This window comes from Anolis carolinensis, chromosome 2 (assembly GCF_035594765.1).
Source record: "Anolis carolinensis isolate JA03-04 chromosome 2, rAnoCar3.1.pri, whole genome shotgun sequence".
NCBI classification, from domain to species: domain Eukaryota; kingdom Metazoa; phylum Chordata; class Lepidosauria; order Squamata; family Dactyloidae; genus Anolis; species Anolis carolinensis.
Window position 1 is genome coordinate 167,389,926 of NC_085842.1, and position 230,072 is coordinate 167,619,997.

The 230,072-nt window shown below is 40.9% G+C and overlaps 3 protein-coding genes and 2 long non-coding RNA genes across 10 annotated transcripts; 2 read left to right on the forward strand and 3 right to left on the reverse strand.

Annotated features, from left to right (window-relative positions):
• Positions 1-7,851: 7,851 nt before the first annotated feature.
• Positions 7,852-47,008, reverse strand: slc27a1 (solute carrier family 27 member 1). Its single transcript, XM_003223204.4, has 13 exons — positions 46,852-47,008; positions 35,324-35,491; positions 30,420-30,814; positions 28,427-28,588; positions 27,201-27,270; positions 25,191-25,282; positions 24,954-25,063; positions 22,242-22,451; positions 20,823-20,949; positions 18,738-18,875; positions 16,919-17,083; positions 13,503-13,649; positions 7,852-9,729 (listed from the first exon to the last, which is right to left on the reverse strand). Exons 2-13 carry the CDS (start codon positions 35,488-35,490, stop codon positions 9,572-9,574), a joined length of 1,941 nt encoding a protein of 646 aa, XP_003223252.1. The 5' UTR covers position 35,491; positions 46,852-47,008; the 3' UTR covers positions 7,852-9,571.
• Positions 47,009-59,146: 12,138 nt separating this feature from the next.
• Positions 59,147-64,971, forward strand: nxnl1 (nucleoredoxin like 1). 2 transcript variants are annotated; one of them, XM_008114432.3, is made up of 3 exons: positions 59,147-59,356; positions 60,337-60,697; positions 64,418-64,971. In XM_008114432.3, exons 2-3 carry the CDS (start codon positions 60,372-60,374, stop codon positions 64,725-64,727), a joined length of 636 nt encoding a protein of 211 aa, XP_008112639.1. In that variant the 5' UTR covers positions 59,147-59,356; positions 60,337-60,371; the 3' UTR covers positions 64,728-64,971. The 2 variants fall into 2 exon arrangements, with proteins under 2 accessions (XP_008112639.1, XP_003223253.1); XM_003223205.4 differs by having other exon boundaries at positions 59,149-59,356; positions 60,310-60,697.
• Positions 64,972-68,315: 3,344 nt separating this feature from the next.
• Positions 68,316-176,896, forward strand: gmip (GEM interacting protein). Of its 5 annotated transcripts, none has more exons than XM_062971035.1 (22): positions 68,316-69,471; positions 77,695-77,835; positions 114,475-114,568; positions 115,279-115,354; positions 118,191-118,251; positions 124,450-124,575; positions 125,326-125,390; positions 127,800-127,910; positions 128,208-128,288; positions 131,214-131,390; positions 133,702-133,839; positions 135,824-136,014; positions 145,800-145,924; positions 154,071-154,157; positions 155,096-155,188; positions 157,742-157,899; positions 161,024-161,212; positions 162,706-162,843; positions 165,960-166,156; positions 167,713-168,001; positions 169,757-169,876; positions 172,154-172,289. In XM_062971035.1, exons 1-22 carry the CDS (start codon positions 69,222-69,224, stop codon positions 172,157-172,159), a joined length of 2,913 nt encoding a protein of 970 aa, XP_062827105.1. In that variant the 5' UTR covers positions 68,316-69,221; the 3' UTR covers positions 172,160-172,289. The 5 variants fall into 5 exon arrangements, with proteins under 5 accessions (XP_062827105.1, XP_062827104.1, XP_016850479.1 ...); XM_016994990.2 differs by having other exon boundaries at positions 68,318-69,471; positions 169,757-169,880; positions 172,154-176,896; XM_062971034.1 differs by lacking the exon at positions 155,096-155,188 and having other exon boundaries at positions 68,317-69,471; positions 169,757-169,880; positions 172,154-176,896.
• Positions 77,057-79,781, reverse strand: LOC134296342 (uncharacterized). Its single transcript, XR_010003055.1, has 2 exons — positions 79,579-79,781; positions 77,057-77,975 (listed from the first exon to the last, which is right to left on the reverse strand). It is a non-coding gene; the product is annotated as an uncharacterized LOC134296342 (long non-coding RNA).
• On the reverse strand, positions 90,420-157,909 carry LOC134296343 (uncharacterized). Its single transcript, XR_010003056.1, has 3 exons — positions 157,822-157,909; positions 153,870-154,900; positions 90,420-90,822 (listed from the first exon to the last, which is right to left on the reverse strand). It is a non-coding gene; the product is annotated as an uncharacterized LOC134296343 (long non-coding RNA).
• Positions 176,897-230,072: the final 53,176 nt, after the last annotated feature.

Consider the following 230,072-nt stretch of genomic DNA (forward strand, 5'->3'; position numbering starts at 1 on the left):
TGAGATGTCCAAGAGAACCAACAGGGTCACACTCCCCCCGTCCAGCTCTCTACGGAGGTCATCCACCAAGGCGACCAAGGCTGTCTCGGTGCCGTGACCAGCCCTGAAACCAGACTGTGACTGATCTAGGTAGTTGATGTCATCTAGAAAGCCCTGGAGCTGGGAGGCAACCACCCGCTCCAGCACCTTACCCAAGAAAGGGAGGTTGGAGATTGCTCTGAAATTGTTCAGCACCGTGGAGTCAAGGGAAACCTTTTTAAGGAGTGGACGAACCACAGCTTGTTTCAGGTAAGATGGAAAAAACCCCTGCTCCAACGATGCATTAATGATCAACACAAACCAATCAACCAGCCCCTCCCTGGCCGATTTAATTAGCCAAGACGGGCAAGGGTCCAGAACCGAAGTGGTTGCCCTCACAGCCCCAAGGACCTCCACCACGGTCTCAGGAAGAGCAAGCCTAAAAGAATCCCACAAAATCAGACAAGCAGATGCCTCAATCACCTCCCCTGGCACTGTGGTGAAATTGGAGTCGAGCTCAAGGCGTATCTGAGCGACTTTGTCTGCAAAATGGTGTGCGAAATCGCGACACCGAGTTGCTGTGTCATCAAAAGTCTCCTCCACCACAGGTGGCTGAAGGAGTTCCCCAACGACCCGAAACAACTCCGATGATCTATTTGCTGCAGACGCTATACGGGTAGTCATATAGGATTCCTTGGCTGCCCGTATAGCCACGGTATACGCCCTAAGAAAGGCTGTAGCCCGTGCTCGGTCGGACACGTCCCGAGAACTCCTCCAAGTACGCTCTAGCCCCCTCCTCGTATGCTTCAGCACAGCCAGCTCCCCGGAGAACCAGGGAGATGGCTTGTCATGACGCAACGTGATGGGGTGTTCGGGAGCGATCGTATCTATCGCCCTGGTCACTTCCCTGTTATAGAGATCGACCAGGACGTCGACAGGATCGCCAGGCTCCATGGCAGGAAGGACCCCAAGATTCCTCAGGAATCCCTCCGGATCCATCAGTCTCCTGGGGCGGACGATCTTAATTTGTCCTTCACCCCTGCGGAGGTTTAGGGTCGCCAAAAGTCTAAAACTGACCAGATAATGATCAGACCATGACACAGGAAGGGTGTTTTGTTCTTCCACTCTGATCATTCCACTGCCCGCCACAAAAACTAGGTCGAGTGTGTGTCCAGCCTGATGGGTAGGACCAGCTATAATTTGTGATAGCCCCATGGTCGTCATGGCGGCCATGAAATCCTGAGCTGCACCAGTCAAGGGGGTCTCATGACCTCCTGGTCAGAATGATTCATTGCAGCTGGTTACAGCTGGCTTGCTCTCCAGCCTGCGCCACAGCCCAAGCCCGAGACATGAGAGAAGCCTCCCACAAGGATGGTAAAACATCAAAACATCCGGGCGTCCCCTGGGCAACGTCCTTGCAGACGGCCAATTCTCTCACTCCAGAAGCAACTCCGGTTGCTCCTGACACGTTAAAAAAAAAAAGTAAGGCATCTGCATGGAAGTAGCCTAGTTCTTGTTCCCATGGAATTGTTTACTGCCTTTGAATTCTCTGGGCGATGCTCACTTTGGATGTTGTTCACTGGACCTTGATTGCTTAAGCAATTAAGAGTCAGTGAACACCACCCAGACAAACAATTCAAAGCAAACAATTCAAAGGACGCAAAGGCCAGGCTACTTTCATGCAGATGCAGGCAAAACATCAGGAGAAAATGATGCTAGAATACAGTCATACAGCCCGGGAACCACATAACATCCTATGTGAGCAGTATCCCCCCCCCCCCCCCCCCCCCCGGTATGTGAGTGAAGGAAGGCATGGCCATGTTACACTGTTACTGTTACTGTATAGCATGGTGCCTGAGCAGCTACAGATTTTGGTATCCAGAGGGGATTCTGAAACAAAACCACAACAGATACCAAGGGTCCACTGTATTCAAATGTGGGAATCCTATTTTGAAAGGGGTGTGAGAGGCAAAATCCTGGAAAAATTGGTCCACACATTCATTTTCACCAACTTACAAACCAGTCATAGTTGACAATGGGGGTGAGACAACAGGAAGTGAGAAAAATCTACTCCTCAGAAGGGAAATTCACTCCTAAAGAGGGGAAAGGTGTCGCCACTGAAGCTTTATCACCAATCTTTGTTTCCACAACAAGCCATTTAAAAAAAAAAAAAAATCAATGATCACAGGTACAAAGTGTGAGGGGAAATCTTCTGAACAGGCACAGACAGCAAAACAAACATTACAGGGGTGTTAACTTTTCCCTATGCTATAGCTATGCAATGCATAACATGGCTGGAGTGACATGTAAAATAATTACCTCTTCTAATTTGCACAGAAATTCAAGTTCAGAACAAACTTGCAGAACCTATCTTGTTCATAATTTGAGGCATTCCTCAAATTATGAACAAAATAGTGTCCACTCAAATGAATTTCAGTATATGGGTTTACAGTACCATATAATGCAGTGCAAGTGAGGCCTAAAACCACATGAACCTATTTTCATGAGATAAATGGATCTTCTCTCTGGTGCATGGAGTACACTGAGAGTCCTTTGTGAATCTCTTTATAAAAACTCCAAATGAGAACTTCATTAAGGAACAGTAAAGTAAAGGTAAAGGTTTTCCCCTGACATTAAGTCCAGTCATGTCTGACTCTTGGGGTTGGTGCTCATCTCTGTTTCTAAGCCGAAGAGCCGGCGTTGTCCGTAGACACCTCCAAGGTCATGTGGCTGGCATGAATGCATGGAGCGCCGTTACCTTCCCGCCGGAGTGGTACCTATTGATCTACTCACATTTGCATGTTTTTGAACTGCTAGGTTGGCAGAAGCTGGGGCTAACAGCGGGCGCTCATTCCGCTCCCGGGATTTGAACCTGGGACCTTTTGGTCCACAAGTTCAGCAGCTCAGTGCTTTAACACACTGTGCAGTAGATATAGATATCTATATATATAAAAGGGTAATGAAATTTCGGCCTAGGACAAAACAACAAAACTATACATCCCAGAAACACTAAACTTGGTAACACAACCCCTCATCCATGCCTCTACGTTCATACAACAAAAAGAAAAGAAAAATAAAGTCCTAATTAGAGGGAGAGGAATAATTGTATTTATCCAATTGCTGCCAGTTAAAAGGCTAAGCTCCGCCCACTTGGTCTCCTAGGAACCCACGCAGCCCAGGGAACAGGCAGAGTTAGGCCTCACTTAGGCCTCTTCCCCACTGCCTATAAAATACAGATTATCTGATTTGAACTGGATTATATGGCAGTGTAGACTCAAGGCCCTTCCACACAGCTATATAACCCATTTATAATCTTACTAGCTGTGCCCGGCCATGCGTTGCTGTGGCGAAGTATGGTGGTATGGGAAATAAAATATTGAGGTATTGGTGGTAATTAAGGTAAAGGATTAAGGTTTTCCCCTGACGGAGCTTAGCCTTCTAACTGGCAGCAATTGGATAAAAACAATTATTCCTCTCCCTCTAATTAGGACTTTATTTTTCTTTTCTTTTTGTTATATGAACGTAGAGGCATGGATGAGGAGTTGTGCTGCCAAGTTTAGTGTTTCTGGGATGTGTAGTTTTGTTGTAGGCCGAACTTTCATTACCCTTTTATATAAATAGATATTATCTGCTTTGAACTGGATTATCTTGACTCCACACTGCCATATAATCCACTTCAGTGTGCAGTTGGACACAACTGGACTTAATGTCAGGAGAAAACCTTTACCCTTTACCTTAACTACCACAATTCCTCAATACTTTATTTCCCATACCACCATACTTCGCCACAGCAACGCGTGGCCGGGCACAGCTAGTAGATATATAATATATATAATAAAGGTAACATATAATGGAAGTTCAATATACATACACACACACACACACTAGCATATATACCTGGTGATGCCTGGGTTAGGTATTACAAAGATTCAATCCTAGCCTTTTGATTTTGTGAATGGTCACATTAGAAAATGCATACCTGTATAATGGGATCTTTTCTCAAACAGTACTGCTAATGTTTATACATATACTAACTTGGGGACCCAGCAATGCCCGGGTTATTAGAAGAAGACATTGTTTGTTTTGGGATGTTAGATAATATCACTGAAGTTTGGTCCAGATTTGTCATCGGCTGGGTTTAGTGCTGCCAGGATAAGGGTGAACTACAACTTCTAGATTCCCAGAGTAAGCATCCCCAAACCCTGCCAGTATTTGCCGTCGGTTATGTTGGGTCTGTGTGCCAAGTTTGGTTCAAATCTAACATCAGCTGGGTTCAGTGTTTTCTGGATGCAGATGAACGATAACTCCCAAAATCAAGATCCACTCCCACTAACTACTGCAGTATGTTCAGTTGGCCATAGGGCTTCTCTGCGCCAAGTTTGGTCCCAATCCATTGTTGGTGGGGGTTATAGTATCAGTGAAGATACTACAAATCCCATTATCCATGCCAAGTTTGGTCCAGATCCATTGCTGGTTGGGTTAACAGTGCTCTCTGGATGTAGGTCAAGTACAACTTTTGTAAAACATGGTGAATTGTTCCCAAAGCTCTTGTTCAGTTACTGATCAATTCCTCTGTTAACTGTGTGCTATAGGAAAGGGTAAGAAAGGTAGAGTTGAAAATATAAAGAGTTGTCTGTACTCTATAGAGATAGAAGATAAGTCAAAGTATGTCTGTCTGCCTCTGTCCATCCGCATCACAAAGGCTGCTGCTAAGTGACAATCCAGTAGCCCTTTGTGATATCAGTGGAATGGCAGCTGCTAGATGACGTGGCTCTCTATTATGTCACTGGGAAAGAAAGGTGCTGTGTCTATGAAAGGGGGAGGGAGGGATTGATTGCCTTCCTTAATTGGTGAAGAAGTCCCAGCCATGGCTTTTTGAGCTCTCTTTTTTTGCCCCCTCGGACTTATGGCCAAACCACCTAAAAGGAAACAAGTTTAGCCTCTTTTTTGGAAGCTAAGCAGTGACTCTTGGCTTTAGAGCAAGGGGCATGCACGTAAGGACACCCCTTTTAAAGTATCAATCTTCATTACGTAAATTACTTTATTTGGGCTTGCTGTCTCTTCTGTGGCCTTTGGAGCCAAGCAGCGTCAACCTGATTTGAGACTTCAGTGGAAGGCCAGTAGGGTTTTTTTTCCGTGTCAGGAGTGACTGCAGGTGGTTTCTTGTGTGAGAGAATTGGCCATCTACAAGGATGTTGCCCAGGGGATGCCTGGATGTTTGATGTTTTTACCATCCTTCTGGGAGGTGTCTCTCATGTCTCCACATGAGGAGCTGGAGCTGACAGAGGGAGCTTATCTGTGCTCTCCCCGGGTTGGATTTCTGCTACCTTGGTAGCCACCTCTCCACAAAAGTCAACATTGACACTGAAATACAACACTGCCTGAGCTCTGTGAGTGCAGCATTTTTCCGAATGAAGCAGAGAGTGTTTGAGGATCGGGACATCCGTAAAGATACCAAGGTGCTCATTTATAAAGCCATTGTCCTCCCAACCCTGCTCTATGCCTGTGAAATGTGGACGGTCTACAGATGTCACACTCAACTCCTGGAGCGTTTCCATCAGCGTTACCTCTGAAAAATCCTGCAAATCTCTTGGGAAGACAGGCAGACAAATGCCAGCGTGCTGGAAGAAGCAAAGACCACCAGCAGTGAAGCGATGCTCTGATGCCATCAACTCCTCAGGACTGGCCACATTGTTTGAATGCCTGATCACTGTCTCCCAAAACAGTTACTGTACTCCCAACTCAAGAATGGAAAGTTGGTGGACAGGAAAAGAGATTTAAAGATGGGCTTAAAGCCAACCTTAAAAACTGTGGCATAGACACTGAGAACTGGGAAGCCCTGGCCCTTGAGCGCACCAACTGGAGGTCAGCTGTGACCAGCAGTGCTGCAGAGTTCGAAGAGGCAGGAATGGAGGGCTTAAGGGAGAGATGTGCCAAGAGGAAGGTGTGTCAAGCCAACCTTGACCGGGACTGTCTTCCACCTGGGAATCGATGTCCTCACTGCAGGAGAACATGTGGATCAAGAATAGGTCTCTTCAGCCACCTAAGGACACAACACCCCCAAGACACCAGAATGGAAGGACCATCATCTTCAGCCTACCAGGGATCGCTTAAGTAAGTCCTGCTGGCACAAGGGTTTAACGCACTACATCACTGGGGCAAGTAGGTAATCCTTTTGTATCTATATACTGCCTTCTAACGGCCCTTTCTACTGTAGGCCTTCTGAGAAGGCCTGTCATAGAATGTATCCATGGCAATACTCTACTGGCATCTTGTGTTTGGTTCTGGGCACTGCAATGTGAGCCTCATTGGCCAGATGCCCTCTTGTGGTTGCATCTGAGCACTACATGTATTTTTTTTAAGTTCTGGGAGCCCTAGCGCCTAAATGTTTTTTTTTTAAAGTTCCACCAGTATTTTAAGTTGGCTCATGAAAGGTATATGTACTAAGTTTGACCTTGATCCATCAATCATGTAGGATGTTTTGCAAAACAAACATATTTTTTCACTTTTTTCATGTCAGGAGCAACTTGAGAAACTGCAAGTCGCTTCTGGTGTGAGAGAATTGGCCAACTGCAAGGACATTGCCCAGGGGAATGTATGGATGTTTTTTTGATGTTTTTACCATCCTTGTAGGAGGCTTCTCTCATGTCTCCGCAAGGAATTGGAGCTGATAAAGGGAGCTCATCTGCACTCTTCCCCTGGTTGGATTCGAACTGGCAATCTTCAGGTCAGCAACCCAACCTTCCAAGTCATGAGTCCTGCCAGCACAAGGGTTTAATCTATTGCGCCACTGGGGGCTCCTCAGTTATATATAAAGATATGCTATAATCTCCGATTAAGAGAGAGAAATATTATTCCTCCATGTAGTGTTGTATTTACCATATAATGTTGTTTGTGTCATGTAATGTGTAATAGAGATTACAGTTAAGAAATCAGAAGTCTTGAGAAGGGCAGCTATGAAAGAATGAGACAAGATCCTGAAGTGCACACTCAACACTGAAGTTAGGATCGTCCATGACATTAAGATCTCCCTGTGATGGTTACTGGTGTCAGTAACCAGTGTTGGCTGCGTAAGGAAATGCTGGCGTTTCCCTCTCTCTGCAGAATGACGCTCAACTTAGCCATTCCATCATATCAAAATCCAGTACCTTCCTTTGATTTATACGTGAGGCATATATGATAAACTTCATAGGGAAATAATGGGAAAAGCATCTGGGAATCTCAGCTACAAACTCATGGAGGCACACATCAAGCTTCCCTTAAAAACAATAAGAACAGAACAGAAGTGAGCTTACCCTAGACAGCTTGTTTTTCATCTTAGCACTTATATATAAATTTGCAGTTGAAAATATAAAGAGGTGTCTGTACTCAGTTTCCATACTTAAAATGAAAACTGTCCAAGCTGCATAACTGTTTTGGATAGAAAGTCTCCCATCGTTGTCTTGGGAAGATAACTCTTTGTGGCATCCTTGCAAATACTCATAGAGTACATACTTATATTCTCATGCCCAAGATCCGTTTTGCACACTCTGTCCCTTCTTCAGCCAGCACAAAACAACTAGCATATATGCACTCTAGACTTTCGAACAGATAACCTTATGGTCTATGTGGCTTACCCAGGGTGAACAGACACAATAGGGGATTCCACATTGAGTTGTGACCTTTCTGCTTAGTTAGTTCCATCCATTGTTTTAAAAAGCATTTGACAGAACAGAAGTAAGGTTGACTAAGATGGAAGATTGACCTCAACACTTAAAAGACATTGCAGCCGAATACACTGAAGATTCCATGTGGACATGAGAGAGAAAATATACATACGCAGAAAATATAAGATGTGCTTTCAAAGTGAATTTATTCTTTTAACAGTTCTCCAAAACAAAGTTATATTTTGACCATAGTGACCGCATCTGAAAATGTAACTTTGCTTCAAATAACTGAGTTAGTCAGTGCATGATTTCATTCAAATCAGGAATGAATTACATTTAAAAAATACTATAACCCTTTTTCTCCAAACAATGGGGCTCAGCTAGGTACAGGTGCCTCTGTTTTAACCAACGGTTAATGATACTAAGTTTATTACAAATATTATAATCTTTTGTTTAATTCTGATGAGAAGTTATAAAAGGCACATTCTGGGTCTAATAAAAAACAGGGTCAGACACCCCAGTGGTTTCTCAACTGTTACTTAGCAATGGCTTTTCTAGCACAGTGTCCATCCAGTAATACAACATAGCATTGTTCTGCAGAGATGTTTGTAAAATGTCTTTATGCAAAGTTCTATTCCTGCCCCAAACGAGAAAAAGTCCATTAGTCACAACTACAGTGGTTCAGAGCACAGAAAGATATGAACTAGAACATTTTAACAACGTTAAACAATGAAATCAGTAAATCTTCCTAGGATATCCTAGGAATATCTGCATCGGCAGTGATATAGTTCTGTGCTCAGTGGTACGGACATCAACATGATCACAAGGATTACAGCATCTTTGAACATATGGCCACACAGACAACTCAACGCTCCCTTTTATCTTCCTCTTGTCAAAAATTGATAGTTGCAATAACAGAAATTAGAAATACCCACAATCTTGTCCTAACAGGAGGTAAATAATTTGAATGGTACGAGGCACACTGTCTGGTCAGTTGACATGCCTCCTACACAGATCAAATGAGAACGCCTAGACATGGTTCATGGGGTTACCGAACCTCTTCCCAAGATTTTCAATAAGCTGCAAACATTTCTTTTATTATTTGAAATAATAAAATAAATGGCTCAAGAATGGTCTTCAACCAATGTGCGTAGGCAGAGAAATTACACACAAAAACGACTTCCTTCCTGTTTAGAAAATATATAGAGCTGATGTTCTGCTGACGTTCACACTCCTTCGGCAATACCAAGGACATCTGTTATGTTTTTATCCACAAATTCATTTCTGCTTTAACATCCATAAAAACACCCACATTGTTATTTCATTAATATTAGTGTGTTGTTGATGTTTTTTAAAGAGACCAAAGACTGCAGATGGAAGATGCTGTATCGTAAAAAGTCAGTCAGTCCATTAAAATCCCATATAAACCTATGGCAGATCTCACGGTTGGGACGACCAAAGGACTATATGTGTAAATTAAGAATCTGGAAATCCTAAAATAATTAGGCTGCTGCCTCAAAACACTGAAATTCAAGTCAACAGACACAGCAGTTTGCTGCCTGAATAGTGCATTTGGAGGCTCAGCCACACTCATCATACTGAGTTTTAAGAGATAATAAACCCTTCCTGTTTCATACAGAGTCCCACAATGTAATGGTTATGAAGATGAAAAACACCGTTCTAAAGACTGAAAAATAGAAAAGGAACCTTTGCTCAGGAAATAGCTAAGGTATCTTTTTATAAACGGGGAGTGGAGCGAGGACCATTTCCACACCAATGGAGGTTTTGCCTCAGTTGTGGAGGTTGCACATAAAAACCTTGCTTCACTTATTAAGACAAGTCTGCTTGCCTACGCAAGCAAGGCCCTCTGGCATCAAATTCCTCTCCAGTAGCCTTTGATGATGAACTCACAGAGACACCTTCCCGGCTTGTATCCTTTCAAACAAACACTCGTCCACTGGCAAGTACTTGCCAAGCTTGACATCCAAGAAATATAACCTATCCGATGTCTGATGTGGATTGTAGCTTTCTCTTTGCAAACGGGTCTTCTGAATTTTGAAAGTGCCTGTTAAAAAAAACAAATAAAAAAGGTCTATTAGAAGAAGAAAAAAGGTGGAGAAAACATTTTAAACATATTTCTAATGTGTTGTTGAAGGCTTCATGGCCAGAATCACTGGGCTACTGTGAGTTTTCTGGGCTGTATGGCCATGTTCCAGAAGCATTCCCTCCTGATGTTTTGCCCACATCTATGGCAGGCATTCTCAGAGGTTCTGAGATCCTCACAACCTCTGAGGATGCTTGCCATAGATGTGGGTGAAACTTCAGAAGATAATGCTTCTGGAACATGGCCATACAGCCCAGAAAACTCACAACAACCCAAATATTTACAGTAGACTCTCGCTTGACCAACGTTCTGGATTATCCAATGCAGTTTGCCTCCCACCCTGATCCACAGCTGTTTCTCTAGGCAGCAAGTATTGAACTTTTTATTGATTTAATTTCCAACAGTGTTGCTACTGTAAGTTCATTTTATGCAATTCTATCTTTATTTGTAGTCAATTTGTTAGTAGCCAATTTTTTTAGTCAATGTTTTCAATATATTGCGGTGTTTTGGTCCTAAATTCATAAATACAGTAATTACTACATAACGTTACCGTGTTTTGAACTGCTTTTTCTGTTGATTTGTTGTAAAACATGATGTTTTTGGTGCTTAATTTGTAAAATCATAACATAATTTGACATTTAATAGGCTTTTCCTTAATCCCTCCTTATTATCCAACATTTTCGCATATCCAACATTCTACCGGCCTGTTCATGTTGGATAAGTGAGACTCTACTGTATAATGTTAAAACTGTGGAAGGGGAATTGGAGGTGAGCAGATGCTCCCAGAGGAGAAGCAATTCTTCCTGTTTACCAGTAAAACCACAAACACAGGCCTGGAAGTCTGATGTAATCCAAGTACTACATTTTGCCCATTTCTGTTACAATGCAGATTTGAACATTAGTATGTTTCAGAATGTTTTCATTGTTATCCTATTTTAAAAAGTAAACAGTCTTGAGTTCGAATCCCTTAATGAATCTATCAGAAGAGTAGGCATTCAAAATGCACCCAAAGGTAACTCAGAAATAGGCAATTCTGAGAAATAGGCAATTGACTGTCAAAAAATGTAGTGTTTGAAAGCCCTTAAATAAGTTGAGTCTTAATTCCCACTATTAATTCTGCCTCTTCTTTCCAAGTTAGAAGTTGTGTGCATATCCAATGCTTCATTCAAATTAACCAAAATCACCCCCTTATGGTTTTGGTAAGGAGCACAATCTATTGTCTTCTGACTACTGCCAGGATGGTGAGACAAAGTTAGTGGGGCAAGCGAAAGCAATTCACTGCCCAACCAAATTTTTTTTCTTGGTGTCTTGTTTTTTAGGCCTCTTCCTGGGGTTATTCAGAAAATCACATTGGATATTCTGCATTAACTCTAGTATCTTAGATATGGTTATGATTTTCCATGGGCAAGCAGATGGCAACTAGTAGATAGCATATGTTCGGTATTTCAAAAACTATTGCTGTTGGGGGGAAACTGATGCCATTTTTGGAATTGTCACGTCAAATATAGCCAGAAACAGCTGCAATGTTTGAAACACCAAAATGTGTGTTGGCCACTCATGTATATATAAAGACTAGTGCCTATTAATTTGAGTTAATTAGATCTATATTCAAGATTTCAATCAAAAAGATGCAGCTCTGGAACAGCTGGGTTCTTTTACAGCATAAATCAACCATGTGTCCCCAGCTAATACTTACAACTTTACGGGAAAAGATCAAGCGGCTCCTCTTTCATTTGGTTTAATTAAAGGTACTGATTGATATATTGAATATTCTGACATGCAATCTGCATCACAGACTGATTTGATCAGGCCATTTTTAGCTTTTAGATCTGGCTGAAACTCACTTTGCTTTAGGAGTTTCTCACTTTCCAAAGCAAAAGCAGGAGATTTTCAAGCCTAAGCCAATCATGGATAAGCTCTTAATTCCAAAATGAGCGGGTATAAACAAGAATGTCAGCATGCTGAAGCAAACAGGCAGTTTCTTTGTGGGCATAAACAATGGGTTCTTTAACAACAAACTTGACCAACAGCCTACTTGAAAATCAGTTTAAAAAACCCCAGAAGAGATCTTGTTTTCCTCCGGCAAGATTTTAAAAAGCAAAGAATTTAGTAATTTAGTTCAACGGCTTTACAAAAAGCAAGTCTAAATGCCGAGTGGAAAAATGCAAGAGTACTATCCATGCACTTGGAACTATTTCTATTCATTAATGAATATTTCCAGTCTATACAGTTACCCTTCTTGATGGCTGGCCACTAAATGCCGCAAGAATCGCCACCGAAGAAACAAAACAAAGCCACCCATTTCATGGTTGGACAGAGAGTTGGCAAATGCCCAGAGTCAATTCATAAGTATCAGAGTCTCACTTATTGTTTGTCAGTGGAAGGGGAAAAATTCAGTTCCTTTTTAGTACAGGGAATGAAACAAAACAAAAATGTACTGATGCGTCCACATCCCATGCTAATATTTGGAATGGCATTTTATCTTAATCCCTCATTAGATACAATAAAGCCCCCAGTGTTGCAATGGGTTAAACCCTTGTGATGGCAGGACTGCTGACCTAAAGGTCAGCAGTTCCAATCTGGGGAGCGGGGTGAGCTCCCGTCTGTCAGCTCCAGCTTCCCATGCGGAGAAGCCTCCCACAGGATGCTGTACCCTGGGCAACATCCTTGCAGATGACCAATTCTTTCACACCACAAGCGACTTGCAGTTTTTCAAGTTGCTCCTGACACACACACACAAAATAGATATGTTTTGATATGGGAAAGGCTTTTGTTTGTAACTCTTTTTGGGTAGATAGCACTTCCTCATTGTGTATGACATTCTAAAAAATATTTAAGATAAATATATATTAAGCAACAGGGTGTTTAATCTGCTTTCATAACCACCCAAAGCTAGATAATATCAAAGCCACTGGATATTACCATATAATCATCCTGGAGGATCTAAAAAATTACTACAGAGGTATTTTTTCTAGGAATTTGCTACTTCTTCCAGTGGAAGAATACCACAGAATTGCCTGGAGAACCTAGAAAATTCAGAGAGGAGAAACAGATTTGCTTGACTAGAATGCTCACCTTTTTTTTGGCTAAATTACCTCACCAAAATTAGAGTGTGCATTAGATTTGTGTAATACGGTAATCTTAGTGCTGAGCCCAAGCAAAAGAGGAGGCCACTTCAGGAGCTCCTATTTTAGGGATGTCACGTCTAACTTAATGGCCATGGCTCAATGCTATGCAATCCTGGGATTTGCAGTTTGGTGACCCACCAAAATTTTTGGACAGAGAAAGCTCAAGACCATGTAAAACTATATGATTCCATAACACTGAGTCAGGGCAGTTCAAGTGGATTCGTTCTACAGCACAGATGCACCCCAAGTTTTTTTCTTCATTAATGGATGTTTTGGTGTTTTTAAAAGAAGGAATACTAAGCAGGTAGCATTGTAATGCACACCTTTTTTGGCCATATTACAAAGAATGCACTTTTTGCTGCTACGCATTACATTCAGCAGCAACTACTTTTTTTGGTTTCAGGGTTTTGAAAATTGAGGTGTACATTAGATTTGATGGTGCATTCGACTCAAGTAAATACAGGTATTGTATTGGATATAAATAAATGAAACTGTTGGTACCGTTGCAACTGGTATCAGGTTCATACTGCTTAATGTATTAAATTGGCAGCCACTGGTGACTTTAATCCTCTCCTAAGGTATGTGAAGCTGCTGATGTGCCATTACCTGTGGTATCGACCTGTGGCAAGAGTCGGAGGAAGATGGGCCGTGCATAAGGAGGGAGCACTTTCTGCATTTCCAAGTATAGTACATTAGGATTTAGCTTTGCTTCTGGATCAGCAATGGCTGCCATTCCAGCCTTGCCTTCAACTCCTGAAATGTAAAAAGAAAGCATCAGAAGCAAGGAAGGGAGCAGCTGATTTTTGCTAACCCAAAATGGCAAGAGGTTCTGAACTTGTTAATACCCACAGCTGGAAATCAATTAAGTAGTAGCCTTTTCTCTCAGCATCCATACCACAGCAAAGGAGTAAAGATAGCTTGGCTTCAGCCACCAGCAAGGGACCCTGTCCGTCTTCATTAGAAAGGAGACCTCTCAGCTATCAGTTGTCCTGTAACTTCAGAGGTTATCCTAACCTCTGTCTGAAGCCAGAGACCTGCTTGGTCATTGTAATCCACCCTCCCAGCAAACACAGAAGCCAAGGAACACTTGCCCAGCTCCAAATTGATGTGGCTGCTCTATACAACGTGCTCTTTTGTCAAACTGATCTTCCCTCTCTGCCTTTCTTTCCACTTTTTCCCTCATGTTTCTCTCAGTTTTTTTAGTTTGGAAAGGCAGGGTGTGTGTCTTATTTTCATTTATACAGAGTCCCCACTTCCCGAGCAGCCTTGTACACTGAATATTAATTGCTGCAACCTCATTTTGGAAACTTTCTCACTGCAAAGTGGGATAAATATATTTTTAGAATAAAGCCTAGAGGATCAAGCTGCAGCTGATGAGCAGCCAATGGAATATTTTCTCAAGTCAAAAGATACCAATGCCTTGTGGCTTGGTTTAACTCTGCTTTGAGCCTTTCATTTAGGTCAGCAACGAACCTTTGGTGACTCAGCAGAAAGTAGGATTGTGTTCTGTTCTAACACTTCATGCCAGGAATCCCAATGGTGCTACTGAGAGCAAACAAGAGAAGTCTTTTGGCAGAAGGAAAGAAAGGCACCCACCCTGTTCTGTGGCACTGCTGCCTAAATACAAAATTTTGACATTCTAGCTTCAGGATCCAGTGTCCTGAAAATCTTAAATTTGCATTTCAATATTAACACAAAGTCTTTAGGCTCGATGAAAATGCTAGAATACCTCTTTGGCAACATAAAGCATGGATGTTTTTGTTGCCTACACATCATCTACTTCTCTCTTCACAGCCCTTACTTTCAATCCTACACTTTCCCCATCTTCCTATTCTCCAGCTCTTGAGAACAGCTAGATGTAGAACAAACTGCATAAAACAGCTAGAAATTTATTCAAGACCCAAAAACAAAATCTGGTGTACAATTGCCACAGACCCATCTGTGCATCTACTCTTCCCACCCTCAAAGAAAACATTGGGAATCTATCTAGATATCTCTTCGACTTAAATATGATTACTTTTGAATTGGAGAAATCTACCGGTGTGCACAAAGCAGAGCTGCAACAATAGATCAAGAGTGTCTGAGGACTTTATTCATTGTTCAGCATTACTTTTCTGCTTTATTTGAAATCTGTTTTCGATATCTATTTTCTATTAACCATAGAATCGTAGAGTTGGAGGAGACCGCATGGGCCATCTAGTCCAACCCCCTGCTATGCAGGAAAAGCACAAGCAAAGTACCCCTGACAGATGGCCATCCAGCCTGTTTAAAAAGCTTCCAAAGAAGGAGCCTCCAACACACTCTGAGGCAGTGTGTTCCACCTCTGAACAGCTCTTTCAGCCAGGAAGTCCTTCCTAATGTTCAGGTGGACTCTCCTTTACTGTAATTTGAACCCACTGCTCTGAGTCCTAGTTTCCAGGGGAGCAGAAAACATGCATCCTTCCTCTTCTTTATGATAGCCTTTCAAATATTTAAACATGGCTATCATCACTCCTCTCAAACTTGTCTTCTGCAGGCTGAACATACCCAGGTCTTTAAGACACTTCTCATAGAAATTAATGGTCTCCAGACCTTTGATTATTTTAATTCTTTAGCCCTTCTACATTCCACAGGATTCCAAAGAAGTCCACATTTGTCATTCTTACATATAAGAAAAAAATGCCCACAGAATATGTATTCTGGTCACTAGAATCCGCAACTCTTACATTAGGCATCAATGGCATGAATTTACATTTTAGTATATACAGAGCTGTAAGACGTGTAATCCAAGTAGAGGGTTTCAACAGATATTTTCAGAAATAGAAATACATTTTCAAGGGTAGTTTTCAAGTGTAAATTCAAGACAGGACAACTGGTCTGGTAGCAAAATGGAGCAATAGAATATCTTTCCTTTAAGAAGAAAAAAAAAGGTTCCCCATCTTATTTTGTTATTGTATATTTAGTATGCTGTTCCTTTCTGCCTATTTTACCTGTGACAAATATTTCAGACCCCAGTTAAAGAACTTGTCTAGGCCAAGGAGATGTATCAATTAACAAAAATAACAAAAAAGAAGAAAATAATGAGAAATCCCTAAACCCTTCAGAATATATTCTGAAGGATATCAAAATAGAAATATTTTTCTGTTTATGAGACAAATGTTTTACTGAGCAAAATGCAGCCCACAGGCTGTTCCCAATACTATTTTTGAGGTTTCAAGCCCTCCCCATTCTAAAAATATTCTTGCTAAAAAGATACTCTGTTAACATGAGCATAAAAGCAAAAGACCATTTAACCAGGAAATAAACCTGGAAGCAATTTTGGGTTTCCCTCCTGATTAATTTAAGACTGAGACTTAAATAGTCCATGGAGGCTTAGAAACAGCAAAAAACTCCCCTCACCAACAGCTCTGCAGGGCATTTTGATAAATAGATTAGTAGTTTAAAATATAAAAAATATGATGTGGGCACATGGACACTGAAGACTTTTGTGATCCTGAAGGACGTTGCTTCCTGGCAATTAGTTTGTGGTTTTGCTGGATTCAACATGAATGGAGTAATGCCCTCTAAAACTTTTATCAAGCCTAACATAGCACCTCATTACTTCACAATTTCTAAAGCAAAAGGCAAGAAAAGATGAAGAACTTACCATCCTTAATGTGTAATCTACTTATTCCACCCTTGGGTGGAGAAAAGGATAAAGAGGTGTTGAAGATGAGACCAGAATTCATGAGACCATGAGTGCCAAAACCTACCATCAGATAACATTTTTAATTTACTCATTATCTTCTAGTGTGGATAGAATGTTCACTGTCCTTTACCCATAATGATATATGAATAGACACTGATAATAATGATAAAGACATACAGTTTTGTCATGTCATTTGTGCTTATGTTCTACGCCTGACATGGCATGTTTCTGTGGAGTACATTCTTCCTTCTTGTAAGCCTGTTTGCAGAAGCAACAACTAGTTTTGAAACCAGGTATTCCTACTAAGAGCCACCCCTGCTTATTTCTAAACCCTAAAACCAAGGGTTCAGATTACCTGGCACCTCCACCCCATACACTGCCACATCTGTCTTGCTGAGAATGTGGCTCAGGATCCCCTCAATCTCAGTGGTGGAGACGTTCTCCCCTCGCCAACGGAAGGTGTCTCCACTCCGGTCTTTGAAGTACATGTAACCAAGCTCATCCATCACAAGTACATCTCCTGCAAGGAAACAAGTGAGCCTCGGTATTCAGTGAATTCACAGGACCATGTGCCTTTCTTTATCAGAATTATGGGGGTTTGTCAACTGGGGACCAAGGTAAAATAATAATATTGCTCTGTGCTTACTAATACTGAGAAGGCCAAAATGCAGCCCTCCATATAGTGTTAGACTACAACTTCCAGCATTTCATATCATTAGCTATGCTGGCTAGGGCTTATGTGAGCCACAGACTGAAAATAACTAAAAGATTGCACATCTTCCACCCATGCATTTAACAGGATGGTTCAGGAATAAACAGGAATCAGAAGACAGGACAGAAGAACATCCATTCTTATGGCCCATCTACAGAAGATGGGCCACTGAAGAAAGATAATGGGTCACATTAGTCCCTCCAGGAGATTTTGGAGAGATGCATACACTCCTGCTAAAAAAAAAGCCAACAACTTTTTTGTCTCCAATTGCCTTCTAGGGGATAAGGGTGCATTATTAGTATGTTTTTTTTCCTGCTTGGACCATTTTAAGCCCAGGAGAGACCCTTTTTATTAACAGGATTGATCAGAAGTAATTTCTTGTTCACATATGTTTTTAAAAACGACTAACTTGGGCTTAAAGTATGGTGAAAATGTCCCCCTTCCTAAAAGGTAATTAGGAACAATTTATTTTATTTTGGTTTATTTTTGGCAAATATTGGGTTGAATTTTGGTTTGACTCCTTGGGGGTTTAGAGGATTGGCAATACAATGGAAATGTTCTCTCAAAAAATATTTTGTTTGAAAAAAAATGATTCTACGAGAATTTGGCGGCCACAAAAAATGGCCCTGGCATGCTGCGCAGAATCTATAGGCTACATCTTGCCAGTCTCTGATCAAGTTTGAAATTGTAGCTACACATAAAATAATTTTATTCCGCTTTCTCTCCTATTTAAGTATTATCAAAACATCTTCTATATTATTAAAGACCCTGTCGATTCTGGATTGAACGGGTTTTGGGCAAATTAAGTCAACAAATAACAATGGCCAACACACATTTTGGTGTCTCAAATGTTTAATCTGCTGATTCCAAAAATTGCACCAGCTTTCCTCTCTCAGCTCTAGCTGAGATAAAGAACACATACCACTCTTCATCTGCTTGTCCATAGAAAACCATGAAAACCCTATCTAAGAAACTAGAGCTGATGCGGTCTATCCAAGGAGATTTTCAGAATCAGCACACAAAATAACCCTAGAAATAGGTCTAAAAACCAAGACACCAAGGAAGAATTGTGTAATTTGTTTAGCACATATATTTACAGAAAGCCACATCAAAGAGCTAAGTTGCATAAGGCTAGTGAGACACGTTTCAACCTTCATATTAAATGAAACGTTACTTGAAAATAGCATTTTAACAACTCTCCTCCTGCTCAAGGACAAATATTAGCAATTGGGAGATTTTGGGTCTTTGTCTACTTAGTCTGAAAAAGATGTATTTTGTAGACTACTAGTTCTCAATCTTTTGTTCATCTCCCAGAAGGCCAAGCCAACTTAGCCAACTATCAGGAATTCTTGCAGCCAAAGTCCAAAACACCTGGAGGATCACAGAATGGGAACAACATTTTTGGACCATTACTTGCAATGTCTTTATCCACCAAGAAACAAGTTAACTGTTTGGAGAATACCTGAAAGGTAAGCCTGGTCTCCTTTCTTGAAGACATTGTAGGCTATTTTCTTGTTAGTTGCATTCTCATTAACATAGCCATCAAAACGACGCAAGGGGTCCTTCTGGTTAATTCGTCCCACAAGCAGGCCTGGCTCTCCTGAAAGAGACAGAACAAGAATTCCAGAAAGAATGATCGATCATTAGTATAATCACAGCTTTAGGTACCTTCGTGGCTAGCTGGATGGTTTTATTTATATCTCGGCAACTCATTGTCTCTACCACAGTGTTTTAACTGAATAGTTGGAGAAATGGGTATTGTCATTTGCAGCTGTGTTCAGGCCCTGGATTCTTGTCACACTTTCATTTCGATTCAACTTTGTCCATCACTAACCTTTGGACAGTTCCCTAAAAGATATGGCTCCCTTCTCCTTCCTCCCCAGATGGTTATGAATTCAACTATATCCTGAATGTGAACGTAGGTGAATACAAATATTTTTGATGCAGTATACTGATTGGGGAGTTGGCGAAACAAAGTGTAATGCATTTCATTCAAGAAATCCCAGATAAAACAGTAGAAACTACAAAGCAGCCTATTTGGATTAGTGGTCTGATTTTGTAAAAAAACATCTTTTTCCATTCCCATAACTGCTGGGTAAAGTTAGATTAAGTCAGAAAGATGGGTACACATGAAATGATGCTAGTTCACCACTGAGTTAAGATAATAGAATAAGAATAGTGTAAGGAGAAAGGGAAAAAAAATCTGGTGTGTCTTTTTGCGCATATTTGTGCTCGTGGCACAACAATTGCCACAGACCCATCTGTGCATCTACTCTTCCCACCCTAGAATCATAGAATCATAGAATAGTAGAGTTGGAAGAGACCTCATGGGCCATCCAGTCCAACCCCCTGCCAAGAAGCAGGAAATCACATTCAAAGCACCCCCGACAGATGGCCATCCAGCCTCTGCTTAAAAGCCTCCAAGGAAGGAGCCTCCACCACAGCCCAGGGGAGAGAGTTCCACTGTCGAACAGCCCTCACAGTGAGGAAGTTCTTCCTGATGTTCAGGTGGAGGCTGAGGGGTAGAGAGGATTTATCTGCCTCTTTAATGACACCAATATACTTGTAACAAAATGCAAATTTGTGCACACGAAAACTACACAGCAAAACACAAAATGGCGTCAAGGAATTCAGAACCATCTCCCTACACCATTTCTGCATCTAATCACATGGTCCCAAATCCTATAAAAAGTGACATGCATATTTACAGCCATTCTTATTACCTTCAAAGAGAGAATGCCTTCACTTTCCCACCATGTAATTTCTCTTTATTAAATACCAGTTGTCATACAAGTTTAAAAAACCTACAAAAGCAATCCATCCACAGAAATACATCCTCTTAAATCCATTATTACATGCTTTTTAGACACACCAACAAGAAACACTTCCTGATTCTGTAGGATAAACACACTCAATCCTCAGTTGCAAAAAGAAGACCGGAAAAGGCATATATTCTGATTTTTTACCCTTCATTTGAATAATCCCAAGAATTCTTCATTTGTATAACCCCAAGATTTTCTTTAAGGGTTTTAGGAAAATGGGAGACAACTCAATGTCCATCAGATTACATATATCAAAACAGCTGCATTTCATGGTTTGGGTAAAGATGTAGCTCCCTTGTTCAAGCCATGCTTACTCATAACTAAATGTGGATAATGAGAATTCCAGGCCCTTGTGGGCAGTTCCCTCACTACTTCTTTATATCTAGGTTTCTTCTGGTCAGTGCTTTCACTGTGAAAGCTTTTTGCTTCAGGACACTGGTGAGAATCTTCAGGCCACCACTCTCCTGCCCAGAGGTCAGCCCAGTAAAGATGGCTTCTGTAAGTAGATCTTCTAACCTAAAAGAAAGCAACAGATCCCCTTGCCTTAAATCAGGATGTCTATTCAGGTATTGGCCACCTTGGTAACAATTCTGGGCAAACAGCAACCACAGATAATCAGCAAAGATTTAGATATTCAGTAATAGCATTTTATATTCTGCTGGGATTTTTAATCTCCCCTAATTACATGCAATAGATGAAGTACGTGGCACTCACTGTGTATTTACCTGGACGACAGGAGATACAGAGTCCATTTGAACTCCGTATCAGTTCCATGGTATCTTCATTTACTTTCACCAGTCGGATGGGATACACATTTGGCAAAATCCGGCTGTTGAACCCACAGGCACCAACCTGCCAATGAAAGAGCAAAGTTTATTTATTATTTTTTTAAAAAACTAAGTTGTTTGTTATGATGGCAAGTAAATAACTGTGTGCATATTTATTATGTACCAGGATAAGGGCCTGTGAGTGCTCAAAACATACAGAGTGTTGAAGAGTTGAGTGAATAAGAACAAAAGGGAAACTACAAAGCACACAAAAGAGGGAGCTGTCATGCTCAAGCAAGATGGTAGTTTATAGCAAATATTATGAAGTGGGCTAGTAGAATAATTACAGAGAGAGTATGTTCCATGCATATGGAGGGGGGGGGGGAGAATATGTGCTGTGAGTTCATTAGTTTTTAATTTTCTGCATTTTCTTAGCAATACATAATTTCTTTTTGCTACACTATGTGAGCCTCCCCCCGCCATTTGTATATAGAAACAGAATGTTTGGGGTCAGGCCAGGAAAGGCCCTGAAAAGATAGGTGGGAAAAGAGCATTATTTTGCCATTCCTGAAACTCCCTATTCTTCCTGAACAATGCTACGAAATTCTTACCCCAAACCAGAAGAAGCCCTGAATCAGTGCATTCCTCTCCGGGGATGGGAATATACTGCAACATTTTGTTGACAGCTTCTCTTGAAGAAATCTATGAAATAAGACTAATAACTAATAAAGCCTACACCTATCAGGATTCTGAGGACTGAAACTCTGTTCTGACCTGGTGGCAAGCAGAGCATATAGAAGTGATACTTTCCAAGATCAGCCTCCTAACTGCCGTCACACCTCATAGTGACCTATTCTGTGGAGGGATTTGCCCACTAATCCAATCACTTCTTCAGGAGCTTAAATCATTTCACCTTCCTGTTCTTGCATGTTTCACTGCTAGACCAAGTGGATAAGATTTTTGTCACCTCCCCCAATGCTAAAAGCTGAGTAGCAGTTGTCCTGTTACAGATTGCTGAAACTGTGTGCACCCACATACACACAGAGCCTAAGTAGCCAAACAGAGGTATTCCCAAATACCATATTTCATGCCATTGATTGTAAGATGTGGGGTACAATTCTAAGATTCACCCCATTTTTAGAAATGTTTATATAGGGAAAATGCATCTTAGAATTGAAGAAATACAGTAATACATATCCAAAATCAGAAAAAAATACAATAGTGCAAAAATCAGACTCTGCAAGTTGTATGGAACTAGTGAACTGCAGAATACTCAGTCTCTTCAGTAGATGAGAATTTGTCTAAACAGATTAACAAGATTAAATCCACAAAAACATACTCCAAAATATAAATGCTTATGGTAATTCTTTAATATACCTTTCCGTCCAGATTAGCAATGCTGCAGTTACATTCCGTAGCCCCATAAAATTCCCCAATCTGTTTAATTCGGAAGCGCTTAGTGAAATCTTCCCAGATAGTGGGCCTCAAACCATTTCCTATTGCCAGCCGCACTTGGTGCTGTGTTTCTGCTTCTCGCACTGGTTGGTTCAACAAGTACCTGCAGATCTCTCCAATATACTGAATAATCTGTAAGAAACAAGACGTATTAATTGGAAGGAGCAATAACATCTGAAGAAAACTGGGTCAGAAGGAAACCTTTCCAGATTTATTGTAAGATGAGGGGAAAGAAAATATGTTTTTATTATCTTTTGCTTTCGGAAAAAATAGAGATGAATGATTGAGCAGCAAAAATATTTTATGACATTTAAATGAAAAATTGTTACTATTAATGGGCCATCTTTGTGTTTGGATGTCACTTTCCAGGTGAACAGACCCAGCATGACTCATGTTACCTAGTAGAAAAAGGGTCATTTAAGGTATGTTAAACTATTTCAATTGTGCCCAAACTAATTAGGCAGCAGTTCTTAAAAAAAGAAAAGAATCTAGACATTTACAAAACCACTGGAAGTAACTATCATGTTTAAAGATGGTACAGTTTCAAGACAGTACAAATATAGCATTGTCTCCTCTCTCTCTCTCTCTCTCATGCAAAGGCCTGCTATAATACTTTCATGGAACAATTCAGAACCAAGAATGCTTTCTTCTTGAGAACTGTATATTATGTGTATGAAAAGAAGATAAACCAATTAAATAGGACATCCTTAACTGAGCTATAACTCTAGCTTGCAATCAGTTGGAACACAGGAAAAATAAGGTGTGCACATGGGAAGTAAGTATGATTTGCATACCTCTAAGGCTATTTTCAAACCAATGATCCATACTGTCCATGAGAAATCTCCTATAGTATAATCTCAAGTTGTTGTATCACAGCTTAGAAAATGTTGACTTATGTTGTCTGGTCTACAAAAATGGTTACTGGACTAAATTCCTACCTAATTTGAAAACGACATCATCATTGCGTGGATGCAATCTTTATATACTGAGACAATGAAACAGTCCTACGCTGTGCATATCTACTGAGAAGCAAGCCATATTTTGCTCAATGGGGTTTGCTTCCAAATAAGTAGACTCGGTACTGCAGTCTTAATTAGGCTCTTCAAATAGGAAGCAAAAGAAAGCACTGCATACAAGTGGAAGTAAAGGTCAACCTAAGGAATTTCTTCTTGACCTAAGCCTTCCCACAGGGGAGGGGGGAGCAGAAAAATTGATCCAGCCTCTTCCTTGGTGAGTTTCATGCATGACGTGCAGCAACGGTGCCAGGGATGAGATTGATTTTCTCACACCTTCTGCCTCTCTGTTACCCAAAATAGCATGGCTGGAAGGGGAGGTAAAAAAGTCAAGGGATTTTCAACTGGAATCTCCTGTTACAGAAAAGCTGGCACGCTAAACCAAAAGTACGCTATCCGATCACAGAGGGCTGGCAGCATTACAGTCAGCTGAACTCAATAGCACATTTACAACACAGGGATAAGAGAAAGCTGACGAACTCACTTCACCTGTATCAGAGGCAGCTGTGCTGGTCCAGTGACTGCCTCATGTAGCTGATCCTTAAGTGGCACAAATAGTAGCAGGGAAAGCAGATCATTTTACACCATAGGGCATGGCCACTGGCATACAGGTTCTGGGAGGGTATATTTCAGTTTTCCACCACAGCCATCAACATGTACTGTGTGTGTCCCCCAAATTCACTATCCACACACGGATTCATACACCACTCCATCACGGCTTCAATAATACTAAATTAACACTGAATTTTCCACATCATGGACCTCTTGGCAAGGGACATGCTGTTTAGCTTCCATGAACACCTATAAAATTTAATGATTCAGCACTAATTGCCCTTAATTGATTGACATAGCTTTCAGATCTCCCATCCAGCTGAGGTACTTACGGACAAGCCACTAACACAAACAGAATGTGATATGTAAACCGGGAATTATTTTTTTTACATTGGAACTGCAGGAAAGTAATTTTGAAGCACCACATCCCTCTCTACGAACCTGTGAGATATCTAGGATTGACTGGTAAGGGATTCTCTCTGTCCCACCACCCATTCATGTGAAAGGCGGTAAAAAGAGAAAGGAGGGCCTTTTCTACTCCTAGACTCTGGAACTCCCTCCCAAGAGAGACTAGGATGGCCTTGTTTCTGCTGGCCCCTTGCAATCAAGCCTAAGCCATTTACTTGCTATCAGGAATTTAGAGAATGATGAGAGGCAGACTGCTGAGAAGGTTGTGCATGGGATTCTGGAGGGATTGGGAGTTTTAAACATAATTTTAATTTTATTTTAATTTTATATTCACAAACTAATATTTAATTGTTTTTTAAATTTTGTATTTGTTTTGTTTTAAATTTTTATTAGATAGTGTGGTTGTTAGCTGCCTTGAGCTCTGATGGGGAGAAAGATGGGATATAAATAAAGATGATAATAATAATAATAATAATAATAATAATAATAATAATATCTGATTTAGTCCTCTCACCCCACCATGTGGGTCATGTGCCAAACAGTCTTCTTGATCTTTGTGACCTATAGCTGCCTTGCCAAACACAGCCTCCACGCAAATACATTTGCTCCCCCCCTCCTACAAACTGTGGTGCCTACAAGCAGAGTTCAGAACTCTCCTTACTGTGCACTTGTATTTCACACAGTCATCCCAGAAGCGACTGGCAGAAAATTTCTTCCGAATCACTACAGTCAGGCCATGGATCACACACTGGCCAGCACCCATGATGTTCCCTAAAAGAGAGAGAAAATATTTGAGAACACCAAGCTCACCATGATCCAGAAGGGAAAGCATACTCTTTCAACAGCAGACTGTCACTAATAATGAGGCAGCCGACCTCCAGCAACAATTCCTGCCTACCTGCTGAGTGATACAGTGGCAAGCAGTTATAGATTATGTCCTGGGGGGTCATTCTGTAGGCATAATAACCAAAAGCTGCTATTCGGTAGTACCTATAAGGAAATTAAAAAAAAATATTTCAGGGAAGTCCATATAATTGTTCCTGGCTGTTATAAGATGAAAGCTATTATGTGATGAAAGCATGTTATTTGCACAAACAAGGGCCAACTACAGCAGACATGAAAACAACTTTTATCTCAATGATACAAGTACATGCCTGGGACATTGTACATAGACTGACAAAAGGTGCCCAGATTTCTAACCATGAGTAGATCTCAGAAGGAGCTGAATGACAGACTTAAACCCACACAATGACTTCACATAGAGAACCTGTGTGTCTACTTTAGAAAATCTCTCCATAAACTCTATAATGACACCATAGTGGTGGTGAGGGCTTAAGCTGTCTTAAGCAGCCCTATCACAGGAGTTAACGTACTTTATTTTTTAAAGAAGGGTAATTTCTACTTGGTCCGACTGGAGTTTTAACTTTTCACCTATTTTGCTTCCTACTGCTGTTTAAGAGACTTAGAGTGTACTCCTTTCTCTTTGAAAAGGAGAAGTGCAGGCCACAATCAAACCACCAAAGTAAATGAAGAGTCAAAAAACCACAAAATGGCATGCTTGAGAAATTCAGGTTACAACATTATGGATTATTTCGCTCAGAAATAAGATTGGCAGAGGAAAGACATGAAGTAAAATAAAGGTAAAAGTTTCCCCTTGACAGTAATTCTAGTCGAGTCTGACTCTTGGGGTGTGTGTGTGTGTGCGCTTATCTCCATTTCTAAGCTGAAGTGCTGGCGTTGTCTGCAGACAACTGCATGGACCGCCGTTACCTTCCTGCTGGAGTGGTAGCTGTTGATCTACGCACATTTGCATGTTTTCAAAGTGCTAGGTTGGCAGAAGCTGGCGCTAACAACGGGAGCTCACTCTGTCCTGTGGATTCGAACCGTCAACCTTCCGGTTAGCAAGTTCTGCAGCTTAGTGGTTTAACCCACTTCTGTTTTGCAGAACATGAAATAGTTTTGCGAAATGACACACCAGACACACAATCATCTAATGAAGCTAGGCATGGTAGATTCAGGACAGATAAAAGGAAGCTGTACTATGAACTCTGCAAGAAGATGTAGAGATATGTATCAATCTGGACAACTTTAAAGGGGGGAATAATAACATTTAGGGAATATTAATATTTGCAAAAAGCTACTATTCACTATGTTGCCGTTATATTAGCCCCATATTATGAGGCAGTACATCTCTTGGTCCTAGCTGATGTAGAATTTGACCAAATAGATAATACTGTGCTCATGTCCTACAGAAAGGACTTCTCAAAACATCTAGCTAGAATAGAATAATAGACCAGATAACCCTTCCCAATGATCCAGTGCAGTTTCTTCTGTATCTTCTATCAAATTTCTTTTCCAACCTTCAGTACAATGGCACCACTTTCCTGTATCCTCTTTTCTATCAAGATCTTTCCAAAATTACAGCCATTAGAGCCTTTTCCTGTAGCGGTAAGATCAAAACAGCTTCATCCTGAAAAATCCCTGCTACCATCCACTTTATCGTGTCCACAGCATTAGAACAAGAGCAAAATTAAATCTTTTTAGGTATAAAAGCATACCAACCGGGGAGTAAGCCAAAGCGCTTCCATTTAAACTGTCATATATTTGGGGTGCAGAGGGTGACTAAAGAGTCGCCAATATGATTTACTACAGCACCGTTATTACATAGTGGACAACCTAACGGGCCTGCCTATGCTTCATTTTGTTTGCTCCTTCTTGTTCACAATGCTTGAGCAGACCCAGAGGAAGCAGCAGCTCTTACTCCTAGAGGACACATAGGAGAAGCACCCCATAATCCTGTGTTCAGCAGCATCTGTTTTAATATTTGTGCACATGATTAGAATTTTCACAAATGAAAATTATTCTGAATATGAGCAAATGAAGACCAATATCCAACAACGCTCCTTACCTGCTGTGCACCACAATGGCAGCCTTTGGCATTCCAGTTGTGCCAGAAGTGTAGATGTAGAACAGCCGATCTAGGAGGGAAAGGACAGAAAGAGAGGTAGTGTCTTGGTGTCTTTGCTATTTCTACCCCATTTGGCATATTGCTATGGAAGCAACAGACAAAATAAGGAAAGAAGCATTTGTGTCAGTCAGTCCCTTGCCTGCAGCTACCCACAACCTAAGAGGCATCTTTGCTCTTTGAGCCACATGCACAGGTCTGAGGGCATAATGTTTTAGCCCTAGTGACACCTCTCTAAGCTGCTTTGAGTCTCCTTGTCGGAGAGAAAAGTGGGGTATAAACTTTTGGACAAGTGGGCTTACAAATAAAAGATCCACCCCATAAAGAAATTGTAGTACTGTTTAACAGCAGCAGCATAACCCAGCAGCAGCAGCCAGAAAGTGACCAAATGAACAAAAACACACAGACCAAGTTAATTTGCCTTTCACTTCCTCTGGAGGCTGTTTCTTGTAACAAAAATAACACTCCTGAAGTATTTACAAAACACAGTTTCTTCCAACACAAACACAGTTCATTAAACTTAACTGGGCATAAAACCAATGCCTTATCTTCGCCTACTCAACCCAAGACTTTATCTTCATTCTTCTATCGTGGATGACTCAAACTACAGACAACACAACAGCACTGGCTACACCAGGCATTGGCAAACTTGGGCCCTCTAGGTGTTTTGGACTTCAACTCCCACAATTCCTAACAGCCGGTAAGCTGTTAGGAATTATAGGAGTTGAAGTCCAAAACACCCGGAGGGCCCAAGTTTGCCCATGCCTGGGCTACACTGAACACAGCAATTCACTCCTTCGTTCTCATTCTCTCTTTCCCTTTGCTCTCTCTCTCTTAACTCCACAGGCACACCTGCCTGTAACAACCTACTGGTTTAGCTGAGTCACTGCACCATTTTAACACTTACAGTGTCTATATATCACTTTTGTAATTAAAAATACACTGATAATTTTTCAGTATCTCTGACATAAATAAGATAGCCTCCACGTCTTCCTGGAACTAGGTAAAACGCCTGGCTGGGACATCTAATATCATGAACCTGAAAGAAAGATCACATAACACCTGTGCCTCCATCACAAGCAAAGAAGAGAAGAAAAATTGCTGGCTTCTTAATGGGCCCTGTGGGTAAATCCATGGCTTGCTCAAGCCTTGTCTTCAAGGAAACATACCATCTAATCCCTTGGCTGGAACTTGAGCTGGAGGAGACGTTGATGCTTTGGCCAGAAGCGGATCCAAATGCTTGGTGTCTGGAGGGATGGATTCAGGTTTGAATTCTCCAGAACAGAACTTGACCATGTTTTTCCCCAGCCCTCCATTCACTTCAGATATAGCTGCAAAACCAAAAACAGTCCTTGTTATAACATAATCATCCAAGTCACTGAATTTCTTTCTCTGAAACTGATGCCAAATTAAGGTTGGTTGGAATTTGCTTATTCCAAGATAAACTCCATCTATGTAATGTATCATATATACATTGTGACTGTGCAAATTATGCTAGGTAAAGGTTTCCCCTGACGTTAAGTCCAGTCGTGACTGACTCTGGGGGTTGGTTCTCAGCTCCATTTCTAAGCCGAAGAGCCGGTGTTGTCCGTAGACACCTCCAAGGTCATGTGGCCAGCATGACTGCATGGAGTGCCGTTACCTTCCCACCGGAGTGGTACCTATTTATCTACTCACATTTGCATGTTTTCAACTGCTAGGTTGGCAGGAGCTGGGGCTAACAGCGGGCGCTCATTCCGCTCCCGGGATTTGAACCTGGGACCTTTTGGTCCACAAGTTCAGCAGCTCAGCGCTTTAACACACTGTGCCACCAGTGCAAATTATGCTAGCTGTGTGCAAAAAGATATAAGCTAAATACACTCAAATCATGTCCAGCATAGTATCTTCCTTCACAGTAATGCCTTGAAATCTTTATTCTTTTAATTTTTAGTAATGTTCCCCCGGTCTTGTTGCATGTAACTTTATTTTAGTGCAAGGCACACACACGGAGCAGTCTGCCCACTGCAGCAAGGCTACACGTGCAGAAACCTACTTATGATCTGTGAGACAGAGTACGTTATAAAAAAAAATTCTACAACAGGGATCCTTTTAATGACAAACATCACTATAACAATGCTGGATATTATGGCTATTTAAAATATGCTGTTTTGTGATTTATTTATTTCCGGCATCCATACACCACATTTCTGACCTACAACTTACTGAAGTGATTTGTTAAAAGATGAATAACTATATCAATAAAAATGAATACAATACAACAGGCAAGTCTTCCAGTAAGCACCTTAATATATGCATGGATAGTTTTATATGGAACAGTCAGGTATCCTGGTCTTAAGCCATTATATTTTTCTAGAGTATATATATTCAGTGTTTTCAATTATTTTGTTGCAAACTCCCTTGGGAATTATTACATAATTCTTAAAAATACAGAAAACATGTTGCATTACTAATGCCAGACCAAAGATAAATAGCAACAGAATATGATGTTCAAAATGATATCTACATTGCTGTGTATGCTGTTTCTACCTTCAACACACAATGGGTTCCTCCACAACTCCAGTTCATACAGAGGAATGAGTCACAGAGATCTGTCCCCACTTCTGGCAATGAGAGGAAAAATGAATGTGCCCACATTGCCTTGATATGAAACACTCCATGAAAAATCTTCCAATTCAACAAGTGAAAATATTGATAGGAGCAATTTACCTTGGTCCTGAGAAAGCAAGGAGCTTTGAGGTATTTCCTCCCAAGTAAGCTCACTTTTTCTTACATTATGTGAGTTTTGCCTTATGGGTAGCAGTAGAAAGGTTACAGCAGAGGTAGTTTCAAACATTTCAGAAGTTGGGGGGACCATCCTATTATAGTAATGCAATGTCAAAATTTGGCAACACAGTGGCAGAAATAAAAATTATACACACATGTGCATGTGAAATACAAGGCTTGTGTTAAGAAAACGGAGCTTTCAGAAGGATAATTTTCCACTTAAGACAAGGCATGTTCCTGCCCTGCTACACTTTGTTTTACAGTGGTTGTGTTTTACCTCATCCATACTGCCAAATTAAATTGAGGGCAGTAGTGATGCCTGCAAAATTGGTTGAATGGACTAGATCATGCTCATCATGGGCTTAAGTGATGGCAATCTAAAATGTACAGAATTCCCACCTGCAGAAAGCTCTCCGCCAAAGATGATTACTTTTGCCCCAGAAGTTTTGATGCAGTAAGTTAGTGAATCGAGACGCAAGTTGAAGTTGATGAGGGCAGGTTCTATGCCCACTTTGGCCATCCCTAGCCAGAAGCCCACAAACTCAGGTCGACTCTCCATGAAAATAGCAATGACATCACCAGCACGATAACCCTGCTGGTAGAAGAAGTTGGCTACGGCATTGGAATATTCATCCAAACGGCGAAACGTCCATCTGTCATCCGTAGCTTCATAGATCAAGGCGACTTTGTCTGGATGTCGGCGGACTACATCCTGAAATATCTTGGGAACATTGCTCTTGGCTTTCTGGTGATAGTACAAATTATATTTGACATGTAGAAGCACTGAGAGTCCCCTGCAATGATAACAAGAAAATCTTAGTTATTTTAGCTGTGGAACACCCTCCCCAGAGATATGCGACAAATTCCAACCTTGCTGGGCTTCAGAAAAGCCCTAAAAACATGGCTGTGTGCCCAGGCTTTTAATCAATAAATGGCAAAGATGAAGCGGACTGAATTACGGACAAAGCATGAGGTTTCTCTAGGATGAACGGATCTGATTTTATGTTTAAAATTTATATATTGTAATTTATATTGTATTTTAATAGTTTTAATTGTTTTTATGTATTGTTTGACACTGATTTTGTATGGGCATCGAATTGTTGCCATTGCTGTAAGCCACCCTGAGTCCCTTCGGGTGAGAAGGGCGGGATATAAATGTGAGAAATAAATAAATAAATAAATAAGCACAAAATATAACACTTCCAAAACTAACAGGAAAAGACTCCACACCAGAGCATAACTGTGACTAGATCCTCATCCTTCAAGACACAGTCTGATTTTAATGTTTCGGCTTCAAGAACTTATGATGCTGTGACAGACATACACTTATGATTGTGCTTGCTTGATGCTGTTTACATATTCGTGTAAGTAAATAGTACCCAAAATATTTTTATTCTGCATTATGTTTCTTAATTTGCAGACTATATTGTAAATTACATGCTTTCAGCTAGGATGCAGAACACTTTCAATAAAGTTTAATGAAAGAGGAAAAATAACATTTAAAAGGGGGCAGGAGAAAAGAATATTACAGGAGGCCACAGGGGAAGTGAGAGCCATAGAATGCCACCATGTTACACATTGTCATGTAAAAATACTAGGCCTACATACCAAGGGAGAGGGAATCCTCTTTAACAGTAAGACTGAAAACTGATTTTAGGATTCCAAATTCTTTATAAAGTTAGGCCACAGAAATTAAGCCTACTGTGGCCATCTGAAAAAGCTGCCAAAACAGGCTTTCTGTCTGCAACCAGCTCTGTACACAGTATTAGTTTTGTATGCTATTACAAACCCTCACTGTTGCACATAGAAGGGAGAAAGCCTTGCAAATACTGCTCTCCACTTAGCCTTCTTCCTCCTCTTTCATTTAGCATTATTCTCTCCCTATTTGCGACTATGACCTGTTTGTTAATTAAATAGACAAGTAGAAACAGACAATAAAGAAAAGCACTTTTCAGAATGCTCTTTAATTCCAATGAAGTAAAGGGAATGACAACTGGTCAGTGGGCAGAGTAAGTACTTTGCATTTAGAAGGTCTTAGGTTTAATGCTTTGGAGAGAAGAACTGGGACAGTCCTACATGAGACCTTAGAGGGGGGTCACTAATAAGAGTAGGCAGTACTAAGCTATTTATATCAGTGATCTGACTGAATACAAGGTAGCTTTTACATGTTCATAAAGCACTAACAGATACACTGTTTGCTTGTCTGCAGTTTTGTGCTCAATTTAGTGAACATGGAAGGCAAACCAGAATAGGAACAAGAGAGAGGACAGGAAGAACACTTGCAAGTTAAATGCTCTATTTTCAGCATCTGATCATAACTACAAGTAGAAAGGCGCAATCAAAATTACCAATTTACACAAACATTCATGTCTTGGTCCTTCGGCATATCTAGTTAAAAAATAAGTAGAACTGAAATTCCTTACACTTTATGAATTAAGTTGACAACTATGGCAACTATTTAGTTTGTAGCAAAATCAATGAAATAGCAAGTGGCTCAAGCCTAGAACTATTTAGTCAGTTCACAGACCGCAGCACACTTCCTCTGAAGTTGGTGCTCAGATTACAGCCTAAGTCTGATGTGCAGACTCTAAAATTTATTTCACTTGTGCTTGCTGCTTAGAAAGAGTGCAGAGGCATGTAGATTTATGAAGTTTTAGTTTATAACTAGATCTTGAAGGTAACTTTACCCACAGCTATCTGGAATTGAGAATTTGGTACAACTGCAGTTCGATATTGATATTAACTTGAAGAATCATTTAGATAAAATTTTAAAGAAAAACAAATAGAATTTCTGTTTTATATACTACAGGCAATCCTTGACTTACAAACATCCGACTTAAAAGTGACTCATAGTTATAAAGAGGGATGAGATAACAGGAAGGGAGAGAAATCCACCCTTGGAAGGGAAATCCACAACTGAAAGAGTTATCATGCGAAAAATGGTGTCTCCACTGAAACTTTATAACCAATCCTTGTTTCCAAAAGAAGTCAAATTTTTCAAAATCCAATTATAGAGACAGAAAGTGAGGTGAAATCTTCAGGACAGGGGCACAGACAGCAAAACAAACAACACAGGAGTGTTTATCCTTCCATATGCTATCTAAAGCACATATCTATATCTAGAGTTACACTTTTGAAATGTACGCTTTATATATGTATATATATGGCTGTATCTGTTCCGGTTTATAAACAAATTCAACATAAGAACAAACCTACAGAACCTATCTTGTTTGTAACTTAGGGACTGTATTTATCCCTAACATCTTAAAGAGACACCCCACTCCTGACAAAAAGTAAGATTGTTGCTATAGTGTATATATATATATAATGAAAGTGAATATGTTTCTATATGTCTATGTATGACTGTATTTGGAAAAACATCAATTGTAATGGACAGTCTCAGTTCTCTCTGTTCTAGGCATCCTGTTTATTCAAAATATAGATCCGTTAAAAAGAAAACGGACATGGTAGTATCAAGATCACCAGCTAAATAGCACTTAACACATTCTACTTCACTAAATTCTGAAAGACAGTAGACAATTTCCTTTTGTTGTAGATCAAAGAGGAGTTTGGAAGACTCTTCAGAGGAACAAACCATTGATACAAATCAGTGACCTCTTGAAAACCACACAGCCTTCCTGACTGTGAGTGTCCAAAGTAGATGTCCTGGAGAAAGAAGCTGGTTTAGTAATAGGCAGTTGGTCCTTTGCCAAACGAGACTGGCCTGTCACAGTGACCCTACCCTGAGCTCTGCCAGGAAAAGAACAGAAGAGCCTTTTCAAGCATTAGCTGCACTTTCCATATTCTTAAGGAGGCTTTCTTCTTTGCTGTTATTTCTCACTTGTCACACCATTGGGAGGAAGTGGAGATCCAGAGGGCACTGACAGCTACTGTAAGGAGGCGATCTTTGTAAGCACAGGAGCCCTAAATCCTTTGGTAACAATAGAACCTCAAAGATGCATAAGTGCTGATTTCAATGACAGAGCAAGCAGACAGGAGAATGTTGGGGATTTATCATATATTTTCTATCTCTAAGCCAGAAAATACATCTGTCTATGAAATAATATAAAACCCATGTATACACAGATCTGAAACTACTTCCTAGGCAGCAATGATTACCAATAAATATGTAAAGCTGGCTTAAAGATAGTTTTCCCTCCCTTCATCACCTGTTTTATTTGCTGCAGCATAGAAATGAGGTTTCCCTTTATAGTCACAAACATTTTATGAGAAACTCAAGGTCATCCCATCAGTGTGACTTAAAAGGATTTAGAAGCTAGAGGGACCATGCTGTGTTGGCTCAGTATTCTTTACCACACATACATATAGTGGATCCTTGACGTAACAGCATCCCAACTTAAGAGCATTTTGAGTTAAGAGCCATCTTTTGGCCTATTTTGCTTTGGCATCCAAACATTTTGAGTTAAGAGCCATTGCTCGGCCCTTTTTGCTTTGACATATTAACATTTAGAGTTAAGAGCTAGCGCCAGTGTTCAGGGCTTCAAGAGAGCAGCCTCTGTGCCTTGTGCCCTGGAGATACAACTCTCATTATCTTATCAGTCCCCCCCCCGCCATCAAAACCCTGCAAGTTTTCTCAGTTGGTCATGATGGGTATATGTGTCAAATTTGGTCCAGATCTATCATCAGTGGGATTTTCATGGCTCTCCGGACATGGGAACCATACTGGAAAATACACAGACATATAGAAACATATTTCACTTTTATTATATATACACTATATCAACAGTCTTCCTTTTTGTCAGGAGTGGGATGTCTTTTTAAGATGTTCATGAACACTGCAGTATTTTGCTTATAGATAGAGCAGTCTGGCAAATGCTTCACTTGTTGTTCTCCCATTTCATAATGAGAGCATTTCTTTTAGTGCAGATGAGCCAACCAATTCATCCATGTCCTCGGATAAACCAGGCATCTGAAGCCTTGGTTCACCTAGCTCATATGTACACAAGACTTAAACAGAAGATTTAGAAGTTTGTATCTTGACCTCTTTTCTATTTAGCAGTAGCAACAAAGCCAATTTAGTACCTCCGTTCATTCCAAATGAATGTAGGCAGAGCTACAAAATTCCACACTTGAAATGAAGCGTAGGGAGTATGTTCATAAAGCCATTCATCATTTTACAAGAGTCATTATCTGCACTCTCAGACAAACTAAAGTTCATATCCTAGGTCCCATGAAGTGCCTGGCACAAAGGCATATCAGTATTTATCATTTGTGGAAATAAATCAGTTATTTATGAAAACAATAAAATTTCACATTTTGGCATAAGAGAAAGTTGTACTTACAGGAGATCTCTCAGGGCTGTCTTAAAGATGATCCGAAGAAATGCCCAGCCACCACTGCCAATGTAAATGCCCAGAGCAGCTGCAATACTCCATGTCCAGGAGACACCAAAAAACCGCATGAGGCCAAGTGAGCCAAGTGAAGCAGTGCAAACCCCAATCATGTGCATTCTGGAAAAGGGGACAAGCTCACTGTTAGCCACTATGACTAGTTTCCTTGCACCAACAGTATATTAAGTATATTAGAACAGAATATGATTACAAAGATCGAATGGCTGAGGGCCATAAAACACAGAGGACAAAGGTAAAATGAACACAGGAAAACAGCTAAAGACAACAGAGAATTACGGGTTTATCAGGGGCAGCAGAAGTTGCATTAATGCCAGAGCAAACCTGGGGGGAAGGGGGAGGAATCCAATAAATGCTATATGGTTACAAGCAAATCCAACCATAGCTGAAGACCATTCTAAAAGCGAAGCAGCTGCATCCTGTGGCATGGACTGAAAGGTGAGATTACAGGCATACTGCAATAAAACTCATGTCTTTCAGGTCAAATTCAAGGTGAAGGCTTAACTCTGATACCTTGAAGTCACTGGGGTTGACACAAACATGACATTTCCCACTGCCTAATGGTAACACCAAACTGGCAACAGAACGTTCTTCACTATGTTCAATGCTGACACAATGGTTGCAAATAAAATAATATCCTGTTGTTGATCAGTATTGCAAAAGCCTGTCTGTTTCTTATATGATGGCAATCCTTTTTTTTTTCCTGACAAAAATAACAATACACTTAATTTTTAGTCATTTTTAATTCAAAGCACTCTTAATGAGTACTCAAGGGGGGAGTAGGAGAAAATAGTTACATAACAAAGAGGAAGGAACAACTTCTTCCAAAAAGGATCAGTACGGTGGAAGGCAGAAAGACAGGAGGACAACAGAAAAAAAATAGGGAAATCAATGTGATCTTTGTCTTGAAGTGACAAGCTTCAATTCTTTCAGCAATCTGATTATACCTTGTAGACAGATCAAAAATTCCTTACACATTATCAAGCACTTTATGACCAGAGAAAATTCTGCTATTTCCTTAAAAACTGAGGGTTTTTTAAAATAAAAAATACCCAGTTTTAAAAATAAAAATACTTGTGCTCCTTGCTTCAGCTTCAAAATAATATTTAAGTCACTAGCAGACAGGATAGGTAAAGAGCTGTAATATGAATGGAAGAGATGATCAGAATTTCAAAAATGGTTGTTGTTGTTGTTATTATTATTATTATTATTAATTTACAGTATTTATATTCCGCCCTTCTCACCCCGAAGGGGACTCAGGGCGGATCACATTACACATATAAGGCAAACATTCAATGCCTTGACATAGAACAAAGACAAAGATAAAAACAGGCTCCGAGCTGGCCTCGAACTCATGACCTCTTGGTCAGAGTGATTGGTCTCAGCTGGCTGCAGCTGGCTGCTCACCAGCTTGCGCCACAGCCCGGGTTATTCAACTTTACAGCTTAAATCCATTTGTGATTAAAGTGATAGTTTTGACATCTAATGTCCTAAAAAGGTCTTCTTTGGGCTTCCTGAAAGTATGCCTCTCCAGGTCGACTCAGATCATCAAAAGTACAGTACATAGGGCCCTTCCACACAGCCCCACACCCCAGAATATCAAAGCAGGAAATCCTACAATATCTGCCTTGAACTGGGTTATCTGAGTCCACACTGCCATATATTCCAGTTCAAAGCAGATATTGTGGGACTTCCTACCTTGATATTCTGGGATATTGGGCTGTGAGGAAGGGCCCATAGTTTTCCACTTCCGAGATAAAAAGGCTAATACATGCAAGAACCTGCACAGTTTGGAATATCTTGGCAGGGCATCTTCCATTCAGTTTAATCCATAAGAGACTCCAGACAAAAATTATGGATTGCCTGAGTCAATATGCAGTGTTCCCTCACTACTTCGCGGTTCACTTTTCACAGATTCGCTGTTTTGCAGTTTTTCAATGAACTCTAAAAGAATATTATAAATCATTAAAAAATCACAATTTACTGAAGGGAGGAAGGAGAAGCCAAAGGGAGAGAAAAGGAGCCCAAGCGGCAACAGGAGGAGAAGGAGGTGATTTATCAACACACGATTGGTTGATAAAGACTTAAAATAGTGTATAACTACTAAAATAATATATAAATATATAGCGTCCCTACTTCATGGATTTTCACTTATTGAGGGTGGTCCTGGAACCGAACCCCCGCAATAAGTGAGGGAACACTATATAGCAACATAGAGGTCCAAGCCACTCTGAAAAATGCTATGGGCGCTAGGTTTGTATTGTTCTACACAAGCTTTTAGCTCCAAGGATGCTTGGCAAGCTGCTTCAGCATAGCTGAAAAATTTGCAGATGGGCAGATATTTCAGAAAAGACACAAAAGTTAGGCAATTATTTTTTGTTTCAAAACAGTACACAAATAGATTTTAAGACAGACATCTGGACTGAATTTTGTATCAGTCTCTCTAAAAGGGGTGAGTAGGAAATAGAGATGGGCCGATAATGGTGAGGAATATGGGCAACTAGAGCCCATCAACATCTGAAAGTCAGCTTTCCTGCTATAAAAGCAAAAATGAATTATCTACTCTAATGCCAGCACTTTATTTAGTAAACAACATCTGTTTTATTGGAAATTATGCAATATGGTAAGGATACTACCACAGCAATCTCAGTTTCCAATGTATATTTCATAAAAAGAATTTTTCTAGTCATCAAAACTGTAAGTAGTGGTAACAATATTTGGAATATTTGCACATAACTTCCTAAAAGTTATGTACAAGCTGCTGATATTCAAAAATGTTTCCTTTTCTTATATGTCCTCTGTCTTTTCTTATTATTTCTCTTCCTGACCCTAGCAACAATCTAATCTTTCTCTTTCTTTGGTACACCAGTCCATTATAAAATCTGTCTTATATACTTCAAATTCCTTAGGTTTACACAATTCATGCCTGTAACTATTGAAAATCTGGATTAACCCCTTAAGGTATCTGTGGAGCTACCATTATCTTTACAATACAAGAGATTAAATAGTAAAGTGCACACATAAGGGCATCTTACGTGCATCACTGAAGAAGATAATACACAATGTCTACTGGCATAATTTTCTAGTCACACATATTTCCACATTAAGAGAACAGTGAAATGAAAGAACAGTGAAATTGGATTGGGCACTGAATCCAAAGAAGAATTCTTGAGCTTTTTGAAGACTAAAAGACCTTTGAGGGCAGAAGTTCCAAACTATGGCCCGCAGGCTGGATGCAACCCTCCAAGGTCATTTACCCAGTCTCCGCCCTAAACTTTAGATTTAGGGTTGCCTTAATTGTGAAACGACTTGAAGGCACAAAGCAACAACTATCCTAATTAACTTGACTATCTCATCAGCCAAAAGCAGGTTCACTCTTCCCACTGAAATACTGAAAAGTTTATGTTGGTGAAAATTGTTCTTCATTTTAAAGACTGTATTGCTCTTACATGTTTCCCCCCCACTACAAATAAGATATGTACAATGTGCATAGGAATTAATTCATGTTTTTTCAAACTATAGTCCACCCCCATAACAGTCTGGGGGACTGTGAACTCTGCTTCAAAAGTTTAGGACCCCTGCTGTAGGGAATATCACCATCTCCTTAATCTCATTACAATTCAAAGCCACAGATTTAATTTAAAAATAAAATAAAAACCACAGTCCCACCTTGATGCTTTTCATTCTTTGTCCAAAGGGAAGGATGAGCCTACTGACTTGGGACATGCCAGCACTGCCTGAACTGGCATCCTTGTCAAAAACACATTCTTCCCTCAGCCTGTTGCTTTCACTCCCAGCTGAAAGCAATAGCCCCAATCTTAGGCATTCTCTGCAAAAATCTTCATGCCCACATCCACTATGATGTTCTGTTGTTGGTTATTCCTTCAGTCACTTCCCTCTTCGTGACCTCATGGACCAGCTCATGCCAGAGCTTCCGGATGTCGCCACCTCCAGCTCCTTCAAGGTCAAGCCAGTCACTTCAGGGATACCACCCATGCATCTTGCCCTTGGTCGGCCCCTCTTCCTTTGTCCTCCCATTTTCCCCAGCATTATGACCTTCTCCAGGTCTCAAATGAAGTTTGGCTCACAAAGGTGTCACCACCATTTACCAATTAAAAAAAAAACCTAAAGCAACAGATTCCACTCTGAAGAGTTCAGTGTCAGACTTTTTTTTCCTGTCCTAACTGATCCATGGGGGGGGGGGGGGGGGGAATCCAAAATCTGTTGTTTGAAGATAGTGTCAAAGAGAATAATTGTTCATGGTACATTTTTTCATTTATTGAACTTTAAAAAATCATTCTACAAGTCAAATTTGAGTTGCTTGGTAACATAACTGTAATGTTTTGTTGCAAGGTGACACACAGCTTTACATGTAAATCAGTATTGTGCCTTCCATCCTTGCCAATTTTTATGAAATAAATAAGTTAGTATGACTGAGCGTAGTAGCTAACCAGTTTGGAGCAGAAACAGGAACAACAAATTATTGTTGTTGTTCTTATTATTATGTTTCTTATATGCCTCTCCCTATGGATTGAGATGGGAAACAACACATTAAATTACACCAAAATAGACTTAGAACAATATTTAAACCCACAAATACCAATTAAAAACATAACAATCTAACAGAGCATCACATCAAGTCGTTGCTGGAAGGACTAAAACCAAATTTGTGCTCATCCACGCAGCTGATTGATCAAACTAACTTATGTTACAGGTCTATTATGTGGATAAAATAAGTTGACCCCTATGTATACCACTACCCCAAGCTCTTTGGACAAAGAGCAGAGTACAAATATGTCAAAACCTATTATGGGCAACAACTAGCAAATGCACACATCCCCTATTCATGCTGGGTGGCAGGCCGAAGATTTATTATTTATTACTTCTCAATCTATGATTGTGCTTTACTGTATTAGACCTTCCTAGGTTTTCTATTTCTAATAATTTGTCACCCAACCAGATTGAAAGAAATAGTTCATTCAAAGCTGTTCAGCTGCAACAAAAATGTAAAGGGCCCACTGATAAAATTAAGAGTGCTGTGTGAACTTAGTATACACACGGAGAGACGTGCCAAACAGAATACTAGACTGCTGGGACATTACAGAGATTTACAGTCACCAGGTTGAGAATGCTTGGAAGACATATGTAAAGTTTAGAAGAGGAGGAGACAGCGAAAGGCAGCATGTGCACTAATGGGACATATCCTTTTCTCCACAGGGAAGTTTATCATTAAACTGCCTGCGGGAAGAATCCTGAAATATTTTACTTCAATAATGGTACACTGAAATGTGATTGTTACATTCATAATTTCACTTTTATACAGCTGTAGAAGGATATGTATACCCAAAAGTACAGGTATAAATGAGAGGTGTACTTACAGAACTCACTGCCACAGACTTTTCCCCTTAGGCTGCTTGGTATTCCTGAACTGTTTGGGGTCTGGTAATGTTGTTTGGTAGTTGGCTTTTCATTTCTTGATGTGCTGTTAAACATCACTCTGGTGAGTGAGATAGCTGTTGCTTGCTGTGGGTCACTGAGCTAGACAAGCACCAGGGGGATTAACTACACAATGTAGTAACTTATCTAACAGGCCACTGTCAAGGAGCTGAAAACCCAGAGCATGAAAATTGGCTATTTGAAGTGGGAGTATACAGTGGAAGAAACAACAAACACTGAAATAACACCAAAGAGCAACAAGCAGTGATAAGCCATGTTTCTTCCTGGTGACAACAGAGCACTCCATCTACAACAAGTTGACATCCCTGCTGGAAGAAACAGTCTTAGGGTGTGAGGTCTGGCTATTAACACAAAATCACTTGGAAAGATGAAAATATGTGGGCAAAACAGGCTAATTAAGCACTTCTGGAAAGATGACAGGGATAAACAATTTATAAGTAGGAGGAAGCAAATTAGATGTAGAAGTTGGGAGCATGAAAGGATGTTGCATGCAGGGAGCAAGCTAATCTAACAGTAAAAATTATCTATCTTTGGCACTGTCAAACCATTTCAGGACCAGTCCACAAACAATAGCAACAGCTATCCTGGATACATCAAGGACGTTACAGCCCTCCATAAGAAGTCCAAGTGTTTTGTCCACCAGTCCTAGTGAGCATAGCCAATCATAAAGGAAGACATGAACAAATGGAAGGCCACACATTCTCCAACCCCCTCAATTTCTGCTCTATGGAGCACAAAGGGGGACTACATAGCTTGTAAGTGTGGAACGACTCCTGGGACTGCCCCTATAAAGAAGACATGGGGCATTAATTGATCACATCTTACTGCGGGTGACAGAGGCAGCAATGTGCCACCCCAATCACTTAGTGCAGGAGGTGTGTAGTGTCAAAAACTCAGGAAGATCTTTTTAAAAATTCTGACCATTGACACTTATCTACGTGGAAGCAAAGGATACTGCTAGACATAGCTCGGAATGTACTTCTACCATAAGGCTTTGTTTATGAAGATGAGGTAGAGGTAAATAGTGTTTCTGTCATTCATTTATCTTGAAAGACATAGTTTAGGAAGAGAGAGAATACTGGAAGCAAATGGCTGGCAACACAGATGGTAACATTGGGAAAAGCCTGTATTCTTGGAATTGTGGTTCAATCATCTATGTTGAAAGACTTCTGGCAGGAGTTACATCTCATGGGGGACTAAGAAGATAAGAGTTTAAATTATCAAAACAGTTAAAGCATATTTAAATCTTACAATGTAAAAGACAAAAGGCAGCATCTAAAAACGTCAAACTCTCTATTAGTGGTTTTTAAAACTGGCTGGATAATCATCTGTTATTAGTGAATTTCTTGCATCAGCGAAAGACTGGATTAGATCACCTTTATGATCTGATTGTTAGATGTGGTGATGCTGACTATTACACCACTTAAAATATTTGACAAGTTAATGGAAAACAATGTAGTAGTTTATCAGAAAAAAGATCATATGGAGCCTCCATATTCACATGCATTATACAGAAGTCCTTGCTATCTGTTGGAGTTTGGTATGTGGATACCAAAATCAATGGATGCTCAAATCCCATTATACACTGGTTTAGTAAAATGGGTTTCCGTTATGTAAAATGTTAAAAAATTGCTTTTTATTTATTTGTTTTTTTAAAAAAATTCAAGCCATAGAATTGAATTCATGGAATTGGAAGGCAGACTATGTTTCTAAACATAAGATGCTGGGGCTCCAAGGAACATTTTACTTTCATGTCATGTTCACAAGATTCCAAGAAGACTCTGCCTAAAGACTGCTGGGAGCAGAATGCTTAACTAGACAACCTTTGATTCAGTCCAGCAAAACTCTTCTTACATTCCAAAGAAAATACTGTGGATATTTCTGGTTCTGGTAATTAATAAGTCAATCATCAAGCTGATGCCATCTTAACATATAAAAGTGTTTCTCTCAGCAAAGGCATAAGCAAAAGAACAAGATCTGGTGGTACTGGTTGCAATTCAGGTGTATTGCATGCACACTTCTTGAAGGGATGGGCAGGGATCCAGTCCCAGGGAGCACTCAGAAAAGCAACACCTACAACAACAACAACATTCAACATGGAGTTCAGAATTTATGACATATGGGGAAAGGATGGAGGACCCACATTTGTTTAGCTTAGAAAAATGAACTGAATTGGTACATGACATCAGCTTGAAAACATCTATACTGCATGAGTTCTTCACCTGGGTCACATGGAAAGGACAAGAATCAAGTCACAGCTTTGGAAACATAAATAGTTAGGCAATGATTCTAAAGGAGTTGCGAAATCAACTGCTTCCAATCATTTTTTAAAGGAAGTGAACATCTACCAAAAAAGGAAATGTCCTGAAGATGTAGTGGACAGTTCTTCTCAATAACACTGAAAAATGATCATCTAATCCAGTGTGGTCCAACCTTTAGTTACCCGAGGGCCAATCAAACTTTAGTATAGGAATGTGAGGGCCAGAGACATTCCAGAAAGAAAACGAATTCTTAAAAACTTAAAGCAGTAAAAAGGGTAAATGATTTTTTCCAAATGTTAAATTAAAATATTTTCCCATAAGAAGGGTAAGGGCCAACAAAAATGAATTGGTGGGCTGCATGCGGCCAATGGGCCACGGGGTGGACCACACTGATTTAATCCATTCAGGTTGTGCACGAGCACCAACCTGTCCCTTCTGGTTCAACAATTACAGTGGACAAAAAAGCCTGCTGCTACGTACTTAAAAAACTTGTCACTGATACAGAGTTATATTGTATGCTAAAGTAATACAGTTGATTTCAAATCTCACTGGTTGCAAAGTCTCCATCCTAAATTTGTGAGGGATTACAGCACCATCACACGTTTCAAGGCACAGCTTTTTAGATCCAGCTAGCAGATGACAAAACAGCATGTCAGCATGCCAAATAGTATTTCCCTGCTCTTAAGAGGACAAGCGACAGTCTCCTGCAGATCCCTCACTCCAAAGCTCGACTCTCCCAACTATTAAACAGTGTTAAAATAGAAAAAAAAATTCAAAAAAAAAATTGACAGACGCCAACAAACCAGGCTAAACAAAAACAAAAAAAACCCACAAAAAGCTGGCTGGCTTTTCACACCTTTAGCAGCAATCAAAGGTCAGAAATTTAACAAGCCAGGTCTTTTTACATTACAAAGGTAAGGATTTATATTAGCTGCTTTGGAGCTGCTTTTTAAAGATACAAGTGACAGTGGTTGCTAACCCTGTAAGTACCAATCTCCTGCAAAACCACTCAACTGATAAACAGAGAGTGTTTCCGGCTTTCATGGCTGGAATCACTGGGTTGCTGTGAGTTTTCTGAGCTGTATGGCCATGTTCCAGAAGTATTCTCTCCTGACGTTTCACCCACTTCTATGGCAGGCATCCTCAGAAGTTATGAAGTCTGTTGGAAAACTATGCAAATGGGGTTTATATATTTGTGGAAGGTCCAGGGTGGGAGAAAGAACTCTTGTCTGCTTGAGGCAAGTATGAATGATTCAACTGGACAGCTTAATTAGCATTGAATAGCCTTGAAGCTTCAAAGTTTGGCTTCTTCCTGCCGAGGGAATCCTTTGTTGGGAGGTGTTAACTGGCCCTGATTGTTTCTTGTCTGGAATTCCTCTGTTTTCAGAGTGCTGTTCTTTATTTACCGTCCTGATTTCAGAGTTTTTTTAAATACTAGTAGCCAGATTTCATTCATTTTCATGAACTTTCTGTTGAAATTGTCCACATGTTTGTGGATTTCAATGGCTTTGAGAACACAGAAATGTTGGACCACTCTAACAACCACCATGTCAAATTACACAGAGAAGCCATTGAACTCAACAAGCATGTAGACAATTTCAAAGTTGATAGCCATAGATGGAGGCGAAACGTCAGGAGACAATGCTTCTGGAACATGGCCATATGGCCCAGAAAACTCACAGCAACCCAGGTCTTTTTTACATTACAAAAGTATTTTTTTCAGCAGATCAAGTCCAACAGTGGAGTTGCTTTTTAAAAGATACTGTTACAGTGGCTGCTAACTCTGTAAGTACCAAACTCCTGCAAAACCACTCACCTGATAAACAGAGAAAAGATTGATGGAAGTCACTGCCAGATAGTTTAGTAGTTTATGTAATTTAGTAATCGTTTATTTTGTAACACACTCGTGACTGTTTTTTCCCCCTCTTTTTTGTTATCAGCCCCGGGTTAATACTTGGGTAGGAGACTGCCAACAAAAACCAGGTGCTGTGGGCTACATTTCAGAGGCAGGACCAGGCAAAAGCCCTTTCTCAGTACTCCTTGTCTAAGAAAACCCTAAGAAAATTTATTTATTTATTTATTTGCTGTATTTGTACACTGCCCTTCTCAACCCCGAGGGGGACTGAGCGGCTTCACATATTGGCAACAATACAATTGGTAAAACACCTACATTAAAAACAGAGAATTAAAACAAATAAAAAGAGTTACATCGATTATTAAAATCACATAATCCAAAGTCTTAGTCCAGGACCATTCTGAACTGTCATTGCACAGATTCTTTGTTCATTTATTGTACTGCATTTATTCTCCAAAAGCTTGGTCCCAAAGCCTTGTTTTAACTTTCTTTACGATTGCTAGAAGGAAGGGAGCTGATGGAATATCACTGGGGAGGGAGTTCCACAGCTGAGGGGCCATCACTGAGAAAACTGTCTCTTGTCCCCATCAACCCCACTTGCAAAGGGGGCAGGACTGGAAGCGGGGCCTCCCCAGAAGATCTTAATCTCCGTGCTGTTTCATAGAGGGAGATACTTTCAGACACGTAAGCTGGGCCAGAATCGTTTAGGGCTTTATAGGCTAAAGCCAGCACTTTGAATTGTGCTCGGTAGCAAACTGGCTACCAGTGGAGCTGACACAACAGGGGAGTTGTATGCTCCCTGTACGCTGCTCCATTAAGAAGACTGGCTGCCGCCCTTTGGACCACTTGAAGCTTCTTAAAAGGCAACCCAATGTACAGTACATTGCAGTAATCTATTCAGGATGTAACAAGAGTGTGGATTACCATGGCCAAGTCTGACTTCTCAAGGTACGGGCACAACTGGTGCACAAGTTTTAATTGTGCAAATGCTCCTCTGGCCACCTCTGAAACTTGGGGTTCCAGGCTCAACGATGAATCATAGAATCATAGAGTTGGAAGAGACCTCATGAGCCATCCAGTCCAACCCACTGCTAAGAAGCAGGAAAATTGCATTCAAAGCACCCCTGACAGATGGCCATCCAGCCTCTGCTTAAAAGCCTCCAAAGAAGAAGCCTCCATCATACCCCGAGGCTGAGAGTTCCACTGCTGAACAGCTCTCACAGTGAGGAAGTTCTTCCTAATGTTCAGGTGGAATCTTTCCTGTAGTTTAAAGCTGTTGTTTCAGGATGAATCCAGGATCACTCCCAAGCTCCGAACCTGTGACTTCAGAGAGAGTGTAACCCCATCCGTCCCCATCCAAAATGCATTAACTGAGGAAACTTGAAGGCACCCACTCGCAAGTGTTTGATGTTGATCTATATTTTTTGGTTAGAAGCTATTTTTTCTGTGTACGCTTGGAGTAATCTTAGTGTATACAGATTTTAACAAAAAAAAATTGTTGAACCAAACACAGTCAGCCAACTGATTCTGAAATCCACTTTCCTTCTCCCCTCAGTGGCCTGCAGGCTTCACACATGTAGAGTATGCCTGCCAATATTGGGCCTGATCCACCAAGCGATTGAGGATTCTTTGCAGGACAAGCCAAACAACATACCTACATGCGTCTACTTTGGTATACACAGATGAGGATGAGAGGGGATCCCTCCAAGCGGCATCACAAAGCCTCCCCTCCCTCAGCCCTGTTACCAAGGAAACGCTTCCCCTCGCCCACGCCCCCCCCCCACACACACTCCACGTTGCCAGAGTAACGGCCACACCAAAGCTTCTCCCCCTCCTCCCCGTTGCCAAGGAAACGCCCCCCCCCCCCGGGCGTAACGGTCGTTTAATACCTCGCGTTGGCAACCGCCGCTTTCCTCGCGCCTCCTTCACCTTCGCTCGGCTCCTTCTCTACAGAAAACGCTCACGGGGCCAGAGAGGGAGGGAGAGGGGGCGGAGCCTAAGGAGGAGGCGCCGTCTCAAGCTCCAGAGAAGCGTGGAGGGAGGGGAGGAGAAGAGTAGGCGAGGCCAAGGCATAGAGAAGAGCGCGGAAGGCGCCTCCTGAGCATGCGCGGAGAGGCCTCGCGGAACTGAGGTGGTTTGCGAGAGCCAGTGGCCCTGACGATAGAACGCGAAACCCTTTTTCTTCTCAGCCTCCGAGAACGTTTTAGCCAATCACGAGAGAGCCGGTTCGTGACGTCACATAGAGGCATTCTAATAGGAGTAGCCCAGGCCTTTAATTTCATAGGATTTGGTCAGGGAAGGAATGCTTAGAGGTGGTTTGTCAAGGCCTGATATCCCCTCCCCCCACTGTTCTCCCAATGCCCTAATCTGGCAGGAACCGTGTGAAATAATCCTCTGTCATTGACCTTCAACTGCTTTTATAATGTCTAAGGATGTATCTACGCCAGGAATGGGCAAACTTGGGCCATCCAGGAGTTGAAGTCCAAAACACCTCAAGTTTGCCCATGTTTGATCTACGCTGTAGAATTAATGCAGTTGTCACCACTTGGACTGTTATGCCTCAATGCTTGCTTGCTTGCAGTACTTACTTTGGCGATCCCTCTTAGGCTGAGGATGATGGCCCTCCAAGTGTAGTGTCTTGGTAGTGGATGCGTAGGTGGCTGTGGAGACCTATTCTTGACCGGCATGTTCTTCCACAGTGAAGACATCGGTTTCCAGGTGGAAGGCGGTCCTGGTTAGGGTTGGCTTGATGCACCTTCCTCTTGCCACGTTTTTCTCTTAAGCTCTCCATTTGTACCTCTTCTAATTCTGCAGCACTGCTAGTCACAGCTGACCTCCAGTTAGAGCGATCCAGGGCTTCCCAGTTCTCACTATGTCACAGTTTTTAAGGTTGGCTTTAAGCCCATCTTTAAATCTCTTCTTGCTCACCAACATTCTGTTTTCCGTTCTTGAGTTGGGAGTAGAGTAACTGCTTTGGGAGATGGTGATTACATTTGGACAACGTGGCCAGTCCAGCGGAGTTGATGGCATAGGAGCATCGCTTCAATGCCTCAATGCTATGGAATCAAGGGAATTGTAGTTTGATGAGGCACCAGCACCCCTTGGCAGGGAAGGTCTTGTAAAACCCAACTCTCACAAGTCCATAGCATTGAGAAATGGCAGTTAAAGTAGTATATTATACAGCATTGATGCATCCCCTGGTTTCTCCCCCCCCCCCCCCCCCCATTTTCCTCTTGTTCTTGTGTTGCTGAAAACCAGGACCTCAAAATGAACCTTAGAATGGGTTGCTGTAAGTTTCCCGGGCTGTTTGGCCATGTTCCAGATGTATTCTTTCCTGACATTTTGCCCACATCTATGGCAGGCATCCTCAGAGGTTGTGAGGTCTGTTGGAAACCAGGCAAGGGAGGTTTATATATCTGTGGAATGTCCAGGGTGGGAGAGAGAACTCTTGTCTGCTTGAGGCAAGTGTGAATGTTACAATTGACCAGCTTGATTAGCATTAAATAGCCTAACAGCTTCAAAGCCTGGCTGTTTCCTGCCTGAGTAAATCCTTTGTTGGGAGATGATTAGCTGGCCCTGATTGTTTCATTTATGGAATTCCCCTGTTTTCAGAGTGTTTTCTTTATTTACTGTCCTGATTTTAATACTGGTAGCCAGATTTTGTTCATTTTCATGGTTTCTTCCTTTCTGTTGAAATTGTCCACATGCTTGTGGATTTCAGTGGCTTCTTTGTGTCTTCTGACATGGTGGTTGTTAGAGTGGTTGAGCATTTCTATGTTTTCAAATAATATGCTGTGTCCAGGTTGGTTCATAAGGTGCTCTGCTTCAGCTGACTTCTCTGGTTGAGTTAGTCTCCAGTGCCTTTCATGTTTCTTGATTCATGTTTGGGCATCGCTGCATTTGGTGGTCCCTAGACTTGTCCACAGCTGCATGGTATATGGTAGACTCCTTAGAATGAGAGAACCTTAGAATGGCCCCATAGGTTTCAACTATGGAGACTGCAATGACCTTTTCCCCAGTTTCATATGACTTTTCAATGAACTTGCCATGAATTGCACAAGCACTACATACACACCCCACACCTCAGGGAATGTCTCAAAAGCCCTAATGCTTTCACAAGGCATTATAGACACATACTGGTCTTAGGACCAGCCATGACCCACCCACCCCAGATTTTATCTCATTTCCTCATCCCTGTTGCCCGTTCAGACGCCCCCCATGGGGTTCCCATTCAAAATATGCCAATTACCTCTGGCACCCATTGTATGGTCAACTAAAACCCAGTGCCCCATTCTGTCCAGGCAGGAACAGAGCCATCAAAGCTCATCATCCCCAAGCCAGCCACATTCCTTTCTTCTCACATCCCTTTCCTGGTATGGAATCCTGGGATTTATGGTTTTGAGAGACATCTGCCCTCTGACAGAAAGGCCAAAGACCCTGTAAAACCACAAGTCCTGTGATCTCTTAGCATTGAGCCATGGCATTTAAAGCTTTCTAATATAATGGGGTCTATGCTACTGTGGTTTCAGTTAGAACAAAGTCTGCTTCTCCAGTTTCAGTCAGTGATGATATGTAGATTGTCATATCGATGTTTTCAAACCCATCAACTAGGTTCTTTCCAAACTATCAGATATTCCCGGGCAGATACATGTCAGAAAATGTAAACCATGTTTCCATACATTGATTTATTCTGCCCGAGTCTGTTGACATACTTATTTTATGTTTTTCATAAAGTGCCATAACATCAGTCCATATATAATTGAGCAAAGCCTAGATATTTAATTGACACAATGTTTTCCAGTGTGTGACTATTTCTAAAAGGGCTTCCACCAAGAGTACAATGCAGGTTTTTGTGCAGAGGCAACTATTTTCAAAGGAGATGGATCATCCTCACTTGAGAACAAAACTAATGGTTAGAAATGTATCAAAGAGACTGACTACTAAACCTTGAAAAGATATTACGTTCTTCTTTTGTTCTTTTTGAGAAAGAATTGGATGTTCTATGACTTTTCCTCTATATTCTGAGTAGCAGAACTCCTGAATTCTTGTTACCATAATCCCAACAGTATTACTAGAGAGCTCACAAGATTTGTTGGGTAGAGTTTTTCCTATTCTTAGTAAAGTTGAAGGCAGTAAGAAAAGAGGGAAATTACAATACAGGCGGATTGATTTAACTTCCTTTAGTTAATAGCATCACTAGATAATGGCTTTGATAAGTGAACAAAGGAACAAGAAGCTACAGTATATACAAACTTGCACTTTTCTTCAAATAAAAAAAAACACAAAGAAGACACTGTAAACTTGCATTTGATACTGATCATCATCAGGAAGTTTTTAGGTTATGATCCATTTTCTGACTCCTAAGAGGTGAATGGAATCCTCTTTTTTCAGGTCTTTGACTCTACCAGTAAATGTTTTGGCCTTCAAGGTTTGTTGTTGTTGCAGTTATTTTGTTGAATAATTCAACTTATTTGAGTTTTATTTAATCCAAATTAATAGGGAATAGGGTAGAAGAGAGGCACCCACTTCCCTCAGTGTTCCACACATTTCCAAAACCTCCAAAGCATATTTTCAGGGAACCATGAAGAAAGGAGAGATTAATTAAATATCTGGAATTTGAAAGTAAATAATTCCAGGTATCTAGTTAACCACTCCAGATTAGAACTAAATCCAAAATCCCCAAAACAATGATATGTTCATCAGGTCAATAAAAAAGCACACCTGGTGAAGGTGCTAAAAATCATACAGGAGAAGAAAAAATTACACAAGAAAGTCACCAGCTTACACTTTCTTAAAATGTTTTACTGTTGTCAGTTCAGATGGTCTCGCTAGTAAGACATCAGTGTACGCCAGTGGTTCTCAACCTGTAGGTCTCTAGGTGATTTGGCCTACAACTCTCAGAGATCCCAGCCAGTTTACCAGCTGTTAGGAATTCTGGAAGTTGAAGGCCAAAACATCTGGCGACCCACAGGTTAAGAACCACTGATGTAGGCAAAGGCCACATTTGGCCATGTGAGAAGTGGGAAACAAAGAGCAGTAAAATACAGATAGTCAAATTGGTACTCCATAAGCAACAGAAAAGTAACTTCCCCTGAGATCCAATATTAGAACTGTAACTTAATGAGGAATGACTGTCACATCTTTTATAGTGTAGCTATCACTTTCATTACTTTTACAGCTACTGATGGCTTTACTCAGTATCAAAAGAAGAATATGTGCCTCATGCTGTTTCTCACAATGACAATTTGGGTAGGGGAGTATGTTAGTCCCACAAGCCAGTGGGTCCAAATAAATTTTGAAGCAGTTCAGAACATTTTGTTAATGTCAAGAGATAGGAAAGATACTTTCAAAAATTGTAGCAATAACAATAACATTCTTTTCAGGCTTGGAACTATAGCTATAATTAAATACTATGCAAAAGTAGCGTTGCAAGTTCTTCAAAAATCACATATGCCGGTTATATCAGCTGGAGCATCCTGTGAACAATATTCACACAATCTCATTTTATCTTCATGGTAACCTTGTGATATAATTTAAGATGAAATAGTTGTTTGCATAAAGCCTCCGCAAACTCCCAATGAACTTCAAGGATTAACATAGATTCAGATAAAACAAAACACAATGGTCTCAAGGCAGACCATTATTTCAGGAGAGACATGTAAACACAATATTTAGTGATTCCCTGCCAGAAACATTTTGCTTTATAGGAATTATTTGCCAGAAGGGGTATTGACCTTAAGATCACAAGACACAGGTAGCGCCTGGATGGCTGACACGTTGAGTGAAGCCAGCTGCTATTTTCCAGCTGCTGTCATTCCTCTCATTCCCTCCTCATGTCAATCAAGCTTTCCTTTCCATATCAAATTGGAGAGGAGGGCTATATGTGAAGTGAAACATAGGCAGGGAAGGTTAAATGCCTTCCCCTTTCTGCTATAGGTCTGTTATAGAACTTCTATATATATTCTCACAATTTAAGATTTATCCAGGTGTTTTGAAGACACCTGGATAGGAGGTACATAGTGAGTTTTAAGGCAATTTAAGTGTATTTATTATATTTTTATCTGTTTTTATCACATTGTAATATTTAATTTTTTAAACTTTTGTATTGTTCTTTCAAAACTTTGGCTATAGTGTGGGATTGTTAGACATCTTGAGTCCCCACGGGGAGAAAGGCAGGGTATAAATAAAGATGACAATAATAATAATACATGATTTTATTGAAGCATGCAGTAGAATATGGGATATATCATTGGAGGTTTTTCTTTCTTTAGAGTGTGTGCTGCAGTTTTAAAATCACGTCACCTTTCATGCCTCACCAGCTGAGAATGTCTGTCTGGAGCTACACTAGAGTCAATTTCTCAAAGCTATGGAAAATGTGCATATTCACATTTGGAAAAAGATATGGAGAATAGACACATGTGCCACATATCCGAAATAAGGCAAGAAAAATGTTTAATGTATAGGTATGTGTGTTTTAAAACCTTTCTTATCCATCTTGATCAATGCAGGGTTTTCACAGAATGACAATAAAGTGTTTTGTTTATTCTGTTTTTCTAACTATCTAACTGGAATATTGGGCTGGACCAGATTCCTAATTATACTTTTAAAAGGGCCACAACTCGTAAACTGTTTGCTTCCTGTTTTACTCAGTGAATCATGGAGGGAAGGAAGGCAGTAAAAGGCAGTTTGCTAGCAAACATGGTCAGCAAAAGTAATTGTCTTCCTGCTCTCAGGTAAATAACCCAAATACAGAGGAAGCCTGCCTGCTCTGGCTTATGACAAACAGTGAAGAGCAAGGGACAGGCAATGTAGCTGCAACTTTCTTTAAAGACTTGTCTTAGGAAGCAGCAATGTATCAAGTGTGAGGTTTTGTCTCAAGTTTGGTCCAGATCCATTGTTGGTGAGGTTCACAGTGTTCTCTGGATGTGAGTGGACTATAACTCCCATCATCCTCTGTCATTGCGTCCAAATCTTGCCAGTATTTAAAGTTCGTCATGTTGGATATATGTACCAAATTTGGTCAAGATCCATTGTCAGTTGGGTGCACAGTACTCTCTTGATGTGGGTGGACTGCAACACCCATCATCCTCTGTCATTGCGCCCAAATCTCACAAGTATTTAAAGTTGGTCATGATTAGTATGTGTGCCAAGTTTGGTTCAGATCTGTCATTGGTGTGGTTCACAGTGATCTCTGGATTTGGGTGGATTGCAACTCCCATTGTCCAGGGACCATCATCCTGCCTTCCCAAAGCCCACCAGTCCTTAAAGCTGATCTCACATGGCAAATATCTCCCCATAATTTTATTAGATAACAGAAGGGGAGTAAAGGTCAACCATGTGAGCTAAAGTATCCTACCACATTTCAAGGCTGAATCATTCTGGTCAATATTTAACCTTGAAAGAAAACATCCTATTTTCTTATAGGATATCTACTTCCCTTTAGGGCTCTTTTAGAGGCCATAGAAAGAGACAGGGGCAATGATCAACTAAGTACTCATCTTAGCTTGCCTCCTCAAGATACAGTAGTCTCACTTATCCAACCTTCGCTTATCAAATGCTCTGTATTATCTAACGCAGTCTGCCTTTTAGTAGTCAGTGTTTTTGTAGTTGATGTTTTCAATACATTGTGATATTTTGGTCCTAAAATCGGTAATACAGTAATTACTACATAACGTTACCTGCTTTTTCTCTCAATTTGTTGTAAAACATGATGTTTTGGTCCTTAATTTGTAAAATCATAATGCAATTTGATGTTTAATAGGCTTTTCCTTAATCCCTTCTTATTATTCAACATTTTTGCTTATCCAATGTTCTGATGGCCCATTTATGTTGGATAAGTGAGACTCTACTGTAACAATATTCTTCTGTGGGTTTCCACTGTTGTTTGTATAAATGTTGTTTGTATCACAACCTTTAGAAGTCACAAAATGGAAAAACGGGACCTAAATAACCCTAAAGAGGCCCTAAACAACTTTTTAAAAGTCACCAAATGGGCAAAACAGGATCTGAATAACCCTAAAGAGGTCCTGAAAAAATTAGAAAGGCACCAAATGGGAAAAATGGGTCATGAACACCACTTCAAGGTCACAAAATGGGCAAAAAACGAGACCTAAATAACCCCAAAGAAGCCCTGAACAACCTTAGAAAGGCACCAAATGGGAAAAAGAGGCCCTGAACAACCTTAAAGAGGCCCTGAACAACCTTTAATAGTCACCAAATGGGCAAAACGGGCCCTGAACAACCTTTAAAATTGGGAAACGGGCCCTGAATTACTCTTAAAAGTCACCAAGTGGACAAAAGGGGCCTTGAACAACCCTAAAATGGTCCTGAACAACCTTTAAAAGTCACCAAATGGGCCAAATGAGCCCTGAACAACCTTGTGGTTTGATAGATCTAAACCAAACTTTACACGCATAGTCTTCATTATCCAACTTAAAATATTGGTGCAGTTTCGACTGACACATGTTTTTCAGAGCTGGGTCCCCCAAAATGAATACAAAGGAATGTGTAACTCTAGCACTCAGATACAGTCACAAGAGGGCAGTATATAAAGAATTAGCCATTGGTCTTCAATACAGTCCCTGACTGGGGCCAAACTGCTTAGCTTCAAAGAACAGGCCTTTCAGGGGGTTAGGCTACATGAACAGGTAGAATCAGTCAGGAAATGGTGCCCTCCGTATAAGCAGACAAAGCAGCATCCTCAGGAGAGGGCATAGCACAACTCCTACCATGAGGCAAAAGCACAGTCCTAAAGGCCAAAGCAGGGACATCCACACCAAAAAAAGAGGAAATAATTAATTTAATGAAGATTTCTATTTTAAAACACACATGTGTGCCTACACAAGGCAGCAATTTCAGATTTGATAATGGTGCTCGCAGGGTGTAACTTGCTCAATGCAACAAATTCAGATTTTATTTAAACAAAGATTGTTTACACCTTTCTATTAGGACTAGAGTGCGACTCAACGCCGAGAGTCTGGCTCACTCACAGTAACAATGAATAACTTTTGTACCTGGTACTGTCCAGTTATGCATTTTCTAATGCTATTAGAAAATGTCTCCTGTATCAATTTAATGATATAATAATATATAATAATATTATACTATACTAATATTATAATGTATATACAGTAGAGTCTCACTTATCCAACATAAACGGGCCAGCAGAATGTTGGATAAGTGAATATGTTGGATAATAAGGAGGCATTAAGGAAAAGCCTATTAAACATCAAATTAGGTTATGATTTTACAAATTAAGCACCAAAACATCATGTTATACAACAAATTTGACAGAAAAAGTAGTTCAATAGGCAGTAATGCTATGTAGTAATTACTGTATTTATTAATTTAGCACCAAAATATCATGATGTATTGAAAACATTGACTACAAAAATGCATTGGATAATCCAGAACGTTGGATAAGCGAGTGTTGGATAAGTGAGACTCTACTGTACATGTAATATTAATAATATTATGATGTAATACAATGTAATAATAATTATAATTCACTATTATAATTGTATATTTATATTACATGCAGTATTACTAATAATATTGCAATATAGTCGTATAATATAATATATTGTATGTATATATACTTGTAAACCACCCTGAGTCCCCTTCAGATGAGAAGGGCAGGATATAAATGTCGCTAATAAATAAATAAATAATAAATAAATTTATTAGAAGTACTCATTGTTAGCTTTGTGATATTATCATATTGTCCCATCAGAAAATGCGGACCTGGGCAATGCTGGGTATACAGGCTGTAAAATACAGGAATTGTTAAGCCTCCATATATGCTATGGATGATGCCACAACATATAAAGACCTAAGTTACCAACGTATTTTGATTTGCCTAAAATATAATATCACAAGGTTAGTCAAGTATTTAAAGGGACAAAGAAAGAGGTTCATGCTCCCCAAAAGCTATTTTTCCTTATTGGGATGGCCAGGTGGACCAATTGGATTTGGCCCTTTGCATTCCAACCAGAATTTGCAGGAGCCAAAATTCTTTTTCAATTGAGCCGCTAAGCACCTTTCCCCTTCTCCAACAGTTTTTGTTTATCCTGCCAAACAAAATGGTATATTGACCTTTCTCTGACCAACTTATAAGGCCAGGTTGTTAGGATGAATACCAAGGAGGAAATAAAATGCGTACTATTTTGTAAGACAACACAAGAAAGATAGAAAAAGGCTGAAAATGGGCGGAAACAAGCCACTAACCTGAAAAGCACAGTTAAAACAGTAAGCAAGAACAATGGAAAGTTGAAAGGGGGCACAGATAGAAACTATTTCACTCTAGCATTGAAACACCTGTTCAGCCAACATCACACCAGAGTCCAGTTCTATCTAAATATGTTTATTGAAGAAAGCAGGTAAAAAGGGAAAAGGGCATTTTCAAAAGGATCAGAAGAATAGCAAATACAAAATAGTAGTAATCCAAAAATGCAAAAGTACATCAAATCAGGAGAACCAAAACCCATAGCAATATTTCAAACATAAATCCATAAACAAGAGAACGGGAACATTTCCAAGGTAAACTCTTCAACCAAACAAAAGCATGTACGAGAACAAGAAACTTGAGAATATGTGAATCATGAACTTGATAGCAGAGACAGGAGAGCCATTCCATAGGGCAACGTTGTTCTTCTCTGAGAGGCATGAAGCCAACACCACTTAATTTAAGTCCATCCACATAGCCATGAGATCATGCCGAACCACCTGCACTTCAAGGTCTTACCACAGATTCTCTGAGAGTGTCTAAATTGTCTACATCTCCCTCCCTCCATTTCCAGGCCTAATCTGACTTCTCGGAAAAACTCCCCATTGGCCGAAGGCCGTTTCTCAAGAGAACTGGAATGTTCATTTTCCCCAGTTGCCTGGAAACCAGCACAAGAATCCAAAACATCGGCTCCATCTGCCTGCAGTTCTCTCCTAGCACTAGCAGACTCCTCACTTTGAAACCCATCAAACCCCTCATTCTTTGAAATGTTAGAAAAATCCTCCACTGTTTGCTGAGCTACAACAGAAAATGGGTCCCAGTAAAGGTGCCAAAGCAGAGAAGAGTGTTGCGGTTGCAATATGTCTTCCAATAAGATGTGGCCAGCATTATGAAAACTGCAGCTCCAAGGCATGCTCAATGGTTCCCAAGACAATGTTGTTGGATGCTAGCAATAGAGAAAGAAGGAGCAAATCTGACAGGGGATGCAATAATATATATAAAAATACATCTCAATGGCCGTCAACTTGCTAGTTTCTGAGGAGAAGTGCTACTTATGGAAAATATTCCTGTCCTTTAGTTTGAGTGATTTGGAGGATTTAAAATCCAGAAAGCTGAGTGAGGAAAAGTAGAGCTCTAGTTTGGGGCAGGAAAAGACACCACTCTCAAAGGACCACAAAGAGATGCATACACTCCCAACCCTCAGGTATTTGCTCATCCCTTTTAAAAAGCTCTACAACAGGGCTGAAAACACTCTAATATTTTCTCCCTCTCTCTTCTTTCTCTCCCTTCCTTTCTGTTCCCTTCTATTTTTTCTTCCCTTGCTTCCCTTATCCCTTCTTTCTTCACTTCCTCTTTCCTTCCTCTTTTTTTCTTTCTTTCCCTTATATCTTTTCCTCTTTCCTTTCTTACTCCTTCCTTTTCTTCTTCCCCTCTCCTCATTTCCTTCATTTTCTCTCTTTTCTTTCCTCCCTTTCCTTCATACAGATCACCTAACAACAGCCAAGCTGCTTCACTCTCTTTCTTTCCCAGTGACATCACCAAGCGCCCTTTCTCCACCCAACAGCCTATCCAAAACCAATCCTCTTTGATCCTTTTGTTTCCGTCTGCTCTGGGCCTGAAAGGGGTGGTTGTTTTAGCTCAAACCCATCAGTTATTTTAAGTTGGATAATGGCAGGTATGTGTGCCAAGTTTGGTCCAGATCCATCAAGCCAGGTAGAAGTCTTTGTGGTACAGACATACATTTGGCTGTTAATATATAGAGATTAGGGGGCTGCGATGGCACTGTGAGTTAAATCGCTAAGTTGCAGAACTTGCTGACTGGAAGGTCGGCAGTTCGAATCCACGGGACGGGGTGAGCTCCCGTTATTAGCCCCAATTTCTGCCAACCTAGTACAGTGCTCCCTCACTCATCGCGGGGGTTACATTACAGGACCACCCGCAATAAGTGAAAATCTGTGAAGTAGGAACACTATTTTAATATTTATATATTATTTTAGTAGTTATATGCTATTTTAAGTCTTTATCAACCAATCGTGTGTTGATAAATTGCCTCCTTCTCCTCTTGTTGCCGCTTGGGCTCCTTTTCTCTCCCTTCAGCTTGCTTCTCCTTCCTCCCTTCCTTAGGCTGTAAATTGTAATTTTTTACGATTTATAATATTGTTTTAGAGTTTATTGAAAAACTGCGAAACAGTGAATCTACGAAAAGTGAACTGCGAAATAGTGAGGAAACACTGTAGTTCAAAAACATGCAAATGTGAGTAGATCAATAGGTACCGCTTCACCAGGAAGGTAATGGCGTTCCATGCAGTCATGTCAGCCATATGACTTTGGAGGCGTCTATGGACAACATCGGTTCTTTGGCTTAGAAATGGAGGTGAACACCACCCTTTAGAGTTGGACTAGACTAGATTTAATGTAAAGCAGAAACCTTTACCTTTTATATATAGATTAGGAGAAAGTATCTTAGGTTTCTATGAAAGATGTTTTCTTTTTGGTACCCAGATTGGTCCCCTTTGAGAGGTTTTCTGCTGCAGTGAGAACACTTCTGTATTTGGAAGCAAAGCATTTGGCCTTCTGGGATGTACTTTTATTCCCCCTGTTCATGGTATGCTTTCTTGACCCCTCCTAGTCGTATTTATAGTTTTTGCTGCTTGGTTTTATATTTTATGTGCTGTTTCATCTTTTATGGCCACTTTTATATTGTTATTGTTGCTTTATTGATGGGTGAGCTGTCTTAGGCAGTTTAGGAAAAGGCAGGGTGGTTTTTTTTATCAATAGATTTATTTATTTGGCAAGTGTGCTACAGGTTGCTCTTGTCCATATAAGAATGATGGTGCAGAAAGAATAAAGAATTACTCTTTTTGTTTCATAAGGATCATTGCCCGGCCAGCAAGCTGTCAGCAAAATAAATAGATTCCTGGGAAGCAATGCATTGGTCATATTATCTCCCAAGGGCTACTTTAAGAAGATTAAAGCACTCGGTATTTTTTCTATTAATAGGTAGCGATGTCATATCCAGCGGGAAAGGTTACTCACCCCAGAGTTCTAGACTCTAGCTGCAAAGGAGCCACTATCATTGTTTACTGAACTGGATGGATCTTTCTAATGTGCGGAACATGCAGCAGTGTAAGAACTCCGCATTTTTGCTTGAAAATGAAGAGGTTTTCAAGGTGAGCAAAATTTGGACTGAATGCTTACTATTGAGTCCCTGTCCTTGAGAGAAAGCTGCATAACACTTGGCAGGGATAATAAATCTGACTGTAGCACTAAACTATATAAACTAGATTTTATGTTCCTAATACCTTTTTCTGCCTGTAGTAATGATTTGTTGTTGTTGTTGATGACCCTGGAGTTTAGTCAAAGCCTAGCCTAACCTGAAATGTCGTTTTTATTGAAGTGTTGGGAGCAACTTGAGAAACTATAAGTTGCTTCTGGTGTGAGAGAATTGGCCGTCTGCAAGGACGTGGCCCAGGTGATGCCCGGATGTTTGATATTTTATCATTGTTGTGGGAGGCTTCTCTCATGTCCCTGCCTGGGGAGCTGGAGCTGACAGAGGGAGCTCACCCGTTCTCCCCAGATTCGAACCACTGACCAGTTGGTCAGCAATCCTGCCAGCACAAGACTTTAACCTATTGCGCCACCAGGGGCTCCATAATGTTGTATTTATCAAGAAGTTTAGGCAGTGGTGTCTCCAGTGTCAGTGGTGTAGTAACCCTGCTCTGGTTTTCAATTTGAACTTTAAAGGAGCTATCCAGAGAACTATGCCTAAAACAAGGGATTTAGTCTGAACTTTAAGTGACAATGCAACATGTAGAATCTAAAGGATCCTTGGACAACTAGTTTAAAGTTCAGACTAAAACCAAAACAGAGTTACCATCCCACTGACAGCAATTTCTGACTTCCGAGAATACTTTGCTCTAAACTAGGCATTGGTTCTAAGACAGGTGTCTGTATAGAATGCTGCCCAATGCATTCCTATTGCATTGTGTTCCCAATTTTCCTAATATATTTTTTATAATGTCAAGGTGCTCAACTATCTTATTAAATAAAATAATCATTTTATAATAAAATCATAATTAAAATCTTGACCAATTAATTTTTTTCTCTCCTCAATGCTAAAAAGTGGTGCCCGGTGTTTCTTTATCCTAAGAGCGGTCCTTTTGGCATCGTGACGTACCTGTAGCTATGGCTGCCCTTTTTATCAACAAGACGCTAATTGTGAACAACAAAGATAACGACAAGTTGGAACTGGAACGCGAACTCATCTGCGCACTAGAGAACAAAGTCATGCTCCTGTATTTTGGCTCCAGCGAGTGTCCAAAGTGCAAAGAGTTTGCACCCATCCTGAAGGAATTTTATGTGAGGCTTACAGATGAGTTTTATGTGGAGAGGGCCTCCCAGTTGGTTCTGGTCTATGTGTCGCTGGATGAGACGGAGGAGAAGCAAGATGAGTTCCTGAAAAAGATGCCCAAGAGGTGGTTGTTTTTATCTTTCGATGATGACTTCAAGAGGTAAGAATACTCTAGTTTAACCCAAGCAATGCTCATATTCCAAGTAAGGCATATTTGTTTAACTTGACTACTTTTTAACCTGTCACTTTGAACAGTGCCTCTGTGTACGTGCTTATATTGTTTTCTCTGTGCCTGGAGAAAATAGCTAATACTGTATTTCCTTCCATGACTGGAGAAAATGTTACCTGAAGAAAAATACATTGTCAAAGCAGTAAGAACATTATAGTTGGGTGAGATCTTATGTTTTATTAAGTCCACACAACTCTATTTAGTGCAGGATCCCAGTACAGCATCTCTCTGATAGTTGGGTGTCCAGCCTATGCTTATACTTCTAAGAAAGGAGCATCATGAGAGTAGGTCAAGCCATTGTCCTCTTGCCACTCAATTCCTAGAAGAAAGCTACTTACATAGCAGAAGAAAGGTTCATTTTTTTCTGCTAGGATACTTAAATGTGTGTGAAGACAAGAGAATAGAGCAAATTTTGAATTAACCAGTTTCTACAGTGCTGTTGGTAACAAAGTCATGGGGTCATGATGATCAATTGTGGTCAAACTCAGCACTGTGAAACTTAATAATAAGCTGTACTCCTATCTGATTAGAACAGGAAGAAAATGTTAAAAGCAATTTTTCCTGACCTTGTGCCTTCTAGGCATTATACTGCCTGCATAATTTATGGCTCACAATCATGTTAGGAGTTGTAGTCCACCATTTCTGAAGGACATCATATTTGGAAAGGTTGGATTAATGATTTTGAACAGCGGGAGAAATCCGTAATGATGTCAAATATTATATATGATATTTATAATCTTGATTAGAGGGGCCCCCAATAGTGTAGCAGGTTAAACCACTGAGCTGCTGAACGTCCTGATTGAAAGCGGTTCGAATCCACAGAGCGGGGTGAGCTCCTGCTGTTAGCCCCAGCTTCTTCCAACCATGCTAATGTGAGTAGATCTATAGCTACCACTCCAGTGGGAAGGTAACAGGACTCCATGCAGTCATGCTGGCCACATGACCTTGGAGGTGTCTATGGACAATGCCGGCTCTTCGGCTTAGAAATGGAGATGAGCACCAACCCCCAGAGTTGGACACGACTAGACTTAATGTCAGGGGAAAACCTTTACCTTTACCTTAATCTTGATTAAATCTCCCCCTTTCCTGATTTATTAGGTTATATGTATTGTTTATTTTAATAAAATCATTGGGCACAAGCACAGCCCTGTACTGTTGTATGCCTTCAATGTGCTTCTCACTTATGGTGATTTTATCATTAGGTTTTCTTGGCAAACTTTGTTCAGAGGGGGGCTATCATTGCCTTCCTCTGCGGCTAAGAGAATGCGACTTGCTAAAGGTCACTCATTGGATTTCCATGACTGAGTAGGAATTTGAACCCTGGACCGAAAATCTTAATCCAGTATTCAATCACTACACCACACTAGCTCTCAATACTGTATTAAATCGTGGCATATTATTGTTCATAAATACACGGATGGTTCTTAAGTAAATAGTAATAGATGGGGAGCAGATAATATTTTTAAAGACAATCCTTTAGCCACTTGTCTAGGAATCTTTTTTGGAAGCCACCTTGGCTACTGCTCTAGGATAAAAGTGGCATATAAATTTAATCAATCAATAAATATTATTCAATTGAACCCTATGCAAGTACTTTTAAGGAGGTGTGTGTGTGTGTGTAAAATTTCATTGTCTCAGGGCGGCTGAGGCGATGAACAAATAAAAACCAATTATAGAAGGGTTTGGAAACATTTTTCTAAAAAACTGGAATAGTTCCATAAATCTGCCAGCCAGTTTTTATTTATTATTTATTTACTTTATTTATACTGTGCCTTTCTCTATCCCAAAGGGGACTCAAGGCGACTTACATACAGCAATTATTCAATACCTTAAAACACATTAAAAACATTAAGCTTAAAAATAAATTAAAGTTAATACATGTTAAACATTTAAAACATTACATTCAATATTACAATCACGCCATCCAGAAATCGTAGTCCAAGGCAATTCCATAGTGATTTCCGACTTTCACAGGGGTCCTGTGCCCCAATCACCGTTTATTTGTTTCTGTTATTATTTTTGATAGAATGAGCACTCTTCAAAACAATGCATTAAGTTCAACAGAGTTGCTATTGACATGAACATTTTTAATGCTAAGTTTTCGCCAGGTCAGATTGCCATTCTAATCTGCCCCATTTCATTGTCTCTGGTTTCTGGAGGCAGGAGGTACATTATATGATGATATCACCAAATAAGTGACTTTACTTTTTGTGTGTAGAAGAAGAAGGACCAGATGTAGCAGTATCCAGGTTAAGGTTGCATCCCTTATGTTGACTATAATATGCAGTTACATCCTGAAGTGGTAGATCAACAGAGGAAATGAGCAATCACCAAACAGCTATGCAATTATGTCTCAGAGCTTTCCAGAAAAAGGCTCAAATTATTCCCAAAAGAATTAATCTTCCATTTAGTACATTGAATTTTATGGAGAGTTTATTACTCTGTTTTTGTATATTTTTGTGATTTTCTAATGCTCCTTCCTATTGTTTCTTACCAGGCAAAATTAGTTATGGAAAGACAGGACAGCTGCAGTGAGTTTTAAATGGTAGTGCTGAGAGCTACTAACCTGTATCCACTGTTTTCTGTGTGAATCCATGTGTTGTAATTGGAGTGTAGGGAGATCCAGTAGCTGATCTCTGGAGATCCAGTTCCTGATCTCTGCTGAGCCCTGAAACTCACTAGGCGACTTTTGGGAGAAACTCTTTTCCTCTGCCTGACCCAAGTCACAAATTCGTTGGTCTAGTGCACATGTGTGAAATGCAAGGACCGTGGGGTGAATCTACGTACAACATTATTTTATGTGGCCCTTGGGGCATTCAATGCCAGGCAATAAAGTTACATTTATGCAGTCTTAAAATTACAAGTGACCATTTGAAGGCAACCATGAGGCTGATGTGGCCCTCGGTGAAAATGAGTTTGACACCCCCTGTTTGAACATTGGACTATGACTCTGGAGACCACAGACCCAAAAAACCACCTGCTATAATTATAGGTAAAGGTAAAGGTTTCCCCTGACATTAAGTCCAGTCATGTCTGACTCTGGGGGTTGGTGCTCATCTCCATTTCTAAGGTGAAGAGCCGGCGTTGTCCGTAGACACCTCCAAGGTCATGTAGCCGGCATGACTACATGGAGCGCTGTTACCTTCCTGCCGGAGCGGTACCTATTGATCTACTCACATTGGTGTGCTTTTGAACTGCTAGGTTGGCAGAAGCTGGAGCAACAACGGGCGCTCACTCCGCTCCTGGGATTTGAACCTGGGACCTTTCGGTCTGCAAGTTCAGCAGCTCAGTGCTTTAACACACTTTGCCACCGGGGCTCCATAAGTCAGTAAAGACTTAAGGCGCATAACAACAACTATATCAAGATGAGGAAACCTTGAGCTCATAGACGCAATGATGGGGTATAAATGTAACTAATAAATAAACAAACTTCTCTTTTGTTGTTTATTCATTCAGTTGCTTCCGACTCTTCGTGACTTCATGGACCAGCCCACGCCAGAGCTCCCTGTTGGCTGTCGCCACCCCCAGCTCCTTCAAAGTCAAGCCATCCATCCTTCTTGCCCTTGGGCGACCCCTTTTTCTTTTTTTCTTCCATTTTTCCCAGCATCATTCTCTTCTCTAAGCTTTCCTGTCTTCTCATCATTTCTCTAGGGAGCTGGAATTGAGGTTTTCTGTGAAGACCCCTCCAGTGGTGGTGGTGCTGAAGCCAAATGGAGACATCATTGCTGCAAATGCCGTGGAGGAGATCAAGCAGGCTGGCACAGCTTGCTTCAAAAACTGGCAGGAAGCAGCAGATCTGGTGGAGAGGAACTTCCGGTTGCAAGAGGACTTTGGCCCTTTGACTTTGCGGAGCATCACGGATCCCCTCCGTCGATTGAAGTACAAAGTGGCAAAGGACAAAAGGAGAAAGAAAGACAAAGATGAGGGCGAGGATGAGGACAAGGATAATGCATTCTCCTGATAGGACATTCCTTCCCCAACAGAACTCACTCCCTCACTGACCTGCTCTCTTCCCAACTTCTACTGCTTCTGCACAACATGGGCACAGCAACTGCCATTAAGCAGAGTCATCAGACAATCCGAGCCCTGTCCTATTATTCTTTTTTCTTTAAAAAATTACATTTCTGGCCCTTATAGCCATAACAATATTCTTGACAACGTGTTGTTAACATTTAATTGGTCTTTATTAAAATTTCAGAACCTGGGTGGTGCATGACATGAATGTGTGAATGCCAAAAGTAAGATTCCCTCCCCCTGCCCCCAATTGTTTTCACAGAACATTTTCAGCACAGGTCTAGCCCCTTTTTCCGTGAACGGAGAAACCAAGTAAAATAAAGATACACAAATATAGTGTACCCACTATATCTGCAGGGATTCAGTTCCAGGACTTACTGCAGATTTGAAAAATGTAAATGATCACGCCCTATATTATCAAATAGCGGCAACATGAATGCACGTACTTCAACATGTCCGAGTTCACATCATCACCATATATTAATATGGGGTGAAACAATCAGCAATTGCTTGAGATTCTGGATATAGGGAGTATATTTGTGTACTCTCTCTATTCTGTATACTTTTTGGGTTTTGCACATTTTATACAGGTCAAGACTGCTGGGGTTAAATTGCCTACAACCTTTTAGTTAAGGAAGAGCATGACCAAGGACACTTGGAATAAAATACAGGATTGGGCAGATATTTTGGACTCCAACTCCCAAAATCCATCAGGTATAATAACTAATATTATATCTGTTAGAAAAAATCAGCTTCTGGATCAGGACAACCCACTGTATATATTTTTTGCACATTTATATATGTCAGGGCTGCCCGTTTCCTTTTGTACCTCACCATGGGTAATACCTGTATCAGGGTTTGAAAGAGTGAAAACTGGAGCGGGTGCCTGTATCTTTCTTATAGAAGAGTAAATTGCAACAGGCTTTGCTTTTTACCTGGTTACTCCCCAGTGGCCCAGCGGGTTAAACTGCTGAGCTGCTGACCTTGCTGACCAAAAGGTCAATGGTTCGAATTAGGGGAACGAGGTGAGCTCCCGCTGTTAGCCCCAGCTTCTTCCAACCTAGCAGTTTGAAAACATGCAAATGTGAGTAGATCAATAGGTACTGTTCCAGTGGGAAGGTAACGGTGCTCCATGTAGTCATGCCAGCCACATGACCTTGGGGGTGTCTATGGACAACGCTAGCTGTTCTGCTTAGAAATGGAGATGAGCACCAACCCCCAGAGTCGGACATGACTAGACTTAGTGTCAGGGGAATACCTTTTATGAGAAGCAATGCATGCTAAAATTCCCTTTTCTACAAAATCATTAAAAATGCAAGAATCCTCTACAGTTTTCTTTCTGGTAACCCTAGGTGCCATACAAATGTAATTTTTGTGTGTGACTGGATTAAGAACTAAAGATGTGGAGTGGACAATATTTCAATTTGGGGAACTGAAAACCAATTTCTAAATTGTGCATGTGCTCAAAGACACTCTTATTCATTTATTCTAGAGATATATTTCTTCCTAGCAAGCCACTATTTTGCATGCCGGTCCTTCTATTAAAAATTATAGCAGGTCCTACAGGCATGGTGTCTTTGGCCTTGGCCTAAAGATGTTGAAGGTGAGTGGGAAATATTTCAATTTTTAAATGGGACTAAAGCAAATCTATGCATGTGTGTGTATGGTCTTCATACAGGGTCTTCACTTGCATATTGAGGGTTGTATTTTCTTTTGTTTTGGTTATCCTGTTTTATAAAAAGCCCAACACATCTAAGTCCTCATATTATTCACTGGCCTTCTTCAAGGATGCACTAGAATAAAAATAAACACAATAACAAATTAAACTTCAAAGTTTAGGAAAGGGTAATATATATTTCTGTTACATGCATTTCTTAAAGTTTGGATTTTAATGTATTTATAATATAAGGGCTGAAACATGTTGGGTTTTTTAGAAAATAAGATAACAAAAAATCTGTTTAAAGAATAAAATATAACCATAAATATGTGAAGACCTGTTTCTTGTTTTCCCTATGGATCCTATATATGTGCTTGCCAGTACCAGTCTGTAATTTCTCCTGATATTTTGCCAGAAACCTCATGTTGGTATGGGACGATGGAAGTTTTCTCAAAACACCTGAAGGCCAAAGGTTCCCAGCTCCAGGCTAGGACGGCTGGGTCAGGAGATTTCAGGGCCAAAGCTGGAGATTCGAGGATGAACCTTTGTGCGGGTGGGCTCTGGCGTTGCGATGAGGATGATGTTAGAAAGTATGTGCCTTCCAAATAAAGAAGAAAAGTCTAACAAATAGCACTCGAATGCATGCATACACACAAACCACAAGGCAGTATTTTGCCTTGAGATTCCTCCCTTTGTCCTGAGGGAGACAAAGCCTGTGATAACTGGCTAAGGAGGCAAAGGCAGAGGAAAGTTTTGAAGAAGGAGACTTTCTAGTTTCTGGATTGGTGTCATGGCTTTTTCCATATCTTTCCCCTCATCATTAAGCATAAAACACCCTTGCAAATTATGTTCCTTTCAAATAAAAATATATTAAGTTTAAATAGTGAACAAATACAAACTTCAAGGCAGTATTTTGCCCTGAGATTCCTCCCTTTTTCCTGCAAAATTTAGTTATCACAGATTAAGGAGGTAGGTGGAGCCCCTGATGGCGCAGCAGATTAAACTGCTGAGCTTCTGAATTTGCTAACCGAAATGTCGGTGGTTCGAATCCGGGGAGTGGGGTGACCTCCTGCTGTTAGCCCCAGCTTCTGCCAACATACCCTGTTTCCCCTAAAATAAGACATCCCCAGAAATAAGACCTAGTAGAGGTTTTGCTGAATTGCTAAATATAAGGCCTCCCCCGAAAGTAAGACCTAGCAAAGTTTTTGTTCGGAAGTATGCCTTCCAAACAGAACACCAGAGCATGCAGGATCGGTAAATGTACGTATCATAGAGTGTTGTACATGGAAATAATGGTAGTAACAAGAAATTCTTGATAGGATTCACAGTTTGTCTGGTTATGCTGGTTTGTGATGACAACTACTGTACAGAATATAATAAATGTTCATTTTTTTTTTGTTCAACAATAAATGTGAATTCTTTTTCATGGAAAACTAAGACATCCCCTGAAAATAAATCCTAGCGCATCTTTGGGAGCAAAAATTAATATAAGACACTGCCTTATTTTCAGGGAAACATGGTAGCAGTTCAAAAACATGCAAATGTGAGTAGATCAATAGGTACCACTCCAGTGGGATGGTAATGGTGCACCATGCAATCATGCCGGCCACATGACCTTGGTGGTGTCTATGGACAATGCTGGCTCTTCAGCTTACCATAGAAATGGAGATGAGCACCAACCCCCAGAGTCAGACACAACTAGACTTAATGTCAGGGAAAACCTTTACCTTTACCTACTAAGGAGGTAGACAGAGGTAAGATTTTAAAAAATAAACTTCTTAGTTCATAGATTGGTCTCATGGTTATTTCCATACATCCCCTCCACCCCCAATCATACATCTCTCCAGCACTCTTAAATGCAGAATAGTAACTAGAGTAAGACACAAATACCTTGCTTAGAATTACCTGTTTTCATCATTTGGAAAGGCCCTTGTTCCACCTCTATGCTCAAACCAGACTCACCAAGCTGAATACCTTCTTGTAAGCTCTCAGGTAGGGAAATGGTTAATAAGGGAGAGTAAGGTAGAAGGGCCGGCTTCCTCATGTCTTGGGCAGAGAACGAGAGTCACTGTGGGAAGAAGCCTTTGGTTTCATCACTCTTGCCAAAGGAATGTGGAAAATCTGCACCGCCTGACACTCTTATGTCTGCAACCTGCATGGCTCATCCATTCCTTGCAGAACGGGCGACGTGTACTGACACTCCTGGGTCTTGTCTTTTGGTCACAATCCGTACCGTGGGATCGGTGTTTCCCAGATTCAGCTTTTCAAAGAGGTGAGGACTTAGTTCTCCAGAGGTGATCTACAATGGATGCGACTCCTTACTCCAAACTTGATTTCTCAACCCAGGACACACCTCAGCTGAAAATCCTTTGAAGGACCTCCAGAGAGGAATTTTCGGATTATTCTGCTTATGAGCTGATTTTTCTCTGTTTCTCTGCTGGATAATGCAGAAGCTTGTCTGCCACTTGGATCTGTTCTTTACAGACATTCCTCTTATATTGGGGTCTGTTTAATGACACCCCTTCCTATGCCACTGCTAAGAAATCCTCTTGATTCCTCAAGCATGAAGGCTCCCTTGCCACCTTCAACAGACTCTGAAATATTGGGAGAATTGCTAAATTCTTGGAAAGCAACAAAAGAACCTGGGGATGATGGACCACCAAGAAAAACCATGCTGAAGATATGGATGCTCAGAAAATAATTGAGTGAACATCTTCCAGCAACGGCCAAAATTGTGGAGGTTCAAGAATATCCTGCTGGTGAAGATTGGTGGTTGGTGAGAAGATGAACAAGGCCAGAGACCAAAATGGCTGCAGCAGTCCTTTTAATGGCAGAGAGTCGCCAGTGAGCAATGGCTTCATAGCTGGTGATTCGGGATTCCTGAGTACTGTTTGGGCTTCCATACAGACGTCTGCTTCTGAGGAAAGCATGGAATGGGTTAAAGCCTGCCCGAACCAGCTTCTCCAATTCACCAGGCACCTAAGAGACATTGATGAAAAATTCCAGAATTTCCGGGAACTTTTCCAAAGAGGTGGTAAGTACAGGAAGCAGTTTCATTAATTTGTTTATTGATTTCTCAGTGTACCATTTATCAAGTCAGTGAGGTTTATAACCTCATGATAGCCCTCTGACATAGGTTAAGCAGGGAAAGTGTGAATATGTCTGTTCTGGGCATATTACATTTATCCATAATTCCTTTCTATGTGTGCATTAAGCTGCACATTAAATTTTTTAACTGTCCTCTGAAAATATTAAAGTATTTATTCTTCTCCCAAGACTAAATACTTTTTTTCATGTCAGAAGCGACTTAAGAAACTGCAAGTCGCTTCTGGTGTGAGGGAATTGGCTGTCTGCGAGGACGTTGCCCAGGGGACGCCCGGATGTTTTGATGTTTTTACCATCTTTGTGGGAGGCTTCTCTCATGTCCCCGCATAGAGCTGGAGCTGATAGAGGGAGCTCATCTGCACTCTCCCCGGGTTCGATTCGAACCGACAACCTTCATGTCAGCAACCTTCAAGTCAGCAGTCATGCTGACACAAGGGTTTAACCCACTGCCCCATCGGGGCTCCTGACATATACTAAATCAGAACTTGGGAAATAATTATAAAAGAAAAAATAAATGAATGGTTTTTTAAATTTTTTTAAATTACCAAATTGGCTTGATATTTTAATAACATATTGATCATATATTTCTTTCAAATTAATTGTTATTGTATTCTAACAAACAAACAGATACAAAGATGGCCCAAAATGGCCTAGAGCATTCCTAAAGGATCATAACAATGTTTTGTAAGTAGCTAGTAAGCATTATTAATTATCGCAATAAAGAAGTAACTCAACCTGTACTTCGAAGCTCTGACTTAAAATGTGTATTTTCACTATTTTCATACATTTCAGTTTCCAAAACTGGTGTTGGAGCATTCAGAAAATGGGTGAATACGTAGTTACTTACAGTATGCTCTGACGCAGACATCCCTCCAGGAAGTGCAGACCAGGTCATGCCATAGAGGAATTCATCAAGATCAGATTTCTAAAAGGCTAGGAGGTGGTTTCACTAGACTTCTGAGAGATTAAACATATGGACAGGGCTGACCTTGCCATTATGCATACTGTGGCAATGGCTCAGGACGTAAATGCAGTAACACAATATTGGTAGGCCCTCCCCATCTCTCTTGAGCTCCAGCAATTTGTTTGATGACAATTGTGTGTCACATAACCAGTCCCCTAAAACTAGCATGTTGTCCAAAGATAAGGCGAGAGATTGTATTTGCTTGTCTGTGTTCCTGTGCCATTCTTCCTTTAGGCACCAAAATGCCTTGGGCCAATCTGCCAGTTGATGATTCTGTTGTCATCCCACTTTTCCAGCCGCTTTTCAAATGACCCTGTTTCTCTCCTCCCACTTTTCTCCTTTGTTGTGATCTTACTTTATTTGCTGCAACCTGAATTCAAAGTGCAAAAGAAGTTTTAACTAAGTAGGGAGAAGATGAGAGGAGTGGGAAGACTCTTGTCCTCTCCAGTAGTCTCACGGAAAAGAAAACTGCTGCATTCTCTCCTAGCTTGTGTGTTCTTCCTCAATACCTTTTGCATCCAAATCTTATCTCAAGTGGCTTTCTTTCACATGTCTGTAAAATGTTTTTGTCTATGAAATGTCGAGGGTAGGAAAATTTGTTTATTTATTTGTTTTATTTACAGTATTTATATTCCGCCCTTCTCACCCTGAAGGGGATTCAGGGCAGATTACAATGCACATATACGTGGCAAACATTCAATGCCATTAGACATACAACATATAAACACACACAGAGGCAATTTAACATTTTCCAACTTCCGGCTTCATGAGGGTATGCTCGATTCTGGCCACAGGGGGAGTTGCAGCTTCACTGTCTACTTGTGACACCTAATCCTTGATGGTATTACTTCCTCATTTCTTTCTGTGCGCTACTGGCAATTTTATGGTGTTGTAAAATTAGTTTCCTACTTGACGGATGCTACTGTCTTTCAGGCTGCTTAGGTCAACAGCGAGCTAGGCTATTAATGGTCGGGGGCTTAACCCAGCCCAGGCTTCGATCTCATGACCTCTTGATCAGTAATGATTTATTGCAGCTGTCTACTAACCAGCCGTGCCACAGCCCAGCCCTGTATAGGAAACTATGATTCCTATACAAGCAGTCTCCGAGTTACAAACATCCAACTTGCAAATGATTCATAGTTAAGAATAGGGGTGAGACAACAGGAAGGGAGAGAAATCTACCCCTCGGAAGGGAAATTCACTCCTGAAACATTTATCATGGGGGAAAGGTGTCTCCACTGAAGCTTTATCACCATTCCTTGTTTCCACAGAAAGCTAAAGTTTTCAAAATCCAATGATCACAGGGATTGAAAGTGAGGTGAAATCTTCTGAACAGGGGCACAGGCACCAAAACAAACACCACAGGGGTGTTCACCTTTATATATATATATATATATATATATATATATATATATATATATATATTTGGAGTTACACTTAAAAATGTACCTGTTCCGACTTCAAACAAACAAATTCAGCTCAAGAACAAACCTACAGAACCTATCTTGCTTGTAACTTGGGGACTGCCTGTACTCAGCTCAAAGACTATCCGCTATTGCCATGTCATTTACGGCAATGATTCACAAACTTGTATGCAGAAAAGAGACTGGACCTATAAAGTACTTGTGTACTTGTTTATTTAAATGTCTTACCTAGCTCAGACCTCTTCCTGACTGGAAGTTAAAATACGCGCGCAAGGTGTCTTATTAAAGCAGAATAAAGTCCAGTTAAACAGCTAAAAGGGTAATGAGTGTGAACCAACATAGACTTAAGTGCACTTAACCTAATTGAAATGAATCGACTTACATGCACTTAAGTCTGCATTGGGCTGGAGCCAAGTGATGTAATAACTTCTAATCCTCTTATGTAAGGGCGGGCAAAGTGCAATCTCTAAATATTGCTGGACCGGTATTCCCAGCACACCTCACCACTGGCTGTTCTCTGCCAGGACTGATTGGAGTTGCGATCCAACGATATTAGGAAGGCTGCCATTTGCATGCCCAGTCTCTTTTACCCCAAACTATTATATGATATTGAATGTTATAATTGATATTTTTAGACTTCTGATGTTTCAAGTATTCTGCCTAATCTGCAATAAATAGAACATGTATTATGAACAAATCCATTTTCTTTTTTTATTGTGGAGGATTCGCAAGCTGCTACAATGGCTATATGTCCTTGTTTCCAATAATTCATTAACTATATCCTGCCTTTTAACAACACTGGGACTCAAGGTGGATTCCACAAATTAAACACACACATGAAACTATACAGATAACAGAACTTTTGTGTCAGATTCTTGCAGCCAGATCTTGAGAAAAGCATTCAACCTTTAAGAATATTGGGAGGGGGAATATAAAATCACTTAAAATTGTTTGAGAGTGGTGCATAGCGAGCTGTCAATCCTGGGGGTCCCAGAAGGGGCAGATTGGGCATCAGGGTTTAAGGTTTTTCAGCCCTAGATTAGAGAGCAGATTTCTTCCTGACCTTCATCCTCCTCCTCATCCTACTGTCATTACTACCCACCACTATATTTGTTTTCCACCTGGAGCCCCCGATGGCGTAGTGGCTTGAAAGTTGGGTTGCTGAGAAAGTTGGGGAGAGCACGGATGAGCTCCCTCTATCAGCTCCAGCTCCATGCGGGGACATGAGAGAAGTCTCCCACAAGGATGATAAAACATCAAAACATCTGGGCATCTCCTGGGCAACGTCCTTGCAGATGGCCAATTCTCTCACATCAGAAGCGACTTGCAGTTTTTCAAGTCGCTTCTGACACGAAAAAAAAAATCCACCTTTTCTCCCCACCAGGACCATGTTGTCCATTTGATCCTTTAGGAACTGAAAATAAGGCCAATACAGCAGTTTTTGGAATTATGCCTTTCCCTAATAGTATGTTGGGGCAAGGCAGGGAGTTAAATACAAAAGTCTCTAGTAAAGCCTACAAAAGCCTTAATGGTCAGGGTTATACAACGGATGAGAACCTAGTTGTTGATGTGAATGGCTAAGTTTGCTGCAGCAATTGCCAATGAGTGCCTGATGGAGAGTAAGAGGCTGATGTCTTGGGAGTGAAGGCAAGTTGGGTGGACTTTGATAAGGCATATGAATGCCAGGAAAGCATCCACAGTGTTCAAGGTGCTGCTCAAGCCAGGCCAATGTCTTAAAAATAAAGGCACTGCTAGAGAATTTCCAAGAAGATGATGCCCTGTATTAATTAATGGGGAGATTTTCCCCAAATGCCCTGGGTCAGCCAACTCTAGCAAGGCAATATTGTTGTCCTGGGTGGCACATCTACACTGACTGTTTAGGTCAATTCCAAACCAGGATACCAGAAACTGGTTTCATTGTGCAGATGACTAGACTGGCCTCTTTGGGACCGGCTTGAGTCCCAGATGGTGATTACACAACCACTGAAAGTGGCTTCAAACCAATTCCAGGGTCCGCAGTATCCTCTTGACTGCTGTAGAGTTGTTGCTGTTTATTCATTCAGTCACTTCCAGCTACAGTAGAGTCTCACTTATCCAAGCTAAACAGGCCGGCAGAAGCTTGGATAAGCGAATATCTTGGATAATAAGGAGAGATTAAGGAAAAGCCTATTAAACATCAAATTAGGTTATGATTTTACAAATTAAGCACCAAAACATCATTTGACAGAAAAAGCAGTTCAATGCGCAGTAATGTTATGTTGTAATTACTGTATTTACGAATTTAGCACTAAAATATCACAATATATTGAAAACATTGACTACAAAAATGGCTTGGATAATCCAGAAACTTGGATAAGCGAGGCTTGGATAAGTGGGACTACTGTATTTGTAACCTCATGGACCAGCCCACACCAGAGCTCTCTGTTGGCCGTTTACAGTGTATTTTTCAATTCCTTCTACAGAAATGCATGTATGCACATAAGTAGAGTGCTCCTGGTGTCCGCATCCTGCTGAGTTGCTTTCACCCTGCGTTGTGGTTTCACACTGCAGTGCTCTGTTGCACTTTAAGAGCTGTATTTCAGAGAATCCCCCAACTCTGAATATCTTGGTCTAAAGGGCTTAACGTTTTCTGCGGAGCACTTTTGCGGCATGCATTATATTAGCCACCGCATTTTGGAGCTGACTCCAACCTGCATTAAAGGTCAGTGTACACAGGGCCCTGGTTCATCAGTGAAATAATGATAAAGGAGAAAAGCTCTTGTTCTGTGCATTAACTATAAGCCACATTATCACAGGATGTCTATGCTGCTGGAGAAATTATACTGTTTAGCTGGCATTGCACCACCTGAGATCCGCCGGGATTAGCAGCCAATAATGAAAGGACCAAGGCAGTGACATCTCCGGCCCATCCTCTGTTTGGATATCAACCAGAATGGCAATGCCTTAAATCAAGAAACAGCTTCCTAAGATCTACAGAGATGCTCGCAGAAACATCTCAGCAAGCGAGAGTCCAAAAGTGGCAGGTTTAAACCCGGAATCTCAATCAGTGGCTGAGACCGGATGACAGACACAGTTGGAAGGCGCTGAACAGACTGCGCTCTGGCATCACGAGATGCAGAGCCAATCTTAAGAAATGGGGCTACAAAGTGGAGTATACAACATGCGACTGTGAAGAGCAAACCACAGATCACTTACTACAATGCAGTCTGAGCTGTACAATGGAGCACCTTCTTACAGAGACACCAGTCTGGTCAAAGGAAATCTGCTATAGTGCCAAGTTCTTAACTTCGTTTGTGTTTTTTAAAATACATTATAACTGTACCCTCAATTCACTTCTGACATGATAAATAAAAAACCACAAGTCAGCACCTAAGTGTCACCATACGGAGGCTGTGAGGTTTGACAGTCCAGTCTTTGGAGATTTTGAATGGCCATTGTGTACCTACCAACACCCTTTCCTTTATCCCATACTTGTTCAACCTTGAAACAAATGGGGAAATAGTCACCAGGTGGCGCTCCAAAACAGGATTGCCTTTCTCACCCTCTACTATGAGGTAACCAAATTTGCATCAACTTGCACTTGGCAGGCTGGATTTAGATCCTGTCCTCCATTTCCTTTCATCTAATTAATTTAGGCCCTGTCTGACCTTTGGTTGCATCGATTTCTGCTTGGCACAGAATGGTAGCAGCAAACCTTGAAACCATTTTAATTTTTATCATCTCCACCCTACCTTCCTGTAGTTATTGTGGAGAAGATGTAAAGTCGGTAGGAAGCGGAGACAAAAAGATTGCATGGCTCACATCCCAATACATGTGGCAGAACTAATATATTGGGCAAATAGGTTGATTTTTGCCAACACTGAAAGCTTTCAATGTGAAAACTTCTAGTTGAAATCCGAATGCTGGCATTTCTAGTTGTTTGTTTTTAGTTTTGACAAGTGTTGGCTTTCGGTAATGAGAAAAACTGAATGCCATTGCATGTCAGCTATTCATCAGTGAATAATTAAGGCATTGCAATAAATTGGTACTTAGAGAATGGGATGTGTATATATTGAAAATCCCAATAATGATGGATGTGTCAAAGACCTTCAATGATAATACAAATTAATAAGATATGGAGAGGAATCATAATAGTTCATTGAGCTTTGTATTTTGCTGGAAAAGAGAATGTTCAATTGATCATGTGTGTGTATGTATGTTTGTTTGTTGGTCAGTTGGTTGGTTTCACAAAGGCTTCTACATGGCTTGATGGATCTGGACCAAATTTAGCAAACATACCCATAATTGTGTTGTCGAAAGCGTTCATGGCTGGAACATTCAAAAACATCCAACATCCCAAACACTGTGTTGTTGAAAGCTTTCATGGCTGGAATCATTGGGTTGCTGTGAGTTTTCCAGTCTGTATGGTCATGTTCCAGAGGCATTCTCTCCTGACGTTTTGCCCACATCTATGGCAGGCATCCTCAGAGGTTGTGAGGTCTCAGGGTTGTTGTATGTCTTTCGGGCTGTGTGGTCATGTTCCAGAAGTATTTTCTCCTGACGTTTCGTCCACATCTATGGCAGGCATCCTCAGAGGTTGTGAGGCATCCTCAGAGGTTGTGTTCCATGCCTCCCAACCTCTGAGGATGCCTGCCATAGTTGTGGGCGAAACGTCAGGAGAAAATACTTCTGGAACATGGCCACACAGCCCGAAAGACATACAACAACACTGTGATCCCGTCCATGAAAGCCTTCGACAATACGTTGTGAGGTCTGTTGGAAACTTGTCAAGAGGAGTTTATAGATCTGTGGAATAATGTCCAGGGTGGGAGAAAGAGCTCTTGTCTGTCTGAGGCAAGTGTGAATGTTGTAATTTGCCACCTTGGTTGAATAGCTTTGAAGCTGGATGTATAGCAGGCATGGGCAAACTTGGGCTCGCCAGGTGTTTTGGACTTCAACTCCCACTATTCCTAACAACCTCAGGCCCTTTCCTTTTCCCTCTCAGCCACTTAAGCTGAGGCTGTTAGGAATTATGGGAGTTGATGTCCAAAACACCTGGAGGGCCCAAGTTTGCTCATGCCTGGGCTAAAGTTTGTGTGCTGGGAGAGGCATCTAGTAGTAATCCTTTAAAAAACTCTGCCCCACTCTTTCAAGGCAGAAGAGTTTTATTCATGGGCAAAGCATGGTTGCAGAGACAGCGGTTTCAAACTGAGTCCATCATTTTGAAACACCCTGTATTTGTGGATGGCAAAGGGGAGCTTCATGCCTCTTTGTCCAATTGTTCCTCTTTGCAAGTACCCACAGTCATTTTATATGTTCTTATGTAGCTGCCTTTCAAGGATGTAGTATTCCCAAATCTATGTATATGCCGACTCCCTGCAGCCTGAATGAGAAATTGAATTAGATTGGCTGCAAGGAAAATAGTCTCGGCCAGGAAATATGCTGGGGAATATCCACAGATATGGAAACAGTTCAAGAAACCAACTTCAAAAAAACCCTGCTGGCTCATTCTTCTCTCCAAATACCTCTCTCATTGCTGCATTTGTGTTATCTTGGTGAACACATATTTGAAAGCAGGCAGTTGCCAGAATAATGCATAGTTTCAGATGTAGATACATGGGATTTTGCTTGCGGGAGGCCCATACTCCCTCTGCCTTCTTGTTTTTCTAGTTAGGGATTGAAACAACAAAAAAGTACAGTTTGGTCTGAGAAGGGAAAACAGCAAGGCTTGCATATTTGTCCATCTGCCAAATATAAGATGTATCTCCTGTCATTTTGTTTTCAGGTTCCCCGTTTTCCGGCCCTGTCGACGTTAGATTGACTGACTTGCTTCAGACGGTCTCATCTTTTCTGGGCAAGTATCCAGCCTTGAACTGCAGGGAGGCCATTCAGCAAACCACGGCTGCCCTCATCACCTGCATCAATGGTAAGTTTTCTCTCTCAACAGAGTCAAGTCAAACTGCGTAACACCGTCAAAGAAATTTCGGATGATTGTTTGAGGATGGTATGAAAATACAGGATCCTGGCCTCCCCTATTCCTTCATGGGGTTAATTTCGCAAGTTCAGCTTGCCATGTCATAGAAATGAGAGCAGAGACATTTCCCACAATTAACTCTTCCATACATTTATTCATTCGTTTACATTTGCATTCCTGCAATGAGTTTAAGCAGCTTAAAATGTATCTACACTGTAGAATTAATGCGGATTGACACCACTTTAATGGCCAGGGATCAATGTTATGGAATCTTCCAAGTTTTACAAGATCTTTCGCCTTCTCTGCCCAAGAATGCTGGTGTTTCACTACAATTCCTAGAATTCCATAGCATTGAGCCATGTCAATAGCATAAATTTTACAGCGCCCAGGCTTAACCCATTAGGCTAAACTGCTAGCTGTAGAAAAATCCTGCCGATCTAAAAGTCAGCAGTTTGAGCCTGGGTTGGGATGAGCAGCTGCCATCAGCCCCAGCTCCCTGCCCATCTAGCAGATCAAAAGCAGAAATGCAAGTAGATAAATAGGTACCACTATTGGGAGGTAATAAAAAAGGCACCCTTAAGGACATCTATCAGGAGAACATCAAAGGACGGCAAAGCTCCTCGGCATAAAATATGGACCCCCTCCACCCGCCCGTGGCTGGAATTGAGCAGAGCCTCCAAGATGCCAGAAATAAGATGAGAAATGCCTTTACCTCTGTTTGCATGTATTGTCTGTCCTTGGTAATTGTATAACAACATTGAATGCTTGCCGTATGTGTGTTCTGTAATCCACCCTGAGTCCCCTCAGGGAGATAGAGCATAATATAAAGGAAGTATATATTAGTGTCTTCTGCCAACCTAGCAGTTCGAAAACATGCCAGTGTGAGTAGATCAACAGGTACCGCTCCGGCGGGAAGGTAACGGCGCTCCATGCAGTCATGCCGGCCACATGACCTTGGAGGTGTCTATGGACAACCCTGGCTCTTCGGCTTAGAAATAGAGATGAGCACCAACCCCCAGAGTCAGACATGACTGGACTTAACGCCAGGGGAAACCTTTACCTTTACCTTTTATATATTAGTGTAGGTGCACACATATTTGGTTCCATTATATAAATAAGGTAAAGGTAAAGGTTTTCCCCTGACGATAAGTCTAGTCATGTCCGACTCTGGGGGTTGGTGTTCACCTCAATTTCTAAGCCAAAGACGCCTTCAAGGTCATGTGGCTGGCATATAAATACACATATTAAAACGTATTTCTACAAAATACATATATTAACATACACAGAACAATGATTAAAATATAGTGGACTCAAGATACATGTTCAAAATTTGAGATTAAGTTCATGATCAAATTGTTGACCCTTTGGTTTTCTCACTGAAAGCTCTTTATATGACTGCTTGGTTGTTATTCATTTTATATCTATATCTATAATTACCATAACATTTTATTGATGTCTATTTTAGGGTTGATTGATTTTACTGTGATATTGTTTTATGTTTTTATAGCCAGTTTTATTTTATTACAGGTGCATCTTGCATTTCTGTTACATGTTGTTCTAGGGATTAATCATAATAACAACCCAAATGAAATAAAATATATTCAAATACAATTGATTTAAGGATATCAAGACAAAAAAACCAAACATGTTCCTCCCTTCCCCACCCCAAAAGTCAATCAACCAGCAACATCATACTTGCAAGTTAGGTTATGGGTCAGCGGCCTGTTTAAATAAAAAAGTCTTTGTCTCAGAGTGGAAGATTATCAGAAACTTGGCTAGCTGGTATGATTGCTAGGTCAGGATCATCTCTGGCCCTGAGGTTTCCAAGACAAAACCCGAGACCTAAGGATAGCCCTTTGTGACGTCATTAATCATTGTCTACAACATTTGCTCACAGCTTGTCATTCAGGTGCACACACATAATGACCCATACAGACAAAGAAACAGATACACACATGCAGAACATATTAATCCTATCTGGAAATTATGTAAGTCAGAAATCTTAGCTATATGAACTATTCCCATATCAAGATGAAAGGAATTCAGTTTTCAGAAGATGGAGAATCAGTCCTGGCACTGCATCTTTAACTGTGGGCCCTCTTTTAGCAAGTCTTGCAAATGCTGATAATAAATCAGCATTTGCAAGACTTGCTAAAAGAGGGCCCACAGTTAAAGATGCAGTGCCAGGACTGATTCTCCATCTTCTGAAGTAAATAGTCTAGATAAAATGTTTCATATCTTGCCCCCATAAATAAATGACAAGGAAAACTGAATTCCTTTCATCTTGATATGGGAATAGTTCATATAGCTAAGATTTCTGACTTACATAATTTCCAGATAGGATTAATATGTTCTGCATGTGTGTATCTGTTTCTTTGTCCCGGTGGTGATCGGCACACTGGGTGCCGTGCCAAAAGATCTCAGCCAGCATTTGGAAACAATAGACATTGGCAAAATTACGATCTGCCAACTGCAAAAGGCCACCCTTCTGGAATCTGTGCGCATCATCCGAAAATACATCACACAGTCCTAAACGCTTGGGAAGTGTTCGACTTGTGATTTTGTGACACGAAATCCAGCATATCTATCTTGTTTGCTGTGTCATACTGTGTCATTGTGTCAATAATAATAACAACAACAACAACAACAACTTTATTTTTGTATCCCGCCTCCATCAAATGATGGAGGCGGGACCACCACCGGGACCACCTGTACTGGTTTCTGCCAAAGTCTTTGCAGTTCGATCTTGAGGTCCTGATAGCGGCTGAATTTTTCCTGTTGTTTTTCATCAATTCGATTGTCACCTGGTATGGTGACATCAATAATCCAAACCTTTTTTCTGTTTCACAATTGTTATGTCTGGTGTGTTGTGTTCCAGAACTTTGTCAGTCTGGATTCAAAAGTCCCACAGTATCTTTGTGTGTTCATTTTCCACAACCTTTGCAGGTTTGTGATCCCACCAGTTCTTTACTACAGGAGATGATACTTGAGGCATAAGTTCCAATGAATCATTTGGGCCACATAGTTGTGCCTCTGTTTGTAGCCTGTCTGTGCGATTTTCTTACAGCAACTGAGGATATGATATTATCAGGCATGTAGCCAGGAAGGGGGGGGGCTTGAGGGGCTTCAGCCCCCCCTGAAATTCTCGGGGTGGTCTGCAAGAAGGCCTTACATTTATTTTTTAAACTGTCATGTTTATTCATTTCATGATCTGATCACCATGCTCAATATATCCCATATGCATGGGGAATTGGGCTAACAATACAAAAGGTTGGCTAGGGTAGACCCCCCCCCCCAAACAAAATCCTGGCTATGGGCCTGGATATTATTATTACAGTAGAGTCTCACGTATCCAACACTCGCTTATCCAACGTTCTGGATTATCCAACGCATTTTTGTAGTAATGTTTTCAATACATCGTGATGTTTTGGTGCTAAATTTGTAAATACAGTAATTAGTACACAGCATTACTGTGTATTGAACTACTTTTTCTGTCAAATTTGTTGTATAACATGATATTTTGGTGCTTAATTTGTAAAATCATAACCTAATTTGATGTTTAATAGGCTTTTCCTTAATGCCTCCTTATTATCCAACATATTCGCTTATCCAACATTCTGCCGGCCCGTTTATGTTGGATAAGTGAGACTCTACTGTATTATTATTATTATTATTTTGCTGAATGTGCTTCAGATGTTAGCATGGCATATTAACAGGTCCTGTCTGGTTCAGATATGAGTAGGTTCATGCTGCGGAAAGGATAGTTTTCGGATAGATCTGGCCTCTGATTTTTCAATGTACAAGGTGCTTTATAGAGCAGTGGTCACCTTCAGGTGTTTTGGACCTCAACTCCCAGAAATCCCAGCCAGCTTACCAGCTGTTAGGAACAGTGGGAGCTGAAGTCCAAAACACTTGGAGGCCCAAAGCTTGGGAACCACTTTTATAAAGGGAGGAGCATTCAGTCTATTGATCCGATATCATCACCGCACTCTGTTTTGTGGACATACTCCAGCAAAGCAGTAAACAAGGTCAGAGGACCCAGACATACACTGGAGATGGCTGGTGGAGGGAGCATTTGAATAGTAATTATTTAGAGTTACCATGTATTGCTTCTCTTTTTGGGATTGTTGCTGAAATCCCGAGTTCTCCTGCTGTGCTCCAGCTCCAGATAAGTACAATGAAACACTAATGAGTTGAAGATTTGATGGCATCCTTTCCAGAATGTTGACCAGGGGTCCTGCTTAGGTCATTTATCTGGGCCCAAATGGTGGCACCGATTTTGGAGTGTTTTTTCAATAATAGGATGAACCTACTCTTCCTATCGCACTATCCTGCTTTATCTAGCAATGCTGTTTTTTATGCAGAATTTTTGGACAAGAAAAAACAAACAATCCTGCAGCCTTACCAGCATTTTGGCAAATAAAGGGCCTGCATTTTTGTGGCTTGGAAAATGCAGAAGTCAAGACAAAAAAACTCTACTTCCTTTTTCTGACTCAGTCTTTTGTCACATTGGTTTGCAGTTTTTCATAACTTCCGAGCAATTAATATTTGAGGTCCAGGGCTATGAAAGTAGAATATAAATATGTATGCTGCCAGTGGCAAGATCCCACTCAAACCCCCTTTTAGGAAGGTGTTTTCATTTTTAAGTATGGTATAGTAGTATTGCTGAGGTGGGTGAACAGATTGGTGAAGTAATGCCAGGTATGGTAATGTCGAAAGCCGAGAACAAGTATGGAAAGTGGGGGAGAGGGAAGAGGGCGGGTGCTGGACAGGAAAACTGCAGTTCTGTAATCCTAGCACAGAAGCCCAAAAGTTAGCACAAAAATAAAAGTCAGCATTTTCAAAGCACCATTTTTATTTTCAAAAACTCCACAGGAAGCTATGCAATCATAGGTGTAGGTGTGACATCTCATTTGTTTCAACTGCCCTTACTTATCGAGGGACTTGATCTAGATTTTGCTAAATTACTCACTGCTCTTAAACGTGTATATTGGGAAGGTTTACATTCCTGCTTTTTAAAATGGGCACCATAGGTGATCTATCTCAGAGACAGACTGGGATGGTCAGATTTCGTTTTCTCAAGCACAGTGAAGACAGTTTAGAGAACGGACTACTGTTTTTGCTTCAATGTGCTTTTTCGCCTTTGTACAACTCTCATCAACCCCATCTAGCCAGGCCTGTGTTTGTAATGATTATTATTATTTACAAGGAGTGCTGTTTTGTTAGCAGAAAGGTAAAGTTAACAAGTAACACAAGTTGAGTATTCCTTCTCCAAAATACTTAGGACCAGAAGTGTTTGAGATGTTGGATGTTTTTTCAGATGTTGGGATATTTGCATATTCTGCACATAATGTGATATCTTGGAGATAAGACTCAAGTTTAAATATGAAATTCAAGTATGTTTCACATATACATTATACACATAGCCTGAATATAATGTTATACACAATAATAGTCAATACTTTGACCACGAAACAGCTTTTATGTGTATTGAACCATTATAAAGCAAAGTTATTACTAACTCAGCCACCCATGTTGACAATTTCAGATTTCAAAATTCCAGATAAGGCATGCTCATCCTGCAGTAACAGAAATATGCCATGCCACAAGTTGCCTGTGCCTGACATAATCATTACCAAACTTTTTTTAAAGTGGATCTTCTTGTAATCTAGTTGGGCTTTTGTGTTCTGAAGCAAGAGTGTGTTTTCAGGACAAATTCAGATTAATGATTCATTAAATGAGTTGGGGTGCTTACTTTGTAAACTGTGAGAGGATCAACAAGCTGGTGCAATTTTATGACTACAGAAGTGTGGATTGTGTAGCCCTCCAGGTTATGTTGGCCTACCAGCCCAAGAGAGCATAACTATTGGTGAAGAATACCAGGAGTTAATATCCAGTAGTTGCAGAGTTGAATGGGTGCTGCCATAGGGACCACCCATGCTAAAGTTTATTCTTCTATGGTATGGTGACGGTGTTCAGATTTAAAGACACAGACCCCCCTTTGACTTAGACTTTGTAGGGCTGCTTTTGCAGATCAGACTGTGGTCCGGTACAAGATCCGGATTCACAACCCGATTCCCAGTTGAAGGTTTAGGCCAAATAATCCATTTTCTGTATCCAGATTATCTGCTTTGAACGGGATTATATGGCAGTGTAGATCCAGCCTAATATACTACAGGAATCAATCCCACCTCAAACCTCAGGCATTTCTTTCAAATGACTCTCTCTCAAGCTTTAGGTCAACATTACAGATTTTGTCGACCAAGAGCTGGTGCATCAAAGTGGTTAAGCAGGTAAAGGAGGCCGTCTTGGCTTCAGTTTTTTTCCACAGCTGTGTAATGTCATGTTAAACAAGCCCCTATTCTCTTAGCTTCAAACACTAGCTGCAATACGGGGATAATAGGACTCACTTGCCTCACTGGGCTGTTGTATGGTAGTAGATGGAAGGTGTTATTTTTTTAAAAAGCTGCCTGGATAAAATAGTTTTTAAAAGCCCACTGAAAACATAGAGAGAGGAAGCTCCAGGGAGTCTTAGTGCGAGCGAGCTTGTTCACACTACACAAGTATGCTGCTATATTTCCATTTAGCTACCATGGCAACATCCCATGAAATCCTAAATCTGAAGAAGAACTAGAGCTCTCACTAAACTACCAGTCAGATCATTCCATAAAATGGATGCAAAGTACTATCATTCTACAATGTGAATGGGACAAGAGTAAAAAGGCCTTCTCCTAACCGTCCCTGGTAGCTTCATCAGCAAAGGGACAATGAGAAACCATCTCAGGTAGGTTCATATATCAGTTATGTGTATACTGTATTTTTTCCTCAGTAAACATAAAGTTTGTTAATCAGGTGAAAACAACTTTCAGGCCATTGAACACCACGCAGCTGTAACAGATGGAAGAGCCAGTAGGATTACCACAGAGGCCTCTTTTTTCCCTTCTTCTTCATACAAACGGAGAAGTATGCAAATCAAAGGGCCAAATAAGTTTCTTCACACGGAAATGCTGCTGTTAGCAGGAAGTAGCAGTAAAGTCAGAGTGGCTCCCTCACACTGCTTGCGCAGACCTCTGTGGGCTCTTTCCGCAAAGTATGCGGCTTCCATGGGTCTTCCTGACCAAACTGAGAGCTTCTGAGTCACACGAGGATTTGGACTCTGGGATTTACATCCCATCATCCTGCTGAGGATTTGGCTGTGATGGCAGACCCTGAACCCACTGGTAGGTGAAGCAACCTTCTGATCCCTTGAAAACAAAAAGCCTGATGGCATCCTTAGTATGTTGTGAAACCACTGCAAGAGCAACCTCTTGGGCGATGGCAGAGGTTCTCAAGCTCAAACCCTTCAGATGTTGTAGAATCCCTGAGCTTTGGGGAGTTTAAATCCAAAACATTAGGAAAGCCACTGAGAGTTTTGTGTGTGTGTCAGGAGTAACTTGAGAAACTGCTAGTTGCTTTTGGTGTGAGAGAATTGGCCATCTGCAAGGACGTTGCCCAGGGGACATCCGGATGTTTGATGTTTTTGCGATCCTTGTGGGAGGCTTCTCTCATGTCCCCACATGGAGCTGGAGCTGAGAGAGGGAGCTCATCTGTGTTCTCCCCAAAATCGAACTTGCAACCTTCAGGTCAAATTAGTAGTCCTGCCGGGACAACGGTTTAACCCATTGTGTCACCAGGGGCTCTGGCCATTGAGGGTGAGAACCACAGAGATTGACTTTATGGTTACTGTTTCAGGATTGCTCTTTGGAGCTGTTTCTCTCTACACTGCAGTATTAATGCAATTTGACACCACTTTAGTTGCCATGGTTCAACGCTATGGAATCATGGGATTTGTAGCTTGGCGATTTGTAGTGGTGGTCAGACGGCATCAATTCTGCAGTGTAGATGTGCCTTTAGAATAACTGGGTGAGACCAATAGTTTGTTTTAAGGATGGAGAAAGGCTGTTGTCCCCCAATGTGCCAGAACTGAAGGTGGTGCAAAGAAGACATTGTAACTGATGGTGTGTGCATTCAGCTGTCCTTTGTGATGAGCAAGTTATTCCACTTTGGGGAAACTACAACCTGCTGAACCTGCCTGAACAAAAATAAAAGATATTAATGTGTACCATGGGGCAAAGATGCCTTTGCTGAGCCACAGATAATCCTGCCTGGCTCCAGCCCAAGCCAGGATGTGGAACTTGTTTGGATGTCGTTGTATATTTTCAGTGTACCAGAGTTCATATTGACTGACTGTACTTAAAAACAAGTATAGTTCTTAATCACTTCAGAAATAATTGTTGTTTCTGAAGAATAATCTCAGTAGCTGCAGAAAGGTATCTAATACAGTATTTGGGGTTAAAAAACCCATTAAAAAGTGATCACAAAGCTGTTCCTCTTGAACTACTGGCATATATATGCACACATATTAGAACCCACCTTACAACTAGAGAAATCATGGTTTTAGATGAGTGGTGTCATACTTATTTGATTAGTAAAACGATTATTACTGTACATTTGATCATTTTAAGGAAACTTTTCTTCTCTAATTTGATTCTGCCCTTGCACCAGGCATTTCAGTGGGAACTGTATTTAGACAATCTGTGGATCGCTCATGCAGAGCAATCGATTCCCTCTTTAGCCATAGTCAGAAACAGGATTAACAAATGTCCATTTTCTAACCTTTTCTGACTTATTTCCTTGCATCATTGCACAGACCAGCATGAGCAGAAAATCATAGTAGTTTTGGAAAGCTGGGAAGAAAATAGAAACTATGTTAGCCAAGCTCCCTGATCTCAGGCAAGATCTTACATGTGTAAAACCACATTTACACTACAAATATTGCTCAGCTCAAGAAAAAGAACATCCTACCCGATGTATTACAATTACGATTTCCATGAGTCCTAGCCAGTCTGATCAGGGGGACTGGTAGTAGTTATGATGAAAATAAGAGTAGTGGTTCATTAATATCAGGATCAGATGTCAAATTTCCCCACAGTAGTCTAGCCCAGTGGCTTTCAACCTGGGGTCCCCAGATGTTTTGGCCTTCAACTCTCAGAAATCCTAACAGCTGGTAAACTGGCTGGGATTTCTGGGAGATGTAGGCCAAAAACATCTGGGGACCCTAGGTTGAAAACCACTGTTCCTATGAAGATCATTGTGTTCTGCAATAGGTATCATGCTGTGTACCTCGTCGATTAGGTACCTGAATTTAGAAACAACTTAAGACAACTCAGGCAGTTGAGCTAAACCACATATGACAAAAAAGACTTTTAACCCAATCTATCTTACTTTACTGTGCTTCGAAATATTATGAGCCCTGGCCATACAGGGCTAGACATTAGCCTTAGGCTCAATGTATATTTATTTTAATTCATCTCTGTTTTAACAAAGGATATATATGACCCCAAATGTTTTTTATTTGCGGGGTGGTATTATAAAGTTCTTAGCTTGTTTCACTGCCCAATCTTGGTTCCTCATCTGCAAAATAAGAATACTGCAGATTCATATCTTTCACAAAGCTGCTGTGGAGCATAGGGATGCAAAGTATATTAGAAAATTGGGAAAAAATGTTAGAAAATATTTGAAAAACATTTGGGAAATGTGTTTTTCAAGTGTTGAGGAATCCTGACAAGGATCTTCAGAGTTCTGTGCAAATTCTCCATGTGATGTTTTTGCACAGTATTATCAGTGCAGGGAAAAAGTGTTTTCTTTGCAAAAATATTATTTCCTGTACAAAAACCAATGTTTTCTGCACACAAACAAAAGCTGTGGACAATGACTTTTTTTGCTCAAAATTCACACGTGGGATACAAGTAAAGTTTATCAACATCATCATCATCATCCACAAGAAACAATATTTTCTGCACATGGCAGGGATTGGATTAGATGGTGCATGTGGCCTCTTCTGACTCTATTATTCTATGGTTCTATGAAATAATATTTCACGAAATGAAGTTTTCTGTGCAAAAAATACCAGAAGTGAATTTTGTGCAGCGTAGAGTCTGAACTCTGAATAGCTTTTGAAAATTGCACCTGAAAGGAAATTATATTATTATTGTGTTGTTGAAGGCTTTCATGGCCAAAATCATTGGGTTGCTGTGAGTTTTCCGGGCTGGATGGCCATGTTCCAGAAGCATTTTCTCCTCATGTTTCACCCACATTTATGGCAGGCATGCTCAGAGGTTGTGAGGTTATCATCTCACTTTTTATTTCTCAAAGGAGACTCAGTGTGGCTAAAACTAAATCATACAGCATTACTAAGTCTATTGTTGATTCCTTCAAGAAGAAATTTAAAGTGGTGGTGGTGGTGGTGGGGGATTAAGTTCCTATTGGAAAGGAATGAAACAAAAATACGATAGAGACGAATATTCTGCCAATTTTTCTATGTAGGTAAAAATATTTTTTAATCCTGAACTACTTTTTAGGCAGCAAGACAAGGAAATGTTGGCACTCACTTTCTCCATGGCACATAATTCTCCTGTATTTAGCAAGAAGAGAGAAGTTGTACTTCCCTTTGCGTCCCTGTTACTTCATTTCACAGAAAATTAGAAATACTTCAAGCACTCAGCATCTTTCCCTGCCTCGGTTAGAACATTTATTTCCGTTTCTGGGCCTAACGCATTCAGAATAGATGTTGACGCTGCCAAATGAATGAACAACATTGCTGCTTCCTAGATCTACAAAATATTGACCACTGTGAGAAGGCACTCCATTGAACATATTAGCATAAAACCCATGTAGGAACTACATTGCATGGGAAGGGGTAAATCATTGCACATCAGAATCAAAGACATAGTTAGACATTTATTTTTAAGAGAAATTGGGTGGGGAGAGTCATGTTTCAAAACCATTTGGAGGTTACATTTTTTGGGCATGTTTTTTCTGGCCCAAGCTAATTCTGTGTATTTATTTATTGGAATTGTATTCCCCCTTTCTCCCAAAATAGAAGTCAAAGTGGCTTACGATATGAGTCAAAACAAAATAGCGAACACAATATGGGGTATACAAGTTTTAAAAAAGAACAAAACAATCAATCATCTCCCACCACCATGTGTTTACTTGGCAAGGCATATTTTTAAATTTTAAACTGTGTTTGTTATCTTTGTAAGGGTTTGATACATCCTGGCTACTACTTCTTGTTACTCTTAAACACAAATTTGTAATTTCAGGGTGCTTTCTCCACCTCTTCATTTATAAAATGACCATGCGTTGCTGTGGCTTATGGGAATCATTTGTTGGCCAGGTAGCCTGGGGGTTTTCTATCATTGGTTGGCCAGGTTGAACAGCACTGAATAGCCTTGCTGCTTGCAAGCCTGGCCGCTTTCTACCTTGTGGAATCCTTGGTTGACCAGGTTGAATGGCAACGAATAGTCTCGGTGCGGCAAGTATGAATGCTGCAATTAGTTCCCTTGATTACCATTTAATGGCCTTGCAGCTTCAAAGCCTGGCTTCTTCCTGCCTGAAGGGATTGTTTGTTGGGAGGTGTAAGTTGTTTGTTCCCGGATTGTTTCCTGCCTGGAATTCCCCCATTTTCAGAGTGTTGTTCTTTATTTACTGTCCTGATTTTAGAGATTATATTGTTCTGTTTTATTATAGCACAGTAATTTTTATATGTTATATATTATATTTATAATATTATATTATTTGTTTTGAACTGGATTATGTGAGGCCCCTTCTACACAACTGTATAAAATCCACACTGAATTGGATTATATGTCAGTGTGGACTCAAGATAACCCAGTTCAAAGCAGATACTGTGGATTATCTGCCTTGGCATTCTGGGTTATATAGCTGTGTGGAAGGGCCTTGGGTCTACACTGTCATATCATCCAGTTCAAATCAGATAATCTGCATTTTATAGGCAGTATGGAAGAGGCTTAAGTGAGGCCTAACTGCCTGTCCCCAGGCCATTGTGGCTGAGTGGGTTGCTAGGAGATGAAGTGGGTGGGGCCTAAAGGGGGCGGAGCTTACCCTTCTGACTGCAGCCAGGGGAAAAAACAGCTCTTCCTCATCCTCTAATTTGGACTTTATTTTTATAGATTTTTTTGTTTGAAAGACATAGCTTGGGTTACGATGTCCTTTGTGGCCAAATTTGGTGTGATTGGGTTCAGTGGTTTTGTTGTTTACTCCATAGTAAAACGACACATTACATTTTTATATATATAGAAGATTTTGAACACACTTTGCACTTACGTTAACATTTCAAACATTTTCATGTAATGGGGCTTCATCTACATTACCATATAAGACAGTTTCTGAATCCAGATTATCTGCTTTGAGCTGGATTATATGAGTCTACACTGCCATATAATCCAGTTTAAAGCAGATAATCTGGATTCAGAAACTTGATTATAGGGCTGTGCAAATGGGGCCCCCGTTTCAAATCAGTAGACTTTGGGCTGTTTTATTTACCTCCCAGGGAATTGATATTTTCTGCACAAATCTTAAGGGCTAAAAGACTACTAGAAAACATTTGTTTAATTCATGTCATAACAATCACAACACCAACCCCCAAGCAACAACAGGTATTGATTCTACTTTAATTTCCCCCCCCCCTCTCTTTCTTAAACTAAAATATTTTTAGCTGTGCTTCGTTTTGCATGGCAAATATTTGAACTTGATCCCAACCATCTATGATTCAGTATATTAAACTGAGATCTGCCAAATGAGACATGTCAAAGATTGATGTAAAGAATTATAATACCAATTATTTCCCCGTGTTTGCTAATTAGTAGCATGACTCGACATGACTAAATATTTGCTGCTCTTGTGTGCATTCAAGCTGTTTCCAACTTATGGAAACCCTATGGCAATTCAATTGTGAGTTTTTTTGGCAAGATTTGTTCAGAGAGAACTTACCTTTGCCTTCCTCAGAGGCTGAGAAAGTGTGACACGGCCAAGATCACACAGTGGGTTTCCATGACTGAACAGGCATCCAAACCATGGTCTCCGGAGAATGCCATCCTAGATTTCAGAATAAATATGGCATGGATTAAATATTGGCAGGAAAATGTGTAAAATCTTTCTGAATTATGGTTCCCACATTGATGGTTTGGACCTCTTTCTTCTGCCACTTATGTAAATCCTATCAGTTTTTGCTTTGCAGCACTTAAATTGTTCAGGGATGATGCTGTCTGCAGTGATTTTCAGGCTAGCCTACATTGGTATTTGCTGTGTTTTGAATGGGAGGTGCTATGAATTCCTACTGGATTATGGCCATGATATTGCCACTAGGCAAACCTGTCACTACTTCCTCCTTCTTGACCATTGTCTGAGATTTGGGCTGCTTATTATAAAGCCCAGAGCCTTTTCAGTATTGGGATCTTTCATATCAAATTCTGCCAAGAGAAGCTCACTTAACCTGACCACGTTTATTTAAGGGGCATCTAAACTGTAGAACTGATGCAGTCTGAAACCATTCACTGCCCATTGAGATTAGGCAAGCCCCCACATTAGTAGCCTTCAAGAAAGACTTGAAAACATGGCTCTTCCGTTGTGCTTTTGGAGAGTAACTACTTTATATTTCTTTTCCGTTGCTCCCTCTAATATCTATCCTCTAGACTACACCACTTTCTTATGACCCTGTTCGCTGTGGTTTTATTCTTATGTCTTTCTCACCCCGAGTTTTAACTTAATGTTCATGTGGCCCGCCCTTGTTTTTATTGTTTCCTTGATTTTGCATTGTAATGGATATTATTATTTACTGTATTGTTCATTGTGTTGTGATGTGTTGTTCTTTTTATATGCTGTTTATATTGTATTGTTCTGGGCATGGCCCCATGTAAGCCTCCTCGAGTCCCCGTTGGGGAGATGGTGGCGGGGTATAAATAAAGTATTATTATTATTATTATTATTATTATTATTATTATTATTATTATTTAAGTGGCTTGGCTCAGTGCTATGAAATCCTGGAATTCACAATTTGGTGAAACACTGGCATTATTTGGCAGAAGAGGTTAAAGTCCTTGTAAAACTACAGCTCCCATGATTCGACAGCATTGAGCCATGGCAGTTAAAGTAGTGTCAAACTACATTTATTCTACAGTTTAGATGCACCATGAATGTGTATTTTATTTTGTGTATTTTAGGTTTACCATTCTGTCATTCTGGTTCACTCCTGATTTATTCTCATTATTATTATTTGTCTATTTTATGTGAGTGGACTCTTAAAATTATTATTGCTCGATTTTGTTTTAATTCAGGAATAAGTTAGATTAGTTGACATCTCCTGCCATCCCTCATTATTGGCTGTGATGGCTAATACTGATGGGAGTTGCAGGCCAAAAACATCAGAAAGATCCAGAACTAGGAAATGTTCCTATTTTTGGACTACAACTCCCAGACTCTCCATGCACATTCTGAGAGGGCCACAGGTTGTCCATCCTGGAGTAAAATATAATCTAGTTTGAAGAACACCTGGACTAGGATTTCAGGACACACATTTTATGAAATACGAAACCTCCCCCACTGCTTCACCCAGTTATGCTGTTATGAATGCCAGTACATTATGTTCACCCTTCCCTCTGCTTTCTTTCTGACACACAAGCACTTGCAAAATACTACTGTTTTGAAACTATTTCCTCCTATATTTAGACAAAAGGCATTTCCCAGATGGCTTCACTACTCCAATTAGCAAAGCAGTTCCCATTCTATTTCATTACTTGGAGGTAGACTTCTTGCTAGGGAGGTAATTATTCACAACATTTCTTCCCAAGGGCAACCACGAGTAATTTCAGCAGTTTTCTTCCTCGAAGTCTTTGAAAATCATACAGGTTACGCAATTAGGGATCTATTAAAGTATAGGTTTTCCCCTGACATTAAGTCTAGTCGTGTCTGACTCTGGGGGGTGGTGCTCATCTCCATTTCTAAGTTGAAGAGCTGGCGTTGTCCGTAGACTCCTCTAAGGTCACGTGGCTGGCATGACTGCATGGAGCATCGTTACCTTCCTGCCAAAGCAGTACCTATTGATCTACTCACATTTGCATGTTTTTGAACTGCTAGGTTGGCAGTAGCTGGGGCTAACAACGGGAGCTCATCCCATCCCGTGGATTCGAACCGCCAACCTTCCAGTCAGCAAGTTCTTCAGCTTAGTGATTTAACTCACTTCGCCACTGTGGCCCCTAATTAGAGATCTATTCTGTGTAAAATTCACACAAAGTTGTTTTGTGCAGAAAGCAGCAATTTCTCTGCAGGAAACAGCATTTGCTGCATGGAAAATTATATTTCAATGTAAAAATATTAATTCTTGTGCAGAAAATGTTTTCTTTGCAAATCAAAATCTTTGAAAATTTTACACAGAATAAGTACTCAGTTACAGCTCTCTTCTTCCGATCCTTCTGATCCTTCCAACTTTGTCCTCAGCTTATCTCAATTGCTGCAAACTGAGTTCAAAGCACAAAATATTTTACACTCGAATAACTCAATAGGAGCCTCCAGTGACTCAGTGTGTTAAAGCGCTGAGCTGCTGAACTTGCAGACCGAAAGGTCCCAGGTTCAAATCCGGGGAGCGGAGTGAGCACCCGCTGTTAGCTCCAGCTCCTGCCAACCTAGCAGTTCGAAAACATGCAAATGCGAGTAGATCAATAGGTACTGCTCCGGCGGGAAGGTAACGGTGCTCCATGCAGTCATGCCGTCCACATGACCTTGGAGGTGTCTACGGACAATTCCGGCTCTTCGGCTTAGAAATGGAGATGAGCACCAACCCCCAGAGTCGGACACGACTGTCAGGGGAAACCTTTATTTTTACCTTAACTCAATAGGAGGAAGAAGAATGTGTCTCAAATGCCAGGGCTCTGCCAGTACGCAGGCAGAACCAAAACAAACACCAGTTTGTGTCAAACAATTTAATTAAAGCAGCACTTTACTGTCTAACTTTTTTATAATCCAAATACAAAACATAAAGAAAGTACTCAGTCACAAAATGTAAAACAACGACTGATAGCAAATGCAGGTTCAGATGAACACCATAGTCAAATGTCCAGTCCAGTAGTCAAACGCCGAGAGTTCAATGACTAAGTAAGTCTAAGGATCACAAGTCTATACCATAGTCATTAGCTATTCCAGAGATCCAAGGTTCCAGGGTTACAAGAGTTCAGGAGATAGGTCAGGATACCAAAAATCCATAAATCTGGGGGACAAACCAGCACTATTCACAGCCAGATAAGAGAAATCCTTTTTACCCAAAGATCAGTCTCCAGGCTAGTGCCTTGTATCTAGTAAAACCCAGCTGCAACCTATTTCTTGCATGCCTCCACCCTTAATTGCTTTCACCTGTAACTTTTACTTACAGATTACTCAGCCCTTTACAACTAAGATTTACATTAACTCCTTCCATCACCAACTGCTAGGCCTGACACCACTAGCCAGCATCAGCCGTGGAACATGATAAATGACAGGATGTAGTGAAGTCTTATTTATTTATTTATTTACAGTATTTATATTCTGCCCTTCTCACCCCGAAGGGGACTAAGGGGGAATCACATTATATACATATAGGGCAAACATTCAATGCCCATATACACATGGAACCGAGACAGAGACAGATGCAGAGGCAATTTAACCTTCTCCTGAGGGGATATTCGATTCTGGCCACAGGGGGAGCAGCTGCTTCATCATCCACTGTGACGGCACTTCCTCATTCCAATGTCGTAAATTAGTTAAATTTGCCTCCCCACTTTATATGTCGTACCTTATTTCCTACTTGATAGATGCAACTATCTTTTGGGTTGCTAGGTCAGCAACGAGCAGGGGCTATTTTTTATTTTTTAATTGGCGGGTGCTCACCCCGCCACGGGCTGGCCTCGAACTCATGACCTCATGGTCAGAGTGATTTGTTGCAGCAGGCTGCTCACCAGCCTGCGCCACAGCTCAGCCCCCAAGTCTTCCCCTTCCCAATAGGCTCAGGCAAAAGCAAACCACTTCAATCTCTCCTAGATGGTGTATCCTTCCTTTGACCATCTTCACCATACTCACACTGTTGCTTATCCATACGTACCCCAGTTTTCATGTGAGAAACCTTGGAGGACATCTTTCTTACAAATTTATCCCTCACATTCAGGTCTGTGATGACACTCAAACTACAGAGTTGGTTGGATCGAGCTGAATCGACATGACCTGCCCACAAAAACAGACCCATCAGTTTCTCAGAGTTTTTCTGAATTTTTGTGATCAGACCGGGTGTGTCAGTGGATACTGGGTAGACGAAACTATCCTACATCTATATATATAAAAGAGTGATGGCATCACGGCGATTCACAAAACAACAAAAGTACAGGCCCCCCAACCTCAAAATTTGACAACACAACCCATCATCCACGCCTCAAGGTTGATACAACAAAAAGAAAAGAAAAATAAAGTCCTAATTAGAGGGAGAGCAATAATTTTTTTTATCCAATTGCTGCCAGTTTAGAGGGCTAATCTCTGCCCACTCGGTTGCCTAGCAACCAAGGGACAGCCAGGTTTCAGTTAGGGGACAGGGTTAGGGTTAGGGTTTAGATTTAGGCCTCACTTAGACTTCTTCCACAGATTATCTAATTTGCACTGGATTATATGGCAGTGTAGACTCAGCTATATAACCCATTTATAATCTTATATTATCTGCTTTGCACTGGATTATCTCCACACTACCATATAATCCACTTCAGTGTGCATTTTATACAGCTGTGAAGAAGGAGCCTCATATAATCCAGTTCTGAGCAGATAATATAATATTAGAAATATACAGTAGAGTCTCACTTATCCAACGTAAACAGGCCGGCAGGATAAGTGAATATGTTGGATAATAAGAAGGGATTCAGGAAAAGCCAATTAAACATCAAATTAGGTAATCGTTATACAAATTAAGCACCAAAACATCATATTATACAACAAATTTGACAGAAAAAGTAGTTCCATAAGCAGTACTGCTATGTAGTATTTACAGTAGAGTCTCACTTATCCAACACTCGCTTATCCAACGTTCTGGATTATTCAACGCATCTTTGTAGTCAATGCTTTCAATATATCGTGATATTTTGGTGCTAAATTCATAAATACAGTAATTACTACATAGCATTACTGTGTACTGAACTACTTTTTCTGACAAATTTGTTGTCTAACATGATGTTTTGGTGCTTAATTTGTAAAATCATAACTTAATTTGATGTTTAATAGGGTTATCCTTAATTCCTCATTATCCAACATATTCGCTTATCCAACGTTCTGCCGGCCCGTTTATGTTGGATAAGTGAGACTCTACTGTACTGTATTTACAAATTTACCACTAAAATATCACAATGAATTTAAAACACTGACTACAAAAACATTGATTATGAAAAGGCAGACTGCGTTGGATAATCCAGAACATTGTATAAGCGAATGTTGGATAAGTGAGATTCTTCTTTAATATGAAATAATTACTGGGATAGAATAATGCAGAACAATATAATCTCTAAAACCAGGACAGGAAATAAACAGGGGAATTCCACACAGGAAACAATCAGGGCCAGCTAACACCTCCCAACAAAGTATTCCCATCATCAAAGTCTGGAAAATCCTCTGTTTTCTCAGGGCCACAGACAGTAGAAGCACATAAAATATCGCAAACACCACCACTCTGAAAACAAGGGAATTCCAGACAGGAAACAATCAGGGCCAGCTAACACCTACCAACAAAGTATTCCCATCATCAAAGTCTGGAAAATCCTCTGTTTTCTCAGGGCCACAGACAGTAGAAGCACATAAAATATCGCAAACAACACCACTCTGAAAACAAGGGAATTCCAGACAGGAAACAATCAGGGCCAGCTAACACCTCCCAACAAAAAAATCACTCAGGGAGGAAACAGCCAGGCTTTAAAGCTGCAAGGCCATTACATCCTAATCATTTTTCCTAATTGCAGCATTCATACTTGCCTCCAACAAACAAAAAAAAACCAATCAGAAATATTGTATATTCACAACCTTTAGGAAATAATATCCCCTGATGGCGCAGCGTGTTAAAGTGCTGAGCTGCTGAACTTCTGGACCGAAAGGCCACAGGTTTGAATTGGGGGAGCGGAGAGAGCCCCCACTGTTAGCCCCAGCTTCTGCCAACCCAGAAGTTCGAAAACATGCAAATGTGAGTGCATCAATAGGTACTGCTCCAGCGGGAAGGTAACGCCGCTCCATGTAGTCATCCCACATGACCTTGGAGGAGTCTACGGACAACGCCGGCTCTTCGGCTTAGAAATGGAGATGAGCACCAACCTCCAGAGTCAGACACGACTGGACTTAATGTCTGGGGAAAACCTTTACCCTTGACCTTAACTACCACCAATTCCTCAATACTTTATTTCCCATACCACCAGACTTCGCCACAGCAACGCGTGGTCGGGCACAGCTAGTCTATATATATAAAATGATAAAGTTGTTTGCGCAGTGACTATAACAACAAAACTAAACATCCCAGAAATACGAAATTTGGCAACACAATGCAAAAGGCTTGCCTCCAGGTTACAACAACACAACCACACCACAAAACCACAATCCAGACCCACAAAACTCACAACAACGCATCGTGCGATAACAACACAACTAAACGCCCCAGAAATACAAAACTTGGCAACACAATGCAAAAGCCTTGCCTCCCAGTTGTAACAACACAACCACACCACAAAACCACAATCCGGACCCATAAAACTCACAACAACGCATCGTGACTATAACAACACAACTAAATGCCCCAGAAATACGAAACTTGGCAACACGATGCAAAAGCCCCAGAAATATAAAACTTAACAACACAACGCAAAAAACCTTGCCTCCCGGTTGTAACAACACAACCACACCACAAAACCACAATCCGGACCCACAAAACTCACAACAATGCATCGTGATTATAACAACACAACTAAACGCCCCAGAAATACGAAACTTGACAACACAACACAAAAGCCTTTTCTCCCGGTTGTAACAACACAACTACACCACAAAACCACAATCCGGACCCACAAAACTCACAACAACGCATCATGACTATAACAACACAACTAAACGTCCCAGAAATACGAAACTTGGCACACAACGCAAAAGCCTTGCCTCCCAGTTGTAGGAACTCAACCACAACACAAAACCACAATCCAGACCCACAAAACTCACAATAACGTATCATGACTATAACAACACAACTAAACGCCCCAGAAATACAAAACTTGGCAGAACAATGCAAAAGCCTTGCCTCCCAGTTGTAACAACACAACCACACCACAAAACCACACTGGACCCACAAAACTCACAACAACGCATCATGACTATAACAACACAACTAAACGCCCCAGAAATACGAAACTTGGCAACACAACACAAAAGCATTCCCTCCCGATTGTAACAACACAACTACACCAGAAAAGCACAATCCGGACCCACAAAACTCACAACAATGCATCGTGACTATAACAACACAACTAAACGCCCCAGAAATACAAAACTTGGCAACACAACACAAAAGCCTTGCCTCTCAGTTGTAACAACACAACCACACCACAAAACCACAATCTGGACCCACAAAACTCACAACAACGCATTGTGACTATAACAAATACAAAATTTGACAACACAACTCATCCACCTCCCCAATCCCTACATTCACACTTGGCCTCCAAAAAAACAATTACAATAATAACAATGACAACAACAACAACAACAAGAATCAACACCATCACAGGCAAGAAACAGCCAGGCACTGAGGCTGAGAGGCCAGTCAGTGCTACACTGGGCCTCCAAAAAACAATACAGTAGCATCTAACTTATCCAACCTTCATGACCACAACAACAACAATAATAATAAACACCTACACAGGCAAAACAAAAAAAAGACTATTGTACCACAATAAAAATATAAACCGCACTCAGCAGAATCAGACATTACAATTAACAACAAATCAAAGACAACAGGGATCTCAAGCAATTATCAATCAACACAAAAATTGAAGACGGTAACAGACTTCAAATACTACTACTAATGTGAGTATAAAGAAGGGTGGAGGTCACAGCATAAATACAACCTAATGTAGACTGACCAACACCAGACTAAGCCACAGCAACGCGTGGCCGGGCACAGCTAGTCTATATATATAAAAGGGTAATGAAATTTCGGCCTAGGACAAAACAACAAAACTACACATCCCTGAAACACTAAACTTGGGAGCACAACCCCTCATCCATGCCTCTAAGTTCATACAACAAAAAGGAAAGAAAAATAAAGTCCTAATTAGAGGGAGAGGAATAATTATTTTTATCAAATTGCTGCCAATTAGAAGGCTAAGCTCCGCCCACTTAGTCTCCTAGCAACCCACTCAGCCCAGGGGACAGGCCGAGTTAGACCTCACTTAGGCCTCTTCCACAGATTATCTAATTTGCACTGGATTATATGGCAGTGTAGACTCAAGGCCCTTCCACACAGCTATATAACCCATTTATAATGGACTTAATGCCAGGGGAGAACCTTTACCTTTTACCTTAACTTCCACCATTTCCTCAATACTTTATTTCCCATACCACCATACTTCGCTACAGCATCGCGTGGCCGGGCACAGCTAGTATTCTATATATGTTCTAGAACTTTTATTTAAAAATGCAAAAAACTTGGGATCAATATGAGTACTGTACTTTGTCTCTTACCCAAAATCTGTCCTTTGATATATACATGAGTATATACCAGGCATGGCCAAACTTTGGCCCGCCAGGTGTTTTGGACTTCAACTCCCACAATTCCTAACAGCCTACCGGCAAGCAAAGAGCTAAGAGACCCAACTTGGTTAGAAGAAGGACTCTTGAGAGGCACTTGCTCTCTTTTTGTTTTTCTCTTCCTCCTCCTCCTCCTCCTGTCTCATGAACAAGTCTTCCCCGCTGTGCTTGGTGAAGCAACCCATTTAGGCAACCACATCCTGTTTTGGGGAGGGGGAGGGGGAGAGGAAAGGGGATTGTGGAGATTTTGTTCTATGACAACCCCGTGCCTGGTTTTAACATTTTTATAGAAGGTTGTAGCTTAAAGACAGGCCAGCTCCGCAGACATGTGGCAGGATGAAGTGGTGGTAATGGGTTTTCTAGGGTGATAGGACGGACCATAACATTTCAGAGCAGACCTGAAGATTTGCATGGGCAAAAAGAGCAGCCTCTGTTAGCCATTTTGGAAAGTCGTGAAAAGATCTGTACATTGTTAACACTTTCACAGCCTATAATTGGGAGCGGTGGTTTTGTTTTTCTGCCTTGGTTACAAAAACAGTGTGATTGGCATTGATACTATACGCTTTAAGAGAGCGTTTGTACGGGAATTGCAACATGTTGTGATGTCTCAGGCAGCAACATTTCGTGGGATTGACCCCTAAGGACTGTATTTTTTCATTTATTTATTTATTCAAATAGACATACATTTATAAGTGTACTGTTCGCAGCTATTAGTGTTCCATAATCATTTCTCAGATAATATATTTTCTTTAAGGGGTCACAATCTTCTATTTAAATAGTACATATAAAAGTATCATAGGCTCCAAACTAATATCTGTTTCTTCCTTTTCTACAGTTTTATAGTTTCCCCTATATACATTTTTAGAATCATCTTGCATTGAGATGTTGGATCATTGGTTGTCATTCATTAACAAAGTTTTCTATAGGTTCTCCTCTTAAGAGTACAGTTATTTTATCCATTATCAACAAATTTGTAATGTATTTTTCCCATTCTTCTCAGGGAGGTATCTCTGCCTTGGTCAGACCACACCTGGAACCACACTATGTCCAATTCTGGGCACCGCAATTGAAGGGAGATGTTGACAAGCTGGAATGTGTCCAGAGAAGGGCAACTAAAATGATAAAGAATCTGGAGAACAAGCCCTATGACGGGAGTCTTAAAGATCTGGGCATGCTTAGCCTGCAGAAGAGAAGGCTGAAAGGAGACATTATAGCTATATATAAATATATGAGGGGAAGTAATTGGGAGAAGGGAGCAAGCTTGTTTTCTGCTGCCCTGGAGACTAGGATGCAAACCAATGGCTTCAAACTTTAGGAAAGAAAAGAGATTCCACCTCAACTTCCTATCTGTGAGAGCTGTTCAGCAGTGGAACTCTCTGCCCCGGAGTGTGGTGTGAATGCTCCTTTTTTGGAGGCTTTTAAGCAGAGACTGGATGGCCATCTGTCAGGGGTGATTTGAATGCGATTTTCCTGCTTCTTGGCAGGAGGTTGGACTGGATGGCCACAATGTCTCTTCCAACTCTATGATTCTATGAAAAAATGGTGCCATAGATGCTCATGGAGATAGCTAGGGTCTGCTTTTGCAGAAGAATGTTTTGGGCCTTCATGCATGCTAGCGGTCTTGGGGAATGGGCAAATGAGGTGTCATATATAAGCATGTATAAATTGACCTCATGCACAATTTCATGGTAGGTTTGGGTGCTAAAATTATGGACCTGAATATGACCTGTGGATGTCAAGGGTAATTTTGTGGAGAGGGAACGGCTTAAGTGCTGCCTGAGTTAGCCAGTCACCCCTGACTGCCATTGACATTTCCCCATCCAGGAATTTTAAAAAGGCAAAACTGGCACCAAGACAGAGACAGTAAAGGAGTCTGATGCTTCTTTTAGGTTTGTCTGAGAGGGACTAAGCTCTTGCCTTTTGCCATGGTACTCAGAGAAAGGGATGGTTCCTTTTTAAAATAAGAGTTAAGGTACAGTAATCACATTGACCCATAGATAAGTCAACCCCCGGATGACGTGAGTTTTTTGTGTTGCCATATTACTAATTTTATAGACTTATACATGAATATATAGGGTATATTTGCAAGGGATGGGGAGAACTAAATTAATCTCAGTGGACAGAGCTGCAAGAGTTGCCAGGCCATCCCTGATGCTGTCACACACCACAGAGGACACTATCATAATGCTACCAATATTTTTAGATATTTTAAGAATATGTTTAAATATTTTAAACACATAAAATAAAGGAGAGGAACATAAAGATAGAGTGGAGAGAATGCTTATATCCCTTAGGATGTAATCATGTGCTTGGCATAGACGTAAATATAATCTAGTCACATGCTGAAAATATATTCCATTAAAATTGCCATATCTTTGTATGTGTGTGTGTGTATGTCTATGCACGTTAATGCACAGATAGATTGGTAGCATCCTATGAACAGGGAAAGATGGATTAATGATGTTTGTTTTTCATCCCTAAAGCATACACGATTTTTCTGCACAAGGGCATGCACAGTACAATCACACCGACTAGCAGTTAGGTTTTTCCCTGATATTAAGTCTAGTCGTGTCCAACTCTGTGGGTTGGTGCTTATCTCCATTTCTAAGCCGAAGAGCCGGCATTGTCCGTAAACACCTCCAAGGTAGGTCATGTGGCTGGCATGACTGCATGGAGCGCCATTACCTTCCCGCTTCCTATTGATCTACTTACATTTGCATGTTTACTAACTGCTAGGTTAGCAGAAGCTGGGGCTAACAGCAGGAACTCACCCCGTTCCCCGGATTTGAACCGCCGACCTTTTGGTTAGAAAGTTCAGCAGCTCAGCGGTTTAATCCGCTGCACTATCGGGAGCTCCTATCTTTGTATGTGTGTGTGTGTATGTCTGTGCACATTAATGCCTGGATAGGTTGGGCGCATCCTATGAACAGAGAAAGATGGATGATCTTTGTTTTTCAACCCTAAAGCAAACATGATTTTCTTCACAAGAGCATACACAGTACAATCATACTGACTAGCAGTTAAGCTGTAAGTCACAGGAATATAATTTTAAAAGACATATGTACAGAGATGTTTAAATTCAAAATGCATATGTGGCAATGCATGTGGCCAGAAAGAAACCACTGGATACAGCTGCGTCATATGCCACAAGGTACGTATTCAGCTGACTGTTGGCTATTTTACACTGTCAACAGTCAGCTGAAATCAGGCCTGTAGCGAGGGGGGGGGTTAGGGGTTCAACCCCCCCCCTGAAGTTTTTCAAGTTATAAAAAAAAATCTCGTTTACTCATGAATTTTAACTGGTTAACCAAATCCCCATGCTAAGTCTATGAGATGCAAAACATTAAGAGTCCCTCCAGGCACTATCTCAAGCAGATATTGACAGGTTTGTAGCGGGGAGGGGTATGTGCTAGGGGTTCAAACCCCCCCCCCCCGCCCCCGAAATTTTCAAAACCCCTCCCAAAATTTTTTTCTGGCTACGGCCCTGGCTGAAGTAGCCTGTTTTGTCCTAGAAAGATGTGTTGGTGCCTGTTATTCCTGAAATTTGGAATCTTCCTAGGTTGAATGAAATTTTTAAAGTAGATAAATGTTACATATAACAGCAAAGGCATCCTGGCTTTATAGACACCAAAATCACTTGCTTGCTTGTTTATTGTATTGGTAACCTGCTATTCGGCCACAAAAAGCTCACAAGAGGGGCTTGCAATTGTAAATTTGACAGTTCACTGTACTTACTATGTAAAGATGACATAAGAGACAAGGATAAGGGGACGGCAGTGTGGCAGGGACTGAGTCCATCAGATGCTACCTGATGGTGATAGGGATGATGGGGGATAATGGGAACTGCAACCCAACAGCACTTGTGGATCTGAGGATGGGGAAGGGTTAAATGACATTTTGCCCACAGCTTTTATATGCCCTCAATATTTGCCACAGATGTCTGTTTTACGTCAGCTACCGTGTTTCCCCGAAAATAAGACAGTGTCTTATATTAATTTTTGCTCCCAAAGATGTGCTAGGTCTTATTTTCAGAAGATGTCTTATTTTTCCATGAAGAAGAATTCACATTTATTGTTGGACAAAAAAACCCCCATTTATTATATACTGTACAGTAGTTGTCATCACAAACCAGCATAACCAGACAAACTGTGAATCCTATCAAGAATTTCTTGTTACTACCATTATTTCCATGTACAATTGATATGTACATTTACCAATCCTGCATACTCTGGTGTTCTGTTTGGCAGACGCTAGGCATGCTTCCAAACAAAAACTTCGCTAGGTCTTACTTTCGGGGGAGGCCTTATATCTAGCAATTCAGCAAAACTTCTACTAGGTCTTATTTTTTTGGGGATGTCTTATTTTTGGGGAAACAGGGTAGGTATTGTCATGGTTTGCAAAGGCACTGTGCTGTATGTGTTAACTGGAAAATGAAGTACATGAAGCCGTTTGGCTTTTTTTTTCGTGTCAGGAGCAACGGAGTTGCTTATGGAGTGAGAGAATTGGCCGTCTGCAAGGACGTTGCCCAGGGGACGCCCAGATGTTTTGATGTTTTACCATCCTTGTGGGAGGCTTCTCTCATGTCCCCGCATGGAGCTGGAGCTGATAGAGGGAGCTCATCCATACTCTCCCCGGGTGGGATTCAAACCTGGCAGCCTTCAGGTCAGCAACCCAACCTTCAAGCCACAAAGCTTTTATCCCCTAGGCCATCGGAGCCAATTGGCTGAGCCTGTAAGAGACCTGGGGACTGATTTGATACTGTTTCTGTTCTGCTGTTGTAGAACCTGTTTGAACAAGTTTTCAGTGCTGACTGAGTACTGCTGGCGAAAGGAAGCAATGTACTCAGAGAGGCCTTGCTATTTTGAGGCCTGATTGCTGCTGAGAAAGGAGAAGAACCAGGACTGTATTCTTCTCTGAAGCAGACGTATGGACTGAGAAAGGATTATTTATAACTGTAGACTTCTGTAAGTGATCAGAGGGACCATTGTGAATACTACTGTTTTGATTTCTTGGAATCAGTAAAGTTCCTGTATTTTTGTTCTGCAAACCTGAGTGGCATGTTATTGTTCTGCGGGTGACTCTGGATCGTGGGCACACTTAAGAGCTTCCATTCATCATCATACCCAGGTATTGGGTATTCACCATGAGAGAGGGTGGAATTGAGTTGCCTGTACAAGACTGCAGCTTCCACTCAGTATTACTTATTCATTATTACACTTTTTTGGTTTACTGGGTTTTTTTAGAAGCATAAACAATAATCAGATCTCTGATGTTTCTAGGTTGTGAGAGTTTTTGTTTACTTTTTATATTTATATATTGCCTTGCTGCCAAACAACACAGGGAAACTCAGTTCTTTTAATTTACATATTTTCAAAACCTTCTTCTGTTTACCCTTCTTGCCAGATAACTAAGCAAAGTGGCTGGCAATACAAAGTACTGAAAATAAAATAGATGTGCAATAAAAACAACCAAAAAATAGACCAATAAAAGCAGGAGGAATTAAAAAACAGAAAAAAAAGAATCTGAACTGCCAAGGAAAGCAAAATCAAAGAGGAAACACAGATGCCAGATTTATCTAACAACAGATCTGTCAGGTGAATCCCAAGGTAGGATATAGTTTGCCAAACTACAGCTCCCATGATTCCATAGTACTGAGCCATGGCACTTAGAAAGTGGTGTCAAACTGCATTAATTCCACAGTGTAGGTACACACTCACTCTCTGCCTAACACACAACACATACAAGGCAATGGACTAACATGGTGACACTAGTCATAAAGCCCCTGGTCATGATTGGCTAGGAAGTGCTGATTTCATACTGAGTCCAGGCAGCATTGGTGATGTCACAAACAGCCTCAGCAACAGCAAGGAGGAGCAGTTAAAGTCCAGAGCTTGGCTTGGTGAACAGGCCAGGCAGAGGACTGAAAAATAGGTCCTTGGTTTGAGAGAAAGGGTAAGGGATGGACGAGAAAGCATGAAATTTAAATGGCCATGTAGATATGTGTAAAGATGTCAGAAAGGGGGAGAAATCTTATTTTAAAAATCCCATCTCTGACACCGATTGAGGAGATGTGGAGATGGAGGTTGTTTTTATTAATTATATCATATATATAAAACTATATCCGCTGCCACCAGAGGTAAGGATGTTTATAATGCGGCCACCAGATGTCAAGGGGATAATCAATTCTTGCCACCACTGTTGGATACGTAGCCACTAGCTACTTAGAGAGGAGACTTTTATTTTTCTTTCTTCTTGTTGTTTATTCTTGATGTGTGTATGTATGACAGAGACTGAGATGTTTGAAGGAATAATAACACATTTATTTAGGCACAAGCTTGATGGTTACAATAACTTTTCTTGTTTGAGGCACGTTACTGAACAGTTGCAAAGTTATATTGAGGTGTTTCAAACTTTAAAATTCCACTTCAATCACAGAATATCTGTTCCTAGTCAGGAGACAGACTACCTTAAAATAAGCCACCAAACTTATTTTAAACTGACTCAAATAAGCACTTGAGCCTCCCTGATTCTTCAACTGAGAATCAGTCTTCACTGTAATTCATCCGATTACAGACTACCTTAAAATAAGTCACCAAACTTATTTTATCCCTGGTCCCCTAACTTAGGATCAGCCTTCCCTGAGCTTCAACAGAGCCCAGACTAAAATCAACCTTCTCTGTGGTTCTCTGACCACACACTGACTGAGTTTCCCTCCAAATTCTACTCTCTCTTCAGCTAACCCAGTTGGTTCCGCCCCCTTCTCCATGGCAACCATCTCATGGTGCAGAGAAACTGAAATATTAACCTTTTTTTAAAACACAGTTAAACATGGCATCTGTAAACTAAAATTCACACTTCTTTACAATATGAATGCATGCTGATAATATATGTGTGTATGTGTGCCAAGAATGTATGTGTGTGTGTGCATTTCTCATTAAGAGCCACATCCACTGTTTTAAAGTGGTGAGATGTATTCCATACTGGGCATGCGTATTCAGCAACAGAGTAGCAAAGTGCTAGGGCAGATGTCTTCACTGTATCTGTTTGTGATTCCCAGGTTGTGCCAGTCAGCTTTTGTATGATATTATTTCTAGCACCCACATTTTGCTTGATAGTCAAGCAGTTTTTCTTGTAAGTCATAGCACGGTCCAGAGTATTTTGTTCCAGTCGGATTCCTTCCCAAGTAATCCTCGGAGCTCAAAATGCTTGTCTGCTCTTAAGGCTGAAAGCACACGTCTGCATTTTAGATGGATTAGGAATCAGCTGTTTTTCCCTGTAATAAGAGCACCCAAAGCTTCAGAGAGCTTCTGTTCAACCATTTCAAAGCTCCCTGCTTGAGTGGTGATGGCACGATCGTCAGCATAGATGAAACTCTCTGTCCTTTCTGGCTGTGGCTGATCAGAGTTATGCTGACCTTAAGGCAAATATATCACAGGGTTTTCTTGGCATGATTTATTCAGAAGGACTTTTCCTTTGCCTATTTGAGACTGAGAAAACGTGACACCTGCTGAGTTCCAAATTTTGCAGGGATTCAAATTTTGGTTTCCAAACTTGTCCAATGCTCAAAGCACTACAGAACACTGACACATCATCAAGGGTGCGAATGGGGTGCGAGAGGAAGGGGCAGGCAGTGGTTGGTGCAAGTGGCAATGAGGAAAAGAGGCAAGAGGGAAAGGGAGCAGGCGGAGGGCAGGCGGCTGGGACGGTGGTGCTCGGCAGGCTGTACCAATGGCTTGTGCTGTCCGCATGTGACCTACATAACATGTGTTGTGCAGGCCTGGTCTACTGGGAAAGGCAAGATTGTGCCCCCCCCTCCTTTCATGCTTCCTTTCTTGAATCAAATGAGTGTTAATTCACTTTACAGCAATGCTGCTAAGGAGAAGGGAGAAACTGAGACATTTTAAAAGCAACTAAAATGCCACAACAAAAGAATACAAAGTGGGACAACAGACGATTAATCAGGGCTAAGCCTGCCAAATTAGGATAGTAGAGGATATGCAATGCATTTTTACCTGGGGTTGGACTCTTTTACACTTCTCAAACCAAAGCATAGTTTGACTTGCTTCTCCTGAAAACCTTCCTTTAAACCTTTTTTTAAAGCTGCAGGGTTTCTTTCACAGTTTAACATAAAAATGTCATGTTTTCAAGCCCAAAAATGAATTTCTGCACACTTTTAGTTTTTTCCCCTCTTCACATTTCTTGGCATTTTTAACAATTCATGAAACACCCGGAAGGTCCCAAGGGCAGAAAATTGGCTCCTGGATCTGCCGCAGTTGCACGCGCCTGCTTCAAAACCATTATTTTTTCCTGGCCTATTTCATTGGAAAACCATAAATTACCTCCCCATTTATTCTGCAAGTTCACATTTAACACACAAAATAACTAGGTGGGTTAGCTAGTCTTGCGGCTTTTGATGAGTGCTATTTTGCTGAAGCTTCTGCCACTGGCAACATGCCCAACTTCTGGAGGCTAGACTCTCTCCACTTAAAATACGTTTGTGAGCTATACATTTATTCATATTTCTTGTGGAGGCTGTCAATCCTGTATTGGCCTGAGCCACAGCAACTTACTATTCACAATGGTGCTTGGTCTACTCTTATATGCCTTTTGAAACATGGCAACACTACCCTATAGTGACCATAATGCCTGTTGAACTGGTGTGGCTGCCCAAGGAATATTAGGAACTGCAAAGTTGCATGTATCGGAATTCCTGTTGTAAAATTCTTGTGGTTTCCACAGAATCACCCATAACTCCTTTTTGGTATTTTGAGAACTCAGATCCCAGGTGATGCTGAACTGTAGCTTGTAATTCACTAATACATTCTGAGTTGCGTACTTGCACACACAGAGTGCATAGCATGAATTGTATATACTCCACAAAGGCAGGAGTCACCTGCCTTGCATGCCTTTATTAAATATGCCAATAAATATGATTTCCTCAAGCAGTTTCAGCTAGATGTTAAAAAGGATGAGGGAATATGGCACAAGGCAATGTTAACCTATCTGAAGGTCTGCCTGTGCTGAAGGCAGCTGCTTCAGAGGGTAAGACCAAAACCAATGGATTCAACTATAGTACGAGCTCCATATAGTACGAGCTCCATATCTTAAACCAGTGGTTCTCAACCTGTGGGTCCCCAGGTGTTTTGGCCTACAACTCCCAGAAATCCCAGCCAGTTTACCAGCTGTTAGGATTTCTGGGAGTTGAAGGCCAAAAACATCTGGAGACCACAGGTTTAGAACCATTGCCTTAAACTGTGAATGTGATTGAACATCATTAAATTACCCAACTAGCTAATTCCCAAAACCGTTTCCCCCCAAAGCACAAGCAAGTGAAACAACACATGTTGGTTTTATGGTTACTGTAACAAGAAAGGAGATTTTGGCTTCCTGATGGTAAGAGCTGTTTGTCCATGGGTTGGGTTGGTGTATGTCAGAAGGTGGTGGGCCATCCTTGATTGGAGATCTTTAAACAGAGATAGAGATCCACCTCTCGTGAGTACTCTAGCAATATATTTCTGTTCTGGTAGAGGATTTCACTAGAGAGCCCTGGCTTCCCTTTAGCAGTCAATGGCACATTGGCCAAATGGTGAAAAATAAAGGGTTCCCCAGCACCTTCTTCTGAACCCCCTTTTTAGGTTGGACCCAAACCACCATAATGCCATGCCAACTAAGTCCAAGCCAAATGGATAATCCAAAAAAGATGCCTTGGTTGATGGCGTCAAGTCTCCTTAAAGTTTCAAACAGCCAGTAGAGTTAGAGTCCATTCCTTTCACTCTCGGGTGTAAATCATCTACCAAGGTTGTTTCCTTCCCCAAGTCATGATTAAAACTGGAGTGGAAAAATCTAAATAGCCAACAACTAAAACCTTTTGCAGTGGATCTAGTTCTGGGTATTCTCTGCTCCTTCAGATTTTTCCCTTTGCAAAATCAGTCATGTTGAATTAATACCAGGTGCTGTAGACAATATTTCTGAGGAATGAACTGGTAAAACCACCTCTTGAGGTTTTTTTTTGCCTAAGAGAAATTTATAAAATCCATGGTATACTCATAAATTGACAGGTGACTCAAAGGCACACACAAATGCATAGGACAGAGCCTCTCATTAACAAACATCCTTTGGATTTGATGCAATGACTCCTATTACTTATTATCATAGACATAATTATAATGTAGCTGTAGGAATTATATTAGTTCCCCTACACATCACAACCAGCGTTATGGTATTATTTTATTCTTAGCTGTGGCAACTAGGGTTTTTTTTTCCGTGTCAGGAATGACTTGAGAAACTGCAAGTTGCTTCTGGTGTGAGATAATTGGCCGTCTGCAAGGACGTTGCCCAGGGGACGCCTGGATGTTTTTGATGTTTTAACATCCTGTGGGAAGCTTCTCTCATGTCCCCGCATGGGGAACTGGAGCTAACAGAGGGAGGCCACCCGCTCTCCCCAGATTTGAATTGCCGACCTGTCAATCAGCAGTCCTGTCGGCTTATGGGTTTAACCCATTGTGCCATCAGGGGCTTCGGCAACTAGGGTGTCTTCACAGTACATGCTAGAATTGTGATTACAGTTATGATTTTTTTACCTACCTCTCTCTGTGGATTGAAGTGGAGAACAACAACAAACACAATGCATACCATAATTTTAAACTGTATGTGAAACCAATATATATTAAAACCCATTAATAAAGGCATTAACGCCACAATTTAAAAAATAATCTAGATAGGCCTGCAAGAAAAGATGTGTTTTTATTGCTGATTGAAATACTGGCAGCCTTTCAAGGTGACAAATCTCATCCAGCAAGTCCTTCCACAATCTAGGGGTAGCCAAAAAAATAAATAAATCCTAGTTTTGGCTGTCTGAAGTCTTCCAGAGGACCTGGGTGTATGGGTGAATTATATTAGAGACAATGATCCTGTATGTCACTTGGACCCAAACCATGCAAGGCTTTAAATAATCAACATTTTGTACTTTGCCTAGATTTTAATATAGGTCATTCCTAGCTAAACTAATAACCATTCTGTTTGCGAAGTTTTAAATTAACTGAAACTTCTGAATTTGGTACAGAGGAAGTCTAAAGTATTGCACAGACATGGGCCAACTTTGGCCCTCTAAATGTTTTGGACTTCAGCTCCCAGCTTACTGGCTGTTATGAATTGTGGGAGTTGAAGTCCCAAACACCTGGAGAGCTGAAATTGGTCCATTCCTGGTATAACGCATTGCAGACATCCAACCTTGAGGTTCCCAGTGCAGATACTGTCATCTGTAGGTCCTCTAATTCTAGGAAGGGGAGTAGGTAGCATTGTAATGAAGCTGATAATAAGCACTTCTGGCTTTAGCATCTATCTGGCACTTTCATGCCTCCTTAATCATGGTATTTGCAATTTGGGGAGGTATTTAGAATTCTCTAAAATATTCTCCTGAATTGCAGTATTAAAGTTTCTGGCAGAGAATTCAAAATATTTTCTGAAACTACAAACCTCAAGATTCTATAGCACGGAGCTTCAATGGTTTGATTCCACTTTAATTGCCATGGCTCCATCCTATGGAATCTTGGAAGTAGAGTAGAGTCTCACTTATCCAAGCTAAACGGGCTGGCAGAACCTTGGATAAGCAAATATCTTGGATAATAAGGAGGGATTAAGGAAAAGTCTATTAAACATCAAATTAGGTTATGATTTTACAAATTAAGCACCAAAACATCATGTTAGACAACAAATTTGACAGAAAAAGCAGTTCAATACGCAGTAATGTTATGTTGTAATTACTGTATTTACGAATTTAGCACCAAAATATCATGATATATTGAAAACATTGACTACAAAAATGCATGGGATAATCCAGAACCCTGGATTAGCGAGTCTTGGATAAGTGATACGCTACTGTAGCTGTAATGGTGAGTAATTCTTGTAGCCGCTTTATTAAAAAAAGAAAGGAAACACTTCTTGCCACCTGGAAAGGTTCTTATTCAGGGTGATGACAGATATAACATTTTAATAGATGTTACAGTAGGCTTGGTTTTCCTTCCTTCTGGTTTTGCAGTTTGTACGACAGTTGTAGAATTCAGCTGAACATTGGGCCAGCCATCATTTTGGCCATGTTCTAATGGCACAAGCTCATTTTTTCTTAATAGCACATATATTTGTTCAGTTACACTTTCATTTTTCTCCTTTGTGGGGTTTTAAAAAATGTAATTTAGTTCCATTTTAACATTGATCTTTTTGTATGGTTTGACTATCTTATATTTTGAATTGCTAGTTGCCTTGAATCTTACTTTCGGGAGAAGGCAAGGTGTGAAAATGATGATGATGATGACTGTTGTTACTGAGGTTTGATGCTTTGATGTAAAGACCTATGGTTTCAGTTGTGACAGGTGTTCTGAGAGCAATTCGAAATAGACAGTGGGAACAGCTGAATGAAATAACCACAGATAGGATCTCGTAGCACAATTACAAAAAAGTGACACTATCGGGAACATGCCACAATAGTCAAAGAATATTTCACTGATTCCTGGATCTTTGGATAGCATCCAAATTTTCAATGGGCCAAAGCTATAGTCAGGCCCCTTGTACACTTGCCTTATATCCCAGGATCTGATGCCAGATTATCTGCTTATCCAGGAGCCGCGGTGGCGCAATGGCTTAAACCAGGGGTCCCCAAACTTTTTAAGCCGAGGGCCAGTCCACAATCCTTCAGACTGTTGAGGGGCCGGATTATCATTTGAAAAAAATACAAACAAATTCCGATGCACACTGCATATGTCTTATTTGTAGTGCAAAAACAACAACAACAACAAGAACAAGAACAATGAAAGAACAATAAAAACAATTTTAACCAACATACATTTATCAGGATTTCAATGGGAAGTGTGGTCCTGCTTCTGGCCAATGAGATAGTCAATTAGGGTTGTTGTTGTTGTTGTTGTGTGCCTTCAAGTCATTTCAGACTTTGGGCGAGCCTAAGTCTAAAATTTATTTATTTATTTATTTATTTATTATTTACTGCATTTATTTACTAGATTTGTATCACACCCTTCTCACCCCAAAGGGGACTCAGAGTGGCTTACAAATTATATGTACATACAATATATTATATTATTAGCATAGCACAATATTAGCATTATATATTACTATATTGAACTATACCACTATACTGTAATATTATTAGTAATATTATACGTAACATAGACTATATAATTAATATTATTATATGGTATTATTATTAGTGTTATATTGTATTACCTTATAATATTATCAATATTATATGTATATGCAATATATATTATAAAACTGAGGGCGGGGGCCAGGTAAATGACCTCGGAGGGCCGCATCCGGCCCCCGGGCCTTAGTTTGGGGACCCCTGGCTTAAACCCTTGTAACAGCTGGACTGAAGGTTGGGTTGCTGACCTGAAGGTTGCCAGTTTGAATCCATGAGATGGGGTGAGCTCCTGTATGTCAGCTCTAGCTTGTGGGGACATGAGAGAAACCTCCTAGCAACACATCCAGGCATCCCCTGGGCAACGTCTCTGTAGACGGCCAATTCTCTTACACCAGAAGCGACTTGAGGCAAGTCACTTCTGACATGATTTTAACAAATCTGCTTATCTCAAATTATGCGGCAATGGAGACTCATATAATCCAGTTCAAAGTAGATAACCTGGGATCAGATCCTGGGATATAAAAACAGTGTAACACCTGGCAACCTGTAAAACTAAGAGGAGGAAGAGGAACATAGCAGCATATTACTCAGTGCCAACAATTTGGCACTGTTGGTAGTCAACCTTTTCAGTAAACCTGCTCATGGTCTCCTCCACCCCCTGGATAGTATAGGTAATATTCGTCTTAAGGAAAATTCCAGTTAAATTCTACACATTATGTGTCTGGCTTTACTTTTGGTTTTAAATATTCACTAAGCCCCAGTAAGTAGTTTTCAAAAGAGTAGAGCAGATTTTCCTTCAGACTTTGAGCTGCTTTGTGTCTCCTCATGGAGAGAAAAAGTGGGGTATAAATAACAACAACAACTACCCCTGACCTAGAATCAGTACGTTGGCTACACTTTTCAATGTTTGGATTAAAAGCCAGGGTTGATTCACCACTGCTGTGACACTGTGATATACTATGGCCCACATCAAGATTCTGAGTTACATCATTGCATTAATGACTCAAGCAGATTTCAACAGATTTTATTTCAAAAGAAAGCCAAGACTCTTGTATAATTGTACCAGACAATAAGGGCAGGGTAGAGCTAGCATACAGGTGTGTGAGTGGTGTGTGTTGGATTATGATTCTAGGAGACCAGGGTTCAAATCCCCACTCACCCATGGAAATTTACTGGTCATCTTCGGGAAGGTGCAGTCTCTCAGGCTCAGAAAAAGGCAAGGTGTCAAACCTTTCAGAATAAATATTGCCAATTAAGCTCCAGGATAGGATCACTGTTAAAAAAAAGTAAAGGTTTTCCCCTGACATTAAGTCTAGTCGTGTCCGACTCTATGGTGTGGCGCTCATCTCCATTTCTAAGCAGAAGATCCAGCATTGTCCGTAGACTCCTCCAAGGTCATGTGGCCAGCATGACAGCATGGAGCACCGTTACCTTCCCGCCACAGCGGTACCTATTGATCTACTCACATTTGCATGTTTTCGAACTGCTAGGTTGGCAGAAGCTGGGGCTAACAGTAGGAGCTCACCCCACTCACCAGATTTGAACCACTGATCTTTCGGTCAGCAAGTTCAGCAGCGTAGCGGTTTAACCCGTTGCGCCACCGGGGGCTCTGTTAGATCACCGGATCATAGGGTCACCATTAGTCATAGTCAATTTGAAGGCACCAAACAACAACAAAAAGGCTAGAGTGCATAGTTATTTTTAATCATTTGAACAAGTCCTTGCTGAAATGTCTCACTGATAATTTTTTTCCTTTGCAGATCTCAACATCCAAGCAAAAGTGACTGAAAACAAGAAACGCTACAGTGAGATTTTTCGTAGTCTAGATGCCCTGGAAATTTCAATTGGAAATGCGTATGTATCCAAGAAGATCTTCACAGTACTCATGATAAGCCAATACTCTTCGCTACATGCAGTTGTAGACATGGGAGAAACATGAATGTATAAACCATGAAATCCAGTTTGATATAGTAGCTAGAGTACTGGATTTGGACAAGAGCCTCATGTACAAACACCGATTCAGGTTGTTTCCTCACAATACCTAATAGTTTTGAACAGAAACATGTAATTGACAATACTCACTTCCCACAATCAGAGCAGCCAATAGAATTATAGATTTGGAAGAGACCACATCCAGTAAAACCCGCTTCAGTGCAGGAAAAGCAAAATCAGTGCACCCTGACAGATGGCCATCCAGCCTCTGTTTAAAAGTCTTCACTCTGCGGCAATGAGTTTCACTGTTGAACAGCTCTAATAATCAGGAAGTTCTTCCTAATATTCAGGTGGAATCTCCTTTCCTGTAATGTGAACCCATTGCTCCGAGTCCTAGTCTCCAGGACAGCAGACCATTGTAGAAAAGACACTGAATTTTTTCCAGTTGTATTTTCCCCCAGATATATTAATGCATATAGATGTAGATTAGGTCAAGGAAAATGCCATTGTATAGTGTCATCCAATACCCAGTATTAGAGGCGGTTGCTTCATTCTGCATAATGCTGTATTGTCATGCCCTCATAGCAATCTGTTTTATGTGATTTTTACTATGGGTTCTTTCTAATTTGCAGGGCTGTTGATATGTTCATCGATGATGTTAATGACAATGGTACACAGGTGTCAAATCCACAGGAGGAAAATCTCCAGGTATGATGAACATGCAAGGTGAATTGTGTGTGTGTGTGTGTGTAAAAAAAAAAACTAAGGCAAGTATGTGTATACTCAGACCTTGTGTATTCCTTTTGAGCAAAAGTAACACCATTTCATTCTTTGCATGATCAACCCTCCCCCAAGATTAGCTCAAGGAGTAATGGCAAGATAGACACTCTAGGGCAGAGAATGGCAGTGAAGGTGTTGGTTTGGCCACAAGGAATAGCATTACTACAAAGAACGATAGATAGCTCATAATACCCTAGCTAGACGTGCAACCTGTACGGAAGACAAGGGGGCCATAGTATCCAAAGAATATAGGATGCAACCTGCAAAAACAAAGGTTGGCTATGGTGAGATAGTGAGAGGAGAAGGAAAGTAGTCTCACTGCTGTTTGTTGCCTCATATAAGCAAAGTAGAATTGCAACAGGACACTGGTGCTGCTGTTGCATAGCAAAAGGGGGAATACTCACTGAAGAATTAAAGTGGAGAGGGGCTAGAAAAGTTTCACAAAATGATGTATTCAGGAAAATTGTGTTTCTGGTGACTTCACTGTGCCATAGGTGGCAGTGAAACAAAGTCACATCTTGTATAACAATATGTGCTATGTGTATACAAGGTATCATTTTTCAAAAACATAGAACTCCAACTAATTTTCAGTAATGTGTGCATAGCCCCTATGTCTCTGTCCATCATTTGGCTACCTACCTACCTATCACCTATGTGTATTTCTTACTAGATGTGACAGTCACAGAAGCTGAAAGAGATTTTAGCAATGTAAGACTCATCAAAAACTGTTTACATAGGTCTCTGTAATGGAGACTTGTATTCTCATTCACCCAGCATATGAACTAAAGGAGGGTTCAGAGGCTAAATAGTGAATCTGGGGAAATATGTAACATCTAGCTATAAACAGGTGCAGAACGGAAACGGCATTCTCTGATGACCCTTCTACACAGACCTAAAGCCCGTAATGGGCTCCAGATTAGACTGAGGCATCCAGGTTTAGTTTGGGTTAATAAAAAACTTGTAATGATCCAGACCTTTCAATAAGGTCTGACCTGTACAGATGTGAGTCCCGTGGCCATTTTACCAGCTGTTAGGATTTCTCGGAGTTGAAGGCCAAAACATTTGGGGACCCATAGGTTGAGAACCACTGCTCTAATGGGTCTCAGCAGGTCATATAGCCAGAACCATTGTGGTATGTGTCAATTTTATTACTTTTTAAATGACATTTAAACATTTCTGTTCTTCTGTGCTATTTTTTGTAGTTGTTGACATCAGATGGAATATTTTATTTGTGTCTTTGAATGAAATCTGTTTTAATTTCAAGACATATCAGAACAAAATATATATTTATTTATCTTATTTGCCTTAATTTCTTTTCTTAGGATCTTACCACACAAGGCAGGTGGACTGCAAATACAGCCAGATAACAGCATGACTTGAGACATGATATCATTCTATTTTATTGTTCTTCTGATGGGAGACTATTGGAAGGCATGTCTTTTACAAAATGAGGTCACTGATGGATTAATTGTGTTTGTAAAAGAAAGCCTTTCTGGGGTATCTCCCACCAGAACATTGTTGGAAAGAAGAGTAATGTCACGTGAGAAATGCCAACCAAAGACACTATTGTCCTGCTGTAATTGCAATTTGCCTGCTTTGTGTGATAAGCTCATTAGAGTTGTAATGCATCAGTGAAATGGCATTTTCACAGTATAACATAATAGCCTAAATTCTTTTATTAGTTCTGACTGCAGTAGAACTGTTGAATCACTGGGATATACCTATAGTCCATAACATACCTTGTTGTTGTGCCAGGTTATACCAAGTGGAAATTGCTTAAGATGTAATAGCAATGAAAGCTGATTTTTGATGCTGTATGTGACACTCTTGTCACATTTGTGCTATAATAATATGATTTAAAGTTTTTTCTTCTTCTGCATTAATGCCATTGTCACCACCCCATGTTCCTCACCTTATGGTTCATTATTGGTTTGCTCCAAAATATGATCCACAATAATGTTATTACGGCACAATGATGTGTGCACCAGGTTTTCCTAAACTTCCTTAATCCCTATCTACTTATTTTCCCCACCACAATTATAAGGCTTCATTGCACAGTTGAATTCCAACAAGGAGAACTATGATGTTGGACAATAAGGCTGAGACAAAAGTGGGACCAAACTGTTGCTATGGTGGTAAAATGGTGGGGTCACAATTTGTTGAGTCACAATCCAACAATTGATTGACAGAGTCTACTCTAATTGAGACTAATCAGCAATATGCCCATCTATATTTCTTTGTATTATAGTGCAAGTGCTATTTCAGACATTTTGTTTTCGTTTATTCATTCAGTCACTTCTGAATCTTCGTGACCCCATGGACCAACCCATGACAGAGCTCACCGTCATTTCAGGCATACACTGTAATAACTATTTTTGTAATAGGAAGATTGTTTTAAAATAATGAGAAGAAAAAAATCCCTTTAGACCATTGGATCTCCTCAGTAAATTGCGTCCTCAGTTTTAACACAATCTTTGGAAGGGGTTTTTGTGTATATGCAACAAATCACTACAAAAACAGCCATCCAGAAAGAATGGATGCTACATGTAACTAGCAAAACCTGACAAAATCCAATGAGTTCTATTATGGGAATGCACACTTCTTTAGACTATTCTGTAAGAGATTGTGGACTTAGGGCTTTGAGGCAAACTCAGAATAAGATTGCTGTGTTAGGTAAATTAAATAAAGCTTTGTGAGGGCTAATTGTCCCCTTTTTAAAAAAAAGGAGTTGCATTTTAATTTTCTTACATTTTTTGTGTTTCAGCAAGAAATATTCCATATTTGTGAAAAAAATGTGGAGGAAGGAGAACCAACAAACATGTCAGGTAATTGCAAGAGAGGTTAAACATGCTTTCCCTTGTTTTTTCAAAATACCAGAATTTATATAGCAGCATGTTGCTATATGTGCCAGGAATTGTGTGGTTATTTTATCCGTGATTTTACATTAGTTCCTTGCCTTCATTTTTTTTTTAAAAAAGATCACTGTATGTGTTGCATGAACAGTTTTTTATACATTGGCAGTTTAAACATTTATGGATTTGATTAGTCTCAGATTGCTGTATTTGTGCTGCCTGTTGCACTCTAGCCTCAAGACACCTTTTCACCCAGCACTACACCAGAGACCAATAGTACTAACTACAGCATGCAGAAAAGGGAAAAAATTGCACTAAAAAAAGCAGTAGAAAAGGAGCTATAAAATAGCAGTAGTCCATATACAAAATAACAGTAATGGCAAGTACATGAAATCAAGGAAGTCAAGATCACAGGCATAAATCCATAAGCATGAAAGCAGGAACTTTTTCCAAGGCAAGACTCTTTCAGGAACTTAGGCAAACACAGGAAACTTGACTCATGAACTTGAGAGCTGAAACAGGAACCTGAACTTTTTGGCAACATTGTCTGCTCTGAGACACACCAAGTAAACATCACTTAATTTAACGCCAAGCCCGACCAAAAAGCCATGAGATCATGCCTTACACACCTGGGTTTCAAGGACTTCTCACAGAGTCTTTCTGAACACCTAATTAATCTATCCTTCACTCCCTCCCTGTGGAGACCTAATCTTATTTCACAGGAAAACTCACATCAACTAAAGGCTGATTCCCAAGAGAAATTGACTTTCATCCTGTTGCTAAGGAACAAACATTGATATCCAAAACATCCTCTGTCTCATCTTCAACTGCCTGCACTTCTCTCTGTTCTAATGCCTGCAATTCACCCTGATCACACACAGACTCCTCAGTTGGAAACCAATCATCCCCCTCATCCTCTGAAAAATCCCCAGCCTCTTGCTGAGCCCCAACACTTCTTTATATACAACTGAAAAAAGTTATCTCTTGACATTTATGGGTCCTCTATCATGATTCTATGTTCACCTCCTGGCAGAAGTTGATCATAGAATGACACTGGAAGACCTAAACATATTATCTCAGGTAAAATATCCATAGAGTATTTGTGATATTTATTTATATTCACAGTTTTTCTACTTTAGCAGGGACGTTCACCCCTAACCCCCTCAAATGTGGAGGCAATGCTTTTTATTTTGTTTTGATGTCTTTTTGGTTTATTTTTGTTACACTGTTCATTAAATTGTAACAGCATACCAAGCATGTGTAAACAAATAAGAAGGAGCTGCGGTGGTGCAATGGGTTACACCCTTGTGCTGGGTGAAATGCTGACCTGAAGGTTGGGTTGCTGACCTGAAGGCTGCCAGTTTGAATCTGCAATACAGAGTGAGCTCCCGTCTGTCAGCTCTAGCTTGCAGGGACATGAGAGAAGTCTCCCACAGGATGGTAACACATCCAGGCCTCCCCTGGACAACGTCTCTATAAACAACCAATTCTCTCACACCAGAAATGACTTGCAGTATGTTCTCAAGTTGCTTCTGACACAATAAAAGAACAAGAAAAAAAATCAATATTCTAAAACATACCCAAAGCATGTCTAAAACGTGGTACAGACAAGTAAAACATAATGTAAAACCATTCTTTAAAACGTGGTTTGTAGCACATGCAAATAAAAATATTGAAAACTTATGAGCGAAAACATGATCAATAAAAATAGAAATAAAGTATTTAAGCTAAAACCTAAACCACTAAAATCATTCACAACTTGGCTCCTTAGGTTTTATAGAAGCATCGCACAATAAAGTCACGTTTAAAGTGATCTGCGATTTTTTTATCTTCTAGTAAATACTGTACTTTAAATAGTAACCATAGATAACATTTTATTTTGTTTTGACATATGATAGTTCAATTTTGTTTTACTATGCACTAAATTGTAACAGTATTTGCTGAAATGCAATAAATGAGATTATCAAAGAAAGCTGATTAGCTGAAGATTCAGAATGGATCAAAGAAAATCATTTCCCCCCTTTTCATAAAAGAAGGAATTAATTGCTGGAATTAAATAGTGTAAGGCATGGTAATGACTCCTAGCTGAGATGGCTTTTAAAAAGAAATGGAGAAGAAAGTTGTTGTATATATAAAAGCTATATAGATCCTTCATGTTCAAACAGTGGCTGATGGCTTCCATGTCAGTGAGGTATTGAGTCTATTCCTGATTTCTGACCAAAGTTTAAAGAGTTATCAAAGATCCTGAACTTGTTTTGAATACAGGGTTCAGGGCTTCTTACAACGCATTTAAACTTGAGTGGATTCATTGCCCTATATGGGCTTTACGAAATAGTATGTTTCTTGACTACTATTTGTCAAGTGGCAACAGCAACAGCAGCCTTTATGCCCTGCTTCTGTGTTGTCCAATATGGCAAGTAGGATGATGGACTTAAATATAATACAATAGCAGGTTTGTAGTATTTCAGGAAAAGATCAGGTGGGCTGTAGAGATGGCAGTAATCGCCATTTGTTTTCATTGCCTTGACAGAAATAGTTTTCCGACACTCAGGAAGCCCTATTGAGAAGAAAAAAGCAGGCATGAGACCCTTCACACTTCAGGAGTTCTTCAGCAGCAATTCATTTTTGCAAAAATAGACATCCTTTGTGCCTAAAAAGTGTTTTGTGTGTGGGGAAACACTATTTCATATACAGATAGTACTGTTTCCTGTGGAGAGAAACCATGTGTATTTCTGCATCACGTACTTCCCTGGAAAGCTTCATGAAGTTTAAGTATTAATGGGAAACAGCAGGGAAATCTTGTATTCTCCCACAAAGGGGGGAATGCTATAGTAATAATGTTTCTTGCTCCAAAGATGAAATAGGCAATGATTTACATCAGTAGTTTTTATGTTATGTTTTTAATATAAGAATAATTCAGTGTTCTATTTTCACCCACCCACCACCAATATTGCTTAGCAACAGGGTTACTCTAGAACTTGTTTTAACCAGATCTGAGGAGATTCATCCCATAGTTGCCTAGCAAATGTCAACCAACACATTGACTACTTCCAGTTCAAAGAGTAAGGCAAATGTTGACACTTTGTTTCCCTTTCCTTCCAGTTTAATAATGATTTCATAGTTAAATGATAGAGTGAGAGTAAGATCAGAACAACCCTGTTGTAACTAGGGGCCCTTCCACACAGCCATATAACCCAGAATATCAAGACAGAAAATCCCACAGTGTCTGCTTTGAACTGGGTTATCTGAGTCCACATATATCCCAGTTCAAAGCAGACAATGTGGGATTTTATTCAGCTGTGTGGAAGGGGCCTAAGTTGGGCAACTCATTCATATGCTCAATATCTTGTGATATTAATGTCACCGTTAGGGACATCTTTTAAAGATTTTCTGATTTAATTTCATCATTATAAATAAGTTGCTTCTCACTGATTCATTTACCATGAGATCAAATTCAAGCTTACACATTAAAATCAAGTTTGCAGACGACACCAAACTGGGAGGGATAGCCAACACTCCAGAAGACAGGAGCAGAATTCAAAACGATCTTGACAGACTAGAGAGATGGGCCGAAACTAACAAAATGAAGTTCAACAGGGACAAATGCAAGATACTTCACTTCGGCAGAAAAAATGGAAATCAAAGATACAGAATGGGGGACGCCTGGCTTGACAGCAGTGTGTGCGAAAAAGACCTTGGAGTCCTCGTGGACAACAAGTTAAACATGAGCCTACAATGTGATGCGGCAGCTAAAAAAGGCAACGGGATTCTGGCCTGCATAAATAGGGGAATAGCATCTAGATCCAGGGAATTCATGCTCCCCCTCTATTCTGCCTTGGTCAGACCACACCTGGAATACTGTGTCCAATTCTGGGCACCACAGTTGAAGGGAGATGTTGACAAGCTGGAAAGCGTCCAGAGGAGGGCAACTAAAATGATCAAAGGTCTGGAGAACAAGCCCTATGAGGAGCAGCTTAAAGAACTAGGCATGTTTAGCCTGCAAAAGAGAAGGCTGAGAGGAGACATGATAGCCATGTACAAATACGTGAAGGGAAGTCATAGGGAGGAGGGAGCAAGCTTGTTTTCTGCTGCCCTGCAGACTAGGACACGGAACAATGGCTTCAAACTACAGCAAAGGAGATTCCACCTGAACATTAGGAAGAACTTCCTCACAGTGAGGGCTGTTCAGTAGTGGAACTCTCTCCCCCAGACTGTGGTGGAGGCTCCTTCTTTGGAGGCTTTTAAGCAGAGGCTGGATGGCCATCTGTCGGGGGTGCTTTGAATGCGATTTCCTGCTTCTTGGCAGGGGGTTGGACTGGATGGCCCATGAGGTCTCTTCCAACTCTACTATTCTATATTCTATGATTCTAATGTATTAAAGAGAAACAGAACAATGCTCTCTGGAATTTACAAGCAATTTTCATTGCACCCTTCTAAATGTGTAGTAGGCTGGCTTTAAATAGGGTTGTTCTTATACAGTTAATGGTTATGTTTGTTGTTGTTATTGCTGCTGCTGTTGTCTGCCTTCAAGTTGTTTCCAACCTATTGTGGCCAGCCTACTACACAAAACATTGCAAATGTAAAAAACATTTACAGCAACAGGTAGATGTTGAAAACATCGTATAAAATAAAGTTTTAAAACCTCCCCTTTAAAATACTGTATATACTCGAGTATAAGCCTAGTTTTTCAGCCCTTTTTTTAAGACTGAAAAAGCCCCCCTCGGCTTATACTTGGGTGAGGGTCCTGGTTGGCTTATATTTGGGTCAGCTTATACTCAAGAATATATAGTACATTTATTATTTTTCTCTATTATTATTGGTTACTTCGGAGAGTAACTGTTATACACTTCTTTTGTTACTCCCCCCAACATCTATCCTCTAGACTGGTTTTCTATCTTATGTCCCTGTTCCCCGTGGTTTTTATTCTTATCTTTTTCTCACCCCAAGTTTTAACTGAGTGTTCATGCGGCCCGCCCTGTTATATTGCTTTTTTTGATTATGTGTTGTACTGTACATGATTATTTATTGTATTGTTTAACTGTATTATGATATGTTGTTTTTATATTTTGCTATATTGTATTGTCCTGGGCATGGCCCCATGTAAGCCGCCCCGAGTCCCCGTTGGGGAGATGGTGGCGGGGTATAAATAAAGTTTTATTATTATTATTATTATTATTATTATTATTATTATTACATTTATTATTTTTCTCTATTATTGTTTCTACTATTACATTTATTTTACTCTATTTTTATTTTTATTATTAATACATGTATTATTTCACTCTGATCTTATTATTATTATTATTATTATTATTGAATGTATTATTTTAATCTATTTATTATTACATGTATTATTTTCCTGTATTTATTATTATTATTACATGTATTATTTTACTCTATTATTATTAAAAGGGTACATAAGCACATTTACATTGAAGAAGATGAGAATAATGATTATTATCTTAAATTTGAGCTTTATGTAAATATTCAAAAACATTTAACCTACTAATGCCTCAATTAATGTAATTTTATTGGAATCTATTTTTATTTCTGAAATTTACCACCCTCGGCTTATACTGGAGTCAATGTTTTCCCAGTTTTTTTGTGGTAAAATTAGGTGCCTCGGCTTATATTCAGGTCGGCTTATACTCGAGTATATACGGTCGTTCTAAAATCACAGAAAATTAAAAACCATCAGTACCATCCAGAGCAACCAGTCTTCATTTTGAGGACTGAACGCCAATCAGAATGACTGCCTGCTGTGATCTGTGATCTGTTTCAAACATAACCACTGAAGGTACAAGAGTCCTCTCCATTTTTCTCTTTGGAAACACTATGAATGGTCTTGCTTAGGAACAAACAGGGTTGTGTATGTTTTCTGGGCTGTATGGCAATTTCCAGAAGCATTCTTTCCTGATGTTTCACCCACATCTATGGCAGGCATTCTCAGAGGTTGTGAGGTATACTTCTGAGGATGCCTGCCATAGATGTGGATGAAACGTCAGGAGAGAATGTTTCTGGAACATGGCCATACAGCCCGGAAAACACACAACAATCCTGTGATTCTGGCCATGAAGGACTTCGATAAACATGGGAACAAACAGTTAGGTGGCAGTACTAGAGCATCTTCACAGTCTATTTTTTGTAATCAATCTGCTGTTTCATTTTCAGTGGAAGAGGCCGATGAGATGCTGATCAAGTGCGATGGCGGTGTGGAAGAAGCCCTGGGGTATGCCAAAATGTGGTGCAAATACGTCAAGGAGTTGTTGAACTGGGTAGACAAACGCCTTGCTTATGGTGAGATTCCTTTATCAGTATCTAGAATCCATGGAATTCTCCCCTTCCCCACATATATATTCCTTAGTTTACCCATTCGGAAGATACTGTTACAAATTAATGTGTCCATGAAATTGTCTGCACAGGCCATCCTGGGTTAATGCCCCACAATATATAACATTTGAATGAATCCACATCTCTCTCTATATAACCTTGCCAGAATATCTTTTCAAAATGAAACTTTTTTGTGGCCAAACACTAACAAAAAGGTACCACAATCTTTATTTATTTCCTTTTATTTAGTGATTTTCATTGCTTTATCCCACCATTTATGGGGAGCCCCCTATGGCGCAGCAGATTAAACCACTGAGCTGCTGAATTTGCTGATTGAAAAGTGGCCGGTTCGAATTCAAGGAGCGGGATGAGCTCCCATTGTTAGCTCCAGCTTCTGCCAACCTAGCAGTTTAAAAACATGCAAATGAGAGTAGATCAATAGGTACCGCTCTGGCGGGATGGTAACGGTGCTCCATGCATTCATGCCGGCCACATGATCTTGGAGGTGTCTACAGACAACTTAGAAATGGAGATGAGCACCAACCCCCAGAGTCAGACATGACTAGACTTAATATTAGGGGAAAACCTTTACTTTTACTTATCCCACCATTCTCCCAATATAGGCATTCAAGGCAGCTAATAATTACTTCTGTATTTACAATCCTAATATCCATTTTCTTTGGAAAGTCCATCCACTCACTCGTTTCTTGTTCTCAGAGGTTGAATTTGCAAAGAACATCCTCAAGATCGCTGAAGCTGGCCGAAATACAATTTTTCCTCAGGTAAGGTTCCCTGAATGCTCCCTTCTGTGACTTCCTTCTGTAGTTTGCATGCAATTATTTGCTCTAAGTTATGTGTTTTATAGGTTCCTTGTAAGCTTTTCTTTCACAGAAGGAACTTAAAGCAGTGTGTGGCCATGTATGTGTACAGACAATGTACTGCTTCAGGCTCCTTTGGGAGAACTGCTCAATGACTCTATAGAACAGATACACCTGAATACTCAATTTTACATGTGGTGAATTTGGATGAATTAATTCTTATATGTACTGGGGCAAAACAGTGTCTGTAAATGTAGGCATATGTGCTGGAAATGTGGTGCTTGCCTGCAAGTTTAAAACATTAAATATATAACTAACACACATTTAGAAACAAACCAGAAAAAAATCTCTTTGAAATAGTTTTGGAGTCACAGACAATAAAAAGCTAGTTTTAAAGACCAAGGGCACTATTTTTGCATTTTCTATATGTATTTATTCATCTACCATAAGATGAAAAGACCAATGTTCCAGTATGTTGTTTCCAGTAACCCAAAGGCATTGTTATTTTTTAATGTTGTCTTCTCCTATACCTGTTAGTGGTAGCTAATGCATTCATTCAAAGCACATTTCTCTATTTGGGAGGGCAAAATTAACACCTGTGTAGAAATGGTGTAATTGTTTGTTTGACTACAGCTCTGGAGACCAGTGTTTGAAACCTTGCTCGGCCTTGGAAGCCCATTGAGTGACCTTGGGCAAGTAACACTCTCTCAGCCTCTGAACAAATCTTACAAAGAAAACCCTGTGATAGGTTTGCCTTAGGGTTGGCATAAATCAGAAATGATGTGCATGTGCAAAACAAAAATGATAAATGTTTTACATAAATTAATATGCCCCATGTTAATAGTCAGTCTGTATCTGGATGTTCCCTTTGTTCAGTCTTACTTCATGTAGGTGGAGCAATGACAGCTAACAACCTTGTCTGTATGTCCTGATCTCCTTATGTCTACTGTTACCAGAGTTTGGTAAAAGACTCTTTTTGGATTATGGCGGTTAAGGGATTCTGGAAGCTGTAGAATTGCATAATCTATTGGAAAATAACTGAACCCAGTCTCTGAGCACATATCCTTTTGGCAAATATGAGTCTTCATGAATATGTGGAGACCACCTTAGATGTAATGGCACACAGGTAACTCAGTTGTCAAACTGAAGAATTATGTCTTTAATCTGCCAAGGATAAAGACATACCACTACAAAAATATATTTGGTTAGGAATTTTTAATTTTTTTGCAGTTGTAGTTGCCCAGAAGGTAAACACTCCCTTGAAACCTCTTAGTTAAAATATGCACTCAGAGATAAAGAATTGTCTTCTTTGAAAAATAACATATCATGTTTACTCATAAACATCTTGTATTAATTCACCATACAGGCACATTTCTTATTAGAGTTCAGTTACAGATAGGATGTAGCTTCTCTTTGCTGAATACACAGGGTATCATTCTTAATCAATAGTCCACAGTCTTGAGTATAGTTGTACTCACTGAAGTCCATAAGGCATCCATACATCCATTGAAGTCTCTAAAATGCAACATGAATCCACCTCCACTGAGATCTGGACACATGCACCTACTTTCGTTGAAGAGCAAACACACACGGATAACAAAATGGAGTCTTGAGTCTGAACATGCTCAGTTCAATCACATGTCTATAACTCCTCCCACACCAAAGAGGTCAATCAAACTGAAAAATCAGCATACACATAGGTTAGCAAATATATACATTAACAAACAAATAGTGAAAGGCTTGGAAGGGTTCTATTTCCAACATGTAGTTTAAAAAGAAACTTTGTCAAGTCATACACTATCTGTAATAGCAAAGGACTTTGTATTCTCCAGTTGTTCTAGTTTGTCAGGTCCAAGTAAGTCTTCTGTCACCCCACCTTTTCACCTCCTTTTTAAAGGTCCCATTTCCCTCTCACATTTCCCTTTTGTCCTCAGCTTACCTTAATTGTTGCAAATAAAGTTAAATGTGCAAAAATAATTTACACTCAGTTAACTCAGAAGGGAGGAGAGGAACCATGCCCTTCCTGTAGACTCGGACACTAACAGCCCCTCCTAGCTTGTGTGTGCTTCCTCCTTAATAACATTTGTTATCTTGACCACATTCTGATGTTGCTTGGCCACCCATGTCTCTTTTTTCATTGTGAAATGTTGGAGGGCGTGGGTCTGCAGAAAGTTGCATTGCTGGTGTTGAAATATGTCATGACTGTTCTGTGTGGCGAGTTTCTTTGGTGACAGCATTGAGCTACCGAATGCCACACCACAGACTGAAAACATGATTTAGTGTTTCCAATAGAAAGCCTTGGAATCACACTAAGCAGGGATCTGAGCTTCAAATGATTCCTTATTCTACTTCCAATGCCTTCTGTTTTTCCAGCACTACATGCCGTTGCAGACTCTGTACACCAAGGTCATGGAGCATGACATAAGGGCAGGAAATGTAGCCCTTGAGACAGCTTCGGTTTTGCATCTGAAAGAATATTATGAGGTATGACGTTTTCTATGCTATATCAGAATAGCAGTCATAGGTCCATAGATGAGCCCGGGTTATAGCACTAAACTGATTCCTTCTCAAGCCATTTACGCACCTTAAATTTCTTTATTTTAACAAGAGAATAGTCCTGGTGAGGGAAAGTGGTAGAAACTACAGATATATCTTCTTGAATTGTTCCCCGTCTACATCTTCATTTTGTTTTAAGGATGTAGTCATTTTGTAAATATTAGACAAAGCTACTTGAGATCTCTCTTCCTTCCTTATCTCCCTCCTTTGCCCCTATCCCTGCAGCCCCTTTGGGCCAAGAGGAATGAAATTGAGAAATGGCGGAAGGAATTCAAAGACCAGTGGCAAAAGGAGCAGAAAAGAATGGTAAGACCTTAAGAAGGAAAGACTAGAAAGCAAAAGAGTTAGTATCACTGTAGTCCTCTATCAAGTTTTCATGGGTTTTGTAAATGCACAGTTTCTTAAGAATTTCCTTAGCAAGGCCTCATGAAATTGGTGTGGAAGGATGGGATCAAGTAGAAAAGGACTAAGAACTTGCACGCAAATATCCATTAGTGCTTTAACCTTTATTCCCAAACGACATTACATACCCTCAACTTTTAACCTCAACTCAGTTTTCTCAATGACTACAGCCATACATAACTACAGGAGTATTCCCAGACTTTCCCCTGAATTGCTCATGTCAATTAAAAGACATACACACACACACATAAACAGTCTCTAGCCCCTTTTCTTGTAGTCTGATAAGGGAAAAGGTTTTTTGTAAGTCAGGAACAGCTTGAGAAACTGCAAGTCGCTTCTGGTGTGAGAGAATTGGCCCTCTGCAAGGACGCTGCCCAGGGGACACCCGGATGTTTTACTATCCTGTGGGAGGCTTCTCTCATGTCCCTGCATGAGATGGAGCTGACAGACAGGAGCTCACCCCACTCCCCAGATTCAAACCGACGACCTTTCGGTCAGCATTCCTACTGGCACAAGGGTTTAACCCATTGCGCCACCAGAGGCAGCATTTTATCCAGTTCTGCCAACATGTACCATCATTTGTCTTTGCTAGACACCAGGATGACAGACAATCATGTAAATTAACAGGTGACAATATTTATATTTTTAAAGGGACAGTTTTAATAGATGTCATATGTTCGTAAAGCATTATCCTGTTTCAACTCTGATATATTTTAATCTGCTGTTTTCCACCTTGATTCATAATAAGAATGAGCAAGAAATAATAGCACTAGCAATAATAATAGTTATTATTGTTGTTGCTATACATGCCTGCTGCATTGTTTCACTGTCTTTCATTACTTCTCCTTCCCCTCCTTTAGGGGAATATACATAACATCACAAAGGAATATTTAAAGTATAACTAGAGATCTGTAATGCACTAATTGCGCAGCCGCATTTTCTTGTAGTGTGAATGGATGAAATCAGGTCTAGCTGGCTGAAAACAAGCCCAGAACTTAACTGTAGCCTTATCTACACTGCCATTATATTGAACTGCATTATATGGCAGTGGAGATACATATAATGCAGTTTATGCAGTTAAACTGCATTAGGAAACTCAATTTTTGCCACAAAAAGGAAAAACAGCCTGTTCTGCAAGCCTTGAAAAGACTGATTTATTATCAATACGTTTGATTTTTATATCTTTCTTATATACCTAGGGTCATGTACAAATGTATTGGGCCAAAAGGGGTTGTGACTGGAAAAAGAAGCCCATGAGAGTGGCTGGGTGAACGGTGGCCCCATTGAGAAGATTTGAGTGGAGCCTCATAACCTCTTTGTAATGCTTTCTGTGTAAACTTCTGCTTTCATGATCCGCCACATCCCTTCCAGATAAATCCCCAAAAGTTACCATTAGACCACATAGTTTTGTTCTGTCCCACTGCCCAGAGCTTTTTTTTTGGTGTGAGTTGTCTAGCCAGGGCGAACTGAAAGATAAATGGAAGGAATCCTCACTTCTTCTGATCTAGTAAACAGTGCTTGTTCCATCTCATGGAGTCCTGGGTTTGACCGGTGAGGGAGGAACCTTTCGGATCCTCAGCTGCAGAGCTCTTCTAGTGTTTCTGAACAAACTGCCAACCCCAGGATTCCATAGAAGGTTGCCATGCGTAACTGGTTAGTGTGGAAGGGCCATTGGCCCACTCAGTCTGCTGGAAGGCATTCATATTTGTCACCCAAACAAACTTGAAGCTATTTTTTTATTTACTGAATCCATATCACGCTTCTCCCTATATAGAATTCAAGGCAGTTTAAAATAATTTTTAAATATAAAGCCTGACTTGGAAGAATGTCACATGGACGTCTCATTTTTAAGCCTAAGCAAATATACTTTTTTTCTCCAAGGAACACAAAGATTGTTCCATTTTCACTTTAGCACCTATTTTAATCAAAGAAAGGTGATGCTAGAAACACCTCTAAGCTTTTTATTTTATATTGTATTTAATTGTTCTTAATGAATTTATATATTGTTATGATTTTAACTATGTTGTCGGCATCAAATTGTTACCAATTGTGTAAGCCGCTCTGAGTCCCTCCGGGTGAGAAGGGCAGGATATAAATGCTGGAAATAAATAAATAAATAAATAAGCTTTGGGTTAACAAAGAGTGTATCTACAGTGCATAATTAATTCAGTTTGACAGGAATTTAACTGCTATAGTTCAGTGCTATGGAATCCAAGGAGTGATAGGGTTGCTGTGAGTTTTCCGGGCAGTATGGCCATGTTCCAGAAGCATTCTCTCCTGATGTTTTGCCCACATCTAAGGCAGGCATACTCAGACGTTGTGCAGTCTGTTAGAAACTAGGCAAGTGGGGTTTACATATCTGTGGAAGGTCCAGGGTGGAAGAAAGAACTCTAGTCTGTTGGAAGCAAGTGTGAATGTTTCAGTTGGCCACCTTGATTAGCATTGAATGGCCTTGCACTTGCCTCAAGCAGATGAGTTATTTCTCTCATCCTGGACATCCCACTTGCCTAGTTTCCAACAGACCTCACGACCTCTGTGGATGTCTGCCATAGATGCGGGCAAAATGTCAGGAGAGAATGCTTCTGGAACATGGCCATTAAACCCGGAAAACTCACGGCAACCCAGTGATTCTGGCCATGACACAATGGAGTCATAGTTCTACAAACTCTGCCAAGAATGAGGGTCCCTCACCAAAATACAAAATGGCACTGAGCCATGGCAGTCAAAGTGGAGTCAAATTTCATTAACTCTACAATGTAAATGCACCCAAAGCCATTCAGAACCACAGCTGGTCAGCGTGGCCCTTGTTAAGGCTGGCTCTCGTTGCAGAACGATTCCTTGTCCTCCATGCGCAAGTCCCGCCTCCATTACCTCCAGCGTTGTGAGGATCTGGAGAAGGCCAAAGTGCTGAGCGCCAAGGCAGAAGAGGAATGCCAGGGCACAGCAAGCAGTGGCAACAAACAGCTGGAGAAACGGCGCCGCTACCGAGATGAAGCACAAGTAAAGGTAGTGGTCCCAAGTTCCTAAAGCTGTGCAACTCAGTCCCCTGGTGGTTGTAGTAATGCAGAACCTTGGATTTTGGAGTGCAGTTCCTGTGATCAGAGGAAGAAGACCAGTAATGTATAGAGAACAGAGATTATGAAAATATATTAAAAAGTAAAAGGTTGCTGTTTTAGTTTAACCCCCTTTCCCCAAAGTAATTAATTTTAATTCTAGTCATAATTTTTAAAAGGCCACGGATTCCCTATTTCTCAGAACTCACTAAAATAGTTATGAGCAATGGTTTTTTTAAGAGTCTGGGTGCTACAAGTGTTGATTTTATTGAGCTATGTTTTAATTTATGTTTGGTTTTAATTTTTGTTGGATCGGACTTGTCCCCATGTAAGCTGCCCTGAGTCTCTTTGGAGAGATGGAGGCGGGATATAAAAATAAAGTTGTTGTTGTTATTATATTATATGACACAGCAAACAAGATAGATATGCTGGATTTCGTATCACAAAGTCACAAGTCGATCACTTCCCAAGTGTCTAGGACTGTGTGATGTTTTTTCAGATGATGCACGCAGATCCCAGTAGGGTGGCCTTTTGCAGTTGACAGATCGTAATTTTGTCAATGTCTATTGTTTCCAAATGCCGGCTGAGATCTTTTGGCACAGCACCCAATTATTATTATTATTATTATTATTATTATTATTATTATTATTATTTTATTATGACACAGCAAACAAGATAGATATGCTGGATTTCGTATCACAAAATCACAAGTCGAACACTTCCCAAGTGTCTAGGACTGTGTGATATATTTTCAGATGATCCGCACAGATCCCAGTAGGGTGGCCTTTTGCAGTTGGCTATTATTATTATTATCATCATCAACATCATCATCATCATCATCTGGTGGCACAAAACACAGCCTCCTCCTGTCTTCCTCAGTGCAACCTAAGCTCCCACAACAAAAAGCTGAAGGCACAACACAAGCTAGTCATTGGACCATGGTATTCCTCCTATAGCATCAAATGAAAGCACACCTCTGAAATTTTGAAATAAACAAAAGATTTACAGTTAAGCTGCAAAAAGTGTGAAATTATCCCACATTAAATTAATGATGCCTCAGTTATCACTAAGTGAAATTAATCACAGCTAGTTAATTTTGTTATTAGTCAAATCTAGAACACTGCTACTGGGTGCTTAAATACCAGAGGTGGGTTGGGCAACATGTCAGGTTTTTGTAAGTCTTCAGGCAAATTTCTGACAAGAGCCTTGTAACTGAGGTCAGTGGATGCAGATCTGGGTGATCAAAGGGAATGTGCCTTAAAAGGACATTCTGAAGGTCTTTGTGTCATCACAGAAGACCTCATAATGCATTCCAATGAGTCCAGCAAGGATAAGTAGGGCTAGATCCTGTCTACATCAAGTGAAAAACATGTTCATGGCACAAGTCGGGTGAGAACACCTTGTCTGGGCCCTAGCAGGTAGCAAGAACCAGCATGTTTGGCTGATTGTGTTGGGCTCGAATCCTCATTTGGTCACAGGCTCTCAGCCACATGGGAAGGCCATGACAACACCTCTTCTGAACCAATCTTGCCAAGAAAACCCTGTGATAAGATTGCCTTAGGATCACCGTAAGTTGGAAATCACTTGAAGGCACACAAGAACAAGTACTGGAGGGTGTCCAGAAGTACCCACAAATCAAAGCTTTCAATATTTGGAAGTGGAGGTGGCTCAGCACACATCACTGTGCCATGGATTAGATTTCCTTTCTATGCAATGCTCTTGGTTTTTCATTCATTTCCAGTTGTTGCCACAGAGGTAGCAAACTCTCAGCCCCCATCTACACAGCCACATAATGTGGAATAGGAAATGAATTAATGAAAAATTGAACAGGAAAATTGGAGCAGAGTTTTATTTCCACGTTGAATCCATCTAAACAAAAAGAAGAGGTTGGTGCCCAGTGGGAAGGCAATCAAAGATCATTGCCCTCCCGTCCCAAATTGTCAGAAAATAGTTTGGGAGAACAAAAATGCTATTTGGATATTTTAAAAAGCCCAGGAACTAGAGCCTCCTAACATATTTGCTTTATATGTAGGAACCCTAATTGATAAACTAAATGTTTTAAACTCAAATTTGGATTGCATGAATAACTTCATTTTGGTTCCATGCAGAATAGATCTGATTTTGGGCATGCTTCCGGGAGAAGGGACACTCGTGCAAGACTCTTCATTGGACATCTCTGCCACACTCTGTTGCCTTGTTTTCTTCCATCTGCATGCCAACTGCACATTTCCAGTTCTTCCATCTGTCTTTTCCACTGCATTCAGGTCCAGGAATCAGAAGTCGTCTACAGGGGATGCGTCTTTGATGCCAACAACCGCCGTCAGCGGCTGGAGAAAGCGAGAGAGAGAATTATCTCTCACATCCGCAAACTGATGTACCAGGGAGATGAGGTGCTGACACGGGTGAGTAGTGAGTGATCCTGGTTAGACATGCCTCGGTGCTTGAGGCTTGGGGCCTGAGTAGGATGGGTGGAAAAGTGACTGACCACAAAATGTCAGGGTCTCATTCCTGCTCCCCTTCTCCTCTGCACAAGGCTTCCTAAGTAGCACTGCCTCTCGCTCTATTCTTGATATTTTTCTGGGAGGAAAAAAAATTGAAACAATAGTGTCGTAATAAATGTGTTAGTCTTCATAGTGTCTCAAGACTGTTGTTTTTGTATAACAGAGTAACATGTCAGTGTGAGGGTTGTCAACTTATTTTACAATTGCTATGAATTTTAAGGATTTGTATTTATCCCATTGCTGCCACCAACTGTTAGAGTTGTCCATCTGCCCTCCACCTCTCTCTCCTAATGTGGGGACCTTTTAGGTGCTTTCATAACTTCTGTGCAAGATTTTATTCATCTAATTCTGTGGTTCCCAATCATTGACCCTCCAGGTGTTTTGGACTTCGGCTCCCACAATTCCTAACAACTGGTAAAATGGCTGGGATTTCTGCGAGTTGAAGTCCAAAACAACTAGAGGACCAAAGGTTGGAAACCACTGATTTAATCCCATCACTGGATGCCACCATCCTTGAATCACTGCTACGACCAATGACACAACGTTTCGGAGCATGTGCACACCAATCACACTATTGTAATGTTCTCAGAAGCAAAAATGTTCTCAAGAATACAAAAATCAATTTGTTAAACAAAAGTTCAAAATACAGTAAAAGATGAGTTATTTAAGGGTCCATCTTGATGTACTGGAGGAACAAGAAAGTCCCTTGTTTTGTCCATGCCCATTCCATTTTTGTTTTTGTTTTATTGTTTTATTTTTAGATTTTTTGTTTTCCTCATTCTGAAGTATTCTCAGGGAACACCCAGCACTTACAAGTCTCCTCATTCCCATGTGGGAAATTAAATCATGATATCCCAAAATGAAATATACTTTTCCGTGGCAACGTGTTGCTGTTATCCCAGTGCTAGTTAATATAGCTGCTGCTATGAAAAATAGCAATTGCTCCCTGGATGTTAGATTCAGCAGAGATCAAGGAAGGCTGGCAATGAAAGATAATGATGCAGACGCTTAACTAGTGTGATATTGCTAAAGCGTGTTAGGCAACTAGAATTCCTGAATAATAGTTAAGAGCCCCCGATGGTGCAGCAGGTTAAACCGCTGAGCTGCTGAACTTGCTGACTGAAAGGTCGGCGGTTTGAATCAGGGGAGCAATGTGAGCTCCCACTGTTAGCCTTGGCTTCTGACAACCTAGCAGTTCGAAAACATGCAAATGTGAGTAGATCAATAGGCACCACTCTGGCGGGAAGGTAATGGCGCTCCATGCAGTCATGCCAGCAACATGACCTTGGAAGTGTCTAAGCTCTTTGGCTTAGAAATGGAGATGAGCACCAACGCTCAGAGTCGGACACAACTAGACTTAATGTCAGGGGAAAACCTTTACCTTTTTAATAGTTAAAAAGGGTGGAAATCAGAGAAAGGCTGTTTCTGGAACATCACCCAATGTCTAACCCTGGTCTCTGTAGTTCAACAATCAAACTGGCTCACTACACTTTACATACATAACCATATTTTCTTAATTCTTTTAGTAACTACAACATACTTCCCCCCTAATAGCCTATAGTTCACCCTTCAAGAAATGTTTTATATCTTTATTTAAGTATTTCTTACAATCATAGGCCACTGAGACATTGCTCTTTGACTGTTCAAAGCCCTTTACTACATTATCTCAGTGGTCTTCAACAGGAACTCTGTAGCATAGATTGTTATTGTTGTCAAGTTGATCAGCTCATGATTGAAGTAAGTTTCAAAGCTGGCATTTCCGTAGAGCTTACCCTGTTTTACTAGTAGAGGAAATTTCAGAGGGATCTGAAAAATACAAGTCTGAACTTCACCAGTTACAAAAAGGCATTCAGTTTCTTCATGCTTCCTGGGTTTATTTCCCAAGGTGACACTGAGGATGTTCAAGCTCCAGCAGGTCCAAGCAGAACGAATCCCTGTTGGATACCAGAACCTGACTGAGTTCTGCAAGCCTTACAAGGTTGGGGAGAAATATCTGGAATTCATTCAGAAGCTGCAGAGGAAAGAGCTACCAGTGGAGATCTACGAATTTGAAGAATTTATACCTTCAGGGCAAAGGTAAGGAAGCAACGCTCGCATTTTTACCTGCCTTCCCTCCAAGCAATATTGTACTTTGGTGTCGCTTTCAAAGGCAATTGTATCATCGGCAAGATCTGTTCAGAAGAATTATTTATTATTTATTTACAGTGTTTATATTCAACCCTCTCAGCCTGAAGGAGACTCAGGGCAGATCACAGAACATATACACAACAAACATTCATTGTCGTTAGACATATAGGACAGACAACAGATAGAGGTATTACGTCGTCATTTTTCCAACTTCGGTGTCCTGGAGGTTGTGCTCGATTCCGGCCACAGGGAGGTGCTGACACTCCAACCACTATGATGATGAGCCCTTGATCACAAACTATTTCTCCTTTGATCACCGGCATTTCTGGTATTTCCTTTTTTTATGGTGCCGTAAAATACCTCCCCACTTATGCGATGTCTAATTTCTCTATTCATAGCTCACAGCTGTTTTCAAACTGTTTAGGTGGATAGTGAGCTGGGCAGAAGGTTGAGTGCTCACCCTGCCCTGGGCTTTGAACTGCCAATCTTTCGGTCAGTAGAAATCTATTGCTGCTGGTGATTAGCCAGCTGTGCTAAAGACCGGCCCTTATCAGGGCCGGGCTATGGCGCAGCTGGTTAGTAGCCAGCTGCAATAAATCACTATGACCAAGAGGTCATGCGTTCGAAGCCTGAGTGACCGACCATTAAATAGCCCCAGCTAGTTGTTTACCTAAGCAACCTGAAAGACAGTTATATCTGTCAAGTAGGAAATTTAGGGGCCACTTATGCGGGGAGGCTAATTTAATTTACATCACCATAAAACTGTCCAGCAGTGTGCATGCCAGAAGATGAGGAAGTACTCCATCAAGGACTCAGTGTCACAGTGGATGATGAGGCAGCAGCTCCTCCTGTGGCTGGAATCGAGCATATCCTCATAAAGCCAGAAGCTGGAAATGTTAAATGGCCTCTGTGTCTCTGTCTCTGTGTGTCATATGTCTATGGCATTGAATGTTTGCCGTGTATATGTACATTGTGATCCATCCTGAGTCCCCTTCAGGGTGAGAAGGGCGGAATATAAAAACTGTGAATTAATAAATAAATAATTGCCTATATACTTCAGTCCTATCCAGAATTTGGAAAAGTTACTTTGGTGGCAGAGCCAGTCCAACAATGAGGCGAATTAAGCGGTCGCTTGGGGTGCAAAACATACGGGGGCGCAGTCGAGACTGCTTTTTCTGTTGATTTGTTGTAAAACATTATGTTTTGGTGCTTAATTTGTAAAATCTTAATGTAATTTGATGTTTAATAGGCTTTTCCTTAATCCCTCCTTGTTATCCAACATTTTCACTTATCCAATGCTTTTATTTTTCAGTGATTGGTTTGGGGGGGGGGGCAAAATTCTGTTTGCCTACACTAGAAAAATACCTAGGGCCGGCTCTATTTGGTGGACTACAAGTTCCAGGATTTTTCTGTCAGCAGGGTCACTAGGCATGTTTGAATGGGGATTCTGAGAGCTGTAGTCCAAAAAAACACTTCCAAGATCTATCCCTGACCCACAATCTCGCTTTCCCTTGTCTTAACTCCACATCACTTTGGGGGTTCATTGTAGTCCTGCTTGCATTATTTAGGACGTGAAACTGCTACATTTCACTAAACAGAAATTCCTTGAGAGGAATTGGAAGTAGGATGTTGACTGATGAAGCACAGAACAAGCTGAACTGTATGACTTCAGAAGGGAAGAGTGGGGAAATCTCAGTTTTGAGTAGTAGCCGTGGCTTCCCCTTCCTGGATTAAGCACACAGGTCCATTCTGGTGTGTGCTAATATGCAATAATCTTCAATCTTTTCAGACCTGGAGCCCACCAGTAACCCCCAAAACACACTTTGAGGCCTTTCCTAGCCCCCCTCCCAATATTGTACATGAGAGTATTAGTGTTGCAAGCCCACTGGGTCAGGTAGTGTTCCAATAAATCGCCTTCTCCAGTTGAAATGCAAAATGCTAACACAAAGCTCTACAGTGGTGGTTCTCAGCCTATGGGTCCCCAGGTGTTTTGGCTTACAACTCCCAGAAATCCCAACCAGTTTACCAGCTGTTAGGATTTCTGGGAGTTGAAGGCCAAAACATCTGGGGACCCACAGGTTGAGAATTACTCCTCTACAGTCATGTTCCATAGCAGCCATGTGGATTCGCTTCCAGTTTGCATTTGGTTGGCTCATGGTTGCTAATCCATCATCTCTCCACCTGGTCTAACTGTTTTGACATGCAGAATATCCCTGCTACTCACTGGGATGCAGAACAGCTGGATAGCCAAAACATTTCACAAATATGCCAGATACATGAAAAGGGGAGCTAAATCTTTACCGCTGACCCAAAGTCAATATTATGTCATTTGGAATGGTGACAACGCCTTACTAAAGTCAAACTATAGTATTATCCCCAATGCTTTCCTCTGTCAAAATTCAGCCATGTATGAATTGACTGCTTTGAAGAATTAAACACGTTGAAATTAGAATAAATTGTCCAAGCAAAGAAATTAAGCTGCTTCACTATGGATTTACTACTGATGTTTCCAAGACTCTAAGGGCAAAACTTTGGATTGTTTAGAAAAGTAGATTTGGCAGATTTTCCTTTGTAAATGAGACCCCTAGCCATTTTAAGAAATTCCTACAACTGTAAAACATAAATCAAGTAAACTCAACTCAGGGAAAACATTTGTGGGGGTGAAATCAAGTATTGAGATTTTGTGTGAAGGGCTTTATACTTTCCCTTGTTCAGTGAATGCTTACAAATGCCTCCTTACCTTCTGTATTTATGACACAAAAGAGATGCTTTTCACGTGAGGTAAGGTAAAGGATTCCCCTTGACATTAACTCTAGTTGTGTCCAACTCTGGGGGTTGATGCTCATCTCCATTTCTAAGCCGAAGAGCCGGCCGGCATTGTCCATAGATAATGTGGCCGGAATGACTGCATAGAGCGCTGTTATCTTCCTGCTGGAGCGGTACCCATTGATCTACTCACATTTGTATGTTTTTGAACTGCTAAGTTGGCAGAAGCTGGGGCTAACAACGGGAGCTCACCCCGCTCCCCAGATTCGAAGCGCCAACCTTTCTGTTCAGTAGCTCAGCGGTTTAACCCACTGCACCACCGGACGTTTTTCACGTATGCTTATTAAAACAGCATTCATCCTCCCTCCACACGCTGGTTAAACATTCACAGGTTTGATTATTCGAGAATCATTGTATTTACCTCCATCTCCGCTGCTGCCCTATATGCAACTAAAAAGTCTGTTTTTGTTGGCTGTCATCCTGGACTACACAAGTCTCAAGCCCTCAATGAGCAGTTAGGTAGAGGATAGAATTAGATGAGGGAATCCTCTCTATACTCCCCTGCATGCCTAGAAAGGCCTTGCTGTTTTCCTCTCTTGTTTTCTTGTTTACCTTCACTTCCTCACCTTGTGATAGTAATGCGATCTCTTTGAGGGATGAGGTAACTTCCTCTATCTTTTGAATGTTAATTGCCCCAAGGCTTTGACTACATGGTCAGCCCCATTTTGGCTCTCTTCCTGCCTTTGTCTTTCACCTGAGAAGCCACATTTTGCCATTTTCCGGGCAAAATGTAGCTATTTAGATATTATGTTATTTTTACCTTCTTACCTTCCTTAGAAGCTAGCCTAGAGAGCTAGTTAGCTCCAAGAACCTTTTTCTATCTACAATGGATTTCTTTTTTACCTCAATAAATGATTTTTAACTTATAATTGGGATTCTGCAATCCTTTGCCATCCTAAGGAAGAAAGGCTTCTCCTAGCTCACCAGACATAAGTTTCTGCTGTTTATGGTGTGCTTCTGCCATTCTGCTGTATTTTTGAGGAATCACCCCAAGAGAGAGTTGTTTTGGAGTCTAACCGCTCAATAGATTCCCAACAGTTTTCTATTCTTCAATGCAATCATGCCAAAGGTCCTAGATATGCTTACAGAAATGTTCTCTTACATTCGAAAATATATAGGCCTGTGTTTGTCAGTTTTCCACTTCTGCAGGGCTCCTGTGCCCTTCACTCAGCAAAAGTTGAGGGCCGACTATATAAGTCATAGAAATGTACAATCCTAGAGTCATTGATGAAATCCAATATTACACTTTGCCCTGAAGCATTCCATCCTCACCATGAGAATCATCTGGAATCATAGAGTTGGAAGAGATCACAAGGGCCATGAAGGCCAAGCCCCTGCCATGCAGGAAGGCACAGTCAAATCACCCAGACAGATGACCATCCAGCCTCTGCTTAAAAACCTCCAGAGAAGGAGACTGCTCCACTCTCCAAGGCAGCATATTCAGCTACCGGCCAACTGTTGCCATCAGGAAGTTTTTTCAATGTTCAGATAGAATATTTTTTCCTGCAATTTCAGTCAATTGCTCTGTGTCCTAATCTCCAGAGCAGCAGAAAACTAGCTTGCTTCCTCCTCAAGGTGACATCCCTTCAAAGATTTAAATATGGCTGTCATGTCCCCTTCTCTGCCTGCTTTTCTCCAAGTTAAACGTATCAGAACTTAAAGGAGTTCTTTAAGGAGCATAAAGGACATTTCTAAACACCTGCTTCACAACCCCTAGATCTTGAAATGAAACAAGAAGTACATCATAGAAATTTAATTTCAAAAGCCACCACGGATTTAATTCTTATAAAGTCTTGAACAAACTGACAAATGAAATGTTAATAGTGTTTGAAAGAGTGATGAGCAATCAGCAATAAGGGGTATCAGATGCCAAAGAAAGAGTCAAGAAAACTGCCAAAGACAACAGGAAGTAAAGTGGCTGAGGACTTGATGACAGGGGTATTGGGAACCTTACCCCTGTGTGCCAGCCTGACAAGATGGATTAGGAAGTGTGCAGTCTTCCTGGTACACATATCCAGGAGTCATTGGCAATTTGCTGAAACTCATCAACAGCACAGATCAGAATCTCCTTCTCCTTATTCACCAATTACACTACCAACAGCAACTTTGAGGGCACCTTTAAAGAAAGTTAAAGCTCAGGATGACTGGAAATTCAAGCAGGGAGTAATAAAAAGAACCATACATCAAGGGAACCACTGGCCACATAGGGAAGCTGATGAAGAAACACAACCTACAAACTGTCTACAGACCCACCAAGAAAATCCAGCAAATGCTACATTCTTCAAAGGACAAGAGGGCTCCTCTCACCTCTGCAGGAGTCTACCGTATACCAGGCAGCTGTGGACAAGTCTACATTGGGACCACCAAATGCAGCTGCATTGCCCAGACACAAATCAAGGAACATGAAAGGCACTGCAGACTAACTCAACCAGAGAAGTCAGCCATAGCAGAACACCTGATGAAACAACTTGGACATATTATTTGAGAACACAGAAATGCTGCACCACGCTAACAACCACCATGTCAGACTACACAGAGAAGCCATTGAAATCCACAAGCATGTGGACAATTTCAACAGAAAGGAGGAAACCATGAAAATGAACACAATCTGGCTGCCAGTATTAAAAAAAACTCTACAATCAGGGCTGTAAATAAAGAGCAACACTCTGAAAAACAGGGGAATTCCAGATAAGAAACAATCAGGGCCAGCTAACAGCTCCCAACAAAGGATTCCCCCTAGGCAGGAATCAGCCATGCCTTGAAGCTGAAAAGCCATTAAATGCTAATCAAGGTGATTAATTACAACATTTACACTTGCCTTCAACAGAAAAGAGCTCTTTCTCCCACCCTGGACCTTCCACAGATATATAAACCTCCCTTGCCTAGTTTCCAATATACCTCACAATTTCTGAGGATGTCTGCCAATGATGTGGGAAAAATGTCAGGAGATAATGCTTCTGGAACATGGCCATACAGCCTGGAAAACTCACAACAACCCAACAAAAAACTGTTTCATTTAAGGCATGACAATAGCCAAGGAGACAGTGGTTGTGGTTCAGTAAGGATGACAAAATGCTAACAGATGGCAATGAAAAGGTACACATACTCCGTATCTATTTTGCTTCAGTTTCCGCCCTGTATGCATCCATTCAGCAGCAGAGACCTTGGCAAAGGATCTGGATTGCAAATCAAGATTGATAGAGAGTTAGTCCAGAATCACATAGCTAACCTTAATGAGTTCAATCTGCAGGGCCAGATGTACTGTATCCCAGAGTATTGAAGGAACTTGCTAATGTACTTTGTGAAGCATTTGCCATCATTTTGAGAAATTTTGGAGAACAAGTGAGGTACCAGAGGCACCCCCTCTTCCAAAACAGATCTGAAAAACGACATAAAAGTCAGCCTGACCTCAGTACAAATACAAATATTAGAATGGATTTTACAGCAGTCTGCAAGTATCTTGATGACAGCACAGTGATCAATAGGAGCCAACATGGGTCTGTCAGGAACAAATCCTACAAAACTAATCTTATATCATTTTGCAATCAATGTACTAGTTTAACCGATAGTGGAATGGTTATGGATATCATTTAAATGGATTACAGCACAGTATTTGATAATATCCTCTATCTGTTTTGAATTCAAACTGATAAATAAGGAATAGATGGGAATACTGTCAGGGCCCACCTACACAAATTCAAACTCTGTGTTATTTTCTGGATTAGCCTGTGGCATGCAAATGATGCCTCAGGCTAATCTGGTTGAATTTGGAGTAAACCTGGATTTCCAAGTTTAGGTAAAGGTAAAGGTTTTCCCCTGACATTAAATCTAGTTGTGTCTGACTGGAGGTTGGTGCTCATCTCTGTTTCTAAGCCGAAGAGCTGGCATTGTCCGTAGACACCTCCTGGCTCATGTGGCCGACATGACTGCATGGAGTGCTGTTACCTTCCCACCTGAGCGGTACCTATTGATCTACTTACATTTGCATGTTTTTGAACTGCTAGGTTGGCAGAAGCTGGAGCTCACAGAAGGAGCTCACCTCACTGTCCGGATTTGAACTGCCGACCTTTCAGTCAGCAAGTTCAGCAACTCAGCGGTTTAACTCACTGCGACACCAGTGGCTCCTGATTTACTCCAGTTTAAAAAAAAATACAATTTGAAAGATCTGGACCTTTCAATATGGTTTGAATCTTTGCAGGTGTGGGGTGTGTGTGTGTAGATTGCCTTCTGGATTGCCACCCCTGATCCCAGGTTCAACCTACACAGCCATTCTGCATCCATGGACTGAAACAGCCCCCTCGCCCCCTTTCTTGGCTTTAAACCAATTAAAAATGGAAGTTACCAAGGCTGGAGGCTTTTTAGGGCTCCTCTGCACCCCCCAAAATCTCTGTGCATCTTTTTCAGGTGCAGTAAAACCTTCATAACTCCAGCCTTCATAACTTTACGTTTGAATGGTTTTAAAGTCAAGAAAGGGGGTTAGGGAAGGCAGAGGGTGGTGGTCGTACCCCCCTGTGCTGATGCTGGTTTGGCACAGGAAGGAGCGTGGCTATTTTTTCACCAGAAGGTGAGATTTTGGCCTACTGAGTGGGGAAGGGCCTTCAGATGGCTCCATTACTGCTTGGAAAGGTGTACTTAAGGAATCATCATGAATGGCTAAGCTTCGGACTGGAAGTGGAATGCCTCAGGGAACTGTCCTAGGGATATATTACTCTTCAACATTTTTATGAATGCCTTAAAGGATAAAGTAAAGTTTTAAAAAGTAGTTGAGTATGTAGGTTACACCATGAGACAAAAACTGTCTCAACACTAATCATTTTGTGTAGATTTTTTATATCTCATTGTTGGGTGTTATCCTGGACTTCACAGGTCTCCAGTCCCTAATGAAGTAGCTAGACTAGAAAACAGGATTAGAATGAGGGATTCCTTTCTCCCTCCCTATGCATGCCTTCCTAGAAGGTGCTTTCTGTCTCTACTCTTCCTGCTTGACTACTATCTCCTCCCCCATTTGAAGATGCAGCAGTGATCTCTTAAGGGATGAGGTAACTTCCTCTCTAAAGGTATTGTTGTGGCTCAGCCATCATAGCCCAGGTTACATCGAGAGTTGGAGTCAGAAACAGATGAGGCAGCAGAATTTGAAGACATTCCTGCTCAGAACTCAGGCCCCATGGCCTTGCAGGTGCCGGATACTCTAATTGGCAAACATTCCGAATTCTCTCCAGCTTTAACCACACCAGATGGTACAGACTTGGGGGAGAATGGAAATTTTAATCGGAGAGATTTTGTTACCAAAGATAGAAGTAGAAAACAAGGACTGAGAAGAAGTCAAAGACTCGCTCTCAAACTAGATAATGATTAGTTTTCCCATGAGAACTTTTGCGGGCCCTGTACGCCCTAATTCTTACAGACTTGGGATTCTGTTAAAAGTACTCTGCACTGTATTTTCATTGCGGTGTCAACTTTGCCTTTCCTCTGAAGAGGTTCCAGTTTCCAGCTCCTTGCCTTGTCTTCTGAATCCGTGCCGAGTTTCCAGTTTCAGGAGAGCCGCACTGAGCTGCTACTCCCGAGTAGACCTTGCCTTGTTACCGTGACTTCCTTATTCCTGGATCGAGATTGACTCTGCTTTGTTTACCTTGCTTCTTTGACTTTGCTACGGGACTTTTCAAGCGGATTTGCAGTGCTTTGTTTTCCTCTACTGTTTCATGGACAAACTTTGATATCTAAGGGAAGCTATCAAGCTTCACTTGTGGATTAAAAATTGGACATTGATAAACTCTTTCTGAATTGCAATAGACTATATATTATGGACTATTTCTTACTTTGACTTTCCACCTTAAATGCGCATAGACCTATATATTTACTCTGCTTCAATAAACAGCTTGTGTGTTATATTGGCTCCTGCCTGGTTTTCGAGTGCTCGCTTTATTGGCCATGTGGTCAGCCTCCTTTACTTCCTTTCCTCTGCCTTTGTCTCCTTCAGTGTGGACACAATCTTGCCATTCTCCAGGCAAGATGTAGCTGCATGGATATTTTTTGATATTTTTACCTTTTACCTTCCTTAGAATATGAGATTTAGAAAGTTAGTTAGCTCCAAGAACTTTCCTATCCAAAATGTATTTCTTTTACTTCAATAAATACTTTTGAACTCATATTTGGGCTCTGCCATCCTGTGCCATCCTAAGGATCAAAAGCTTATCCCAGCTCACCAAGTGTACGTTTCTGCTGGTTATGAAGTGTGCTTCTAGCACTCTTCTAATATTTTAAGTGGAATCACCCCAAGAGAGAGTTATTTTGAGTCTAACAGCTCAGAGATTCCTAACACTCATTCACTCACATTGTACAACAAATGCAGGACACTTGTGTCTCTCCAGATGTTCTTCAGTTGCATTTTCCTCTAGCTCAGGCATGAGCAAACTTTGGCCCTCCAGGTGTTTTGGACTTCAACTCCCACAATTTCTAACAGCCTCAGGCTTCAGTGGCTGAGAAGGAAAAGGAAGGGGCCTGAGGTTGTTAGGAATTGTGGGAGTTGAAGTCCAAAACACCTGGAGGGCTAAAGTTTGCCCATGCCGGCTCTAGCTTGCACCAGCAAATGGCAATAGTATAAAAGAATCACAGTCCTCACCAGGGAAATATTATGCTCCAGATGTGAGCAGTCTTGTTTCAGAAGATAAGATTTGGAGTGCTTCACACTTTATTGCCAGAATTAAAAAATATTTTTAATTACACCAAAGCACTTTTCTATTTAGGGTTTTTTTTTAAGTAAACATACAAAAGTTTGCTGTAATAACAATGTGCACTTTTGTGTAAGTATTCTCTTTCAACAACGTGCATTTGAATGAATTCAATCTAATATTTCTGAAAGGAAATTGAACTACTTCTTGGAAACTATAATGGATCCATTTCTTCTGCAGGTCACCTACCAATGCTAAAAGAAAGAATGCTGCTCAGTATATGCGTATCTCATCCTCTACTGTTGACCTCAACAGCTCCTTAGAAGACGCTTCTGGAAAGCCATCTTCCTCCAGTAGTGAGCAAAGTAAGTTAAATGAGAAGGGAAACTAATTTTCTGCCTTATCCCTTAGGTTTATGATCCTTGATATAGACTTGTTAGATCAATGAACAGTTCAAACTGAGGTAGAAGTGGAGAGATGGGCCAGGCAAACATAAGTGATGCAATTTACATCATTATCAGGATCATGTTTTTTATTACCCACCTCTCCTTTCATCTTGAGGTGGGACACAACATAGTCAAATGTGTCTATGAAATCACATAGATAAAATGCAGTCATTAAAACATACACATATTAAAATACCCGAGACAAAAGTTAATCTTCCTTCCATGACTGGTATGAAGTGTGTCACATGTCCCTTGGACCTCTAATAATATCAGTAGAGGCCATAACCCAAAACTCTATGTAAGTAATCATGCTTTGTAGTAAAAATGGCCCATCTTGTGGCAAAGAATTAAGTGTCGTGGCAACTTAGTAAAATATGCATAATTCAAAAAAAGGATGCATTTTTAATAATGTAGAAAGGAGATTGCCTGTTAAAATCATTACATGTTTTGGCATTTGAATCCGTTGTTGTTGCTGTTGTTTACTTTTAAGTTGTTTCCAACCCATGCTTGTTGAATTAAATGCCTAATATATTTCTGTATGATACATTTGGGCCTCTGAGTATGCTATGCAAGGATGACTGGAATGCTTGGGTTTAGACACATGGCGTCTATGGTGGCCACAGTTATTCAGTGGTGGTGGAACCCAGTGATGGGATTAGGCAAAAACAGTCTCACAAACATCTAGTCCAGTGATTCTCAACCTGTGGGTCCCTATGTGTTGTGGCTTACAATTCCCAGAAATCCCAGCCAGTTTACCAGCTGTTAGGATTTCTGGGAGATGAAGGCCAAAACATCTAGGGACCCACAGGTCGAGAACCATTGCTCTAGAAGCTCCTCACGTTTGATGCTCTAGTGCAGTGGTTCTCAACCTGTGAGTCCCCAGATGTTTTGGCCTTCAACTCCCAGAAATCCTAACAGCTGGTAAACTGGCTGGGATTTCTGGGAGTTGTAGATCAAAACACCTGGGGACTCACAGGTTAGGAACCACTGCTCTAGTGGTAGGACAGGAGGAGGTCTTCCCACTTGTTTGTGATGGCAATATATGTTGGTGACCATTACAATCCTCCAGCTCTACCCCACTAGGCTTCCTTGGACCTGCTTGTCTTCTCAGCTTTGACTGGAAATACCGATCAGATACTTTGGACATCTTGGTCCTTGCTTTCTGCCTGGATTTATTTAGACAGAGACTTGTCAGACTGCCCTTTCCCAATATGTCATGGTCATGAGGATTATTTCATTATGGATGTATTGGTTTTTATTTAAATTCTATTGCAGTCCTGTCTAATCCATTGGTGGCTAGTAATTTCCATATCAATGTAGCAAGGAATCTACTCTGGATTTTAGTTTGCGCTTTAAAGCAGTTACTCTACTCCCAACTCAAGAATGGAAAACGGGATGTTAGTGGACAGGAAAAGAGATTTAATGATAGGCTTAAAGCTAACCTTAAAAACTGTGGCATAGACACAGAGAACTGTGAAGCCCTGACCCTTGAGCGCTCTAAGTGGAGGTCAGCTGTGACCAGCAGTGCCATGGAATTTGAAGAGGCATGAAAGGAGGACGAAAGAGAGAAATGTGCCAAGAGGAAGGTGTATCAGGCCATCCCTGACCGGGATCGTCTTCCACCTGGAAACAAATGCCCTCACTGTGGAAGAACATGCGGGGCAAGAATAGGGCTCTACAACCATCTATGTATCCACCGCCAAGACACTACATTGCTGAAGAAGAAGAAGGAGGAGGAGAAGGAGAAGAAAGAGGAGAAGGAGGAGAAGGAGGAGAAAGGTGTAGAAGTGTGATGACTCATGGGCCATGTAGTCCTGTTCCTAGCGCTGTTGAGACAGATGAAGAGGAAAACTTGGTTTTTCCACCGTTTCAGCCAGAATCGGAACTTTCCCAGCCAGAATTGGAGCCCTTGCACCTGCAGGAGGTTTGCCTTCCAGAAATCTGCCAAACAAGCCCTGAGTCAGAATCTCCCCCATTTTCTCGCCGTAGTTATTATCAACAACAAAAAGGAGTTCAACAGGCTAATCGCAGAAGCCTGAGAATCGCAGCCAGGCATTCAGCTGATTAAGACTGCTTTCATGAGAACCTTTAGGGAGTCATGCATCTGGACACAGAGATTGACTTTCGGTTCTGGTTCCCCAGAGAAGTGTTCTTGGTGGGAAAACGAGACCCTATTTAGGCTCCTTGCCCCGTAGGAATCTTGCGGAGTCAATTCGTCAGCTACCGGAGTAGGTTGTGTGTGGACAGCGCTACTCCCGTTTCCAAGCCTTCGTTCCTGTTTCCAGCCTTGTTTTGCTTCACGGACCTTGCCTTGCTACCTAGGACTCAGCCTTGCTTTCCAGGACCTTGCCTTGCTTCCCGGACCTTGCCAAGTATTTACCACGGATCTTGTCCTTGTTCCTCGTTCCTTGTTGCCTTGAATCAAGCTTTGTGTACCAAGAATCAAGCTATTTCCTTGCCTTGCCTAAGTTTCATGGACTAAAGGACCTTGTCTTCTCCCCTCACTTTGCTTGGCAAAGTGAGTGTTTCGGTTACTGGATTACAACTTTGGACCTTACTATTTCATATTGGACATTGTTTTCCTGGACTATATTTGACCTTTCCTGAAAGGTCATCTTCTGAACTATATTCTACACTTATTTTTATTGCCTTTACTTATTTCCTTAATAAAGATATTAGATAGATTCTGGCCTCTGTGTATGGTTATTGGTGCTCTGCAGCCTGGGTCGTGACAAGAAGTTTGAGTAGTTTGAACTAGGACTTTGGGAGACTATGGCCAAAAGATCTGTTTTGGCCATAGAAATTGTGTGATCTTGAGCAAGTCACATTCCCTTAGCCTTAGAGGAAGGCAATTACTGCTTTGAATAAATCTTGCCACGAAAACCCCGTGACATAATAGCTATAAGTCAGAAATGACTTGAAGGCAGGCAAGAATAATAAAGGTTCCAAATAGGTTTGATAATATGAATACTAGCTCCTTTCTGGACTATAACCTAGAGCACCTCACTATCATGGTTGTCACTGATCCCATTTTATGTGGAGTAGGAGGAGGGGCACAGCTGGCATATGAGCTTCTGTAGCCAGATTTCCATGCGTTTACTGAAAAACCTCTGCCTTTACAGGAGTCAGACCTGAGTTTCCTTCTCACGGATACTCAGACAGCCTTCCTGTGAAGAGAAGAATGCTTCCTCGAATAGTTAAGAAATTTATGCCTTTCCTTTGGATCATTCCAGTTGACCTATGTTAATTTAAAATATATATTCTGCATAGAATTAAGAATCTTATTCTCTTCTACAAAGTCTAAAAGGGAGATTGAATGAGGAGTAATAGCTTAAAATGTGTAAAGTTTAACCTATAATTTAAAATTCCATTTCTGGGTTTTTATGTAATGTACATCAAGTTAACATTAATTTTACTAAGAATCTGAACAGCTCTTGATATACTGCCCTCCACTCCTACACCCTCTTTTTCTTTTGACTAAAGATCTTTCATATATGATGATACTTGGGAAGTTCGAGAAACTTCTGCCTACATTGCCTGAAGATGGATGGGTGATGGACTGTTTTGGTATGCTGGCCTGGGGGTAGATTTTCCACTCAATTAGAACAGGGCACCTCCCAAATAAGATACTGAAGCTCAGTGCACTTAATTTATTTCAATCTAGTAGGAGCTGGAGTTAATTCCCCGGTGGTGTCTGTCCGCATAGGCCAAAGTGAATGGTTTTAGTAATGCCAGCTGACCTTATAAACCATCCAGCGGATGTCCTCCACTGCCTTTAAAGATGATTCTGTCTTGTCTACGTTCCTGCTTTCTTATTGGGTTAAGACGCAACATTTCAGAGTGAATAAATGCAAACTAATTTCCCTTTGTATTTATTGGTGATGTTAGTCTAATTCAACTTTGTTAGCTACAAAATGATACAAATGTAATGAGTGAGGACTACGGGTCACTGATAGAAGGACTTGAATTGGTAGTCTGGTGTCTGTTCTCTTCTCTTTTCAGAGAAGTGTGCATTTATGAGCCACACATATTCCTCTTTCACTCTGCTACCAAAAAAAATAAACCAGTGGTTTTCAACCTGTGGGTCCCAGGTGTTTTGGCCTTCAAATCCCAGAAATCCAAACAGCTGTTAAACTGGCTGGGATTTCTGGGATTTGTGGACCAAAGCAACTGGGGACCCACAGGTTGAGAACTATTGATATAAAGGAATCCAGTAGTACCTTTGAGATTAGCTACGATTTTTAGCATAAGCTTTTGTGGACTCTGTCTATGACATCAGCTGCCTGAAAGTTTATGATATAAATGTATCCCTAGTTAGAATCATAGAATCATAGAATAGTAGAGTTGGAAGAGACCACATGGGCCATCCAGTCCAACCCCCTGCTAAGAAGCAGGAAATCGCATTCAAAGCACCCCCGACAGATGGCCATCCAGCCTCTGCTTAAAAGCCTCCAAGGAAGGAGCCTCCACCACGGCCCCGGGGAGAGAGTTCCACTGTCGAACAGCTCTCACAGTGAGGAAGTTCTTCCTGATGTTCAGGTGGAATCTCCTTTCCTGTAGTTTGAAGCCATTGTTCCGTGTCCTAGTCTGCAGGGCAGCAGAAAACAAGCTTGCTCCCTCTTCCCTATGACTTCCCTTCACATATTTGTACATGGCTATCATGTCTCCTCTCAGCCTTCTCTTCTGCAGGCTAAACATGCCCAGCTCTTTAAGCCGCTCCTCATAGGGCTTGTTCTCCAGACCCTTAATCATTTTAGTCGCCCTCCTCTGGACGCTTTCCAGCTTGTCAACATCTCCCTTCAACTGTGGTGCCCAAAATTGGACACAGTATTCCAGGTGTGGTCTGACCAAGGCAGAATAGAGGGGGAGCATAACTTCCCTGGATCTAGACGCTATTCCCCTATTGATGCAGGCCAGAATCCCATTGGCTTTTTTAGCAGCCGCATCACATTGTTGGCTCATGTTTAACTTGTTGTCCACGAGGACTCCAAGGTCTTTTTCGCACACACTGCTGTCAAGCCAGGCGTCCCCCATTCTGTATCTTTGATTTCCATTTTTTCTGCCGAAGTGAAGTATCTTGCATTTGTCCCTGTTGAACTTCATTTTGTTAGTTTTGGCCCATCTCTCTAGTCTGTCAAGATCGTTTTGAATTCTGCTCCTGTCTTCTGGAGTGTTAGCTATCCCTCCCAGTTTTGTGTCGTCTGCAAACTTGATGATCGTGCCTTCTAACCCTTCGTCTAAGTCGTTAATAAAGATGTTGAACAGAACCGGGCCCAGGACGGAGCCCTGCGGCACTCCACTTGTCACTTCTTTCCATGATGAAGACGACGCATTGGTGAGCACCCTTTGGGTTCGTTCGCTTAGCCAATTACAGATCCACCTAACCGTAGTTTTGTCTAGCCCACATTTTACTAGTTTGTTTGCCAGAAGGTCGTGGGGGACTTTGTCGAAGGCCTTACTGAAATCCAGGTACGCTACATCCACAGCATTCCCTGTATCGACCCAACTCGTAACTCTATCGAAAAAAGAGATCAGATTAGTCTGGCATGACTTGTTTTTGGTAAATCCGTGTTGACTATTAGCAATGACCGCATTTGTTTCTAAGTGTTCGCAGACCACTTCCTTAATGATCTTTTCCAGAATTTTGCCTGGTATTGATGTGAGGCTGACCGGACGGTAATTGTTTGGGTCGTTCTTTTTTCCCTTCTTGAAGATAGGGACCACATTCGCCCTCCTCCAATCTGCTGGGACTTCTCCCGTTCTCCAAGAACGGGTTGTTGGTTTCAGAGGTGCACATTTTGTTCCTGTATACCTTTTAATGCTAATAATAACTTTATAATAATAACTTTGTTCTTCTACCCCACCACCATCTCTCCGTAAGGGACTCAGGGTGGCTTACATATGGGCCAAAATGCCCACAAAACACCAATACAAATACAAACAATCCTTCAAGGCAAAAACAGAATTAAAATAAGAACATGATAAAATATAATATATAGCAATCCAGATAAAACACAATTAAATAAAACTTCAGAGTATAAAATAACAGCATAAAGCTCAATCAAAACAATACTCAACAAACCAATTGCCAGTAGAACATTGGGCGTGACCAGGCTATAAAAGGGCCGGGCATGGGATAGTGCAAATAGCGTATTGTAGGGCTGGGTATTGGATAAAGTGCAGAGAGCCAAATAATATTAGGGAACCTAATATAGCCTAGCTTGTTGTTGACTTAAGCAACCTGAGAGATAGTTGCATCTATCAAGTAGAAAATTTAGGTACTGCTTATGTGAGGAGGCTAATTTAACTAATTTACAACACCATAAAAATCGTCCAGCAGTATGTGGAAAAATGAGGAAGTAATCTATCAAAGACTCGGTGTCACAGTGGATGATGAAGCAGCAGCTCCCCCTGTGGCTGGAATCGAGCATGCCCTCATGAAGCCGGAAGCTGGAAAATGTTAAATTGCCTCTGTGTCTCTGTCTCTGACTGTATGTCATATGGCATTGAATGTTGGCCATGTATATGTACATTGTGATCTGCCCTGAGTCCCCTTCGGGGTGAGAAGGGCGGAATATACCGTAAATACTGTAAATAAACAAATAAATAAACTTAGGGACTGAGCATTTATAACTAGGGACTAGGCGTTCTCAAATGCAAGCTGAAACATCCAGGTTTTCAAATCCCTGCAAGAGGACAATGCGAGGGCTTGCTAAAATACAGCTATCTCTGAATTAATTTTAGAAATCATAAAAATAGTTAATGATTGCAAAACTGATCTGCCAGGCCTTTTAGTTATCTCCTGAAAGCATAGTACCACTTCTTTTTTCCCCCTGTCTCTTCCCACCTGTGCTACTACTTCCTTTTGATTCTATAGTGCTCACACCTTTTCTTCCCTACTGTCATTTTTGGAGAGGCCCTGAAGTGGGTTTCCCAAACGTATTCGGACACCACTAGCATGGGGACGGGGGAGGAGTGTGCCAAGGGACCTACTAACCTCTGAATGTATGCCTGGAAAAAGTAATGGGCTGGATAAGGAAGAAACAGACTAAAACTGAATCCAAACAAAGTGGAAGTGCTAATCTGGAGTTCCACCTTGTTTGGATTCAGTTTTAGTCTGTTTCTTCCTTATCCAGCCCATTACTTTTTCCAGGCATATCTGGAGTTAGCACGGTCAACCAAAGCTGAATGGTCATGAGTGTTATTATCAGTTTCAGTTCAAATGCCAGCTGTGCCCCTTTCTAGAGCTGGAGGACCTAAAGATGGTAGTATCAAGGCTGGACCTCTGCAGTGTGATTGGGCTACCTCTGTACAAAATTTGGAAAAACTATTGCCTGGGGAAAATAGCAGCCAGATTTGTTATTGGTGTATCTAGAAGTGATCACCTTACACCTGTATTGAAATAACTCAACTGTCTGCCAGTTAGTTTCCAGGCAAATACATAGTGTTGGTTGTTAGCTTTAAAGTCCTCAGGTCTTCAGAGAGCCAGACCTACGGTAGTCTGCCAACTATTAACCTGAGAACATTTTCTTCAGCAGGTCCCAAATCATGGAATGACCGGTTGGAAGAGATTCAATAGCTGGATACACGGTCTAAGTTTAAAATAGCATTAAAGACCAATCTCTTCCAGCTGGCCTATTCAGAAGATGTTTAAATTGTGAGTTTTAAAGTTATAGATTGATTGTTTTAAAATGTGTATCTTTTACCTGAATATCTATTTTTAAAATGATGTTCAGTGATCTTTCCCTGCTTCAGTCCATAGGGAGATGTGGGTAAAAATACATATCATCATCATTTAACATGGCTATAGGACCATCTGCCTTGCTTTCTTTGCCTGCATGGATCTTAACCAATAAGCACTCACAGTATCTGTGTACCTCCTCCTGAAGTTAACCATTGTCTTCTCTCTGAGGTGAAGAAATGGCTTTCGTAAGTTCAAGCTCATACAACGACAGTGGAGCAATATAAATGTGGACTAGAACTGTGGTCAACAATGGTACTCATGCTTCCTCTATTGCCGTGGAAACAGAATTATACACAGTCTTGGCTTTGTTCTGTTGTCCAGGTGCCAACAAATCCTTCTACAGTGACACAGAAAGCCTGGGAGGGAGCACTGAATGCCAGTTCTTGGATTCGTTCAGTTCCAGTCCAGGTGAGAGGCAGTACTTCTTGTTCCTGTTTATATCCTGCTCCTTTTTTCATAACTTGGACAATAAAGAATGCTCATACTGCCAAAAGCAGTATTTCCAGGTAGGCTTCTTGGCTTGATCGGAGAATTGCATGTAACAGTAATCCAACTTGTATGCACAACATTATCAAATCACTGTTCTCCAAAAAATTGAACTGCCTTTAATTCTGTCCTCTGAGAAAGGCGGGATATAAAATAAATATGAAGTTAAGTTGAAGCTAAGAATACTCTCATTGCCATATCCAGCCAAATGCCTGCATTCGAGAAGTCTCCCAAGATTGATTAATTAATTGTATTTATATACTGCTTTGGCAGGGACAGTTCTACCTAATCTGCTGTCCCAATGTTTTCAGCTGCTTTTAAAATTACCTAATTTCTCTTGTCTTCTCCCACCTTATTAGATTATTTTGTTGTTAATGGGGTTTACCATGAAACATTAGGTTGCACTAAAAAAAAATCAGCAGGGTGGAGAGAAGGGGACAGAACTTTGTTGCTCTTTCCTGCAGGTTCAGGGAGAAACAAAGTGCTGCAGTCTCTTAGCCTATATGTTCTTCCTTTTTTATAACTTTTTCATGACCACTTTTTGCTGTTGGTCCACCTGTTCCCATCTGAGAAATGCTGGAGGATATAAAGTAGGCACTTGTATATTTCTTCATTTCCGAAGACGTTCATTGCAGGAAGGTCCATATTTCTTGCAAGGTAAGCATCTGGAACATGGGAACATTTTATATTACGGACTGCACAGAGACAATATTTCATGAAGTCTAAAACTGCATGCAGCATTTTCTTTTTCACAAGAAAAAAAATCCCATCTAGAGTTCAGTGTGACTTTAAACACCAGTAATTCTTGGCTCTTCACTGGCTTCCATGTTTGTTTATAGAAGTGTTTGATTTATGTTCAGGCCACCAGAAGTTGCTGAAAGCTCCATCCACTGGCACCGTGTCCTCCTCAGAGGACTGTGAAGACAGGGATCTGATACAAGCCTATGACAATGGTGAGAAGCCAAAGCCAGAATAATAAAAAATGAAGAGAGAAGATGGACCTGTAATTACAATCACACCCAGATGGTGCATAGAGAAATCAATATGTCTGTCTGCAGGCATGTTTGCCATCAGGCCTGATCAGGATAACCCAAACCACCAAACACTGATGCAAAAAATACTTTGATCTCTCCACACTCTTTCTACCATATGTGATTTTTGTCCTTGTTATCTATATAATGTAATTTTTTAACCAATTTCTAGTAATACTTTATTTTTCCTATCACTCACCCCAACATACTAGCCTGGCTTATCCATTAACGTCAGGAACAATGAACTCTGAGTTGGAAAACCTAATTTTGATTACCATTATTTGCTATCTGATAATTGTATGTATATGTGCTTTCAAGTCACCTGTCAACTTATAGTGGCCTCATACATTTCATAGGGTTTTCTAGGCAAGTCTACAGCACTTGATATTCATTGCCAGTCTTGTATCCAAGTACTAATTAGAGCTGACCCTACTTAGCTTCCAAGATCAGATGGAATTGGTGCTAGAGACATACAAAATGTCACGAGAAAAGATGAGTTCCTGTAGGAAAATCTTTATACTAAGCAAGCTACTATTTCATTAGATGTATTATGTACCGGAGCACCCGGTGGTACAGTGGGTTAAACCCTTGTGACGGCGGGATAGCTGACCTACAGGTCGGCGGTTCAGATGTGTGGAGAGTGGGTGAGTTCACTCTGTCAGCTCCAGTTCCCCATGTGGGGACACTAGAGAAGCCTCCCACAAGGATGGTTAAACATCAAACATCTGGGCATCCCCTGGGCAACGCCCTTGCAGACGGCCAATTCTCTCACACCAGAAGCGACTTGCAGTTTCTCAAGTAGCTCCTGACATGAAAAAATGTATATATACTTGAAGATAGTTTCCCTTCTTTGTGAGAGTTACAAAATTACAAAATGATCTTAAATCATATTGAATCATATGTCAAATAAACATGAAGCCTTTACTTGATTGGGCTCTCCAGATCCAAGCCTATTCACATGAAGTATTTGACAGTTTTTGTTCTTGGAAATCCATCAGAGAACTCGGAGACTGGACCTCTTTGTTTAGCCTTCGATAGTACATCCAAAGGAAATGACAGAGTAGTCAAGCATGCTTCTATGCTCCTTCATCAGTTCGAAAGACTTCTCAAATGCCTGGCATTGATGTTAAATAACCAAATATTCTAGAAACTTTCACCCTTTTTTCAGAGCAGGTTATCCTGCTGTATAAGTGTTTATTTCTCATGTTCTTCTGTATGTCTCTCAGTGTTGCCCTACAATACAAGCATTAATCCTTTCATTACCTGAAAGGGAGCCATTGGGCTGTGATGACACACATCATAGGATGATGACATTATCAGAAGCATTTTAAGACAGATATTAACTTTCTTTTAAAAACAATTATGGCTATTGCCCCCAGATTGTTAAATAATCTCAGCAAGATTTTCCTATTTTTTTGTACTTACGTACATAGGTTTGCATCCAGGTTCTTTAAAAATTTCAGTTTTCTTTCTCTCACAGTCCACAATACATTATATTACATTATACATTCTTTTAAAAATTATGCAATATCTAGACAATTTTTTTCCTCAGAATACATCAGATGAACACTACACCTCTGAGTAATTGTCACATAAATACAGATATCTGCTAGACAAAGAAAGCTCACATTTGTGGAAAATGTTAAGTCTGCAACTCCATTTTCCTTGTATGTGGAAGGCTTGGTCATGCAGTCCTGTCACAAATGGAATTGTATTGTCTTAAGGTTATTTCTCCTTCTGCGTTGTCTATTATTTGCATAGATGCAGTGTCTGAGTTTGAAATGTAATACTAGGCTATTGCCATTTGGCAATCCGCACAAAACCTGATTTTTAAAACAAATTCATGTCAGGAGTGACTTGAGAAACTACAGTTACTTCTGGTGCGAGGGAATTGGCTGTCTGCAAGGACGTTGTCCAGGGGATTGCCCAGATGTTTTGATGTCCCTGCATGGGGAGCTGAAGCTGACAGAGGGGGCTCATCTGCATTCTCCCCAGATTCGAACCAATAACCTTCAGGCCAGCAACCCAACCTTCAGGGCAGCAATCCTGCCAGCACAAGGGTTTAACCCATTGTGCCACTGGGGGTGCTTATAAAACCTGATGTTGAAAACACTGCAAAATTACAAAAGGGCAGCCCAACCTATCGTTCCTTCTCTAGCACACAGAAATCATTACAAGACCAACAACACAATGTGTTGTATTTACACCTTTATAATAGAGCGAGTTCCTTCTTTATCTCTTCAGCTTTCCCATGTGGATCTAAAATCCGTGGATTTCTAATTTTTTTAAGCCCTTGAGTCTGGGCTTTTTTGTGAAGTGGGGAGGAAACTACTTTTGTCTATTCTCGTTTTTCCTATCCACTTTTGTCTTTCCTTTGTGTGGTTGCGTGTTTAACTATTCATCAGTCTATTAAAAAAAGAAAGATTCTCCTGTCCAATTAATGATTAATGGCCACTTGCCTCATCCCCTTTTCAGATCTCAGTGATGTATCGGAAAATGGCTTGCCCCATGGCCTGCTTAAGAACATAAAGCTGTCAAGTGCTGCTCAGACTCACCGGCTGCGGAAGCTGCGGGGCCCTTCAAAATGCAGGGAGTGTGAGAACTTCATTGTCAGTGGCCTTGAATGCGAAGAGGTGAGTGTAAACCTTGCTGCAGCATGCATTTCTGATTTCAAGCAAGCTCTTGTCCTCTGTGCAACATCAGGATGAGCACCTAGGAGCTGGAAAACGGGACACACACACCAATGTAAATAGCAAGTAGAGTTGTCAGAATGAAAACTGGAGAAGGCTTCTGTACCTTTAAAGTTTAGAGAAGAGGAGATTTCAACAGAATTATGGTTGTTTCCTGGTTCTATGATAATGTTGAAACCCCTTCTCCAGCACAACAAATTTTTTTATCATGTCAGAATTGACTTGAGAAAATACTGCAAGTTGTTTCTAGTGAGAGAATTGTCTGTCTACAGAGATGTTGCCCTGGGGATGCCAGTATGTGTTGCTGGGAGGCTGCTCTCGTGTCCCTGCAAGCTAGAGCTGGCAGATGGGAGCTCACTCCATCTCGCGAGTTCGAACCGGCAACCCAACCTTCAGGTCAGCAGTTCAGCCAGCACAAGGGTTTAATCTATGAATTTAGCACAATGCCCTGCATTAAGGTTGCGTCATCTACTGGCTGAGCCATTAACTCATCCAGTGGTTGAGTACTTTTCAATGAAACTTGATTAACCTTCTGAACTTGAGGAAAATAAAGATCCATAAAAGGATTGAATTTGAACTCTGACATTTCGTAAGCTTGGATGTGACTCTAGGAAAAGTGAATGGAGGAACCAACTCTTGACTGAGACAAGGTTTTATTCAGATCTTGAAATCAGACAGCTCAACAGATAGCCCAACAAACCTGGAGTTTAATTTGTGGCCTGTAATGCAGGATGGCTAGAAACATTTGAGTATCTTTTGGGAAAGGCAGAATTGCTTTGAGAGCTTGGCTCTTGTGATGTGCACAAAGTATTTGGCAGAGTGCAATATGGTCTCAGGTGCATTGTCCAAAATTGAAAATGGGATCAGCATCTGTGCCTGAAGCATCTCCAGTTTTTTGGCCCATCTTTCTCCATTTTTGCCAGTCTGTAATGTGGCCTGTCTCCCCACTGCAATCTAGCCAAGTGACCAATACTCATCCATAAGAATTCTGTAGAATTGCTAGCCAATAGCGTCTCCTGAAACTGTCTCAGGTGCAAGAAATAATTAGAGATAGCCTGCAGATGAAGCAATAGGAAGTCATAGCTTCAGGCAGCTGATCCCAGAGTGGTGTCATTATGGTTGGTTTCTCAAAAACATCTGGTTGTCCATTATAGAAAGGATGTTGGCCTAGATGGATCTTGGACCTGATCCAACAGGGCTTTTCTTATGTTCTGATCTTCAGTTGGCATTTTTGCATCTCTGTTAAAAACTAGGAATGGAAAAACTGTTTTGACATCGCTCAGATCATCCATGACTCCAAACTGTTCCTTCCCTTCATCCTCCTTTCTTTCCTTTTATTTAGAGCACTGGTTCTCAACCTGTGGGTCCCCAGATGTTTTGGCCTTCCAGAAATCCTAACAGCTGGTAAACTGGCTGGGATTTCTGGGAGTTGTAGGCCAAAACACCTGGGATTCACAGGTAGAGAGCCACTGGTTTAGAGGCTACCTTCCAATGCAAAGAGAGCTATAGTAGCATCCTTCTGCGTGCCATTTCACATGTAGAGGCAGCCCTTATTCTTCCACAAGTGAATACGAAACAAGGAGCAACAGCCAATCAGGGGTCTTCAAAGAATGGTTCCATGACAATGATGTGTGGTTCTCATGTACATTACTTCCTACTTTCAGTTGTATGTTTAAAGTACCTTAGGTACACACTGTAATAAGGCAATAGTTACAGTGTCGAGTGCAGTGGTTTTCACCTTTTGTTTCACCATGTGTTTTGGACTTACCTCCCTGAAGTTCAAGCCAACAGGAGCAGGGATTCTGGGAGCCATGTCCAAAACATCTGGAGAACCAAAGAATGAGAACCAATAGTCTAATGAGACATTGCAATGGGTACTGAGAACTGTGTGAGGGTTTGTAAAAGAGGCACCATGATGTGGTGAGTTGACTGGAAAGGCATGTGGCGGCAGCTGATTGGCTGAGCCAGTCAGGAGCCAGAATTCCATTGCTGAGGCAAACGGTTTTAACTGCCACTTTCATCTCAGAGAGGGACGAAAATCAGCTGATTGAAAATGGTCAGGAAGGAAATGGCTGCCATACTCTCCGAAGCCTGATTATTTATGAGGCAAATGAGGCATATTTAAAGGGACTGTTTATTCCTATATTCTCTGTGTGAATTCAGAAAGACTTATATATGATGCTCTGTTTGAACTTTTGAACTAAAGATACTGTTACCTGTTGCACAAGCCTGAGTGACATTTCATTATGCTGCAGGATTTAGCTTGATTCAGAAACGGTGGTAAAGCTTCTATTTATTTACTTATTTATTTATATACTCGAGTGTAAGCCTAGTTTTTCAGCCCTTTTTTAGGGCTGAAAAAGCTCCCCTCGGCTTATACTTGAGTGAAGGTCCTGGCTGGCTTCTATTCAGGTCGGTGTATACTTGAGTATATAGGTATTTAGCGTTGGACAGTCTTGTCTTATTAAAGTCTTATTATAAAACTTAAATTACAGTTTTATATAAATATTCAAAAACATTTAACCTACTGATGCCTCAAATAATGCAATTTTATTAATATCTATTTTTATTTTTGAAATTGACCCATAGCTGCTGCATTTCCCACCCTCAGCTTATATTCGGGTCGGCTTATACTCGAGTATATATGGTATTTCTACAGACATCAACAAACTGTAGGTTACATCAAGAGTAGCTCTCAATGGAACCATTTCACTTGCTCTTAGTCTGAGGGATCCGTTTAGGGTACAAACAGAAATGAATGCGTATATCACAGATATGCTTAGTCCAGTGGTTCTCAACCTGTGGATCCCCAGGTGTTTTGGCCTACAACTCCCAGAAATCACAGCCAGTATACCAGCTGTTAGGATTTCTGGAAGTTTTGAAAACCAAAACATTTGGGGACCCACAGGTTGAGAACCACTGTGTTAGCCTAATCGTATATCTATAGTATGTGCTTTCATTTAAGAGTATTGTTAAGAATATTGAGAAGTGAGAGAAAAAATGAGCCAACTTCTAGGTAGAAAGGTCACCTAGTGAGAATAACTCTGCACCTCTGGTCTACTTGCAGTGCTTGCTGGCTTGTCACAAGAAATGTCTTGAGAATCTTCTCATCAACTGTGGCCACCAGAAACTGCCGGCACGGGCGTCACTGTTTGGGATTGACTTCATTCAAGTGCCACGAGATTTCTCAGAGGAGGTTCCATTCATTGTGGTGAAGTGTACCTCAGAGATTGAAGCTCGTGCTCTGGGAGTGCAGGTAACCCCTTCCATTCACAGACAAATCTACCACAGCGGTAGACTCCTTAGTTTGTGTATAAATCTGGCATCACTTAAACAGCATGACTGGATGTTTGCAATAGTCATTTAACTGTGTTGTCAACAGCTTTAATGGCCAGAATCACTGGGTTGCTGTGAGCTTTTCAGGCTCTGTTCCAGCAGCATTCTCTCCTCTGTGTAGTCTGACATGATGGTTGTCAGAGTGGTCCAGCATTTCTGTGTTCTCAAATAATATTCTGTGTCCAGGCTGTTTTATCAAGTGCTCTGCTATAGCTGACTTCAGGAAAAGGAGAACTCTAGCCAGCAACAACAGCCAGGCTACCTCTATGCAGACACCCTCACTGATTGACTTTGCAGCTTCCTGACTACTCAATGCTATTCAAGCTTGCTAACTGCAACATTCATACTTGCTTTACACAGACAAGGGTTCTTTCTCCCACCCTGGACATTCCAGATATATATACTCTCCACTTGCTTCACCTCCAACAGACCTCTGAAGATGCAGGCAAAATGTCAGGAGAGAATAATAATAACAATACTTTATTTATATTCTGCCTTATCTCCTCAAGGGACTCAGGGCAGTTTCCAATACAATAGAAAACATACAAGTTAAAAACATACAATTAGGTCATAATACCACATGAACATAAATGCATGCACGTAGATGCTACTGGAACATGGCCATACAGCCCAAAAAACTCACAGCAATCAAACCATTTAACTGATTGAAATTCTCTATTTCTGTGCAAGCTACATCAAATGCATTCCTAGTCATCATGAATTCTGCAAAGACAGACTTGGAAGGTATGGGTCAAACTGAATATCATTTTACAAACTGCAATGAAACCAGAACAAGCTTTCTTGGTCTTTTCCTTGTGCTAGCAGTCAGGAGAACAAATGCAAAAAAATAGGCACAAGCAATTAATTAGCACAATTTAGATGAGCCACAGAATTCAATAATTTTCTCTGATCTTTCATGCTTTGGGCCCTCAGCATTTTTTGCAGCACAGAATTTGAGGGCTGCTCCCTTACAATGTTGACAAAGAAGAAGAGGCAGCCAGTGGTGATATTCTGGTCACTGGAAATATTGCATTGATGATGATTACCTTCATCTTCAAGAAAATGAATACCTGCACTATGCGTTAATGGGGAAAGATGGTGTGTTTCTTAGTGTGGCTGCAGTCAGGTGTTTCAATGGAGGTATAAAAAAAGAGAATACAGAATATTAGTCCAAAATTATATTCCTTTAATGTTGTTTAATATAGCCTGTAGCCCTACATTTTTTGCTGAGGCCTCCACCTTCCAAACAGAGTTGTTTGACACACAGATTTCCCCAACTTGGCCAACTCGACCATACATTTTCTCCATTCCAAGTTCCTGCCATTCTCTACTATATCAGAGAGAAATTCTGTTTCTCATCTAATTAATATTACCCCATTCTTCAGTAAACTTCTCTTTGTGTCCTTGATACAGGGAATTTACCGTATTAGTGGATCCAAGGCTCGTGTGGAGAGATTATGCCAGGCCTTTGAGAATGGACGGGGTCTGGTGGAACTCTCAGATCATTCGCCTCATGACATCACTGGAGTCCTGAAACATTTCCTTAAGGAGGTAAGGGGAAGAGACATATATCTGTAGTAGAATTGTAGTTGAAAATAGTTTACCAAGAGTTAACATTAGGGGTATACAACCTGCAGTCCATGGGCTACATGCCCTCCCCCCAAAGGCCTTAAGAATGTGCCACTGAGATCTGTTGCTTCCACTGTTGGATCTTCTTCTCTCCTGAATTCCCAGAAAATTCTTACAGATTGCCCCCCCCCCCTCTGCTATTAGATGAAAGAAGAGATTAATCTGTATTAGGATCACAGGATGAGGAGATAAAGGCTCCCTAGAGTATCATATAGATTGCTCTTCCCTCCAGTCCATTTCTGCCAAAATAAAGTTAAACTTAATGGGTCCGTTGCGGATTGACTCTTTTCCCTGGGAAAGGAACCAAAAAAAGCCTCAGAGTGCATCTCATTTCTTCAAAGAAAAGTCCAAAAGAGAAAAGAAAAACTACTTCTTCCTAAGCGGCTCTGGCAACCTTAAAAAACAAGACTTCGTATCAGCACTAGATTAAATGAATGGTAACAGTTCTCTGGCAGACATTCAGGAAACAACACCCAGCAGGCTTGTAGATACTCCCAAAAATATGTATCATTTATTCCTTGAAGATAAATTCAAGGGCAATGCAACAGATCTGGCCATGGTAGTACACGCCTTAGTCACATCCAGACTAGACTACTGTAACACACTCTACATGGGGCTGCCCCAGAAGATCATTCAGAAATGATAGCTGGTACAAAGGTCAGTAGCAAGACTGCTTACAGGAGCAGGATAAAGGGAAAGAACTACCCCACTCCTGAAGCAGCTACACTGGCTACCAGTTTGTTTCCAGGTGCAATTCAAGGTGCTGGCTTTAGCCTATAAAATCCAAAACGTCTCGGACTTAGCCTACTTGAGGGACTGCATCTCCTCCTACCAACTCACACAAGCTCTGAGATCGTGAGAGGCCCTCGGTCCCACCACCGTCACAAGTACGATTGGTGGGAATGAGAGAGAGCGCCTTTTCGGTGGTGGTCCCGTGGCTCTGAATCCTTCTCCCCAAGGAGCTATGTTTGGCTCCATCATTATTGGCCTTTCACTCCCAGGTGAAAACCCTTTTATGGAATCAGGCCTTCTCAGATAACATATAATTGCAGATAGCTCAGCCAAACAAGACTCACATGGCCAAAGACTTGGAGCTCTGAGTCAGTTAATTTAATATTTAACTTATTGGACAACCTCAGTGGCCTGAGGTGTACGGTTTTTAAAGACAACGATATGTGATTATTTGGTTGTTTATGTATATTTCTGTAACTTGTGTGTTATGTAATGTGTGGATTTATTGTTTATATGATTGGGTGGGTGGATGGGTTGATGGGCTTTTGTATTATGTAGCTGTCTTTTTATTTTTGTATGTAACTTTGAGTTCCATCTGTGGGAGAAAAGTGGAACAAAAGCAAATAAATAAATAAATAAATAAATAAATGTAATAGTAGTAGTAGTAGTAGTAGTAGTAGTAATAATAATAATAATAATAATAATGTTTCTTATTCCTCCAGTTCTTTAGCCTCATCCCACAGATCCCTGCCACCTCCTTTTCAGTCCTTTTACTCCATCATGGCCAGTCATACCCATTCTCCTTTAATTCAGGAGATTCTGACTTTGTCTGAGGGTGGAACCCTCTTTCCTGCTTTGTCAGAGGGTACTAGAGCTAATCAAGCCTGAATTATTGCTAGAGGAAGACTAAACTGAGTCTGTCAGACTTTGGCCATATAATGATAACACATAATGTACTAGAAACGATCATAATTCTTGGTAAGGTACTAGGGAGTAGAAAAAGAGGAAGAGCATCATACAGATGGCTGGATGGACTCAATCCAGGAAGCACCGCTGTCCTGAGTCTGCACAACCTGAGCAGGGATGTTGAGGGCAGGATGACTTGGAGATGTCTCATTCATACTCATAAGTCAAAGTCAAGTTGATAGCAGTTAATAACAGTCCGTTTAAGTCCATTTCAATCCTCTCCTGACCTCAAGCAAGCACAGATTCCTTTGTTTGACTCACATGTGGCTCTTGGAGTCAAAAAGCTCACAAACACAGTATGCTTCCTCCAAAAACCTTGGAGGCAAAATTTTGTTCTTAGATCAGGACAAAAACAATGTAATAGTTAAAAGAAGGACTCACAGCGTAGCCATCTTCTATAGGCAAGCCTAGCTCTATCAGGTTTATAGGGTTGATGCACACAGAGTTAACTGGAGCCCACATTTGTAAATGTCTGGAAACAAAGTCCTATAAAGAACAGCTTACGGAGCCAGATACGTTTAGCTTGGAGAAGAGAAGACTGAGAGGTGACATGACAGCCATGTTTAAATATTTGAAATATTTAAAGGTGTCACACTGAGGAAAGGGCTAGTTTACTTTCTGCTGCCCTGGAGACCAGGTCATGGAGCAGTGGATTCAAATTGCAGGAAAAGAGTTTCTACCTAAATATTGGGAAGAACATCCTGACAGCAAGAGATGTTTGACAGTAGAATCAGTTAGAGTGTGGCAGAGTCTCCTTCTCTGGCTTTTTCTAAAGAGAGGCTGGATTGTATGTTCCTGCATGAACTGAAATACCTTTGTGGTCTCTTCTAATTCTTTGACTTTGTACTAGGAGTCCTGGTATTCTACTTCACCACGGAAATCCTTTGGGCAAGTTACACTTTCTCGGACACAGAGGAAGGCAGTGGCAAACCTCCTATGAAAAAATATTTCTAAGAAAATCGTAGAAGAGTCAATATAAAGGCAGATGGCAACAACAAACAAGAAAGCATTCATGTCTTTCTCAGGGGGGGGTATATGCACATACACTATGATCTCGGCCATCTCAGATGCCATCTCCCATTCTTAAAAGCTTGAGAACTTTTTGAAAGATGTTCTTTCCAATGAACCCTTTTCTGAAGTTCCACAGATGGTCCCCCAAAGAATGTGAATTACAGGAAAGCTGTCTGTCTGTTGGTCAGCCCCATAAGTTCTGACATGCTGAATCACACATTCTGAAGATAGGGACTGCTGTATTTAAACATCTTGTAGGTAGAATAAGCTAGTGGGAGCTGTATAATATTTACAACCAAGCAACTTTGTCCTCCATTCTTGTTCAACAGCTTACAAGCCCTGTGCTCCCATTCAAGCTTTATGATGCTTTCATCACTCTGTCAAGAAGTTTGCAAAGAACTGAAGACAGATCAGGGGATGATTCTGAGTCATCAGCTAATCCCATCAAAAGCACAAAGGACTTACTAAGCAAATTGCCCGCAACAAATTACAACACCTTACGGCACCTCATTGCTCACCTCTACAGGTAATGGGGGAGATTGCTATTAAATCCACAACTCTTGTCTTGTAGGAGGGCAGATCTGTTGAATCTGTTGGAATTGAGCCACTATAGAGAAGCTTTTAAGGACCAAAAAGTAGGTTGTATATTTAGCTGTATGCACAAGAAATAAAAATATTAGTTACATTCCTAAAAGCAGACCTGTCTTAATGTATATGTGAATTCCCAAATGTGGAGAATGAAAGTTTCAGTGCAATGCTTCTGGGAGTCACAAAAGAAGGAAAGGACTTTATATGTTTAATTAAATATTATATTCTCCCAAAAGCTCACACTGTCATCGCAAAACAAAATTTTCATTTCTTAACAGCAACATTTTTGCCCTGGAAGTCTTTATTTTGTGGCAGGCTAGAGAGTACCTCATGCACATACACAAGTTTATATACATTTAATACATTTTAATATGTATATTTTATAGAAATAAATTTTAATGTGTGTATTTGTGATATTTTTACAATGTTTATGTGTTTTATCCTGTAACCCGCCTCAAGCTAGAAGGACAGGTAGGTAAGAAATAAAATAATAATAATAATAATAATAATAATAATAATAATAATAATAATAAAACGAAACGAAACGAAATCCAGCATATCTATCTTGTTTGCTGTGTCATATAATAATAATAATAATAATAATAATAATAATAATAATAATAATAAGTACATACAGTAATGGATGTTCATATATATTCACACATATAGCCATACACATGTGCAATTATGTGTCCACATTCACCTCTATATGTGCTGTCATATATATGCACATAAACATGAAGGAGATCCATGCACACACTCATACATTCACACATGTGTTTATGTGGGGACACTTATTTGTCTAGTCTTGTGGTCTCCAGGTGTTTTGGCCTACAATTCCCAGAAATCCCAACCAGTTTACCAGCTATTAGGATTTCTGGGAGTTGAAGGCCAAAACATCTGGGGACCCACAGTTGAGAACCACTGGTCTAGTCACAGATAACAAGTCCCAACAAAAGTGTTTTCTTTGTGACTTGGTTTTTAGACCTGTTGCTGAGATTATTTGGGGCACTGATTCAGAAAATTGCATTCGATAGACTGCATCAGCACTAATTTCTTAGATATGGTTATCATGGTTTTCTATCAGTGAGTAGATAAGAGTGGTGTACAGCATATGCTCTGTATCTCAAAAATTAGAGCAGATAGGGGGAAAGTGGTACAATTTTTGGAATCAGCAGGTTAAATATACTCAGAATTAGATCTAACATTTAAGGCACCAAAATGTGTGCTGGCTACTGTAATGCATTGAACAGTGTTTGTGATGAAAGACCAGTTTTGCAACACCTTCCTTTTCCAATAAACCAAGAACAGCCTTTTAAAAGATTACATTAACAAGTTATTTGACTCCATTAAATAACAAGGTGAACAAGCCTACCAACCCCATTGAAAATGAAGCATAAACATCTCACATTCATAATGTCGAATCCAGCATTCAAAGCAAAGCAAATATTCAGTGAACATGACTCCCTTAATGTCACTTATTGTCTTTCCCAGAGTGGCTGAAAGAAATGAAGAGAACAAGATGTCTCCCAACAATCTAGGGATCATCTTTGGCCCAACACTAATCCGCCCTCCTTTTAGCAATGATGTTTCCATGTCATGTCTGGTGGACTCAGTCTATCAGTCCCAGCTGGTTGAGTTTCTCATCCTCAACTATGAAAGGATCTTTGGTATGGATGACTTGCCTTCGACAGGACTTTGTGAACGTGAAAACTCACTGAAAGAAGGAAATGCCAATGATACCCTTTCAAGCAGTGAAAGAGATCTTGATGTCTCTTTTGAGGTAAGAAGGAAGGACATAGGGAATTCCCAAATACATGGTCTTCGTCATTTGAGCAGTTACTGCCTTTTTTTAATTCCAGATATAGTCGTGTTCTGAAAGGGAAAAGTGGTATAGCAGGATTGTGAAAAAACAAGATTCTGTTGGAGCAGCTCAAGTCAAAGGGAATGTCAGACTACGGCAGGACAGCTTGGTATAGAGAGTTAGGGAAATGTCCATACTGTGTTAAAATCCTATGGAGCAAGGACTTCGCTCTAGTACAGTGATGTCAAACTTGCACCCCTTCCAGTGTTTTGTACTTCAGATCCCAGAATTCCTGGCCACTTGATAGGCTGGATAGGTCTTCTGCAAGATTGAGACTCAAACATCTGGAGGGCAATAAGTTTGATACTTCTGCTCTATTGATTTAGCAGCTATCTCTGTACCTTCTCAGCAGCAGCAATTAGCAAAGAAGCAGCCAATTTTGGTTAAGCAACAAGCTCTCAAGCCAACAACCAGAAGTCAGAGCTCTGGGAGCATAGCAGCTTATCTGCATACTTTTCCAGCAGCCTTTGCTTCTGAAGGCCCTGCGAGCAAAGAGGAAGCTGGGTTTAGAGAGGCTACAAGGTTTCAAACCAGTAAACCAGGAGGTGGAGTTTTGGGAGTATAGCAACCAACCTGTAGTATTTCCCAACAGCCTTTGTTGAAAACATAGCCAGGAACATATCTGGGGGATCTAAGGAACTTCAATTGGTTACGGGTAGTTTGGAGGTAAATGGCGAACTATTTCACATATAGAACTACTACGCTAAGCTGAGCCATAGTATTGCAGTGTTAGGATTGCTCATAGTCAAGGCTGATGGTACTAACTAGGCTATGTGGATCTTTTGTTGAATTCAGTATAGCTGAAGGATAAACCCCAGTAAAGGAATAATTTGCTTGAATCACACACACACTATGATTTGCTACTCTATAAATACAGGGACATGGGTTTTGTAATGGCAAGAGCATTCAAAATTGTCATCTACTGATTGAGCTATGGAATACAATAATTGAAATAAAATACTTTGTAAATGGTTGAGGAATCTGTTTTGAAAATGTCAGGAAATCATGTTGAGAATCTTAGATGGGCAAAAACATGAGTTTGATTTGTACCAAAAAATTAATGTGTTTTATGGGTACAAAAATGCTATTTTTGGTGCAGAAAAACTGCTTTTCTATTCAGAAAATTGTTTTTTTGCACAGAAATATTAATTTTAGCATACAATAGGTCATTTTCTACATTGGAATTGCCATTTTCAGCACCAAAAATGGATTTGTTTTTGTATAAATTAAGTCACAAACTGTTTTTATTTTTAATTATTTACACATTATTAGTGAGCTAGGGGATTTAAAAAAATATTTTTCAAACCTTTCTTTAAGTTAATTCAAATTTTGTCTTTTCCAAACCATATGAAAGAAGCCACACATTACAAAAGCAATATCAAGTAGGAATAATGGCTTTGAATTTTTGTGATCTATGTGAATGTTTCTATGGGGAACATTTTTATGAATCTAGTTTGGGTAATTTTTAATGCTAAGAGATTATTTATGCCACTTGGATTTTAAAAAATGAAATGAAATACATGCATACACACATCAGCCCTGAGTGCCATAAAAAACAGGATTAATTTTTATTCTTGTTTCCTTTGCTTTTAGTTTTCTTGTAGTGATCATACTTTCATAAAACCGCTAGGAAAGATAAATGCACTAATTCACAGGCATGGCTTTTTCCAACAGAAAAATTCTTCCAAGTCGTGTCTGGATGAAGAAGAAGATGTGGCTGAAGATTGTTCTAACACTGCGGACAGGCAGGGGAAAAACAAGGAGGAAACACACTGCTCTGAAAATAGAGACACCGTAGGTAATTTCTCCCTCTCTGTATAGAGCAGTGGTTCTCAACCTGTGGGTCCCCAGGTGTTTTGGCCTACAACTCCTAGAAATCCCAGCCAGTTTACCAGCTGTTAGGATTTCTGGGAGTTGAAGGCCAAAACATCTGGGGACCCACAGGTTGAGAACCACTTTTATAGACCAATCATTGAAGGAAAATGGTCTGCAATTATGGGGAGAATGTGTTGTATTGAGTAAGTTCAAAACAGCAGCTTACTGCATCTTGCCTACCCACCTGAAAACACAATGAACATCCTAGTACAGCTAAAACATCTTCTCTTTATAACCTTAGGCAATGCTATTGCTCTCTAGACACATGGAATAGATTTTCCACATTACATTCTTCTTCATTGTTATCCTTAACTAAAAATTTGTCTGATTGTTTCAGTTGGTGCATCAGTCCTTCCTTCTGGGTATTTAATATACATTAATGTTTTTAAAAAGTCCTTAAAATTAGGATTATATTGATTTTAGGTTTAACACTGCTTGTGTTCAGCAGTTCCTAATAGGAAGGAGAGAGGCAGAGATAAAATATTGATACTCTTCTTTTGCACGTAGGATGGTAGGTTCATGACAGCTCACATTCAGTGTATTCTACAAAAAAAAAACTACTAAAAAGCACAGGAAAACAGCAGGGGGAAAAACACTATGCTGCCACATTACCCTGGAAACACTGGAGTCTGTCTGATATCACAAACTAAGCTAAGGTCAACACTTAGAACTGATTGCAGAAATGGATCAGCTCTAGTAGAGCTATAAAAGAAAATGTATACACTCCCAAATACCGGGTCTTTAGAGGCTGTTAAAAATAAAAAGAACAATATGCAGGCTGAATACCCCTAACCCCAATGATCTCTACCCCTTTATCTAAGTTAGAGGAGCACCTGGTGGCACAATGGGTTAAACCCTTGTGCTGGCAGCACTGCTGACCGAAAGGTCGGCAATTCAAATCTGGGGAGCTCCTGTCTGTCAGCTCCAACTTCTCTTGCGGGAACATGAGAGAAGCCTCCCACAGGATGGTGAAACATCCAGGCGTCCCCTGGACAACATCCTTGCAGACAGCCAATTCTCTCACACCAGAAGCGACTTGGAGTTTCTCAAATCTCTCCTGACACACACACACACACACACACACACACACACACAAATCTAAGCTAGGCCTTCACAACCTGTGTCTGCCTAGGTGTTTGGGATTCCCAACTCCCAGAAGCCCTAGCCAGCTTGTCCAGTGATCAGGAATTTTGGAAGCTGAAGTCCAAAACACCTGGAGGGCTACCGGTTGTACAGGCTTGCTCTAAGTTATTGATCTAATGTTGAAGAGTAATGGTCCTAGTACAGAACCTCTGAGAAACTACTTGAGCCCTCCAACTAATTGCGGATCAATCTGACAGAGTTATCATCTATTTCACATTTTGCTAATCAAAACATTATGGGAGACCCTGATAAATGCTTTGATGAAACCCAGAGAAATGACATCCACGTCATTCCTGCAAAACCATTACCTTCCTCGAAGTCTGAGAGAGAGTGACTTGCACAAGGTAACCCAGTGAGTTTCAATGGCTGAGCAGGGATTTGAATCCTTGCCAGCAGAGTCCAAGTTCAGCATCCAGACCACTACACCATGATGGCCCATAATGGCTCAGTCTTCAGTAGCTAACCAGTTTCACTTCTCTTGTCATTCTTAGAGAGAGAGAAATCTTTGCTCCCTAGAAATATAGATTCTTAAAGGGAAAAAAGTGTGGGAAAGGATGGTGGGCTGAGTCCTATACTATTTAAAAGATGAATACCTGTCTGGGAAATACCAAGAGAAGGAGCGAAACCTTTTTTTGCCACTCTTTGACAAATACAGTAGAGTCTCATTTATCCAACATAAATTGGCCGGCAGAACATTGGATAAGCAAAAATGTTGGATAATAAGGAGGGATTAAGGAAAACCCTATTAAATGTCAATTACGTTATGATTTTACAAATTAAGCACCAAAGCATCATGTGTTACAAGTCTGCCACTTGTTTGGGAGTGTGGCTGCACTTGTGTTGTTGTTGGGCGTGTTGGCTTGCTGTGCATTGCTGCCCAGAGAAACAGTTGTGGATCTAGGCAGGAGGTAGGCTGCAATGGATAATACAGAATGTTGGATAAGTGAGACTCTACTGTATAGCCTTTCTTCTTTTTTTAGGTAGGCAGCATAATAAATTAAATGCAGTGTCTCATTCTCCAATTCTCTCTGTTTCTTCTTCCCATTCACTCAGAGGTAAACAGCAGAGACAGCACTGAACCAAAGGATTCTCTTCTTGACCCAGATCCTGAGATTGGCCCGCAGTCCAGGGGCCGCTTCAGCCGGGTGCCTGTGAAACATCCTCGTGCCATCATCCCCAAGGCAGCCACCTTGCCCCTGCCCACCGCTTCCCTCTCTAGCTCAGAAGCAGGAGGGGCAAGCAGACGCAGTGCCTCACCTGACCCCCGTGGGAAATGCAAGCGCTTTGAGATCACCCCAGAGACTGCCAGGATCGTCTCCAAGCTCCAGCCTCTTCGGAGTAGTCCAGACTGCTATCCAGCTGAGCTGGGGAACTCACTGCAAGGCAAGCTGGGGGATTCACTTGTAGGAAGCCAGGCTGAATTTTGAGTAGTGAGTCCTTCCATTTTTGGAAGCAAACTGTGGACTAGAGAGATAGAAACATCCCAATTCCTGGAGACAGTTTGGAATAGCAAGCTCATCATTCTGCAAAAACAGGATACAGGAGTCCACATCTCTCTACGGGCCAGACAATTACACTTGCAAATTTGAGGAGAATTAGCCCCGGGTGCATCTTGCATGTCTTCCAAGAGAGAAGGCAGAACAATTCTTCCTCCAGGTTTAACTGCTGCATGTCGGCTGGCTGAATTTGCAGAGCTATCCCTAATGAAGTGAATGAACCAGTGTTGAAATGGTGGGACCCTATAAACTCCAAACCCAATGATCCAGGTTGATGCTTCTGGGACTCTCTTTCCAAGGGACTGATGAGGTAGCTCAGCACTCCTGTTAGGATGGAAGATTGCTGATGGGAAAGGAACAGAAATCACATAAAAGGGGTGATGTGCCAATGATGCTGTTAGCAAGATATGACTATTTTTTCTAAGACCTATGTTGATACAAGACATTCGAGGTGGGGTGGGGCTGCTGGGATCAGGGAGTTAACTATTCATGTAGGACATGATGATTCATATGCATTTTTCAAGCTGGGCTTGGTGTGTTTAGAAAGGATGGTGTGGCTGTGTTGCTGGGAGTACACAAACTTGATTGTATGTATCCTGCATTTAGAAATATCAATTGACTTTATCACACGAGGCTGTTTAATTGCAGTTACAACAGGATAGTAGCATGTTTGGCATGTTCTTATCAGATTATGTTGTGCCTCTCCTGTTGCTCTTTGCATTTCAATCAATAGTGGAGCATCAGTTTTCACTGATGGGGCAAACCCATCAATAACTCCCAATATCCCGCATTTTCCAATACCATCCCTTCTGCTACAGTTGTGATATTCCAACAGTCACATGGCATGAGTGGACATGATTCTCCTCCTCTTCCCCTCTTCTTCTCACTATTCCCAAGCAGGGTAAGATTGCTTTTCCTATTTTATAATTTAAAAAAAACTTATAATCAGTAATTGCACAATTGCAGAAAAAAAAATTAAAATTGAAAGTTGCATATGCACTGGTAGGGTTCACAGGGGCAGGAAGATAGGGCATCCAGGGGCAGGTGACAAACATTGCGAAAGGAACACCATAGCATGATCACAGAAGGGTGTGATAGTGATTGTTTCATTATGCTTCTGATTGCTTCAAGAAAACAATTGCTGTGATACATCAGGCTTGTGTGATAAAGTCAAATGTGTCAAGAAAGGTGGATCCTTTGCATTGTATATTCTGTGCAAAACAAACATATTTTCAGATCTCTTTTCCTTTTCTGAACTTGTTGTTATTGTCCATCATTTGTTCTACTCAGGCTATTCACTATGAAAAAATAAGCTTTAGATACAAATCCAACCCCACTTGAATCCCTGAAAGTCTTATTACCATACTTTTGGGGCATTGTGAATTTTAATAATGTTGTCAAAGGCTTTTATGGCCGGAATCACTGGGATGCTGTGAGTTTTCAAGGCTGCATGGTCATGTTCCTGAAGCATTGGCAGGCATCCTCAGAGGTTGTAAGGTCTGCTCACAACCTCTGAGGATACCTGCCATAGATGTGGGTGAAACGTCAGAAGAAAATGCTTCTGGAACATGGCCATACACAGCAACTCGCAGCAACCCAGATTTTAACAGTTCTTAACAGTCACTTTTAGACAAATATAGCAACTGTGACAATTAGAAGAAAAAATTATGGAGAAAGGCAAGCGAACAATCTTGTAAGAAAGTTAAATACTATATCTTCAACCAGAAATTTTTTTCTTTTTGTGAGGGTGGTGGTGTGGAGGGAGGAAGGAATCTATTCTTGCATGAAATTGCAAACTGCACACAATACTGATGAATAGCAGTTCCCTGCTAAAACTTCTTTCTGTTGTGACTTGGGAGGAAATTGTCCCTGGGCAAAGATGAAAGGAAACAGTTTGGGAAAATGCCTGGCTTCAGAGTCAAATCAAGATGCGACGGCACTGCTAAGATGTTACAATGTCTGGATGTGCTAATTTATTTGGAGGCTGTGCATTCAGCTTTTGCTCTTTCAAATGCAATGAATAGGAAGTATATGTATGGATACTACTTTGATCTAGGAAATGACATCTAACACATTTTTATGTTTTGTGTGCATCAATTTCACTGTGTGCTGGTGGTACCCTTGGAAATGTACATTTTCTCTGTCTTTTTTCAGCCAGCCATGGCTTCTCCCACCACTCCCCTCTGGTCTTATCATTCTCCTCCCTTAATCTGTGATGCAGCATTTAGTGAGTCATGCTCAAGTTAAGGACTCTGGTGAACAGATCTCATAAAGGGGCAGATTGATGGAATCATGGATTATTTCAAGAGGAGATTTAAAGATATGGAATGGGCACAAAGCACAAATTCCATTGGGTAAATACCACCTGCCACAGATAAGCCTGCCTTGGAGTTATACCTGGAATGGGGAGTAAGGGGGTCTCACCCCCTGCCCCAGGAGCCCTCGGTGGCCTAGGGGATAAAAGCCTTGTGACTTGAAGGTTGGGTTGCTGACCTGAAGGCTGCCAGGTTCGAATCCCACCCGGGGAGAGCGCGGATGAGCTCCCTCTATCAGCTCCAGCTCCATGCAGGGACATGAGAGAAGCCTCCCACAAGGATGGTAAAACATCAAAAACATCTGGGCGTCCCCTGGGCAACGTCCTTGCAGACGGCCAATTCTCTCACTCCAGAAGCAACTCAGGTTGCTCATGACATGAAAAAAAAAAAACCATGCCCCAGACTAGGTTGCAATGGGGTTGAGCACCTGAAATGACCTTGTAACAACATGGGGCCATTAAATGCTGCAGAATTCAGAGAGGCGCGAATGGAGGGCTTAAGGGAGAAACATGCCAAGAAGGCATTTCAAGCCACCTCTGACCAGGGCCACCTTCCACCTGGAAACCGATGCCCTCACTGTGGAAGAATATGTGGGTCAAGGATAGGGCCCCACAGCCACCTACCTAGCACCAGGACACTACACCTGGAAGATGATCACACTCGGACAATGAGGGATTGCCTAAGTGAAAGCGATTACATGTTCAATTGCTAACAAATAATATGACAGCTGTTGTCATTGAGTCTTTCCAAGAAAATATCCTGCACATTCTTACTTCAGTATAAGCTCCATTGAAGACATGGAGGGAATTTTCTGTGTATACACTGTGCTTGTCAGACTCTTCATGTTTACAGATGCATGAATGGTACCAGATGGGAATAGTCACTTGCCTTCCTCCTGCAAATAAATAAAATTAATAACAATGCCCACACCCCAGTTTTGAAAATAATTATGGCTCCCTACCCCAATGGTTGGCAGTCCACTTCTGGTTTTGAAAGACAGGCATTACCAAAAGGTAGGTTAAGTGCTCCTGGAAGCTCCCAGGAGACAATGTGCATCCTGTTTTTCGTTTCTTTCCTGACCATAGAAAGAGTGATTAGGATGGGCAAGTCATGAATTGTAATAACAGTATCTTGGGGCCAAACATGAGCATCGTGCTGCCATCTCCCCATCCCTACTTTATGAACACCTACTAAGAGTTGCAATATCTTATATGCTTCCATGTACTAAGGGACATTTGTGCTTTCATAATGTAAAGAGGCTCCTGCTACATATTTCCTAAACAGAAATGCTGTCAGGGTGGAAAATCCAGTCTAAGTGAAGTAGCTCTCACTCAAATGTTGATGGAAATATTATAGATTATTCTGATACAGTCTTCTGACTGTTGGAGGATATGGCATCTCATTGCATGTCATAAGTCGACAAGTAATAAATACTATGGCATTGGTGAATTCCTCAGTATCTTGGCCAACAACATGGTTTCCATAATTTATTGTTTGGCCACCATATACATGCCTCTCGGGGCTATAGAGGAGCCTTCTCAGACCTGACATTATGCAGATGTGTTACACCTCAACTCCCATCATTGCAGTCAACATGGCTGTACTTACTTGGGAGGATGGATCTTGTAGTCTAACACATCTGGAGAGCATCAGGTTGGGGAATATGGCTGAAGAATCCATTCTTGAACGGGAACTGGTGCAGATTCAGAGGACTTTTGAAAATGAAGGGGAGGGTACATCCAAGTATTTTCCTTTCTTCCAGAATCTCCCTAACCATCTCCACATTCCACACTCATTGGCTCCTTGTCAAGGCAAAAGATCAGTAGAAATTCCTTCCAAGAGCAATGGTACAATAAATGAATTTACAGAAAGAATCAGGGGTAGAGGAAGCCCAGTGAACTCAGCCTTTTGTCCCCGATCCCTCTAACAGAAGAACATGTGTTTAATATTGATATTTTGCTTACGATTAAATTATGATTTTGTCACTTGGTTTCCTGCTTGAAGTTATTGAATTGCCTATAATTTACTATAGTTCAACCTCACCAACAGGGCAAATTAGTTTTTTGCCACAGGTGACAGGCTCAGTTCTTGGTACTCTTATTTCTTTCACTTCTGGCCTGGTCATGTTCCCTGCTCTCAAAGAAGGAGGGCTTAGCACAGGACTGGGGATCACCTTGCTCTCCAGAAGTCATTCAACTGCAGATCCAAGAATCCCTCACTATTGTCCAAGGCTGGGGGAAGTTGCAATCCAGCAAGCTTTTGAAGGCTACACAGTTCTCATCTCTGAATTAGTATGGGCGTGGTAGTGTAAGGAAAGTCACTTAGTGGTTCTCAATCATTTTACAAAACATTTCAATTGCCAGACAGATTAGGATCATGCTTTGTTTACTATACTATACTATACTATACTATACTATACTATACTATACTATACTATACTATACTATACCTTTCTCCCAAAACTGACATCCAAGGCAACCAATTATCTTTATACCTAAATCATTATCCAGCACTCTTTTTTCAGACATGTAAGTGTACACATATCCTAGAGATGGCAAACATATGGTCTTCCAAATGTTGGTGATTACTGTTCTGCCTAATATTTTGGCGAAGCAATGTGAGCATAATGAAAGTAGAATATAAAAATATTTGGAGGGTCTACCTTAGTCTCAAAATGGCTTTGTCCACTTATAGAAGTGGTAGGATCCAAGCAGCATAAGCAGTGTTTCTCTCCCTTAGAATAACTTGCACTGAGAATTTTAGTGACATGGGAAGAAAATCTGTCCTGGAGTCTTGGCGTATGTGGAAAGGGGGGGGGGGGGGGAAACAAGAGTGCTTTGAATGTTTTTCTGTCATTTTATTTAACCTCCCAGCAGGAGAAGTCTACTGATGGGAATGTCAAATGCCAAAAGTATTATATTTCTCAAACTATGTGGAGAAATTGCAGAAAAGCAGATAAGTAAACGATAATACTTATTGGGCTCTCAGCAGAATGTTACAAACTACAGTACATCCCAGGGGGCCTCCCCGTAATGGTGTCAAGAAGGAGAAGATGCTGTTTGGGCCTTCTTTGACTCTAAGACAAAACAAAGACTTTCACCCCACAGCCATGCAGAGCCAGAATCAAGGGCATTGAAGAAACAGACAGGAAATAGGACCATGTGGGGGTCTCCTGAAGGGTGTTTGGATACCAAAAGAAAGCAAAATGCACTTGGAAAAAACCTGAAATAAATGCTCTCACCCTTCGTGGGGCTTAAATGTCTTACAGGCTTCAGAACCTGTCAGCTTTTTGAATTTAAGCAAAGTCAGTCCTAGTTAGTACCTGGACAGGAGACAGACAATGAATACCAGGTGCTGTAAGCTATATTGCGGAGAAAGGAACTGGCAAAACCACCTTGACAGGCATCTTGAAGGCACGCACACATGCTTCATTTAATAGCCAGTTGACAAGTAAGTGTCTCTGTAGCAAACAACAGCCCAGGAAAGGTGGAACATAGCTCTTTGGTTTGTACTGAAGTATCAGTACAATGAGGGTTGGAATAGTTAGACTTCACCTGCCCCGAGGCTTAGTTGTTCATTTGTAAAAGGTTGACCCTAAAACTTTATGTTGTCTGAGGCACAGGATAAGCGAAATCTGCAAAAACCCCCCCAACACACACACACACACAACAGCAGGTGACTTTCATGTCAGAGAGGTGGTGAATCTTGAATGCAGACTGAGATCATGACACCAGGGGATTGAGAAGGCATCTTGTACATTTACAGCTTACTCTGCCACCTGTCCAGGCAATTGCTTGTATTGCCAGATTCTTTATACCTTTCTTAAATGAGGTATCTAGATCTGATTTCTGTACTCCAGATAAGATATCACTAGTGCAGAATATATTGGAACTATTACTTCTTTTTGGAGTCAATATAATGTAGTGGTCTGAGAGCTGGACTAGGCCACTGGAGACCTGGGATTGAATCCCCACTTGCCCACAGGAACCCCCGGGTGACTTTCAGCAAGTCATGGCTTCAGAGGAAGGCAAAAGCAAACATCTTCTGAAGAAATCTTGCCAAGAAATTCCTGTAATAGGTTTGCCTTAGGATCGCCGTAAGTCAGAAACGATCTGAATGCACACAACAATTTATTCTCTAGTATTGGAAACTCCCGTTCTAATGTCTTATGCTATTTTTGGAAAAAGAAAGATCAGATGTTGCCATTCATTTTATAGTCATTCATTTATTACCCTGTAATTTGCAATAATGTTTAGTTTTGTTGAAACCGAGGAACTCCCCACCCCCCACCTCCCACCCCGGATATCCTGTAGGTGTCAGCAAGGGAGCCTGCAATGACCTTTTACCTAGTTTCAGGTGAGTTTTCAATGAATGCATCAGAGATTGTACAAGCAGTATATATGCACCCCACACATCAGGACATGTTTCAACATTTAATTTAGGGAAAACCCTGGGAGACACATAATGACCTTAGGAAGAGTCATAGGGGTTTCTCCCTTAGATTTAATCTCATTTTATTCTTGGGAATGTTTCCTCATCCCAATTGTCAGATCAGACCCCCTTCCTGGGGACCCCATTCAAAGTGGGCCAACACCTTCAGCACCCATTCTATGGTCAGTTAAAACCCACTGTCCCATTCTGACAGGAGCAGAGCCATCAAGACCCATTATCTCCAGTCCAGCCACGTTCCTTTCCTCCTGCACCCCCTTCCGAGGCAGGCCAAGAAGAGTCGCTAGAATTCAAATCCAGAAAATGACATATTTTTAAAAATTCCCGCCACACCTGGAGCCAACAGCAGCGATGATGGATGGCACTTCATTGCCTATCAGAGAGTGGATCCTAGCTGGCACTGACTTAGACCAATCAACAACCAGCATGGCAGAGTGCCTTTGTTTCAAATAGCTGTACATAAATCTGTATGTTTGTAATTGTACTTATGTGACTTTTAGAGTGCACAGATATTTCCACACACATATATAAACCTTCCTTGCTTAGTTTCTCCATACCTCACAACCTCTGAGGATGCCTGCCATAGATGTGGGCGAAACGTCAGGAGAGAATACTTCTGGAACATGGCCATACAGCCCGGAAAACATACAACAACCACTCTACAACAATAGCTATTCTTAATGCTAAAGAATAAAAATCTAATGCTTTACCTTTTCAAATCAACATTAATGATTATGTGCTAGATTAAATAATGTTCCAAGGTCTGAGAAAGAGATGTAGGTGAATCCAACTCACACAACCAGGCTTCATGTGGCCTTGTGTGCATGTAGAAAGGAATGTGTATGTAAAATCAGAACAATAAGAACTCAAAAGTTCGAGTACCTCCAAAGGCCCCCCCCCCCCATTTTCTGGACAAGCTAAATAGGGATCGTATCTGGTTTTCATTCCACTCCTCCATACTCAGGTTCCCTTTCAGGTTTGAGGCTTCTAAAAAAGAAGTTTAGTTTATTCAGTTATTTCGAAGACATGCACCCCACCTATGCTAAAGTACACTTTTGGCCTTTCTTTTAAATGGCAGACATATTTTTTCACTTCCATATATTATACCTTGAAGCAAAATAAAGTCATATTATAGGAAAGTCTACTCTCCAGAGTATCCTTTATTTACCCCTTATACTATTACCTCAGAGGTGATGAGAATGCTACTAAATTTGGGGGGGGGGGGAGATACATATATGGGGAACCATGACATTTATCAGACTGCAAATGCAGTCCAGACCATAAGGCACAATCTCCTATGCAGGATGAACTGAAATGGATTTCTGACTTATAACATTTTAGATTTCTTTTTAACTTTTAATCATCCAAGACATGCCGAGACCCCCTGCTTTTCATGGGGAAGCTGTTCTAATTTGGTTTTAATCATTCCTTTCCCATCCCTGAGCTTCAATGGTATTATGTTTGTGGCCAGAACGCCAGCACTGCCAGCCTCACACATGAGGAAGCAGGCGCCTTTCAATATTTGGATTCGTGTTTGGGGCTGTCGGCCTCCTCCCCAGCCTTGCTGTGCGCTTCCAGGGATCCGTTTCACATAAATATCCACTCTTGAGCTCCCCCTGAATCAAACTTGGCTGGGAAAGAAGAAAGGTCATCCAGCTTGTACCTCGGCAGCAGTGATGTGCAGAATGCCAATTTTCAACCGCCTTTTAAAAAGATTGTCATTGCCATGTCGTTTCGGAAGCTGCTGTGCCTTGGAAAAAAAGTAACCATTACTTAATGGATGTAATTGGGGCTTATGAAAGGCATCCTAGAAAAATTAACTCCCACAAGACCACAATATCAGTAGATGTATTTATTCTCAAAGAACTTGGTTTTCCTTCCTAGGGATGGCTGCTTCAGAGACAGCTTCTCCATTTTAGCCTATGCATCATTATATCTTTAGAACTTATCACTAAAAGACTTTGGAACGACCTTCTGAAAGAGCTCCGATAGCTAAATCAGCTGTTGGAATTAAAATACCATCTAAAGACCTATCTCTTTAGGCAGGCTTACACAGCTAGTTTTAAGCATGAATTTTAAAATTGTGTCTTGTGTTTAATCTATGTTCTGTGTATTTTAATATGTATCTTATAGAAATATGTTTTAATATGTATCTTTCATAAAAAATATATAGGAGTCCCCAATGGCGCAGTGGGTTAAACCCTTGTGCCGGCATGCCTGATGACGTGAAGGTTGGGTTGCTGACCTGAAGGTTGCCGGTTCGAATCCGACCCGGGGAGAGGGCAGATGAGCTCACTCTGTCAGCTCCAGCTTCATGCAGGGGCATGAGAGAAGCCTCCCACAAGGATGGTAAATACATCAAAATGTCTGGGCATCCCCTGAGCAACGTCCTTGCAAATGGCCAATTCTCTCACACCAGAAGCGACTTGCAGTTTCTCAAGCTGCTCCTGACAGGAAAAAAAAGAAATATATACATTTATACAATTTTTACGTTTTATGTGTTTTAATTATGTTGTAACCTTCCTCGAGCCATGAGGAGGGGCGAGTAACAAATAAAATTATTATTATTATTATTGATACAACGACATAGTATGACACAGCAAACAAGATAGATATGCTGGATTCCCAAGCGTTTAGGACTGTGTGATGTATTTTCGGATGATGCGCGCAGATCCCAGTAAGGTGGCCTTTTGCAGTTGACAGATCATAATTTTGTCAATGTTTATTGTTTCCAACTACCGGCTGAGATCTTTTGGCATGGTACCCAGTGTGCCAATTACCACCGGGACCACCTGTACTGGTTTGTGCCAGAGGCCTTGCAGTTCTGTCTTGAGGTCCTGATAGCGGCTGAGTTTTTCCTGTTGTTCCTGTCAATCAGACGGTCATCTGGTATGGCGACATCAATAATCGAAACCTTTTTCTTTTCCATGACTATGAGGTCTGGTGTGTTGTGTTCCAGAACTTTGTCAGTCTGGATTTAAAAATCCCACAGTATCTTTGCATGTTCATTTTCCATTACCTTTGTTGTTGTTGTTGTTGTTGTTGTTGTTGTTGTTGTTGTTAAAAAGGAGGTCAGGATTCAAATTCCTTTTGAAGTAATGCTCACTACCCACTGAGATCAGGCAAGCTCCCACTCTGTTAGCTTTTAGGAAAGACTTGAAAACATGGCTCTTCCGCTGTGCTTTCGGTGAGTAATTTCTGTTATATATTTCTGTATTGCTCCCCCCTTAACATCTACCCTCTAGATTGCCCCACTATCATGTGCCCCTGTCCGCAGTGGAGTACTCCTCTGTTCCTCTCACTCCGAATTTTATCCTTGTGTCCATGCGGCCTGCCCTGTTTTTACTGTTTTTTGATTTGATTTTATTTTTTTTGATTTAATGTTTATTATAATCTATTGTATTGCTTTTAATTTATGCTATGGTATGCTGTTTTATATTCTATTATGTTGTATTGCTCTGGGCGTGGCCCCATGTTAGCCGCCCCGAGTCCCCGTTGGGGAGATGGTGGCGGGGTATAAATAAAGTTTTATTATTATTATTATTATTATTATTATTATTATTATTATTATTTCTGCTCTGACAATCCCTTTCCATTTTCCTATATATAATGGCTATACTAAACATGTTGGATTAACCTGGTACCTATTTGGAAAGATTTTTCTAACACTATCTAAGACTACTATCTTTTCGAACACTATCTAAGATGGTCTTTCTTGTGTGTTTTCCATCAAGACATAACACAATGACAAGCAGTTAAGTGATACCAGGCTCAATCGAGACTTGCTGAAACTTTATTATGTCATGAGTTTCCACACCCCACATCAGAGTTGTAGTCCACAATAAAATCAGTCAACTTAAAATATCACAAGACTGCAACTTGTTTTTGCTGCTATAGACTTAACATAATTACCTCTAATTATGCCTACATTTGGCATAGAAAAAAAGATAGAGAAAAATTTTAGAAACGATTTTATTTGGTCAGCATTAATAAGAATCTGGGAAAAATATAAAGAAAAATTATATGCGAAAATGCCCCTTTGGATTTCACTACTAGAAGCATGCCGTAGCAGAGAAATGGGCAGAGAAGCTTGGCCAACATATAGAGATATTCTGACAAAAAAAATGGGAATGATGTACTTAAAAGCCAAGAAGAAATGTCGCAACTTTAGAAATGCCTCACGGTTTCCTATACATACAAATGAAAGAATATTTTAACAAAGACAAAAAGGTAGGCTTTGCCAATAAAAACTCATTTTGGGATATAGTAATGCAAACAGAAAAGAAAGATATAACGAAAATTTATTTTAAAAAACCAATTAGAATGGTCGATGGATACAGAATTAATAAAAGACTGTATGGTCAAATGGGCAGAAAACATTGGGAAACCAATAAGACTAGAAGAATGGGAAAATATATGGTCTTCCAAAATAAACTACACCTATGCAGCAGATCTAAAAGAAAATTGGTTTAAAATGTTTTATAGGTGGCACATCACCCCGCAAAAATTGGCCAAATTTTATAAAAAATACTTCAAATAAGTGTTGGAAATGTGGAAAATATGAGGGTACGTTCTTTCATTGTTGGTGGACTTGCGAAAAAGCCAAGATATTATGGAAAGAGATTCAACAAAGGATACAAAAAATCCTGCAAATAAAGATTGAGCTTGGGCCTAAAGTCTTTTTATTATGAATGTTGGACATACAAAAGGAAAAAAATAAGGAAAAATTGTTCTTTTATATGGTGACAGCAGCCAGATTAACCTATGCCAAACAGTGGAAGGAAAAGGACATACTGGAAATCAATAGATGGTTGACCAAGATTATGAACATGGACAGACTTACATATTTACTAAAAACTAATCAAGGTATACCAAGAAAGCAAACAGATTGGCAACCAGTAAAATAATTTTTAAACAAGGAAGAAATTAAAATCATATTCCAAATTCCTACACCACTAACATCTGATCAGAAAACACATCTTGTGGAGGACCACAGTTACTAAGATACCGCTCAGTGGGCCACCCTCGATCAATGCACGCCGGATAGCCCTGACAGGGGCGATGTATCACCACATTCACACTTACACAATCATGCAGATGCTCCATCCCCAATCATTGACCATGAACAACAGGAACACCCTTGGGAGAGTGATGGGCTCTTGGACACATCTCAGTGGATTGTCATTGATGAATGCACTGGGGTTGTCGAGGAGGAGGACAACACTTTACACCTGCACAACTCATTTCAACAGGAACATTTTCCAGGGGACCTACACACTATCTTGCACAAAAGGGGCCCTGTTAATCCTCAAAGTAAACAGGTCTTGGTAGTAGGTGACTCCCTTCTCAGAGGAACGGAAGCCATCATTTCCAGACCAGATGGGATGGCACAAGAAATATGCTGCCTCCTGGGGGCAAAAATACACCATATCACTCAGAGGCTCACCAGGCTCCTAAAGCCCCATCACCCTCCCCCCACCTTATGTTGATTCATGTAGGAACCAATGATACGGCTAGACATACCTTTCAAAAGATCACAAACGATTTTTGAGCTCTCGGAACAAAGCTAAAACTGTGTACTGCACATGTGATCTTTTCATCCCTCCTCCCTGTTGTAGGACACGGCTCTACAAGGGCCAGAAAAATAGTACAGGTCAATAACTGGCTCAGAACATGGTGTCAGGAGAAGCGTTTTGGCTTCCTCGACCATGGCTTATTCTTCCAGGAGGATGGCCTACTGGCAAGTGATAGGGTGCATCTCACACAAGTAGGAAAACACCTTTTTGCACACAGACTCACAAACCTCATCAGGCGCACTTTAAACTAGATCCACTGGGGGAGGGGAACAACAGTCTTGCAAACAGTATTTTACCCACAACCACCGCGAGCAGGGCCTCATCAGATGAGGCCCTGTTCGCGTCTCGTCAGCCTCACAGGTGCGGCTGGCGGGGATGAGAGACAGTGTCTTTTCAGTAGTGGCTCCCCGCCTATGAAACGCCCTCCCCAGTGAAGTCAGGCAGGCTCCCTCCCTCCTATCCTTCTGTAGGAAGGTTAAAACTTGGTTGTGGGGCCAGGCTTTCGAATAACAGCGTTAATTATTATTATGTACACTGGAACTCAATCAACAGACCCAATCTTTTGAACTGAACATGCCTATCTATATTTTATAATGTGTTTTATAAATACTGATGTAAGTTAATAACAATTTTTTAACTGATTTATAGTGCACTGTACAACTTTTATATATGTTTTTGTAAGCCACCCTGAGTCCCCTGTTGGGTGAGAAGGGCGGGATATAAATATAGCAATAAATAAATAAACCGCCCAAAGGCTAAATTGAGGGCTGCACAAACACAGCAAGGACCAGTAACCGAGAGCGTAATAATCCCAAATAAACAACTCGGGGGAAGGTCACAGGGGCTTACATGTCTTTACACTAATGCACAGAGCATGGGGAATAAACAAGACGAACTCCAACTTTTAGCATAACACCACACTTACGATGTCATAGGGATCACTGAAACCTGGCGGGATGACTCCCATCACTGGAATGTAGCCATTGAGGGCTATAACATCTTTCACAGAAATAGAACAAAGGGGAGAGGAGGGGGCGTAGCTTTATATGTCAAAAACAGTTATCTTGCAGAAGAAATGCAAGACTGCAATCCGGGAAACCAGTTTGAAAGCATCTGAGTAAGAATCAAGGGAACCGGGACTCAAAAAGATCTTGTCGTGAGTGTCTACTACAGACCTCGAAGCCAGAATGAAGGACTTGATGAAGCCTTCTGTCAACAGTTGACCAAACAGGCACAAAGAAGAAATATAGTAGATATGGGCGAATATCTGCTGGAAAACAAACTCGGCCAAGAGTACAAAGTCCAACAAATTCCTCGCTTGCCTTGCAGACAATTTTATGGTCCAGAAGGTAGAAGAGGCAACAAGGGGATCTGCTACTCTTGATCTCATCTTAGCAAATGTGGAAGACTTGATTAATACAGTTGAAGTGGTGGGATCCTTAGGGGCAAGTGACCATGTGCTCCTGCAGTTCGCCATACAAAGGAAGGCTGAACTAAGACAAGTCAAACACGCATTCTGGACTTTAAAAGAGCTGACTTCCAAAATATGAAGGAAATACTGAGCGGCATTCCATGGACGCCGATATTAAAAGACAAGGGAGTTAAGGATGGATGGGAATTTTTCAAAAGTGAAATACTCAAGGCGCAAATGCAAACAGTGCCAACAAAGAAAAAAAAATAAGACAAGTGAGAAGAAGCCAGAATGGATGTCCAAAGAACTTCTTACCGGGCTAAGACTCAAAAGAGACATGTACAAGAAGTGGAAAAGGGGAGAAATCACCAAAGAAGAATTCAAATGAATAGCCAACTCCTGTAGGGAAAAGGTTCACAAGGCTAAAGCGCAAAACGAGCTCAGGCTTGCCAGGATTTTTTTTCTTTTCTTTTTTCTTCTTCTCTTTTCTTCTCTTTTTCCTATCCATTTTCCTACTTTCTATATGAAACTTGTTCTCACTCTTTCATTGTATATAGTATGGAAAATCTGAATAAAGATAATTTTTTAAAAACATAATTACCTCTAAGGGAAGAGTTTTTACAGTATATAATGAAAGCCAAAGGTCTATCGAATGGAAGAGTAAAAAGTGAAGAGGGATTAAATACAGAGGTATGTGAATATTTCCTTCTTGTGTTCTAAGATTCCTTTCTCAGACTTGGACAAACTAATCCTAAATAATTTTTAATGACCAAATCATACCATCCAACCTTTCACAGATAAAAAGCTGAACTTGTGGTAAGCAACACCAAAAAGTGATCAATGACGAAAAACACATACCCTGTTTCCCCGAAAATAAGACATCCCCGGAAAATAAGACCTAGTAGAGGTTTTGCTGAATTGCTAAATATAAGGCCTCCCCCGAAAGTAAGACCTAGCAAATTTTTTGTTTGGAAGCATGCCCGGCGCCTGCAAACAGAACACCAGAGCATACAGGATTGGTAAATGTACATATCAGTTGTACATGGAAATAATGGAAGTAACAAGAAATTTTTGATAGGATTCACAGTTTGTCTGGTTATGTTGGTTTGTGATGACAGCTACTGTATAGTATATAATAAATGTTCATTTTTTGTTCAACAATAAATGTGAATTTTTCTTCATTGAAAAATAAGACATCCCCTGAAAATAAGACCTAGCATATCTTTGGGAGCAAAAATTAATATAAGACACTGCATATTTTCGGGGAAACACGATATGCTATGAAAAGCTAGAACAATTTGCTATAGGCCAAGGCCTATTGGGGATGGCCAATAAGGCTTTCCCCTTACCTCTTCCCCTCACCTCTTCCCCACACTGAGTCCATTGAGTACAAACTACTCAATGGATTTCTTTTTCATATCAGGAGCGATTTGAGAAACTCCCAAGTCGCTTCTGGTGTGAGAGAATTGGTAGTCTGCAAGGGCGTTGCCCACGGGGCGCCCCAATGTTTTGATGTCTTTACCATCCTTGTGGGAGTATTTTCTCATGTCCCCATATGGGGAGCTGGAGCTGATAGAGGGAGCTCATCCATGCTCTCCCCAGGTTGGATTCAAACCGACAACCTTCAGGTCAGCAACTCAACCTACTACTCAATAGATGAATTTGGACCATTGCTGCCAAATTAAGGTAGTTGATGGGAACGCAGTGTCCAAACAAACACTTCTTGCACCAATTCCTTTGTTATTATTTAAGAGTCAGATCTCAACCATGCACAGCAAGGCTGGGCAGTTTAAATGAGAGAGCACTAACCATGGCTTTGTGTGCTAAAGACCCCAGAGTCAGCAGTCACCTTGAGGTGAAGTGTGGTGTTTGTGAAACGGTGATATCAGGCCTGGATCTGTTCGATCAAGAACTCCGTTTTCTCTGGCACTATTTCTTATTGTCAATGAAAACAAAACCGCGGTGGAAACTGCTCATCCATTGGTCCTTATAGTTACAAACCACTAAGAGCTTGGCTGAGGCCCAATGGGGGTGGCAAAATTTCATGTCATTAAGGATGGAAAGGAAACATTTCTAGCAACCACACTCCACAGGCTTTTTCGCATTTGCAAAAATTATGTGTGCAAAAGATGACTTTCTCCCTGACCTTCTCTGTTGGGCTTCATGTTGGGTGCCCGTGGAGCCCAACATGGTGGTTTAACATGCTTTTCTGCTTAATGGAAAGGAAAAACAAAGGCAGTACGGAAGAGCTTATATGGCTGAAGGGCCAAAATCTAAATACCGCTCACTTACTGCTCTTGATAAAACACACATGGGACACTGCAAGGTGTTGTTGTTTTCATTTCCAAACGATTTCAAACTTATGGCGGCCCTAAGGTGAATCAATCATAGGGTTTTCTTGGCAAGATTTGTTAAGAGAGAGTTTGTCTTTGCCTTCCTCTGAGGGCACTTCCAGACAGGACTAAAACTTGCACTGAAACAGGTTAAGGTAACCTGCTTCGGCATGGGTACTAGTCTCCACCCCCCAACCCAAACCCCAGGGTTTCCCAGGGGTGGGGTTGGCTACATGCCATCCCGGGTCAAATTAGGATGATATGAAGCCACCCTGAAGCCCCCTATTTACGTCCCCAAATCCTCCCCCCCCCCCCACACCTCCTGACATGCTGTTTTCTTGTGCCAGGAGGACTGTAGATTGAGAGGCCTGTGCTGTTGGCAGGCCTCTTCGGTAATGTTTGTGATCCAAATGGTGGGTCTGGAGGGGAGGGAGTGGGTGCCCTCTTCGTGGGTCTGTAAATTGTTTATATGTTGTGTTTCTTCATCATCTTCCTTATGCGGTCAGTGGTTCCCTTGATGTATGGAAAATCCAACAAATGCATACAAATGGCACTTATACAGTGCCTTAAGGCAGGGGTCCCCAAACTAAGGCCCGGGGGCTGGATGCGGCCCTCCAAGGTCATTTACCTGGCCCCTGTCCTAAACTTTAGACTTAGGGTTGACTTAAGTTACCTGGTCTTTGGAGGTCTCTTTGCTTACCTATGGCCTTATGAGATCGTCTAGATGGTCTTTGAAGGTCTTTTTGCTTAGCTACGACCTTATGAGTCTTTCTAGATGGCTTTTGGAGGTCCCTTTCCTTACCTATGGTCCTATGAGACCGTCTAGATGGCCTTTGAGGGTCCTTTTTCTTACTTATGGTCTTATGAAACCATCTAGATGGTCTTTGAGGACCCTTTCCTTATCTATGGTCTTCTGATGGCCTGATGAGATCATCTAGATGGCCTTTAAGGGTCCCTTTCCTTACCGATGGTCTTATGAGACCATCTAGATGGTCTTTGGAGATCTTTTCGCTTACCTATGGTCTTATGAGATCGTCTAGATCAGGGGTCCCCAAACTAAGACCCATGGGCTGGATGTGGCCCCCCAAGGTCATTGACCTGGCCTCTGTCCTAAACCTTAGACTTATGGTTGACCTAAGTCTGAAATAACTTGAAGGCACACAACAACAACAATCTTAATTTTGGACTATTTCATCCTAGTCTGGCCCCCTAACAGTCTGAGGGACTGTCAATCGGCCCTCCACTTAAAAAGTTTGAGGACCCCAAAAGGTATAAAAACAAACTTGAGATAAAATTGGATTAAAATTAATACACACATAATAGCATAATTAAAATATATTCCAATGCTAAAACACATCATCCAGAATCAAAGCATACTGGCAGGATCTTGGCTTGAGCATTCGAGTGTTTTTCAGACTCCCAATACCTTTGCGCTCCTTGGTCAAAAGAAAGTCACTTCTTACAGGGCAAGAAGAAGCAGAACAGAAAAGGTAGATCACTCAGTGCATGTTTCTCCTTATATCTCTGTAATTAAACAAGGCTAGCTGCTAAGGCTGTAGTCCTATGTACCTTTATCTGACAGCAAGTGCAAGCAAATGCAGTAAACATGCAAATTGAAATGAAGAGTTCTGGAGCAGGGTCAGTGAGAGAGAGATAAGCTCTCAGAACATCACCTTTTCTGTAGAGCCTATTTCCTGTTTATTCCTTCTTGTATTTTCCCAGTCCATCTCTTCCAATGCATATGCCAAAGCCTGCAATTCCTATCACACTCTGTTTTCAGTTCATGTTTGGATGTATCTATTTAAATATTAATATGTTTATAGAATAGACCACATTTCATTATTTTCCTCCTGTCAGCCTTTCTCTCTGTCTAGCTTCCGCATTTTGATAAGGGTATCTATAAGACTATATTCTGCGGACAGAACCTAGGACAGAATGATACATTGAGATTTAGAGTCCTTCCACATAGCCCTATATCCCAGAATATCAAGGCAGAAAATCTCACAATATCTGCTTTAAAGTGGGTTATCTGAGTCCACAATGCCATATATTCCAGTTCAAAGCACAACATGTGGGATTTTATTCAACTGTGTGGAAGGGGCCTTATAGTGAAGATCCATTGTTCTTCCTCTGCTGGCAGAGAAGGCATCATTGTTTTTTTAAAATCAAACACCTGTATAGGTGAAAGGCCTGTTTGCCTTTCTTTCTCCTTCAGACTTCTCAGCAAGCATCCAACAGTCCCTGGAGCAGTTGCACAATTGCTGTGGTTTTATATGTTTTTATGGATTTAATCTGAATTGTTTTTAATACTATTAATGTTGAATACTGTTTAAATATTTGTATATTTGTATATTTTAAATTGTATGCTGATGTTTTTATGCTAAGCCACTTTGAGTCTCCTGCGGGAGAGATAAAGTGGTGTATACATATAATAATAATAATAATAATAATAATAATAATAATAATAATAATAATAATAATAATAATAATAATACTCATGCAGAAAATCTGGGAATGTTATGACCTGGATGATACTTGGCATTTGGTGATTTATCTTCACACATTCTTTCAGAGCAGAATACAAAACAACACATGCTTGCCCCAGCACATCAGAATACCCTCCAAAATTTCAAAGGGGAAAAAATTCCCATGTTTGACCATGCAACATCAGTGTGTGGTTTAGAATACAAATTATTGGTAAGGAAACTCACACATTAGGAGAGGCTGCAGCAGTTTGTTTTTGCCCAAATCTACCATGACCTTCTTGTCCTCTCCCTTTGCTGAGAAAATTTAGAGCAATGGAGTAAGCTGAGGACAAAGTGGGAAAGTGGGAGAGGGAGAGAGAAACTGGGGCAACTGAATAAGTGGGGTAACAGAGGATTAATCATGACTGTCCTTGCCAAATTGGAACAGTTTGGGGGCATCATCTGTCATGCCACAAACCAAAACAACAGGTACTTAAAGATGGTAAAATGCATTTGGCACCTATGCCAAAACTAAAAGTTCAGGAAGTGTTCCTGCTTTACTTGGTCATAATTGTGATTTTTTATTTATTTACTTAACTGTGTTTTTGTACTGCTTTTCATCTTAGAAAGAGGTGAAATCTTTTACAATAAAATCAATTGTGACTAGTAAGAAAATGACACTAAAGCAATGAAATTAAGTAATCACATAATAAACCAATCAACCAAAATAATTGATGTTACCAGAATATAACACAAAATAAGTACATAAAATCGTCATCCTTTCACTTCAAATCTAATACCTAGGCCTACCCCATGGTAAGAAAATAATCTGCATAAAACTAAGATATTAAAATTGTCCATTAAAGTCAGCTTTTACAGATACAGGCCCCTTCTACACTGCCATATAAAATCCAGATTATCTGTTTTGAACTGGATTGTATGGCAGTGTAGACTCATCTAATCCTTTCAAAGCAGATAATCTGGATTATCTACTTTGATAATCTGGAATATATATATATTCCTGTTAGAAGCAACTTGAGAAACTGCAAGTCACGTCTGGTGTGAGAGAATTAGCCATGTGCAAAGATGTTACCCAGGGGATGCCCAGATGTTTTGATATTTTTACCATCCTTGTGGGTGGCTTCTCTCCGTGCTCTCTTTGGGTTGGATTTGAACCGGCAATCTTCAGGTGAGCAACCCAACGGATTTTATCACAGTATAGAAGGGGCCAAAGTGGAAGAGATGTTTGCATAAGAAGAATGTGTGTCTATGTGGCGGGAGGAGAGGAGAGGAGAGGAGAGAGAAGACACCAGATATGAGAGGAGAGAAGACACCAGATGTAAGACGAGACAAATAAATGTGTCCTGTATCAAATCAGGCCTGAATTCTTACTAGAAGCTAGGATTACTAAACACTTTGGACATATCATGAGACAATGTGGTTCATTAGAAAAGATAGTTATCCTTGGTAAAATAGAAAGCAGCAGGAAAAGAGGAAGGCCAAAGTTCAGTAGATTCAATCAAGGAAGCCATGGCCCTGAGTTTGCAAGAACTGAACCAGGCAGGGAATTTCTCATTTACAAGGTTCCTCCCAAGAGAGTGTTCCACATATGATGTGCCAAAATCAATGAAGTTCTCCTGCAAGTTGCCACCAGAGAGCAGGGAGGACTTGATGGAGGACATCTGATTAAAATAGCAATGTTTGGACAAGCTGCTGTTAAAGTAGGCAGTCTTTTAGAGACTATACTGGGATTTGTTGTCTCCAAAAGTGATTTTTAAAATGTCCTGTTTTAAGGAGAGTTCCCAATAATTTGAGCGTACCTGAGTAAGAGAGTGCAGCTGTTGATATATTTTCCCAATAGCAGCTGTGTTGGGGAGGAGATGCTTCCAGATAAGGCTTGGAGGTTATTTATAGTACATTTGACAGAAAGGCAGAAGTAGAAAACAACTGAAATTGCCATGCTGGTTCCTCACTGGTCCTAGAGGTTGCTGGCTAGCCCCATTGGAGGAGGTGTGATGCTGCTTCTGCCTCTGAGCCAATTAGAGGTGAGGTAGGAAATTTAATAAGCTGCCATTCATGGATTTTAATTCTGTTTGTGAATCCTTCCCAGAAGCTTGGTGTATCTGGGTGGAATACAGTTTGATGGGTGATTGATGGGTCCGTGTGGTCCAATGGCAGCTACACAAAAGAGGTGCTGGCTGATGGACAAAATGTGTTTAAGGTGCAGTTACATACAATGGAAGATCCACTGAGGGCATCCTGATATGTGCTATAAATGAGGTAACGTGCCCAGGATGAAGTTTTAGATAAAACCAGATAAAGATGGGAAACCTTTGTGTCTCTTCATGCGAAAACCATTATGTGTTTTGGGATTTTTCCAGGAGATTGTGAGAGGATTATGATAATTACAAAGCCCTTCCCCAAGGTCCTCAGGTGCAGTGGGAAATATTCTGAAACATTCCTAGGGAGGTTTGTAAAAGGTTACTTGGCAGGCAAGAAAAAATCCAGTGTGTGATGGCTGTATATCTCAATGGAGCCACGGGTAATAATTCATAATTTGGGGTCCAGGGGTTTCATGACACTGTCACCCTAATTAATCTTTTGGTAATCCAGTGAGGAGGGAAAGAAATAAAAATGGGCTCAACACCTTTTGAATAGTAGAATAAGGAGCTGTCTATTGGGAAGTATTCTCTCATTTGTGTGTGTGTGTGTGTGTGTGTGTGTGTATATATATATATATATATATATAATGAGAGAATACTTCCCAATAGACAGCTCCTTATATATATATAGTCTCACTTATCCAACATTCGCTTATCCAACGTTCTGGATTATCCAACGCAGTTTGCCTCCCACCCCGATCCACAGCTGTTCCTCTAGGCAACAAGGATTGAACTTTTTATGGATTTAATTTCTGACAATGTTGCTACTGTAAGTTCATTTTGTAGTTCAATTTGTTAGTAGCCTATTTTTTAGTCAATGTTTTCAATATATTGCAATGTTTTGGTGCTAAATTCATAAATACAGTATTTACTACATAGCGTTACTGTGTTTCGGATGGCTTTTTCTGTCGATTTGTTGTAAAACATGACGTTTTTGGTGCTTAATTTGTAAAATCTAAATGTAATTTGATAGGCTTTTCCTTAATCCCTCCTTATTATCCAAGATTTTCGCTTATCCAACGTTCTGCTGGCCCATTTATGTTGGATAAGTGAGACTCCACTGTGTGTGTGTGTGTGTGTATGTCATATACATATAGGAAGGCACATCAAGCCAACCCTGACCGGGACTGCCTTCTACCTGGAAACTGATGCCCTTCCTGTGAAAGAACATGCAGGTCAAGGTCCACAGTCACCTACATATCCACCACCAAGACACTACACTTGGAAGGCCATCATACTCTGACAACGAGGGATCACCTAAGTTAGTAATACACACACACACACACACACACACACACACACATATACATATACACACACACGCAATAATTTTACAGTTAACTGGAACTTGGGCAACCAAAACTCTCAAGCAACCAGTAAATAAATCAAAGAAATAATACTGCATTCACAAAGTTCTTTTTATAATACAGTAAATTATTATTATTATTATTATTATTATTATTATTAATAATAATAATAATAATAATAATAATAATATTTTTATATCCCACCATCATCTCCCCGAAGGGACTTGGCGCAGCTTACAAGTGGGACCAAGGCTGACACAACAAAGTTTACAAGCTAAAAATATATTTAAAAATATAATACACTTATAACAATCTGATTAAAACAATTAAAAACAGCAGAATATAAAAACAGCCATTATAATGAAACAAAACAAACTTCAACAACCAGAACCAGGGAGAAGGTGGGCAAGTTCAGAAATTGGAGAGGGCTGGATATGGGTTTGTGCAAAATCAGATTATAGGGCCAGGAAAGGGGTAAAGTGCTGAGTTCACTGTATTGGTCAATTTGGACAGTATTAAAACTGTATTATATTATGTTACATTGGTCTTTATTAGTCTTACCTTACGTTAAATTACTGTATTTCAGAATTAATATCACATCAATGCAGAGTTTATGGTACGGTATAGATTAATTAATAGAAGATCCAACCAGTCCAGGAAATAATTTCCTCCAGGAAATAATGCCCGACTGCTCACTGGAGGGAAGGATATTAGAGGCAAAGTTGAAGTATTTTGGTCACATCATGAGAAGACAGGAAAGCTTGGAGAAGATCATGATGCTGGGGAAAATGGAAGGAAAAAGGAAGACAGGCCGACCAAGGACGAGATGGATGGACGGTATCCTTGAAGTGACTGGCTCGACCTTGAAGGAACTGGGGACGGTGACGGCCGACAGGGAGCTCTGGTGTGGACTGGTCCATGAGGTCACGAAGAGTCGAAAACGACTGAACGAGTGAGACGACGATAGATTAATTAGGCCTATTTTAATGGTATCTCTCAAGCAACCAGAAACTACATTTACCCTGCATCCACCAATCCCTATGGATGTGGGTTAACTGAGAATCCACTGTATGCATATTTTATATACATTAGAGTCTCACTTATCCAACATAAACGGGCTGGCAGAACGTTGGATAAGTGAAAATGTTGGATAATAAGGCGGGATTAAGGAAAAGCCTATTAAATGTCAAATTACTTTATGATTTTACAAATTAAGCACCAAAACATCATGCTCTACAACAAATTGACAGAAAAAGCAGTTCAATACACAGTAACATTATGTAGTAATGAGACCGAACGAAACAGGCTCCCTGCATTCAACCTGATCTGATCTGCAGCAGGGAGTTCCACTGATCCGGAGAAGAGCCCTGCTGAACCAGCCAACTATGAAATGTGTGTTTCAGCAGCAGCCTTAACATGTCTGAATCTCTTCTCCTGCTTCCCTCTCTAACCCTAAACATTGTAACTAATCCCTAATAAAAGTATCAATACCTTTTAACCTTCTCTTCTCATAGTGGTTATTATGTATCTCTCCCTTGATTCCAGCATGTGAACTTTTCCTTTTTCCACTAAAAACTAGCCTCTCACAATGTATTCTCGGCAACCGGCTAGGTGCGTTCCCTTTAAACTGCGGTTACGGAGATCCCAGGACCCCACGTATTAACGGATTGGCACCAATTTCATAACATATCTTTCTGAACTAATTCTAAGCCTAACTGCTATCGTGCTTTTTGCACTTTGGGCCCCTCTGCTCTGGGAATCACATTTATTTCAAATTTAAAGGGACAACAGCTGATTGTCAATGGAGCCTCTGCTGCTGCTGCACTACTGCCTCACCGCCGTTTCCTGGCTCATGGAGTTCGGACTACATGGTGGACTCAGAGGGGGTCATCTAAGTGTATCTCCACACATCAGGCTACCACCACAGTCCCATTGACCCCCTTCAACTGGACTTGGGCCAGCTTGGCCATGCCTCTTGGACATTCATTGAAACCCTTTCATTTCCCCTGGGTTTCCTGTTTTCCTATGCAACTTATGGATTTACCCTGGACTCTCTGGGGGTGGTGATGGGCAAATATGATTTCTGTTTCTATGAATGTACCCTTGCATGTTCCCTTTCCTTTTATCCCTCATATATGAACTATAGTATGAAATATTAAGAGTCACCTCTGCTCGAACTCGGCTGCTGGAAGATCTCCTCATTCTCAAGGGGGGAATAATCATCTCACAAAGGACTCCATCAAAATACTTTTGCATGAATGATGAACAATGGGCTTCCCTCTTGGGTCTCGGAGCAGGGCTGCCTGAGGGGAAACGTCCACCTGGTTTCCTTGTCATATTTAGATATGGGACGACCGTCCTTCGGAAAGCCAAGATCGCCCCAACTGCCTTTTCCTTTTGTCAGTGTACCTGGCCAAAACCACTGACAAAGAACTCATCCATCTGTCCCCATATCCAGCCTTTAGAAAAACCAGAATTTGACAGCCACGTCAAACCCAATATGTATATTTCCATTTCTAGAAATAATCCTTGGGTGCCCATCAAATACACATTAAAGTTATACTATAAAGTATAGTATAAAGTTATAGTTAAAGATTGCTCATCCCCATAGCAATCTGTATCTGTGACCATTCCTGTACTGGTTTACACTTTTTACCTATGTCAACTTGATAAAGACACAGGGTCTATTCCCATCCCAATTTTCACTTCCAAGAATTTGCAGCACTTTCTCAGTCACCTCGTGTTTACAATATTTATATGGTGCACCTTACCCAGTCTACTTTTATAACCTCTCCATTTTAATCCATGTTTTTATTAGCTCTTGTCATTTGTTTTTACTGGCTAATGTTTAAATTTTTATAATTGTGCATGTTTTTTGTCTATTGTTGTGTTTTATATTGCTATTGTTTTTATTCGGGCTTGGCCCCATGTAAGCCACCCTGAGTCCCCTTTGGGGAGATAGAGGCGGGGTATAAAAATGAAGTTGTTGTTATTATTATTATTATTATTATTATTATTATTATTATTATTATTATTACACCCATTGATTCATTCATAAATCCACTCAGCAGCCCCTTGTTTGTGGCTCAGACCGCCCCTCGCTCCTGATTGGTTGAGAAGCCAGAGCGCTGCTGGCTCTATGATTGGGCGAGGCATTTGCGCCTCCGTTCCAGCTGATGAAGATGACCAATCAGCATGAAGCCAGCTGAGGGGGGCGGAATGGGAAATTCAAACCTTGCCGCCCCATTTCTTTGCTATAAAGTGTGCTGTATTCCGTTGTATGCCATGTCGGCTTGTCGAATGATCACGGTTTGACATCCTATCCAGCTGGATCGCATTAAACATCTCGGTGCTCTTTCTTCAGCCTATGGTGAGATTTATTTGGGAACTGGGAAATTCTGATTCTAGCGGCTCTCTCCTTCTCGCCAGAGGTAACAAGCCCTTTTGGGGGGTCTCAGGTCTCTCTCTCTCCATTGGGAGAGGACCTCCAAATTCTAGTTCAATTTCAGTAATTACTGTATTTACGAATTTAGCACGAAAACATTGCACTGTATTGAAAACATTGACTACAAAAACATTGACTACTAAAAGGCAGACTGCACTAGATAATACAGAACATTGGATGAGGGAAGGTTGGATAAGCGAGACTCTACTGTATATTTATAGTATGGATAGACAGATAGATTCAGCAGTATAAGTATCATTATACAATTTCTAAAGTTCAGTAATTTTTAACTATATCACTTATACCAACAATACTCGCATGAAATAACCATAAAATTAAAAAAATTAAAAAAACAACATTTTAAAAGACATATGATACAAAATATTATCAGCATTATCACTCTGCTCACTTCTTACCTTAAACAGCATCTATATTTTACCTTACTATCGAACAAAATAACTTGTTCAATTTCTGTCAATTTGGGAACGTTTCTAATTCAGTTTTCTTTTGAAATTGGTTCCTTATTTTGTCCATTGTTTTGCCTATTGAGAAGTGTTCTCGAACTAAATGAAGTCTTTGAGAAGTCTTCAAGGGCAGCCCTGTAGCGGCCGTGTCTCAAGATGGAGCACAGGACTGGTGCTTTTCCTCCAAGGTTTGCCCTGGGAGCCCTTGGGCGACTGAGGAAGACTGATTTCGCAGTGACACCACAATGGCCTGGGCCAGGCAGTTGAGCTCAGTGGCTACCATGGCAACCATCTCCTTGACTTCCATTTTGTGAGCCGTAGTGACCAATCCCATACATTCAGAAAGCAAGAAAATGGCTGCCTGAGACAGAAGAACAAATGATACCTCCATTGCAAAAGTCAAAGTAAAAAAGGTAAAGGTTTTCCCCTGACAGTAAGTCTAGTCGTGTTCGCCTCTGGGGGTTGGTGCTCATCTCCATTTCTAAGCTAAAGAGCCGGCGTTGTCTGTAGACGCCTCCAGGGTCATGTGGCTGGCATGACTGCATGGAACGCCGTTACCTTCCCGCCGGAGCAGTACCTATTGATCTACTCACATTTACATGTTTTTGAACTGCTAGGTTGGTAGAAGCTGGAGCTGACAGAGGGAGCTCACTCTGCTTCCTGGATTCAAACCGCCAAAAGTTTTAGAAGCACCTCAACTCAATTCTTGGCATTTTTTTTACAAAGCAGCCACAATTAGATAAATGGTAATTTGTTGCCTATTTCATGATATGGTAGAATCTCAGCTAAGTGGCACACATGGAGGTTGGCAGAGATCAATGAAATAGTAACAGGGTGGAAATATTCCACAGCATTGAGACATGGGAGTGCTCTGGTTTTTTGAATTAGTTTTAATGTTTTTTAACTGGAAAATCTTTAATACTATTTATATTTAATCCTGTTTTAATGTTCATATATTCGTATATTTTAAATGTCTATGCTGATGTTTTTATGTTAAGTAGCTTTGAGTCCCCTTCAGAGGAGATAAAGCAGGGTATAAATAAATATAAAAACATGTTGGATAAATGTAGCTTCTGTATACTTGAGAGTCAGGTGCTATCATTTCTATTAAAAATCAGCCTAATACTAGATAACATATATGTCAACCTCAAGTCCTGTAGGCCAAATCTGGCCTACCATGTCATTTACATGGAGCCGCTGAGAAAAATCATCCACAGGCATGGGTCAGGGTATTATCAGTATTCTGATGACACCCAGATACATTTCTCCATGCCTTCCAAAACAGCCTCTGCTAAGAATAATGTGCCTTCTCCGAATGAATGCCTGGAGGAGGTAATGGGCTGGATGAGGAAAAACAAATTTAAACTGAATCCAGACAAGTCAGAGGAGTGTGTCATCAAGGGTACTAATCTGGGGATGGAGGTGTGTCATCCGGTTCTGGATGGGGTTACAATCCCCTTGAAAGACTATGCTCGCAGCTTGGGAATGCTCCTGGATCCATCACTCCAAATGTCAGCCCAGGTAGATGAAACGATCCGGAGTGCTTGCTACTAGCTTCATCCCTTCTTATATTTGGAAGACCTGAAGATGGTAGTGCATGTGCTGGTAACCTCATGGTTGGCCTTCTGCAATGTGCTTTACATTGGGCTACCCTTGTATCAAGTTTGGAAACTCCATCTGGTTCAAAATACGGCAGCCAGGTTCCCTCGATATCTACAGACCCTTTTATGTGTGTGTGCATTTGCTATATTATATTTTATGTCTCAATATAAACTCCTTTTGGAGAAAGGACCAGGCATTAACACAGCTGGTTAATCACCACAGCCATAGATTATTTCCAACTGGAAGGTTGAGAGTTTGAAGCCTGAGTTAGAGTGAACACCTGACTGTCAGCCCAGCTCACTGTTCACCTAAGCAGTTTGAAAAAAGCTAAGCTGTGAGTAGAGAAATTAGGCACCGCTTAAGCCGGGAGGTATTTTACGGCACCATAAAAAAATGCCAGTGATCAAAGAACAAGGCAGAAAAATTCTGCGGTCAAAGGACTCATCATCATAATGGATGGGGCAACAGCACCCCCTGTGGCCAGAATTGAGCAAAACCTGCAGGCACCGAAGTTGGAAAAAATTGCAATATACCTCTATCTGTTTGTCTGTCCTGTATGTCTAACGGCATTTAATGTTTATTGTGTATGTGTGTGTTGTGATCCTCCTCAAGTCCCCTTCGGGGTGTGAAGGGTGAAATATAAATGCTGTAAATAAATAAGAATGCCACCTAACAATACTTCTAGCTGACCTTTTGCCAGCACCTCATGCTCTGGGAAGTCCATCCAGCTGTCTTCCTGTCACAACCCAGGCTACGGAGCACCAATAACCATGCGCAGAGACCAGAATCTATCTAATATCTTTATTAATGGAATATATAAAGTCAATAAAAACAGGTGAAGAATAAAGTTCAGAAGTAGACCTTTCAGGAAAGGTCAAATATAGTCCAGAAAAGCAATGTCCAATATGTGATATTACAGTCCAAAGTTATAATCCAATAACCGAAACACACGCTTTGCCAAGCAAAGTGTGGGGAAATGACAAGGTCCTTTAGTCCAATGGAGCTTGACAACAAGGCTGGAAAACAAACTAGATTCTTGGCAAACAAGACTTGATACGAGGCAACAAGAAGCAAGAAGCAAGAACAAGGTCCGTGGCGAGGTCCGAAGAACAAGGCAGGCTTGGAACTAGAACAAGGTCCTGGAAACAAGGAACTGGAGTTGCGTAGTCCACACACGATCTTACTCCCGAAGCTGACGAATTGACTCCGCAAGGATCTCCTTGCGGTAAAACAGCTATATAGGATCTTGTTTTCCCGCCAAGGAACACTTTCCCTGGGGAACAAGAAGTGAAACCCAAGCTGTGTCCAGATGCATGACTCCTTAAGATTTCCCAAGGGAAACAGGCTTAATCAGCTAATTGTCTGGCAGCGATTCTGGCGCTTCGGCGATTCGCCTCCCTAGCGCCTCTATCTCGATTATAATTATCCCGGCGAGAGAACGGGGGAGAATTCTGCCCAAGGCTTGTTTGACTGACTTCTTGAGGGCAAACATCCTGCAGGTGCAGGGGCTCCGATTCTGGCTGAATCGGTGGGAAACCAAAGTTTTCCTCTTTGTCCGCCACAATAGCACTAGGAACGGGACTACATGGCCCATGAGACATCACACTTCCTGGGCTTCATCTACAAATGAAGGACTCAATCACACATCAGAGCCGTCCCTAGAGTAGGCAGAGAATTTTTGTTCCCCCCCCCCCCAAATTTTTGCGCCCCCTCCCCAAACTATGTTGTGTGGCTCCGCCCAGCGCATCGCATGGCTCTGTCCACCACGTCACATGGCTTCCTGCCTTCCTGGTCCTTCTCGCTGCAACCTGGCCCTTGCCTCGGCCGCCATCCAGCCCACGCGGCTTGGCTCCACCTACCATGCCGCACAGCTGCACTCACTACATCGCGCGGCGTTGTCCTTCCCGCTGCAGCATGGATCTTGCCGCCATGCGGGACGATGGCTGGGACGATGGCGCCCGGGATGATGGCGCCACAGGCAAATGCCTCCCTCACCTGGTGGGTGGACCGCCTCTGTTTTCAGGCCAGTCTATCTCTATTGGCCCCATAGATCCTAACTGGGCAGAGGACAACAGGATCTATTTGCAGGGCTGCCGTACTTTGTCTCAGTCACCTGGACATGATAATGCCAATCATAATCTGGTATGACTACCAGTACACCAACAACATTGACATTTCCCCTTTTCCAGGAACAAACCTCTTAATCCTATCAGCATGGACAACATCTCTGCTTTTGGACTCACTGGACACTGGACCCATTCGTTTGGGACTCATATGGCTATTATCTTTTACAATAAAATGTCTGGGACCTGATGGCCCCTTTTGTTTGTCCCTCAACTGGGACCCGATAATCTACTCAAGACTCATCATCTTTCCTTTGTCTCCTGGCCTCTTCTGCCACTTGTCTGCCATTGGAGAGTGGGAATTTGCATTAGGAGCAGGGAATGTTCTTCCATTGGCCGGCGGGCGCCGCAGTCCTGCTTCTACAGGGAATCCTCCTTCAGCTGTTTTGTGACATCACCAGCACGTAGCCAATCACAGTAAAGCCGGCTCCAGCTGGATAGGAGCAGGAATTTCAAAGGGTTTTACTGTATAAAAGTGTATGTTTTGAACTGTATGGTATCTCAACTTACTTTTGCGGATTACCGCTAGCTGGCATCACTTCAGTTGACTTGAATAAAATACCGTGGTGGCTTTGTCTTCAACTTGGTGAAATTTATTTGGGAATATTGGATTCTAGCTTCTTCATCTCGCCAGACACATGGATGGAGGCCTGCGGCTGAATCATCCGCTTATTGGGGCTTGGTATCTGTACTTCAGGTTTCGCTATTTCACTATCCGCAGTTGCTTTAAATTGCTCTATTTTGATACCACTCCTGTATTTCTCACTATTGGGCATCATGACTAGAGCTGATGATTGTTGTGACACAGTAACATGTGGAAGATTGCAGTTTCCTCTGTTTAGCCAGGATAGTGGGGTTTGGATTTAGATACAAGGCTCGTGGATATGTCTGTCTGAATTTAGCCTTTCCCCAACCACAAACCCACAGGTGCTCTTGGGTTGCAATTTCCATTATCCAAGTGTTGTCAAGCCACCACACATCCCTCCCAAATTAATTTAGACATTTGAAGGACTTCGCACAGAGTATAAGAGGACATGTTTTACATTGGTTTAATTATGCTGTAGTTTATTGTATGTTGAAACTGGGCTTGTCCCCATGTGAGCCGCCCTGAGTTCCCTCTGGGGAGATGGGAGCGGGATATAAAAATAAAGTTATTATAAGATCTTATTTTTATTTTTTAGCTGTTTCTCCTCTATCAAAGTTTTGCTGTTTTAAGCCATTGAAAGCTCCAGGAGGACCATAAAGTTATTTTCAAGGACCTAGAAATCCCTAGAAAGGTATACACCTAAACCTAAGAACTTCCTGACAGTAAGAGCTGTTTGTAGTGGAATGTATTGTCTGGGAGTGTGGTGGAATCTCTGCCTCTGGAAGAGAAGCCTCCCACAAAGATGGTAAAAATATATAAACATTTGAGCCTCCCCTGGGCAACGTCCTTGCAGACGGCCAATTCTCTCACATCAGAAGTGACTTGCAGTTTCTCAATGTGGGAACCAGTTAAGAACTATTTAGAGAATGTACTAAGATGTGGAGTGGAAAAATTAAGATTGAGATTGATATTTCAAATGTAACTTCTGTAGTTTGTTGTATAAAGTGTATGTACAAGGAGGGGAGGGCGGGAGGGTGGGAGTGGGATAAAACAACAATAAATACAAATTTTAAAAAGTTTTTAAAAAGTCACTCTTGACACAAAAAAAGAGCGGAGGCTGGGTGGCCATTTGTTGGGGGGTGCTTTGATTGTGTGTTCCTGAATGGTAGGGGGTTGGACTGAGTGGCCCTTGGGGTCTCTACCAACTTAATGATTCTGTGATTCTCCAAGGCAACTCTGTGGTAATTTCCAAAGGAAGTATACCATGGAATCACCAGGAGGACATAGCAAATTCCTACAGAAATCATTTCTCCCCTTGATGTAGTTAAGTAAAACTGCAGATATGGATTCCTTAGTTACAGAAATCTTATTGTACTGAAATCACTTTTCAGAACAACATTTGCAAAAAGTTATGCAGGAAAAGCTCGGCTTCACAACTCCTGGCACCTCAATCTGGGACATTCTTTGGGGACCAAATTTGCTCTTTGTCAACATCAGACAGAACTTGATTTACAAGCCTCCTGGTGTGTCAATTGGTGCCCCATGAGATAACCTACTACAGGATAGAGGATGAATGGGACCACATTACCCTTCCTGAGACCAGCCTGGCTCCACTCCCCCCAGGAAGCCTGTTGATCCTCCTTCTAACTTGGCTGAACTATAAACGTTTCCAGGTCAGGCCTGGCTCATTGCCCAGACAACTGTCAGACTCCAGTTTTGCTTGTTTGGCTCCCAGCCTTGCTCTAGATGTCAGCATCTTCCTCCTTTACAAATCCTAGAAGTTACAAGCTGGAAGTAACACAAGACTTTGGAGAATGGATTGTTCTTTTGTTTCTACTCCTGTTAAGGACAAAATGAATTCTGCCACCCTTGGTCTGATAGTGCCTTCATTGGGCCAATCAGAAAAAGCACAAAATTATCTGTGTAATGAAGTTACATTACAGAAATGACACAAGGAAAGAAATATACAAAGGTGTGTGTTATAAATAAATCTTTGCAGCCATTTTCCCTGTCAGGGGACTTCAAAAAAGGTCCCTTTAGAGGGATTTTAAGTGGAATCTTTCAAATGTTATACCATTGTCTTATTACATCATTGTATTTATTCCCATACTAAAAATTAACAAAAAAAGTAACAAAAAGCAACAAGTAGTAAAATAGGATGAGGTGACTACTGCCTTCTGTCTTACCAGGCACTATCATCTTTTCTAGTGAGCCATGCCTTTTCACGATATGACCAAAGCATGACAGCCTCTGTTTAATCAACTTGGCTTCTAGGGATTGTTCAGTCTTGCTTTGTTGTATGACCTATTTTCTGGTCTTTTTAGTAATCTATTGTTAGCTCCAAGACCAAATTTTCTTACAGTCATTGATTCTGCTCTTTCCTACTTTTGCATTTGAATCACCTAAGAAGTCCTTTCTGGGTGTCTGATCATTGTGTTCCTGGAATCCAACACGGAATCTCCTGTCTCTGTAGTTGGAGAATCAACTTGGAAGATATTATTGATGTCTTAGTTATATTATTCAGGCAGACTTTGGATTGTAGCTTTTGAAGGCTTTTGCTACATCTCTCCTCACTCTTGGTTACCCCCATTTATTAGATTTTCATTTTTCAAGTAAAACACTATTATCTGACTCTAAAGGCATCATTCATGTCCACATTAGCCCATTCACCCTTAGTACTGTAGTACAGTAAAGGCTCACTTATCCAACACTCGCTTATCCAATGTTCTGGATTATCCAACACATTTTTGTAGTCAATGTTTTCAATATATTGTGATATTTTGGTGCTAAATTTGTAAATACAGTAATTACAACATAACATTACTGCGTACTGAACTACGTTTTCTGTCAAATTTGTTGTATAACATGATGTTTTGGTGCTTAATTTGTAAAATCATAACCTATTTTGATGTTTAATAGGCTTTTTTTTTATCCAACATATTCACTTATCCAACATTCTGCCGGCCCGTTTATGTTGAATAAGTGAGACTCTACTGTATTTGTAATTATATTTCCTGTTTTACAACAGCTTGCTTTCCCTGATTCATGTGTCTCGTATAATATGTACTGTGCTGCTTTGAACTATCCTTTCACCTATGAGCATATCAACAGCTCCTTTTGATTTGAGTCCGATTGCATCATTGGACACAGCGCTATTCGTAGTAGTCCTCTGCTGGACTCCATTAGCTTGTTGAATGCCTTCAATCTAGAAGTCCAATCTTCTAGTACCATATCTTCTTTCATTTTGGATTGTCTCATCATAGTGTTTTCCTGTACAAGACATTCAGAAGTGGTATACCAGTGTCTCCTTCTGTGCAGTTGTTAATATATGTTAGCTATGATGCCACTGTCATTGTATCTGAGATGTCTTTGGCTAATGTCAACTCCCAATGATTGCTGATTCCCAGTAGCTATTTGGCATATTTAGTTTGGCTCCTCAGCAAAAAAACCTGTCTGACATGAAACACCCTACTAGCAGCAGTTCATAGAAGCATGCAATTCTGCCACCACAGAAAGGAAGTGTCATTGCAACATGTGCATTTGCCTACTCCATAGTGGTGATCTCCTGTCCATCCATCTAATGACCTCTGTTGGGTGGAGAATCTTTAGCTTTGCTGATGGTCTCAGGCTCCATCTGGCTCATTCAAATGTTCAACAATGAGATGAAATTGGAGTTTGGCTCTCAAGTATCTGGAGGCACACAGATTCCTCATCCCTACCACAGAGAATAATTGATTTTATTTTAAATTCTTCAAGCATGAAACAGTTTGCTCTACTCAACAGGACTGGATCCTGTGCATATATGTAGATAGGTCTTAATCAATTGATGGATTGGAGCCCCCGATGGCACAGTGGGTTAAACCCTTGTGCTAGCAGGACTATATCTTTAGAACTTATCACTAGAAGACTTGCCAGAAGAACGACCTGCCAGAAGAGCTCCGATAGCTAGATCAGCTGTCGGAATTTGAATACCATCTGAAGACCTATCTCTTACCCAGGCTTACCCAGCTAGTTTTAAGCATTTAAAATTAAACTCGTGTCTTGTGTGTAATCTCTGTTCTGTGTATTTTAATATGTATTTTATAGAAATATGCTTTAATATGTATCTTTCATAGAAATATATAGGAGTCCCCAGTGGCACAGAAGGTTAAACCCTTGTGCCAGCAGGACTGATGACTTGAAGGCGGGTTTCTGACCTGAAAGTTGCCTGTTCAAATCCAACCGGGGAGAGCATGGATCAGCTCCCTCTATCAGCTCCAGCTCCATGTGGGGACATGAGAGAAGCCTCCCGCAAGGATGGCAAAAACATCAAAACATCCGGGCGTCCTCTGGGCAACGTCCTTGCAGATGGTCAATTCTCTCACACCAGAAGAGACCTGCAGTTTCTCAAGTTGCTCCTGACACACACAAAAAATGAATGGATTGATGGATGGATAGATAGATAGATTATACAAATATACGTGTGTAAGAATAAATCTGACTTTTAAAGGAAGGGTTTTAATTTTGCTTTCAAATCATCTTTATGCGTTTTTATTTCTGAAACTCTCTATTTGCCTTTGAGCAGCCCTGCATCTACCTGTGACAAACAGCCATTCCCCTTTGCTTGGCAGCGAGAAACCAGTCAATGGTGTTCATTAATCTGACACGTATAGAGAAAGGTAAATTTGTTTGAAAGTGTCGTCCATGAAGGCAGCCTATCCCCGGGGCCTTCTCGTTGCTAACGATCTAAAAGCTGCTGCCTAAGCAAAGCCAGAATTGCAGCTTTGCAAGTTCTTTTTTTAAAATAAATGATAGAGCAGGGGGAGACCACAAACAGCTGGTTGTAAAGGATGCTGAGCTTGATCCCTTCCAGATCAGCTCCTCAGCACGCTCCCAACTGGTTTTCATTCAAGCAAGTAGCAGCCAAGGGCGTTTTTGGAGTCTGTGGCACAAATGACAGAAGATGGCTTCTAGGGCTGTCAACCAACCCACAGTCTTTGAGGACAATGGCAATATATTCCAGGGGAACAGAGAACGATCAGTTTTACTTTGCCGGCTGAAATTCAAGGTTTGATAATTGACTTGCTGTTTGTCAGGTTCCTTTGACTGGTAGGGAAGCTGGTTTATTCACTAAGAGAGGCAATTGTCAACTTTTTAGAAATGGTGGTTAACATTTTGGGAACGCCTAGCAGCAGGCAGGCATGCCTTCAGCCGCTTCCTCAACTAAACGACAGTTTATCTTGTAAGCAATATTCCTTGTTTGTCTAAAGCAGGGAGGAAACCATATGATCTTCCAGATGTTGTCATATCTTCCAACATTTCACAGATGAAAACTGGGACATGTTTGGCGAAACCATATTACAGTGTGGTGAAGAGGCAAGACGTATTAAGAAGAAAAAACACAAAAATTAGGAGAGTTTGCAGCAGTTTGCTTTTGCCTGAACCTACAGGGAAGAAAAATATTTGGCTGTCTCTTCTCCCTCTGTGTTCAGTAAAAAACTATTTGTGTACTTTGAGCTCTGATTTGCAAGAAATGGTGTAGGCTGAATACAAAGAGGGAAAGTAGCAATGTTAAGAACTGCGAGTTTGGAGTCCAGTATGCCTCACTTTCCAGAAGGCCAGATGAGACACAGACAGGTTGAAGGCAAACTCAGGGGCTTTATTCTCAATGGTCAGAGAGGATGTCAGCAGAGAGAGCACTTCAAAGAACCATCACAGAGCAATTGCAAATACATAGGCATATTTATAGCATTTTAAGAGCTATTTAAGACTAGCTCCTGATTGGTCCAGGAAGTGTCTGGCTAGGATCTGCTCCCTGATTGGTTCAGAGTTCTGTACAATGTCATTGCTGGTTGGTCTCTGCTGAGGCAGGAAACTTTAATAAACCATCATTGAATTATATTGAGACTTGTGTCTATTTATTGATCCAGTCCTGTGAAGAGTGAGATTGGAAAGGAATGCAGTGGGGCAAGCAATATTGGGCAGAGATGGGTCTTGATATTTCAGCTCTGGTTAATACAGTCCAGAGCAGTGGTTCTCAACCTGTGGGTCCCCAGATTTTTTGGCCTTTAACTCCCAGAAATCATAACAGCTGATAAACTGGCTGGCATTTCTGGGAGTTGTAGGCCAAAACACATGGGGACTCAGGTTGAGAACCACTGGTCCAAAGGGACAAAAGAGTGCTTAGGAAGTTGGCCATTTCAATGGGAGCCCCAGGGATGGGGTCGGATTTGGTGACACGGATGAGGAAGCATTCCCAGGAATTAGTCAGATCGTACCAGGGAGAATACAGAAAAAGACCCAGAGGTTCTTGCGCAAACCAATTATATGTCCCCTGAGTCTTCTTGGTGCTTTGTGAGGGGGTTATGATAATTATGAGATTACATCCTGAAGTCCGAGGTGCATTCCAGGGCAATTAATGAAAGGTTATTATAGAACAAATGGAAAGGGCGGTGCAAGCTTGCTTTATGTCCCAATGGAGCCATGTCTCATAATTCATAATTTTGAGGTCTAATTTTCAATAACAGTAGAAGAGATAAATTAGGACATTGTAAAACTAGTTGAAAAGAGGAATGGCAGAAGATTGGGCTGCAATTCCCATTATCCCTAACCAAGGATAAGGAATGTTGGGAACTGCAGTTCAATTCAATCTGGAAAGCCACGTGATTCCAGTTTCTGGTCTAAGGCAATTGGCTTTTCTTTAACAAAAAAAGGAGTTCAAAATTTTTCTGCTGATTTGTGCCAACAAGATTATTGCTCCTTCCCTCATTTTTTCATGAGCTTGAGATGACTCACAATGTAATTAACAGTTCAGTCCTGAATAGGGTCAAAGAGTAGCCAAGCTCTGCCAGGCCAGAACATATGGAGCCAAGGATAAAGAGGCAGAAGTGTGTCTGTGTACACACGTGTGTGTTGCTGGGTCTTTCATTCTTTATATGCCAGGTTATTTTATTACAAAATTAGAAGCATCCCTGCTAAACCTTTGTGTCCATTAGACAAAAAGCTGGCTCTGATATACAATCCCTAGATTACACACAGAGAGAAATTCACCATAAGAAATGTTTGAATTGTATGTCATTCTGAACTTTTAGAGTAGGACAGGTCCAAAAACACACAAACAAACCAACTAACAAATTGCTATCTGCTAATCCAACAGTGAGGTTCAGAACCACATCACTACAAAGTCCCATCGGGGAGAGAGGGTGGAATATAAATAAAATGTATTATTATTATATTATAGAAAACCACTTCTCAAAGCATTTATTAATTGACAGCTCTCCCAGCTTGTTTGCAAACTTTGACACCACCACTTAGAAGGTCCTGTTAATATGTAATAGTTTGATTCCCTCTCCCCCTTTGATAATTGCTACAGTATGGACAGCAGACAATTTATAGGCAAAGCAAAGGCAGACCCACCTTTCTTCAAATAGCTGTTCTTCGTATGTGTAGAACTGCAGTCCACATCACCCACCTGGAGTGATAGGAGTTGTGGTTCCACAAGTATTGAAGGTTTCTAGTTGAGCGAGACTACTGTACTGTACGGATCTACACAGGTGCAGTGGGATAGGTCCTTCAGAGCAGAATACACAAAGAGAGGCCCAATGAATCCCTAAATAAAGAGGGATTAATCCACCTGATTAGCAGAAGATGGAAAGTAACTTTGGCTGGAACTCTATATCAGCTTAGTTAAGTATACTAAGCATTGTTGCCTCACTTTCTGGCGGGAGAGGTGGAAACATCATTCACTCACACTCCTATCCTCAACAAAACAAACAAATAAACAAATGTGTTGTCGAAGGCTTTCATGGCTGGGATCACAGGGTTGTTGTATGTCTTTCGGGCTGTGTGGCCATGTTCCAGAAGTATTCTCTCCCGACGTTTCGCCCACATATATGGCAGGCATCCTCAGAGGTTGTGAGGTATGTGAGGTCCATACCTCACAACCTCTGAGGATGCCTGCCATAGATGTGGGCGAAACGTCAGGAGAGAATACTTCTGGAACATGGCCACACAGCCCGAAAGACATACAACAAATAAACAAATCTTTGATCATGGCAATAGTGCCATGATTGTAGCTAAGTGGGTATTGTGGATACAGAGCAGTTATTGATACGTAAGATTAGGCTATGCCTGCGACAGTGAACGCCAGTCCATATTAATCTAGTCATCAGTGTAACTATGGTGGCGGTTGACTTCCGTTTCAGTGGGACAGTTAATTCACTCAACATTTTAGTCTGAACTTTGGATGGACTGATGAACCTCTTTTGGACATAAGATTCAGCATCCTGGACACATTCTTTGGGCAGTTTCAGCATTCCACTGACAGAAGTCATCAGTTACCGCTATGCAGTTGCCCTCTGCAGCTTGGACTTGAGAAACAGGTTTTCTACTGTTTGTTAGGCCCTGCATCCTCCTCAGGTCATTGAGGGTCAAATAGACAGTTTAAATAACCTTGAGAAAATACACTCCATCACAGACACTACTCCCTGCCCAGATGTCCTTCATCTTTCCTCTGCCTCCTTACAGACCAGAGGTGCCTGCCCTTTTGTTACACATTTACAGGATATAGCTTAGCCGCTCACAAAGGCTCTAGCGGGCTTGGTGGGATTGAACTAAAATTACTAATTCTGCTAGAGGTCAGCATCTTTAACCCAATCACACTCTTTCCAGCTGTGAAGTGTTCTGATGGCCTCTTGTTGACGTGGTGATAAAGCCCAGCTATTGATTATTCCTCAGGCATAGAAGCACCTTTATGAGGAGAAGTGGATTAGGATCTTTTTGTGAGTCTCAGGAATTAATATTGAGTCATGCAATTAAGTGTGGTGCCCAAAACTCTTCTTCTGCTTTATCAGCTCTCTCCTCCTCTTCCCAAAAGAGAAACAGGCCTTTTTTTAAGAGCAAGGAGACAGGTCTCCTCTAAACCTTGGGATGCCAGTTACATATAAACTACGAAGAACTGCACACTCCAGGAACCAAGTTAATTGGACTTCATTGCCAAACTATATTTGAACTATGCTGACAAGGCATGAAAGCCCGAATCCTTTGGCCCGCCCAAGACATGTTGGGAGCCTGAGGCAGAAAATCCAAATGACACATCAACCTCCACTAATTAACGAAGAGACAGTCTGCTGGGAGGCTCTGCGATGGAAGCCTTCCTCCCTCTCACAAATGAAGGAGAGCCACACAAATGTATGTAAGGAAATCCATTCTCAAAGCTGGATTATCAATGGTGCAAATGCTCCTAGACCAAGGGTGCAATTTGGGATGGAATCAGAGTGGTAGAAATGTCAGTAGAAATGTACCGATTCCGATTCCAGCTCCAAAAGAAAAACGTATAAGAATATAAGGTCAGTCCTGGTTAGTACTTGGATAGGAGACTGCCAACAAGTGCTGCAGGTTTTATTTCAGGGGAAGGAACTGGAAAAACCATCTTTAATTTTAAAAATAATAAAACTTTATTTCTAATCTCCCCGAGGGGACTCAGGCGGATTCCAATGACACACATTCAATGTCTCCAAAAAACAAATACTGACATAAAATCCCAGAGAAACCCCGCATATGAAAATAACATTAAAACCGTGCATCAAATTAAAGCCTAAGCAGTACATTAAACCTAAGCATCAATAAATTAAACTACACACTGTCAAGCAAAATTATATAATAACATAAAATCTAAACAAACATCCACATTAATTTACGACAGCCAACTAGTGTTCATAAACTTTGAATATTCTTTGGCTTTAAAAAAAAACTTATGAAATTAATGGGGTTACCTGAAGTTGATATTACATTATTATTATTACTATTATTATTATCATCATCATCATCGTCATTGCTACTACTACTATATCTATCTTTTTCTCTCCAAAAAGGAGACTCAAAGCAGCGTACAATAAAACGATACAATACAATTTAAGACCCCAAAACATATAAACATTAAAACAGAATGAAATATTAACGGTATTACAAATCAATAGCTAAAATCCTCAAAACGGATTAGAAATTTATTCATAGCTAAAGCCACAGCATCCCTAATGTGATCTTAAAACCCTGCTTCTGAATAAAAAGATTTTAGCCTGCTACCAGAAAGACAGCAGGAAGGGGGCTATTCTGGCTTCCCTGGGAAAAAGAAGGAAGTTCCAGAGTCGAGGGTCAGTCAAAGAGAAAGAAGACCCGCTCTCTCATTCCCACCAATCAAGCTTTAGATGGAGGTGGGACCGAGAGAAGAGCCTCTCCTGAGGATTTCAGGGCCTGGAAAGGTTTGTGCAAGGAGATGAGATCAGCCAAATAGGCAACTTGAAGTCGCATACACTCACATGATAAATCTATCATTCTATGCCTATGTTTTATACATCTAATAAACACATTTTATATTCATTTTATGTAGTCAGGTGATTAACATGGTAAGGATGAAATGCCTTGTACTATCATATAACTATTAAATGTGTTATTACTAATTATTTTATCCCCTGTAACTACAGAACCCATATCCACAGTTTCACTTTCATGCATTTGAGAGGGAATGATCTCTCCAGGAATCTGCTAGAGAACCCCTGGTGATTCTATAATACGCATCCACTGGAGGTTGTCATAGAGTTGTGTTGGAGAACATAGCAAATTCCATCCTATGAACCCAAGTTCCACTATGACACTGGAAACAATTACAAATGTGAAATTTTAAACGTACTGTGTGTGGAGTTCCCCCATGCCCTTTCCAACCTAGTCTTTATGATATCCCAAAGGCAAGGCAAAGGTATTTGAAAGGCATTCCCATCACACGAAGCTTTGGAATGAAGAAAATGCTGCAAGCTGCATGCAATTAGCTCAGGAATGTTTTTGAAATGAGGATAAAACAGCAGGAACTGTGATTTTCTAAAGCAGTGCTATTCAGGGGATGGTCCATGGATTGGTATTGGTCCCTGAACAACAAGGAGGACCTCATCATATGCTTGTTTACCATGTTTCTCTGACATTGTTTACTTGTGGTTTCCCATGGAACCTCTCACATGATGCATGCTCCTTTGCATGTATAAAAAAGTAAATAAATGTGCATTTAGTCTAGAACCATTAGTAATGGGTGTGCGAAATGAAGCTTTTGGAAATGGGATTGATTTTAGGAAGCATTTGGAGTCAGTGGGCACAAATATAGTGCCCATACATGCATGTTGGTATAAACAACTTGCTGATCTGCCACATTTATTTTACTTTCTCTCAAGATGGGATCCAGATAGCTTAAGATACTCTGGTCTAATGAATCAATATGTGATCCATTAGGGGGAAAGAAATTGGGGTTTTGATTACAACTATTGCAATCTTCATGCCTTAGAGTCTCCTTCTGAAGTTAAAAGGACCTATAACTTCTCTTCCACAGCTGAAAAAGAAGACAGTGTTCACCAGTATATGAAAATCAATACTTCTGGAAATGTAGATAAGAGCCTTGGGAGAAGGTTTTGGGTATGTTTAAGATTCACCTGGGAAGAAGTCAGATTTTCCCCTTGTTTTACAGACAAAAAGATCAAGGACATTTCAGTCTCACAAACACCTTTGATGCCACACTCTCGGGATATGGAACCCACCAGTGGTGTAGTGACAAAACTCAACATAATACATACACCATCTACGTCACACACACAGTCAGGGCTGTAGCCGGGGGGGGGGGGGGGGGTTCAGCCCCCCCCCCCCCAATGTTCAAGTTTTAAAAAAATCCTGGTTTACTCATGAAGCAGCTTCGTGAGATTGTAAACAACACAGTCAGACAGCATCAGTGAAATTGTAAACAACACAAATATAGTGTCCCTACTTTGCAGATTTTCACTTTTTGTGGGTGGTCCTGGAACGTAACCCCCGCAATAAGTGAAGGAACACTGTATCTGAAATGGTTAGAAAATCAATTTACAGAAAACTCCTGAGTGCAAAAGCATAATACAATAGAGTCTCACTTATCCAACATAAATGGGCCAGCAGAACGTTGGATAAGCAAATGTGTTGGATAATAAGGAGGGATTAAGGAAAAGTCTATTAAACGTCAAATTAAGTTATGATTTTACAAATTAAGCACCAAAACATCATGTTCAATAAAGTAGTTCAATATGCAGTAATGCTATGTAGTAATTACTGTATTCATGAATTTAGCACCAAAATATCACGATGTATTGAAAACATTGACTACAAAAATGCGTTGGATAATCCAGAACGTTGGATAAGTGAGACTCTACTGTATATGATTCCCAGTTGGGACCAGTGGACAGTCACAGAACAAAGTGGCAACATTAGAATTGCTATACTTGGGCTGGAGACACTTGTATTCACTTTCCCTGATCCTCCATGAACGTCACTGGGTGAGAATCAGTGAACATCTGAGACTAACCTACCTCTCAGGATTGTTATGAAAACAGAAGAGGCATTAGAAAAGTGACTTTTTTGAGTAGGTTATGTTGACCAGAGTATCCTGGCATTTATAATTCAGACAGTAATTTTTCCAAGTTCTGGAGGCAAGGAGAAACCATACTCTGAGCTCTGCCATGGAAGGGCAAAATATACAGTATGTCATTGCACTTGGTGATGCTGATTTTGAACTGAAAAAACAACTAGGTCACATTTTAATATATATTCAGTCTAAAGACCAGCCACTTCTCTGTTTTTTTTAATGATGTTAGAAAGGGTCTTACTAAATAAATGACAGAAAACCGCATGTATCCAAGGGTCAGCACAATTGTGAGGCAAAGTTGAGCATGTCAGGTTGGGAATATATGAAAAGTGGCAAAAATGGTTAGAGCTCTATGTATCACAGAGCCTGTGTGGATGCAAATGGAATAAGGGTTGGTCACTATTTTGTCATTTTCTGCAGAAAGCAAATTATTTTGGGCTGGCCCTGCGTTTTTTCCAACATACACCCACACCAAGCTTACAACACTGCCAAATGCTGCCTCTGCAAATGATGTTATGATATCTGCTATGAAAAAAAATATGACAAGAGATATACATTTCTTATATTTCCGCTCCCCCCTCACCTCTAGATCCACTCCCCCACATACACTGTTCTCTCTTCCTTGCAATTTTTGAAGGATGTTGTAATCACAACATTTATAATTTAGTGAAGCTACCTTAATGTATGGAATTTGCCATTTTAGAACCAGCCCTAGAAACTGGATGATCCCGAAAAGCATATGTTTGATTAGGACTAGGAGGTTTTGTTGGCTGTCTTCAGAATGGTTAACTTTTGGTTCACTTCTCAAGTCTCTCTGGGGACCTTAAAACATTTAAATAATCATTATTTATTTATTCAGCGTATTTAGATCCCACCCTTTGGCCAAAAGGATTCCCAGTGCAGCTTACAAATGGTTATTTTGACAGTTTCCTGCCCTCAGGTTTACAATCTAAATAAGAAGACACACAAAGGGAGGGTGTGAGAAGTGTTCATTTACATAGTGTGAGAAGTAAAACATGAATTATTGATTCATCTGGGCCAAAATTTCTGACTGTGCAGTTGCAGATGATCTGTTGTGCTATTCCTTTTTTCCTGAGCTGTATTTGTGGACCTCAATTAAACATTATAGTTATCAATTGCTTTTAGTTAGAATAGCTAAAACAGGTTGGGGAAAATGTGACCCATAAACTGTATGAAGTCCACAGGGGCCAATTTTGCGGCCTCTGAAGCCCCCCCTCAAGCCTCCAATCCCCACAAAACAGCTTAAACCTATCATAGAGTGCAGTAGTTTGCAAACGTCTCCGAATTCCTATACATCTGTAAAACCAGAAAACATCAAACACTTGTATAGAAACAGGCCAGAAAAACTCCAGAAGTGATTCAATATGGGGGTGAAAATGGCCTCTGCCCTTTCTCTATCTTTGAGTTAAAGAAAACTTCCCCGAACAGTATTAGTATATCTCAGAACTATGAAATGTTGGATGCAATGGTATTCAAATAGTAGGCAAATCTCTGACTATCACATCCTGCTTGTGAGTGCCCAAAAGCATCCTACAAAACTGGATTAGCTAGACCTTGACCTGAAGGAACAGAGCAGCGTGGTCTAGTATTCTTAAACGGTCTTGCAAAAATCTTCAAAGTACACTGCAAGGAAAGAAGGGACAGGGATGATTCAAGGGCAAGAAGGCACACAGAGTGTTGTGAAAGTAAATGAGCTCCAGAGGCAGAAATAAACCAAAGAGAAGGAAAAAAGATGAGGCGGTAAAAATGCTCAGCTCCCAAGAGAGGCAATCCAAGTTCCAGTGGAATGGACAGGACTCACCAGTATGGAAATGTGTTTGCAATCAGCATGCCAGTGTGGGAGAAGAGGAGCTAATCAGATGAATGCTAATGAGAAATGAGGCATGGCATTTTTAATGGGCACAAGCTGCCCACAGGGAGGGATGATGGCTGTTTGTTTAATGAGAATGGGATCAAAACTTGGATTGCAAGTAAGTGTTCTTTACAGAGCTGTTCAGTTTCACTATATAGAAATGTCATACACATGTGCTCAGGTATAATGAAGATTTTCCCGCAAGTATAAATCAGTGGTGGAAGAGGGTATGCTAGGCACCCATGCACCACCAGAATTTCCCAAAATCCCTTACAGATGAGTGCAAAATACAGGAAGGCTGAAGATGATTACCAGGTTCTCTTCTCATCCCAGGTAGCGCTTAAAGTAGAGGGAGACAGTGATGTCCTTCAGCCAGTTTCTATCAGTTTGCTCCAAACTTGTGGGGGCAGGGGAGGGTAAAAGGAAAGCCAGTAGTAGCGAAGGAGGGGAGGAGGAGGAGGAAAACCCAGCATAGATAGGGATCAGAGAAGAGGATGGGAATAATAATAATAATAATAATAATAATAATAATAATAATTTTATTTCTTATCTGGCTCTCCTTGTAGCTTGAGGTGGGTTACAACATTGCTAGACATATTGGACTATTGGATTATGACCTGTTAGGATCATAACCTATTGGGGATTATGACCTGTTAGGATGGAGCCCCCAGATGGCGTAGTGGACTAAGTGACTTGAAGGTTGGGTTGCTGACCTGAAAGCTGCCAGGCTCGAATCCCACCTGGGGAGAGTGTGGATGAGCTCCCTCTATCAGCTCCAGCTCCATGCGGGGACATGAGAGAAGCCTCCCACAAGGATGGTAAAAACATCAAAAACATCTGGGCGTCCCCTGGGCAACGTCCTTGCAGACGGCCAATTCTCTCACTCCAGAAGCAACTCCAGTTGCTCCTGACACGAGAAAAAAAAAACCCTGTTAGGATCATAACGTATTGGGGATTATGACCTGTTAGGATCATAACCTATTGGTGATTATGACCTGTTAGGATCATAACCTATTGGGTAGCAGAGTTTCAGGAGTGTTCCTTTAGTTTATTGCATAATGGAAGATCACTGAGGGTGTAAACATTGTTTCTTGTGTTGTCGAAGGCTTTCATGGCTGGGATCACAGGGTTGTTGTATGTTTTCCGGGATGTATGGCCATGTTCTAGAAGTATTCTCTCCTGACGTTTCACCCACATCTATGGCAGACATCCTCAGAGGTTGTGAGGTATGGAGAAACTAAGCAAGGAAGGTTTATATATATCTGTGGAAAGTCCAGGGTGTGAGAGAAGAACTCTTTGTCAGTTGGAGGTCAGTGTGAATATTGTTTCTATTCGATGCTTTCAGCAGACAAAGATTCAAGTAGACTTCTTTAAAATAACATGTTTGTTTTACTCACAACTTCGTATATTTAAATATGCAGTACATTTCTTATCAGGTTAAACGTTAAAACATTTCAGTTTGTATCTTTAACTTAGGACTTCATCAGATTACGCTGGGAAGTGTTCAGAAGTGTTCAGAAGAAGAGAGTTCAGTCTAACTCCATTTCGTAATAAAATGGAGTTTTTCCCTATCTTTAAATCACACAGTTTAGTGCACTCACACTTAAATTCCACTGAGTTCTACACTTAAAATCTGGTATTTCACTGGGTCCACTACATTCGTTTTGGTTAAAGTGCAGTTTTTGAGTCTTTTAAACGTTGAGGGCAGCATTTGAAACACATAAACAGACAAAGCATTGGATAGAGGAGGCTTCAGAAGTTTGCTATCTCCAACAAGAAACGCATAACCATCCTAAACATATAAAATTCACATATGAAAATGTAGTTCTACAAAATACATATACAGTATTAATATACACAGAACAAGATTGAAATACAGTGAACGCAAGATGTGAGTTTAAAATTCATATTAAAACTGACTGGGGAGGCCTGCCAGAAGAGATAGGTTTTCAGATGTGTTTTAAATTCCAACAGCTCATTGGATCTTCCAGAGTTTCAGGAGAGAGACTAGGCTTACTGTTGGCAGTGGCATGGGATGAGCTGGGGAATCAGTAAAAGCACATTCTCTCTTTCAAAGCCTTTCATTAAAGAGAGAGAGAGGTTGTTGGATCCAACTCAAAGAAATGGCTTATCCTCTTCCCCAGGCAGGCCTTGGCATCAGGCTTAAGCAGCCAAGCCATAAATGCATCTTCGTTGTTATAGGCTCTAACAGCACCTGGCCTAGGAACACTGGCCTTCCAGATGGTCTTATTTTGCATATTGCTTTTTAGCCAAATCAAGAGGCATATCTTTTTAAAATAAAAAATAAATAAATAGTTGGGTGTGATTTGACGGCAAGCCATTCTGAGCGCCATCTGGTGGGAAAGCTGATGAGAAATGTAAATAGCAGTCTATTGATTAACCTGATGGTTATCACCAGGCAATCCATCAGTCTGTCAAGGGTTGTTGCCTATGGGCACGCCTTCTTGAATAGGAAAGGTAACACAGTTGGGTCAGCCTTCAAGTGCTGAAAGATATGAAAAGGAGTCCAGTTGGTGATAGATACCATATGATCCTCATGAGGTATGAAGGTGTTTTTGGAGCATTCATTTCAGCTGGGGAGTACCTGGTGGCGCAATGGGTTAAACCCTTGTGCCGGCAGGACTGCTGATCGACAGGTTGGCAGTTCAAATCTGGGGAGAGTGGGTGAGCTCCCTCTGTCAGATCCAGCTCCCTATGTGGGGACATGAGAGAAGCCTCCCATCGGATGGCAACACATCTGGGCGTCCCCTGGGCAATGTTCTTGCAGAGGCCCAATTCTCTCACACCAGAAGTGACTTGCAGTTTCTCAAAGTTGCTCCTGATATGAAAAAAAATCAGTTGGAACTTGGACACACTACCTTTCCAGTGGATTGTACCCTATATAACATAAGGCATCAAAACTTATGCTACAGCTTTTTTAAAAAAAGACTGTCCTGTTTATATAAGCATCTTCTTGTTGCCTTCAAGTCACCTTTGACTTATGGTGACCCCATGAATGAGAAACCTACCGGTCACAGCCCTGCTCAGATCTTGCAGAGTTCACATCCAAGGCTTCTTTGATTAAGTCTATCCATCTGGAATAGGGTGTCCTTTTTTCCTTCTGCCTTTTACCTTACCAAGCCTTATTGTATTTTCTGATGAGTCCTCTCGTCTCAGAATACGACAAAAGTACAATAAAAGGTAAAGGTTTCCCCTGACATTAAGTCCAGTCATATCTGACTCTGGGGGCTGGTGCTCATCTCCATTTCTAAGCCGAAGAGCCGGCGTTGTCCGTAGACACCTCCAAGGTCATGTGGCCAGCATGACTGCATGGAGCACCGTTACCTTCCCGCCGGAGCGGTACCTATTGATCTACTCACATTGGCATGTTTTTGAACTGCTAGGTTGGCAGGAGCTGGAGCTAACAGCGGCCGCTCCCGCCGCTCCTGGGGTTTGAACCTGGGACCTTTTGGTCTGCAAGTTCAGCAGCTCAGCGCTTTAACACACTTCACCACCGGGGCTCCCCAAAAGTACAATAGTCTCAATGTATTTGTCTTGACTCTAGAGAAAATTCAGACTTGACTTGCTTTAGGAACCATTTGTATATCTTTTTAGCCGTCCACAGTACACATCGAAAAATTCTCCAGCACTACAAATGACCTGATACATTTTCAGCTGCCATAGGTGGTGCAGTATGTCTGTTTATGTATGTCCATTTACATGTGGATGTGTCTATATGTATATGTGTGTGCATAAAGAAACAGAGTTCCTGGAATACTATAGTCTCAGGGGATGCAATAACTTTGGGTTTCTGGGATTATGGTGCAAGAAGGTCAGTTTTCCGAGCTATGGACGTAATGGAATTCCCAGAATTGGAAGCATTCCAAGTGAGTATTTGAAGATCAAGAGCAGGAGTGGGGAAACAGCACTCACAGATGTGCTTCCTAATCTCTAGGCTATTTTGCACGCGATCCCACTTGCTTGGTAGCCACTGAAATTATTCCACTGAAGCAAAAAAAGGTAAAGGTATAGGTTTTCCCCTGACATTAAGTCTAGGTGAGTCTCACTCTGGGGGTTGGTGCTCATCTCCAATTCTAAGCGGAAGGGCCGGCATTGTCCATAGACACCTCCAAGGTAACGTGGCCAGCATGACTACATGGAGCACCGTTACCTTCCGGCTGGAGCAGTACCTATTGATCTACTCACATTTGCATATTTTTGAACTGCTAGGTTGGCAGAAGCTGGGGCTAACAGCAGGAGCTCACCCCGCTCCCTGGATTTGAACCACTGACCTTTCGGTCAGCAAGTTCAGCAACTCAGCAGTTTAACCCGATGCCACCAGGACTCCTAGCAATAGATTTATATGATATATGTGTGTGCAGAAAGATCCGTTTGGCTGTAGTAATCATATTCTTGGGCTCAAGATTCTTTTAATTCAGAAGTTATGGGGTTTTTGCACCAGGCTCTTTTTCATAGATTTTTATTAAAAACATAAATGAAGTTTCAATCATCACATTGCTGATCTTGTTGTTGTGGACAGTGTTGTGTATCTTCAAGTTGTTTCCAACTCATAGGGACCCCCAATGCAACCTAACATAGGGTTTTCTTGGCAAGGATTCTTCGGAATGAATTTTGCCTTGACCTTGCTCTGAGGCTGAGAGTGTGTAACTTGCCCAAGACCACTGAATGCCTTCCATAGTCAAGCATGAACTTAAACACTGGTTTTGCAGTCATAGTCCAGCACTCAAACCACTAAACCACAGGTTCTAAAAAAATACCTCCCTCCATATATGGGAAATGAGCCCCCGGTGGTGCAGCAGCTTAAACCGCTGAGCTGCTGAACTTGCTGACATAAAGGTCGGTGGTTCGAATCTGGGGAGCGGGGTGAGCTCTCACTGGTAGGCCAGCTTCTGTCAACCTAGCAGTTCAAAACATGCAAATGTGAATAGATCAATAGGTAATAATAATTATTATTATTATTAGCACTTTTATGGCCCAGTTCTTTTTAGGAGCCAACCCAGTATTTTATCAAGCATGTTTGTTTTATGACTTGCTTTATTGTTGATTGATTTGTGTTATTGTTGTGTTTTATATTGTCTGTTCTTCCTGAGCTTGGCCCCATGTAAGCCACCCTGAGTCCCCTTGGGGAGATGGGGCGGGGTATAAAAATAAAATAATAATAATTATTATTGTTATTGTTATTATTACCACTCCAGCAGGAAGGTAACAGCGTTCCATGCACTCATGCTGGCCACATGACTTTGGAGCTGTCTAAGGACGGCTTAGAAATTGAGATGAGTACCCAGAGTTGGATATGACTAGACTTAATGTCAGGGGAAAACCTTTACTTTTTTATATATGGGGAAAGTCAGTCACAATCTGAGAACAGCTCCTAAAATTCTGGCACTGTGGCTTAGGAATTTGATTAGATTTTTTTTGTCATGCTGCCGATTCTAAACCTTTACTCTGGCCCCAGGACCTATCCAGATCTGAACTGGCCATCATTCAGAAGAGGAAGGCAAGACTTAGCTTTTACTGTTATTTTCAGAAATCCCTGCTTTTGTGTCAGCTGCACAAACTGGAAGCTGAGTGACTCACAGCCTGGAAAGGGGAGATGAATGGAGGAACCTCACACATGTGGCAGTGATTACAGCAAGTTGGTTTTAAATTACTCTCTGCTACAGCTGGCTAAGAAAGAGAAAGAGGTGGGGTGGAGGAGTCCCAAAGTCTTCAAGGTTTCCTTCAGAAAAAAAAGCAATTCTGCTTCCTGCTGGCCTTGGAGAATTTCTTGGCCAGGACTCCTGAAATTTACTGGCTTTTAAAATGGTGAGGGCAGAGATAGGGCCACATTTTGTACGAGGTCGTAGTAGTAGTAGTAGTAGTAGTAGTAGTACAGAAGTAGTGGTAGTAGTGGTAGAGAAGAAAGTGAACCAGGTTGTTCATGATTTCTGTAAAGAAGTGACACTACAATGAGATCAGCAGAGCTGAAGCAATTTTTCTCTGAATGCAAAACCAATAGTAACAACAAAAAACTGACTCACTAGTGCCGTCCCTAAAATGGTGACAATAAAGTGGGATATATAATTTTGAGAAATATTAGCTGAAAACATTTGTTCCCATTCTCTCTGTAACTACAGCTTCCACCACTTTCAGGCAACTTGGTTAAAGGTTATCCTGGTTGGAAATTATGGGTGTTATACACAGTTGAATTATGGGAGTTATACACAGTTGGGGAAAGCTGAACAAATGAAAAAGAAAAAATGTGTTCCGAGTTGATCTCCATGCATTATAGAAATAGGAGTGTCTATTAGTTGGTGATGTGTCACTATCATAATATATCATGGAAGGTGTTTGATGTGAGTGTGTGTATGTGATTGGTTTCAAGTTGTCTATCGACTTACAATGATACAAATAAATTCATAGGGCTTTCTTAGGAAATGAATACCCTGAAGTTGTTCACCATTGACTTTCCCCACCTACAGAAGTGTTATTCAAAGTGGTGGCCCATGTATTGGTGCTACTCTGGAAGCTATTGGCCAGGGGGGAGAAAGAAACAACCGTCATTGTGTACAAATATGGTTCTGGTTCCTGGCACATTGGGAGAACAACTCTGCTGGTCCCTTACTTCAGATAACTTACAGAACATTACTTCCAGCACCTGATATTCCTTGGTAGTCTTTCATTCAAGTCCTGCAAGTCACTTCTGGCTGTGAGAGAATCAGTCGTCTACAAAGATGTTGCCCAGAGGACGCCCGGATGTGTCACGATCCTGCGGGGAGGCTCCTCTCACGTTACCTGGGGCGGAATCCCAGTGGAGCATTGTAACACATCTAAATACTTGGGAGTTATTCTGGACCGTGTTCTGACTTACAAGAAGCGCTGCTTGAATATCAAGCAAAAAGTGGGCACTAGAAATAATGCCTTAAATCAAGAAATAGTTTCTGAGATCAACAGAGATACTCGCAGGAACACCTCAGCAAGCGAGAGTCCAAAAGTGGCAGGCTGACACCAGATGAGAGGCTCCTTCCTGGGCACACAGAAGACTGGGCGACTTGGAAGGCGCTGAACAGACTGCACTCTGGCACCATGGGATGCAGAGCCAACCTTAAGAAAGGGGGCCACAAAGTCCATGATATGTGAGTGTGGAGAAGAGCAAATCACAGACCACGTACTGTATTGCAGTCTGAGACCTGACACATGCACAATGGAGGACCTTCTTATAGCAACACCAGAGGTACTCCAAGTGATAGCTACTGGTCAAAGGACATTTAGTATAATGCCAATTTTTTTAACTTTGTGTTTTCAAATACAGTAGAGTCTCACTTATCCAAGCTAAACGGGCTGGCAGAAGCTTGGATAAGTGAATATCTTGGATAATAAGGAAGGATTAAGGAAAAGCCTATTAAACATCAAATTAGGTTATGATTTTACAAATTAAGCACCAAAACATGTTTTACAACAAATTTGTCAGAAAAAGCAGTTCAATACGGATTAATGTTATGTTGTAATTACTGTATTTACGAATTTAGCACCAAAATATCATGATATATTGAAAATATTGACTACAAAAAATGGCTTGGATAATCCAGAAACTTGGATAAGCAAGTCTTGGATAAGTGAGACTCTACTGTAACAACTTGTTCCCTTGGTTTGCTTCCGACACGACAAATGTATATTCAAGCCCTAATGAGACTGGACCCTGATGAGTTTCCAAGAACAGAGGGGATCTGGTGCCTTCTAGGTATGTAGTTTAAGTGTGTTACAAGGTGCAAAAATAATCAGTCATCCTGAGGTCTCAGGATATTGGCTGTTACATCATTACCTTGCTGTCTTGGAACCAATGTTTGGAAATCATAATGTTGGAAGACACCATAAGGACCATGCCATGCAGGAACACGCAATCCAAGCATTCCCAACAAATGGTTATCCAGCCTCTGTTTATAAACCTCCAAAGAAGGATACTCTGTCTCTGCCACAATCCAAAGGTGGTTTGTGTTGTCCTACTTCCTTCATTCTATGTTATCTCAAGAGCTCTTTAACCACCGTTTTGAATGTGCAACCTGAGCAAATATTTTTTCTACTACAAAGCTACAAAGCTTATGAAAAATGCTACAAGGTTTCATTCTCTATGATGTATTTTATATGATCATAAATAGCCTAAAAGAATGGGAAAACATGGCCTTCCAGATACTGGTGAGTGCAGTTCCCAGTATGTCTCACCTTGGATTATGCTGGCTAGAGCTGCTAGGAGTGTAATTTTAAAAATCTAGAGATTGTAGACTTGTGATATGCAGGATTGCAGCCTAAATGTGCAATTCACCTAATAATAATATAATAATAAAACTTATTTCTAGACTACCCTCTCTCCCAGAAGGAACTCAGGGCAGTTTTGATTAAGGTTTTCTCCTGACATTAAGTCTAGTTGTGTCTGAAACTGTGGGTGGTGCTCATCTCTATTTATAAGCAGAGAGCTAGTGTTGTCTATAGACACTTCCTAGGTCATGTGGCTGGCATGACTGCATGGAGTGCTGTTATCTTCCCGCCAGAGCGGTACCTATCGATCTACTCACATTTGCATGTTTCCTAACTGCTAGGTTGGCAGAAGCTGGGGTTAACAGTGGGAGCTCACCTTGCTCCCCAGATTCAAACTGCCGACCTTTCGGTCAGCACGTTCAGAAGCTCAGCGGTTTAATCCGCTGCACCATTGGGAGGCTCTCAGGGCAGTTTACACACACACACACACACCCAAGGCAAACATTAAATGCCCAAAATAAAACAGACACATCAAAAATCAAAGAAATACACAATACACATCTGATCATATTATTATATTCTGCTTCCACTCACTGGGCAGGAAGGATGCAACCCAGGGGTCCAGTGTTTATTATTCTTTACAAATTACTATGTCCATGTTTGAGCCATAGGTCCTAAACTGTTGTGTAAAATGATCTCCATATCTAGAAAGTTTATCTCAAACTCCTTCATAACTTATTGTGTGCATAAAGATCCTGATTGGTTAGCCTTTCCTTTAAACAGTAGGCCTTATTGTCTCCAGGGTTAGCAATCCATTCCCATCACTTTAAAATCCCTTTAATCCAGACGGTAGTTCAAAGGCCGAAAACCGGCAGTCTTAAACCCAATTATTTACGGGGCTAGGACTAAGCATTTGTAGCCTCGTTTCTATATCCACTTATCCTGATGCAAGCCTGACTTCCTTCTGGATTTTCATTTACTTCTCAGTATGCTTATGCATACTAACCTGGATGCAAGCTCTGTTAAACACAGTGGGGCGTACTACTGAGCAAACAGATACGATACTGGGTTACACATTCCACTGAACCAACAGGGACTTACTTCTGAGTAAACATAGATAAGCCTTGGGCTGCAGTCCTTATATAGTTTGATACTGTACTATTTACACTGAAATATGTCCCACTGGGTTCAATGGAGCATACTTTCAAGTAGGAAGGGCTCAAGACAATTTGCTGTCTGAGGTGGAGAAGCAAATGGGGTGTCTCCTTCCTCGAGTCAAAGGCCAGCTATTTGGAGCAAGGGGAAAAAAGCCCACAAATTACTCTTCCTGGCAAGGAGGATACAGCAATGATCATTTACATCAGCAAAAATGTGCTTCTTTTTTCTTCTGACATCATTAATCTGCCTGAAGTGGCTGCACTACTCAACTTAATAGTAAGCAAGTCCTGATTTCAGAGAAGGGTCAACAGGATTTTAGCAACAGAGCTGCAAAGCTTCATAGAGTCCCTACTTGTTCCTATAAGTCTTCTGCACCTTATAACGGACGGTTCGGATTACTACTCCTAATCCATTGCACAATTATAATTTTTCCTCTCCTCCAAGACCATGGATTGAAGTGCCATGATATCACCTCTTTTTAATGGTCATGCTTTTTACTCTGTTGAAGCTGTGTTGTAGAGTTGATATAGTAATCTGCTGTGATTGTTATGTATTTTATATTGTTGTATTTTATATTGTGTATTTTATACTGCTGTATTTTATTGTATGTTATTGGGCTTGGCCCCATGTGAGCCGCCCCGAGTCCCCTTGGGGAGATGGAGCGGGATATAAAAATAAAGTTATTATTATTATTATTTTATTGTATGACACAGCAAACAAGATAGATATGCTGGATTTCGTTTCACAAAATCACAAGTCGAACACTTCCCAAGTGTCTAGGGCTGTGTGATGTATTTTCGGATGATGATGATGATTATTATTATTATAGAGCCATAGAGCTGCCTGAGTCTCCTTGTGGAGAGAAAAAGCGGGGTATAAATGAACACAATAATAATAATTCTCTGAGGATTACATCTTCCTAGTATGAAAACAGAAACTGTCTTCTCTCCACAAGTGTCAACACATACAATTGAATATCAAAGTCAGGATTGTCATTTTCTATGTACGGTTGTGAAAGCTAGACAGGGAAGAAAACCAATAGAAAGAAAATCAACTCATTTGAAATGTGGTACTGGAGAAGAGTTATACAGATATGATATACAAAGATAAATAAATGGGCCTTAGATCAAATCAAGCCTGATTTCTCCTTAGAAGCAAGATGCAATAAAACAGGGAGTCTCCCTTATCTGTCAATCCTTGGATTCCATAGAATGGAGCCAATGGCAAGTATCTCTGTTAGCTCCCCTGATCACAACACCCTTTTTACATGCAAATATGCAAGGAAGAAACTGGTTTCATCCAGTGGTATGGGGACAAAGGGTGATCTTAAGAGGCTTTTTACGGTAATGGGTCATCTGCTCCACAAAACACACTGATTTATATGTTGTGCAATCCTTTGGGGAAGTCTCCCCATACAAAACAAACTGATATGAATGGGAATCTGTACAAGAGCACAAACTGAAATGATGGGAATTTGCACAAGAGCACCAAGGCCAGCCATACCTCAGGTAGTAGATGTAGAATGTCACAAAAAAGCAAAGCAAACCCTATTTAGTTTGTTGTATTTTTGCTGCTAAGGATGGAAAAGATGGTTTGGGGATTTTCTGTTTCATCCCTCCTGGCTCTGGATACTTTTTCTATCACAGCCTTGGCAGGAAAGCACTGTTTGCTGCTCCACCTCAGGCAGCAAAATAACATGGGTTGGTCCTGAATAGTAATGTCACTCTTGGACAGAACTCCTTTTTCCATTTTTTTGGGGGTTGAGATCTTTCCAAACAACATTTACTGCCAGGAAGTTCTTCCTAATGTCTAGATGGAATCTCTTTTCCTGAAATATGGATCTATTGCTCTGTGTTGTCTCCAGAGCAGCAGAAAACAAGCTTGTCCCCTCCTCAACATGACATCCTTTACAATACAGTAGAGTCTCACTTATCCAAGACTCGCTTATCCAAGGTTCTGAATTATCCAAGGCATTTTTGTAGTCAATGTTTTCAATATATCATGATATTTTGGTGCTGAATAAAGTTGTTATTGTTGTTGTTATTTTATTGTATGACACAGCAAACAAGACAGATATGCTGGATTTCGCTTATCCAAGGTTCTGGATTATCCAAGGCATTTTTGTAGTCAATGTTTTCAATATATCATGATATTTTGGTGCTAAATAAAGTTGTTGTTATTATAATTATTATAGAGCTGCCTGAGTCTCCTTGTATTAGAACTGTACCCTCGGTTCGCTTCTGACACAATAAATAAAATACAGTAGAGTCTCTCTTATCCAACATTCACTTATCCAACGTTCTGAATTATCCAATGCATTTTTGTAGTCAATGTTTTCAATACATCGTGATATTTTGGTGCTAAATTCGTAAATACAGTAATTACTACATAGCATTACTGCCTATTGAACTACTTTTTCTGTCAAATTGTATAACATGATGTTTTGGTGCTTAATTTGTAAAATCATAACCTAATTTGATGTTTAATAGACTTTTCCTTGATCCCTCCTTATTATCCAACATATTCGCTTATCCAAGGTTCTGCCGGCCCGTTTATGTTGGATAAGTGAGACTCTACTGTACATATAAATTGTAAGCCGCTCTAAGTCCCCTTCAGGGTGAGAAGGACAGGATATAAATGTAGTAAATAAATAAATAAATAAATTTTGACTTGGGCTTGCCCAAAATCTGAAATGATTTGAAGGCACACAACAACAATAATCCCAACTAACTTGACTGTCTTGTTGGCCAGAAGCAGGGCCACACTTCCCATTGAAATCCTGATCGGTTTGAGTTGGTTAAAATTGTTTTTATTTTTAAATATTGTATTTTTCTTTTGTTGTTGTTGTTGTTGTTTTTGCACTACAAATAAGACATATGCAGTGTGTATAGGAATTTGTTCGTTTTTTAAAATTTGGCCCCTCAAAAGTCTGAAGGATTGTGGACCGGCCCTCTGCTTTAAAAGTTTGAGGACCCCTGCTCTACTGTATTTGGAAAGCATTGAAGCGATGCTCCTACGCCATCAACTCCGCTGGACTGGCCACGTTGTCCGAATGCCCGATCACCGGCTCCCAAAGCAGTTACTCTACTCCGAACTCAAGAATGGGAAACGGAATGTTGGTGGGCAGGAAAAGAGATTTAAAGATGGGCTCAAAGCCAACCTTAAAAACTGTGGCATAGACACTGAGAACTGGGAAGCCCTGGCCCTTGGAGGTCAGCTGCAACCAGCAGTGCTGCGGAGTTTGAAGAGGCACAAATGGAAGGCTTAAGGGAGAAACGTGCCAAGAGGAAGGCCTGTCAAGCCAACCCTGACTGAGACCACCTTCCACCTGGAAACCGATGTCCTCACTGCGGGAGAACAAGCGGGTCAAGAACAGGTCTCTTTAGCCACCTAAGAATTGACCCTCAAGACCTCACGACTGGAAGACCATCATCCTCCAACTACGAGGGATCGCCTAAGTAAGTAAGTAAGTAAGTAAGTAAGTATAGCAACACCAGAGGCACTCCAAATGTCCAGCTACTGGTCAAATGACATTTAGTATAACGCCA

Coding starts and splice junctions, on each gene's coding strand:
- gmip (XM_016994990.2), top strand. CDS start 69,222: ATGAACAAGGCCAGAGACCAAAATGGCTGCAGCAGTCCTTTTAATGGC. Junction 124,576..125,325: donor AGACAAACGCCTTGCTTATG/GTGAGATTCCTT, acceptor TCTTGTTCTCAG/AGGTTGAATTTGCAAAGAAC. Junction 162,844..165,959: donor TGAAACATTTCCTTAAGGAG/GTAAGGGGAAGA, acceptor CTTGTTCAACAG/CTTACAAGCCCTGTGCTCCC.
- slc27a1 (XM_003223204.4), bottom strand. CDS start 35,490: ATGCACATGATTGGGGTTTGCACTGCTTCACTTGGCTCACTTGGCCTC. Junction 22,452..24,953: donor GTGTGAAATACAAGTGCACA/GTAAGGAGAGTT, acceptor TGTTTCTTACAG/ATTATTCAGTATATTGGAGA. Junction 9,730..13,502: donor GCCACAGGTCGATACCACAG/GTAATGGCACAT, acceptor TTTTTTTAACAG/GCACTTTCAAAATTCAGAAG.
- nxnl1 (XM_008114432.3), top strand. CDS start 60,372: ATGGCTGCCCTTTTTATCAACAAGACGCTAATTGTGAACAACAAAGAT. Junction 60,698..64,417: donor TTCGATGATGACTTCAAGAG/GTAAGAATACTC, acceptor TCATTTCTCTAG/GGAGCTGGAATTGAGGTTTT.